This window comes from Trichoplusia ni, chromosome 5 (assembly GCF_003590095.1).
Source record: "Trichoplusia ni isolate ovarian cell line Hi5 chromosome 5, tn1, whole genome shotgun sequence".
NCBI classification, from domain to species: domain Eukaryota; kingdom Metazoa; phylum Arthropoda; class Insecta; order Lepidoptera; family Noctuidae; genus Trichoplusia; species Trichoplusia ni.
In genome coordinates this window covers 12,736,060-12,965,862 of record NC_039482.1, presented here as the reverse complement: position 1 = coordinate 12,965,862, position 229,803 = coordinate 12,736,060, and the positions used below count along the sequence as shown (strand labels likewise).

The following is a 229,803-nucleotide window of genomic DNA, read 5'->3' as shown; positions in this document are numbered from 1 at the left end:
TAAAGATCCTCAAAAGTACTCTTTAACTAAATAAGGTTTAAGATCGTTCAATATTCAAAAATGCATTATATCAATAATGGCCGCTTATATTTTATTATTTCAAATATAATAGAAAGAACTTTCTACATTGACAATGTTGACAGTTCCATTACCGGCACTTTTTATTTTTCTAAACTTGCAATTTTGAATTGTTGAATTATATTTCCATCAAATCGTTTTTCAACGAAAGATTTTATTATTTTTAATAGATTTTTAATAATTTGGCAAAAAAAAACCGACAGACAGATTCCCTAAAAACATTGGACGCGTATTTTTTATTTTATCTCGTCACCAAGTTATGATTTTGTAAATATTATTACTATTGTAAATTCATTCCTTTTAAGTAAAGCAACGATTTGCTCGACATTTTATGCGAGTTATATTGATTCCATATTTCTTTTTCTTTAGCCTAATACATACCAAATTTCATTGAAATCGGTCCAACTTTTTATAACGTAAGGAAGGTAAAAAAAACACACTTACAAAAACTCTCGCATTTATAATTTCAGTATTTCCATTACCTATATTGGATGAAAACAATTCCAGGTATATTTAATAAAGCATCGTACTACCCGCTTTCTGTTAAAACCGCTCGTTCAATTAATATTAATGCTAATTGCTGATGACCTAATGGATTCACAACAGTTCAACGGGGTTCGAACCTGTGACCTTTCGATGGGCAGTCAATACCCCCGCCATTACCGCTTTTACACGATGATACTTCGAGCTTAAAATAACGAATGTTTTTTATTTCATGAAGAATAGAAAAAATAGTTATAATAATATTAGTATCTATGACTATATAGAGATACGATGGTTTACAACTTAATACATTTTACTGTTTTTCTCCTAAACATGAGGTTTCGTCATAAGTAGGTACACCTTTTTGCGTCCTTTATTTTTACTGGATCTTCTTGTAATATTATTTATTAAAGCCCAATACGATTCAGATCAATTAAGTTAAACTGCATAATAATGGTGAGCCGAAGTAAACTAATGAATGACATGATTTTTTTATGGAGTATTATTAATTTTAGACTAGGTATGATATGAACTCGTAGAAAGAGAGATTTTATATTTAACTAGCTTTTGCCCGCGGCTTCGCCCGCGTCGAGGTCGGTTATATCGCGTTTCCAAGAGAACTCTTCAAAAGTCAAGGGATAAAAACTATCCTATGTTCTTTCTCAAGGTCACTCTATCTCTGTACCAAATTTTATTAAAATCGGTTGAGTGGTTTAGACGTGAAAGCGTAAGAGAAAGACAGACAGACAGACAAAGTTACTTTCGCATTTATAATATTAGTAAGGATTATCTTCCGGGTCTTAATTTTTTTCCTACGTTTTTCAATAAGGTTCTCAGTTCGTCTCTATTTTTATTTCCAGTACAGCAGAACATTAATCTTTTTTTTAATTCGAAAAAATAAAACACCTAAAGCCTGCATTGCAACAAACAATAGGTATATGTTCAAGAAATCGCGGACAGAAATTTGAAATATGGGAATCGTAAATAGTAAGGATTTCATATCTAGGAGAAAAGTGGATGAAGCAACAAGCAATTCCAGGAGGAGCAATGATGGGCATGTGTTTCAGACTAACTTATTGCCTATGCATATCAGAATTATCAGAAAAATACATATCAAAACATTTGGAATTTAGACCTGCAACTATGTGCATAATAATTCAATCTTTGAAACCCTAGTTCACATAAATACTCAGACCTTTGTTTAGTCCTAGCTACCGCATTAGGTTAAGTAGCCTGTATTGGTAGATTAGTGTGATACTTAAATAAATAAATATTCTCAATACGCCTACAATTTGTTTCCAAACTAAACGCATATAGCATTACGTTTTCCATTCTGTCTGCCCGATCTGGTGCGGCGGGGTCGTTGAACCCTCACCCCCTGTCTCACTCGACCCGAGTGCGTTTGAGCTGGACAGCTACTGGAGCGAGTAACTGGCATGGTGTTCTATGTTTTTTTTAACTTCTCCCGCAATAAAGAATTGAATCCTTGCGTATATACAAATCATACCTTGTATCATACACAACGACTTCTAATTACTTGATAAATATCTACTAGTACTAGCTGACCACGCAAACGTTGTTTTGCCTAATAAATTATTTCTAGTTGTATGTTTTTTTTATTCCACGTTATAAAAAAATAAAAACAAAAAAAAAACTTGTAAGCAACCCTTATCACTTAGGGGTATGAAAAATAGATGTTAGCCGATTCTCAGACCTACTGAATACGCATATAAAATTTGGTAAAAATCGGTTAAGCGGTTTCGGAGGAGTACGGTAACTAACATCGTGACACGGGAATTTTATATATTAGAAGATAAATATCTAATATATGAATTAATCATAGTCGTTTATCTTTGGAATTGTCGTTTTATGTATTGATTTGTATACTGAAGGTGTAGGTTTGATCCCTACGCAAGTGAAGTGCATAGTTTAGATAGTTTTGTGAAAAACATCGTGACGAAACTTGTTTTTTAAATATCGAAATCTGATATCGCCGAGCCCTAGTGAGTAGCATGGTGGAATGCCTAAACGTATATCCTTCGCTTTTGCCCAGCAGTGGGAAGAATTTAAGTGGGTTTTACTGTCGTATTAGAAGCATTAATATTTTTAATCTTAACTTTCCTCACAATTTGTCAGCAGTTTCATATAATAATTAACAAATTAAATAGCTCGAAATTGCTACATTGACACAAAATTAACAAAGGAAATGACTTTGAAAGTCGGCGTCGGAATCGAAACTGCACCTCACGCATACAAATGTACAAAGAACCGCTGAACCACTATAACATTTTTCTCGAAACGATTAAACCTTTCAGTTTACTTGCACACCAGTAGATAAGCCAGTAGCTGGTTAACTAAGCTCAATGTAAACAGACCTATAGAAGAAAATCCTAGAGTGGGGTAAGCTACGATATTTGTATGTCTGATACTCAATTAACTGTAAAACAGATTTAAATAGAACTTGGGAACCAGTTAAATTTATGACTTTAAAATATTACCTCGAATGTCTTATTTCATACGTCTGGAATATATTTTGTGAGATGAATAATTTCGTTTTTCTGGTTCATGTAATTTAGTATTAAGGCTTTTCACACGATGCGAGAAATGTCATACAATTTGTAATACATTGCTGGGTGACACGGCAATAGCAAGAGAAGTGACTAACTATAGACGTCAATGTACCGCAACTTGAACGTTCTTTCTCGCACCGCCTAAAACTGCTTTTGTTTGCTTTGTTTCACGGTTTTACTTAGGCAATAATTGAATAATTAAAAGTTAACAAGATAAACTATATGTGTGTCACTCTTGCTGTCATTCTGCACGGATAGCCGGTCGATTAAAGTAATCACGCTAAATACTCTGAACACGACATGGCGCAGGTTTGATCCCGGCGTCGTACCAGATTTTGTGTGTTCCACGAATGTTTGTAATGAATCCGGGGAGTCTTTGTACATGTGACTTGAATATTGATTTTAGTTCCCGACGTTTCGACACCTTTGCAGGTACCATAGTCACCAGGCAGACTGAGATTGCGTTCGTCGACAGAAGATGTTCGTTCTACCTTCATATTTTAATTACTTATTTGTGGTCCGACCTACGCAGTATGAGCTCACTGTGTCTTGAAGTCTTGCAGCGCTGCTCTTGGGTTTGGCCTTGAGTAGTTTTATTTCAATGTCTAACATTCGCGTAAACCTAAGAAACCACTATGTGACTTGAATGTTTGAGAAACCCCCCGAGACATAAGGAGTATATTCGTAATTGAGGTTTCTAAGAAAATTAGAAGTTCGCACAGTACGCAGACTATGATCTCTACGACCATTAAAACTATAACGCCTAACTAAGATGGAAAAGGATGAAAATAAACACAAATAAATTACAATCACCCTTACGAACAAACTTGGACAAAAAGAAAATAATTTTAAACTTTACTGCAAAACATTTAAATATCAAATTACTTTGGCATTTTTCTTTTATTATGAAAACTTTTATTAAGTGCTTGCATGAGATATACATCTTAAGTCGTACATGCATATCGTAACAGGAGAATGACCGTCAATTCTTTACCTCAAGGTAAAAAATACAACATGACTCTTATTACAAAGGGCTATGGTTGCTTTTTGAAATACTCTTGATGGGTAGTTGACCGTACCTTTGACAAAATACATATATTTTTTATTTGTACACAATTCTTAGAAATTGAAATGTTTAAGTGTTTCAGAGTTCTTTGAGTTAATTGTTATATTTGAAATTCTACCAAAACGTAATAAAGGAATTTTCTATTCTTAGTAGTATTAATTACGAGGTAGACACTTATTTTTATATCCTTACTAATCCTTACTAATATTATAAATGTGAAAGTAACTCTGTCTGTCTGTTACGCACATCTAAACCCCTGAACTGAAACATTTTAATGAAATTGGTACAGAGATAGAGTTGACCTTGAGAAAGAACATAGGATAGTTTTTATCCCGGACTTTTGAAGAGTTCTCTTGGAAACGCGATCTAACCAACCTCGACCGAAGCCGCGGGCGAAAAGCGAGTCAAACATAAAAATCATAATTGCTAGTACAGTTTTATGTGACATGGGATCACAAATGGAATATCAGCGATGCCTGAGAATAAGATGGTAATTTTAAAACCTGTTTAGGTTTCCATACTCAAAAAGTAAAGACGAGACCTTATTGCTGATCATCCGTGGCACCAAGCAGGGCCCCAATTCTTTTATTTAAAATGGCCGATGTATGAATGAAATTGCGCTTAAAATGACAATTTTCGTTTTATCTTAAGCATTTTTCTACACAATGATTGGAAATTCAGGGTGGGACGCTAAACTCAAGGTCAATACAATTAAGTTCCAATTATTGTATTGGCAAAATGCTTAAAAGAATAGGAATAATTTCAAATTTAATTCAATTGCCATTCATTCATCGGCCATTGTAAAATAGCAGAATTGGGGCCCTGAACTGGTGTTTATAGGCCGTATTATAATAGATAGCGAGTTAAAATTACTCAGAAGATGTCTTTAAGTTGCAACAAATTTAATATAATCAATTCAAAAAAGACGTTTTCTTTCTGTAATGCTTTCCATGAGCTGAGTTCTTAAGTACCTAGTAAACCCATCATAGGTACACCTTGACCTCATTCGCCATGACACATTCATAACTAATGCCATGGAAAGACGGATAGAGACTCGAAATCAAGACGATCACCTATAAGTGTAATTAACAAGTAACTTAAAAACTTTGTGATCTTTCTCGAATTTTAATTGCAGAGCCCCACTTCATACCGCAAAAGGGACCCAAAAAATCACTTCTGCACTGGTGGCGGTCAGCGCTCAAGATCCGTGCCGGTAACTATAAGAACATAGAAAGAGAATTTGTTGGTTTTTTACTAAACTTTTGCTTGAACATTTAACTATACTTAAAGTAAATGAATAGTGCATGAAATTATCCAAAATTCTGTATTGGGTAGCGATTATAGCGTTCAGTTGTTTTTTTTTTGTCTTATTCATAAGTTATGTGGGATTTATAGAAAGACACAAAAGGAAGTACAAAGATCAACCGAAGGAAAAGGCAGAAGAGAAAACATAAGGCGGTAAAAACGATGACACAGGACCAAGAAAGATGGAAAACTACACGTATGTACATCTGATCATGTTAGGTACATACATTCGTAAACCATGTTGGGTTTACCACTGTGTCAGGGAACATTCAGAAACAAAGACCGAAACTAGTCTAAAACAAGGCAAAGCCATTAAAACAAACAACACGAATAAAATCCGAAGTCTAAACATTCCTCATTATGAGCCAAGTTATCAAATTCATTGCCAAGGGACGGACATTAGTTTTGCAATTTCATTCAAGGCTGGACCCTTATTGCTTATTATTTATTGAGGGACCTCTGAAATCTCTCGGTCAATTCACGGTTAAGCTGTGCCCGTTAAGGTCTGACCCTGGATGATTTTTGGCAAATTTGTCATCGGAATATGATGATGCCATATAAGGGTTAGGTTGGGCTGTGAACAAAATTTAGTCTACTTGAGACCTGCAAAAAGAGAATAAACTGCAATAAGAATCTGTTTCAGAATAGATCAATTTAAAATGTCTGTCATAAATTGATCGTACAATTAAACTCCAGAAATCTATACACATAAGCTCTGTTATATTTATGCGACAGATATTATTATTCTTTCATAAGCATTTGGTTTAGAGACTTACTGCTAGCAGAATCTGTTCTTAAAACAGACAGGCATTCGAATATTACCACATTGCAGCAAGAAAGAAAATCAAATAGCCCTATAAGAAGTTGCTATTATTAATCTTACAGACCCCCAGCGCTAAACGACTTCGATACTAGAATGTTTTCAATACCTGAACTCCTGATCACAATTTCCGCTGGAAGAATCAAACTCGCTCCACTCGGGCTGTCGTACAAACTAATTCTAATTCCCTCGCTCAATCGATGTGTTCCAATCAGCTCCGGATTCCAATCCAACTTACGATCAATTGGCACATTTTCCTCACGATTCCTCTACTGGCAAAAGGCACATACATTCCTCAAACAGGTAAAATGCCTTGCAGTACAAAATGCGGAAGGCGAGGGAAGTGGAATTATACTGCTCGAGTAATAAAAAGTGTTGTTAAACCTACTTACAAGCACAATCTTTTATATTTGAATTAAATCGAAGGTAACCAGATTTACCAAAGAGTTGAAATCTTTCAGGCACATGTTTTTGAGGTTAAAGTGTAATATTGTAATGAATTAATGAATACTTTGATCGAGAGGACAGGGTGCTAATGTTTTGAAAAATATATTTTTTTAACTCTTGTTTTTGTTCTACTTCTCTTTCTTTTTAAAAAAGGTACGCTTTATAAATGTAATTCGTTTCAACTCTGTCAATTTTTTTGTTTTTTTTTTTTTCATTTTCAAGTGGATCATCCCCTCACAGTACCTCTTTCTTCTACTCCTCCGTGTACCTGTAATTCAAATTTATTTCGCGATAATTCCAAGGATTCCTATTTAGCACATTAAAACGATTTCATAAGTCATATCGGTGACCAGCCTGGAATTAAAATGCAAAATATTCTGAAACTGGCCCGTAATAATCTAGGCCACCAAGATATTATGCTAGACTTGCGTTCTGAATACTAATTATGAACTGCGTCATCCATTGTTTTGTTTAAAAATGGGATACATCAGAACTATATATAGCAAAGAGTATAATACTTACTTTGAGTAACGTAACTTGTCATGAATAATTACGGTAATTGCCAAAAGAAGTATGTATATTGGTCAGACAGATTTTAAAAATGAAGTTGAAACAATGGTATAAAATATATTGTGACGTCACTTACCAGTACGCTTTTACTATCAAGCGATAACCAATACCATACATTTCATCATAAAATACGTATTTATTAAAATAAGCATTTATATTATTAGATTTAGTCCAAAACCCTATTGTGGACCAAAACGGCGGTCTCTGAAACTAAAACAGCTGTAAAATAAAGTTTAAGGGCAGCTCGGCAAAGGACAAGAGAAAAGCATTAACACACACGAACACAATCTAAATAACAATAGACAATTAGATCTAGTATCTATATATATTGGATTACAACTAGTCTTTTAAGCTCAAATTAATGAAAATAATGGGTTTTACAAAATGGCTAAAGTTGCAGGTGTGGGAGTAAAATGGCGGACTACACGTAGAGTTGCGTCTCTCTTCCTCAATAGCTACAGTGTTTCTTTAAGGTGTTTAATAGGTCCTTAATATTCTATCTAGGGTCCCGTAACTAAAGGGGAAATATGGCACTGCTATGTCTCCGTCTGTTTGTCACCAGGTTGTATTTTATAGACCGTTATGTATTATATTTCTGTTGTCACTGTAACAACAAATAATGAAAATCAAAATCAAGGCAAAGTGATTTACATTTTTTCAGCCTCTTTGTGCAGACCCTCAGTGTAGCGAGCCCAAAAATACAGTTTCAATTTAAAACGTCAGGGTAGGATAGGACATGTCAACTCCAGTATAATTTTATTTTATTTTTATTTTTATTTTTATTTTTATTTTATTAGGGTAACAAACAGATATTATATATATAAACAATTACAATCATAATAAACTACACATAATCCAAAACAGTTTCCACACTTAAACAAAACATTCGCGCCAAGAATAATGTTAAACAGGTATGAAAAAGAGGAGAAAAACAATATTTCAGCATCAAAAAAATGTAAAAAATACAATATTTCAGTATCAAAAATAAAAATTCTTCTTTGTATCAAACTAAAAAAAAAATCACAAATGTTGAGATTAACCAAACAATCGTGAATGATTTTTTTAAATTAGGACACGAAAGGTTAAAAACATCTATGAGGCTATCACTATTACCGTTATTTATAAGATCATTACACAGTCGGCAATTATCGGCATTCATTATATAATCACAAAAGACTCGGAAAGGTAATGTATCCCACTTGCAGAATAAATTATTTCATTTCATTTCCGACTCTCACTTAACCCTTTTTTTATTTTGTCGTGTTTAATCCTTTAATTTTTGTAATGATTCAACCATCCAAGGAAAGCAAGAACAACAAAAATGATTATGAAAACCGCTCAATCACTTTTCAAATTACAATATATGGTATTAATAGATTTTTGTGCTTCTCTTTATATTAAACTAGCTGTTGCCCGCGACTTCGTCCACGCGTTTAGAAGATCTTGAACCGTTTTCGCAGCGCACGCAACGGAAGCCCTCACAGATGAATAATTTTCTTGTTTTTTTCCACATTTTCCATTGTATCTTCGCTCCTATTAGTGGCAGCGTGATATTATATAGCCTATAGCCTTCCTTGATAAATGGTCTATTCAACACAAAATTCAATTCGAACCGGTAGTTCCTGAGATTAGCGCGTTCAAACAAACAAACTCTTCAGCTTTATAATATTAGTATAGATAACAAGGCTACAAGTGACCCAAAAATAACTGTTAATGAAGATTGAGACTGAACAAGGTATACACAGCTATTCATAGCGATGTCAATGTCGCCGCAACATGTAAATGCTCTCAACCGATATTTCTGGCTATCCCGTTGGTTCAGTTAAAGTTTAGGTTATCAGCAATGGAAAATTTATTGTAACAGTGTATTCCTTTTGTTCTTTAATCGTGCGATTACAGTACTAACTTAATTTTGTTGTTATTTATTTGTGTACTTAATTTGTAAACTGGGATTTAGTTTCAAAATTGTTGGCATCAATCGTTAGACGGGCCTGTTGGTCTAGTGGCTAGTGACCCTGACTGCTATACCGGAGGTCGAGGGTTCGATCCCCACTTTTCACACACATCACACATCATTTGTTCTGTGTCTGGGTGTAATTTACCTATATTATGTATGTATTTAGAAATATGTAAGTACGTTTATCAGTTGTCTAGTACTCATAATACAAGTTCTGCTTAGTTTGAGACTAGATGGCGTTGTGTGAAAGTTGTGGAATATTATTATATATTAATTGCCGATGCTTTAGTTCTGAAAAGCTTAACACATTTACAGGTTAAAAATGGTGTGGATAAATGTGTCTTTAGATTAGATTCGAATATTCTTTATTGTACACCATAGAAGTACAGCGATTCTTACAGCAAAGGTACAATGGTTTTACTATTTTACCTTCCCAAAAATATAGAAGTTAATAATCAAAAAGCAAGCAAAGTTAACAATCAAGCAACAAAACGCCGAAAAATATGTCCCAACATAAGATGGTTTTTTAAAGCATTGTGTGATTCTTAACGTGAGTTGTTTTATTCTACACAATACCGGTAATTTTACGCGACAATTTCTAAAATATAAGCACCTTGTATATCTACAGCCCAGCAAACCTGAAGGACCTGAAGGGTACGGTGATATAATTTGCGTGTAATCCCAAGTCCTCGCAAGGTCACCGCTCCCGAGGGTCTCGCTCGCAGCTGTTTATGATCAAATGATCATATTGTGACCTACATACCCTTATGTTCGCCCTACTTTAGAGACACCGCCCCGCGTAACTGGTAAGTAGTGTTGTTAAGACTTTTTAATAAGTTTTAATCATTTGGGCGATATAATGTGTCTGTTTGATGGTGGGTGTTTCGGTGTTTTGATGTTATTATTATTTGTTTAATATCATAGTTACCTACAAGTCTGAATTATTTCTCTTTTTCACACGTTTTTTACACTTACTTTTCTTGTTTGTTTGTCGTTCCAGTTGGAGTTTTGCAACTGAATTTTGAGGCACTTCCCGATGAGTTAGCAGGCTGAAATTTGCAGGGTAGCTTCAAACTCGATGACAATGCAATTTGCAACTATAAAAGCAGATGGACCTATTCTGATAAATTTTTAATGAAGAAAAGTTAAAGGAAAATTTGAGTGACATTTAAGAACGTGTTATTTTAGATCATTTTTAAATCTATTGTTAATAATATTTAAATCTATGTAAATTTGTTGTTATTTTTCTTATTGACAAAGTATTATATTTTTAATTATCTTATTCTATGGTTTTCATACGCATGTTGCAATTCGGGAGGAGAAATGTTTTTCGGAATCAACACTTTTTAAAATGGACAATGGCGGATCGCGTGTGAACAAACAAATTTATAAAATAAACAATACACATTCGTTTAGATGATTAAACATACTAGTAGAATAGTTGCTTACATACATTATGTTTTAATTTTCACTATGCCATTTTATATGAATGTTTGTGTTTGTACTTATGTTATATTTATAAATAAATATTCACACGTTAATTGCACTCACTAAATTCTCTGCACAACACTCCTTTTTCGGGCCGTAAGGGTACTTCTATTAGGTACCAAATAAAGGTTCGTACCCGTATATAAGGAACGGACTCTTTAAAGAATTTAAGTTATGGCACCCTTCCGTCCCAATACCTTTGCACATTCGCCTTGAAATTTACTTTTATATTTATTGGCTTTAGCACTTTCTCTAGAAGGCCAGTCCTGAAATTCGTGAAAAAGGTTTTTAAGCCCATTACAGCAATAGGTTCGTTTAAAGCCCTTTATAAAAGTACAGGTCATGAAAATTGGATTACGCTTAATTATTGTGATGAAATATAAAGATAGGAATTAACTTGTGAGGAAGTAAAAGAAGAAAATATAGTGGTTTCTTAGGTTTACGCGAATGTTAGACATTGAAATGAAACTACTTTTACGGATTTTATCGCGGTTTAATTTTAGATTTTAGTTCCCGTCGTTTCGAAACCTTTGCAGGTATCATGGTCACAGACAGTCTATTAGTCTAAAATTAAAACGCGATAAAATTAGTAAAAGTAGTTTCAGAAGAAAATATATTTTTTTCGTAGACAATTTTCGTTTCTCTGAGCTTCAAAGCTTACACATAGCTTTTAAGTATTGAACTAACATTTTTCCCTTCCAGACCCTTTTATTTACTTTTTATAGAGCTTTAAATGGCGAAAAGAACCATATAACAATTAAATCCAATTAATATTATTTTCTAAAGATTTCAAACAATATCTTAATTTAACTTATCCAAGAAAACAATCAAAATGATTACGTCCAGAGAACCCTTATAAACGAAACTTAATAAATGTGTATTCCCGAGTCCGAAATAGCAATAATTTGCCTGGCAACACAATTTCTCGGCGAAGTCCATTTCTCAAAGTCTAAGGAACTAAAGCCATTACGAAGACTTCTCCAGTTGCTTATTTACGACCTTCCAGGACCAGTGGACTACGTTTTTTAGGATAATATTCTAAGAATTCAAATAATTGGTAATTATGAAGATGATTAGAATTTTAATAAAACTCAAATAGATTAAAATACCTAAAAATCTACGTTTTTAAATATCACTCAATTGAAACTTTATCAAAATCGGTCTAGCTGTTTTGATACTTCTAAATTGCATTGTCATCGGGCATTAAGCTACCCTGAAAATTTCGGTTATCACCGGATACGTATCGACTCTATAGCTGTAACTCCGTTTTGTTTATTATATTATTTTGAATATAATTTTAACGAAAATTAATTCGAATAAGTATAATAATAAAATTATTACCTGAACGAAAAAAAAAGATAACGGCTTCGTTTGATGTCGACACGAAGTCTAACCTTCCAAGCTAATTTATCATTATCACTAAACATATTATTTTGCAATCTTTTGGTATTATGGGGCTCTTCTGAAACCCACTGCTTTGAAATCAAATAAAAAAATATAAAAAAAACTAGTCTAATATCAATGAATCTAGGCAGACTTAAGAATCAGTACTCGACATCGATGTCATATTTATCAGCAAACATAAAAATACGTCAATAAAAACATTATTTAGTACAGCAATATATGAATAGCTATATAGCTCAGTCTAGTTGGCAAGAAATTGAATTTAATTCCCGTCTATAGCGGAACCTCCACGGACTTACGATGCGTCGGACAACCGGCTAAGTAATTGGATCGGGATGCAATCTGCTATTAAAGTGTCGATAACTCTTAATCCAAATAAATTTATGGATGAGTGACGTATTTGCGTGGTTTCGTTAAATTATTAGGCTAGTTTTTATTACCTGTGAAGTGTTTCGGAGAAATTCAAATCATTCATTGGCCTAGCCTTTTCCCAACTATGTTGGGGTCGGCTACCAGTTTACGGTTTCAGCTAAGTACCAGTGTTTTACAAGGAGTGACTGCGTATCTGAACTCCCCTACCCAGTTAACTGGGCAACACGATACCTTTTGGTTAGACTGGTTGTCAGACTTTTCAAGCTTCTGACTAGATGTAGGAATAACAGCCGGGACCGACAATTTAACGAGCCTTCTGCAACACGGAGGAACTCGTTATGACAAAGATGGTCACCCATCCACGGACCAACCGCTTCAAGCATAGCTTAACCTGTGATAGATTCACTTATGCGGTTATAGCTTAGCCTCCTCACGCTCTCCTCCTTTCGGAGAAATTCAAATCTCAATGAAAAAAACGAATCTCGCACTAAGGAAATGAATCATGAAATGTGATCGGGGAGTTTTCACAGATATTCAAGTCACATGCATAAGTACACAGAAAGACAAATGCTTGATGCTTGTCCTGTGCCTGGGGCACAGGACAAGCATCAAGCATTTGTCTATCATACAAACGCTTGTATTACGCCGGATCGAACCCGCAACAAGACGCACGCAGTGAGTTTTTCGTAGTGACCTCAACCATTCGGCTATCCATGTATGGAGCGATAATTTTCTAATAAGTCCATTCGCTAAGTCTTAGTCTTATACAAATTGTTATTTTTTGGGTGTCTATTTCTTTGGCATGTTGTCATTGCAATTTCTTTAACTTTTGCAAGAAAGCTATAACTATAAAAGTGAGGCCTAAAAACTAGTCTATTATGAAGTGTACAAACCGTTTTACCATCCCCATAAACCCGAAACACTTTTAAATTTACCCATCAGTACACAGCGTGTACTTGATACAACATCTACAGGCTGATATTACTAAATTATACAAAAAAAAACAAAGCCAAACCCCAGCGTTTGTTTTACTGCATCGTAAACATTTACGGTTGTTGTCTATCGATTATTCATATTAAGTTTGAAGTGTCATCGCAGCATGGAGAATAGATATGTAGGTGGAAGTGCCTCTACAAAGGCGTAGTACAGAGAGCCAAGCCCCATGTGCGGTGTGGGACAGAGGTCTGCACTGTGTAGTGCTGTCTCTTTTCCACCTTGACAACATTTTCCACACACACTTACAAGCTTTCGAAAATCACTGTTCCCAAGTTTGTTGCTTCGATACTAATGTGGTCTTTCGTCGCCTTAAATGAAAGCTTTTGGTGTCAAAATGTTCTGATAATCACTGCTTAAAATATGCTCATAGTTATAAGTAATAGCCAATTTTTTACACCTTACACTTTCATATACTCTGGAGTTGATTGTCGTCTCCAACACGCGACACCGCGCGTCACCTATTGCCGCTTCCATCTACTTCTTTGATCAGTGATCCTTCTTACACAGAGCTGCCATCTACCGGGATACATGACCGTAACATGGAGAAGTTAAGTGGGATTCGTTTTATACTTTAAGCGATAACCAAAGCTATATACTTGTAACAGAATGAGTCAGTAGCACCACCTCTCAAATAATATTACTGCAGTTGTTGAAAAGGGACAGCGCTCTAAGTCGTACGCTCTATCTCGCTTCCGCACCCGTTATTTGAGTGCTTTAAGTCGTAACGGTAGGCAATGGATACAAGCCTAGGACTTAAATTTTTGTAGGCTAGTGTATTAGGTTGATAGCAGGTTTACATTGCTTTTAAGGTCAATAGCCTTAATTAGTATTATTTTCCTTATTTAATACAAATTGTTAAAATATGACTAATCACAGTTACTTTTAGGGTTTTGCACTGAAAGAGAAAATCAGATTTAATGTTCTTATCATGTACCTGTTTAATAAATAAATAAATAACGGAATCTTTTATCTCAGGCACTGCTTTTCGTCTATATGACACAAAAAGTGTAAGTTTGATTAATTTTCACTAGCTGTTATAAAAATAAAAATACTGCAAATTATTTCGTGATTATGGATACCCTTTCTTAAATGTATTCGTCACCCAACCGATTCTGATTCTTACAACTACTAAATCTCGGATCCCACTCGCACTTGACCGGTTTTATTTTTAAGAGAAAGTACACGCAACTATCGGCTTATAGACCTTTTGACTAGCCCTAACTTATAATGAGGGAAACGCCTCAAATAAGACCCTAATTTAAGTTCAAGAAACTGGATTACCTCAACCTCGAATATTGGTTAAGGTACGAAAATTATGGTGAATACCTAATCTATAAGTGCGTAAATTAGTACAGAAAATATTGAAACTAGCTCAGAAAAATAATAAAACAATAAGTTGTCCTTCTATCTCGCTCGAAAAGAGCTCATGATTAAGTCCTCCAGTTAGGTCCGAAACTATTCGGACAATCCCGATAATAAACCATACCCAGAGATTTCGTTCCCCTGCTTAAAGCTCTGGAATGCGTCTGCTTTCCGTATAGCTTGCAAAACGCTTTCATAGACTACCGCGGAGCAGCGGTATTGTCCGAAAGGGTTACCTGGGGTACTGGAGCCCCTGTATACAAAGGGCAGAGGAAAGAACAGGGGTGGGTGAAGAAGGTATTAGTCAGTGGAAGTCTGACACTCTCCTCCGCTCAACCCAAAGCGGGTGGACTCATTAAAAAAACTGAAGCCTCTTCCAACCCAACGAAGAACGAAAAGCTACTGTCAGCCACAGTACAACCTTTATAACGTTTCTATACTATGCTTCCTTGATACCGAGAATGAAAACAGAACATGGAAAAAATATTGCAAAAATGAAACCATTTCATTGCCACACAAAGTCTTAAAACAATAAAAATGATTGTTACAACTACTGTAATAGAAAAGTAAGACATAAAGCTATACAAGAAGACAATAATAAAGTCCGCAATTTCTACAAAAGTGACCTTGGCCTTCAAACTGAAGGACTAGTAATAATAAAACAACAATCAAAGCTTTTATTTACAAAACGGAATGTTTTACAAACAGTCTACATATTGACTAACAAAATAGCGTGTAAGACAGTTGTCATTTATGCAGGGTATCAAAGACATGACGAATTAGAAACGACTGCACTGATAGACAGTGCCGTATTATCCATAAGGCACTTTAGGCGAGTGCCTAGGGGCCCACCACCAAAGTAGGCATCTAAAAAAAGCTCGATAAATTTTTCACTGAATGAAAATATCTTTAACCAAGGGGGCCCCCACTCCTTTGTTGCCTCGAGGCCTCGGGGCCTTGGGGCCCCTAGATCCGGCCCTGCTGATAGCTGAGTGGTTGAGGTCATCACGACAAACTCACTGGGTTCTAGAGTAGGACAAGCGTTGGTGTGATATACGAATGCTTGTCCTGAGTCTGGGTGTCTTTGTGCATCTGGCTTGAATGTTTGCGAAACCCCCCGCGAAACAATGATTGGATACCTTAGTGGGAGTAGTAATTTTTTCAACTGTAGGCAAAAATAAATAAATAACATTGACGAAAAAAACAAATGAATTTAAAATTAGAATGGTATAATAAAATCGTATCTTGGCATTGAAATCGGCTTACGATAATTGCCGCATCCATTAGTAAAATTAATTTGATTTGTATGTTCTGATGTATAACGTAAGGTTTAACTCGTACATATGTGAGTAGCTTATGTGCATTAAATAAATTGGGAATGACGCAGATTAGATAGGTACTGAATCAGGAATAGAGTAACAGAAATAAGAAATCTACAAATGGCTGTTTCCAGTGAAGGTTTTTTTTAATTTTGGACTCCGTACCAAAATAGTAAAACGAAATAAGGCTCCGCTAACTGTACATCCTTCTCTCATAAGGCTATATTTTATGAACCGTAGCTAAACAGTCGCGCTTTTTTTAAATCTTGACCTACGAAGGTACGAAACCTCCAGTGCCGCGAGTCGGACTTGCAGTTGATCGTTTCTTATTTATCTAGACCCTAACCTATACAGACAACCCAGAGACAGTGGTTCTTAACACCATATCTTACGCTGTAAGGGATGGCAAGTTCAATGTAAAAAATATTTAATAGACATCATTTTGACTGATAACTATTAAGTTATTGAGGAAGGACTTTGTGGTAATCGATACATCTCCGTGCCTGATTAAAATGATAATTCAGAACTTTAGTCGATCTTCGACCTAAAGGAGCTTAACTTTCGTGGTTCTGAGGTAGTTTCGAAACCTCAAGGAAGTGGGGCTAATTGGCCGAACCCAGCCTTTGGAAAGTCAACTTTAGTCAACTAATAGATGCTATGACTATTTGATTTGAATTAGTTTACATGATGAATATTTCGAGAGATTGATCCATTATTAAATAATGCAACGGTTTACTCACGCGTATTTATCGGGATTGCCAACTTGCAACAACGCCACGTCAGCTCATGATAAAGGACGACAAATCACAAAAAAATAGGCATAACTAAACCGTTGCACTATTAAAATAAAGAATATTTGTTGTAAAATACACTTACTCTTAATACCAGCATAAATGTGAGTTCATTTAACTTAAGATCTTAACTCAAATACAAAATAATAAATCCAGTTTCACAACATTCTATATTTATAGATGGAGTCATGAAATATCCAACGGAAGCTAACATCGGTAGTGGCGTAGACGTCACGAATTACATCCGGCAGCCGGAGCCACCCAATTAGATTATCTACGTCGCATCCCTAAATAAAAACATAAACCTTACTGCGAACGTACTACTGTCAAATAGGTTTATTTGCACCGTTCTTGTATGTAAAAACATGGTTATAAACTCAAAAAATTTCGTGTTATGCCTTTGGTGTAAATACAAAAAAAAACATGGCTATCACAATACAGGGCCTCAATTCTGCTGCACATGATTGTTATCCTCCTAAACATTTTGCCACAATAATTAAGATGAATTCAATACAATGAATTTTCTGTTACTACCACGAATATCTAGTTTCTTTATCAGTTTATTATCGGTACAATTACGTATCGTCTCTAATCGAGGATATTCGTTCTTCAGATTCGCATAATTTCACTTTTACAGCACACGTGATATTTTTTAAGTGATTCAAATTCGTAGTACCTACATTTAATTTTGACGTCTGTAACTCACTCAGGTATTTTGAGCTTACATATTGTTAGTACCTACACTTTACACCGTATTTGTAGCAAAGTTAACATTCATCTTGGAATTCGTAGATCACTAGACATTCGCTTAATTCGCAACTACCTAGCTTTGTTGAAAAGACATTCTTATGGCTATCGGCTAGCGACATCTATTTTTGATTCCCAGTACTAACACTTTCAACACTGCCGGTTTTAAAGTTTTCAAGCTGTGTCATAGATGGCGTTACTATCTGTATTTTCATTTGATCCCTTACAAAGGGTTTGGTTTGGTCACACTTGTGCTATAGTATATAGTACAAAATCGACGCGCTATTTTGATATTACTCTGTCTGTTTGTGATCTCTTCGTCTGTTGTCTTTGAATCTGCTCAATTTGTATTGCAACAATTAATGAAAGTACGACTAAAAAATAGGCAAAAATACGGGTGAAGCCAAGTTTTATTAAAAAAAGCAGATTAGAGCACAATTGAATAAATTTCACCACACTTTCATAAAGCAATTAATTTATTTTTGAGTTTCTTATGTTATGGGTTATATTATCAATACATGTCATGCTGACGGCCGGACCTAGGGGCCTCGAAGCAACAAAGGAGTGGGAGCGCCTTGGTTCAAGTTATTTTCATTCAGTGAAAAATTTATAGATTTTTTTTTAGATGCATAGTATTAATAATGTGGGCTTCTACCTTGTTTTCATTTTTTTTTTCATCGGGCGTGCTGGGCCCCTGGTCATAGTGGGCCCCTAGGCACTAGCCTAAAGTGCCTTATGGATAATACGGCACTCATTATGCTACTCAATCTATACTTATAGCCGGTTGATTTATGTTTAGAGAAAACAATGCTCTCAATTTTATGTCTATTAGACATACCAGGCTTTAATAAAGCAATTAAAATAAACGGTTTAAGCGTCATGGCCAAAACTAATTAACTGGTTTATATAAATAGTGCTCAATATGAACATCAAAATATCACACTTATTGCGTCTCAATCAGGATCGACAGCCAAACAGTAAGTCATAGAAATTACGCTCTTATCCAAATTGTATGCGTTTCATTGTCCAATGCATCCACTGTATTAAAAATAACATCAAAATCGGTTAGGGAATTCAGAAAAATAGATTGAAGCAACTAAATTAAATATTAAGATAAACAATGAAAATATTAAAGTATTTTTCAGTAATCAAATTCTATTGAATACTGAGGAACTTAACAATGAAACTATAACAGTGTATTTTCAGTAAGGGTCGTCGCACACGGGCCACGGGCCACCGGCCACAACTACAAAACGCCGCTACGGGCAGCATATTTACTGCAGTTTATAGGGACTCGTCGCATAAGGTTGAAGCTAGTGGTCGCCACACGCTACAAGACACTGCTCGCTCTTCTATATAAACTGCGTGAAAGTTACAGTAAATATGTGTTTTGTTGTGTGGCCGGTGGCTCGTGGCCAGTGTGCGACGAAGTCTAAAGTGCCTAAAGTCTAGCACACAGCCATAACTTTTTAGCATGTAGACGTATAATTATTTTACTAATTAATCAGCTTAACTTTAACACTTCCTGTCTTAATAAGAGTATTGCAGTGTGGAAGAGAAACGCCATATATCGCTGTTTCACTTCAACACCTGCCCACTCAAAAAACATAAATCTTCTTCTCCTAGGTAACAATGTTGGTGCATCTGTTACTCTTCGTGTGCGCATGCGCGCAGCTTGGCATGGCTGGCGAGCCGAAGGTGCCTCCTTACTTGAAATATAAGGAGGAAATCAAAATAGCAGAGGCTGCACTGAAAGAAAACATACTGTACGTAATCCCTACTAATATTATAAATGCGAAAGTAACTCTGTCTGTTACGCTTTCACGTCTAAACCACTGAACTGATTTTAATGAATTTTGGTACAGAGATAGAGTTGACCTTGAGAAAGAACATAAGATAGTTTTATCATTTTTTAGAAACGCGATAAAACCGACCTCGACGCGGACGAAGCCGCAGGCGAAAAGCTAGTTACTTATACTTTGTTAACGTGCTTCTAAAAAGAGTATCACACTGACATGCTCATATGCCCTTGGCAGGGCATATCACACTTATATTAAAATGCAAAAAATATGTGAGTGTGTTTATATGTATATGTTTGTTACGTTTTTATGCGCAAACGGCTAGACCGATTTCGCTGAAATTTGGTATGGAGGTAGCTGACATCTTAAATACAACACAATACATTCGACAGCGTTAAATAAAGTTTATGAGAGTTATAACCGACATCCAAGCCGGGGAAGCCGTGAAGAGCAGCTAGTTATAGATAAAGTTACTATGGGTAACTATTACTACAGATCAAAAATGTTCATCAAGAAAACAAGAGTCTCAAATAGAAAATAGGGCTTTACAAAAGAATTTACATAATTAGGACATTACATGCAGGTTTAGTAAGTCAAAAAGTAATTCGTTTTATAGAAAAGTATATATTTTTTTAAAATCCTGTCCTGTATTTTTCCCATATTTGAGTATACACTCTTCTTGTTTGTTTGTCATTCCGGTTGGATTTTTGTGACTCAATTTTGAGGCACTTCCCGATAAGCTAGCAAGCTGTTTTCAGGGTAACTTCAAACCCGATGACAATGTAATTTACAACTATAAAAACGGCTGTACCCGCTTAATGGAGAGATATTTAAAAAGTAGGATTTTAGATTTTTAAATCTATTATTTTTTCTATTGAACCAGGTCTATGGAAGGCAATATACCGCTCCTGGATGACCCTCGACGACAATACGCTCAAATCGTCTACGTTGTAACATACGAAGCGATCGGGCAGGCTGGCTGTGTGTATGTATTGACTTACTTGCTAAGTAACCTATGTCTTATATCAATAGTTATTTAACATTAAGTTATTTTGTGACAAGCACGACCAGTTATTTTGCGTCCGGGTGTATTTTTTTTCTATAATATGTGTGTATTTTGAAATACCTATATAAGTAGGTATGTTTATAAGTTGTCTAGTACTCATAATACGAGCTCTGCTTAGTTTGAGACTAGATGGCGCTGTGTGAAAGTTGTGACAACACATGCTCAAGACACCCAGACTCCAGAACGCGCGCCGTGTGGTTGACTAGATGATCCTGTCCAGCAGACAGATGAACAGACAAGAGAGAGTAATAGGGTTTCGATTTTACCCTATAAACTACACCTTCTTTAAAACTGATACTAATAATATTTAATCTGTTCGTCTCTTTTGGTGGGAAAAGGCAGAGTTTCGCAAATGATTTATAATATCTGTTGCCATTGTAGCAAAATATAAAAAATCAAAACGATGGGATACAACGATGGGCAGGTAATACCATTCTCTTGGAAAATGTATTTCTTAACTTACTTAAAAGTGTGTTTTGCTTTCAGTTACGAGGAGTACTCTGAAATTTATCAGAAAGATTTAAACAGCTCATTGCCATTAGCACTCAGCAGACCACAATTGGCCATAGACGAAGTTAATAACCTGCTCGAGAGATTTAAACACAAATCTGCCATCGTAAGAACTATTCTGTTACTATAAGCATATTTGTAACATAAAGAAAGAACTTGGACACATCAAGTGAAGTAATTTTAAAAATAAGTATCACGTAACTAGCTGTTGTTCGCGATTCCGCCTAAGGAGACTTAGTTTACAGCGCACAGGTTTTCCCGTTTCCATGGAAACCCGTCGAAAATACCCAAAAACTGCAGTGCACATATTTCCAAACAAAGCCGTAGTCTATTCCAAAAAAAGTTTCATATAGTCTTTGACCTCCCCATTGCCCCCTACAACCCTTTTCTCCAGTTAAAAAGCAGCCTATTTCCTCTCTCATTCTCTAAACTATCTGTGAAACAATTTAGTTCAAGTAGTTTTGACGTGACAGATAGACAGAGATACTTTCGCATTTGTAATCTTAATATGGATTAAAGACATACCTACGTAAAGGTCACATTGGAATGTAACCGCATGCTAACCTACCTGGGCCCCTTTTATTATGTTGGCAAAATACTTAGGAGAATAGGAACAGTTTCAAATTGAATCCTTTCATCCATCGGATCCATCGGAAGTTGGAAACAGCAGAATTGAGGCCCTGTTCCTATCAATCTTCGAACTGGATTTAATTTTATTTATACTTTTCAGATATCTAAATTGATACATGATTGTGTGGGGCCAAAATGCGACGTAGTGGTGGATTATTTTATTAAGCAAGACCTTCAGAAGTACGCAGAAGCAGCAGCGATCTTCATCGCGGCCGGGAAAGCGGCTATCATACAAAATGAAAACGCAAAGAAGATTGAGAAAATTACCAAAAACCTAGACGCTCAAAAGTTTCTGATAAAAGGAGCAGAGATATTAAAGAAGTATGTGCTAACATTAGCTGATCTTTATCGAGCATTGAACGTAGGCTTTATTAATGGATTAAGATGCTGATTTACATTCAAAATGTACTACTTTTCCTTTTGTTTTAATAACATTTCTCGCAATTAGTATTTCACCTTCATGCTCAACATTCGAGACATATTTATAAATTCAGATTCTGAACAAGCTTTCGTGGACCACACAAATGCTTGTCCTGCACGGGGATCGAAAATGCGACACGAAGTACTGTGGGCTAAGCCTGGCAACCAATTACACTCGGCTATTTATACAGTCTATCATTTTGTATCAGCTAGCATTTTGGTCATGTCAGCTTAGGGCCCCGATTACGAATAGTGTCATATTTAATCCAATTGTCATTAATTCCTCGGCCATTGGACATAGCGGAATTGGGGTCCAGATACTCAGCAACTAAATTCAGATAAATTCTTCAATTGGTTTATAAGGGCAAGCGAACAATAAAATTATTAGTTTCAATATTTAATGTCTGAACCGACCTGAAAAATAAAACTTTATTTGGAATTGAAAACAGTTTTTATTTAAGTAGTCCCTCACAGTGCAGTAAATGATATAAAAATATTTCGTTCAGTTTCACCTGCTCCATGACTGGGTATGAAAAAGAATAATCTATTTAGGCAACTGTTTTACCTTTTTCTAAACAACAAAAATTGACAAAGTTAAACTTTAGATTTAGATTTTGATGGTTTGGATGATTAAGATGGTCAAAAAGAGTTCATAACTTTTTGACCATAAGTTGTTTCCTGTGAGCCATCTATTACGTTAAATTATTCTAGTAACGGGTATTTTAATTTAAAGTACCATGAAAACCGACGGTACCCGTTGTGTTATTAATTTGTGAGTAATTGTTACAAGCGCGGCTAATTGTTTTATCACACGGTTCGTATTAGCATTAAATAATAATGTGTTAAAAATCCGCTTAATAACATTCTACTGTTTATCGAAGGGATTGAAAACATTTTAAAGTACCTACAAAAGTCTTGGACCGTTGTATAGTATCATCAAAATATGGGAGGAAATCGGCATCATTAAATAAAGAATGGATTCAAAGTCAGGGGGGTACTTAGTATTTTGATAAAGACAATTTTCATTTTCCAAAACATTCAAAATGAAAAAGTAGAAAAGGTCTATTGAATTGTATTTTCAGACCAGTCCCAGACCCTCAAAAGGACCGACATTTTTGTAAACACTACGCTCAAGTGTATGAAAATGACATTTAGTGTTGAAATTACATGTTTATGAACTGTCGTCTTCATGCATTAGAGAATTTTCTATTAAGGCCTATGACAGTAGTATGTAGTTTATAAATCTTCTATTCTCATTGAGAACTATCTTTTACGTTTTAACAAAATGTTTAAAACCTCAGTCTGTATTAAAACCAGGTAATAATCGACTACAAGTAACGGTATAAGTTAGAGGAATATATAAATAATAGATTTCAATATTGTTTACCAAGTAGTTTGCGCTTTTTGGGTAAGTGCGATTGAATATTAAAATCTCTCCTATTGCCATATATTATTTAAATACTAGCCGGGTCTTCTAAACGCAAGAAGTGCACTGCTATCTTCAAATAACCTTTTCCTTCATTCTATTTACAGGCAAAATGTGGCAAATATTACCTGTTTTACTTTATCTATCGAGCGTCCAAGCATTATACAGAGTCAATAGCAATAACCCCTATCCGTTCTTTAACGAAGACCAAGGAAACCTTCCACCTCTAAACAAGCATCCTATAGGTACAACCTACTTTTCATTTCCTAAATTTACAGCAGGACCCATGCCTAGTGCGAATAAAAAACCCAATCAGCAATACAGCGTCAGTTCGAGATTTGCTGACGATAGCTATTTGTCTCATAAGGCCCCTCCTCAATTAAATCCGTTTCTGCTTAGGAATTTTATTTTCCACCATAGCCAAGGTTCGCCAAGAAATCTTAATAAAAGTTACGACAATAATCCATTCGATACAGACTACAGCTCCTTCAATGGGGGATCTTCCTTGGCATTTACTGACAACGATCCAGTAATTGAACCGAAGGAATCGGAGTCATATGCCGAGGATCTTGAACTGGTTGACAATTTCGGGAATTATTTGAGGAAACGCACGTGAGTACCTGCCTGCCTTTAGATTCTATTTGTGTCAACCCTTGAATGAAGCTATTGAAAGCCTTATTCCGATATCTTGTCGGTTCTCAGCTGCTCATCGTTCCAAGCATATTTAATGAAGATTTGGATTTGTTCGCCTTGAACGTCGACGTCAGAAAAAAAACAACTGCTCACTAAAGTGTTAAACCTTTTTGTATTGTTTGCAGGCTACTCGATTCCCTATCTGCAGGCAACCCTAATGATGCTGCTCACCAATATAATGCCCTTCTAGCTGTTCTGATGGCGTTGGCACGAGCTGTCAGGAATTCATGCGCTGAGTATGTACTTATTCATAGACTATATTGACTACGCTAGCTTAGGGGGTAAAAGAGAAAGATCGGATGTTAAATTGGAGATCGCTAGAGGTAAAATTTGGGCATTGCTTAATATACCCACTTCTTTCTTCTTTCAATCTATCTTTATCTTATAGAATTGTTTATTACTAGCTTTTCGCCAGCGGCTTCGTCCGCGTCGAGGTCGGTTATATCGCGTTTCCAAAGTCCGGGATAAAAACTAACCTATGTTCTTTCTCAATGTCAACTCTATCTCTGTACCAAATTTCATTAAAATCAGTTCAGTGGTTTAGACGTGGAAGCGTAACAGACAGACAGACAGAAAGACAGAGTTACTTTCGCATTTATAATATTAGTAGGGATTGTATTATTAGATAAGAAGTAGAAAGCAAATGTAAACCATACAGATTGCCATAATACAAGAGTTCAGTAACTTGAGAATAATAGTAATAGATACGTATATTATCTTTCGATCCTCGAATAATAGTGTATCAAATTCTACTGACTACTTGTTATTATTCCGATAAAAGTAAAAATACTTGTACTAATAGTTTTTGATTATCTATCCTACGGCTTAATGGATATCTAGTTTTATACCCAGTCATCAATCATCTTCTAGGTTTTATAAATAAATATATACTTACCTTTAAGGACTATTCTCTCTTTCTTCAATAGAACTCTATCTTCTAGGCTTTTTTCTCCTTCTTGAGGTTTACATATTTTTTTCCAGTTTCGAACAGGTCTATGACGGATTGTACTACGATACCGTCGAAACTTACTATAAATATGGTCTGGCTAACGCAGACAAAGTCGCGGGAATGATTGAAGAGTATATTAGGAAAGGTAACTCGCATATTCCCAAAGTAAGTACCAAAAATCTATTTGATTTATTTTGCTTTTCATGTCAATCGTTTTCAACGAATGTAATATGCTTCTTACATGTGACATAGCTTAGTTTCTGGACAGCGGCGGCCTATGAATGGCTGAACGGGGCAATCGCCCGGGGCCTCGCTCTTGCGGGGGCTTCGCGCCCCTAAAATCATATTTTATTTTAGGGGCGAGATTTTTGAACGCCAATTTTAAATAAAGTCTAACGAATTCATAACTAAGACTAGACTGGGCAGTGGCGTCCTACCGTCGCCCCAAACTCTGTTAGGTTAGGTTCCGCCCGGAGCCTCGCAATGGGTAAGGCCGCCGCTGTTTCTGGAATAATATCGTTATTCCGTACTTCAATCTCTGTTTAATAAACTCATAGCTCCAAAATCGACCATGGAGTGGTTCACTATTGATGACATGCATGTGCTACTCATATTAACATTGCTCCGATTTTTCGTCAATCAAGTGACACATTTTTTTGTGCCTTGCTTTAACTTTAAGCTCAATTAACGACCATTTATACATGTATGATTACACTGCAATAAGGCAAAGTTTGTCACCGTTGTCTGTGCCTATGTTTTTTTTTTAAGTTCTTGGCAATCTGTTGTCTTGCGCAATGTTCCTATATTCCGCTTGTCGTCACTAGGCTCTAGCCCATGAACCGTGACAGCTGGACTGTTAACATTTCCACAGATAATGTATTTTAGCTGCTGCCTAAACAATATATATCAGAAATAAAGATCGAATTTAACTCACGAGATGAGTGAACAACTTTGTTTGCAAAAGTAGAAAGATCAGTGTCGCCAGTCTGACTGGCACTTGGCTTTTCTTTGTGTCACAGGATAATAAAAATACCGCCCTACTATATGGGAACAAGTCAGCTAGTCTAGATTAATAATTGACTAACATAACATAAAATAATGAGAAATTACCTTAAATATTTCCTCTTACTTAATTTTCAACTTTGTGATCCTAAGAACAAGAATATTCATATTAGTGTCCCAATGCAGGGCAAAAGAATTCCTTCGTTCTTTACTTGCATAGATTGCCGGGAAAATACTCCAATGAAACTTCAATGGAGTCGTCCCACTTGTGGCGATTTTTCCAAATCTAATAATCCTAATGTCATCCACACATGAAATTTCAGCTAAGAAGACTGAAACAAGAAATATGTGACAAGGAAATATTCTGTTCCGTGAGTTTGGACAATCACATTAAGAGTTCGCCATTAATGTATGTGAAGGAGTTAGAAACATTGGAAGCTTTAGCCCACCTCGCCCGAAACTACTATCCTTATATAGAAGAGTTCAACCAGGCCGCGCAGAAGGGCAACGTCCTGGGCTACTTACAACGAAGCAAAGACCGTCTGAAGGAGTACATCATGCACATCATAAATAGTGTTGAGCACATCAGCGATAGACAGGTGATATGCAACTAATTATGGCAGCAATACATTGGATTGCAGATTGGATATTGTTTTATTTGAAAATTTACTTTATTTTTGGTCTTGATACTCTCAGATATCATGACGAACTACACTGCCAGTGTGTGAATAGGGTATTTTTTTATGAAATCAATAAAAAATTAGACGATAAGCCGCCTAAATGGTGATGCACATGGTAGTGGGGGATGATAGCGTTAATTGACATTAAAATAAAAACTCACTGGTCTTTACCGAAAGTGACGTCACTAGAGACATCACTTACTGTGTTTGCATATCTATATGAAGTACTAATAAGTTAAATACCTAATTGAAGAAATTAACAAGGTTGTTGGACATTCAATTACAACCATCAACACCAAGGAATCAACAGTAGATCTACGACTTGCATGTAAAGGCTAAATAATAATAAGAAAAAAACCAGTTATACAGCACACAATCAAACATTTAATTCTAAAATACATATTAAAAATTAACAACATAAAATGGATCACGTCAGTCTATACATGTTTAATATATTATTCACTCTATTTTTATATAAATAACTCTTTTCTATAAATAGTAGACGACTACGAATGCTTAAGATACTAGTATAAATATACAAGGAATTTCACAAGAATGTTCAGAAAACAGTTTAGTTAGAAAAATCGGATATTTGTTAACTATTAACTTTGATATTATAAATAACTGTTGTTTACATGATGACGCATTAATAATATGTATTTCGTGTGTAGTACGAGAGATAAAAACGATTTAAATGCTTTCAGTTAAAACTTAAGATTTTAAGGAATGTTTGAAAACTACAATATTTACTTGACACGTTTTTGTCTCTTATACTACAAAACATGTATTTTAAATTGTCAATTACAAGTCCTAAAAAAGTTTTTTGGCAAGTAAAATTGACAATTTATTCCTTTAACACATAATACAAAACAAAAAATGTCTAAGACAAAACAAAACACAATTTAATGAACAAAATGTTATTTTTTTGGTTCCGTATCCCTTTTTAATTAATACATACGAGCCGTGTCCTAAAAAGGCAAGGAGTTTATACCTATATACGTTTATTACTTTCAAAATGCTAGTCTATTGCTAAGTATGCTGCATTCTAGAATGACTGTAAGTAAAAAGTTATTTAATGATGATACGAACATATATATATAAATAGTTTTCTAATTGAGATAGATATTTGACATTAATAACATGACGCAAACTCGACATTCCTCTCTGGCATAGAAGAAATGAATAGATAGATACATCAACAGTAGCTTTTACGGAGAACAATAAATTCAATGATGTACTAATTCTTTAAGGACAATTTTTATTTTTTGAAAAATGGATAATGCCGCTTCAGTACCTATTACGTGAAACTTCAAAAATTTGAATACCAAACGTAACTACAGTCAGTCTTATCGCCTTTCTAGGACACAGCAAAAATCGATTACATTGTTTTTAAGTAATAATCTATAGTCACACTCAATTATATACACAATACAATTTAATAACTACATTGCACGCGTCAAAAATATATCTTATTATGTTAATCACTAAAACTAATAGGATTGAAAGTTATATAAATATTAAGTTTAGATGGTACCTCGGAAGAATATATTATAATTTGCAGTGTTTTTATTTAATTAATAAATGTTGAAGAATAGTTGCTTAGACTTGTCAAAATTATATAGGATTCATAAATAATGATTCACGCGACTCGTTTATAGGAATGAGCAAATCTATGCAACTTTCTTCAAAAAAAAACACTATAAATTATAAAAAAATAAAATATTAATAAACTATTCAGAAGGAATAATAAATAAGGTTAAGAAGAAAAAGTTATAAAAAAAAAGTGTTGCCATATCAAGATCGTAAGTTGTTAATGAGATCAAAGAGGCACCTCTAATTAGTGTGATAAACTTAAGATTTACATTTAATAAATGCGATTCCATTTCTATCTATACATTAACGACTAAAACTACAAAATTAGCTGTATAAGTTAGTACTTCCGTACAATTAATTCTCTTTGAATTTCTCGCCTACACTTTTTGTTACTATTCCTCATCATCTCGTACCAACGACCGAAATTCGAATAAAACCGATATAATCGCTTTTAAAGAAACATAGTCGTATTAAAAATAGCTGGAACAGAAAAAAAAAACAATGGTTTTCATTAATCATAGTATACAAACTCAAAACGAAATCAATTTACGATTCTGAACGTTATTTTCATAAGTATAAGTCTCAAAATTTAAATAAAGCTTTCTAAAAATTAGTTGTTTTATTTCATTTTCTTTTGTTAAGTCAAAATTATTTTAGAGATAGAGGCGTGACTAATATTACAAACTGCACAGGATATTTGGAGTTCAAGATATGCTATCTCGCTCTAACCAGGTAATACGTGCTCGAGCGAGCAAGACAGCATTGAGAACTCATTTTATCACAACTGCGCAAACCTTACGTCACGCTAGCGACATCTATCCTTAGTCTCGGATACTAAACTAAAAATGCACTAAACGCCTGAATAGTGTATTTTTAACTTAATTTCATGTTCTGTAAAGTTGATTGTATATTATCAAGCCTCTATGCTCAAATGACACAAAATAAGAGTGCAGAGAAAAGATCTGTCGCTACCTGCCCAGCAGTCTGGTTATATACCTTTATATTGGACACATTATTGAATATTACAATTTTATTATTTTAATTTATTGACTTTATAACGCTTTTTCATGAATAACTATAATTGATATCACCACAAAACTGTTAATTTCAAGCTTTTTGCATTGCATACGAATGATAAACACAGTTTTATGATAATATGAACAGATTTTTCCCGTTTATTTACAGACCATCTTTAATCTGCACTCTGTAACAGTAAATACATAGAAACATATAATCGACTCGACACAGTTCTATCAAAGAACCGCAAAACATCGTAATCTGTACAGAAATCTATGTACAACCAATATCTAAATCAAATATACAATGTAATATGTATAAATTATACACAAATTAGTGTACATTATGTATAAAACTTTTCGTTTAGTTCGGTGGGTCATTTGCATTAACATTTAGTTTATCGAAGAGGCTATAGGACTACCGTTTATAGTCCTATATCACTTAAAAATCTAACTTTAGTTATACAAATGAGCCATCAACTACACAAACAAATGAACGAACAGTCCAGCTTATTTTAACACCCAAAAAAAATACTTCGAAATCTTTTACATAACCTAAAAAGTGAAGTAAAACTAGTATATACAAAACGTATTGTTATCTATATAGGTGCTATATAATATAAGTTTATCTAAGTGCCGTGTATAGGTTGAGGACGCTCTTGTTCTCTTTGTGTGAGGGTGTCTTGGAGAAAACGTTCCAGAAGCGGAGGGTCTCGTCGCCGGCGCCCGTGACTATCGCCTCGCCGTCCGGGGATAGGGCGAGGTACAGGACGCGGTATGAGTGACCGGTTAGTTTTGCAACCTGTAGGTAGAAGGATGGTTATTAGTATTTGGTTTGAATTGACTTCTTGTGTTTTTTGGAGGTAAAATCAGTTTAAGACTTGGCTTTATTATGCTCCGAATTTAACTGAGGGTTGAATCCCAAAATAATCTTATAACATTTATTTGTTCTTTAAACACTTCCTAGATACCTAGTGGCTGAATTAAGTTAAAAAAAATAGATTTTACACATGAACGATTTCTTAATTCTAGCCTACATAGTGCAAATTCATCCTTTAAAGAGACTAACCTGCGTCAAGGAAGGATACTTCCACACGAGGATCTGGTTCTGTGAGTATCCATGCGTGGACACGAGCTCGCTGGAGTGCTTCGACCACGCCAGGTTGCATACTTGAGAGCCTAGAACATAAAAAAAATGTTAATAACAAAACTTTGTCATTTTTAGATAGGTAATTTATAAGAACGCCGTTGGAGGGGAACTTTCATGCAGTTTTAATCAGACTTTCATCTCGCTGTTTGAATGTATGAAAAAGAGAGGAGAATCATTGCAAAAATTCTACCCAATTTAACGAACTTCAAAAGGAAGCAGGTTCTCAATACGTCCGTTTACTTTTAACTCAAAATTTCTGAGTGGATGAAACAATTTTCAAATTTGGTTCAGATTCTTTTTTTATCGGTTTTACCTTTTTGTTATAAAAAATATCATGACATTAGCTTCATTATTGTTTGTTTGATTGCTTTTATAATTGTCTGGACTTTAAAAGAGACTGGGTTCCCTGAGTTTGTTTCGACATTTCTACTCAAGATAGTCAGATATGAAATGTTGACTCCATCTTTCTCAAAAAAGACATTTAAACGTGATGATATATCTTATTTACAGAATAAATGATTTCATTTCTTCTCAGGGTAGTCAGATAGTCAGACAGTCGACTCCATCGTTCTCAAAAAAAGACGTGTAATAATGATGTTATATCATATTTTCTTGGTTACCTGTATCGACACACTGCATGGGCTGCGAGGTGAGCGTGTTCCAGAAGCGTATGCAGCGGTCGGCGGTGCCGCCGCCCGAGGCCAGCAGCCCGTGCTGGTGCGGGGACCACGCGATGGCCTTCACCGCCGCCACGTGCGCGGAGTACGTCTGGACGGGGGATGTCGAGTGCTGCGGACGAGAAATTACATATGATAACATTGTGTTTAAATTTAATCTATACTGACGAAATTTTAAGTAATAACTTCTGTGTTGAGGTTTTCATTAGCTGAATACGTAATACAATGGATGAGAATACGGGAACAGTGTTTACAACTTATTTAAATGGTATATTTATATTATTATTTATTATTTTATTTATTTGTAGTTATTTATAATAGTATATTTTAAGGGTCAAATTCATTAGAAATCTACGCACGTATAAAAAATATTAATAAATATATTAAAAATGTCAATATCAACCTAATTTCATCAAAATGAACTTCAGGATAAAATTGCGTGAAGGTCATTAAATGACAAATAATATAATTGCCTGCAGTTCATTTCACCAGTGTAAAAATAGATTTTTCCTGATAAAATCGGTCCTATAATGACGAATCGTATTTTCATTCCCATTACAATTTATTCTGAATATCGTTTAATAATACAAATCATAAACAACTGAATCTAATATATAAAAAGAACATAAAACTAAAGCAAGAAACGACCTTGCGTGCAACAGTAGCTGTTGAAAACGGAAGCTAACTATTAAGACTCATTTTAGTTAGTAATTTGTTATTTTTTTCTCGTCGAATTGACAGAATCTAATATATGTATAAAATTCCCGTGTCACGGTTTACGAAATTGAACTCTCGCGAAACGGCTCCACCGATTCTTGTGAAATTTTGTGTACATATTCGGTAAGTCTAAGCATCGAACATAATCTATTTTTCATACCGCCCTAAATCTAACACTCAATTCTATGGCAAAACAACGATTGCTGGTACATTGACTATGGCATTTGTATAAAATTATTTACGTTTTGTAATAAATATTTAAGCTTTGTTTTTTATTATTTTAGGTCACAGTAACAACTAATAAGGATAGTAGTTATAATTATTACACAATGTTGGCTTATTGCAATATTGTCTCTCTGTAATTCGTTTCAAGTGCATGCTGTGTTAGCCTATAAGTAATAATTTTTATGCTATGAATTATTATTAAATATGAAATATATATATTTTATTGCGTGAATAATTGTTGGCTAACCTAAATAAAAAAAAAAACAAAAAAACCAAAAACCTATTTAAAACATAACTTTTAATTCGATTTGTATTACACAAACGTTTGATATACCTACATACATGTTTTATCATCCCGGAAACAATTATTACCGCAGCGAGAGTTAATTTTGCGTGTTACCGCAACTTTATCAATGTAAGGGTTCCCATAGGCATTCTCATGAGAAACTATGTTTTACATGTGAATACTAGTCTTCCCATGGAGTCAAACATTCGAACATGGATTTACATATTCGTAATGGGAGCTCTAAAATTGTGTACTTTGACAAGGGAGTTCTAATTTCAGGCGCATATTTATTTTTTAAGTTGTAAGCCACCGATTAAGACCTTCAATAGAAAAAATAACTTTAAATGGGAGAGATCTGTGCCTAGTAGTGTCTACAGCCTGGTATTATAATCATTAAAAGAAGATGTCGTTTATAAAAAGACGTCCGTTCAATGTAAAGTCTAGCTGCTTGTACACCGAGCTAATGACCCCATTAAGTCAAATAATAGATATGAAACTATTTTTATTCCAAATCTAACACCGCACCGTCCACATAATGTGTATCACTAGTACGTTTTGGTGCTAATTCTCACAATTAAGACTGATTAAAAACCCATTTAATTTGATCAACTTTCAACCTTATACCTTATGAAGTATGGACTAAAATATAGTTTAGTTTGATGTGAATCCACATACGTTTGCTAACACCGACGAATTACGTCAATTGCCTCATTATTAACTACTTTGTTCTACCTTGGAAACGGTGGTCACTTTTTGCACAGTCTAATTACGATTTTTGTCTATCTTGATAATACCTAACAAACCGTCTTGTCTGTGAATTATCTGCGGTGTTACGCAGAAATAATTGTGCTGGTATCATCATTTTAAATTCGGATTTCGGTGGTCTCTCATTCTGGAGAGCATTAAGTCTACGCATTTTGTTTCGTTATTGTTTTATTTATCTTTGAATTCATCATGGAAATATGTTATGTATAGAGACATTATGGTATATGGAAATTCAAAAAATGCAACATACACCTTCACCTACATACGCCTATCGCCACTGATCCCACAAATTAAAGAATTTTAAACAATTTTCAATGTAAGTCCTCTATTTGTTTCTTCACATACTCTATTCTTTAAAAAGGATGCACCACAAGGCCACAAGATTTCTAGCGCAATAACCTTTTACATACAAAAAAAAAACATAAAACTGCACACGTTTCCTCTCGTAATAAAGTTATTACCAACAGTTTCCGTACATCTAGATTATGAGTCACTAAAAAGTTTTTTCGGGGCTTACCATAGACCATACGAAGAGTTTGTTGTCGTTGCCACCGGAAGCCAGCGACTGCCCGTCCGGCGACCATTTGAGACCGCACACCTCTTGTCTATGACCTTGGAGGACGCGGGAAGCTTGCACCGCTGCGAATTAAACAAATGGAAAATGGTTTAGTAAATTCAAAACAAAGCGCACATCAGAATTACACAAGAAGGTTTTAAAATCGCCTATTTTTGCCTATGTTAAATAGTACATACAAGTTATAGAAGCTGGCACGAGAATGGGGAGGCCTATGCTCAGTATTGGGAGAACAAAGGCTGTGGACAATGATGTAGATGATGATAGATTATTTATAAAAACCCATAAATTATGCGTGACATGGGTGGTTCTACAAACTCAAAATTATTTAAGTTAAAACAAATACCTAACAAAATATTCAAACTCAAACACATGGGATATATTAACGTGTGTTTACGCAATAGTACTTAAATCCTCGTAACAACAACAACATTTGCAAGCTAGATAGTAAGAGTCAGTAAACTCTGTACCGTAGCTGCAGACTATAAACGCTGCTTTGACGAAAGGGGCGAGTACGGTCAGCAATGGAATTTGAAAAAAAATCCCATAGAGATCTATCTTGCGCAGATACTGAGACACAGACGGCCCTAACACGTCGCATGTTTATATTGAATTACGAAAAGCGGGAATTTCCCTAACCTTTGATGGCTTAACGTTTGGACCAGATTTCACTAACCGTGGTCGTAAACAGACTCTGTTGTACTTATAAGTACCTTGTAAAATAAGTTTGACACCTGTATTAGTTTTAAAATAATAGTGGCCAATTTCTAAATGACTCTAAAAATACTTGTACTTCTGCAATCGGATTATATTAACCGTCTTCTCTTACTGACTGCACGAGATGAGCTAGTATTTTTGATAAAGTAACAAAAGAGGTTTAACACCTATTATAGTCAATACATACTTAAAAGAAACAATTGACCGGTACATATCAGCGGGAAATACTGGCAATAATCGGATTCTGTTTCTGACTGTACGAGAGGAGCAAGTATAACACAACGCTGCATAATTGCATTGTCGTTGAACTCTCAAAGTCGTGCGAGAGAACCTCTGAGATGCAACGGTGCTTGGGGTCGCGTTTCTCAAACTTTTGATACCACACATATTGACAGACAATGCCTAATTTTATGCCAGTGTTGAAATTTTAAAATCAAGAAAAAGATTAAAGTAGATTACAGCGATAAAAGACATGTAACGTATTTTCGTAAGCTTTACAAAATATAATCTGTCTGATTAAAACAACAGACTTCCACAACCTGGGTAAGTAACAGAAATAAATAAATATATATAGATATCTTATGTAAGACCATTTAAATCATAACCAAATAAATATTAAATATAACTAATTTACTAAAGATAAGTAAAGGAAAAGAATTGTATTTAAATCCATTTATATCAACCTTTACAAGGAAAACTGTACATATAAAAACAATTCGAATATAAACTTGACATTTTGTAAAAAAATTGCAAAACTTTTATGCGAAGAAAAGTGATATTTAAAGAAGAAACTACTACCATTTTCTTATTAAACTGCTATCATTTTATTTATTTTTGAAAACAAAAAAAAACTAGTTTTACAGATTAGTCTGCCCGTGACTGCCGAGGTGTCGAAACGTCGGGAACTAAAATCTTAAACTAAACCACGATAAAATCCGTAAAAGTAGTTTTATTTCAATGTCTAACATTCGCGTAAACCTAAGAAACCATTATTTGTTTTTTATTTTTACCATTATTTTTGTTTAAAAAAGCACTGTAGAAATAATATAATTCCTTTCTTTGTTTACATAAAAGTTTGAGAGCCCCTTGCCTAATCGGTAGTAGCAAACCGGGCGGCGGGTACGTCGGCGCCCTAGTATCTCTTCTCCCTAAGTGGCTGTCTCTAGACATACTATACGTAGGTACACTAGGTACTACTGTTAGAACGAACACTTCCTTATTCTACGTACCTACTTTATAAAATCTTGTAACAAGTACTAAGCGTGAATGTCGTTTAATAAATATCTAATAAGGTGATATTTGCTTAAAGTGATGACTGATAGGTGATCTAAATGTAATTTTATGGATAACAGTGTCATAACATGGTATTAATAACGATTACAAAAATAAATTAGTTTATGTAATAATAAGGCAAAATATTGTGTATAATTGCCGTTAAAGTAACTAAATTGCAATACGTGTAAGTGAGTAACGATTGGATTGTGCTAATGTGCGACTACTAATGCAAACTTTAACACATAAAAATATCGTTCTTTTTCGTATTTTATTTTACCAACTCCATAAACACATAATAATTTATTGTGTAAATACTGGCTTTTGGAATCAGAAACAAACTAGTCTTCCTTTGTTTTTCTTTCATTTAACTCCGAAAAGGTACCTAGAAATAATTGTACGATGTTTTTTCGTTTTGCCCAAGACTTCGGGTTATATTTCAGTTGCAATAACACATTTAAGTACTTACGTGGTGTCCTCGTATCCCTCTGCCGGATGTGCCTGTCTCTGGAGCCGGAACTGAGGATGTCTCCATTCCACGCCAGAGCACCGACACGAGCGATGTGACCTTGAAGCTTGGTTACCTGAAGATAAATGTTCGAGGTTATTACCTAAACTTTGGATATTGATTCCCCTACAAGAGAAAAAAATCAGACAATTATTTTCTATAAATAACTGTCTGTATTAGATGGACAATAGCGCGACAGTAGCGGAATATAATAGTAGAAGTAGGTATTCAGAAACAAACTAAAAACATGGGTTTTATGATCGAGACCTGGGTGGGGGTAATTTAAATCTATTAAATTCACTGTCTCATGTCATTCGATATAAAGTAAAATGTCTATCAATTTAAAACCAATTTGGAATTGCAAAAAAATGCAGATTGCGTCATTAGTAATAATTAATTTCGTATAAATCATTGTGAATCGTTCTAGTAATTAATACAACCAGCACGTGTAGATACTAAATTGCCTTTCAGAAAGTCTAGTTTTCGAACGTGATCTTTAAAATTACTGCAATAAATACTAAATTACGTTTTGAAATCAACAATAAAGAGATAATAAGCTTTTTCCATTGATTGATAATTGATTTTTTACACATAGTATAAAACTATAAAATATAGATCGTAGAAATAAACCTAGGCGTGTAAAAGCCTACGTAATCTAGAAATATAACGCGAGCAATGCCAGGAGCGTAGGTAGTTTACCAATAAAACTTATGCATCCGCGTTTCAAGTGCTCAGATAAATTGCGGATGCATAATTTATTGAGAACTGGTTACTATTCCTGATTGGACATTCAGCTATAAAGACTAACTATTAGACTTTTATCAATTAACTCTTCATGTAATAAAAGAAAACAATATTTTTAATGGGTTTTAATCAATCTCCATTGATGGAGTATTTAAGAAACGTAGTTTGAAGTGGAGTAAAATGAAGAATCGTCCTACGAACGTCCCAGGGGACTTCTACGCTTCTGGAGCGATGGCTGGACTGACAGCCTCCCAAAGCCACTCTTCGCTCAATGGGGCAATTTGTATCCTACATGCGGAAAAGGGAGCACCAGTAACCGGTCCGGAAACATCCAGACTTGGTATATTACCTCTGTATACAAAGAACTATACCAAACATTTATAACTTCTCGATGAATCCACCTTCATCACGCATCTTGATTTATTTTACCGACACTCTGGACTGCACTTGCATTCGTTCAGCATATCAGATTAAGAATACTAACCTAGCCAATTCCTGTTTAAGTTAGGTAGAGATAGCGGTATCGCAAATACTGGCTGTTATCAGAGGTAAGTATGGATTTCTTAGTAAACCTAACGTCGAAAGAGTACTTCATAATTTAGTTTTTTTTTGTTAAAAGAAGTGTAAATCGGAAATATGACCTCAATTAAATTAATAAATTTATGTTTTCGTAGGATTATCCTAATAAGGCAATGCAAGTTTTTTAGTCTACCGAGCAGAATTGAAAGTTTACAGTTGTTTGTCTAAAGGGACGTAACACATTAAAGTCATCGGGTGTTCTGACTAACGTTGGTTCGTTTAAAGAGTTTGTTTGGCAAAAGAAATGTCGTAAATAATATAATTATGATTTAATCCAAACCACAAATTTGCTTGTGGAAACAGTCAGTCATGTATTTGTTTTTGAAAACGACTCTGAACCCGACTATTGTTGCGCACTCATCTATGTGCAGACTACAAATATTGACTAAGCGATAACATTGCCGAACCCATATCCAGTGACCGATTACTCGTGTGTGTTCAGTAATTTAAAGCAATTGTATTATTTTGCACGGATTTTCTAAATATTTCTTCGTATTTATAAGATTCGAAATCAAGATTTTAAGAAAGAGCAGTGTCCTTGACGCCTTGTTTTTGAAAGAAAAAACTGCGTCAACTGTGAGTAAAGGCTTGTATGACTCAGAGTTTTCACTACATTTCAACCAATTCACACGAGCTTTGATTTATTACATGGATCCTGAATACCTCAACATTTTATAATCGCTTATAACTACCTCAAAACATACCTACGCATGTTACGCACAGTTAAACTGCAGAACCGATGCGATTAGGCATGGGCACAGTCTATCAAGCCTACCTAAAAAAAGTCCACGCATCGGTACATATCTAAAGAAGATAGAAAGATATTAAAACAAACCTCTTTGTTAACAGCTACATCCCAAACACTGATGTGTCCCTTCTGCGTGCCGACCGCTACCAAGTGCCCTCGTTCACTCCACGCGACTGACGTCACTGCGTTACCTTCCGAAGACAGATCACATAGCCGCGTCACCTGTTAAACAACACTCGATGTAACTAACACGACGAGAAATGGACAGCCAATATTTGTGTGTGAGGTTATTGCCTCGCTGAGTAGGAGACAAACAAAAGACGTGTAGAAAGATAAACTCATTCAAGCAAGTACTTGGACAACACACTGAGTTTTAATACGGAAACGTTTAACACTGTTTCAGTAGGTAAATAGTGAATATTATGTCCTAAGAATCGGTCGAAGTGTTATGAATCAGGCGCAACCCTCAACAATGACTAAGAAGCTTTTAATAATTGGCACAAGTGATACCAAATAAGTGACACAGGACTCTCAAAAATGACTAAGAAATTCATCATGCATATGCAGAAACTGGATAATTCCTGTTACACTTTTGGTCGTATGACCAAAAGTGTAGCAGAAGTGTGCAGTTAACTTAAAATGAAATTAAAATAATGATCCATTTACGCAGAAAGCCGAACCCTCGGTAGCTTTAATTCACATTACTTAAGAGCAAATATTTTGCGCGTGTCAAAGTCGCCGCGATATATGCATCCGTCAGGGGGTCCATTAATTTGCGCCGTGATTTCAAATCTAAGACGTACTTTATCTGAAGCACGATCAGGAACCCTAGTATACTGGATAATAACTCGGCTGTTAGAGTGCGGGTAACGAAGGCATTAACCTGTAGATTCTAGAAACGCCTCGAGCTCCTCGTCTTAGGAATCAAGTATCTCAGGAATTAATGTTGTGCAAATTATCGCAAAATGGTATAGAACTGAGTATTATTGCAAGAAGCTTACTGCCTCGAATGGGTATTATTTAGTGGCATGTATATTTTGTTATCTTGCTTCAATGACAGTTCCTTGCTGAGAACGAAACATATCGACATCCTTGAAGATGGTAAGGATCGTGTCATGTTTCAAAATGGTAACAGACCAACGGTGAGTCCTTACAATCTATTTCATTGTTTTTACAATATTCTCACCTGGCTAGTACAAGCGCTCCACAAATACACGCAGCTCCCGAGTCCAACGCTGAGTACGTTCTGCGCAGACCAGTCGACCAGGTTGAGATAGAAGTCGTCCTGCAATTCGGGCGCATCGAGCACCTTGAACGGGATCCTTGATATCTTCCTGGTAGCCTTTCTGGGCGATCGCAGTAACTTCTCAGATTTTGCTGATATTGGTGATAAACTGTACGGTGAAGGGTCGATGTTCTCCTGCAAGAAGATTTACACATGAAATCGTGACACAGCGTGAGACGAATAGTAAATTGGATAAATTTTCTCATTTAAGGAAAGATATAAGATAACAGGACAGACGACGTGGATACAAGTTATAAGCTTAATTCTTAGAACGACTAACAATAAAATACATTTGCTAGTACTTGCAACTTTTAATATGTGAATAAATGAGCAATTCTTAAAAACCTGTTCATTACAACCAAGTGGCATTATGTTTCAAAATGTAGAAAAAACGCACAGCTATAAAAAATCTCAAATTTTGTAGATGCAACATCAAATGTCTTATAATTATAATAATCGTTTTCTAATAACTAGTTTGCCAATATTAGGCAATAATAACTGACTATAAAGACTGTTTTTATGACGGTATCGATATTATAACAAAACGGTAGTCAATACAAAGACATTACGAAAAGCTGTCATCTCATTACAAGGTACAAAAAAAACTCATTACTGAATCGACGGCAACAATAGATAACGATTTTGTAAAAACCCTAAAAAAATAGCGAATCATTGTCAATTAAATAAAGGTAATTAAACTGCCAACAGAACGTCGCCACAAGAGAATAAAATTTTGATGGTGTTTAAAGTAATAAAGTTGCAGTGGTCATTAACGATACGCCATTTACAAAGAGGAACTTACAGTCAGCATAATAGATGATGATGAAGATACAAAAACTATTGACAAATTGAATCTGCTAATTTCAACACATGCTAGTGGCATACAAAACATTTTGATGAATATTAATCTTAACAAAAAAAAAGTAATAACATACAAAACGCATCACACGAAACAATCGCCATGTGGGGTAAAAGATCTGTAAATTAAGCATGACGAAACTCGCAAAAAGCTTATGACCCAACAACAAAAAATATAGCATACCTAGACTTTATTACGACTTTTTTTCAAGTCCCAGTAAATTTAGACTCAAATGCAAAAATATTCAAATTGGTTTATGCAAAACTGTTATTGAGCCGTCTCAGAGTGGAGTTGAACGAGCCGATTAAAATAAAGTTTACGAAAATGTTAAAAGCTCTAACATCGGAAACAAATTGCAACCTCCTGAAGCAGTACACTTAGAAGGCCTTGAAAAGTTCGCCCACCTAAGCCTTTTGTCAGAAACAGACTAATAAAAAGGCTTAAAAAAAAACGCAATAAACTTAACTTGTAACTGTCTGATAGCGTCTCGATTTGTCAGCGATTTTTTCACAAAGTGCTTTCAATTAATCATAAGAATAAATCCTTTACAACACATTTTGATTGGACTTATTGACGGCCAGAATTAAAATTACCTGACGATATATCTGCCACTGCTACCATTCGTCTTAACGAATACGATATAAGATTAATATCGCTACATTACGCTTACACTTATAGCAAACACAGTAATTCGTCAAGAACGTCTGTGTGCGAACAATTATTTACTGAGATATAAAACTTGCATTTATTTGTTTAATGCCGTCCAAAATGACAACTATGTTGACATTTTTAATGTGAATTTTCGCACCGACAAACGTCGCGTAAAATTCTAAGTATTCTACTGCAAAAAAGTGCAGAATTTCGTTAAATTCATGGCAGTTCAGTGTCCGTGAACCCGCTTTTATTACGGACTCCTAAGTAATCTAGATGAATAACACCTTCATAAAGAGACTCAAATTTCTTGAGACATAACGTGGGTCGCCATTACCATATGCGTATTTTTTGGGGCTGATAATAATCCTTTTATTGTTGCAGCATAGAATTTGGACGTGTGGGAGGAAGATATTGGTAGTTTCTCGGGCGCGAACGGAGACATATTTAAGTTAAAGGAAACAACAACAAAAGGATATGTCGCGTCCACTTCGGACACATTTTACTGTAATGTAATTCAGATGGGAACACAACTGGGCTGTGACGCCTACGTCAACGAAAAACATAAGGTGGTACAAACACACAAGGACAATAAACATGAATGTTTAAAGTCAAGCGCACCCAATAAATCGCTGATAAAGAGAAGATTTACATGTAATACTACGAGATAACGCATACGACACCGTTGCATCGGCCCGATTTTGGTTTTCAATCAATGATATACTGAACAAGAGAAGCACACAAAAATAACAAATCTTATAACGAGCGGTTGTTTTATGAATGAATCAAAATACTAACGGAACAGTTGGAGTAAGATTGAAAGTGCATCGAAGCTTGCACGATGATTAATTCGCAAGTGCCACTTAAGGAGATATTGACTTAATAGAAGCCCCGCCCCCGAATGGTCATCGACATAATGACCTTGGTGTTCCAAATTAGATGCATATAATCGTATTACGTAAGACGAGGATCGCCTGCAGCAAGTTGCAACAGGTTTGGTGATACAAAAAACAGGTATGTCAGCTGTGATTTGTAATGATAACACTAATCGTAGATCTATTCCAGTTGATGCGAATAAGATGCGACATGCATGGGAATAGATAGTGTAATTTTAGAACTGCTCCGTTGACATCACGTTTGGTCTAGTCTAGACTGCAAGTTAGATAGAAATCGTGTACCAACGACCTCGCTACCGACGCAGTTTTTAACGCACTTACCAGATGTATCCATCGTTCTATAAATATGAAATAGAATACTGTCAAAGTGAATGGTAATCAAATTAACTTACGGCTTCGCCACCGACTCGGGAACAATCAATGCTTTCAAAACCTTTAGCATTGATTAGGTTAATGGAAGCTTCACAAAGAGTCGAATAACGGCAATCATTACATACTCGTACGCTTTAAATAGTGCGTGACTAAGTACTCTAACGTTAATGTTACCTTCTATTGCAAAGAGCAAACGTTTTTTAACAACTTCGGTACCACTAATGTTATTTTGATTACGCGAATTACAGATATTTTTTACGCAATCACACACCAAATTGTCGGTAATATAGTAACGTCATATTGTAACAAATAGTCATTTACTTAACTACCTAAGCTACACGTTTTGTAAGTCAACAACACTTGAAGTGGCTACTTAATGATACGTAAAAAATATTTAAAGCACACTTAACATCCTTTACGCACCTGTGGTCAAATAACTAAGAGACGTAAGGTAATTATTACGGCGATAAATATTTCTGTGGCGTGAATCTAGTCTCGTGGTTGCAAGCAACTAAGAGATCCTAAATCGCCCACTTCCTTGAATCACAATTGACTTATTGAAAGCAAACAGACAAAAACCTCATAACAATGGATCGTACAATTGTCCACAATAGACGTCTGTCTGGTCTAGCTCAAGATCATAAAAGACATACCATACTGTAACTAATCGAATTGGACTGCAAAAAGCGCATCGTCTAATCGATATTTAAAAAAAAAAACATAAATGGACACTAATCTAGGCGAACGAAACTAAATTATATTATAGAATCTAATGATACAGGAGCTGGGTATACAGGTAAATGAAAAATTTCAATCTATCAAAACCACAATGATGTAAGATGAATGAGCAATCAGAATAGCAAGTTTGTTAACCTCAAACATCAGACGCATAAAAAGCTAGAAATCCAGCAGTGACTAGATCGCAGATATCGGATTGATTGGTACTATAAATGAAGTACAAATGTGACCTGTGGCATTTCCGTAAACGGGTCACGTCGTACGCGCTGCAATAAAATAGAACGTGCAACTTCAGAGGCAAAACTAATGTTTAGTGTTTCAGTTATCACTCAATAATACGTGAAGCATACAAATTAGAAACAAGGAACTAAATCGATTAATTTAATGCACAAAACCTCTATTCATCGTTAACTTTTAAATTGTTTTCCTAATTTGAAAAATATAAGGACAAATATCTACTTAATCAATCTTAACATTCAGCTTTCCGTTATTACGTAATCTTAGCTTAGCACGTCAAATGCACCAGGAATGCGAATAAAAAACTGCCAACGCTATGATGCGGTTACAACATCGGTTTACCAGTATTTCTTTTCGATTTCCACGGTTACAACAACAGGTCAAAGCCCACCATTTCTCTAACCATAAAACACAGCAGCGTTCTATTTCAGTAACAGATTATAAATAAGAAACCAATCTGGTTGTTGGATCGGATGTAATCACCAGACGGTTATAAACATTCAGGAGATTATGAGAAACAGATCACAGTAGAGGAAAATAAATACGATTTTAAAACGGTAGGCACCATGGAACTCGCCAAAGTCGTCGTTGAATCGATTGATTTAACACTGTCAACATGGGTAACCCTACCGGGCCTCGATCGCAAAAAGCCTCTGTTTACTTAAGTCTTTGTGTAAATATGTAGTTTGGAAAAAAATTAAGGCCAAGTAGAGGCCTCACGCGAAATTCCCTCGCGTAGGTACCAGTAGACTTTGTTGTTTCTGTAAACAAACCACTAAGCGAACACGGATGGGCACTTCTGGTGACCGGTTCAATGGCTGATGGTGGCACGGGAGCCGCTTTGCGCACCATTAGCCAGACAACCCAGACTGGTCCCTTTAAGAATAATGCAAAACGTGTTTGAAAAACATAAAGGCTTTTTTGCAGTTTTATAACTCTCGAATTGAGGCAGTTATTAAATTTTATTTTCTGCTGCAATTTTATCTTATATCTGAAGGATACACTGTTTTTTGTTGTGCTCAACTAACAATAGCAGCAAACGAACGTACCTATGAAACCAAACCTAGGCATAGCCCATAGATACACAATATACAATACCTAAAAACCCAATAGCGGCCGCAGCACATTCTATTGTAATGATACATCAGTCGAGCCGTGTGATGTGTCAGTCACCAGTGTTGTCGCGTTCGAAAACTAAACTAGTCCCGTATCAGATGACTATTTGGACATCTGCAATATGATTAGCTTGTTGCTAATGTCAATCAGTGTTTTCGTATCGTTGATAACAAAAAAGGAGACACATGGTCGAAATTAGATTTAGGTTCGCCAGTATCTACATCTGAGCGTTGATTGTAAAAAAATAAAGCGATATAATTAACAAATTTCATATCGAGATGTCTCGGAAATTAAAAGGCACCCACACAATGATCCTGAAACGTGACTGTGCAGCAATTCGGGAGGACAATCTAAGACATGATCTAGATTGTTACAACACTACGGCAGCCACCCGACGTGTGCCCAAAAACAACTACAAAGAAAACGATTTCATGCAGTTGAATAAAAAATTACCGAGAAAAAAATGCATTTGTACAAACTGATACAGCAAAACTTACGATTCATCCCTTGCCAATGACCTGTCTAGACCAAAGTTTGTATCTAATCAAAGACTTGTGTCCGTTGAAAAAACTTAATAATAAGTATTTGATGAGCAAAATACGCAATCGCGCGGTGATGTTACTTAGAAATGTTTTTATAGTCCTCTATTTTAAACTATTACTTTGCAAATGTATCTGAGCATTTTAAATAATAACTAACGTGCAGCAATCGTTCAGTTCAGGCTAATTGATTTCACATTAGTTTTTATTACTAAATAATAGTGACGAGTGAATTATAAATCGAAACCTGACTATATTACTCGTATATATATCTGGAACTTCCGTGACCGTGATTAATTCTGACTTATCATTTAAAAGAAATATTCTTTCTTGCTACGAGGATAGACGAATCAATTATTTTTAGCGTGAACTCGTAGAATCAAAAACATTTCTACTTTTTGTAAGTGTATAAAAAATTGCACCAGACGCTTATTTGGGCCACAACTACTTTTTGCATTACTGCAAAAATACTTCATGGGAACAAGTGAGATATTTGTGTTGAAAATTTTGATCACGGACGAGTGTTAGGATGTTTTCACGACGGAACCGATTCGTTGTGATACAATCAGATCGACGAACCTCAGTATCGCACGCATCATTGAAATGCGCCGGCGCATAATCTGTAAATTGCAAAATGTCTAGACTTTTTGCTATTTTTTAAAGACTGGGTCCATAGCTTTGAGACTTAGCAGAGTTTACATTGTTTTACCATATTTAATCTCCATGCTTTTTTATTTTAGAACTTTTCTGTCAGCTTTGACTGGCACTAAAATTAAGATGAAGTGTCGTTATTGATTGTCGTATTCCGGTGAGTCAGCAAAAGCTATGGGATGAACAGATTCCCTTTAGAGCTAAGTGTTCGGCCTTTAGCAGATGAAGAGGTTTGAAGATGTTCCTATCTGCATACTAAGTGCTTCTGCATTAGAGAACACGAGTCTTAAAATAACTGAAAACAGGACGGACACGATTACGTCATGCTTGCTTTACAAGTGTACAATGAGTACTGGAAACGGACTAACAAAATTTTAGAAACACCCATTTTTAAAATTCAAGCATAATATTTATTTAGAGTCACTAAACTCTCTACATAATAATTATTTTTAGTATTATAATGGCATAAAATTTTATATCCCCAAATTAAACAGAAACCAGCGTTCTAAAGTCGTGACTACGACAGATAACACGAATCATCGCATCATTAAAAAACGTGGATGCATCATTGTTTATTGATATGGACTATAAAATAAATTAATGACGTACGATCCTAGATCTAGCAGAGGTAAGGTAAAACAAATCGATTTAGGACCGCTACAGAAACAATCGATTGCCATTTAATAGCTAAACATTTTATTGTCTATCGAGGTTTTCACACCTGGGACCTGTCCATGATGAAATTAGGCGCAATAAAATTACAGACCGAAACGCAATAAAGGCACTTGGATCTAGTTTAGCATCGGCAGAATGTGTTGCAAAATACTGGTCGTAGGAACACTAAATCGCGTGTAACTATAACATTCGCAATCTCTGTGAAATTTCCAGCTCCAATCGAGAAATTCGTTCCCAGGAAGTATAACTAAGCATGAACGTAGACCAAACTTGGAATGCGAGAGAACGAAGCAGCGTCGTGTTTTAGTTATGAGTAAAGTCTATTGAAATATTAAACTGTGTCTCCACAAACAAATTATTTCCAGTATTTAAGGTTGTTAGTAAAATAAGTTCATATCCGGGATGGACGCTGTGTTTTTAATAGGAGAAAACTAAAACAATGAGGCTATACAATGCTCCGAATAAATCTGTCCTTACTACAAAAACATTAGGGCACAAACCCATAAGTTCCAAAAAATATATGAGTAGTAAAACAAGTATTTTTATTTGTTAGTCACCGCCTTCATTTAATTCAACATGTGCAAAGCAACGAAAATTTATACGGGGACGCATCAAGAATCGAATCAAAATAACAATGCATTTTTTATGTACGAAATTTGTATTCAGTGCATAATGCAAGGATAATACAGTGGGTGGTGCCGCCAGACAGATTTAGAATTTCATGTGGGGTTTTTAATGTGTTTTTCGGTGATCTATGGCTAGCATAGACGATTATTCCTCCTATTCCTGAATGGACGATGAAGTTGTTTCGATGTCGACCACGTGCAGATACTGTCTGTCGCCGAATTTCACTAATGATATGCACGATTGTGCACGATTGGCGTGGAATTCACACGATGAATATTTATTTCTCGATCGCTTGTAAAATAAATTAGCTACTTATCGTCGCGTGGAAACATTTGACACACGCTACTTTTTGCCACCCAAATACCATAATCCGAAATGTTGTAATTTATCGAGTCCGTCACTTAAATAGCAGATAGTAATTTTTTGGTATTACTTTTTTTAGTTTTCAACCTGTTGACAGCGGGGCTGCGCGTGCGCTGCGGCCGGGTCGTGCATGACCATCATCACTCGGTACAGACTGACAAGCAGCTAATGCATGAGGATGAAAAAACTGTTTACACGATTACGTTTTTTATGCTGGATTTAGATAAGGCAGTAGAAATTGTTGTTTTTTGGAGAGGTAACCTTTGACACTAGAACCTGTAAGATTGAATTGAATTTAAAATCGTTGCTTCGTATTTTCCGCTTTTTATTTCACTATCGTTAGGCTGTCCATCAAGTTGTATAAACTCGGGAATTACCAAAAACGTATTGGTTTACCACTATAGACATTATAGACAACACAATAGATTATAATAAAAAAGAGACTTTCAACAATTCTGGAATAATCGTTAAACTTTACGGATTCAACTCAAGTCAATTACTTAGTTTGTGTTACTTAGCGTCAGAAAAACATTACATACATGCACTCGATTGAAACTTGAGTGTTGAATGCCTTCTACGACATGTCAAACGGAGGTCACAAACAATTAGCTTCTATTATAAAACCATGCGGCGAAATTAATAATTGAATAAGCTGAAACTCTGGCAAGGGTCAAGTTTAGGTTAACGGTCAAGTAATTCTGATTGAAACGAGTTTGAATTCAATTCAATTTAATTTGATTTTTTCAAAAGTTTTGAAGTTATGATTTGTCGGTAAACGTTAGGTATAAGAATTGTATTTTATTTGGACATGTCATGTTCCTTTTTTCTCCATCCAATTTGATTAGATACTACCTAACTGTTACCGTAATCTTCTTTCTTCATTTTTATTATTTACAGGAAAAGCTTTTAATTTTATGATTCATTAAACGGCTGCGCAAAATCAGTCAAACTTTTATGGACATTAAGAATATATTAATTTTATTTTCATGACATTATTTATCTACGCCAAAATCGAGAAAAAAAAGCTTAAAACTAACAAAACGTCTCGTTGTAAATTTTCATAATTTATTATTTTAGGGTCGTTGTCACAGAATGATGTCAGGCAGACAGACAGACCAATGATTAGACAAAAATAAAAATAGTTGCAAACAAAAAAACAATGGCATTGTATAGCTAATGTAATGGCCGGTAAAAACGCTGCAGAAGGATAAATATTTAAAAAAGTCTCTAAATAACATTTGCATTTAGTAGAAAGAGAATAAAAAAATGTGCAAAAAGTTAGGTGTTGCCGATTAGCATATCCCCGTTGTCACTCATACGCTAAATGTCCATTCCAGTGATAATTGCCACACAAAGAGCACAAGATTATTTCGTGACATTTTGCATCGCAGCCATCTCCACGATCAATAATGTATTTAATGCTTTTCGTAATTTATTTAATCTACAAACACTTATAATGATTCTAATGTTCTTTATCGACAATATACATATCATTTGGTGCGTATTTGGTAGAAATATATGCAATATTGGAGACGAAATCAAAAATCACTATTATACAACACTTCTGATGTGATAAAACGGCTTAAAAGCATTCGTTGATAGATGAATAAAACTAATTAATAGACCGGCAGCAAAAAACGACATTTGTGGAGTCAAAGATTACAGTGCAACACAACTTTTTATAAATTCATCAAATCAAACAGATATTCGTTTAAGTTTGAAATGATTACGTGTACGTTGTATGACACGTTTGACGCAAACTACAAGAATGGAGTGATATTCGATACGCTAATCGTATTACAATAAGACCGCTTCGATTCAGCGATTTATGTTGCATTGTCATTACATGTTGTGTAAAATAAATTAAGTCACCATTCAAGTTTATAACGTGGACTTTTCGCTAGTTTTAAAACAGATTGTAGCTACAATATATTGAATAGAATTTCTCAAAAATATACCTAGGAACCGAAGATGTAGCTGCAGGCTTAAGATGATCTACTGGACTTGTTTAATAATATTTAATTTATAAATCTCAAGATACCTGTTCTTGGCAGTATCACAGTAGCTGTTTATAAAATTTGTAGCTTGATCATCCTTCCAAATTAATATTTATCGATACTAATAAAAACTAATTGCATCGGTGCTTTAGAAAAAAATGTATTAAAAACTATACACTGTTTATAATTCAGACATATTGTGTTGTCTGACATTTAGTGGTCTTGAAATCCATTATCAGGCATGTCAATCAATCGTGGATCTTTCAATAGCTGAGATTTTAATGAGTGAGCAAATTGGGCAAATATCGAGTCATCGAAAGGCATTTTTTTCATTAATCTAAAGATTAACAGCAAATGTATTTACAGTAATCGTCCAAAGTGCTGATTAAATGGTTTGATGGTAATAAATAACATAAGACCCGGGATTTGAATAAATAAATAGGATTATTTCTCAATTCTGATAATGTCATTATTTTATTTAGTTTTGGTATAGTTTTAAATCAGGATAAAATTCCTATTGTCCATTATACAAGAAATAGTTCAATGCAATTTTCTTCAAGAAATAAATTATTCTATCTGAGTTTAGATCCAAATAGTGGCACGGTCCGATATAGCAACCGCACGTAATCAAATACCAAAATCTTTAAACTAAATATCAACGCATAAAACCGAAGATACTAATGCGTTTGTATTTTATTGATATTACGCGAAATTCGAGCAAAAATTGTAATAAAAAAATAAACCGAGGTATCGATTCATACTTTTGGGAAACAACACGAATTCCAATTGGCCAAATGTCATTTTACCCTCTAATAAAAATCGATGTTTCTGACTTTAATTAATTTTATATTTTAAATGGGTGCTAACAGCTAAAAGTCTGTCACAACAGTGTTTTGATCACATTAGATCTCAACTTTACGCGACATTACGCGGCGATATATTATGGCCAAATTCAATTTGCCAAAGCCAGAGTTAAACGATCGGGTAAAAATAATTGTGTTTATTTTCAAAGTGTCAAATTTTGGGGCCTTGCAAATGGTCCACGGTAATAAAATGTTCTTGAGCTTTTGATACGATGTTTATACGACGTAAATGAATATTTGAACCATAGGAGACGCCACTAAAAGATGCTCGTTTTTTATACCTGTGTTAATATTTGAATAAAAAGTATATTTATCATATCGCATATTATAAAAGGGTTATTAAAAATATTATACTTTTTATATTAAAATCTACGTCGAGCACGAAGCCATTAAACAATCATAACAAGCATTTAAAAATAATTTTCAGAAAGTTTTCGTGTCCTAAAAAAACTAACAAAAAGAAACGAAACTGTCATTAACATATCCGATACCCAAAGCCGCTAAAAAAAACGGCAATAAATATAAAATCAAATTAAGAACTCGCTTTTATTGTGCAATAAACCAAATGCATTTTGACAATACGCGCCAATCGCCGTCTAAATAACTCATCGAATCAAGATATGTTCAAATACATCACTGTGACGTGACCATAAATATTGTCAGGACATAAAAGGCTCAATTTGGGCACTCAAAATATACCTTACACCTCAAATAATTTCCAACACAATAATCACGCTAATTTTATAAAGAGAAAGATTCAAACATATTTCTTAGTCACTTCAAAAAAAAAGTATTGTGAACGCATCAATGCGAAGCTTTCATACTTCGAGTATTTTAAGATACAGACACAGTACATGCAAAGTTTAGTCATGGATTAAAGTCAGCCTGGGAAATATCTAGATGGGTAGCCAGACCAGACAAAAGACAACTGCACAAAAAACAAAACGAATTACCAATTACGCTTGAATCCACCAAAAACGCGTTTCATTGGCGAATAAAGTTCTGATGCAATTAGACACAGGCTAACATGCAGACATATCGCATACCCATACATTCAACACAGTGAGATAAAAGATGCTAATTAGACATGCATATACCTTTTTTGTGTAACGCATTTGATGTGAGACCTGAGTTTACTGCACGAACATTTTATTGTTATTACGTTTTTATTGAGGTAATGACAGAAATCTAATAAAAGGATAATTTGTTTGTCGTTCTAAATTTTATTTGCCAATACCATTTTTTTTACGGTATAAAAGCTGGATTTCTACCCACGCTGAAGAAGGCAAGGCGTGGGGATTTGTCAAACTTGCACTGACTGAAAACCTCCCGAATATATGTAGGTATGCAGTTAATCAGTCTGCTCAACTCTATCAATACGACTACATTATTCAGCCCCTGTTAATATGATACAAAAGTACAAGCGAGCAAGATTTTTTGTCTCTTATTTGTTATAACAACCAGCCAGCAACATCGAGATCGATATGGACTATTTCCCACAATCCCACGGATGTCACAAACTCTTGCGCAAAAGACCATTGCACTGTATTCCTTGTTTCAAACAAATCGCATCCAGATATTGGAAATGATCGTGACGCTGCACTTCTTGCCGCGGCCGTTGTTACGATACGCATTATAACAACTCACGCTCCAGCGAACAATTGTACCATTCACTAATTTGAAGAACGTCACCGTGTCTATGTTTCAAAGATTACTCAATAGATATTTGAGGGAAAAGTTCCGTTTAGTTCATTTTATGAAAATACTAAAACAAACGAAGGGGAAGATGTCAAATGTAATTGCAAGGATATAGCTAGGTCAATAGCCCAGAACGTTCTGGCGGCTAGCCATATCACATCATCAATGTATACGAGTCAATTGAATACTAAGCTAGATATCGCTATAGAACCTTCTGGAATGTCCGATAACTGTAGCCATGCCAGGCGAAATATTCCAATCAAATAAAGGAATATCTGTACTATAAAGATATACAAAAGCCTTTAATACATAAACCTGTACAGGTATAGTAAATCCCATCGTATCGAAACAAGCTCGTAACATACCAGAGCCAAGCAGTACTTAACGTACGTCAACACACTCTATTTGGCACAAGGCGAGCGTTAGTACCATAAGCAGACAGATTTTATGTCTTTGCTTGTAAACATTATCAGTTCCGTTATCTCCGAAACAAACTCATTTCCTCTTTAAAAAGAAAACAAAAATTTGCCCGAATGCTCTTTAACACATTTTCCTTAATACTTTTCTAAATTATTCCCGGAACCGAGAAGCCTACAGGCGAAAAACTTAATTTCTAAAGTCTGGATGCTAGATGCTTTCTGATATTCAAATATGACTGAAGTAAGCTTGCAAAACTAATTAAACATGAGCTCTTTACGTTTAAACAATCGCCAAGGCAAGTACCTAATAATAAAAGAGGAACTTACCGCAGCATTATGACTCTGGGCATTGAATCTGTACACGGGTAGATACGCCTGTGAGGATTTCGGGGTCTGCGTGGCTCCTAAGCTGGCCTTGTTGCCGTCAGCGCAGGTGGCTGCAGGACCTCGGACCTCTTCGATCTGTGCTCCAAGGAGTTCGTTCTGCAGGAGACAGTTGTACGCGTGTTGATCCCGACCCCCGCTGCTGTTATCGCCGCCTCCGTCGCCTCGGGCTTTCTTTGCTGGCTGATTTTCTGTTCCTCTGTGTATTGCTGGAATAAATAAAAATAAAACTGTTAAAAATATGATTTTATCTTGTTTTACAAGCTTTCAGTAAGTTTGCATAGGATGGAACGGGCAAAACATACTCTTTTGGTTTTAAAATTTAGTTGACAAATTATGTAGCAGTACGAGCAAATATTACATATGTATAATAATATTAAATGACGTTAAACAATAAATTTTAAGATTTATCCTTAATTAATTGGCATGATTTAAAATAATTTTGTGTAACAATATTATGGTTTTCAGTTCAATAAATAATAACGTAGCAATATATTTCTTTAATAACTTAAAGCAGCATTAACCATTTTCAAAATACAATAACAAATACAAGATAACATAATGGTGACGTAAAAAATAAGCTAATTCGACTAAAGCAAATATTAGCTGTGAATTGTTGTTTTGTTTATAGACATTTAAATAGTCAGGAAAATACTATTGTATTCGTTTTGGGTATTTTAGTAGGGGTAAATAGAACAAACAAGCACGGACATTGTATTCATAACATTTGGAAAAATAATTAAAATTGAAAACAGCAATACATTTCCTTGAAACTGATTTATTGGTACAAACATGCAAAAGATTATAAGTACTTGTAATTGTAGAGCTCATAAATAAATGAGGTAAACCTCATTACAGTAATAATAGAATTACGATGAAACAGACACCAACAAAAGTTTCATTTGTAAATTACTTATTAATTATATTTGCTGTACATATTATTATAATAAATAATGTACCAGCTTATACACGCTGTAAGGCAATGACCTTTTCCTTGAAAAAAAAAGACTACCGCTCATCAAATATTTGAAAAATCATGTGTCTCAAAAGAAACCCGATTTTTTTTTCTTATATAACTACTCATAGCACTCATATCAGAATTTTTCCATCATTCCAACCTGCAGGAAGGAATGAATAACGTAACAAACCCAGGTGACTATTTATATTGTGTCAAAACGTTTGTCAGCCGGTATCCTGTCTGCCATATGCGTCTGCGCACGCGCCACGTGACTCACGACCACAAAAAATATGTTCTTTAATTTGACAATACTTCTAAAACAAAACATCAGGACAATTAATAACGAAGTATTTGATTAATCTCACAGAAACTGAACAAGCGTGTTTTTTACTACTTGTTATATTTTAAAATAATATTAATTTCCACACTTATAATGCGAAAAAAATTATTATCAATCTAGCTTCAGAATAAATTAGTTGCCAAGAAAAAAATCAATCAAGGAATTCATTTTACATAAACGATGTCAAATAATTCAAGTAGCCAAGATATTAATCATATATTTCTAAAATAGAGCGATACTGAAATAGCATTTTTTTGTGACGGATTCCTAGCGTCGTTAATGATCATACCACCTTGAATTATACTAAGAAAAAACACATGGCGAAGTTGACTGACAATTTAGCAACAACCTGGGGGATATAGCCAAAAATACCATTTGCACTCAGTTCTAAAGAATTTTATAGCTGATTCATTTAATATTTAAAATACAGTGCACTTAACGACACCGATTCCCGGTGTCCATAATCGCAATTAGATAATTCGCATACAATTTATCAGACAAGTTTTAAAAAAACACATAATAGTCAATGTTTATAGATAAAAATTACATAATATTATCATAAATTAGTATTTATTTGACCAATTTGTCCAAACACAACAAATAGGTATAATAATAAAAACGTTTAAAATATGCATTAGAAAGAAAATAAATATAAAGACCTGCATCAGCTAAGTGGAGAACCTACCATATAAAATTGGAATAATAAATAGATTATCGACACTGTTGATATCAATATTTTTTGCATAATATCGTTTGATGCAATAATAATAGTTAATCGATTAAACTCGTCTACAATTTTAAGTCAAAACTATAGATTCTGTCTCAAATATCGGAGATTTAAAATTGATAAGAAACCAATCAGAATTGTTTTGCTAATGAAGAAGCATCATACAGACAAAACGATTTGAATGATAAGCAGAGATCATTGACGTTTAAAGAACATTTGCCAAGTGTGGTCGTTGCACTTCCCAAATAACAAAAGCAGGTCGGAAGCACGTTCCCAAATTGCATTTGAATCGTAGCGTAATGAATAAAAACATCAATTGTTCCCAGGTAGCTCACGCGCGGGTTCACTCACACCTCTTCCTTCCTGGGGCACCTCCATACAAGGTGGGAGACGTTATACATGCAACTATATTTGGTTAGCTACGTGACAGACCATTGGCGCAGACATAATTAATTCGGAACATCGCCAAATTTGTCAACATCCTGGACGGACGCGAATCCGTGCTGAATTATTAAAGGTATAGAGTCTATATTGCCGAGGTGAGAATAGAACTAATTGTCTAAGCGTAACAGACTTTTGCAAGGCCTCCACCTACGTTAGGTCTGCCCACATCCAATTGCCCTGGACACGGAATACGGACACAAATTGGCCCCAATTTCTGGTCGTAACCGAGGCTCAATAGAATTGTTCTAGTAAATATTATCTTTAAGTAAATTGTTCGGAATGTTTGTGTTTTATACACAAGATAAAAGTGATAAGAATAATTATGCCGGTAAGTAACCCAATGGACGGAATAGTAATAAAGCTGAAGTTAGTCAGGTTAAAGAATTTCCAATAAAAATTAAAACTTTAAATAGTTGCAACGAAGGTAAGTCGCAGATAGCAGTTATCGTTATCGAAATTCACAAAAAGTGTGTCATGCACTCCAGAATATATGTTATCAGGAACCGGTAGCAGGTTGAAAAGAAATCCTGATACAAAAACCAATGCCCAGTTATCTTGGTATGCGAAATAGTGAGTGCCGATGCGACAACACTTGACTCAGCGAAATAGGTCACACGAACAATATGAATAAAACCATGTGCGTATGGGACTCGAAGCACGTGAAATGGAAATACTGTGAACTATTTAAACACCTGCGAGGAATTCAGAAATATTGCAAGGCTTTTACTGCATTAGAATCTTTGGGTTCTTAACATTTAAGTTGAAAATATAATGTTTCGTTTTCAGAGTAAAATTTCCACGTGTCGTCATTTTTCTAAACATCTTTATTTCAATGTCCTCTCGCGGTAAGCTCATTATGCCGACGACCGGCAGTCCAAAAAACCTATTTGGTTAACAAATGATCGAGATTCGTTCCACCTCCGTCTTATTCAGTGCGTAACTAACGACTAATTACGATAGTCGTGTTGTGTAGTGCTTAATAAAAGCCGATAACATGGCCTAGATGCAGCGATAACACCGTGCAGGTATACTAGCGTAGTACGATTGAAGGCCGGCAAAAATCTAGAAAGGCTACAATTATTTTACACCTATGAATGAAGATTTCTTATTTGAGAAAATAAATTAGCACTTTCCTGTGAAAATCAATAATACAGACGAAAAGTAAGTTATTAAAGAGGATTTTTTAAATTTCAATTTCTTTCATACCTTTAATTGAAATTATTTTTACGAAAAATAAAACATTTATTTAAGTCTTAAGTCATACGTAAAAGGACCTAGAAGTAAAGGAAAAAACCACAAAGCACGTTTTCTATAAGTAAAGCATGTTCGAGTGTTGGCGTCATTATAGGAATTATATGTTACGCAATCACAACGAATAATTCCGACTAAAGTGACACACGTACCTACTGTATTATTACAAATATTTAGAAATAGTTTTCAGTTCCCTCGCTGACGGACTGACGAACAAACTCCAACAGCTTCAATAAAACGTTCTAACGGAACGATAAATAAAAGCTGCAATACCCTATATCTCGGGAGGACGTCGTTTGCAAATGCAATTGGCTTCACCTTGAGAGCGCTGGTTCATATCTTGAGAGCATTCTAGACTCGTAGCGCGCATGCAAGTACCCGACTCTAGTACCTAGTAAAGTCAGGTCAATAACGGGATTCAACGCAGCGATCGCATCGCAAGCAGCTCTAATGCATCTGCGCCGCTGCGCTTTCACAACCAGATAGTGACAAGTTCCTTAACCTTAGAAACATTATCAGCGTCTATTAGGGCCACAAACAACGTTCTATTGAAAATTTATCGTACAGTAGCGGTGTTTGTACTTTCATAATGCACCGGTTATCGGTTCTTTCTACTTTATCGGGTGACCCGGCCAACAATTGTTTTACTATATTATGCCATACGCCTTAAAGCATTATTGAAAGAAGGTTGACTCATGGAGTCGTGCATTTTTGTGATAAAGATGCACCGTACAAAGAGATAAGTTTGTTTTAAAATGCATTTCAGAATTGATGTAGTTATTTTTTCATTCAAAGCGATGAACAAACTAGTATGTAATTCACGATTTTCTATGCTCGCGTTTGAATCGAATTTGCATTTTAAACGTGCGTGCAATATTGCTCATCATTAAATGAGTTCATGGAAATAAAATGCGAAAAGTTTCCTTAAATAAATAGGCAGAGTTCGCCACCGGTGCCGACGACCGTTCTCTCTCAACTATGGCCGTGAAGTTAACTCGAACGGTAGCGTCACCTGACGCAACGTGGAAAACGGAAAATTAGTTGTGAACCTAAATGCGGTGCGTTGAACTGCACGCAATTGTCTGTATAACCAATGACTCAGATATTATAGAGGAGCACCCACCCACGAGCACCGCTTCAAATTGTATGTGGGATACATAATGTTATTAATAAATAGGTTCCTGCATTCGTAATGCAATAAGCGCTAGACCTAGAATTATAGCGGCAATCATTCCTAGATACTTATTTAGTCCAAATCGTGCACACGATGCAAATAATGAGTTTAAATACAAATGAATTGATAATTACGGCATTTGATATTCAGTAAAATAAAGATTCGTGAGTGCATTGAACCAAAAACGTGGTTCATTACTTAGCACATAGCTAGGGTCGTGAGCAATTCTGCTTTTTGCATGCAAAACATTTTTTGTTCAATTTTTACCTAATACGAATAGAATAAGTTGACGTTTTTGCCGACCATTTCATTACCAACAGCGATTATAATGATCTTAAAAAGTCAATATTTTAAGATGGTAAAAAACCGCAATGGCAGATATTAAATTTATATAAATCTTCGTATAATCTTAGACGTGCTCAAGCTTAAACATGTCAGAGATCATCCGACTTTAACTATGGATGATGATGTCAGACAGACAAATCTCGAAGACGTCAATTGATCACCAAGACTTGTATGCCATCGACCCAAATTCAAAACCTGACAACTGATTTATGCTCCATCTCAGGTGTCAAGAGCGGTGACAATACAAAAAAACTGTAGCAATTACATACACAGAAACAACAATGCATGCTAATGTCTACAACATTAATCATCCGGATTTAAGTCTTAAATAATGCCAAGTGACAATGTTAGAAAATACATGGACGTCGACTAGATCTATTACTATCGCAGGTAAGTACGTGCTTAGAATCTTGCAATAATAATTCAAGATCGAAGCATAAAAAGTAGAAAAAAATACCTACTGCTGACAATATTTGTACAGATAATCATTTGTTATTAGTTGCTATGTGTCATTGGAAACCATGGTCGATTATCCAGTCATCACACCTCAAATGTTGCCTGCTTATTTGAGCTTCTGTTCATTATATTTTTTTTGTGGCTGGCTGTATGTTTCCCGAGGCAAAGTAAGCACGGCTGGCAGCAGGCACCTCAATGAGGCCATAACTATTGGCGTAAGTGGGCAAACAATGTAATACGCTGTGTTTACTTTCGTAACAGGTCGCAGACGGGTGGAACAGTGCAGGATTTAGAATGTCGTCAGGAACCGAGCCTTCATTAGAGTACCGCTAAACTAAACACAGTGCACATTCAAGCACACACTGCTTGATATACGGCGACCGGCATACATTTTGCCGGTGAATTGTGCGCTCGTTACACAACGTGCTGTAATAGTGTTACAATGTAATAAACGCTTCAGTGCTTTTCCCAACAGCGTCATTTCACCAACCTACTTTCAAATTGTACTTGTCTAAGTGGCTATAGAAATCTCCGAACGAACAGTTACTCGGTACTCGGTACAGCCGGGCAGGCATAAAATCATTCAACTCACTAGAAAGATTTCGAACATCTAAATAAGTATCTATAATAACTTAATCTTAAATGTCTGTTGCTATACGATTAATTTATTGTGTAAAACCACCTAATATGAGCAATTATCATGCATAAATTAAAAATCCATTGACTTTAGAATCAAAACATGCATCAATCAATATTTTATTGAATCATCGTCTAAAAACTTGCATCGAAATCCGTGATAGGGTTAGGCACCGACGGACAAGTCTATAAAATATGGCAAAAAAAACTTGTCTAAATCCTCATGTTGATGACGTGAATGATGAATGTTGAACAATGTGTATTTGTCGTCTTAGCAGATACCTAATACAGCAACACAGCTGATCTCTGACAGCGGGGTGGGCATTAAACATGTCTAGACCCGTCAGTATACAAAAAAGGATATTTTTAAGATTGTCGTCAATACATGAAATCAGACAATGGTTTTTAGTGGAGGTGCAAACTGATGATATCATTTGCCACAAAATCATTAAAAGAGTGGCACGAACAAAATTTTAGGATGGCTACAATCAACTTATCGATTGAAAAGAAATAAAATTTGTATCTGGAAAAATAAAACGAGAACATCAAGATTGTAACAAATGTCCGTGTATTCTTAACGTGATTTCAAGTCAAAATATTGGACACTTTAGTAACTTTGTCGCAATATATATGTCCTTTAACATGCAAAGGGAAAAATGTAAAGGTAGTTGACTCAGTTGATCGGTACAATGAACTTCTCGGAATAACTAATACATTTGGAATACTGGAAGTCCAACTATGGAATACGATCACGAGCTCTGAATCACGGTCAGCTGATTCAAGATATAAACATGACAAAACATGTTGCTTTTCAAAAGCAAAACTACAAATTTAGAACAAAATCATCACAGTTGTAGTAAAATCACGTCAAACCGCGAAAATTATGCAACAAAACAAATATTAAATAGCAGCTTGATGACATCACGACATTCAGCTGACCGAGTTGAAGGCTGGTCATTCTTAAAATATGATGTAGGAGTACAAAACGAAGCGCGTGTCATGCACCTTGCTTACGGACCTGTCTAAAATGTCAGCCTCCTATTAAATCTAGACAGAAGTATCAATAAAAAGCTGCAGTCATAACATTTGAAATAAGAGAATTATTTTAGCGACTCACCTACAAGCCAGTGCAATAAAAATGACATTTCATTAGTCTGGATATCGTCATAAATCATCACTAAACATTAAAGATAAGCTAAAAGCATTAGCGTCATCAAAACACGAAACGATCAATCGAGATTTATACATTTTCGTCTAAATGCAGCGACAAAGATTTACGATAAATATGGAACTGTACGTGCCTTGATGTGGCCGAAGTGCTAATTTGATGGTTACAAAATTTGCAAATATGCATTCGCCCACCCAAAAGTGACAGGATCGTGTAAAGTTTACACAGGTGCAAGTATGATCTCCATCGCTTTATGTACGATTATTTGCCGTTAACGATATTTGGGTCTGGCGCTTAATTAAATCTCGTCGAAATTATTCGAATGCGTAGCTTTTGATTGGACTTTGTTTTAATTTCAAAGCGGCGCCTTTGGCGTGGAGGAATATTTTTTTGGAATGACACTAAGCTTTTATACGTATCGTTGCAAGCTAACAATAAGGTGTTTTGCATATACAATGTAAATTTAAATAATCCTCATAAAATATATTTGTGATTCATCATTATGTACTGTTTAGACGACTTAAGTTCTGTCCGATTAAAATTACAACGTAAAAATATTTTACGGAATATATTTTTTGCTCTTTAATAGGCATATAAAGACTCAGAAATAAGTAAATAATGTTTATATATGATAACACTGCAATTAACATTTGGATAAATGGCGTCGAAATCTGTGATACTAAAAATAATTCCAATTTGGGAGGCTGATATGCAGTTTCAAGCACATAACAATGCGATAAGGACTCTTATCAGAAGTCAAGTAATTTGTCCTGATGTTAGTGGGACATTGCTTAAGGGGATGTGCACACGAGAAACACGTGGGTCAAGACTACATGATTCAGTATTTTATGACTATTTTCGCAATGAGGGAAAGTCTAGAAAGTTCCGGAGAAGCGGTGGATACATGTAAATTACGACGTTCAAATGAGTCTTGAAAGAATAGAAACGAACAGCAAATTGTTTAAAAAAAAAGATGGGAGTGGAGAATTAGGATTGGAGAATTGATGGGAGAAAAGATGGGAGTGGAGAATTAGACATTCCAAATGGAAAACCGCACGTGGGTTAAATAATATAGACTGAACAAAATTTGAACAACATTTTGTATTCCTGTTAATGTGTTTAAAGAATACTTATCTAAAGTTATATTTGCAGATGCTATCACTGGGTGCATTATATTGGTTATGGATAACATTAAAGTCATATTCGGGAAAACACGACAATTATTATAATGTAAACATAGTTAACAGAGGTCAGGCATACCTAAAATGCGTTAAAGATATTTTATTAATTGACGATTATGCTGATTAAAAAGTAATTAAACAATCGCGTTTGCCTAAAGTAGATTTTACCTTGACATATCTAGTACTTATTATTAAAAGTTTTATTTAAAAAGATTTTTATTGAAATTTTTCCTAATAAAACAGAAAGTAGGAAGGCAATGTTTCCCGTTATAAACTTTACATACAAATACTTCTTTAGTAGCCTAGATAAAACATAAATTTTCACCGAGAGATGCTACAGACAAGCGTCATATACTTGTGAAAGCAGAGACGTGAAACATGTTACGGGACTTTGTACCTAATAATAACCACGTTTAAGCAGTATTTGTCATAAAACTTGCACCTAACGCTTAACATAAAATACTGACAGTATCTGTAAGTAGGCTCTAAGAAGCAATGCCCAATGAACTGTACATCGCGAACAATGATTCAAAACGTGTTAAACGCCAATAATTTCTTAAACTATCAAACGAAGTATACGGCTTGCGACGAAAATTAACTACCTATAATTGACTCGAATGACTTTTGACCCCGGGTTCCTGTGATTGGTATAATGGACCCTTAATTACCATACTAATCGGAGGATATCGTTGCTACATCCGTCTCGACTGCTAATTTGTGTTTGTTTGACTAAAAAGCTTAAGAATGTGCAGCTTGCTTACATAAAAACAACCTTTTCAAACAATAACACCCTGTATGTTTGAATGTCACACCTAACATACCAAGTCTGAGTAATATTCACGTTTGCATAAACTCAACTATTATTCATTAGTCAATAAGAGACAACGTAACTATTAGTGTAAATAAAATGAATGACGTATAGCTACAATTCAATGGTTCTTTGCTATACAAGTTTCCCAAGTCAACGTCGATTAAGCGTAAGTGAGTTTGTATTGCGCAAATTGCGAATACAAAATTGAGCTATGGCTTAGGAGAAGTGGTGGTGGAGTTCAGACCTTTGTTTAAAGTCAGGCACGAGGCGATTAGACCAACGATCAGTGGAACTGTACACGGAAATGTGTGCATTGTTATCGGAACTATGTTTGTCAAACGAACAGCGGGAACAGTAGGGAGTGTTGAATTCACCCACGATTCCAGTATAAGATATTGCCAATTCTATTTTCATTGTGAAAGCAAAAATACAAGGCTCGATTGAAATCTTTCTCTATTCGCGTAAGTTTTCTTCGCTGTTTAATTTACAAGGCATTTAGTTAAATCAGAAGCAATTTAACCAGTACGAATGATACAGTATCGTATGATTGTACTTGAAGCATGACGGGCTGGCGCTGATTAAAGACGCTCAAATGACCAAAACGCTACCGTCACGGTTGGGACCTCACGCTATTGGCAACAGTAGGCAAAAATACACGCCGACATAATCCATCTCGGATGAGAAGTCATCGGTAGAGCTAGGTGAGGCTTCGCTTTATTTATAGATAAGGGCATCGTCCCTTTTTATCATAGGTCTTGGTTCACGCTTCAGTCGCGATGGTATGGAAAAAATCTGTGCGAGGGACATGCAATTCCTGTTGGGGGCTTTATTAATTAGAAATGTTATTAATAATTGCAGGGGTGAATCAGAACTCGTGTTGTTCATAGTTTCCATAAAGGCTCGTTAAGATTGAAATCTTCTAGAAAGTTATTTACCTGCTCGGATAAATATCATGTTCGACGAAAGAATCTTTAAGGTACTTAATAATGTTTAATAGTATAAAAACAATTTAAATGGAAAATGAGAAATTCAAAGTCCAAAATTTAAAGCTAAAATAAACAAACATTATTCTTAACGTATCGGAATATTTGAATGAATTAACTTAACGTTAATTTTCACATCTACATTCGCATACGTTTACAGAGGATAAAAAAGTGTAATCAAACAAGGAGTATCAATATTCCGACAACGTTGGACGAAAAAATTGTTAGATAAAAAAGAAAATGGCGTAGGTACGATTGTTTCAAACTAAAAAGTTCCCACTTGTTAATCTCGGCGATGGTTGAGCAAGAATTGCGTAATGGTCTTGCCCGAGTGATTTTAATGCCCTAACTAATGCATGTTAATGAACTATCATACGCCTGAGTGTGAATGCCCTTACCTCTCATTGCTCTGGCACGCGATAGAATTAGGGCTGCTAGCTAAGCTTCTGTTAAACTAAGAATAGATTACCCCTCATATCTTTTTAAGTTTAGTCTGATGAGTCATCGATTTATCCAAGACCCTTCTCGAAAACCAAGTTTCTAATAATATCATCGTTTTCTGTTAGCTTAAATAAAGATGGTATTTAACAGACTGGCAAGCTGCAGTCGAAATAAAATATGAATATCTCAATATTATGACCTAAGTATTTAAGTATACACACTATACACTAAATATTATTTGCGTGGGCATTTGAGGTAAATTAGACACATAAATCTACGTTAATGTCGAGTTTAAAGACCGCTATAGTGCATGAATGAGTCATCAATGACAGCATCCTATTTCCTTACAATATTCAAGAGGTAAAGGAACACCTTTTTGCAAAAATCAAGTATGCAAACGGTACCATAAGTGCAAGCAAAGTAGTTGAGCTATTCAGAGTTTTCAATAAAGAATTGTGAAAGGCACGCATTAAATCTTTGAAAGAGACTTGGTATTGAAACAAAAAGTTTACCGTCTTTAGGTAAGCTCGTTAACCCTTTGAGACAGCCCTAACTAGGACCAGTCCACACACGTAAACTTCACGGTTCGTGTACCAAACCCTAGACCCATTTATTCCATAATCATATCATATAGCACGTTGATATTAAGCTTGGATGAGCAAAAAACGTTTTAATTAGGACTGAAAACGTTGAACGTTATAAAAAAGGTTTGCTCACTCGCAATGGAATTGTTTAACTTTTAAAAATTGTTTGTATTATACTCTCCACCCTTGGATTACTTTTATGCCGAAAGGATATTATTATTAGGCGGTTTGGATGCCTCATGTCTTGTAAAAAAATTGCCAGTTACTGGATTTGCTAGTAATGTTCGTAGAAGAAAAATAAAACGCTGTTTTTTATTACTGCATATTTCCATAGCGTAAATAACACTTTAGCAAATCTTACTTAATGGTTATTTAAACGTCTTTAAAATCCCCAAGTGCACAAGAGGCTAAAAATAAAAATCGTTAACGCAAGTCGAAATAATTATTTAAAGATTTGAATTTCCCTTTAATTACGAACTACCCTACGACCTACAAGTTCCCAAATCTCAAACAATCACGATAAGAATCCCAAACAATAAACACGTGTTTATTGTGTTCCCGTATCCTGCAGCACGTGCTCAGTACTCGCTTGAGCGAGTGCACCTTGTCCTTAAGAAGGACGAAATAAAACAAATTCTACACTCGTATTGATCTGACAACACGTGCCATGAATACAATCCATTTACGCAGGGAATAAAAAAAACATCTATTTGTAACGATATTATATTATAAAATCATTGTTTTAAGCAATTTTAGAAATGATCAGTAACATGAAAATTCCACGTACAAATTAGTGTTTCTAAATATCATTTCTACGCGCTCATAAGCCGCTACTCTTCGACGAAAAGACAACAGCAATGAAAAGATTGAAGCTTGTTCATCGCATCAAGAACACAACGAGGCGGTCCTTTTCTAAATAAAACGCTAATTAAATACTCGGTTACTTAATACCACGTTTGTCTCGTTAAACAATGAATTGTAAACTTTCTCTCCATCATACACCCACAATAGCGTCCAGGTAGCCAACCGCGAAGGTATATGAATTATAAATAAGCCACTATTGTTCATGGTGCCATGATTTAGTCGCATTTTTTAATTTTGCTAGAAAACAAAAAGAGTTTTAATTACGTGAGAAGTAATGAAGGGCCATTAACCTTGTACACTAATTAGTCCGTGGCTGATAATTAAGCGGTATAAGCTACGAAGGTTTTAAATGCTATAAACTTGATATTATTACGCCGTAAGAGGAAATTTTATGCTGCATCTCTAGAACGATTAAACTCAAGAAAATAGACGCGAATTAAAGGTAATTTGTGGTTCGCATCAGGTTTCCTACAGATTACATTTTTGGATAGCATTTCAGACAACGCGGATACGCTTAATAAATTCAAAGCGATCAGTCTAGACAACAACTATCGATATCTCTTTCTTTTAATAGAATATTCATGAAGTGGGAGTTGGATAGACGTAGATTTTATCGGATCTAAAGGTAGGTATTCTAGCAGTACTTTAATTGAATTGCAAAGTTGGTATTACCGATACAGCGTGTTTTTACTGAAACGGACGCAAACGACAAACAAGTGGGTATATCAACGTTAGCAAAGTATTACTAGTCAACCCACCATTTTAGCTTATAAAAGTCCTATTTTTAATAAATTGAGACTTGAGATTGATATTAAATTAGAAAACAGTAGGACCGTTAAGCCTAGTTTCAATTACCGGTACCGGTAAGAAAATAACAAAACCAAATCGTGTGTCTGCACCAGACAACCTATAATTACGTCCAGATATGAAATTCTGACCGAATCATTGTCATTACCGTCTATTAGGCGGTAGCCAGCAAAAAGACAATAAGTTTAGATTATTGACTTTTGATTGGTACATTTAATAGCATTTTTTGTTGCCGACCATTTATTATTAGTTAGTAAGCTTCGCGTAAGCAAAAGTGTAACAAGTTGGTAAATATCTAGACGATTACGCAACAGAAAACGGATCACGTTTTTACTGAGCAATGCATTCTTAAATATCACATTAAATGTTACAACAAATCATCATTGGAGTTGTTACCGTAACAAAAGATTTAATACTTTATGTAAAAAATAAAACAACAGCCAAATTGAGAACCTCTTCTATTTAAAAGTCGGCCAAAAATGAAAAGATAAGGACGCAAGTGAAACAAAGTAACATTCTAAAGGAATTAGGCACAGACAATAAATATTAGAAATCAATTATGGTCAGTAACGATTTAACGAACACCTTTCTGATAGTCGTACATAGCAACGTAACAATTTGTGCCATAAAATAATAGCACTGCAATCAATTATTATCCATTATTACTGGGATTTAGTTTTTCTTTGATAAATGTAGGTGACAATAAGTAAAATAATTCTGTCTACCGTCATAAAAATAAGAATAGTGGTTTTGAATGCTGGATGTACAGGAAAGATAGAAAACCAGAGGTTGACAAGAAATTACCTTTCCAAGATAATTATAAACAGTTGTGGCTGAGATTCGTGACAAAAGAAGTGGTTATTCAATTTACTTTCAGTTTTTTACTTGTTTTGATAATCCACGTAATAAGTACTGTTTTTTCGCTACCTCGCTAGGCACCAGTACCAAGTGTCACTACAATAAGTGCTGGGTTGCCACGTAATTTGATTTTGGTTATTTTTGTGCCAGAAAGAGACTTTATTATGAGATCAAATGCTCAGGTTCCCTTATGTGGACATACGTTATTTTTTATAACAATATACGCAATCGTAAAACATCATAAAAGAAGAAATTATCATAACTAAACGAAACAGAGTTGCCATACAAAATAAATACAACAAAAAGTACAATCGGAATAAATTGCAGGTAATATGATGTCATATAATATATTAAAACAAAATTGTTATACCTAACATACGGTTGATATAGACAGCAAGTTGAGGTAACCATATACGTCTGTCGGTGTAATGTTCCAGCCACCCACACTTGGCTTGGTCACTTGAAAACCATATGGAGTGCCTAACGTGGCCATATTTTTGTTCTAAATTGCATTTTTGGGCTTAGCAATATTATGAACCCTTTCGTGCCACTTTATTGCCGCTGAGGACAGATTTTCTAACCTTGCCGTCAATTTGTTAACAAGAATACAAACCTACACACTTTTACTGATATTTTTCATCGATATATTTGAAGCGATATCAACAAGTCCTTTTCTTAAAGACATAATAATCCAATTTCATTAATCCGCACTTTTGCTAAATTGAACTGCGCCATAAATTACAATTACTATCAAGGGAGTTGCGAGTCGGTCGCGCACCGTTTAACATTTTAAACTCATAACTACTAAACATCACAGCAACTTGTCTTGTCAGTTTTAATTGCTAAAATAGCATGCAAATTACATAAGAAATATTTTTTCATTATCCTTTAAATCTTGCGGTGAAAATTACCTCGGTTGCTCGCAATCTCGGTTTATTGCGACTCATCACGGCATAAGCATTAGTGAAGGTAATTTGAAATAGGTTTTATTACCCGCAAAGGTAAAATTGTTGCACTTTTATCTGACAAATTAAGTTGTACTACGATTTATTTTATAAAGTTTATAATTGGTAAAAGTACCGCGATAGAAAGATTGACGGAATTTTTGTCCCAGGATATATTATATTATTTGGACCCGGTGTAGGATAACATTTTTAATTTTCGTGATGTAAATGCAATTTAATTTACTACATTGAATGAATAGAGCGTATTTCAAATCGATTATCGAAATAAAAAGTACGGCCCTATCGTACCCATAACCATAAGACAAGGCTTTTCATTTAATCCGCCATTAAAAAAAGACGCATGACAAGCCAGCGTAATTGATCCAAATACACTTTGAAGATCATTATTTTGATATACTGAAAACATGATGATTGACCATACATTACGGTAGACAAAAAGACAATAGCTACGTCCAAATACTCGCGGAAATGACCTTCGGAAACCAGTGAGCAGGTTGTTCACATCAGACATCCCTGAAGCGTGACCAAATCGAGCTACGAGCAGATTTTTTGCCTAGACCGAAAGTAATAAATAGGCATTGTTATTACTAGACGTAAGAGCAAGCATGGTGAATTAAAATTATTACGTTATTTAGCTATTGCCACCAGCACTGGGAACGAATCCCGGGGTCTTTGAAAGCTCGTAAACGCGAGAACTTTAATTAATTTCACAATTACTGGCAGCTTTTTAATCGCATTAGACGCTATTATCGTTCTCATCGATTGTTGTGATATATTATATGATCAACAACTACCGCTTAACCAGATGCGTCAAACATTACTGGTGTAATCTATGATAATGTGAAACATTTTCACTTACACACAAATAGCATTAACCAAATTTCCATACTTAGATTAAAGGAAAATGTTAAATGCTTGCACTATAGGAAACAATACCTACATTTACCGTTTTAGAATAACATTTACTGAAAGAAATACTATCAATCAAAGTATTCTATAATAAAAACAATGGGAAACAGTAACAAAAGAAAGTTCTATCAAAAGATAATGGTAGTCCGAGTACCTGTGTGTTTGACTACAGATAATAGTGGTCCGAGAATGATATTCTGTAAGACTACCCTATAATTTTACTTATATATTAAGTCATGAAATTGCTTATATTGAATGGCAGATTTTTATTGATTTTGTAAATAATGTCTGTTATGCATTTGCTTAGATAAGTACATTGTTATCATATTACTGAACAAGACAGATTAATTAGTAATACTTTGTAGGACTAAGTCTTAAACAGATATAAACCATGATGATAGTCATAATTATATTTGGTAATTAATACCCTTATGATATTTAGGGCACTGATCAATATAAAAAATGTAATCATGAATAGAGTTGGCCAACCAAAAGTCCATAATTGGTGCGTCTAAATGGTTAGTCTGAATATAACATACCTTGTCATAGGTATAAGGAGAAAATTATAGAAATTTTATATAGTTAAAGAAATATATTAAATTTAATGTAGTTACATATCAATAATAGGTACTTAAATATTGGTTAATGATGAATCAATAAGTTAAAATATAAATATTAACATAAATACATTTAGCTCTATTACTTAAGATAAGACATAATTGCTTTTTTGTCATTGTGATAATATAATGCCTTAAGATTGCACTGCGGGTTGTCAATTTTTGTTTTTGACTCAATATAACTTTCAAGCAAACTATAAATATGATTTAAACAAAAACTAAAAGACAAATAAGCACTTTCTTTTTACTTGATATAGCAATGTTTTTCGGAGTGATCTCAGAGTGATTCTAACCATACACATTTAGGTACCTAGATAACAAAATTATGGAAACAGAAAGACATTTGCTAACTTATTTTGTACAAAACCTATTTTATTGTTACATATTATATAGTTTTACAATAGTATGTTTATGCCAATATAAATGTGTTTGAGTTAATATTAATTCATAATACTACAGTTGAAATTCCTATTTGCGCTATATCCTTACTATTGTTCAACATTTTCATTGTTTTAAATAGTCAAATAAAATATTTAAAACAGTACTCTTCATGAAAAGTAAAAAGTGAGAACCATCTTGTTATCTTTTTTCCTTGTTGCTTAGTATTTGACTCAATTATTTAATAAATATTAGTTGCGATTTAAGAATGTAAATTCTTTGGAAAATTTGTAATTAATCTTCATTGGAAACGTAGGTAGGTACTAAGAATATACGGCAAATTTTGAGAATATATACCCACATTTAACCAAAGGATTATTCAAATTGATTCTCAAACAGACACCTTATTATTAAAAATTTGGTCAATCCCAATCCCAGCCACCGTCATAAATGTTCTTGAGATACTTAGATATCTCTAAACATCCAATAAATAACTTGATAAAATGTCTTAAAACCAATATTGTTTTCCTGTTTTCTCAATATCTAATCAATGTTGGTGTCCTAAATGTGTATCACCCATTGTGTAATTATATTTCAAACATGGAACATCTTAGTAGATACAATGTTGTAACCTTAACCTTCGACATGTTCTAATTATGAAATTATAAGGTCTCTCATAAATTTTATCGAGCTTATTATAAATTTCAGCATTATTTTTGAAAATCAGGCATGGAATCCAAGTAAAATTACCTTGAAATGCTGTCTGCCAGTTGTTTCCAGCTCTGCACGGCGTAAATCTGTCCCCATTTGTGTGATCTGCTGGGAATCTGAGGCACTGCTTCTTGCTCAAGGGGCTGCACTGCTGCAGCAGCCTTGTCTCGTAATGCTTACTGAACATTTTCACGTTATCAGTCCAAGTCCCACACACTAAATGACTAAAATTCTAATAGTCTAAAACACGTAAACTTGAAGGTAAATGGAAGAATGAAGACTAGAATATTTTTAGAAAAACGGGTATGTCTTCAATTGAGCATTGTCTGTCGTTGATTCGGTCCGAGTACACTGTTTACTTCAGTGACCGGAGTCAAAACAAACAACATTAGACGCAGGAGCGCACTCACTGACGACTGTGAACCATTTGACTACATTCGACATGCTCCATAGCGCAACTGAACACATCGTCCACGGCTATTGAAAGATAACGCACATAACAAAATGATTTCACCAAACTTTGTAGACCGATAATATATTGTTCTGCAGACACTATTTAGCGATTTCCTTCGATTTTATATGCAATAAATTGATACAATTCTGTACAAAAAGGATAAAATAGGTCTTTCGCGGACTATGTCACACAGCATAAACAAAAAAGATGTTGCAACTTATAAAAAAAAGCAAAGCTTTGAATACAACGGTTTTCTTCTAGTATAAACACGGCAACACTGTCGATACCATCAACAATGGCGCTAGTAGCTAAAGCTAACTTAGACAGTTGTCAAGAATTGTGTTTTGATTACGATGGTTATTACAATTATATTTTTCATGGATAGTCGGATAGATTGGTTTTTTTTATTTGGCACGATCGCCCTCTACTTTATTGAAATTTATAATATATCGATTTGAATTTCAAAATATTGATTTGCTCAAACAGTGGTAAAAGACATGATTCAAGCTGAACAACAATCTCGCACAAATTGGTTTTGAAATAAATTAGCAAACGGAGTCACCTAATATACCAGCCAAACTCTTGTAGACTTTTTAAAAATTTGAAATCTATTTTAATTTTTTTATAGAATTTGGTTTTTGTTCATTTTATATTTAATTGATTTTTATTAAGCCAAACTTGCATATAAAAATATATAAAAGTAAAAAAACTCCTTCTGCTGTATGATTTTAACTCCTCAGCTAGGTTTTCTAGATGCATATAAATTTAGAATTATTATTAATAATTCTTTGTCTAAGTCTAGATGAAACTATGTCAGAATGTACTCTGTAGAAAACACTGTTCTCTGATATACTCTGTAGATAAAAAAACAGACAAGTTCTATTTTCATAACTACACGCCTTGGCTACTAGATAGCGCTAGCGTCTGTGAAAGCGTATCTATAGCTATATCTATGTAGGCACCTGACCTGACCTCTATAGATAGAGGTCAGTGGTAGGCTCTCATGAACTCTCATCTACCGATCTATGTATACCTACAGGTTGCTATATAATATTCCACAACTTTTCACACAGCGCCATCTAGTCTTAAACTAAGCAGAGCTTGTATTATGAGTACTAGACAACTGATAAACTTACTGATTTCTCAATACATACATAATATGGATAAATTGCACCCTATAATAGCTATATATATATATATATTGGAGACCATGCATACAGCATTATTGCTGAGTAAAAATGTACTAGGGTGAAGTAAATAAGACAACAAATTAATATATATTATAAATAGTTTTCTTTATTAATATATCTAAATCATCAGATTTTTCCATTCATAATAATTTCATTGATTTCAATGGTCTATAATCATCTTCTTCACAATTCGCATTAATTGATTGAACAGAATTAAGATTACTGATCAATGTTTTATAAGCATTTATATATCGCATGCAAGTTGGATTAATATTTCTTATTCCATTGCTTCTGATACAGCAAAATAAATTACAAATGGGTCTTGATTACAATTTCGTGTTATTAAGTTATTTACTTTAAAAAGTTTAAATTTGTTATTTAAATATTGCCACATTTCAATAAAAGTGTTCATATTCTCACATTTAACAGTTTGAGACCCATCCTGATTTTTTACATTTTTATCAAATTCTATTGAATTTAATACAGGTTTAATTTCTGTCAGAACTGGAAATGAGGTGAGCTATTTTTAAGACATCCCTTGAGAATTTTTGCTGTATCACGGTATGAGTGGCCGTTAAAGGAATCAAATAATTTGTCAAAAATCAGCAATAGATCAGCAGGGTCTTCACACTCTGTTGGTAAAACGTTGCATTCTGAAAAAATAAGGGATTTTTTTAAGCGCTTCAAGAAAAAACCCTATGATGTTACACCTTCGAACGGATTACTGTAACCCGTTCCGAACAGGTTACCCTTTCAATGGGTAAGCCATTCAGACCCAAGACAATGTAATATGCACACTTTGTAATGGACATCAGTTTGAAAATAGTATAACCACGAACGCTCGTGACATCTGTGCTGAGGAAAATTGTCGAGAAGTGATATGCGGTTTGCACTAATCGCCAAGATAGTGGAAATAAAATCTTTGTCAATGATGTTTTAGAAAAAGCTGTTAACAAGAAGCTGAGGCGCTTCGTGGGCTCCCCGGAAGAACTTCACTTGATAGTTTGAGCCCAGAGTGCCCTTAGGTAATAAATAATAATATACACCGTGATTTTTTAGTTGTCTTTCAAAAGCAGTCCAGTTCATGAATCCAATGACTAGAACACGTTCATGATAAAAAAAAACTATTTATGAGATTTGAATAAATTTAAAATGCAATTTTTATTCAATATTATGATGCAATTCGTCGTTTTTTAGACACACAGCTCTGTTGCGAGCGCGGTCCCAGCCCTGTAACAATGGTGAAGGGCGCGGGCGGCGGCGTTTTTATCATTTTTAAGATTATTTTTCAGATTTCTCATGTTTAATTTTTCTTCGTACTTATTATCTTAGTTGATTATCGCGCCTAGGGGTATTTTACGTCGGACACATGAACTGGGCTACTTTTGTAAGACAACTAAAAAATCACCGTGTATTAGCTCACTGGTCCAGTAGAGACGTACCTAAAAACCCTACCTCGTTAAATGTCACTACACAAGTAACCGTGAAAAGGTTATATTCTTCTGTAAAATTTATCCTTAATCCATTAAGGAGTAAATCGATTCCTATTATGATTTATTTCCTTAATCATTTTTTTATATTTTCTTATACTTACATATTTAAATCAGCTGTGATACGTTCGCCATTATTGCCGAATATAATTTCACTCAAGAGACAACATAAATGAAAGACTGATTAGTGATTATGTAACTTAATTATTATTTAAATGCTTATGTTTAAGTTTGTCGACATAGTTCAATATGTTAATGTAAGCGTGTGATCTCATACATGGAGGCAATGACTTAAGCTCTCCTATAAGTAAATTTCTTAAATAATTATTTGTTTTATCCATTTCCTTATCTAAAACGCAGTGGCTGCATTTTTCATCTGTAACACTCTCACACGATTCTTCCACTTTATTCCTCTTTGGATTACTGTCTTCTGCCCATTCAATTCGAATCTCACAAGTTTCTCTATTTTCATTAATTGAAGTTTCAGGTACACATTTGATTTTATTTAAGATGATTGTACTTTGTTTTAAAGATTGTGATTCTTTATCTGCGCTATTATCGTCGTTTTCGACGAAACCTGAAAAGAAGAACACATTTAGTACGTTATTTTTATGTTTTATCTAAAAATATAAAATAAAAAAAATTCAAAAGTGTTTCTTTTGAAAACTCCTCGAAAAAATATTGTACAGCGTCATATAATAAGTCTTATTAAAGTTTTGAATGTTCGGTCTAGACAACCGCTATAGTTTGTATCGAAGTATCGAACCAAATATGCTATAGATACTCGATTTTATCCTTTTTACTCTTAACGATTACTTACCATCATTGCCGCTTTTGCTAGTAATCGAACTTGGCAATTCATCTTGGTATTCTGTTAAAAACGGCGGACTATATTCTTGGGAAGGTGCATCATTATCAGTATCACAGGCCTCACCTGAAACAAAATCAATTACATTAGTAAGTAATAATTACATATCCATTGTACTAAATAAGTTCAAGCCTATGTAATTCAGCTGTGACTTAACATCATCATCTCAGCTGTAGCTGTCCACTGCTGGATATAGGCCCCTCCATATGTTCTCCAGCGCGAGCGGTTCATTGCCACTTAACATAATAAAAATAATTTTTATTATAATTATTTATTAAATATAATTTCATAATCAGCACCAATTACCTGTGATACTCATTGTAATGTGTGGTCAAATTTGCAATAGCTAAATAAAAATTGTAAACAATGAGGCGTCGCTCGGGTTCAAGTATCCCTACCTTTATACAGCTCAAGTTTATTGTGTAATTCAGGATAAAACGAATGAATGCATTTCGTGAAGGTATCCTCTACAATGGCTTAAGTCATTGAAGGGATTAACCCCTTCATGTGGATACCATAAGATGAAGGTGTTAAACATTTCGCTAGGTTTCGAGGATGTAACTCAAACAAAAGGGGCGTACTGAGTAACCAGTCAAAAGGCTTAACTCCAAAACAGGGTTGTCCAGTCCCTAGTTATGGGTACTAGACAGCTGATAAACATAGTTATATATGTCTAAATATACTAAATAATTTACACAAAGACGGAAAAAATGATCATGCTCATCACACAAATATTTGTCCTGGTTTGGAATGGAACCAAAAACCTCTGGCATAGCAGTTAGATATACTAGCCACTAGACCAACAGGCCAGTTTTTGCACTTCATTTGTAATTCAACTGGTACACAAAGAATGAAAATATAGGTGACTGAAAATAGAATTGCACTTGCTGGTCTGTGGTTCATCTTAACAGCAGATTTCAATGATACTTCATCCATTTCATAGACATCAGCCAAAATGTTATTATTTTATTACCTGATGGGATAAGGCTGGTGTACAAGGTTGGCACTGCATTTCTCGTTAATATTTTTCCATTACCTATGTAGTATTTCTCAAAATGTTTATTACATAATCTTATTTGGTTGTAGATGTACGTATCTCCTTTCATTTTAATAGCATCGTGTAAAACTTCTTTCCAGGCATCAAACCTTTCCTTATGACAGTCTGGCTTAGGAAAATGATGTAAAGTACCTGAAATTAGAATTTTACAAAAATATAGTAATATATAAAAATACCAAATTTGAACCCACAATACGATCACTCCTTCAATTAACCATTCCATTAATATCATCAATAGTCATCTTACCTCCTTCTTCACATCCAAAATAGCAATGAATGCGAGAGTTAGTCGGTAATCTCGCCATCGTCATCCATAAAAACGTAGCCAAATTTAATCAAATAATATAGATATTTGCGAAGTCCTTAAAACAATCTCCCTGTCAAGCAAAATAAATAATAATATGTTTTTTTTAAAGTAATATATTCGTCGGTATCCATTCACAAGACGAGTAAATACGTAGGAATCAGTTTCAAGATCCAGAAAAGAAAACTTGGAAAACTCACACAACGAAAAGTTTTCGAAACATATTTATTGTCCGTTTTGCTAGTAAACACTAAACATACGGACGGCTATGACGGGCGCATAGTGTCTATCAGTCTATCTATTGTCAGTGCTGCCATTAGCAAAATAAACATTTAAAATTGTGTAATTATAAAAATAGTAATAAATTAATGGAAGACAGCGCTTGATTTGCAAAAAAAAAATGATTTAGTTTTTATTATGAATTAATATTCATTAAATTACTAAATGAATAACATTTTGAAAAAGGAGTTAATATAGCGACATCTAGTAATATTTAAGGGAATATTATGCCTTAGTTGAAACGCCCGGGTTAATAGATTGCACCACTTTCCATACATTTTGTTTTCATGTCTTAAAAGTACTGTACTGTCAGTACTGTCACCCACATGAGGATTTCTTTACTATTCCTTTCACAGTTTGTCAATAATATTATTTTGACGCGTTGTGAATTTCTTTTATATTCACTTTGAAATAATTCTTGGTCTTGTAATTTTAACATACCTGACTTGACTAATAAAGCATTTATTTTAGAGGCGAGTGCCAATTAAAATTCTCAACACCAAGTACCTAATATGAATAGATCTAGACGAAATGAGGACTATTCCGAAGACTCACCCCCGCATTCAAGGTTATTTATTGTTTGTGAAAAGCGATACAATGAGGAGGATTTCAGGGAAGCTTTCTCAAAATTTGGTACTATCGAGGACATACGAATGCCGCGTGACCATAGAACAGGAGAAATGAGAGGTGTCGCTTACTTAAAGTTTTCTAAAACTACCGAAGCAGCAGCTGCGATAGAAGCTATGCACAGGAAAACAATCATACCACAAACTCGCCCGCTTAAAGTGATGGTAGCTACAAATAGATCTGACATACACACTGAAGACAACAATGACGACAAATTTAAACGGCTTTTCATAACTATCCCTTACATAATGACAGAAAATGATATTCACGAAGCTTTCAGTCCTTATGGTCACGTCGAGTCGGTTGTAGTGCAGAGAGACCGTAAAACAGGTGAACCTAAAGGCTTTGCTTATGTCACATTTAATAAGTTTTCTGAGGCTGCAACTGCTTTTGAACAATGTGATAGAAAGTTCCGCGCCATATTTGCAATGCCGAAAGGTTCTTATAACAGGAGGTCTGAAACGGCCTTCGAAAGTAAAATTAATGATTTGGCTAACCCACCAAGTCATAGTAATTCACTTGTGGCAGCAATGAACTCTACTCCTAGGGGTTACACTCGGGTTGACTTCATGTGTTGTCCTCATCTAACCCATAAGCACGTAGAAACATTGTTTGATATTGTACCTGGCTTGACAGACTGCCGGTACTATGTTGATATGATGCGTAACTTTGGGAAAGGTACTGCATCCTATTCAAATCCAGTGTCCGCTGCATATGCAGTCGACAAGTTAAATGAATTTGAATATCCTCCAGGTATGAAGATTTTTGTTAAGCCTGATAAATCTGAGTTTGACAACTTCATGCAATCCTACACAAATGTGTCTAATGTTACACGTAATCTCAAAAAAGCTATACAATCTGCAAATACGTCTTCCCCTGACTTGGCTCAGTTAGCTGAAGCTATTGCGGAAGCTTCCAAACTAATTAAATTGGCTACGACTGGAGTCTCTGATGACCATGCCCTCCAAAGTAATGACTTGAACTATTGCAGTGTGAAGCTTCCGCCTCCTCAACCATTGGCCGACATTGACTCTGAAGTAGCTAAGAGGTGTTTCCTAGTCTGCAAGCCTCAGCCTCCACCCCTGACTGTTTTACGTGATATATTCTGTAGATTTGGTGACCTTATAAATGTGTACACATTGCCTAATAAGACTGTAGGGTATGCTCGCTATGCTTCAGAGAGAGCTGCTAATGAAGCAATGAGCGTATTGCATGGTGCAGAGGTTTGTGGTGTGCGGATAAAGGTTTTAGAGGCAGAGGACGAAGCTCCTGCCAAGAAAAGGAGATTGGGATGGACTAAAGGTGGACAGGACGACTGACTTGACGGTCCCAACCCTTGGACAAAGTGAAGGACACTAATTTCATGGACTACTATTAATTGGACAATGTAGTGTGGACAAATAAATACTTTTATGTTACCAATGACATTATTCTTGATCTGTGAAGATAAAATGGCAAATGTTTTGCCACTTTATATTTTGCAGCTCTTCATCCTCATGGTAGATAAATTTGATTTTCTTAGGGCTTTGTGACTGACATTAAAAAATAATCATAGGTAGCTTTTAATTGAGACAATGTTAGACTTAAAAATATTTATTTAAAAGGCATCTAAAAACCGTAAACTTAATCCAATTTATTGCACACACAGCCTTGTGACTTACAGAAATAATTGACAACCGTCATTATGTTAAGACCACTTTACCACCAATGCAATGTGAAGCTAAACAACTATTTCAAAGTTATTTATCCTTTGATACAGACATAGACACATGGAAATGTGTGAATGATTGCTAAGTACACTAATTTTAATGTTTTAAGTATTTTATAGAAATATTTCGGAGTAAGATTCATGAATTACTGCTAAACATTTTATTTTGGAAGACTTTCCATTTTTTACCATCTATACATATGTGACAACCATCATTTTTAGCGATTCATTCAAAAAATGTTATTTTTATGATGGAGGACAATATTTATGTGATATGTACAAAAAATCTAAATTAATCTAATATAATCTTATTCTAAGAGGTTTATTGCTGACAAAATTCATTAATTTAATTACTATTATCATTGACAAAATTTCGCGGTGCTCAAAAATATTAAATTTTTAACCTTATTCTATTACATTAAGAGGCATCTAGTTTGACCTATAGGATTCCCTAGTTTTATTGCTAAATCGTATAATTGGCAGGAACGAACTAAGGCATAATGTGTTATATGCGAGAATAACCTTATTCTCCTTATTTGGGGATTTTAATCTTTTTCGATTCTGGAATAGCCAATTTAAGAGCAGCAATGTAGTGGGGAATATTTCTTACTTATTTAATTTATTATTACGTCTGCTTTTCCAATAAAAGGAATTAAATCGAGTTTTTGGTCATCATAAAAATATGCATTTATGCAGTTTATATGCAATATAGACAAAAAAGTACCTATAAAAAATCAGAGGTGAAAAGGCACTATTAATTTTCCACTTCTATTCCTCCCCACTACTGCAGACTGTCTAGAAACTTAAAGCCTACAAAGATCTCAAAACTACTGGCTGTATCTCATTGGCATGTCCTCGAAAAGGATTTTGTTTTTAAATAAATCAGAGGGACTACCACCATCTTTGAAGCTGTGGAAGGGGGATGGCGAAATAGAGGATATAGCGGCATCTCGCTTCCACAACTTCATTCAGACCTACAAGTACTATAAGTTCGGGGTGTTTTGTTACTGATAAGGTGAACAACAATGTTTTGTTAATTCATTAGTGGTGAATTGACTATTTCCATTTTTCAATTTGAACTTATTATACTTGTATTTACAAATATTACCAGTTTATCATTCAGTTATTCACATCATAAGTTGTTTTCAACCCCGAAAAAGGTACTGTATTCAACAACACTATGATATAAGTCACACGTTGTCATGCTATCTCTTTCATTCTGCTTGACAGTGATACAGACATCGTGACGTCATAGTGTGTATAGTTACCGGCACGGATCTTGAGCGCTGACCTTCACCTGCGCAGAAGTGATATTTTGTGTCCCTTTTGCGATATGAAGTGAGGCGCGGGGCGGATAAAGTGATTAAGCGGATAGAGTGATTTTCCCGCAGCGCATCGCGTCATAGCCGACGTGACGGATTCGTTGAAGTTCGTTCTTTGCTGCAGTTGAATGCACCTCAAGACGGCTCCAGATTGGCGTTTTATTTTGTCATGAGTGAACGATTGCAAAGTGATCCCCACTCTTCCGCCGAGCGCTCAAGATCCGTGCCGGTAACTATACTTGACTATTGTCCTATAAGGCGGTGGTAGGCTCTCAGACCGAATACATAAAGTTAATTACCCTATATTATTCACGATTCCATTATTGCTTGTTGTAATAAAGGCATTAATTGTTCCTTATATAACGGGTGTCTGTCTCCGTGAGTCATTTTGATTATCTTTTCGGCACTCTTTAGCTGGGCTAATGCTTGCTGAACTTCCATTTTGTATAGTAAAATCTTCCCGTACTTTAAGTGTAGAAGGCCTAACAGCGGATTCCTGTCGCCATAGTAGAACCTGAAAACAATAATAATAATGCTGAATTGATTGACTAGCATAGCTCAGATTAGCCACAACACTTAAAATAATTATAGTCAAATATATGTAGAAGAAGAAATTTTATATCTTACTAGCTGGTGCCCGCGACTTCGTCCGCGTGGTTAGAAGAAATAATATTAAGCTAAGCGACTATAACTTGAGATTTAAACTATCCTATCTCTCAAGTTGGATCGAACTGCACATGGTGTGCGAATTTTATCATAATCGGTTAAGTGGTTTAGGGGTCCATTGAGGACAAACATTGTGACACGAGATTTATATATATTAAGATTTCTTTTTAGACTTAGCGGGAACCTACTGTTTGTTCCCGCTAAGTCTAAAAGGAAATACTATATTTACTTTATGATACACGTTCATAAGAAAATCCGACTAATTTATGAACTTAAGTAGTAATTTTCCATAGTAATTTCTCGCCCATATAGCCAAGTAAGATTTCTACAACCTTTACAACAAGCATGCTGCAGAATAACTCAAACATATTAAAATAAAATTTATTTTCGATTGGTTACGTGACTGTCCTTTCATCTCACACACCCGAGTGTTTTCTACCGACGTTATTGCTTGTAGCAATTTTAATATCACTTGGCATCAATCTTTATAGTTATTACAACATATATTTACCTAAAACAGCGTATAAGTTTCTCGGCATACACACAGGCTTTCTCCCACAGCTGCACTTGTATGAGCGCGTCGAAAGCGTGGTCTAAGGTCTGCGCGTGCATCACGTTCAACGGATGTAGCACGCCTTCTTGTCTGTCCAGACAGTACTGGCATACGTCCACATCTGAGTTATTATTAAGGAATTTTATAAAAAAAATAGAAAATATATAATTATTTTGGACAACGCGAGAAATATTGAGCGAATTGCAATACATTGATGGCAATGATTCAAATATAGATACCACTTTTGAGACCAGAGCCGAGCGGATCCGTAATGTATAACAAATCGCACGATGTTTGGTTGACAAAGTAAGTCCCCGTGTAAACACATTAGGACAGATTTTTTATGCCCAGAAAACTGATCGACACTACTTTTATATTACAAATGGCAGATGGCTTTACGTGTTCACATACTAATATAGTCCCTTGCTTTCACTACAATGCCAATGACATTAACCTAAGTCCCCTAAAACTACATTGCCAGATGTATTCATTATAGCTAATATGATCGCTTTATCGAGATACTGTAAGAAGTTACTATAGGTTCTTAATATTACTGAAGAATGGCATAAACAAAAGGTCCTATGCCCAGCAAGAGGTCATTAAAGGCTGAGGTCATGATTAGTCCTTGAAATGAAGATTCCTCACTACAATCCAAGAAGAAAACGTTAAAGTAAATTTTCTCTTATAAATATAAGTCAGGTTTAAAAAGGATACAAGCCACGGACGCCCTCTCCATATTCTGTAAATGCACGTGCGTAAACTCCATCGTCTTCACAAACACATCGACATGCTTATCCGTATATTTCGTGCCACACTCTTTACAATGCACCGTGTCCTTATCTTCACCGTTTTCTATAACATCTTTGGTATTCAAACTTATTGTACTTTCTTCGCCGTTTTGGCTGTCTGTTGAGATTCCATTGCCTTCGCTTTTCGTCGTTGGTATTCTGACAACTTGACAGTTTTCCTTCCACGGTATAGTGACAGGTTCTTCGCATTGTTTGTTGAGACATATCGCGCCATGCACGTGTTTTATCTGTTTTTCATCTAGAATATTTTTAATAAGTATTTATTTGAACGAGTTGAAGAGTAAAGCTCTAGCATGCTTTGCGTTGCGTAAGAATCAAGACTGATGATAAAGGGTAAGGTGTTATCATCAGGAGGAAATATAGACAGAATGCACCTATGATTTAGTTGTCGGATTATATTTATGGATTACTTTAAATAATTCTAGCAATGAAGCTATATCTACGAACAGCATGGAGGAATGCTGTATACATGTAAGTCACCAGGGTCCGAGATTTAGAGATATGAGCATATCCCATAAGAAGACTGTCTGTTTTGTGATTGTTTTTCTTTTTTATTTACGTAATAGAGCATATAAATGTAAAGATGTAAAAATATTACATATCCCCACACAGACACTTTACTCTCGGGGAAGGGAGTGGGTAATGACAGACTCTTACTGACTATACCTGAACCACCATGAATCTTCTCTTAAATTTTGCCCAGTACCTGGCAATTCACCACGCACCAATATTCAATGACCCTGATGACTTAATACGATAATAAGATAGAGACATGCTGAAGTATAAATTAGTATGCACATCTAAAGCATTTACCCATGCACCTGTCACACTGGCACAGGAAGTAGTAGTTCTGAAGCAGCTCCGTCTGACGGTCATACGGGGTCTTCATCAAGTCTATGTAAGAGATTCGCATCTGGAATATTGCAAAGAAAGGTAAACATTAAAGAGGAAAAAAGTAATATTTAGACGAATTATATGAACAAAATAAGTAATCGTTTTCAAGAGGGGTCTGAAGCTGATATTTTGTACTTCAAATAAAACTGAAATGAAAAAGATAGGGACGATAAAATGACTCCGAAATGACCTAGATCGTTTCGGGTTCAAGATCTCTAGTTCGGCAAATTTCTAGGTTCAGCTGCACCCTTCAGCATATTGATGATTTTTTCAGCCATTTATGCCACTCTTTTCTCACTAAAATTATCTTCTAGCACAAAAAACTAATCACCTGATTCCAATCCAAGCAAGGCATATCCTGTATGGCTCTGATGTTGATGGTCTTGCCATCGAAGGTCGCCACGGCGTTTGGAGAACAGCTGTGGTCCAAGATGGACGATGCCAGGTAAATGCCTGTGCCTATCGAGTTCATGTCTATGTCTAGTATCATGAAGCTGTTGATCACCATCTGTGGAGGAAAAATTACTTTTATATTATTAAGGGAGCAGGGCGGGTGTTGTCGCAAACGCTCTAGGCATCTAGCTAGTAGTTTTCTACACTAGCAAAGCCCCAGCTAAACCAACTGTGCGACGTGTTGCGAGTTCGATCATACCACCATTTGTCCTAGGCGGGGGGGGGGGGGAGAAATGGTGTTAAGATCTAGAAATGCTTGTTCTGCTTTGTGCACCAGAATTTTTGTGAAACCTCCCCCCTACAAACACCGCGACACAAAACATAATAATTGATCATAGTCCTCCAAGAAGTAGTTTTTTTTTTCAAATTCTGGGGAATTCCACTAGAGATTCTGGGGGCTTCGTCCGAATCAGTAAGATAACTTACCCGCCCATATAGCCCCATCATTTCCACGGTGTTCGGCAAAGATATGTCTTTTAGGAACTCGTACAACACAACGCAGAGCGAAGTGAAGTGATCCATTCGCTTCTTATCCGCTTTGAGGTCTGAGTAATCTGTAAACAGAAGTTAGAAAGTGGTTTCTTAGGTTTACACGAATGTTAGACATTGAAATGAAACTACTTTTACGGATTTTATCGCGGTTTAATTTTCTATTTTAGTTCCCGACGTTTCGAAACCTTTGCAGGTATATATCTGTAATTTTTCTGAATGGAGCTTCTAAAATGCATGTTATCTACATCCTATACAGTCTGCAACAAAAATCCATATAGATGAATATATTTACAAAGAGTAGAATAACGATATTATAGAGGTCGCTGAAAAAAATGGCAGCTTTCAATCTAATTTGGCTAAACTATTCCTGTTGCTAAAGTTATACTTCTGAAAAAATTGTTGAAGAAAACTTGAGCTAGTGAATACCAGCTGTATCCAACAGTTATTTAACAAATTCGTTCCTTAACACAAACCAATGCATACATCTCACTATCTGTTCAAGAAGCAAATATTTTCACTAGCAACAATCAAGTGCTCATAAATCCGGCAAATGAATCACAAATCGTATAATAATCTACGTTCGTTACGTTTCCAATGACGCAGAACCAGGTGAATCGTCTAAATTGAGACTTGGCTCGGCACTGGCTCATAAATCACGTGTTATTACTGCTAAATGATGAATTACCGCTAAATGGTAAGGCGGGTAAAGATTTCGAATCCATTAACCTAATGAGCCACCTGTCTTGATACTTACGTTGTAAAACCTTTTAAGTGCGTTGATAAACTCTCTTGCTTCTTTTCAATATAAGAGAAAATAATGTCCTGATTAAAATTGTCCAGTATTAGGAAATGCTAGGCTAGTGATAAAACATTTCTTCCCTTGAACGCACTTGTGGAACTAAAGGGTCAGGACAAAAAGCTTCAGAAAAAAATGCAATAAAGCCTGATCCTAAAAATCAATGAATATTAAACTGTCTATCACGGCTCAAAGAGATACAGCCTGATGAAAGACGTATGTACAGATATCGGAGCTTTCGTAACTGGATGAACTACCCTTTAGTTACGGAACCATAAAAACTATCAACTACCAGTAAGAAAAAACCATATACCAGACATGAAACGAGGGTATGAGGTGAGCGACGCAGGAAGTTGGCATCCAACACTCATTATCGAGGTTCGATAAATAGAACAAGAATGACACGCGTTGCTCTGCGCATACGCAACGGTCTTGACACATTGACTAATTAGCTTCGCTCCTGAACGCATCGCGGTATTTCTCGCTTCGTCTTTAGATCTTAGGCCTATATGTCAAATGGCATGGAGTACTAAGGAATAGCTACTACCCACGGAGGGAATTTTTAAATATTTTTACTCCACGATTTGGCTGATCAGTCCTACTAATGATACTAATATTATGAATGCGAAAGTTTTTTTGGCTTTTTCACGACGAAGCTTGGTACATCGTTAATTTATATCCAGAATTAACACAGGATAGTTTTTGTCCCGATTTTATATTCCTATGGGAAAATTTTCGAATTTTAGCGGGCGAGCCCGCGGGAAAACCCTACTAGATTATCTTTTATTTAATTTTAATGATAGACGAAAATTTGTCAGGAGACATATTTTACAACGTACGTACTCATGTGTCGAAATTCATATGATATACGAATTAATCGTTTGGGAGTGAACGGAAAATTTAAAGGTCTAAAACTCAAAAATTAGAAGGCTAACTTGGGCTTAGAATGCAGAGTAATATAAAACTAAACACATATACAAAAACTCACGTGACATTAGATCCTTCCACATTCTGAACGAAGTCCCAGAGTAGAAGGATCGGAAGGAGTGTCCGTCGCCCCGGTACAGGCGGTTTATGATCTTCGCCAGCATCCGAGCGCCATCCGGAAGGACCTTCGGGGCTACTCGCTTGAAGTTCGCACATTCCCACTGGAATTAGAAGAAAACTTGCTTAGTTTACGTATTACATTATCTTATACTTTTCTACAAGTCTATCTTATACTATCTACAATATCTTATATTTAATAGCTTTTAAATGGACACCTTTTATGGTTCTTATGACGTATTTCCTTACCTAGGGTATGTCCTTAGAGTGTATGATACCACTGAATGGTTGTCACATGAGCCGAAATCGGGTGGAAAGTAATCTATATCTATACTAATATATAAAGCTGAAGAGTTTGTTTGTTTGTTTGAACGCGCTAATCTCAGGAACTACTGGTCCAAATTGAAAAATTCTTTTCTGTTGAATAGACCATTCATCGAGGAAGGCTTTAAGCTATAAACCATCACGCTGCGATTAATAGGAGCGAAGATACAATGGAAAATGTGAAAAAAACAGGGCAGGTATAAATCATAACTTATATCTTCTACCCACGGGGACGAAGTCGCAGGCAACAGCTAGTAAAAGTTATATTAGCAAATTCGCTCATAGTGGTTATATTAGCCACTATGAGCGAATTTTTAACTAAAGTATTTATTAAATAATTAAGTAAATTACTTTAGTTATTTTTTATTTTACTAAGCGACTTAATTATGATAGTTGATGTCTTTTTCTATTATAAAAAGGCATAAACGCCATTGCTCCGCACAATATAAAACATGTAATCGTTTTATGCTTACAGTAGCGAGCAATAAAACACGTGCAAGATTTAAGATCTTCATTTAGAACACAGAGAACTTGCAGGAATTCAAATTATAAAAAAAAAACTTTAAAATTATTGTAATAAAATGGCAAGAAGCCATGAAACCTGTCACATTATTCATGTAAAATAATTTGTGATATGCATTTGTGAATGGCTTTTCCGACAGGTGCTGATTGGTAACGTGTATAGAACTGGCATGTTGTAAGTTTATCAGTTTTCTGGATATGACAGTATAGGTCCTGCTTAGTAAGGGATCAGAGGGTCTACCGTCACGTCTTAAAGTAATTTGTGGTTGTGGATGCGTGACAGCGCAATACACAGCAAAGAAGATAGAATAGAAGGAGAGATGCCGCATCTCTCTTTCACAAACGCTTTAATACGACTAATCCGAAATCATGGACCGCACCCACCCACAAAAATTCAGCCTTAAGTATAGTGGTGTCTTCGGCACTATTGAGTAGAATGAGAGGAAAAGGAGCCTTTTGTTACAAAGTTTTAAGTTTTAAGGTCCATGAAAACTTGCGAATATAGTAGGTAGAAGTATTTTATCACCTTCATCAAAGGTAAGTATTTTGCAACCAACGGTAGATACTATATCCCGATTCTCCAAGATATTTTTATCACAGCGGGCCAGTTTTATAAGATAGGTATCTAGTACAATTGAGATCCTCCAATTATTTTTAAATAAAATCCGACGGTTACACAACGGCATCTTACGTCAAATGTAATTTGACGTCCGCAAACTAGAATATCTCAACAGAGTTTGCATTTTTCCGACATTTATTGAACGTCTACTTCGCAAAAATAAAATACAAAAGTTTTGGTGTTGTTGCCAAATAGTTCTACATATTCGTTATTTACGTATGCGTAACACGGGCTAGGTTCGTTGCGTAAATATTTATTTAACGTAATATCCCAGGAATAAGATGTTTGACGATATAGTAACAACATTTGGCTGTAACGGTTTCGCGCGTTTTATTGCGTGCGATTTATTATCTCTGCACTCTGGTACTAACTTCCGTAGTGTAAAAATGCTTTTGATGCTTTTAAATAATGTTTGGGTATTATCGTATTATTTTAAGGGATAGATACATCTTTTAGGTTTATATTATTTAAACGTTTATATAAGGCTTAAAAACTTTACAAGTGTAACTTTAGTACGAAAAAAAAAAATTAGCGTACAAAAACGTATAGCCGACTTCAAATAAAAAGACTACTGAGCCAAATTTGGTGAAATTTATGGACCAAATGACAGCAGATTCAAGTTAAATGAAAAAATAATCAATAATCGGATCAAGTCCAGCCCGAAGTTCTTAGGTAACAAACACAAAAAATGCGCCGAATTGAGAACCTCCTACTAAACTTTTTTTACTAAACTGTTCAGTAAAAATATGTGATCACTCCATATTTAGTTCACATTTAGTTACCACCCCAATCGAATTAAAATAGCATCAACATCAAAGTGAAAGTGTTTCAAATCGTTCATACCTTGTGATCACCCCACGCGTCTCTCTGGCACGATCGGCCGCAGTAGTGCACAAACTGGCATCCTGAACATTTCAGCACTTTGCCCCTGAAACGTAACGTGACACGGTCATTGTTTCATCAAACACACTTCGTTATACATCGACTTTATGCCAATAACGTCAAAGTTGATTTTTGTATATCTTTTTTTATAAGTTGTGCAGTTGGCCAGTTGATTGTCCGATGCAGTTTTAAAAATAAATGTGGATAAGACACCACCTGGCGCGTGTATATTCATATAAGAAAATATAGTAACTTGATACAAATGCAAGGTAATTCAGTGTTTTATGTATGTATGTATATAGGTAAATATAGGCCAGCCAAATGGCTTGCGTTTTGTAACTTAGCAGATGTTGAATTGTATCTGTTACTGCATAGGTTATAATTAAAAGAGAATTATTTTTGCTGATAAATGAGTCTTAATTTAAAAAAATGATGTCAATTTTTTTTTTGGAAACCAAAGAAGGTAATTTGCAGAGACCTTACTGCTTGTATAGATAATTTATCAGTAAAAAATCAAATAATAACTATAATAAAATAATCTGCAGAATTCATATCAACATTTTATACTCAGTCCTTTTGATAGGTTTGAGAAAATAAATCTTTTTATTACATTACTTTGGAAGTTTGCAGATATTATGAAACAAACTCAAAAATTTAATCCATAATGTGCAAGTTTATTTTATAATTTTGATTGAAATGAAAGAAAATGTGGTTAAAACAACCCAAAAGAATTATTGTTTTAAGTGTGTCTATTGCTAAGACACTAGTTAAACTAAATTACATTAAAAACTTTTTACTCCATATCTTTGCAGTTATAACCAGCATTTGATATTGAGAAAATAGATTCATAAATCATTTTTAAGTGTTAGGAGAATTATTTTTGTAAAAAATAATATTCATTATATTTTTAAATTGTAGTAGTGTAATGTAAGTAATATAAATACGTATGACAAACCAAAATTGTTTTTTTTTTTAGAACTAAACCAATGGAGTTTGGTTTATATTATTAAATAACATAATTATTGAAAATACACAAGTTTTTTGTAACAAACTGCCTTTAGAGTTAAAAAAAGTAGTAATAATTGTATTAAATTCAAATGAAAGAAAAAAACACAGCATATCAACTGATATAACAAAAAACTGTATATAATAATAGACAATTTTTTTTATATAAAGTATTAAAAATTAATATTTTTTTAAGGAGAGGATTAGTAAATAAATAGTGCAAGTTTGATACTAGTAGGCCGAGGCCATTTACCATTTGTGCACTATTAGAAATTATTCTTTAATCCTCATAAACCCTGCAATGGAAATAAATACACAAGATTAACAACATTTTATCGAACGAAATAGTGTTTAGTTACAGAGTTGAGATACAAGTATCTATAACTGAAAATCATATTAAAGTTGTGTAATATTTTACATACAAATTAATAATTTAAACAATAAAGTTTCACTCACTTTTCTAAACAGTTATCACACCGGCTTCCTTGCTCTTTAGACGATAAAACAAATGCAAAAGGCTGTTCTGTTAAAATTAAATCACCAGCTTTAATTGAAGAATCTGTATTTCTGTACTTGTTCCTCATGTTGAAGGTTTAAGTTACAACTTAATACTAAGCGTACGTATTCGAAAGAGAATGTTAAAGGAATGTCAACGTTCTATACTCGGCGAGTTACGAGGTGTTCTCACGAATGCCGAAAATATGAATTGGCCTCGCTACCTGCCGGTCCAAATTTAACACTACTCAATACCGGTTACATTATTTTTAGTGAAGACGCGACCGCAGCCGGCACATCAAAACGAAAAACAAACAAAAAGCAACACTATTAATAGATTTGTCTTTCGTCACGAAGAATAAATGAGGAAAGCGAAAGTGTTGAAATGAAACTACAGTTCTGAAGCTGAAAAGAATTGAAACGCAGTTTATCTTGACAACAGGAGAGCGCGATGTGTTTTCTAATTCCTTGGAAAGAGACCAAAAATACAATATGCTTAAAATAATGAAACCAGCATTTAGAGCATAAATTCTCTTGACATCAAATGTCAATCATCTGTCATAGTAATAACACTAACTACTGATATTCTCGACTACTTGATTGTAACTATTGTAAGCCGAAAAGTAATGGACTTTCATAGATGAGTAGCGAGACAGGCAAGAGTATATAATGTCTTTGGAGACAGGATATTCATAGATAGAGTTGGATACCTGCAGAGGAAACATTTGACCAATTGTGTGAGTAATGCACTTTGTGAAGAAAAGCGTATATTATTTGAGTAAGAAACAGTTTTATTACAATCAGTCAAGGTTCTTAAAAAAACTAGGTCTCCTCCAGTTGCGCTAGCTTTCTTTATCAGTCCTTGAAATTAAAGAGGAAAAAAGAAGTAAAAAACGTGTCTACGACTGTCAAACTTTGACAACTAATATAAAGAAAAAAATATACCTATCAATTCAGATGTAAATAAAGAAAACGTGTTCATTATTATTTGTAGTGTAATTAAATATTGGCAAAATGTCGCTTATAATGACAAAAGCGGCGCTTGCCTTAAAAAATGCAGAAACAAACTTTAAATTTGTGAAGTTTGAGGCACATAAAGCTAAAAAGAAGCAAGTACAGGATCATGCTGAAAATAATGAAATAAATCAGAGGACTCGGAATTTAAGTAAAGATTTAGATTTAAAGAAGATTCGTCACGAGGTTGTTAAGTTTGGAATGTCTGGTTTTGATCCTACAAAGAAAGAAGAAGCTAGAATTGCGTTAGCTGTTAGTTTAGGTTAGTATCCTGAGTACATGTTTAAAAACAAATGTCAAGTCCGCCATACCATCGAGTACTCAAATACTCATTGAAAGTGATCGATTAAATCGAAGATTCGTCATCATCTCCACAGCTTTGTGTCATCCCACTGATGGGCATAGGCCTCCCCTTTCTCGTGCCAATGTCTACGGTCCTGTGCCAGTCTCATCCAGACTCGACCCGAAGATTAGCTATACGAAATTGGATTACTTGTATCTTTACATTTAACAGTACAAAATGTAAGATACATTAGCTATTTCACCTAAAAAATTAAGTAAAATTGTATTTTAACATTTTCAGGAGCCAAACCACCTAAAAAAGAGTATGTAAATTACAAAGAACTTATGCAGAAGAGAAAACAGGAGAAATTGAAGGAGATGGAGGAGAAAGAGCAGATGAAATCTAAAAGTATTTTAAAAACAGCAGGCAAGAAGAAGAAGACTGTAAACAATGATGTTGGACACTTACTCAGCAGTTATGGAAAGGTAACTATAGATAATATTATTTTTTTATGTACTTCACTGAAGATCTCACCTTATATTCCTTTCCTACTACTTTTGCTAATACAGTAAACAAGTTTTACATATTTAATTTTTAAGTTCCACACTTTGCATAGTACATGTAACTAATTGGGAATTTAGTATTAAGTAGTAATATAAATAAAATTATTAAATGATGTAACGGTTTACTCACCTGTATTTATCGGGGTAGCCCGACTAGTTTCGGACCCAACCGGAGTCCTTAATCATGAGCAGACGCGGCGGGATCGCGTCGAATCTGGCGATCCCGCCAGTTACATCATTTAATAATGAATCAGTCTAAGCTTTTATAAATAAATATTGCTTTGCAGATGTCTCATGAAGACCAAAAGAGATATATAAATATGTTGATGATTTGTGGCGTTGTGTGTGCTCTTTTAACTGCCTACTTCACATTATCAATATTTGTTGAATGTCTTTTGTGACTGGACATTAATTGTATGAGATTCCTTTTTTTCATTTAATTCCTTTTATTCATTTTTAATTATTTTTTTTAGTCATTGGTCCTCCTTAGTTGAATGTAATTGTAAAAAAAACTGCTTGTATTTAAACACAATTAAAATTTATTTTCATTAAAAGCCATTATACATAAATTTACAAAATATTTCTTATCTCTTATTCTAGGTGCAGAAGAAAGATTTGAAAAAGAAAGATGATAAAGGATCAAAGAAGAAAAAGAGGAGTAAACCTAAAATATGAATAAATAAATTAATAAAAAAACTATGTTTAAGTATTTGTAGTAAAAAATAAAATATTTCGTCGAAATACACTTGTTTCTAATTTATATAGGGGTAAGGATAGATAAACAAAAAAAAGGGAAGAGAGCAAAAAGAGGATACAAATTAATAAAACAATTTAGGCATTAAAAATATAATTTACATTTGTCACTTAAATCTTAAATAATAATATATTACTATCTGTACAGACTAATTTATCTTACATTCCATAGAGAAAAAATAATTCTAAATCTAAATTCTCTATTTTACACCAGCATCACCTGCTGCGCTTATTACGAATATACGCTTTAGCGGTATCCTTGAACTGTCTGAATATATTCAGGCGCTTGTTACTGCCCAGGCCCGAGTCCAGGGTGTCGGTGGAACCTGTTTTACTACTCCTGCTCTCGTAGTCCTCCAAATACTCCTCCATACATCTGTCAGAGTCTGATGATGACGTCGCTACGGAGTCCGCACTTCCGTAACAGCTGGAGCGCTCCAGATCCGTGAGCTCTGTGAGTGAAGGTATTCTAGCGCAGGATATGTCGGCGAACGAGTCGTTGACTTTGATGTTGTCTCTCCTCCTCCTCCGGGCTTCGACTCGGGAGTACGGCGTCGGTCTCCGGCGGGCCCTCAGGAACTCCTCCGACGAGAACGTCGTGCTCGGCAGGTCTACGACAGCCGGCAGACACGGGGACAGGTCCTCGGGAGTCTCCAGGTCGACAGGCGTCCCCCACTTGCGGTCCAAGGCACGGAAAGCGACAGACAAATGTAGATGTAGCTCCATTCTGATCTGATGTTTCTCAATTGAAAGTTGGCAGGTTTATGATGGGATTAATGATTTGCAGGCTTATTTAAATTATTATGCACCCCCACCCGATATTTTAATCAAATTAGTAATTATAATGAGGTGCTAATTATAAATTAGGCGCGAAGTAATTATTAAGTGGGTGTCAGATGATTAATTAATCGAGTACGTTAATTTACTCGAAGGCACAGGTGGGAAATAATCGATTAGGGCATTGTTAAGTAGGTAAGTACTAGGTACCTAAGTATTCCGAGTTGCCTACAAGGCAACTCGGAATACTTAGGTACTACGTTTTCCCTCGCCTCTTTTTTTTATAGGTGGTACATTTCGCAAATTAAATATTCAATTGTCCCTGTATTCTAACAAAACGTATGACCGGACGGACAGCCGAGTGATGTAGATCACCAACCATGTCATAGGGGATAGGTCAAACCGACAATGGGCGACGATGTGGCGCTGGTTGGATACCCAGCATGGGATTTATTGATTTGCCAAGCATGTGTGATTCACGAATGTTTGTTCTGAGTCTAGGTGCACGATGCACACTTAAATGTTTGTAAAACCCAAGGATTCAATTAAATTGAGAGCAGTTAGCCTGAGTGTAGGCTTTAATTTCTATACCGGACTATGTTTCTGCCACTTCTATAACCTACAGTGGGTTTAAAATTCTAATGGTTATCTATTATTATCTACATATTATTATTTTTTCTCAAAATGTAAAGTTAATGTAACGCTGTGATTATCGCTTTCACTCAGTCTTTCTCTATGGGAAGAGGCCATCACCCAACAGCGGGATAATTAAAGGCTGATGTAATAATTAATTAAATCAATTAAAAGTGTATCAAACTATTAACTCTAGGTTTCAATTCTTGATTACTTAATTATGAGCCCGTTACGTAATGAGAAGTTAATTGATTGCAGTCCTATTATTAATTATTAATCAATTAATAATAGAAGTTGATTAATTGCAGCCTACCTAAGTGATTATCAAAGAGGACAAGTAAATGATAGTAGACGTAGGTAGCTAGTGCAACGGGTTTATTAATTGAGGATTAGTTACTAGTCTGACTTATTCGATATATGACTCATATATAGGAGCTATAAAAATTAAATAACTATAAAATAGGGTGAATAAGACTGGCGCATGGCGGGATGAAATGAGACGCATTTTGTTTAAGTGATAATTCGTTGGCTCGCTAGATGGCAGCGTGTACAAAAATAATTCATGTCGTGAAGAATTTACTTAAAAACTCAGTTATTAGTTAGGTTCCCCTTTTAAACACCTTACCAAAGATTGTTTTCCAGATTTGGTGTTTAAAAAGGGGTTCATATTATATCTGTTATAGTCCATTGAAAATCTACATTAATCAATGGCACACATTTTAATTGACTGCTACCTGTATTTATGAACAAGTTAGTATGTGGTAATTTACTGGTTAATTGCAATTTATATCACACAGTCGTTGCACCACGGTAGTAATAAAGCAATTCAATAAAGTAGATACTTATTTAGTAGCATAAGGCACACTTAATCACTTAATTTAATATCAAATGTTACGAGATCTATTGCCTTAAACTCATAGTTTAAAATACACATTTAATTACCACGTCATTATTTATTAAGCCATTACCAGCAGTTTACTACTTGACACTTAATTAACGCATGCTAACTGTAAGGAATTAGCACCCTATTAATAATTGGGTGCTAGATATAACTTAGTAATTAAAATAAAAGATCGGGTGGGGTTCATGCCATTTAAATACGACTGCAAATCATTAATCCCATCATAAACCTGCCAACTTTCAATTGAGAAACACCAAATCAGAATGGAACTACATCTACATTTGTCTGTCGCTTTCCGTGCCTTGGACCGCAAGTGGGGGACGCCTGTCGACCTGGAGACTCCCGAGGACCTGTCCCCGTGTCTGCCGGCTGTCGTAGACCTGCCGAGCACGACGTTCTCGTCGGAGGAGTTCCTGAGGGCCCGCCGGAGACCGACGCCGTACTCCCGAGTCGAAGTCCGGAGGAGGAGGAGAGACAACATCAAAGTCAACGACTCGTTCGCCGACATATCCTGCGCTAGAATACCTTCACTCACAGAGCTCACGGATCTGGACCGCTCCAGCTGTTACGGAAGTGCGGACTCCGTAGCGACGTCATCATCAGACTCTGACAGATGTATGGAGGAGTATTTGGAGGACTACGAGAGCAGGAGTAGTAAAGCAGGCTCCACCGACACCCTGGACTCGGGCCTGGGCAGTAACAAGCGCCTGAATATATTCAGACAGTTCAAGGATACCGCAAAAGCGTATATTCGTAATAAGCGCAGCAGGTGATGCTGGTGGAATATGGATTTAAAACTATTTATTTCTTATTTAATATGTATAAGATAAATTAGTCTGTACAGATAGTAATATATTATTATTTTAGATTTAAGAGACAAATGTGATTTATATGACAAATACAGTGTTTTAATTTATATCTTCCTTTTATTTTTCACTTCAACTAAATATTTTAAAATCTCAACCTACAGTTAACATGCTTCTATTATATGTATGGGATATTTTACATTTGAAAGTCAATCAAATAAAACAGCAAAAATAAATGTTAAATATTTTATAATTGTAAAATAACTAATTCAAATATTTACAATAACATAAATACATTAGTACATAGTATTACGCCGGCAAGTTCATTTTTACAATAAATAGATTTAAGCATTTCATTAACATAACACATAATACCTAGCTAACAATAAGTTTACACATAGGGCTCGAAGTATTTAATAGCAGTCGTCATAGGCTTCTCGTTGATTTTGTTCGTTGCAATAGTATTCTTAACGCGCATCTTAATGTCCTTAGGCTTTAGCACACTCTTGTGGTTGGCACTAGGGGGCCTCAGGCCGATGTAGTTCTTGCTTGGCGTGAAGATAGACTTAGAACTAAGACCAGATGTCTCTAAGAAGAAGTCGAAGGAGCCCTTCGTCCTGGGCGCGTTTATCTCAGGGTTGTTGTTCAGCACCATCCTCGGCTCGCATTTCACCGTGTTGTAGGAGCCGCTGTTGCTGCCAGACGAGTTACTCGACTCGATGTCTGAGTTCCTCACAGATTCAGTCTCTAAATTCTCTATATTTGAAAGGAGATCAGGCTTATTAGACAACTTAGCGTTCTTCGACAAGCCCTTGTTCAAGGCGCTCTCGTTGTTCCCGAGAAAATTTTCAGTTTTTTCACTGTCATCCTTGTGACTCGTATTATGCTGCTTGTCTCTATCAGGTACATTAGTAAGGTGTTCGGTCACGACGTCCGACATGGAACCGTCACTGCTGCCAGAGCTGATGCGGTATTCCTCTGCAACTATGCTGCCGAGTTCATCGTCTATCTTAAACTCTTCAAAATTCTGAGACAAATCAAATTTGTCGATGTCGTCAAAATATTCAGCTTTATGCATTTCCGCATTTATTTGTTGGGCCTTTTCGGGACCGTGATTAAACTGGTTGTCTAGTTCAGTCAGATTGATCTGCTTGTTGCCTCCCTTGCCGCCCTTGTTGATCTCTGAGAGAATGGAAGATACAGAGTTGCCCATTTGGATTGAAGCACGTGGGTCTAATTTTGGCTGCAGAGGATGCATAGCAAAGTTAGGCAAGTAACTGTCAGTCGTTTGCGCGAAGGAGCGGTTTTGTTCTTCACTTGTTTGTTTGTCATCTTCATCAGGGATGATGATCTCAGTGACGTGAGGAAGTTTGGGAATGTCTTTGTCGCTGATCTTGTTCTGGATCCGCGGCAGGGATACCACTTTAGCGACACTGTTTCTTGGGCTCACAGCGTGTACCGGGTACTGTTCGTTGTGAATCTCAACGGTTGGCTGTGTAAGTAGCAACTCCCTCTTTCCATTGCTGACTACTGGAACATTTATCTCAGAAATGGAGCAGTAGTCCGGCTCAATATTGTTAACTGTTGCTACTTGTCCCACTTTTCTCGTCTTAACATCTGCAACCCGTTGGTTAGCCGCAACGGCTTCAGAGTCTATCTGTTCTGTCATTTGTTTGACAGCATTTTCAGCTTTCCATTTAGCCGAAAGGTTCTTTGGCTTGGGCGGCAGGGCGGGGGGAGTTCTTGGCACTTTTCTCTTATTAAATATCTTCATCGATCCGAGATCATTATCAATCTTCTTTTCTGCGGCGTTGTTGATGTTGCGGTTTTCTAAATTAGCCGCCATATTTTTAACGATTGAGCCTCTAATTTTAGGGACGGCTGGCTTGTCAATAGCTTGTACGGTGCGGGGCAGAGGCGCAGGTTTGGTGGCTTCATTACCTTTTGTAATGATTGGTTCATACTCATTGCTGTATAAACTCTGTATCTCGTATTGGAAACCTTGAGCGGTGTTCGGAACCTCATAGCTGTGTTCGGAGGCAGTCTCTAAGCTGAATTTAACGATTTTATTAGCTCTCTTATCGGATCTGGGTAGTGTGTTATTACTTCTTACTTTTTCATCGTAAGAGATGCTGTTTAGTGTTGAAAACTGTACACGTTTAGCTGATGATTTAGGGCTCGGTGCTTCACTCGATTTCGAGTTGTCATTACTGCTATCGTCTAATGAATTTTGCAGTAAGATTTGATTTACGCACTCAAGCACTGGATTATTTTTATATATTTCATTTGTTGGATTTTCATCTGCGTCACTAGTGCTAGCGTACCAGTTTTCATTGATTTCAGTTATTTCAGCTTGTTTGTTAAGATTCATTTCTATGTTATTATTTTTATCATCGAATCTTGAACTAAACCTTTCATTGTTGTTCATTATATTATTGCACAATATTTCGTTCTTAGCAGACACTACGGCTGCTTCACGTATACCGCTATTGTAACCAACTCCAAGCAGATCCTCTGTAGATTTTGATTTATTGTTTAACGGTCTTTGATCCAAACAATCTCCTTCTTGTTCCGGATCGCTAACATTGCAATACCAAGGCTTCTCAGCGGTTTCTTCATTCAAAACGTTGCTCAAGAAAAGTTGTCTGTTCGCTTTAATTTCATCAGATGCTTGTCTCTTCATTCCATGTAACCGTTCCATTTTTGTGGAATAGGTTTTTTCGGAATCACTTGTGGTGTTGCCTACTTCCTTTTTGGCAGCCTCACCAATGAGTTGGTCTATTTTAAGAGACGCTCTTCTTATATCATTGGCTATTTGACTTGCAGTTAAGTCATTATCATCGTGGTTCACTTGATAACTCATACCGATGCATTCTTCGGCACTACTACTGTTGTTTGCCTGATTATTGTAGCCTTTTGGCGTGTTTTCAACATACTTGTTGTTATTCTTTCTTCCCGAGTATTTCCTCGACCTTCTGAAGACATCTCGTCGAACGAAAGCTTGTTTGTTTTTAATGAATGTGCCTTTGTTGCCGACGCTGGCGGTGTTGCCTTCTTCACTGGAGCTAGTATTGCCGTAAACTATGTCACTCTTCGGTAACTGGTACTGGAAGCTCTTACTTAACCTAGTATTTTTTTGGAATACCGGTGGAGAATTTCTTTCACGATAGCTACAGCTCCTAACGAATGTATTTTGGAATCTGGAATCTGTGCTCTCTAGGCTTTGGAACTCGGGATCTGTTTCTATGTTGGTCTGTTCGCTTGTGAACCCGAGCAGCTGCTGGCAATTACTGCAGTAAGATTTGCGAGCTTTAAGTTTTGCAATTTCTTCTTGTTGTGATTTGATGATTTTCTCTTTCTGGTGGAGTGCGACATGTATTTGTTTCTGTTCCCTGGTTAGGCGGGATTCTAGAAGGACTAGCGATCGCAGTACTAGTGCGAGTTGGTCCTGTCTGAGCCGGCGTTCCTGCGCGTGTTTCTTGTCTCGCGCTACGAGCGCGTGCCCAGCCTCGACTAGCTGGTGCCTCTGCTTCAGGACGGACTCGGACTGCTGCTGCAGCGCGTTCCTCACCGCCTCCAACTCCCGCCTCAACTCCATCGCTTCAGAGCTGCTATCCATCTGGAAAGATAGAAAACATCTTGTTAATAACATTTGTAACTATGAATATTGCAATAATAGTAATAACAACGACATTTAACATAATAAAAGGTTCGTACAGTCTATTTAGAAGATCAAACGATACCGGTGAAATGTCAAGTACGATTGATACACGACTCCTTATTCAGTTGGAAGAAATTAATGTCATCTAATGACGGCGCGTCTTTGATCGCAGTAAACATTATAATGATCTTTATCTCGAGAGTAACGCTGCAACGCACGGCCCAAGTCCACAGCGCAATACAAATTAACGAGGTCAGTGGTCAAGAAATATGCCTGTTGTATATAAAAATTATCGAAAGCGGAATATTTTATAATTTATATGTTAATTGCAACTTAGATGTAATCAGAGGCCAGGTAATTCTGGACCTTGTTTCAAAGGTATAAAGTTCAAAATTACATAACTTATACTGTAACGGTTTACTGACTTTGATAAGAAATTAAATCAGAGCAATTCAGAGCTTATCTTTGGCTCAGACACTGATAAGGCGTGGAATAATATTTTGAATGCTGTAATCTCTTACTTCCTTATTGTAACATAAAATATAACATGAGCTATATTTTAAGGGCATAAGTCAGGGACAAAATGTACAAATATTTTTAAATTATTACAGAATAGCAATTCTTTTACACTTTTTCTTGTACGGTTTCAAAGTTTATCTCCTATGAGAAATATGGCCCGTTAATATTAATCAATCTTTATAAAAGAGGTTATGGAAAGCAGTTTGACGGCTTTTCATATTATAAAGCCAATAACGTCGAAGGTAAGAATGCAACTAATATTTCAATCTCGTTAGCAACGAGGTGAAGTCACAAACGACCTGACAATGTGAGTGCTTAACCTCTTTTGATGTTATAAATAATCTCGAAGAAAGTTTAGTGGTTTGCGATATTAATCATATATCTAGCGAGATAATTTAATATTAGAAAGAGGATTTTGATGAGCATGGGATTAATAATCGTGTAGTGTATTATAATAGTTTTGTTATTGGTCAGCTTTGATGTTTTGAGTTCTAAGTACATGTAAAAATGTGATATATTTTAAGATTTTGTACACAAGTATTAAAACGATATATTCTACACATTATTTGAAACAAAACATAAAAAATCAACCGTATGAATTTTGAAGTATTGGAATTTATGGAAAAATAGGCTTTGTAATTGTTATTATTAACGAAAAATAAGTCATTTACACTCACCCGCATAATCGTAGATATATATGCCACTTAATTACTTATCAAAATATTTAAAACAGTTATTTAATTAATGAAACAGGTGATAGTCACTATACTCGGCTTGACTGACTACTTTTCCTATATAGAAATTGTAGTGTTTTTGTCGACATATTGAAATCTAGTCAATCAAAGGTCGTTTTAGTATAACAGACTTTGATCTTCAAGTTTGTTGATGTAGCGATTACTTATTTTGTTGACGCTATTGAATTGTATGTAAACAAATCATTAATTTGTGTTCACATCAGCGGATAGTACTTTACTCGTAAATTGTGCGTAGAAATCGAGGTACTAGAAGGTTATATCTAACCATAGTCACAGATTACTACATAGTTACTACATAACCATAGTCTACACAAAAGGAAAAAAAGTTTTCTTAAACCATAAATAAAAAAGAAAACGGCGACTAAATGTGCTCATATAAAGCAAAAACGCTTTTTCTAAAATATACAGTGAAAAAAAATTAACCTTTCAATTACTAAGTTAACAAATACTGAACAAGGAAGGAATATAAACTAAGCGTTAAAGAGTTGATAAGATGTAACGATGTAACACCGAATATATTTAAATTAATTATTGTTTTTAGAACGCTTAAACCTTGAAACCGTGAACTCATTTGCGAATACTTTTTTGATTTGATATTTAAGTAAAAAATACCCATCTACTGAGATAATTTTTAAGGATAGTCAATTATGATGTTTTTTCTATTGAAAATAGAGAGAAATCGAAAACAATAGACTACTTGGACAGTTTTATAAATAGATTAGATGTCATTATTTTAAGTCCATGCTGTCTCACTGCTGATAAAATAAAATCGGGAAAATCTACCCTGTGTGCTAATCCTGCTTAGAAACTCTCCTGGTTAAAAAGTTCGTCTAAATCCGTTAGTGGTTATTGCGTGAAAGAGGAACAAACATCCATACATTAAAACTTTCGCGTTTATAATATGAGTAGGATAGTCCCTTTTAGTTTACATATACATTAAATCTATTCATATACCTATAAAAGGATTTATTAATGCGTTTGTCATTCATGAGCATAAAACGACTCCCAAGTATCTAATTACTATCACTGAATAGGCATTACTTCATTGACGAGTTGATGGGAACGTAAAAAAATGCAAGCTTTTAAATTGCCACGTCCGATGTAGGTCCAAGGTTCCAAAACAAAAATATCACATAACAATGTTTAGCAATAGGTAGGTTACAACCGACAACCAAAAAGGAAGGATTCTCAGATCTTCGAAAACCAAATTCGTTCATCTATATATCTATCTATCTAGGATAGACTAATATATAAAGCTGAAGTTGGAGTTGGAGTTTCTTTGTTTGTTTGAACGCGCTAATCTCAGGAACTACTGGTTCGAATTGAAAAAATATTTTTGTGTTGAATAGACCATTTATCAAGGAAGGCTATATAGGCTATATAACATCACGCAGCGACTAATAGGACTGAAGATACAATGGAAAATGTGGAAAAAAACGGGGAAAATTCTAACCACGTGGACGAAGTCGCGGGCAACAGCTAGTATATGATATATTTAACATTAAATTTTATATACCAGTGACACGTTCACAGAAATATATTAGCTTCTGCAGTTAGTGCAATCACGGTAACCGTAGGAAATGGCTCGTTAACTCTAGTACAGCTATGCCGACCCAAGGGTTTAACAGGAAATACTGAGGATATCAAAGTTAGCGGTGTTATGCTTAATTACTGCATAAATCTTAAATTTAGATTTATTCTAGATTCTAGTCGTGTATCATAGTAGAATTGGTTCGCGGAATTCATGTGTAGTACTTCAGAATACTAAATTTCCTTGCACTAAGGAAATAATTTATATTCTTCAATTTGGATTGGATACTGGCAAGTTGTCTTACATCAAAATATTTTTATTTTAAGTTGATAGGTAAAGGTCACCACGCCAAACCCACTGAGCGCGATATGCAGTTCAATCCCCGCGTAAGACAAGCATTTGCGTGATCACGCTTTGATCACACACTTAGATTTTCAGTAGATACTACCACAGATACTACTCCTACAAAACATACGGTTTTATCTATTATTAGTATAACTGCACAATGATTACAAAAAGCCCTTTATACTTGTCTTTTGTGCATTACCATTACTACACCGTAACAAAGCAAAACGTAATTTTACTTCAGACAAAACATAAGCGTCCTTAGTAAAACGTCATCGGTAACACAACAAATAAAAAAACAAAAGGATTTATTACACTTGTAAAGCATGTTGAAATACAACATTGATAATATTTGAACAGATAGTACGGTCAGCAACAGAAGTCGGTTACCACAATCATATTTTCAAAACAACTGCGCACAATTAATTTCAATGAGCTGAGCTTGACACAAAATATACAAACACTAATTCATGCGTGTCACTGAAATAAACCCGCACTTTGTAAATTAGATTGTTATCCAACTTTTGTTGCCGACTTTACTATCGAACGTTACACATAGTTATTGACGCCCAAATTTAAACCTTATCGCTTTGTCATAAGGTGTTATCAAGTATAAGGTTGTTGGTTACTTTGTAAACAAGATCAATAATAGTTTACACACGTGCCACTATACAACAGTTAGGTATTGCTTTGATAACTACCAAGTGTTTACAAACTATCGATAACGCACTAATATCACGAGATAAGGGGTGTAAGCAGGTTAGTAAGCGAACTGAGGTAAAAAAACTGATTTGATTGATGAGACACACTACAGTGTGTACTAAGTTCTTTGCTTTTTGTGGTAAGTACTTTACTTTTAATAGGTTGGTATAAGAGTCGTTAAAAAAAGCCTTTGTTCTTAAGGTGACTTCTTAAGATATAATGCAATTTAAAATAATAACTACAGTAAATACCTAACTGTTTCCCGTAGCACTTACTTAGAAAATATGACTGTATTACTACGACACCAGGTAAATCAAGATGTAATGTGAGAAGTGATGCAAAGTTTTATCACCCTTGAAATTGTGCCACAAATCACAATAATATACTTATTTGTAATAATTCATTCTTACGGGTAACAGTTATTTGCTAAAAAATTCAAACATATCCATGTTTTCCCACGAACCAGCAGCCAAACTGACTAGAAATCTAAATTTATATCAACAAAAACAAGAAAATCTCTCGCTCAAGGCCATTTCACATTAATTTCACGCCAATATTAATTGGCTATATCTAATTATAATATAAATGAATGGCTAGCCTAATGAAGTATGTTACATTCGCCTTGAATCTCCATCGGAAGTCACGGTCGTTGACTCGCGATAACTTACTCGATCGACACTTTGAAACAAAACGTGATTGTACTGTGTAGCAAACCAGGATATGCTTAATGATATATTAGTTTTAATCACGTAACTTAGATATGGCTATTAAAATGATGGAGCTCCCTACACTTATACTTAAACTATTTGCATTAAGTAACTTGTTGAAGGAGGCACGAGGAGACTAGAGCAAAGTGGCAGAAAAAATATAAAACCTCTTTGAATACTGTTAACGAAAATTAGGTGTCTGAATGAATAAATATTGATGAAATATAAATATTTTTAATGACAAAATTGGACTAAATCTTGCTCTATATGCGAAAGGCCTTTCTTCGTTAGGCGATGGGACAGTTACGTGCAGTTTTATTATAGAGCAAAGCAGAGCACACTTTCTTCGCACCTCTACTAGCCAAATAATCCCCTAGCATCCCAGAAAATATTATCGGTTATTGCCAAAAATAATTTCTTGCTTTTCGCTGTATTATTTTATTTTGATCTCTCGAACTGATCTGGATGTATATTTAACAGTTATCGCCATTGGATCTATACGACAGTTAACTCCAAACAATCGGATATGCGCAGTATCGAATAGTTTTAATTTACGCGTCAAGTCATGGGAAAGAATGTGTCCCAGTAAGAGGTGGTCGAACTTAACAGTATTATGCCATATCAGTCCTTAGAAGGTCACTGGTTTCATGTGACTCACTTATAGATAACTAGACAGGATACGAGTAGACAGAATGAAGAATTTATGATTGCTACGTATTAATAGTATCGGAATTCAGACGATTTTGTTTTAGATTTTAGCTACGTGCTAGAAAACAAACGTGTGACATATGGAACGAATAAGTAAATAAAATTATATTTAAGCAGTTGCCTATAATAAAGCAATTTACAAAAGTCCACAAGAAAGTGAAAATCCTTGAATAAATTACAGCGAATTATAAGTATTTCCTTTAACGTAATTCTCAAGTCACGCACAGAATTAAAAGCCTAACGGCATCTTAATCAAGAAACATAACACAATAGTAACATTCTAAAAAGTAACTCAAACATGCGCCCGCGCATCGAATACGTGAAACTTCGGGAAATCGAAAGTTGCCGAAGAATGACGATCCATTGTCTGGTATTTTATATCCAAAGAATTTATTAGAACGCGGTAGAAACGGGTTATAGTATTATCTACCCATTTACTTACTTACCTACATTTATAAAGGTTTTCTATGTAGGCAAACTGGTGTTAAGTTTTATCGGTGAGGTCTTGAATATGATTAGCGACGGTTGAAAAAGCTTTGCTATGTAGAGTCGCGGATATAATTATGGTAAGACGTAATTAGGAAAATTGTTGAATGTAGGTAATGATCTAGTTAGATATACGAGACGAACCAGGAAGAATACCACCACTTCAAAATATAAGATTCTTGTGTTTATGAAAGCAAGATGGCTGACTAAATTAAAATAGAACGGAAAACGCAAAGGAAAAGTAATCCTCAACAAAAACTGTTTAAATCCAGCTACAAGACCACAACATTCCACCTTTGTCTATGTATGTTTAAGACCTAAATCTAGGTTACAAACTGGGCGAGCTAGTCTAGTTTTTCATAAACCTCATATAAAATACAGTTCCGCGTCTGGCGCTAGTTTTAAACAGTGTCATATCGAGTAACGGGTCTATAGGGATATGTTTTTAATGAGATTAATATACAACCTCATTTTTAGTACTTAAGACCATCATAAGCATAAACCTATGGCATTAAAATGTGTGCATATATCAACCTTATTAGAATTAGTTAAGGTATAATTTTGAATAACAATATATGATAACGCGTGCGTTACGGCTGATTTTGACGTAAAGTCGTTAATATAAGTGTTATAGCATTAATTAAGTGTGTAAAAATGCAAGTCCCACGGTACAGTTGGATCAGTGACCGCGATTTGAAGAAAAAGGGTTATCACCTAAAAATACGTTGTACATTTTGCGTTCTGAATGGTCACGTCTCTTGTCGCCGTTAAGGTTGTGCTGGTGACTTTTGTGATCATTTACAGGTGAAATAGGCTTGGCAATTTTAGCTACCTTAGCCAGTCGATAAGTGGTAATTTTAAAAACGATAGCGTTGATTTAATCTCTCGTGAATGGGAAAGATTTTGTTTATTCATGTGAGTTGTCATTTTAAGTAAGGTTTTTTCAGCGTTAGTGCTTAAACATGCCTTCTTTTCCAATATAAAAGATAACCTGTATAATTGTCTTATTACTTTTGTTTACTATTCATCATCATCATCATTATCCAAGCCCTTCTCCACCCACAGCTAGCCATACGCCTTCTCTTTCGTGCCATCTTCTACGGTCCTGTGCTATCCTCAGCTATACTCGATCCGCGACTGTAACTGTTTTTTACGATTATTAACCAATATGATCAGATTTTTAAGACTACGACTCAACAAAACCAAGTACCCGGCAGTGACAACCCAAAAATACAAAACGAACGAAAGTTTTGAAGGTCCGATACATTTTCTGACATTACCAATCCAATTTATATGAGTCATAATGATTATGATACGTACTTAATTGCGAAATTCGATACCGAGTTTTACTTAATGTAAAACACTCAGTGTTAAAACAGGCATAAAATTGTCTGGTTTAATAAAATCAGTTTATTATTTGTGTCGTTAACTTATTTCTCGGGTAGTTTAGCAGTGAAATCGGATAATGTATCCGCGTTCGTCATTATATCTTGTCCTTTAGGGTGAAGTCAGACGAGCGTAAGCTTTGAGTTATGAATCGCATAATTTCTGTCATGTGACAATCGTAGTACAGATTACTAGATCCTTTCCGAAAGCATTTTTTAGTAATGTATCAATCATGCAAATGGTACATTACAAGTAAATGGTGAGGGCTCCAAAAACTTAAAAAGCAATGTGTTCAGTGAATGCTCGATTATCTAATCGCGTGGAATGCACGTATTACAACCATAATATGAAAAAGTTTGCGAACCAGTAGTTTTGTCTAATTAATCTAAATGTTTATAAAAAAGCTCCTGTTTTTATTTATACGGTGACGAAAAACTTCTTATAAACCGACAAAAGTTTTTAATAAAACCGAAAGTAATCAGCAGATATACGCGACTCACAACTTTACTATGACGCATGTCTGACTTCCCCCTTATTATCGATGTGTCAATCGTTTACTTTAACTAGGTTTCAAGGATATCTTGTGGTTACTTGTCCGTATCCCTTTACAACGCAATTGTACTTATATTTCGTACCAGCTGACCAGTCCACACTCCGTTCAGAAATATTTTCTAGGTTAATACATAAAGTAGAGTTTTATGGATAGGTCTAAAATTAATTCAGTACATCCCATGGCCTCTAAGATTATGTCAGTAACAATAGTGTAGACATTGCCAATGATAATTATTTTGGCTTGCATTTTACAATCATCAGTAATTAGATCTATTTCGCTTTTCTTATTAATAACCCCATCTGCATTTTCTTTGGGTTTAAATTTAAAATTTCCGAGAATCACAACACTGTAACGGAAGGTTTCCAAGTTTTGCATTATTTAAGATTTTCCTTGATGTTAACAATGAGTATTTTCCAAGAAAGTAAGATATCCTTATCTTGAAATGCTAATTGTATGCAGACCAGTAAATAACCAGGTCAGTGTACTGTTTCCTTTGCAAGAGAAGTAACTTTTAGTCATTTACCTAAACATTAAGACATCGTCACTTCGAACCCCAAACTTTCAATTAAGAATTCACGTTTATTCAATCAGTTTCTCCAAAATATACAATTTAGAGACCAGTTTGTCATATTTTCTGTAAAAATAACATTTTTTTTTCGGTAATAAAACTTATAAAAAATAGAAACGGCACGCGCTTATAGAGGTTGGACCTGTAAACAAATTTTCTGGAACTTTCCATTCGTAAAACATCATATTTAAGTGTACAGGATAATAAACAAGTGAAAACAGATATAATTAAGTATTAGAATATTTTACAGCTTACTACATAAATTTATCTTGAAGCTGTAGATATGCAAAGCAGTGATGTGATGAGAATATGCTTAAACCTTAATCATTTATTGTTATTCCAGAGTGTATATGCCCAGGTCGTAAATAAACATTAGCAAATGGTACAGGCGTATGCGAGAGAGGTAATCAGCTCACTAGAGAAATTTTCAAGGGTACGTAACGGGAGATGCTTTCGGGCTGATTTGCTTACTATGACACTAGGTTGTAGAAACACCACACGAAAAGCAGAAGTAAAGAGTGACGCCTTCATCGCTCATGATCAGTAATAAGACCTATCAGGACCGCTCAAACCTGAACACCAACTTCACAAGAATGACAAGGTTCAGGCAGACGAGAACAATATTCCACCACAAACCCAGATGAAACCACAACAGATCAATTCCAATAAATTTTATTTGAAAACCACAAAGCTATGAATGTCAATAAACGCAAAATAAAATAAATATTTATGTTCATAAAACGTCATATGCTAGTTTTCTCTTTAATACACGTCATAATAGACTATTATTTGCATAAGTGTTGTGAATTTTTGGCTAAATTATAGACATGTGTTCTTTTGTTTTTAGACCAGGTCATTTGGGTTAAACTTTAAATATCATGTTTGTATAATAACAAGTAAAACTGTTTTTACGGTTATATCACAAACAAGTTGTAATTACTATCATTATCAATAAAACATTTTTATTATTTTTTTATTTTTTTATATTACTGTTTGCAGTTAAAAAAGAACTAGTTTCTGTAAATGCTTCTTTTATGCTTGTTTTTAATTGTTTGAGTTTATTTGACCGAGTCTTCGTTTCATGTATTTAGCACAGTTATTTCTGTTTTCTTTATGTTATACTGGTTAATGATATCGGTGTTACAAGATTAAGAGAAAATATTCGAATGATTGTTGATATTGTTTCGATAGTACCGTATGAATCATTAATTAATTAAGTTAATCAATAAATTAACCTTATTCATAAGTTCATGCTATCTGTCACGCGACTCCATTCACTCGATGGGGACTTGTAGAAAAAATAGGGAGGACCTCGGGTGCTACAGTCGAATATAGTGCCACCAAAGATGTGTACCACCTCCAGCCCTCTTATCTCTCGTTTCTGACTTGACAATCGTGAGCCGGAAACAAAATATACTTAAGTCTATTTTACAAACGCCACGTAACATATCAACCGTCAAATCATTTTAGCTAGACACATACGCTCTAATATCATTCACCTCATACTTACAAAGAAACAATAAAATGATTCCGAACTAGTAAAGCACAAATTAAAAGGGCCAGGCAGTGGAGTCCTACATCCAAGGTGAACTAGTTTGAAACAATACACCCGACTGACGTCATCAAACGGTCCATAACTCCTGATATGTAAGTGTGACGTCATATGTAAGTAACGAAAAGATTGTATGACGGCATGTAAAGTTAGGTGGAAACTAAGAGTTAGAGAACTTTATTTGTGATATAAAAAGACGGAGGCATGTCCCGCAGTGGGATATATTGACGATATAATGAACGGTATTTTGACAAAGTCATTGAAAACGAAATGGATTAAAGAAATAAGTTGACGTAGTATGAACAATAATCAAAATGATATAAAAATGCATATCATCATGAAGGGACAATATTGAAACATTCTTACTTCATCTCTATGAGTGCGATAAGAATATGAAACAAGAACATTACTTTTAACAACGCTTAGTCAAAAAAGACGAAAATAAACGAAAGATAATACCAGCAACAAAACATTTGAACATAATAATTTGGTTCCGACCGGACATATCTCTAAACGAGCTTAATTGGCATTTGGCGGTAAGCGAGATGCGCAAGCGCCGTCAATTGCTATGTTATGATGCTATTGTGTAAAATGATGCAGGCCCGACATAAGTAGGTTGCGTAGAAAGTGGGAACAGATAATTTGGATTTTAGATAACAGTAAATTATGTTACAACTTTCCAATCGAAGAAAATGTATGGATTTGATTTGGTTTGATGTGTTCGCTTGTATTGTAATACTTTTACTGAACGATGGCCTTATAAAGCAAACAGTTGTTTAAAGATTTCAACGTTAAAATTTTCTTCAATATTTAAAACTGCGTCTAGCAAGCCAGTAGCTAGTGTTGGTGTTCATTCACTACCTTTTGTTCTAACAGCAAAAAAGCATCACTTCACAAATTCTACTGCAAACAATACAAAAACTGTAACTTCAATAATGACAGTCAATTTCTTCATCATTATTAACATCAATAACCAACTCATAAAATGAAATTGGTGTCAACTAAGTATTACCTTCGGACGTCGAGTTAAAACGCATTAATAATAACATTAACGACAGTTCAAAGTGTTTAAGCCCCGCTTCAATGTCGTGAACTCGTGACATCGGATCAATCGCATTGTTTTCACTGACCGACTTAATTATTAGTTAACTTTCACCGTTTCTTTTATGTGGGCACGGAGTTACTCTCCGATTCCCTTGCCCAATACTTTGGTAATGGTTACAGCTTGGAAGTTCTAGCTAGCTATAACATATTGACTCTTATAAGTCAGTTGAATCAATTGTAACCTTACTTAACACTGGGTAAGGTTCGTCTCTGATACCCGATGTTCATTCTTTTAGCAATTACTGAAATACAATTAAAAAATGTAAGGTATCTTTGTACTGCATACAGAAGAGCTCTAGATTTCGTTAAGTTATCTTATAAACAGATTTCGGTTATAGGTAACATTGTTTTTGAAGGATCTTTGTTTTTTATTTATTTCGGATGGGAAATCATCGAATGCCTCCTCCCGCTTTGGGTTGAGCGCAATGGACTGTCACTGACTAAAACCCAATGTTTCTTAATTTGCCCTTTTGCTATCCGTGTTAACCCTTTCGGACAATACTGTATTTTTTTCAAGAATGACTTGCTGCAAAGCATGGAACTCTCTTTCCAATTCTTTGTTGACAGATTACAGATCATCTCCTTAACCCCTAATTCTATTGCCATATTCAAAAATAGTATTACAATAAACCTTTTTGCTTCCTTAACAATAATAAGCTCATTACATAACAATAGCCAACAATTGACAAAAACTAATTGCTATACGTAATTCGTGTTAATCTTCCAAACGTGTCAAAGTACACGCGATTGAGTCATTACGATTAAATAATACACGAAGTCTTTGTTTGAATGTTTCCCAAATTTTCTATTGAGGTACAGTAGGTACCTCAATAGAACTTTCCCTTTAAGTGTACCTGTGAGTTTCGTTCATATTTCAAGATAATTTAAAACTTGAGGTTTAATACTTACCAAACTTATGAATATTATGGTGGTATTTGTTAGTTAGTAATAAGGAAGATTAACTTTCGAAATTGAAACCCGAAATACTATTTGTCCAACAGTTTTTGCTGTCCTAAACTAAAAACCTGTCCTAAAAAAAAACATAAAACTGTCCTTTATTAAAAGGTTAGAAAAAAATGCTTTTTAAAAAGACATATTGGCAGGCCGTTGAAAGTGATTATAAACGATAATTTCTATAAAAGAGCATTCGCCATATATTATCACCAGCAGGAAACACCTTGGTTTGAAAGTAATTTATCACGGCTTTTTTTAAACACACCTTCATAATAAATTATCATTTATTGGCAATAGGAAGTTTCTTCAAGCGTCAGAGGACACTTTCATCACATATGGACGAACATTCAGCAGCGTTCTTATCAATCATATCTCAAAGTAATAAGGTCTATTTTAGTTAATAAAATTTATTACTTCCACGACCATGCAAGAAACTGTTAGTGTCTTCGTAGCTCAAGGTAAGATTCGTTTTTGATATTAAAAATTGATGTAAATATATGATTTTCTTATCGCCGGTATCTCAACGGAATAAGGTCGATTTTTTGTTATTTCAAAATGCAAGAACATACACGATGTCTTGAGTCATCATCGGTCACGGTCACTGCCAATACGTCATACGTCACGTGGTTATAAGAACGGCTGTTTTAAAACGGTTGTGGGTTTGATTTGATTTCAATTATTGCTTCAATATTTATGTTTCTTTGTGTTAGTGCATAAAATTGCTAAGTAACGAAATGCTCTAATTATACATTAGTGTTTTATTACTTGATTACTTATTACACTTATTACGTAATAACGCTGATTTAGTATCTGTAATGAATCTGACGCCTCTGCCTAACCTTTGAGGAAATGTAAGCGTTATGAAGAAACAAAGGTTAGCAAATCAGGCAAGGTAAAGTTTTCGTTGATAAGGTAAAATCAATAGCCTTATTCGGATAGGAAGCGATTAATCGGGTACACACAAGGTCTAGGATGATACATTGTTTACAAATGTACGTGCAGTAATTTATTCTTTTCAGGCGTCGACTGTTAATGCATTATGTATAAACAACAGACACGGGTTGTACATTCTTAAAGATATTAAAATAAAGAAAGCTCCAATCAACCTTGAACATAGCTTTCGCAACTCCCACGGGGAGACCGGTTCAAATAAGGAACTTAAAAAGCGGCGCGTGCGCACTGTCCGAACGAAGCGGAGGCCTGGCACGCCGACATTCCACTATTATAACAATCAAAAGTAAATCATAGTATACGGAAAGTGATTTGATATTTCCACGTACCACGTATAAGCCCGGCTAGCTCAGTCGGTAGAGCATGAGACTCTTAATCTCAGGGTCGTGGGTTCGAGCCCCACGTTGGGCGCATCTTTTTGCGTTTTATTTTTATTTGTTTTCTTTGTCCACGTGATTTTATATCGTTTCCGCAAAAACGTGTACTTGGAATAGGAGACGCCACATAAACGCATGCAACCGTACACAAGAACATTATTATCGATTGTTCGCACAAGGTTTTTAGATAAGATAAAAAAGTGTGTTTTATTTGCTAATGTTCAAGGGAAGTTTGTAGAAGCCATAAAACATATTATTACGTATTTATTTAACAACATTGACCTTAAAATTATAGTTCAACAACAACTTTCTCAAGTGCAAATCACGATCACATGTTGTCTTAAAAAGTATAGCAATTTTTAATAATGACTCACGAATCGAGAAATGATGGAAAGTGCTCGATAATCGACTAATGATATCGACCCGGTTCCGCCTTGTCGACGTAAGATTGCTATCAGATGACAGTTGTATTAAGCTGATTATATTAATGTTGACATTGAGAATTATCGGCGATTTATTTAATACTTTCTATGGTAGTTAATGTCCGCACTTTTACAATATTAAAGAAAGTGTTAATGGATAAATTAAATATAAAGAAATCAAGATATTTACTGCTTTTAGATTTCCTATTATTTTTTTTAATTCTATCATAGTTTATTTTTATTACTCATATGTAAAATATTGTAAGTAAAAGTGTCGGCGATTGCCATCATGTATCGACAATTTGTTTTAATGAAATAAGTCAAAATCATCTTAACTAAAATACCACATTTTAACACCTATAGCGTTAAACTTGTAAAAAAACCTTTTCCTCGTAAAAGTTTCATAAAATCGACTCTTTTGTCGAGCCCTAAGAGATCTGAGACATTAATATTTCATTATTTGACTGCCATGTTAGTCTTTTAGTTGGTGGTAAGAAGACTTGACTGCTAAATGACAACCCAGCAGATAATGTTTAGTTTTCAACAGATCTATACTAGTAGGTAGAGAACGCTTCGATTGCTCCGGAATAAGCCTTTTTACGTCCGTTTTTTGCATCTCACAAATGGTATGATGCAAAGTATGATCCAGTAGATAACAGGTTACATAAAAGTTTATAATCCCATTTATTTGATGATACACAAATACATAATTGAATGGCATATTGTGTAACAAAAGGCAGTACTGTAACTGGATTATCCACTTGGCATTTCTGACTTGAATTATCGCAGCGGGGAGCTAACTATAATATGAATATACCTTTAGAATTTACACTAGCTGTTGCCCGCGACTTCGTCTGCGTGGTTAGAAGATATAAGTTATGACTTTTTCTTCGCTCCTATTGGTCGCAGCGTGATGATATACATATAGCCTAAAACCTCCCTCGATTAATGGTAACTTCAACACAAAAATATTTTTTCAATTTGAACCAGTAGTTTCTGAGATTAGCGCTTTCAAACAAACAATCAAACAAACAATTAGTATATACATAATACATACATAGTATATACATAGTAATTAGTATATATATAGTACAATTAGTATATAGATGCCAACGATATCTTCGCTACGTTTCATCGATTTTTAATTTCTCGCGCGGAGATTTTAATATTACGATAACTCATTACCTATTAACATTTTTGGCGTAGTGTAAAAGGCAATTTTGTTCTATATTACATGCATAATATATCTAACTTATTTATTTGGATAAGGATTAATACTGTATTGTTAAAAAGAGGTTCGTAAGTAACCAATAATTTTACTGTATTAAGAAAACACATAAAAATGGTTATTGTGGGTTATCCTTGGAAGATAGACATATACCACCGCGGACTTTTTTGTAGATCTATTAAAGAGGTACAAACCCGCCATACATTGTTTTGTTGTAACTCAAAAGGTTTTGGCAGGGTTCTCGATGAAACCTCTCGAATGGCTTAATTTTATCCGACATGTTTAACTAATATCGCTGTAATATCGTCAGTTTACACAAAACCTAAACTTATTATACACTAAAACCTTCCTCAAGAATTGCTCTATCTATCGTTGAAGACCGCATAAAAATCCGTTCAGTACTTTTCTAGTTTATCGCGAACAGACAGACAGACAGACGCGGCGGGGGACTTTGTTTTATAATATGTAAGGATAAGGATAAGGATAAGGATAAGGATAGCTGTTGCCCGCGACTTCGTCTGCGTGGTTAGAAGATATAAGTAATGACTTTTTCTTCGCTCCTATTGGTCGCAGCGTGATGATATACATATAGCCTAAAACCTCCCTCGATTAATGGTATATTCAACACAAAAATATTTTTTCAATTTGAACCAGTAGTTTCTGAGATTAGCGCGTTCAAACAAACAATCAAACAAACAATTAGTATATACATAGTACATACATAGTATATACATAGTAATTAGTATATATATAGTACAATTAGTATATAGATGCCAACGATATCTTCGCTACGTTTCATTGATTTTTAATTTCTCGCGCGGAGATTTTAATATTACGATAACTCATTACCTATTAACATTTTTGGCGTAGTATAAAAGGCAATTTTGTTCTATATTACATGCATAATATATCTAACTTATTTATTTGGATAAGGATTAATACTGTATTGTTAAAAAGAGGTTCGTAAGTAACCAATAATTTTACTGTATTAAGAAAACACATAAAAATGGTTATTGTGGGTTATCCTTGGAAGATAGACATATACCACCGCGGACTTTTTTGTAGATCTATTAAAGAGGTACAAACCCGCCATACATTGTTTTGTTGTAACTCAAAAGGTTTTGGCAGGGTTCTCGATGAAACCTCTCGAATGGCTTAATTTTATCCGACATGTTTAACTAATATCGCTGTAATATCGTCAGTTTACACAAAACCTAAACTTATTATACACTAAAACCTTCCTCAAGAATTGCTCTATCTATCGTTGAAAACCGCATAAAAATCCGTTCAGTACTTTTCTAGTTTATCGCGAACAGACAGACAGACGGACGCGGCGGGGGACTTTGTTTTATAATATGTATATAAGGATAAGGATAAGGATAAGGATAGCTGTTGCCCGCGACTTCGTCTGCGTGGTTAGAAGATATAAGTTATGACTTTTTCTTCGCTCCTATTGGTCGCAGCGTGATGATATACATATAGCCTAAAACCTCCCTCGATTAATGGTATCTTCAACACAAAAATATTTTTTCAATTTGAACCAGTAGTTTCTGAGATTAGCGCTTTCAAACAAACAATTAGTATATACATAGTACATACATAGTATATACATAGTAATTAGTATATATATAGTACAATTAGTATATAGATGCCAACGATATCTTCGCTACGTTTCATCGATTTTTAATTTCTCGCGCGGAGATTTTAATATTACGATAACTCATTACCTATTAACATTTTTGGCGTAGTGTAAAAGGCAATTTTGTTCTATATTACATGCATAATATATCTAACTTATTTATTTGGATAAGGATTAATACTGTATTGTTAAAAAGAGGTTCGTAAGTAACCAATAATTTTACTGTATTAAGAAAACACATAAAAATGGTTATTGTGGGTTATCCTTGGAAGATAGACATATACCACCGCGGACTTTTTTGTAGATCTATTAAAGAGGTACAAACCCGCCATACATTGTTTTGTTGTAACTCAAAAGGTTTTGGCAGGGTTCTCGATGAAACCTCTCGAATGGCTTAATTTTATCCGACATGTTTAACTAATATCGCTGTAATATCGTCAGTTTACACAAAACCTAAACTTATTATACACTAAAACCTTCCTCAAGAATTGCTCTATCTATCGTTGAAAACCGCATAAAAATCCGTTCAGTACTTTTCTAGTTTATCGCGAACAGACAGACAGACAGACGCGGCGGGGGACTTTGTTTTATAATATGTAAGGATAAGGATAAGGATAGCTGTTGCCCGCGACTTCGTCTGCGTGGTTAGAAGATATAAGTTATGACTTTTTCTTCGCTCCTATTGGTCGCAGCGTGATGATATACATATAGCCTAAAACCTCCCTCGATTAATGGTATCTTCAACACAAAAATATTTTTTCAATTTGAACCAGTAGTTTCTGAGATTAGCGCTTTCAAACAAACAATCAAACAAACAATTAGTATATACATAATACATACATAGTATATACATAGTAATTAGTATATATATAGTACAATTAGTATATAGATGCCAACGATATCTTCGCTACGTTTCATCGATTTTTAATTTCTCGCGCGGAGATTTTAATATTACGATAACTCATTACCTATTAACATTTTTGGCGTAGTGTAAAAGGCAATTTTGTTCTATATTACATGCATAATATATCTAACTTATTTATTTGGATAAGGATTAATACTGTATTGTTAAAAAGAGGTTCGTAAGTAACCAATAATTTTACGGTATTAAGAAAACACATAAAAATGGTTATTGTGGGTTATCCTTGGAAGATAGACATATACCACCGCGGACTTTTTTGTAGATCTATTAAAGAGGTACAAACCCGCCATACATTGTTTTGTTGTAACTCAAAAGGTTTTGGCAGGGTTCTCGATGAAACCTCTCGAATGGCTTAATTTTATCCGACATGTTTAACTAATATCGCTGTAATATCGTCAGTTTACACAAAACCTAAACTTATTATACACTAAAACCTTCCTCAAGAATTGCTCTATCTATCGTTGAAAACCGCATAAAAATCCGTTCAGTACTTTTCTAGTTTATCGCGAACAGACAGACAGACAGACGCGGCGGGGGACTTTGTTTTATAATATGTAAGGATAACAGCTTTCTTACTTAGTTTCTAAGTCAGTGTTTGTTGTAGAAGCGGGATGAGGTTATGGACAGTGTATTGCCCGTCTCGCTTGCACGTCAGCAACAGTCCTTTGTATCAAAGCTCGTGGTAAAACAGAGTTCGTGATTCGGGGTTTTAAAGAACAATATTATTTTCGTCATCAACCTTTTATTGTTATGTAAGGTTTAAACAAAACAAATTATGAATAAAAGATACTAAGATAAGATCTTGTAAGTATAATCTGTTTTGTACAGGATTCGCGGCAATCGTTTGAGCGGATTGGATTACGGTTGTTTTTATGTTAAATAACAGTTTGCTTAATTTACGCAATTATATTGTTTTCGTTGTGAAATGTGAGTTTTCGCTGTATGCATATATTTTTGTTTAGATAATTGGTATTATATCAATGTGTGTCGCAGTTGTTTGTAAACATAGTCACGTTGACGACAAAGTTTATGCGTAGGTGATTTATTAAGCTGTATTGATGAGAAATGCATTTTTATCCCCGATGCAACAAAGGGGAGTGTCTGTGGTATAGTAGCTTTCAAACAGATTGATCGGTTTAGGTGAAAATGTCGCGTTAAATCAAAATCGTTTCAGTTATTTAAAAAGCGAGTAACTCCAATATTCTTCGTATTTAACTTTAGTTTCTGAACGTAGGCCTTTCCCTTCTTCTAACAGTTATTCGAAACCTCAATCAAAACAAAACCTTGCATCTGAAAAACAAATTAACGCGACCTTATTTGCTAACGCAATAAATGGTTATTTCATGTTCTTGCGTTGTATCGCCCTCTAGAGTCTGCTAGTAGGAGCTAGTTGTTCGTTCGGCGCCGTTGGGCCATAGGAATGTTAATTAAATCCACCGTGCTTGTTTACATGCAAAAAATAAAAGGTCGAGAAGGCACGCGCGCAACGGACGTCAAAGGGTGGTTTTTCTTTTAATGAGAAACATTTGAAACTAGTTTTACAGATTCTGTTGAATAACTTAGGTTTTTTTCTGTTTAAGCGTTGGTAACGTTCGGAGTTAAGTAGCGTGACCGATGGTATTTAAGGGTATTAATAATCAACTAAGCCTTTAAGTTATTTGCTATTGCAAGTTAAAGGGTAATTTATACTTGGTTTTTAATTTGAAAAATTAATGTTGAATTGAAAGCGAGATAGGTATAGTATTTGTAGTAGTTTTTGAGGGTATAATATTATTGTTTTTTTTTTCACGCTCAAACGCCTGAACAGTGGTAGCCAACACACTGGATTATGTAATTTAATTTACTATTATTTACAGCTTTGAAATTGAAGCAATGGAACTTTAGACAATCCTATGAAACTTTCTAAATATTTTTCAAATTGACTAATCTTGTTCAACAGTTTTTCCCCTAATCGTGCCTACCAGCTATCATTCCCCATTTAATTACCCTACATTTAAGTCAAGGCCCAAAAAATCTCGCAATAAATTACTCTAAGCACGTATAATGTAGAGAATCGATAGTTGCCAGGTAACCCCTATCAAAACAAGGACAATACTTACAAGTACAACTGAATATAATTATAGTGACGCATAAGGCTCATTTAGACGAGGTGAGAAATATCGCACGAGTTGCAATATATTGCGAAGCCAAACAACTATGAGGGCCTAGAATCCTTGACAATCTAGAAAACTTTAAATATTCTTTAAGACTTCATTATTATTTTTTTATATCAAACCACTCCCGCGCTAAAGTATTCAGTTCTTACGCACATGCACAAAGACACTTAGAATCAGAACAAGCATTCGTGGATCACAAACGCTTGTTACACGTGGGGATCGAACCAGCGACACGTCGCGCACAGTGGGTTTGGCTTGGTGATTTTAACCACACGTTTATCCGTGCAAATAAGCCTTAATTATGATATGGGTGGCAATCATTACTTACGCAACTGAACTTGATTCTCTTTATAACAAGCGAATTATCTACATTCTAGAATCTAGACGATGTTCCTTCAATCGTAGCAAATTAATGCCTAGGATTAAATCATATTTTTCCTTTAAATTTAGTCACGCAAGCCTAGCTAGAGAATTTATTACGTAATGTTTGCCTTTTGAAGAGTAAAATAATGCGTTTAGTGGTTATTCAGTGTGTTGACATTAAAATGATGAAAGACGAGATGTCCTTTTGAATGTTAATGATTTGTTTTAACTATGTTTCATTATACACGAAAATTTAAATTGCTTCTAATGACGTACTTACTTAACGCAAAATTGTGGAAATTATTTGAATTGATTGGAAAACCCTCGATGTAAACGTTAAATCTTCAGAAGTTAATGTCTTCAACAAGCAAGACAAAATAATTGCAAAAAACAATAACTTAGCCACGATATTATCTTGAACATTAATAAGAATTCTGAAACAACGAAACACTTAAGTATATCTTTAGAAACAGGAACATTGTTGATACACATCGTTCTTGCACCATAGGTAAGTGAAGGCGACCAGAGAGCCTGCAACTTCTCAAAGAAACATTATCGCAGGTGGGGAAAAGAGATGCCGCTCTACGCCTTGTATAACGCTATCTCTCTCCTACAACTGTACAAGTCTTACTTAAAGAAGTGGCGTCAGGTCCGCTGAGCGATATTTACGGTGTTGAACACGCCAGTTTTGCGCAACAGACAGACAGACACACAGATATATGTTGCAGGAAATTACAACGACAACACGCGAACGAAATGATAATCAAGTGTATTGGTTACAAAATGGAAGCTTGCGAGTGTGGTAATGGGCAATGAATATTGAATTTTGTGATGGAATGTTATAACTGATTGCTGCTTACTAACTACTTGCTACTGGATTTGGCGCAGTGGTTTTGCAGCAGGACTGTCCGGGTTAGCGTGGGTAAAGAAAGGAACATGGGTGGGTTTTAGGAGGCTGACACTCCCTTTCGCTCAACCCAAAGCGGAAGGAATTATTCGATGATTTCCTATCCCAAAAAAATGGGATGGAATGAAGATAATGAAAACTGAACTTTCCGAAAAATGTAAGAAATATAGCTTTTCTTAACTCTCAATAATCGGCAAAATAAGATTCGTGTAATGGAGAAGTTTCAGAAAAGTGTTTCAATGAATTATCGATTAACAACATTTTAAATCTTCGATATTTTTATCCTGTTGCTTTATAGCAACGTGTATAATATTAAAAACAAAGATATCAGTAGTAGAGTTCAACTAAACACGAAAGATGTACTAACAAACGAAGACAACCACAAAACGCCTCATTTTAAAAGTTAAAGCAATGATAAATGACGACAATTTTTACCATTCGTTTAACCGTTTAAGTAAAAGTTTGTAGAGAGCTGTAATTAACGGATGGCTACCACATGCTGGATTGTCTTGCGTAAGATATGGACACGATAATTGATGTTCATAATTGTAAGTTTTGTCTCCGGGTTCAGAGAAATGTGGTTGGATACAGACTTAACACTATACAATGTATTTTAAGAGGTAGGTTTTACGCTGTGTCACTTTTAGGATGGAAATAAACGGCTCTTAATCAGGCTATTGATATTTTAGAGAAAGAAAATGGGGTCCAGGTATGAAAAGAAAAGAAAAGTATGTTATGTTGTTTCTTTTCCGGGATTGATTAACTTCTTGAAATATATTTAATATTTGCATGTGGAGAAGCCGTGTGTATTGGAACTAAAATGGATTTTAGATAATCTACTTTTTATGTTGATAAGTTATTAGATTTTTCTCTACATTTACTCTTACCATCTAAGATGCTTAAGGAAAATTTATTGCATAATTCAGAAGTCGCAAATTACTAAGAAAAGGCACAAGGTTTCACAGTGTAATGACTTGAAAATAATTGTCTTTCAAATTACATAGACTGGTGTTATCTGAGCGTCAGACGGCTTGTCATTACAACATTCAGTATAATTAGTAAACATCGTACAATACTAACGTCAGAAATTCCATCAAACGTTAAGTTCACGACAAGTACACAATAAATCAATGTTATCTCAGTTATGAGGAAGTCTGAGTTATATTGGCCTCTGTGATAAGAAATACAAAGGAAACGTTGAAATTATAATAATACTAGATGTTTCTTGCACTGCGCTCTTGCGTTCTCAGTTACAAAAAAAATTAGAGAAAGGCTTTTCTATCAGGAGGATTAATACCACAGATCACACAAGGTTCTGGTATCGAGGCGGCGACGATGACGGTAGGTAGTTAGGTCTTTCTTTAAGATGTGCTATCCAATTACATCTAAATCTTTACTTTTACTTAAGACCACGAGCATCTATGCATATAAAAATTATGCCAGAGCCTAATAATAAATTTAGTCAAAATACGAGCAAAAAAAACAGACAACAAAACACGTTAAGTATTAAGTGATCTCAATAACGTAACATCTCTGTACCGTTACTTTAATACCAAACGTTTAACAGTATCGTATGTCATTAACACAAAAGATACGTCAAATGTAATTAACTGTGAAACCTATAAGCCGTGAACAACACATGACATGGACGCAACGGACAGTAATACTTAAATATGATGATCCGGTTAAACCACGTTCACTACGAGAATATAAGAATTAATGTGTGAATGAATGGGTTTAAAAAGTTAAACGACAAGGTATCACTGTCAAAAAGTTAATTTGTCTTGGTCGACGCGCGACGTGTGTCGGGGCCTTCTACTTTAGCCGGAGTCGCGCAGCGCATACGTGAGCAATCCCATGGCTCTGGCTCAGGCAGTTGCAGGGGCCGAAGGTGTTTTTAGTCGGTGATAGTCCATCATATCGACATGCCGTACCCTCGGAGTGGGTTGAAGACCTAGCGTTTCATTCAGAACAAAAGGTAGTATATTATACTTCTTCTAAAAGTATTATAGAAGGCGTTGTAGAAGAGGGAGGAAACTATACACCGGGTCGCTTCGACAACTGCAATTGTCTCACTTTAAGGAGGTCGTGCTAAACCCCTGTTTCAAAAGCACGAGTTAGAAAGGTTTCTAGTTTCTGTAAACGTCTGAAGGTTTTTGAATAATAATGTTCAGGTGTTAAATCAAGCATTTATCATTGTTCCTTGCATGTAAAGTTATGTAAGAATGACAACGTATTTTAATTGTTTATGTTTTTGTTTAGTCTATTGTATGCAACTATTATAAGTATTTAAATAAATACATAGCAATTCGATGTTATTTCTTGGGGGAATGTACATTTTATAAGTGATTTTAGTTGTTCATCTGTCTGTCCATTCAAATAATGTTTTTTAGCCATGGTCCTAAGTTAGTTAACTATAAATATCTATAGCGAACAAGGTTAATGAAGAAATATTTGATATTTGATCAATTTTGGAACAACAACACAAACGTATGAATATTTTGTAAACTACACGAATGTTGTCATATTACGATCAATATTCATGTTTCTAAAACGATATTCCTTAATTAATTGTTTATTCATATAATACTGTTGTCAACTTGATTTCACTGTCAACATTAGCATGTATTTAATTACTTGTTATAACATTAAATTGATTAATAACTAATTTTAATGTTCCTAACAGAGGCAGGTGTTAGCGTGACCAGTAAAACTAGATTTACATAAATTTTATTTTATGATTAAAAAGTGATTATTGAAATTATTTGATGTTCGTGAAGCTTTTTTAAATTAATCCGTCATCGAACTGTCTTTATTAACTTGTTTAGTGTAAATCTTTCCACGATCGATAAAAGTGTATGAAATCATATCTGTTAATAACAACTACGAAAAATCTAAATAAAAAACAACTGAATACGATTGATGGCTTAAAGTTTCAAAATCTTAAGACAATATTGAATTTGTTGTATAGTTTTCCTCAACAATGAGTCACAATAAACAGACGATTATAAAACAAATATAATCCCACATGCTTTTGAAGCACGCTTAAAAGTTTCGAATATGTAAAGGAAAGTATCGTGTTAAAACTGAAACCTTATGCATGCATGAGGAACTAGTTAATTTAAATTATTTATGATCTTTAAACATAATGATCTAATAATCATTAATGTCGTGTAATAAATTAATCTTACGAAACAGAATGTCAAGTCTTAGAGAAATTAGACTAAATTAATTGACACTTTATTTTCTTTAGCTTCAGTCCTTTTGATAGTGTTTTTTTTTATGTTCGAAATATATACTTTTTAAAAAAACTTTTTTCAGTTATTTCCTGAAACTCGACAACTTTTCTTGTAAAGAATTCAACCAAATAACATTCCTTGATTATCGTATCCATGTGATAATAGGGATGACGACTGGGTATAAAAGGAAAAATCTAATTAGTCTCTCAGTTAGATACCTAATTGAAAAGTATGAGACACGTATTTTTTCCTTTTTCAGAAAAACTATAATTGACAAAGATTAACTGCTTTGAAGTTTAGGAGAGGGGGCTTGTGACGACGTAACGATATGATAAAATTTATACACAATCGTGACGTCACGCGCATTCATTGTAAATTGGTAAATTTTTGTTTGCGGGACCAATAAAAAAATACCTACATATCCATTATTATACAGAAAATTACAAGAAGGACACTGCAAAAAAAAATTGTCGTCATCCCTATTATTTCCAAAAACCTGGTATGGTCGGAAGTATGTACAAACCTTTTAGACATTTTTTTAAACTTTCAAGCTAGCCTTATCCGTTTCAATCTCAAAACCAGTAAAATATAACATGTGGTTTTGAGTGAAGGCGACCATATTAGGGAACCTGAATTATTTTGAGTGGGTAAGCCAAAAAAACATGACGTTTTTTATGAAAAGATAAGTAGAATTGAAAGTTTAAAGTGCGGTAGCCTGTTTTAATCTCAATTATGAAGATTCATCAGTAGCGCTAGTAGATAAGGTATAAAATTGAGAATATTTTCGAAAATAAGTTGTTGGATTTTGAGTTGCAAAGCTTGTATGTACCAGGAATAAAGACAGCTTAATTCACATAAACGAAGTGTAGTGTAATAATAATAGGTGTGTTTAGTCAATATGTACTATAGAAAGGTTTGAAGCAGTAATTTAGTACGCTAAGCTTCGGAACATAAACGGATTGGCGGAAACCATGTGACCTACATTAACAAAGACTTGGACATATTGGACAGAACTATAAGTCTAAGTGCTAATATTTTACTGCAACTTGACAACCAAATGAATGTGTCATCTTGGTTAGGTTAGTTTATTTAAACTTTAAAGATATTCCTATATCATTCTAATACCCGTAGGATTTAATTTTATAACCAGCTCAGTAATTTTTTCGTCTGCTGTTGATTAGTTGTTTACTAAAGAGGTTAATGACTACAGTATGTTCAAATATGATGGTTTATTTATTGCCACATGAATACGACCTTGATATTCGATAGTTTTCTCCGACCACATGAGCTTGGTTCACAGTATACATGATGTTTACATGGACCCAGTAGTCCCATTTGATTACTGGTTTTGTTATGAAGGTCGTGAACTTCGAATAGTAGATGGAATTATTTGCTTTTTATTGTCTCATGCCATCTTTCTTATGATTTTGAACTTATTTAAAGGATTTCCATTTGAAATTAACTTAGTTTATAAATCAAATTCTTTTAAAAATATCAAGTTCAAGACTAAGAAGCTTAAATTGAATTAATTTATTAAATTTATGTGCTTCAATAAATTAATTCTATTTAAGCTTCTTAATCTTGAACTTGATATAAACTAAGTTAAACATACAAATGCCTAAAGATCTTTTCATTTATAATCTACAGACAAATTCATGAATAAGTTTGTTGCCATCGCAACTATGTAAATAAAGAAACGATTTCATAGAAACTAACAATAATCAAAATCATTAGCTTGATTAACCCCTAGGTCTCGTTTTGTTTATGCATGTCTCCTGTTTCTTTTGCTCTTCGTGAGAGATATTAAACAACACCTTAAACATTACAATTTGTCTCTAAGCTTCATGTAGTCCAATCGAAATGTTATGATTTCGCAAGATTTATTCATGGCAGCACAGTACACGTGCATTTGTTGATTATTAAATAGGCCAGTTGGGCCCAAGGCAACTGTTCACCGGTTCCTATACTAAACTTTAAGATCTGTAATAAGTATAGTTTTATGGGACGTTAAAATCTGAATAACGGGATCCTTTGCGCTAGGTAGACTGGCGATGGCAGAAATGGACCGGCTTGGAGAATTTTTAGTGCAGTATTAAGTATTCGAATTGAGGACATCTAATGAATATTTTCTAATAAACTATGCCTACTTATTAAATGTAATGCGTATATGCTTTTCTCTCTTCAACACCTCAATACGATATTTCCTCATTTATTAGTTCTTGGTGTCAAATTAACTTGTTTCAAAGCCTATGCAAATTAATTCCCCAAACGACATTTTTCCGTTATCTATCCATTTTGACGAACACAACACGTGGTCTTTTAGGGGCCGAATGGACCCTCCTAAAAAAATCAAAGACAACACAACTAGTATGAGGGGAATACCGTCACTTTAAATTTCACTGTAACACATAAAGTTTGTTATTGAGAATGTATGGGTTTTGCCTTCAGTGTCTTTAGAATTGAAATTTATTTGTGTAATTTTTTTATGTGTTGATGACGGGTGTATTAGATTTCTTTAGGATAAGGAATAGATACTCTTTTTATGCGTAACAATATTGTGAATATGCATCTTGAATACCATTTTTTCGAATGAAACAAAAGAGTCTCGCAAATTAGTGTCATAATGAATCTCTACATTTGTTTACTCGAATTATAATGGGATAGCTTCTAAAAAACAGTTAACGATTATTTCATTGAGAATTAAAAACTCATAAAATACAGATAAATGTTGATATTTAAAATGGCTATAATTAATAGTGACCTATTTTCAAATTATTTAGTACTTTGAAAGGTAAATTAAAAGTAAGCAATTTCAATACAACACGATAATGAAGGGACTTATTTCTTTGCACATTTAACGGACGTTGGCTTTGCGAATACTTTCCATTGATTAAATTATAACTGCTTCACTTGTTAGAAATTATTTCTACGAAAAAATGTAACCGGTATGTATGTTAAGTATTAAATGGTATGGTTATACAATATGTATGTGGAGCGTACGTAACTTGCATGGCTTCGAAGACTGGATCCGTTTAAAATTATCGATTAGTTTCTTTCTATACTGTTTTGTCTTTTAAAGTTGTGTTAAGTAACCTTCTTTTGAAGTTCAGTTTTCACTTTGAGTAGTTATGATGAGTAAGACAAGATTTATAATTGACATATTGTTTTAGTAGCATTTAGGAGCCATACGAGTGGTTTAAATAGAGAGCCATCTAGTGTAATTTTGACTGTCATTAATTACTGTTAGTTAACTCGCTTCGTTTGCATTACGAATTTATGTGGATGAATAAAATTAATCATAGCAAAGTTAAAGGGAATTATTTAATATCAAAACGCGTCATTAAAATTTTCGATAATTCACATTTTACAGAATTCATCTTGACGTTTTATGAATCATCAAACCTGAAACAGTTTAACTCAGTACCGAATTACATGCGTTTAGTTTTGTCCTATTAAACACTAACCGCAAATTGGAATGAGCAATTTGTAATTCTAATTTATATGGCTAGAGACTTTTAAACATATTTATGGTTGGGTCGTTATTGAACCACAGCTTGCCACTACTACCCACTGGCTTGCTTGCCGCGTCTAGTTTCTAGCCCGGTATATAAGATGGACACACATAGTAGAATCTATTTATTAGGTCACATGACGATCTCGCATGCAAATCAGCGTGAAATTGCATTGGAATAAGAACGCGTCGAGAAACTGGTATTACTGAGAAATGTGTGTACGCTGTACTGATATGTGGACAGACAGATAAGGTTTAGTTCAGATTTCTATTTTACAGCATTAATATGCTTATGTTCTTAGTTTTGTCGTTCAAGAAAATGCTGCGAGACTACGTTGGATAAGTCTCTGTTTCTAAGGATCATTTGATCATTTCGTTAGACTTTTAACGAATTGTAAGAGAGATATTCTAAATTCCTTTTTTTCTGCTCTGTTCCTTATATTTAATAGAAGTACCATGACCTGCTGGACATCAGATACTTTTTCGTCCCACACTTAAGACCTCATTCAGCTGCACTATCTGAAGCGATCTATTTCTTCACTAGACCATTGTGATGCGCGCCATCTTGTGAAACGTAGAAGAAAATGTCGAAAGACTCCACAATCATGAGCGTGAAGATACGAGATTATAAGTGTTTGTGTTTGACGGCTTGTTGAACTCATTTGCTGGCGACATATTGGAACTGAATATCTTTGGAGAAAGCCTTTAGAAGATGGGTATAACAGACTTGTAGATTTTATAAAAATCTAAACTTGGCGGTTTTAGCTGCCCGAAAAATAACTATACGTTTTTCTAAACTTGGACATCAATTACCTACTGTTTAAAGGTGATACAAAAGAATGAAGACATTCATACACTCAACTTATGGTTTTTAAGAAAGTTGTACAGAGGACTTGCAACAAAAACTTGCTTAACACCTAATATGCTGGTACTAAAACCGTTTACGTGAACATCTGCAGTGTACCGGAAAGGCCCACATTTGCAAATGAATGTCTTACAATAGGGGTACTGGTAACTAAACACCGTAATGCACGGGTTCACCTCCCGATGTTGCTTTGCGAGTTACTAAAAGACACGTGTGAAATCACTGTGACAGCTCAGATGAAAATGACGCTAAAGATAATATTAGGAAGACAGAATTTCAAACTGGGAATAGATTTGCGGAGAAGGAAACAGAACTTGTTAATCTCAAGGGATAATTGTAGTTGGCACTCGTGGATTGTAGTAATAATACGATTTACAAGAAACAGCCGTGAAATCTAATGGCTTTTGTTTGGTAGAAACCAAAAGTTTACCAAAGGTTTGTCATACTATGCATCTATGCTCTACCGAAGCATTAAATATTATCGGTGACCTTAAGGTGCTTATTACTGACTTCCATCAAGAACATTTGAGATTCGTGATATTGCAAACTACAATTACGGAGATGTTGACATCGGCTATTGCGTGAGCACTCGGCATAAGTATACGTTTAACATTCCTGTCAAAACACGTTCACATGTTACATCGCTTTGCTTCAATGCCTTCAAATTCAACAAACATCTGTTTATGCAGTTATTGATCTTGATTGTCGAGTTTCTTGACGAACTACATGCTTAACAATGGTTAGTAAAATACTGCCTTTAAAATGCCACTACAAATTATAGGTTTTGCTGGTCTTAGAATTTAGTTAGGCACTTGTCTATAATGTTCTATTCATTAAAATTGATTAGGCAACTGTAATTTCGGATGGCATTTTAGACAACCAAGCAGTTCGTACTATATCGAATATTGTGTGCGTAACCTTTAGCCGTGATTGGCGTCCTGTCTTATTAAATTCGTGTAATATTCAATTATTAGATTTATCTCTACATAAATTAACGTTTGTTAACCCTAAACTGACAATCAACAAGATAACCCGTAATTTATGGTTGTATTTCAATGTGCAGTGACATGGTCTTATCTGGCCTGTCGTTGTCGATTTTAATGTTATCAAAAAGTAATAGTAGTACCAAAAGTACCTATTTATACTTCAAAGTACGATGAATTCGTAGTCTAACAAAACATGATAAAGTTGAAATTAGATACGCTAAATGTCAGTTTTTTACTCAAATTTTGTTATAATGGTTAAATCTTTCGATAGCTGAATGTTTTTTGTAGTAAAAGTTATGTTCACGTTATGAAACGATTAATCTTTTTACTCTGAAACTGACAACGGAATCTCTTTTTTCAAAGATTTCTAATAGCGTAGCCGCGTAGCTATGTTCATGAAGACATTGCTTTTAAAAGCATTTTTTTTTTCAAGTTCTGTTGAGATTGTTAATGTCAGCATTAAATTTAATCACAGTAACAATAATTATATTGTTACTCGAATGAGCTAATTAAGTTAAAAGATCGTGTTATAATACAGTAATAAGTCTAGTTTTAAATCGTAAACGGGTTTACAAATCAGTTTCGTTACGGAGATCGTGAGATTACTATTAAAGTGCAGAATTTATTTTAGTATTACATTTATGTTTAGTCACGATACGGGTATCATTAAGTTAATAACTATCACTATTTTGTTGTGAATAAAACAAGAAGATACTTTTGAGTATGGAGAAATTAAACTTGTAGGATTGACTTGTTAATGAGAATGAAAGTTTATCAATAAACATAATTAAATATTTTAGAATAGTTATTCAGGAATCATTGGTATGCTTGTAAGCTTCTTAGGTACAATAGGCATGATAAATAGACTTAATGAATGTAGAGCAAAACGCAGCTAGGACTTGCATACGAATAGAATGTTTACATATTTACTTAAGCAGGGAATTTCCTTTCTAGAGAAAGCATGAATAAATGTAAATGTTGATGACACACAACACATAATAGTGCTAAGATAAACGCATAACATACGCGAACAACAGAACAAGACAAACAATATAATGAGGTCACGTGAGGTTAATACAGATGAAAGTATTGATAGTGGAGTTAAACAAGCCGTGAAAATAGCAAACATGGGTACAATAGGTACAACGTATACTACGCTAGATCAACACAGACGTGATCTACAAATTGGACACAGAAGAAACTACACATCCAAACAAAGAGATAAACCGTATCTTAATTCAGAGAAAAGAAACTACTTCTTTTAAGCATAATACGTTTCCCACACTTTTGAGACAATGACAGAAAATTCTTTTACCAGATGAAATTCTTAGTATTTCCAATACGCTATGGTAACGATCTCACAAGTTGATGTAACTATCGACTGTAAGAAAAAGAATCGTGCGATTGTGCACGCCTCACTCAAGGACGATCACGCGACGCGGCGGCACTGTTATTACAGCACTGAAAAGCTTATTAAAATAATGGCCCGATAGCTATGGAATTAGAGATTACAATGAGGAATGCGAACATTCCTGTTCTCGTTGCCAGGTGCGAGCGGATTCCAAAGCGAATAGGAGTCGATCGTTTAAGGAAATTATGTGCTCCTGTGAGAGAAAAATGCTTGTTATCTTTACAGTGTTACCCCTCAGGAATCTTAAAAGGCATTTACTATAAATGGAATAATAATATAAAATAGCGATCAGCAAGAAAACAAACCATTTTTGTATTGTACTATCGGGTATAAGCACAATGGCAGATAAGACTATCAATATCAATAAATCGATATGCATTGTTTATCGATGTGTGGGACGGAGACCGCAGTCAATAGTCAACAATAGTGTGCACAATGAGGTAGACCAAAACGTTGTGGTAAACGAATTCGTATCAGATAACTATGAAATAAAAGGAGCGTAAATATACAGTCCGATAAACAAGCAGAACGGAGCTAAGGTCGCAGATGAAAGCCGTTGGAAATATTCGTAAATTGAGGTTTTCGTTACAAGTAAAGACAACTCGAATCAAGTCTTTTGCTTTCCCTAATTGAGTGGATAGAAAAAGTGACGATAGTACGATCGTTGACAAAGTATCGAGTCATGATGTTGTTGTAATAATTGAAGCATCGACCTAAAAGGTATTTCGAAGTCCACGTGCGTCGTAGTTACAAGAAGCTACAAGTTACGTGGGTTCAATGAACACAATAGTACAGTGACAGGTTGATGTATACTCGTCTACGCAATACAGAAACGCGATCATTGATACGGCACGACTAAAAAATGGATTATTGGATTTATTCTTGCATAATCTTTGATATTGCGTATGTTATTACGGAAAGGAAAAATGAACTTCGTATTTCTTTAAATAATCAGTTAATCTATGTTAAATTTAATATTTAATTTTGTTGTTAAATGAAGGAATGCATGACCTTATGATTATCAAGGTGCGGTGAGAAGTGATGTCATTTTCCACCAATAATATTGCAATTATATGCGCTGATACGTTTGCAGTACTAATCTATATCGAAGGCCAAGATAATACGAAATGAAAACGCCCAGACATTTCCATGTAGATCGATATTAAAGTATAAATATTGAACCAGTTGTCCGACATCTGTTATAATTCTGTCTTGGAATAAATAAGCATGCAAGAGAAAGTAAATAGAACCCAGAGCTTCAAATACTTGAAATGTTAAAACAATAACACCAGTGAATTATCTCATGACAGAAATCAATTTGTGATCCCTGAATGACAGACAGCATCGTGACAGTTGTATAATTCTCAAGACGATTTCTCCAACAAAAATCGAATCTGTTACTCAATCACACGAATACGCAACTAGCAATAAACAATATACAAGCAAACAAACCATCAATAAACATCAAATAGATGACAACGATAACGTCCATTACAAGCGATCACTTTTCTAAACTCACTCATTAAATGTTACTTTCATATTTCGTGTAGTAAAAGTTCATTAGCCGTTGAGAGAACAATAGACGATGAATAAATACCCGATAATAATTCTGATACTATGATTGAACGCCCACAGGTTCGCGGCGAAAGTGATAGCCGAGTGTCGTATGAGGTAATTGAAATCTCGACCACTGTGTTACCACTTGAATGGAAAAAGTATTAAGAAGATTACTTTGACGATATAATAGCCGTAACAGATATGGTAGATAATTTATTGTTGATGTTATTTAATATAATAGAAGACAATGATACATGGTCGAATATTTAAGATCCTAAATTATTGTAAGTGCCAATGCATTTGCTGTGTAATTAATGGTTGAATGTAAGATTACCGATAACGTTGAAGATTGCGAAGTAAATCGGTGTGGAGGAGGCGTGGAAATAGTGCAATAACGTTTCGTATGTGGTATTTAAGACAATGACGACCTTGGTGGGATGCCATGAATACACTTCAAACGTCCGGACTGCAATAACAAAGTAAGTAACAATAACAACGTATTAGGCAATTCGGTACCATTTTAAGATGTACCAGCCATTAATCAAAGGTTTATTGTAAATCTCCTTAATGTCAAAATTCAAGAACATGGTTCGATGTGCCTCGGTCAAGACGGTGAATCATTCTGTAATAAGTAAAGCTTCGGATAATTCAAGGTTGGAGATACGTAACGATTTATTGTGAATACGTAACTCCATAATCCGAACCTAACTATTAAAATAATTGTAAGAAACGTTACGCTTCAAATATTTAGTAATATTATAAAATTCTTCAACAATTGTTGTATCGTCTGAGATGCAAAAGAGGTATAATAGCCGTTCAAGATGACGTTTGGTAGATTGGCGCGTGGCAAAAACAACAAGGTCGGTCATTTTAAAAATATTAATGAAGATTTATTGCTTCTGCCATAAAAAGCAGATACCAAGTAGGGTTGACCGAAGAGAAAAAATAAATATTCAAGGTGTTGCAAAATAACATTGGACCAGGTGGCTCGAGCCGCTGTGCCAGAGATGATAATGCTACTTTCTCTCGTGTGGACCAAACGTACCGAACTCTCCAACCCGGACATGCGGCTTTTTACATTGTTTTTGTTAATGCGATATTATTATTATTATCGTTGTCCGAAATTGAAAGTTTAATGTACTATACTTGGATGTGAAAAATCGAAAGCAAATTGGCCTGTGCTTGGGTCTCCCATAATATTAAGGTTACATTACCTTTATGGGCGATAGCTTTCATTTTTGGTTTTATTGCCGAATAAACACATGTCAGGCGCCTACGATTGTCACAATTTATACCATAAAACACCTACGATAATCGATTTCGACATTTTTAAATATTCAAAATTATCGAGTACATTTGTGAAATAACTTACTCTTTCGCAGGGTGGCGGCATCGTGGGTGCATCGACTTCTGTGTAGATGCATAGAGTTGATTTCCTGGACAGCGAATCGCTGGCAAGACTGCTCGAGCTGGAGCCAGTTGAGAACTTCATGGTTCGGCTTCATCCAGGAGTTGCTGACGAATCAGGTGACGTCTACCTGCACATCAATGTGATGTTGCCGGCACATCACACAGGTGCGCGTCACCTAGTTCTTGCCGTCCTTGTTTCTCAATCCAGACTCAACTTTCGTATCGGGTCGTAGGTGAACCGCTTGCGCAAGTGACAGCGCTTTACTGTTGCTGTGCGTTCAAAGTCAACGTCGGACTACCAAGGTCTTTTCCGTTGTCAATATGCGGACGGAATTTCGATGACTGTAAGCCTGCAACAAAAAACGTATGAGTCAATAGTGCTACATGCCAATCCTATATTCTATTGACCTTACGTCTCAAATTGGTAAAAACATCACATTACTTTTTTGTTTATTGTATCGAATTCGAAATATCTATGAATAATTTTGCATAGATCATTATCATAGGCATTAGAGAGTTTTTATAATGCCAGCTAGGATGATAATATCGATCACGTTATACCGATTTGCAATCGATACGCAAATTGCAGTTTTATTGCTCTAATATTTAGAAACTATCATGTTACGTAACTTTGAACCCACAGTTTTTATCCCATCAGTTCTCATTGAGTTTTTTGCGTTGCTCCACTTTTAAATGATGTGTTGTAACTGTATGTACAAGGACTCGAGTAATTTAGATAAGCGGCATCAATCGATGGTTGGATCGAATCAATTATGTGAGATTGATCGATATCGGTGGCATTGTGTGCAATTATTGCATCGATCGTAAAGGTGAAGTATGTTGATGATTTCATTGTGATGTATTTTAATAGTCTTGATTTTTATCGAGATAGAGTAATGTTACAGCCGTTCTATTTACTCGGATATGATGACCTTGTCTACTCACGTTACTCATGTTATAGAAAGTGTGAGGTTATTTGCTTAGTAATTATCGTCTGTTGTTTACCACGATGATACATATTTCTTCTTCATTCAATAATATTCCTACAGTTTTTCATGGAGTCAAATACAGGTGAGTCTCATGAGTAAAATTGTGAAATACATTATTAAGTTTATTCGTCTTAGCACTTTAAACTTACTATATTGATACGGATTCAACTGATAAACTAGATTTTTCTCGATACTCTTATCAATGAAATAGCATCAAATGTATTTCACAATGACCAATACGAATAGGAACTGAAGCCCTTTAAATATAAGTTAATATGAATCATAAGATGATTGTGATATTGATCGGAAAAAAGTCTTCGATAAATTTAATAAATTTTAAATAATATTTATTTTACAGACGGCAGGACTGAAAACGAACAAATCATAACAACTAGGTTAATACCTAAACTAAAGTTTTGTTAGGTGAGTTATTTTTTTAAACCCATTGTAACATTTTGTGCTAAAAAAAAATATTTTGGTATTATTCCTAAGTTATTTACAACACATCGTACAGGGTTTTTCATAGATATGTATATGAGACTTAATCACGATTATAACGTTACTTGAGATAATCCGCACCTTATATGGAAAGTTAATACGAAAGCCATTGTACATTATTTTCTGTTGTGTCATTGTGTAAAATCACTCAGTTGAACTATTAAGCCGTTATACTGAGAAATGCAGTAAGCACAAAGGTCTCATGGTGACAGTGAATCATATTCTTGTGAAATGACAATTCCGTAAACAGAAGTAAAAATAGAATCTTTATAATAATGATTTCGGCAAACTTTCAAGTTGCCGATATAATTGGAGGATTTTTTTTTGTGAACCATGGACCAAATACCTGCAGACCAAGATCTGAAAAAATCGTGGAGAAGATACACTGTTGGGAGTCGAGAAAAAATCTGGAAAATGCAAAACAGTTAATGCATAGAGAATTATGTATATCTACATTAATGGGGTATGTACACAATGCATAGAATTGAATGCGCACAAGAATGCATCAGCGCACGAGTCCCATATAAAACAGTCTTTACCGTAAATACGCCAGTTTCGAATTTCGAACGGTTTACGGAATTTTAAATAGTGCTTACTTGCATGGCATGATTCACATTTTACAATGCAATGCCAAATGTCATAGGATTTTCAACCTTGTGAGTTATAGTTTAAAGATTATTTGCGTTTCGTGATGGGATTGTAAACTTGTGGTCACAAATAACAACAGTTACGTAATAGGCTTTAAGTCGAGTTGATGAATTAAAGCTACCGGGCGATGACCATGGTTACCTAATGGATAGTCGGTAAAAAACGTGAATGGTAAAGTGAGTTCCGTGAGTGTCGGGTTCCGTAGTATTGTAAAGCTAGTTGATAAATCGGATTAAGGATTTAGTGAAGATTAATTGGTTAATTAAGAGTTTATTTCTTTCGAACTGAATAAAGACCACGCGGCTTAAGTTACAGGAAAATTGTGATATTCAGAAAAAGACAACAGTTTTGAAACGGTTTCGCTTCGAGAATAGAACAGCGGGGATCGAACTGGCGACAAGCGCGCAGTTGGCGCGAGTGATTGAGTTCCAAGCAGTCAAAGTAGATGCAGTATGTAAATGTTTGAATTGAAAGGAACTCTAAAAACCTTATTGTTGTGATGAGAATTCATTAGACACTCCGCCTTTACTATCACTAGACGAAACTCGTTGTAAATCTCAATCGTATTGTACCTTTCTAATTTGAATTCTTTGATTGCTTTCCTTCGACAGACAGCATATCTTTGCATAATCTTATCTTTATAACTAGATGCTTATTTGCATGTTAATATTGCTGCATTTACGTTTTGTGTTTTTGAAAAGATGGTTTTGAGGTCGTAAGTAAGTGGGCAAATGTTTGATATTGATTATTCAGAGTAATTTTACCTACTTAACTTGACTTGACATATGATATAATCAAGTTAATATTTGACGACACAGTACCGGTGCTTATCCTATCCGAGCACTAAATATTTTCAATGCACATTACATCAAATTTATAGAAACACAACTTTGAATTTATTAAGGATTGCTTCTATTATGAAAGCAAAGCGTATAAACGTTCTACGCTATTTCAGAAACGGTTACAATCTGAACAAGCGTCTAACAAGTATCAGGAATGTTCTTTACATTTATTGCACTATTACATAAAGTGGCTATACAAACACTAACCCATTTGCCACAAGTCCCACGGCGGACAATCAACGTCAATATAGTTAGAGTTCGTTTTAATTGATGTCGCAATCTCATACAACGTGGTATTGTTAACGTTTCTTTATGCCTTTATACCTGAAGGACGTTTCCATAGAAACTTTGTTGCCTATTTTAGTATTTTCCTACGAGGTTTTACTGTTCAATGTTGATGGGAAGTCCGTTTTGTTTACTGCTATCTGATAATGTTATCTTTTAGGTATTGTAAACACTTCAAAATTAAGTGCTCAATTTATGATGATGTTGTTTAAAACAGTAAGCTCCTCTTATCTTTGGGCAATTGCTAAAGATAGTCAGTCATACTTATAGGTGGATGAGTCTAATTACGAAAATACATTTAAAAGAAATGAAATACAGATTAACATTAAATAATACCTACATAACCGAAAATTAAAGTCAAGCTAGAATCATTTTTTAAGATTTTTTAAAAGGTATATGATACGGAAACACCGATGTTTTATGGGAATTAAGTCAAACATCTATCATATACAAAAAATAAGTACTCACTAAATAAAATAAATGGCGCAGTAAAAGTACCAGGACAACATAACACGCAACACAATTAACACTTCCGAATCTTCAGGTCCACATTTCCTTTTTACAGCACGAAGTGCGCTCACGAGCCCGGTCACGAACCGAACTGACTCCAAAACGCCTTACACTTTATATAAATATGATAATACACCCCTTATTCAGGAAACCGAATTGTGTACGAACACGCAAACGCATGTAGTCCGTAATGATTCAATTATTAGTTATTAGCAAGGCGAAGCGACAGGAAATGGATGGAATCGATCGCTTCACTGTTTTATTTTGATGGTTATTGTACTGCGAAACTAGATATCCTGTTTATCGTTAATTTTATCGGTATCACTGATATGCCACTGGCGAATCAAGATTTTCTTCACAACTGCGTAAAATTTAACCAAATGATAACAAATAATTTAGCCGTCACTTTTTTCCATAAGAATAATGAGACGGTTAAGTCCAAATGGTCTTTTTGATGAAGTTTAATTGAATGCGAGGATCTCTGGGCGACATCTCTCACACAGTTTTATTGAGTCAACGGGATTAATTGATACAATGTAGCAATTAAATTGTATCCATATCGAACCGTTACTTTCTTGAGATGGTGCGATATGTCTAGATCAAATGACTTTCAAAAAAGCAACAAATAAGACATACTTTACAAAAAAATATCTTCGTATAATTTTTGTGTCAATGGAATATTAAAATGAATGTTAATGTTAAACGAATGAAGCAAGAAATGGCGAAAATAATAAATGTTGAAAGTTCTACTCAACCAGTATTTAAATCACGGCAACAAATTAAACAGAACCATAAAGCAATAAACAAAACAAAACGCAACAAATTAACCAAATTGAAAACAAAAAAGGTGCGGAAATTGAGGACGATGCAAACAATACCTACTGTCTAATTAATACAGTAGCAACATGGCTGACAAAAGAAAGTCCAGCGTCCCAAATACCGACGCATCTACCGTAAACACTAACTGGATATGCAGATGAGCGTAGGTTTGAAGCTGCAGGTCCAGGGGCCAGCATAGCGAGACCAATCGGCTGGAACAGCACGCAACGATAACAAATTAATGCTAGCCAAACACGCAACGAACGATACAAAAAATTGTAGCTTAACGGTGTCTCTTACAATAACTTGTAAGTAATAAATGTTTGAAATCCTAAATTCTTCAAGTCATTTGGTTATTTTAGTAAAACTTGAATTTTCGTTTTATCGAATACGCTGAATCAATCACTAATAATCATTTGAAAAGTTTTACTTACGAGGCGAGGAATGTAAGGATCCTCATAATATAACATCACCATTGGATATCTTTAAAATGATATTATATTACGAGCTTCTTAAAAAGTATAATGGAACCGAACTGTTTGTTTTTGCTGGTAATAACAGATAATGTGCTTGAAATTCACATTACATCCAATAAAGACGAGTCATTTTACAAACGCTATCCCCGACCGTCCATTACTTAAATCCACCATCCCGAATCGAGAAGTCACGGAAAAATAAATTGTAATTACATCAGGCGTTATGGTCCTCAGTGATGAGAAACATTAGCGAGGCGGTACTAAAAATAAAACCACGTCGACGCTGATAAGCGTACCACTTATTATAGCAGCCATAAACCCAGCGTTACATAAAGAGAAAAATGAAATCATGCTCGGATGCATACTTAAAAATGCAACGAAGCAAGCAAGTATAACTGACAATTAACAATAATCACAATTTGATGTAACCCTTTAAAACGTTTACGAAACACGCAACGGATAATAAGATCGAGAGAAATTTCTCGATCCATTATTTCTCTCTCGATGAGCTACAGTGATTGACTCCACAATCTTACTTAGTTTACGAGCGGCGACGCGTGACGTAACGCCGTTCGGTCTACGTGATATTTTCGTCAAGCCTAAAGCTTCAAGTTCAACGACCACGGAGGTCAGGTGCGAGATAAAAAATATCCACAGCAGTTTCCGCAATATCTAATTTTCGATCGTAAACATTAATTGCGCTTATTAAACTGCTCGTGTACGGCTTCGTCTGCGGACTGTCCGTAGTGCTTATGAATTTTTCGATTATGATTGGAATGTTTTTTTCTGGGTGATCGAAATTAAAAGGAATCAGGTCGAAGATCTTATGTAACGTTACATGTACGGCTTGTATATGTATGTGTACGCATTATTTGATTTTAATTATGTTTTCGATCTGATGTCCGTCTTGTCAGCACGGCGCCACATTATGCTGCTCTCATAACTGCATTGCATCTAGTTCCGCAACAAGATCCGTCTTGACGTCAAACGCGGCATAACTTGACGAGCAAAAAACGTCGCCCACGTATTTTGATCCGCATGAATGCTTCAAGTAATGCTAAAGGGACTGCATTCCTCAGGTGTTATGTTTAAAATTTTACTCCTACATTCATTTTCGCAAGGTCCACTGGTAACCACACCCGCACCGCTATCACAAAATACGCCTTTTATCTTGCCCGTATAGCCTAAACCTTATTAATGTTACCCGTTTCTTTTTATGGGCATGGGGTACATTACGCATAATAATGTTCCTTTCCCTGCATCGTGTGCGGTCGACCAGTCAAGTGGATAAAGATCTAGCAAAAAAACGTGACATAACAGATAGATACCACATTTCACCTGTGATTTATGTCTTCTAAAGTAAAAAGTTGGCCTGTCGTCTGACATATTTGAGTTGTCAAATGGAATGCCATTTCCAATCTGCTTTACTTGTGATTGAAAAGCAAATGCCTAGGTCACGAACGACACGTCGTAACTGTATGTGTGTGGTTACCCTTGAAGATTTTTAAGTCCAGGACGTTGTCAAAAACCGCTGTCCATTCGATTTTGTTCATACACCTTGAACACAAATAGGCCAGTCACGACTTTTGCCTTATTAAGATTTATCGAGTGCTTTGTTACTTGATTTGTTGTTTTATTACAGCACAAGAACCATATACATTTAATCCGGATTCGGTATGAATTAAATACCTATTCAATGTGGCGCCATTGGTTTTTGACAAGTGGTCAGTTGCGAAACATATCTAAGAAAAGGATATGCAAATTCTATAAGGCATACTAAAAAAATGGCAAATGTAAACAAAGTTACTGTCTACAACTACATTCAGACACAAAAATAAGTCAAATAACTACGACGAACAATGTAAAAAGTAGGAAAAAATTGTCCTCTACGAAAAGGCGCCAAGAACTCGTCAATCATGATAACGATGTCACACATGTTGACAATTTTACACCAAATTGAAAGCCAAAACACCTATTAAGCACCCATAATTTTAATAGCAGCTTAACTAATAAATTAAAGTGTCTGACACAAAAAAAGGTTTGAAGCGAAACCTGTTTGATGGTCCATGGTCTTCCCGGTTACCTGTGCCCTGACTCGGGCATTCCACACATATTTCCGATGTCCCTTTTGTAAAGTATGACTCTGGTATATTGCGTTTTTGTCGCGCAAAATGTATGTAAAAAGTTAGTAAAATACAAGTTGTTGGTTCATTTGAAAAGGGTACAAAAATAAATATGGCTACCTGTAGTGTGATAGATTCATTACATTTTGGACATTATTATCATGTCACTGTTGGGAGCTCATCTTGTTATTCCAATACAAAGCACAAAAATACTGCGAAGAACTTATTCAATGCATCAGGTAAAGTAAACAAATAAAGGTTGGTTCGAGAAGACTGTTAATACCAAAAGCGTTTGGTTATTTAAAGAGTATTCCAACAATCCCGAATAAGGTTACTGTACATATTTTCTAGTTGCACACTGGCAAAAGTTCTCAATCAATTATAAGTAAGGCATTTCTAAATAAAACGAGACCACTAATCGATAGTTGACCGACTCTAAATGATATCGCTACGCATGCTATCTTAATACGAAAGATTAATGACACCCGTACAGCCACAATTACGTATGAATTTAATTACATATTTCACAAAAACTTGCCTCAAGTATGTTGTGTAAGTGGGGAAAAAAATATAACAAACAAGTTAACAAATATGACGATCTCCAGTTGATTGGGACACATTTTTTCCATAGTTCTCGACGTTATTTGTTATTCTAATTAGTGGGATGACAGTTATTTTGGACATCCTAAAGATGTTTTTAAAATTAAGCTAAATGACCATAATTTAAATGAGTACAGATTTTTTCGGTATTGACGTATAAATAGTTTTGACGATGTGTCATCGCTTACCAACCTCAGTCAGAACTTTACGAGTACGTTGGTTTCAATTCGTTTTAATCTAGTTTCAAACAGTCGTATTTTAGTCTTCAATAATGCTGAACAAGTATTTATAGCTATTACTAGCGATAAAGTCCTAGCGTTTTCCGATAACTTACTCCTGTTATAACACGTACATATTTTTGATCGTAAAAACAGTCGTAACAGTTGGTACAACTATAAAACGGTACACTTCGTAACTCACATTCAAATCAGTGTATTTAGTACCACTTACTTTCCCGTCAAAGTTAACTTAATCAGTTTTGTAAAGTTCTTTACTAATTGCTGCTTGTCCATCAACAGTAACGTTACGTGTCACTGTTTCACTTAAAAGATCATTGTCTGGTTACAAAGGAATGTGTTCAGTCCTTTCCTATTTATCATTAAAATGCACCCATTATTCTTGGCCATAAGCTAACCGGATATCCATACATGTGAAAACGGGTCATGCGTTGTTGCTTTTATGGTGGGCTGGCTATGCTGGCATTCCGACTCTCGAGCGCCATTACGGATTCTATGAGCATTGAACACCGCCTAGTTTCCAAACTACGATTGGTTAGCAGTACTTCCAAGTTCGAAAAAGGCTTCCTGACATTTCTCTTTAAAGTTTTAGAATTTAGCATTCGTGTAATTTAAGACGGTAATAAGCAATTAAATTGCGCCCTGGGTCGTTCTGAATTGATAAGCTCCATAAAAGCATTATTCCAATCTAAACGCGAATTGAGTCATCAGCATTAAAATTTCTATCGTTTTCAGTATATTCCATGTTCGCTTTTATGGAATAACGTAAAACGTCACGAGTTAACAAACAAAGACATTAAGGTAAGTAAATCTTTAAACTTGAAAAACCTACATTTAACTTGAGTGCAGTCGGCTACGCACTCGCCAAAGCAGTTTGCACAGGTGTGAATGACGTCACGAACCAGAAAAATGGTCTAGTCTTTATTATTTCAACTTGTTATAAATAGTATGAATAAACAAGCGATTACTACAATGCTCGTTAATGGGGTGACGCAAATTTAATTGGGCAATTAGACAAATATTTTCATACGACGTGGTTTATTAGTATTATGGTCACGATTCAGTTTTTTCTTGTTTACGAAACTTGTTTTCTGATAAATTTTAAAATTCAGACAAAGCATTTGAAAAGCTTCGCGGGGCGTAGGCAAATTAGATTTGTGTTCTAGTTTCTCCGGTAGTCCAAGGCCTACTTATGTTCGTTTTGTAAGCTGAAGCCAACCAAGATGGCGGTGGTGACATTTGACATTATTCTATTGGCAACACCAAATGAGTCGGTTCTTTGTCCGATAGGTAAAGGTCATTTTAAAGGCGTTATTAAAAGCGCTGATCACTTTTAATAACGCCTTATACTAACTAATTCTAAGCTAGATTATTAGTTTTCTTGTATCTTAACGAACTTCGTCTTAATAATTATATTTTCGTAATAGCCGTAGAACAAACACTTGTTATCGTGAAACCCACTTAATATTTTGTTTATTAGATAGTAAATTGGTGTAACAAACCACAGGACGATTACGATCCATTAGGAACGAACTGCTGTGTGACGAAATCATGCTTTTATTATTATATTAAATTTTACATTGATTTTATCTTAGGTAACGGTTATTAAGTTCTGCTAGAGAGCTTCGATAAACGTTTTCAATTAAATTGTTTTCTAAATTTTATTCTTTCGAGGTTATTTAAAACGAAAATGATTTAGGCGTGGCTAGAGACTGCAGATCTCAACCTTGCATCTAATATAGAAGACTGTCTTATTGTCTTATCTCGATACTAATCAACTATAATTAAAAAGAAATCTGTGCAACGTGCAAATGATGGGTATAATACAAAATTTTGAATGTCAAGTGCTTGTTTTATGTCTATAATGGTGTACAATTCAGTCTCATGGTCCAAGCAGGTGGCCAATTTTCGATAATCCCTCCACTAATTATACATTTGTATACGAAGACTTCAAGTCTCGTGGGAACTTTCGCATCTTCACTTTCGCAGAATCGCCTAAAGCTAGTCCCAAATTATCTGTGGGGGCGTTTTACTGCTTTTTAAAGACTTAACAATAGGTGTGACCGTGTGACGCAAATTACAGGATAAACAAGTCAGAAAATACTAGGAAATTGACTGGTTTTCGATCCTTGGTATCACTTTTAATTTTGGATGAAATATTCAAGTTTGAAATTAGTTATACGAGGTAATTAAGTTATTGCTAGCTGGTTTTTTTAGAAAAAAAAAATTGGGACTGTGTATGTGGACTCCTCGGTATGGTAATCGGTTTTCATAAATACAAAACGGTTCTATATATTCTATACTTACTTTAACAAATAAATATATTGCTATCTAACGGGATCTCCCTTTGATGTCTCTATAATAAATGATTAGACAATCAGATACCGGTCAATCGTAAGATAGCACAAATAGGCGATATAATTAAAATGTTAATCGACCAACCAATTGATGATGATGTTCGGAATGGCAAGTCAATCAGTAATTATATGGTCACTAGTCAGTACTGACCTCATTAGTTTGAATTTATTTGATGACTCATTTAACTGTATTTAGGCACTGAGGATAGGTGGCAAATTAAACAGGTTTCTATTTCATTTTTCGTTACAATACAACTCTCGTACGGTCAGTGCATCTTTTCCTGTTGAAAGTATCGTTCCTAATAAGTTTTAATCAATTATGTTATTAATAAACTTTGAACGAGGCTGTTCTAAATTGGAATATCGAATACGGGCGAATAATAATTTGTAAATCATCTGTTTTATTCGCTTATGTCTTATTCAACCGCGTTAACTTATAATGTATTTCTTTAAATCAAAGCGTGTTACAATATCATTTAACACAAAAAATATATTTTTCAGAGAATTTTTGATAAATACGGGTGAGAAAACTGTTATAGCACAAGTCACAACTATGATTGACGGCTCCAATAAATAACTAGTTTTCTAAAGACTAACTTGGTGAATTCTGATAACGATAAGACCCCGAGAACTATCTTCTTGTTGTAATTACCATAACGTTGTGTTCCTTACAATGTAACATAGATGTAAAATATTTTCATTGTGTTCCGAGCGGTTATAATTATTTTTACGCCTTTCTTTGTCATATTATCAACGTGTTATAATTTTATTAACACTGCAATTGTGCACTCAAGAGATAACGCAAAGATGTCTTGATAAGCGCGATAAGCATGTTTAGATAACAATTTGCTTGGAATTCCTGTTGAATTGCTTTGAGTGATGACGTTCATATCAAAAGTACAAAATAAGTGTGAAATCAGTAGTTATTATAATTATCTATGACTAAGTTCCGAAGCATTGTACTCGTCAGATAAATACTTTTTTTTTAACCTTTTGATAACTATCGCAAATGTTAAAGAATTAATGTAGTTATATATTTGAAAATTGAACAAAATAATGGCGCATTATCTGAAAATCAATTTTTATTTCGACCTCTTTTAAAACGTTTAAATAATGACTTTAGGACTAGGTGCTCGCTTCCGTAAAAGTCCTAATAATTTGTTAATTTGATATTATTATGATGCAAGCATGCATTTATCACGTGATGCATTGATTTCTTCCGTCTAAAAAAACCTGACTTCTAAATGTGTATGTAATTTGTGTTAATTACATCATAATTAAACTTAAAAAGATAGAATTCATCAAGGTTCTTCCGAAAATAAATAATAATTGCAAACTAATCGCGGATTAAGATGCTCATCAATCATTTTCAGATAACTTTAGATCGAATTAGCGGCATATTGTTGGTTAGATCAAATAGATTGGTTCAGATAAGGCGTGCATACTATCAATGTTTTGTAAGACTACTCGTGATCGATCGGGCCATGAGACCGAGATACAAGCCAGTTAAATACATATTAAAGACATTCTTTTAAAAAACCTTCGCAGGGTTGTATTCGGAATTATATTTGAAATCATGCATAAAAAATAAAAAACATATTGTTAGTGGTCATCAGACCACTGAATTGGTTTGCTATGCTTTTCGGGAAACATTGAGCATAATTTACTCTTGTATTCTATAAGTGTACATATATTTATCAGGGTAGCTACGTCACGCCCCTATACAGCCGAGGACTGACACAATGCCATAGTTCCTAAGCGTAATCACGAATAGAATAAGAATGATGCCATTTTTTCTATAAATGAAGATACTCTGAATACATTCAAATTCTATTATTTCAGTGATTCTAAATACATAACTTTCCTACAAGCCCTGGTATCCACGTGTTAATAAGTACACGTTCTTATGCAATACTCTACATAAGAATAATAACATCAATGTAACCGATACTCTAACTGGATATAAAAAGAAACAATAAACTGTGGAATTTCTTCAGATATTAAAACTTTTTATAACTTTTAGTTCACACTTGTATTACTGAATTAGTTTACTGATTTATATCACGATAAGAGAACTATAAACGTTCTTTTTACATGTTACTGGCAGTCTATAAATGACTTTGAAGCAATTATTAAAATTAACACTAAAAACTAGATACTACTTTTCGGTTGCTTTAGCTCAATAAATATCCATCATAACCGAGGGCCTTTCTAAGTTACTCCACAACGGTGTGTAACAATCGAGTATTCTTTTAATAGCTTTAGAATTTGTCAACCCTATTTCAGATTTACCTATAGAATAAAATATTCTTCGCACAAATTCCATTGTAGCCGAACAAACGACCTTGCTTTTGTTGTTATTGATACATTGCACAATACATGTTATGGCTGGCTCATGCGTTTCGTGAGCATAGAAACATGTCATGGAATGCGTAGGACCGTACTGTTATCTCAAGTTTGTGCTTAATCGAAAACTGGCCTTGTTTCATAAGCGTAATATAAAATTCCTTAGATACCATCGCGTTTTTATCTTTCTCAGAAATGTTTTACATAAATGATATTGGAAATTCATTTACGGAAATTAAAGCAGGTTAAAGTTGATAAAATTTATATTGCTCATTAAAATCACCTTTATCCATCTAAAATGCTTAGAAAAACACAACCTAGTTTAAATGGAAACAAAAAGAAAAAACACATTTGGTACAATGGCTACTACACAATCGGGGCAATTTAAACTACTTTATGAAAACTATAAACGCACGCACAAAAAAACAAAACAAGTTGTGTTACCACAGTGCGTACTATACTTGCAACACTTTCGTCCCTAATTGCAACACTGTAATTACACAGTGACCACCTCATTTAATTAGTGATGAACATTGAGTTTATGTACAATAAATCTTTGTACGAACGAATTTTATTTCTTAGCACGTTAATGAATGGAAATATAAGAATGAATCAGCTGTTTATCTTCTCGCATAATTATAAGCAGAAATAATTCATTTAATACCATGAAGGAAAATGTTCAAGATTAAATACGTGCCCATGAAAAATAATGTCGTGGTAACTTTGCGATTCGATGAATGCATTCGTCTGCACGCGGTGCGGGTTTGGTCCCGACGAACTTTCTTTTTTATTCTAAGACTTAATGTTCCTGCATGGGAGGAGCCTTGTGCCAGTGGGACTTTTATAGCCTGGAATTATTATCTGAAAAATAGTGTTATATTTGTAGCACGTATTTTCAGTTTATAATGTATCTCCTTAAGTAAGAGGATCCAACATACAAACGCTAATTTTTATTTCGTTATCGTAAAGATAGTGAAAATTACTTGTTAAAAGGATGCGAGATTTTTTTATGAGGGTGTTAGTCACATCTTGCTGCCCAGACATAATGGCGTCGGTAAAAAACCAGATGCATTAAAGGATATTTTAAAATACGCACGAATATTCCTGTTATCAGTCGCAGATAAGAAAGCGAGAAATATAACATGTAATCAGTGGCCATTTGTAAAATTCCAAGAAAAGGGAATTCTTAGATAAGCATCCCATTGTGAAGATGCAAAGAACTTTCGAAGACAATGGTCTGTTTCCTGTATTTGGCACGAGTCTATTTCGAGTATTCCATTGATACAGCTGTTTGAACGAGTTTCGACACTTCCATCGTAGTTGCACCATATCGGGCAGATGTGCAAACGATTGTGGTGATTTCGACAGTATTTTACACTGTCCTTAGCTCGCTAAGTGCTGCGAGAAATAATGGAGAAAGGTTGTTGACTCAATTAACACTTGCTAATATTACCACCCAATCAACCAAGTTTAATTTATTCTTTATGCTATTGAATTTTTTAATATAATACAGCAATTCACAACTGAAAGACATGAAGCATGACCGAAGAAAATCTGCATAATAATAGATCTGAGTCATGGTTGGAAACAACCACACAGCTAAGTAATCCATCCAATGTTCAGTACATAATTACAGAATACCAAAGTAACTAACCGTTATTGTTTTTTCGAATTCCTCAGCAATGTATTTAGTTATTTCCCAGAGTGATGTCAGATGCTCGTCACCATACGGATAATTGTTCGTTAACGAGACGTGTCGAATTTAAATAACGATTTTTGTTGGAATCTTTGTAATTGATTGTTCAAATTGTTGTTCGAATATTTGCGGTTATAACGATTCGTGTTAACACACACTTTTTACAAACGAAAGTACGAACAAAATGGTTACGTAGCCAATTGTTTCTCACTCGCTGGACTAGTTTTTATGAAGTTCCCATCATTACTGGCTCTAATGATCGCAGGATGTCTAAAGAATCAAGACGGCACGTGTTTTATTTGCATCATAATGGTGATGCTTTCCTGCGAACAAGAATGTCGGATTCTTGAGCTTTAGGGGTCAATGTGTTTAAAATTTGTCATGTTAAAGAGACACCAGACGTAGCGTCGTTTGGTCTAGAATGTTGTTCTCGAAACCTACTTATTAGTGGTATACTGTCTCTTTCATCTTATACAAATATTGGTGACTAGCTGTGTGAACAAGATGTCAAATATCTCACGAGAGCGACTTAACAACTCTACGTCAAGAAGCCATCAGTAATTTACTCTGCGTTTCTGATTTTGATCTCTTTGCGGCGTTTTCTCAGTGAAAGTGTAACTTTGGCGAATCATTAAATAAATCGCAAATCATAAATTCACATGTTTAAAATTAAGTTCTCCGTGCACCTGCGGACAGTCTACAGTGAAATGTCTGGCTGGGCGCGTCACGCACGGGAGAAAGTGTACTACAAAAGCGTACCTGCGACTGGTCCCCAATTGGGTTGCGACCTCGAATATCACTCGACACGAGGCTTCTTCAAGAGTTCCGCATCTAACATACAAGTATTGATCAGTCTTCGATCAGTTGCTTGTCTTGCCTTCAAAAGATTGCAAAAGCCTTTGACCTAGGACTAATTTCATGCTATGTGATTGTTCTTTGGCAATGGTTCCATCATTCGGTTTCATTTGAAGGACACGGGTCCCCTAATAAAATTCAAACTTAGCCAGTTTTTTCGTCATCGCAAACCGTCGTCGTTCCGCGTCTTCCACCAAACCGGTCCGCTCCGAAACTTGCCGGGGAACCAGAAAACTATTCTAAACGAATATGTGCTCTACGCTTTAGGTAAACGTGACCAAATAAATTTCGATATCGAATAAGAAATTGAGTTTCGTTATTAAATCAATTCGAATTAAACGAACACGTATACTTTCTGTTTTTATCTCGAAGCAATATTTTTAAAGATAAAAGCACGGCCGATTTTTATGTTGTTCGTTTGAAACGCGAAAGCTGTTTGGACAACCATTCAGCAGCTATTTACAGCGTATAGAAGCCTTATACAAAAACAAAGAAGCGTCTAGTTTCTAGAATGAGATTTGTAGGAATGCAACTCTAGTGCTTCACAAATAACTTGTGCCTTATTTCGTGGGGTTAGGGTTTAAAATATATTCGTTGTGTTGTCACCCATGTTTGAACGACGTCGCCACGATGTCGTCGGGAGGTTTTGTTACTCTCTGCTACAAAACTGGATTCCTTTGAAACGTATTACTTGGGACTGAATGGGTGCCTGTTTCATTGTTTCGTAACGTGTTATCATTTATTAGGGAAGTAACGACTATATTTTATGGGGAACAGTAAACTTATCCACTATATGACAGCCTCGTCTGCACCTAATAAGAAGTTTAGTTATTCGTGAAGTCGTAAATTAATCCGTGTTAAAACTTTCCAATTATAATTGCAATACCAGTCGATGACATCTAAAATAACAGCTTACAAAAACTTGTTTTGGGACTACTAAGTTTGTTTGAAGAGATTCAATATATATAGATTTAGTATTTTGCACTTGGTTTCTTCCATAAATTGATTTCATCAGATATCCAAGTATTTAGCCCAATGTCGCGTTATTTACAAGCGAGTGTCATAGGGGCATGCCAGTTGCCACTGATCTCGATCTCAAAATCAGCTGTTCCAAATGCATATTGTTAACGAGAATAGCTGCTTTGCAAACTGTCTGAGGTTTAAAAGCAGACCTTATATAAAAACAGAACTATAATCAAACACATATAGGAACATTATTGCTTGGCGAGTATTGCGACTTAAAAAATATAAATGAAAAGTAGGAATGTATATTGACGGTAAAGATACATTATGCTTATTATGAAAAATAACGGCTTTCGATTTATTGATCAGTCTCGTATGATATATCAAACTTTTTGTATATAAACATTAAATATAAGAAAGAAAGCGGTTAGGAGCATGCAATGGAAATTGATATTTTTATTAGAAGTTTATCGAATGAAAGTTTTGCGTAGGAAGATTCGTTTAAGTAAGCATTCACTATAAAAATAAAACTTTCATGTTCATCCACGGAATATGTAGCTACAGTTAGCAGAGACAAACAAATTAATAAAATTTATCTTACAAAACACTCAAACATAATCAAATACTGAATTAGTTGTAATTGGGACAAGGATACAAAACTGTCGTTACTAAATCTACTGATTTTGTTCAACATTTCTTGTTGCTGACTATACCATAGAGATAGGGTAACTCTTTGTTAGGAATTTATTGCTTATATTTTACTATTTCGAATAAATACGAAGTAATCTAGATTTCATAAACGTTAAACAGCCAGTGAAGATATTACACGATGTTACGTATTTATACTTTACTTTTAAATTAATTTAAAAGAAAGTTTTCTGATGTTATTACCTTATAACAGTAATTTAATTAAACTTTTGACATACATAACACAACCCACTTTGTTCAAGGGTCGTAATCGGTCGTAATATTTGAAAGCAACAAAATTAATGCGAAAGATATTGCAGAGTATTTTTGCAACGCCTCCATTCATTTTGTAATTTTTGTTAAATGTTGTCATAATATTCTCGCATTCCAAATTTGATAACGTCGGCTGTCATTGCAACACTGATAGGCGTTTGAGATGATATCAAAGAAGATCAAGATTCAGAGCCACGAATGATTTTATCTCACGAAAATCTACGCAATCCGAACGAGATTTCTGCAACTACAGAGAAACGAACGATCTAAAATTCAAAGTTGTTCGGTTATGTACGAATTCCCGCCGTTAAGAATTAGAATTGGCAGTTTTGATTTCAAACTTTTTAAAATTTCGTTTTAAAATACGAAGGTTTTATCTCAATGATATGAAAACATTCATATTTTTAATTCGGTGCTTTTAAGTAGGAAGTGATTTTCCAATCCGCTTATCGAATCAAATATAATGTAATTATTCGTTTTTGCTTTTGGACATTTATTGACGACAAAAATAAAAACTGTTTAGCTGTCGTTATGAAGAAAGTCATTGAACATTATTTTACCAAGTTTTAAATATTAGGTACTGATTGTAATCAAGTTAATTTGAATAAAAATTGAGGTCCTCGTGACCGGTATAAACAAGTAATTTGAAGTTTATGGACGCAACATTTATCATTTTTAAGTTTTTATCGATTAAATCGTTAATAAGTATTGAGATTTTAAAGTTACCAGGTGCACCAGTTATAAAAAAAAGTAGGTCATAGAGTTCAAAAGTGCAACATGTGTAAATAAATAAATAATGAGCAGTTATTAAAATCTGTTCATCATTTAAATACGTAATGTTTTTTCCCCATAAAATATACAGTTGGAAAAACGTGTGGAACAAAAAAATATGCAGAATTTTCTGAAAAAGTTTGATAACTTTGATTGCATTTGCATCTTACCTTGAATGTTTCGGCATTTCCTAATCAGCATCTATAGCAGACTTTGACAACACAGTCTATTGGCACAAAGCACTATATTCATACAATGTTTATAATATAAAATCTAAATAAAACCATAGTTCACGCTGGACAAATTAAAAAAAATACTTGATATGAATCAAAATGTACACCGAACTAAAAAAATAAAAGTTCAACAGTCTCAATGGAATGCATGCATTTCAAGTTGCTGGATCAGTTGAAAATAATGAAATAATATTGTATATAGATAATCACATCACAGTTTTTGACAACTATTGAGATATTAAACTCACTTCATAGCACAAAGTTTTGAAAGTTATGAATTCATCGTTATCTGACTGTCACTGCGCGGAGCGCCACCGTACACACACCCGACCGCAACGGCGGTTACATTCAATATGGCGGACGATCCAATGAACGAAAGAATGACTGCAGCGTACGACTACGAGCGAATGAATTGTGAAAGAGCGCGACGAACGACGAACGAACTTGAAGTTGACCAAAACCTGCGCGGGCGATGATAATATTTTTGTTTTGTTTCGGAGTTATATCACCATTTGTTATTACTCTTATATTTTATAACGATTTTAAGGTAATCTAACAAAATAAGTATGGCAAATGTAAAACAAATCAGAATTTGCATAACAAATAAAATCTCTTTGGCCTGACAGTATAAAACTGGCCAAATTAGATGTTTTTATGTGGTAATGCATCCTTCAAATAATACCTAGAGGCTGTCATGTCAAAATTTCACGTCAAACCAAATCAAAATCAACAAATGTGTGGTATTAATTAAATTCAAGTTTTTAACAATTTTCGCTTTTTGTAATACAAATTATGAGTTGATCCTTTTCCGGAAAATCAAGAAATAGTTCAAAATGGCTTTAGACTTAGTCAGTATAGCTCAGCCCCATTATATACCAGGGTTAGTATAATTATACTGTCTTGGGTAACACCACTGTAGTGACGATTGTAATAATGTCAATTAAAGCTTCCCCTCCTTCTTCAAAGTGTATTTTCGACATACGATATACGCAACGCTTGCAAGAACAACATAAAAACGTGGAAGTGTTATCAACTTAAAATGAACAAAAATAGCTTGACCATTGAACTAGGGAAAACCCCATTACGGCTATTTAAACAGCAGGAGTCTGGCAATGAAAGAGAATGACTACCCTAGGGTCTTCTTGGAACTTTCGTTGGCCAAAAGTTTTTAAAATAAATACAATAACCAGCTTTAATGACACACTTACTTGTTTGTACCCAATTCATTTAATCTTAGTATTTTTTTTCTCAATACGGCTGAATACAGTTCACCTAAGTACTCCAAATTCAATATCGCAACAAGCGATTATAATCCTAAAAGGGTTCTGTCAGTAAATAGCTGATGACGAAATAATCTCAGTATTGCAGTGCTATTACAGTTTGGGTTTTTAGCCGGCAAAGTTGTGTCAGTTGGTATTTTGGCGCCAATTATATAACGACACAGGTTTACTTTTGATGCTACATAATTCACCGTATCAGAAGAGCTTACACGTAGGGCTGTCAATTTCGCCATGGGTATTAATTTTTGCTGATGATTTTCCTAGAAAATGAAAGGAAAATAATTTACGAAGCTACATACAGGTTGTTGTTATCGGCAACTGTATCATCAATCGTTGGATTTTCCGAACATGAGGGACTTAACTTTGAATGTGCAGTTAATAGTTATCTACCTACTACTTTTTTCCTCAAACTACAACGTAAATATCAAAATGTACCTAAGTGGAAGGTACTTGATAGGTCTTCGATGATATTCCTCTATTTTTTTTAGGATAACCTTTTATATCTTTTCGCTCTCGAATCTTCTGATCCCAAAACTTCTGTATTTCAACCCTAGTCCCAAAGACACATTATTGATGAATGTGGTATTCATTTTTAAGGATTGTTGTGCAACTTAAGTAACTTGTGTTGATGTTGCCCGTTGACAATATCCCGATTTAGGGCGCATTGCGTCGGCCGTGTCGCGTGTCAAAATATGATAAATTATGTCGTTTATTATGTATTACTGACGTACGCATGTTCTGGTGAAGTAAAGTTACTTTTGTTGAGTGAGTCATTGTTTTTATTATTCCCCTGTTTCCCCCCAATTTTGAGCCTACTGATGCGTGCTGTTAAAGGTACTTTTGCGGGTTTGAAGGTTTCTGCTCAAGGCCTGCTAATACTGGTCATTATTAGAAAAATAGGTGTCGTTTCTCTTTAGTTCTTTAATTCTAATGAAGCTAATCTCTCTAAAATTCAAATCTGCCACATGCCATCGATACGGTGTAAGAAAAGTAATCATAAAGTTTTAGTTTCAGGATATTAATCTAAAAAAGCATTTTGTTTTAGATACACAGGCCACTGCCCCGAATACAAGTACCGAATAGGCGACACCTATGGATCCACCACTCACAAGATCCTGTTGGATCCAAGCGTCCAGCATTCAGAGAGGCTGGTCCTATCAGACAGAACAGCTGATGATTTCCAGGTTAGTTGCGTAAGACTTTGAAACACGTCTAACATAATGACTCTACTATCACATCCAGTTCAATTGTTGGAAAGAGACGCCGCTCTACGCTGTGTAGTGCGCTGTCACGTTTCCACATTTCCAAGAATCTTAATATATACAAATTACGGGCTCGTACGTTGTCCGCGATGGCCTCCTAAACAACTTTCCCATTTTCAATCAATTTTGCACATCCCGTACCACTTCATCCAACTTAAAAGATAGGCTATGTGGACAAACTCGTTGGCAACAGCTAGTATTACTATAAGACATGGCTGTACCTGGAGTATAGGTACAGCCATACAGCTTAGCTTAGTTTAAAATGGTGCAGTCATCACTGTTTACGTACAAACTTGATTAAAGTATTAAGAAATTGACAGTGGATTAACGAAGCCACTGTAGTGCCTTGCAAAACACCGTCTTAATTTAATCCTACTACGACCTATTTTAAACTTTCACAAAATCCCAGGTATTGGTGACCTCAATTGTTTACTACATTTTTGGTAGCTTTTAATCAATTCCCCGGGCTAGAATCCTTCAAATTAATACTCGATACCAGTAATCGATAAACCCTATAAGTCCTTATCATTAAGTGCTGCTGACTATGTGGGCGTTTGTATCTTATCTACCTAATGCGTATGTGGCATGTGCTACTGATGTACCTACAATCTACATATTTGATATGCATAAGTAGGTAATAGAATTTTCCGAAACTCGTTGAAAAATACGCAGACGCTTTGCAAGTAACAGAAAAGCTTTGAGACAGTTCAACTCTGTCTGCACCTATAACCGTCTCCTCTAAAAGCAGTCCTGTAGCAGTGGTATGACACAGTTGCCGGGTATTGCATCATCTCCTTTGCCTCCAACTGTCATCATATGACAATATCTGGTGGTAGGATCCACGGAAAGTGTTTTTTGAAATTTTTGCCATAGGACTCAGTTTTCAAAAACTTGTCTTGTTGTTCACAGATCTACCGGCCACCTCAAACAGACATTGACGTCGTGAATGCAAGATTTCGGAATGGAGATCCAGTTTATAAGCATCCTATGATACCAGGATACGAAGGTAAGATGCTCAGTTTCTATTATTCTACCAGAAAACTTAGTAAGATAATAACGCAAAAAAATTTTCAAACACAACCTAAATGGCTACAAAGAATTTAAAGGAATGTCTTAAGATCAAGACCAAAAATCAAAATCTAACTGTCCTCAAAAAACCTAAGAAATTATAAAAGTATTACCAATATATCATTGTGGCCTTAAAATTTTAATATTCAGGGGTGGTTATCGTTAAACAATAGTAAAAACCAATACACTGAGATAGAGAGAGACTGAGTACATTTCCTTATGCTGTCTGAATTGCGCAGCTGTACACAAGTTGATAGGTATATAGTAGTTACGTACAATGTACATAGGTACTTCACCTCAACGAGCACTGGTTTATCTTACGATCGATACTGTTATGCCATTTGATTGCGAGATATTCAGATTAAATTCGTCTTATGACCACAATATTACCCACGCAATAAATGCATTCCACACAAAAGGTAGAGCAAAACCTTTCGAAAAAAAGGAAATGCCAAAAATTCCAAGAACAAGTTACTCGTGGTACTTAATAAAAATGAAGTGAATTTTCTTAATGCAGTGAAATCTAAATGATATTAAAAACTTGATCTTGATGAATCAGATCTGTGAATGAGTCAGAGCCAACCGGTCCGAGGCATACCGCAGCTTCCTGAGACCTTAGCGCCCGAGATGTTTACATTTACCTTTAATATTAGGACACGTGGGTACTTAGGTCAAATAAATGATGATTGAATTGTGGAATAGATGTAATGCGGTGTTTGTGGCGGCCAGAAAAACTCTAATTTGAAATGCGGTCACTGACTTAAGTTAAAAGGATTTTTTCCAGTCCCGTTACTCTTTGTTTATTGGAAGTAGGGATCTTCAATTTTCAAATCAATTCCGATATAGAAACTTAAGTATGAGCGGAGGTCGCCTGAATTGCGAAAAAAACTCGTTATATTTTTTTTTACATTACCTACTAACTCGTGCCAGAGTGTTTTACTTATAAATTTAGCATGGTTAATTCCTTACTGATAGTTTAAGAATGGTTAATTTAAAGGCTTAGTTTCAGACCCAAAATTCAATTTAAATTGCGGATCACTTCAGGAAAGTTATAGTTCTGATTATTCATCGGTTTGAAATGTTGTCGTGAAAACGCACAAGTCATTAACATTAAATGACTATGCTTAGCACCTATTTATCTGTTGATAGAGACATGAAGGTCTGCACGAAATAGTCATCAATAAAGAACTTATGTACCTATACCTACATAATATCCATTTCGTCATCGCGGCATCGCATTCAACGAGTCATTAGGGTTAAAAGGATATTCGGATAATTTGCCCATTTGTATCACTATACACTATCACACAATTATGTATTATAGAGGCAAGAGTTCATGTGTTTGTTTGTCCTCTTGGCGCTCAAACGTCTTGACTGATTATGATGCGATTTTTTATGGATGTAAACTTACCTTAACACATACTTATTTTATCCGACTGCGTTAAAAAAGGGCAATATTACAGCATATTTGACTATCATCCTCACTGGCGAAGCCGCTTAAAAAGCTAGCCTGACTAATTTGTCCTAAAACATTCTCCGAAGGTGGTCACTTCATTTATGACGAAGGGGGTGTTTGACTAATGTACGTTTATTGGTCTTAGTCTCGAACATTCTAAGCTTACTTGACCGTTGGATGTAGGTGTGAATAATAATAGCCCTAAGTCACAGTCCTGCGCTTGCACACAATTTATGTGGGCAGTAGGCAGCACGTACGTCCAGAATTTGCATATTATATTAATCATTTCTTGAATTTCTTAACCACTTATCTTGCAGCTGGTTTCATTGAGAATTATTACTGTCCTGGTCCTAAATTACTCCGCTATATTGAGTAAGAAATTTGTATAAAGCTAAATTGACTTAATTGCATTAGGAAAAGTAAACCTCTCTTTATACTTTGTCTAATGCGCCGCTACTTAATACAGCAAACAAACTATTTATCACTAGCAAAGCTCACCTAATATAAACTTACTCACGTATTTAAATCCTCAACTCTGAAATAAGGAGTTCCTTGAGCATTACCACGATAAATGGAACGTAGATGTTTAATCTCCTTATTTATCAAGATGAATGTACTAAACAGATGTCCGTTGACCTCGTATCCCTAGCGGTCCATTGCTCTTGCTTTAGGAGCCCCGACTAGGCCGACCACCACTATTCAAAGTAAGACGGTAATTGTGAAAGAGAGAAACCACTCTACGCTGTATAGCACTATCTCGTTTCCACAAATGCAATAGTTTTAATTTTATATAGAAGTGGTGGTCCATTTAAACATCTTTGTACAATGTTTAGGTGGGTAGTGACATAATTACGTACCAAAGTAAACAGGACTGCTATTCCCACAAAATGTTATTATATTTTTGGGAATATACAAAGGAACAATTTCGAAGATGTCAACGATTTTGGAGATGTTTAAATTGGTGCTTACATAATTGAAAAATATGCGTATCTCGCGTGACGTAACTTATCAGTACAACAGTTTCCCGACAAGTGACATTATTATAATTAATAGCGAAGAAATCGAATTTTCAGTCAATCTTCACCTTATCTCTCTCTACTTATCACTTTAGTTAGCTTTACCTATAAATGTATTGCGGGTGCTCGTGTTTTTAAGTCAGAGCCTACAAAATATGTGCATATTGTAACAACAAAACGGTACTCGTTCTATATCAATGGCTGCTCCAGTTATGTCACGATATCAGATGCCGTCCACTTGTTTGTGACCGGCGTCCGCGAAACTAACGGACGGTGTTTTATTTAGACTGTTATGTATCTGACGATAATATAGCGGAAATTTCTTGTAAATAAATAGAAAATAAAATGTTTGAAAAACCGCTTCACAACAACGGCAACGCAAGATACAAAAACAAAATCGTACCTCGTTATCAGCTGATTTAATAAAAGATCGGGGTAACTTCGGCTAACTTAATAAATATGTAAATAAATCCAGGATTCCTACCAAGATTGAACAATCATTTCGGTCAGCGATACACGGTCGCTGCAACGGAGGCTTTATCAGAATTCCAAAGGGTGCAACTCAACCAGAGAGCAGCAAGAAATCAGTTAGAAAGAGTTGTTGACTTACAAGCCGGAAAAGGACAGCCTTGGGACTTAGTTGACAGATTCGTAAGTCTTACGAAATTATATTTGGTTGGACTAAAAGTGCCTCCTTGAGAGACAGCCCATCACAATATGATTGAAAAACGATCAATAGAATGTGAAAGAATGGAGATGGATGAAGAAAGAAGAATGGAAGATGGCTTGCTTGAACGAAGAAAAATTTGAAGTCTAAGCAGATCCAGCTAATACATTATCGTAGAGAAATGTGACCCAGCAAAATCAATGCCTACATCAAAAGCTTTTACTATTCACAGTCCGCGACAGCAGAGTTCAAGCTCCCATTGGTCACAGTACGACCAGAATGTGCCGGAATATTAAGGGACGTCCCAATGGATGAACCTAAATTATCACCAGCGTCACATTCTATCAGTCCGTACTTCATGGATAACGATCATCCTGACAAATACGTCAAGAAAGGTGAGAATACCAGTGCGAGTATAAATAAAATCCGTGACAACAAAACTTTTTACTACGGAGCTTATGTTATAGTTTTTAATATGTCAAATGGACATTACGTAATCACTTTGATGTCGTTTATTTAGATAGATTTTTAATAGGTAGGTTATAGATTTAGTTTTAACCCATGTCCTACGGAAAATTACATGCTTCATTTGTACGAAATCAAATTTGGGGCTTTAATCCATCGCAATCAATCCGTAAGTGTGTCATATTTGGATTTCGAGCTTTTCGAGATATTTATTACAAATATTTTAAATTTTGTTTACAGGTTTTTCGGGTCATGTTCCTTATGGTTTCCAAAGATTTGGAGAATCTTCAAAGAAACTCACAAACTCTGCGCTTTGCGACTTCTCGTCTAACTATAGGCGAAGGCAGAGTACTGAGTGGGCACCAGTGAATGTAGTCAAGTAAGTTTTTACTTTTAAGTTTAATTTAAACCCATGTATATACTATTAATGAAAATATAGTAATAGGAAGTTACGTTTTAAATATTTGAATAAAATAATATTTAAACATATATGCGTTTGTATTGAAAGTTGGTTGTTGATTTCTGAACGTAAATTATAGCAACAAAATAAATAAACTGTTGTCAATGTCATATTGTCTGTCAAAGAGCATAAAAAGTTTACACGCGCAATTTATTTATTTGTTAAAGTATTTTTAATAACCTACATAATGGCTAAAAAGAAACTCCTGCCAAACCTCTCTAAAGAGGAGAAAATGGTGATAGTGATTTCCGAGATTATACAGGAATTATTAGTGGCTCACCGTCAGGGTAAAGATGTTAACCTCAATAAGATGAAAACACGGATATCGTCAAAGTACGGGTTAGGAACATCTCCCAGGCTTGTAGATATCATCGCAGCCGTGCCTGCTGATGCTAAAAAGATTCTACTACCAAAGTTAAAAGCGAAGCCAATCCGTACTGCGTCCGGTATCGCTGTCGTCGCTGTGATGTGCAAGCCGCACAGATGTCCACACATAAACTTCACCGGGAACATTTGCGTGTACTGTCCTGGCGGCCCGGACTCTGACTTCGAGTACTCTACTCAGAGTTATACAGGCTACGAGCCGACCTCCATGCGAGCGATCAGGGCGCGGTACAACCCGTACTTGCAGACGCGTCACAGAGTTGAACAGCTGAAGCAGCTTGGTCATAGTGTTGATAAAGTCGAGTTTATTGTTATGGGCGGCACTTTTATGAGTCTCCCGGAAGATTATAGAGACTATTTCATAAGGTAAGTCTCTTAAAATTGCTCTTAAAGTTCAACATTGTCTATCAAGTTATTCTATCTGAAATTGTCATACTTACATACATACAATTGTGTAGATTAATTTTTACTTTTAATATGATAATTTCAGGAATCTCCATGATGCCCTCTCAGGTCATACTTCAAGTAGTGTTGCTGAAGCTGTAAAGTTCTCAGAGAAGGCCAAGACCAAATGTATTGGTATCACAATTGAGACGAGGCCCGATTACTGCCTGCAGAGGCACATGAGTGACATGCTTAACTATGGATGCACTCGGTGAGAAATCAATTATACTATTACCAACTGCTGTAGTGGTTAGTGGCCCTGACTACTGTACTGCAGGGTTTGATTCCCACTCTCTATGTTTGTGTGATGAACATGATATTTTTTTCTGTGTTTGGATGTATTTTATCTATATTATTTATGTATTTACAAATATTTGAGTATGGTAATCTGTTGTACTTGTAATACAAGCTTTGCTTAGTTTGAGACTAGATGACGTAGTAAAATATTATTATTACACTAAAACATTGACACAATAAAGACCTAAAAGAAATGTGTTGACAGCTATAGCATACATAAAACTTGACAGTTTATTTTGCTGTTTTTTGCTATTCTAGTCTAGTCTTTAGTCACATTTGTTCATCTAGTAAGATTCACCAAATTTGATATCAATACATTGTGTTGTTAATCTTAGACTATTTGCTCTTTTATCAGACTTGAAATAGGTGTACAGTCAGTGTATGAGGATATTGCCCGGGACACTAACAGAGGACACACAGTTAAAGCTGTTTGTGAGAACTTCAATTTGGCTAAGGATGCTGGATATAAGGTATTAACAATAAAAAGGACATCTAACTTTGAAATAGCCTCTTTGCTGCTAGCCAGCTTTTGGATCGAAAATATAAAGTCTAAAATACTACTGTTTTTCAGATTGTCGCCCACATGATGCCTGATCTACCAAATGTAGATTTTGAACGGGACGTGGAACAGTTCATTGAATTCTTTGAGAACCCCGCATTCAGAGCCGATGGTCTTAAGATATATCCTACATTGGTGATCAGAGGTACCGGTCTGTACGAGTTGTGGAAAACGGGAAGGTACAGAAGTTATCCTCCGTCAACCTTGGTGGACTTGATTGCTAAGGTCTTGGCATTAATACCTCCTTGGACTAGAGTTTACAGGTATGTTGTTTTGTGTATTATTATGATCAACTACTACTTGGTTACTTGGTGGTAGCCTCCCATTTCTGCGCTTCTCTTCAAATTGGTTGATTGTGTATAGCGCAGAGTTTATCAAATGCTAGACGACCGAATTTAGATATTTCTCATTACATAAAACAGACATGAATTCTATATATAAATAACCTCATTGTAATAAACATATATAACTTTACACGTATTTCATAATGTTTTTCAGAGTGCAAAGAGACATTCCAATGCCACTAGTCTCATCAGGAGTAGAGCATGGCAACTTGAGGGAGCTGGCTCTCGCTAGGATGGCAGACTTGGGTACAGACTGCAGGGATGTGAGGACAAGAGAGGTTGGAATCCAGGAGATACATAACAGGGTTAGGCCTTATGAGGTAAGTGACTTGTGAACACTATAGAAATAAATGTCTTTTTATGTAATGAACTATTGTTGAGTGATTTTTTGGATCTTGAATATTGACAATGTATTTTTTAATGGTCTTTTATGACTTTCGGACCTATTGAAGTTGCATATTTAAAAAACTTAATTTTTTCAAATTACTGTATGCTCCCGACCGATTTCGGCCTCAGCGACTTGAATCTGCCTTTGAGAGCATCACTGGTGTGCCCTCTGGTGACTGACATAGCCAATTTTTCCAGTGAAAGTGCGTACACATTCTCTGCAAGTCACCACTTCAATTTGACTAAATTACGATATTGTTTAGGTAGAACTAATTCGCCGTGACTACACAGCCAACGGTGGTTGGGAAACCTTCCTAGCGTACGAGGATCCAGACCAGGACATATTGGTTGGTCTGTTGAGACTCAGGAAGTGCGCCTCGGATACCTACAGGCCGGAGCTGAAGCCAGGACCCAATGATAACTTCAAACAGTGCAGCATTGTGAGGGAGCTGCATGTTTATGGATCTGTTGTGCCTGTAAGTTTGTTTTTCTTCTTAAGCGTATCTAGTTTCACAGCACGAAACAGGCTTCCCCAAGTTGCGGCAAAATACCTTCCGCATTCAACCAGAGTCAATTACTTTGTTTAGGACATCGGTCCATGAAGCTGGAGCGCATCCGAAACATCCGTTTGCCGATTCATGATCTCTACTTAACCATCGTCATCAGCTCCATTTCTCAAGTCATAACATTATTAACATTTCAGGTAAACGCCCGAGACCCAACAAAGTTCCAGCATCAAGGTTTCGGTATGTTGCTAATGGAGGAGGCCGAGAGAATCGCTAAAGAGGAACATGGGTCAGACAAAATGGCCGTCATATCAGGAGTCGGCACTCGCAACTACTACGCGAAGATCGGTTATCATCTAGAAGGGCCGTACATGGTCAAAATGCTTGTATAATCATTAATAAAGCCTTATTGTGCTTGGTGTTTTAATTCTTCGTTGGTTGTATACTGCAATAAATATTCTATAGATGTTCAATAGAGACAATTTTCCGATAAATGTTTCTATTTTATTTTTCTATATGTAATCGTGAGTCCTGAGAGTTTACTACCACTAATCATTTTCTTGTCCCGTGAGTCATATGTGAATATATCTATTGTGTCTATTGGCGGGACAGTGAAGTGGTTTAAAGTAATATTAAGGTGTGTATGATACACGACACAGAACGCTATCTTTCTTCAACATCTTCAATAATATTACTTTAGACGGTCTCTCATTTTGTTTCTACCTTAAATCTAATGCTGTTTGATATTTTAAGGTAGGTAGTAACATTAAAGACATTTCAGTACCTACTTCTTAAAGCTAAATTGCCTCTATGTATTTAGTAATTGACATAATAAAATTTATAGGAATTTTTGGGATGTACCTTTTAATCTTTATCGGGACGTATAACGTCATAAGCTTAAAGACTATTCAATGTATGCAATAAAATGACAGAAAGTAACATGTGTTTATAATTTTTATTCTTAGGTAAAACACGAAAATTACCTCACTTGCAATGTTCTCCACGGATGTGTTCATTTTGCACCAAGTAACAGTCGCCAAGAATCTCTTCCATCAATTTATCCCATTAACGCCCACCCATCCTTTTCCTTGCCTTGCAGGCCGGACCCGCCGCTATCTATCAATCCGACGGAGATCTATCACAAACACGTTGGAATGTTACCTAATTACGCTGGTCACGTGCCTGGCTGCATGTTCAGGTAATATTGTAATTACATTATGATTATTAGACTAGCTCACAGCTTTTCAGGTTACTATGTAGCATGCCACTAGAATAACGTAACGTTTAAAAGAAATGACTGCTGTCTATTGATAATAGGTTTTTCAAAATCGGTTTGGTAGTTTCTGAGGTTAACCCAGTCTCATAAATTTTACCCCTTTTGTAATATTAGTACAGAGGGCCTACGACACCGTGTAGTTCTTTGTCACGCTTCCAAAACCGTAATTGAGTATTTGACTAAAAATGTAACTAGTCTGTCAGATAGATAAACAGAAATCGGATACTTTTCTAGCAGAAAATACACGCCAGGTTACTTGTCGGCACATCTTATTACTTAGTGTTTTTTTTTAATCTTTGCAATTTTGTATTGCTTTACAATGGACCAAAAAATCGTATCTTATCTAGGAATCTACCTTGACGGTCTAGTTAGATATTTTAGTCAAGTACCATACTTAACTCTTAAGTGGTAAGCCCTCTGATCATAAAAAGGCTATAAGTAATCTAGTTTGTCTCACAAATTGATACAGAGTTCAGTAGTATTTTTTATTTGTAGGTGTAATCTGTATCAGGTTAATCACGTCAAAAAACACGTACCATTGGTGAAGGTACGATCATATTGACATTAGTCCTTTGTTTTACATTTTTTATTAGATAGAGCACAGGGTAATAAGGTATTTGCCTAAAAGGTCGCTTCAGGTCGCCCGGTAAATTGAAAGATAAAAATTATGTTTATCTTTCTTATTGATCTCGTATGACGTCACTTATCAGTATTTACACTTTTCCGACAAGTGACGTTATTAGCCCCTACTTCCGTATATTTAACCACCTTTGGAGCGTTTTTAAAAACGACTGGGAGTTATAAGTAGTACTTGTATGTCTGTCTGCGGCATCGTAGCTCTCGAACAGATGAACCAATTTTGATGGTTTTTAGATTGAATGGTGATTCAGTGGAGATAGCCCTTAGCTATTTTTGGCAGCAAAATAATAGTATTTCTGCAAACGAACGAAAACAAAACTTTTTCTGCTACGAAATAGGAATATTCTCGAAACTTAGTTTACTTCTAGTTGGTAAGCAGTTGCAAGACTGTCTTGCAACTATTTTACTTACTACTATGTAGTAAGTATACGATACCTACTTAGTTTGTAGACTTTCAGATAACGTTATTGAATTGATTAAAACCTTTCAGATTTGGGAAGACGTACGGGAATGACACAAGAGACGCGAAACGGTGGCTGCGCGGAGATTTCACTTCATAAATATATCAAAGTAGTAAATATCAAGTACTTTGCAACAGTACAAGCAATAGTGAGCTGTATTCTGAAGGAGATACAGTAGAAATTTAAAGTGAAACTACGTTGTGGATACGAAATTATACCGTTTTATTTTGGTATTAATATTTACTCGAATAAAACACAACAAATATTAACAACTTTGTTTTATTTATTTGTATTGGAAAGTGTGTCATTTAGTTTGCCTAAATGCTAAAATAATGTTTAGTTCTATTCCCTTGCTGGTATCAAGTGACTACTAATCAGTGTTTAATAAAACTGACGCCCTACATCAATTTTATGTCCCATTTTTCGGGGCCACGGTGCCCCGGTAGAACAGCAGGACATCTTTACGTCGCTTCGTAGAAATCAAGAGTTTCTTAGTAGGAGCCCAACAATTTTGTCGCCCGATAAAACTGTTTACTTGTCAGTGTGCGCATCCCCATATAATTATGTAGTGAAGCAGACAACGATGACTAATAGCCTGCGCAGACGAGGGAATTTCCTCCGCGGCGGAGAAAAAAGTATGCTCTGCGAATAAAGTTTGCCGCGGTTTTACCGCGAACACAACGCAAACGTCTGAAGCCAACGCCTCTAAAAGGTCTCAATGTGCGTTGCTTCGCCTAGTCACAAGCGTTATTTCTTTCGGGGTCTCCCCCGTATTTTTGTCCGGTCCGCTCCCGGCATGCCCTCAGTTACTCGGGCGATTTTTTGTACTCGGTACTTTTAATCCGTTGTTTACGTTACTCGATACAGTTGTAAGCGATCATTTTAGTGGATAAAAAAGTACGCGGACAAAAATCCCTCGTCTGCGCATACCCTAAACTGGAGGCTGTTTTCAGTAAGTGGAGGCTTTATATTCCGTAGTTCGGAATCAGATAATTTGAGGGGGTTAACCTGCTGCCCTCCAAACTCCATCTAAAACCATGAACCCAACATGGAACGTCTTCTGTAAGTCCGACTTGTACTTGGTCAGAATAACTACGTATAGTTTGGGTCATGGTAAAAAAAAATGGGAAAAGAAAACACCACAACTATATTTTTGCAAGTTTATTAAGAGATAAGTACATACTTCAAAAAGTGGCATTTTTAACGTGCCATGCAGTCGTTGGGTCGTGAGCACGTTTGGATTCGACGTCTACACAAAAAAAACATCGAAAGATTCAACTCAAATATTCATCAATTATACCTACTAGATTGCAGCAATAAAAATAACAACTATTTCATGTTTTTTGAATACAATAGTTAAGTAACATGCTATCGAAACCATATTTAAAGACCGGTCCTACGACAGTTCGACCTTCGAGAATATATATATAGACCTTCAATAAAAGATTAAAGCTACACTGTTTCTGCCTCCGACACAAGTAAGAACGACCAGCAACTACAGAGTTTGGACTGTGTTTAATTGAGAGGACATTAGTTTAATTAAGGTGTCAAATATAGTGTCTACTTAAAATTCGTGTATGTGCAAGGCTCATTTTTTAACTCTTCTTCGGAGTAACTCTTGAAATGCTTCATCCATTGCCGGATATTTGTTAAAAGTCCTTTTGCCAGATACTCCTACGTATGTTGAAACGCCTGATCAGAATAGTTTAGCATGTTGTACTTTAAAACTAGTGTAATTGGCAGGCGCAATGTATGTTTTTTAACTAGGGGTTAAGCATCTGGCAAGAATTAAGAACCATTTAAATTGACCGGCAATTGATATGATTTTATTTGTAAATACCCTATTTTGTTCATTTGTAAAATTGAGCCCCATTGACTTACACTTTAAAAGGTTTAAGACACTGCATAATACACCTTTTCTGCCGGTTACCTACCCAACCCCAAGTAATCAAAAACCAAACTCTACAGTCTGTGGCCGACCTTACTCGAGACCTGCTCAGAGAAACTTTACACTTTAACTTTTCAACTTTTTACTACAAAACCAGTCCTTCATTTGTTTAGCAGCCGTTGCCAGGTTTTCGTCTTGCTGCAAGGAAAATCTATCATGAAATAACATTGTCACTAAAACAGATTTATATCTAAAATCTGTTATCAAATTTGCTTACGTGTTTATAGAGAAATACAAGAAGACTGGGGCAGGTTAAATTAAAAGGTAGGAATGGTGTCGGTAGGTATTTGGCCTGTTAACAAGGAGCTAGTGGCCCTACTTCCATAAAAGTCGTCCTGCCTTTGATTTAGGAATCAAACACAGGACATAAGTATGTTTTTGTGGTAGGCCAAGACCTGTTTTTGTGATGAACACGATCATTTGTGTTTTGTCCGTGGGGATATATTTGTATTCAAAACTTCTCACTGCATCTTGTCAAATTGGATGAGTCATTTTAAGTTTTAGTCACGAAGAAGTAAAAACTATAGAGGCTCCTAGATCACGTTACATTCTCAGTATATAATGTGGAAATGAGACAAAAAGTCATAAAGAAAAGGTTGTATAAAGTCCTTGTCCATGTTTACAGGTTAACATACCTTGATGAAGCAGAACCTTGCAAAGTTCTCTCCTAGTTTCTTGCTCTTTTTCGAGAAGAAAGCACTCGGCGGTAATGTAAGAACGCTAGTCTCTTTAGCAAACTTCTTCGTGAACCTATAGTCAGCGTACTCATCCTTTTCCTTAGACAAGTCGATTTTGTCCGCTGAAATAAATTTCCGAATTAAAGAAGAACTGGTGTAAAGTGATTTAGTGACGTGCGGTTTCTGTTCAAAAATAAATTTATTTCCTTTACAAGGGTATTAAAAACGATATGTTACAGTCGCTGAGTTTCAATTTCAAATAATTAAATTCGTTCCATATCTTTCCTATTCGAAAACTGACGTGACTTTTCAGTACAATACGGATGGACGGATAAAGCATCAGCAGAAGCAATTCCAAATCTACTAAACTATTAACATTAGTCGCTAATCTCTAACAGGAATAAAATCGAAAACTGTTCTACTCACCCAGTTTACTCCAGTCTGCCATCATAAAGTATCCCGAGTCGGGGATATGAGGGATGAACCCGCTCTCCTTCAGGGCATTGGCGAGGTAGTCTCGCTTTGGTACAAGTTCTTTGGATAGGGATCTGAGGTAGCATTCTGGGGTGTTAAAACGAGCCAACTCGTATTCTATGGTCGAGGCGATAGCTTCCTGGAGAAATCAACGGAATTTTGGAAAGGGTAACAGGGGTTGTAAGTCTTGTACGCACGATGTGTGTGTGTGTGGGCTGAATAATTTTTGGTAGGGTTTGGGATGGGGTAACCCTTGATTTCGCGGTGGTCTGCGAAAGCGTTCCCATTTGACCCCTGACTAAAAGGACAAACCCCTGTTCCTCCCCCCAAGGTGAAAAAGTCCACGAGGACTTCTACCGCAGAAAATATACAAGGCTTTTTTTGTCGTGTGGCATCACGCTCTCGCGCTGTTATGGCGTTGTGACTGAAAAGGACGAACAATTTTAAACAGCAAGACAAACTCCCGATTTACCGAAGCTTCGAAGTAAGTAATCATGGTCACTGACCGAGCAATCAATACTTTCATTATACTTACTTATTCATTTGTTTAATAGTTTATGTACAAACCAGCAGAAATATAGAAAATGGTGCTGCTTATTTAATAAGGAGATCGTGGCTAACCTATAACCGAATAAGTGATTCGATCACAGGTTAAGCTATGCTTGACGCGGTTGGTCTATAGATGGGTGACCATCTTTGTCATAACGAGTTCCTCCGTGTTTCGGAAGGCACGTAAAATTGTGGGTCCCGGCTGTTATTCCTACATCTTTGACAGTCGTTACAGGTAGTCAGAAGCTTGAAAAAGTCTGACAGCCAGTCTAACCAAGGGGTATCGTGTTGCCCAGGTAACTGGGTTGAGGAGGTCAGATAGGCAGTCGCTCCTTGTAAAACACTGGTACTTAGCTGAAACCGGTTGGACTGGTAGCCGACCCCAACATAGTTGGGAAAAGGCTAGGCCAATGATGAATGGTGCTGCTTATTTAATAAAAATATCTTTACCAGCAGACCCGCGATAGGATAGTGGTTGCCGTTGATGTCTCAGTTAATAATTCATTTAATAACGGTTACCGGAGTCCTTATGCTCGTGCACTTAGTGATGGAACCTTTAATTGCAGTTGTAAGTACTAATAAAATTACAAGCACCTGTTGCTCATGTCCTCAAAAAAATGCAACTGAGTGAGAGTTGAAAGCAACAGTTGTAGTTTTTTGACCTTAGGATGAAAAACCATGGTATTTCTTCAAAAACTGACCTGGATCGGGGTAAGGCAGGTGTAGACACAGTTTTGATGTACGACTGTGCAGTTATATATAAGATTTGCGGGGCCATATAACCAGCCCGTCTTCCAGCCAGTCACTGAGAACATCTTCCCCGCTGATCCGATCGTAAGCGTGCGCTCCCACATGCCGGGGAAGGTCGCTGGGGATTTACAAATTCGAAAAAATTGTAAAATATGAATAGAAATAAAATTATTGACTTTTATGTTACTAAGCTTTTCGTTGTTACAACATACAGTTTCAACAAAATAAAATTGATTAAATATCGTTTGCTATTAGTTTTTTACAATCTAAGTAGCTTGAGACCAGAACCCTAGAAAAAAGTTCTGTCTAATATTTGGCGAAGGTTCACTTTTCGTTCCTCACAATGTGCGTTGGGTGACTTTGGGAGGCTATCTGTAAAGCCATCCAATCTTCAGAAGCGCACAAGTCTCCTGGGACAGGCAGCAGATTTCAGTAAAAGACCTTGGTCTAAGGGTCGGACCCTTGATAGTAAAAAGGTTAAAACAAATATAAAGTAATTAGACAACTTACCCATTTTAACATGCTGTTTCGGTTCAAACACCAGCCACTCATAAACTTCATCTGCCAAACAGATGACGTTGAACTTCTGGCAGAGACATGCTATAACCTGCATCTCTTCCATTGTGAAGACCTTGCCGGTGGGGTTGTGGGGGGTGTTCAGGATAATCATCTTTGTGCAGCAGTTGAAGAGCGACTCCAAATGCTGCATGTCAAGCTTCCAGTTTGCTGACGTTAAGTTATTTCCACAGTTAGGATCTGGTACCTATGTAAAAAAATTGCAGTTAAATAAAGAAGAAATAGGCGCAAAAAACCCAGAGATTTGGATGGATACTTTTAATAGAACTGGTTTTTACATTTTGACAGTTATGGCGAAAAGTGTTATGATGCATTTTCTCAGCTTTCAAGTATTTAGTCGTAGCCCCTCCTCGAGCCAATGCGATTAAAGTCACAATTATGAAGCAAATTTATGTCCATTGTAAATATCTAGGATTTTACTTACAGTTCTACAGATGCATTTAAATTATCAAACTGAGAAGCGCCCGGAAGGTTTGAGTTTCTCGAAAGGACTTACTGGTTTCAGAGGTATATACTTGGCAGTGCCGCCGGCGCGAGTTATCATGAACTCGTAGCAGTCGAAGTAAGGTTCAATGACTATCACCTCGTCTCCTCTATCCACGTGACCTGACAACGTCGGAATGAGTTCAGAATGAGTAGGTAGGCAAGATACATTTTGCCGTCAGCTTATGCTCAGAAATCGCTTCAATATATAAGTAAGTATGCTGATAAGTAAAAATCAATGGCATTGCCCGGAAAGGAGTCATATTTCCCCAAGAACTTGCAGTAATATTTGAAATATTTCAGTTTTCAACTGCTTACCTAAAATAGCTGTGTAGAGGGCCTCATATGCACCGATTGTGACTAAAATCTGAGTCTGCGGATTAAGGTTCTGGCAAACTAAAGGCGAATACAGTTTTGCTAAGCTGTTAACCAATCTGGGGTGACCCTGAAAGCATCAAACACATTAACCGATGAAAACAAGACTTGCCGTTGTGCCAGCGAGACACCGACAGACAACCTATTCATTAATTTGCCTTTTCACACACGCAAAGACGAGCCAGCGTACCCTGGTTATTAGCCAAACTCCTTAAGAGAAATTTAAAACACTGAGCAAAGAAAACTTAGATTACTTAAATTTAAATTTATCTTGAATGAGAAAAAGATAGAACAAGACAGAACAAGAAAAATGGTTAATGACAAATTTAGGAAGAAACCATTACTGAACATGTAGGTACCTAAGTATAGGCGTTATCACATTAAATACAAAATAATACGGAATAGATATCAGCGACGCATATATGGGGTAAGGTATGCATTAATATATTTACACGCTGCTTGGGAACACAGATCGTAATGGAGTGCCTAAATAACCCGCACCATTATGAAGATCTTCCCTCTAGGCAAGTGAAAATTCTTCAATTGATAGATTCATGGAAATGAAATTTCGTTTTCATGAGTCGAAACTTTTACCTATTATCTTTATACATTCGAGTTTTTTTATTCACGTTAACTATAATATACTTAGTAGATAATATATTTCACTTGAATAGAGGGGCAGTACGTCTCCAACAACATGCGCATCTGATAATACGCACGCTGATAATACAGCGTGGCAATGTGTTAACCACCTTAATAAGCTTTTACCGTCTACTCTCGATAATTTTGACTGCAAGAATAGCCTAGTGGTTGAGGTCACCAAGCCAGACCCACTGTGCGCGACATGTCGCGGGTTCGTTTTATCCGCATAGGAAAAGCGTTTGATCCACGAATGCTTTTCCGGAGTGTGGGTGTCTTTCTTATTTATACATTTTATACTTACAAATCCCCTAGTATATTGGTTCAAAAGTGGATTTTTACTGGTAGCGGCCGCTGCCAGTGCGTTTGTGATGTGGTCAGGTGGATAGAAGTTGGGGAAACCTTGTCCAAGGTTTGCTTTTGGCTTGTGGTCGAGAGCCAATTGAATATACTCCACCCTGTGTACAAAAAAAAATGCAAATAGAAATCATTCATTTGATAATGCGCAGGAAACACTGCGAAGCGAACAATATTCCGCAATGAGACAGGGACAGACCGTCAGATTTGGGTTCTCGGTCGGGGCTCAAGTCACAAGTCCGAGTTTTAAATTGTTCCATTTTAGGTACGTTTTGCAATTAAAAACAGGAATCAGTTTTGGACACACACTATAACAAATTATTTATTAAAATCGGTTGATCTGTAGATGTGGATGCATGGAGGTGAAATATGTCACTTTTTCAATTCTGAAATTCCTAAAATTGAGGTTGGAGCAGTAAAAAATATCCACTATCCTATATTTTTGTCAAAATATGTTATTAATAACATAAAAAGGCAGAGGTTATCGACTCATCCGTCATCTAGGTAATTTCATACCATAAAATATTTCATCATATTTATTGTTCTACAGATACCATGTAAAATAAACCAGCAATGTTGTAATATAATACAACATATTGTAATATATTACAACATATACGTGTAACCTTTGACCTTGGGTGACTGGTCTATGGTCATTGAATGATAAGTAAGTACATAATATTGGCATCGTGAATCTTGCCCAATTTTTAAGTAGATGATAGTAGAAACGGCTTTTTAAAAAGATTAAACTTTTGCCCTGACATTAACTGCATTATCGGATCGCAATTTATCGAAAAAAAACTTTCAGGTCATATCAAAATCAAATCAAACTTTATTTGTTATCATCATTATTTATGTACATAAAAATACAGCAAATGGGAGATTACAGATCTTTTTTATCGCGGCCAAAACTCTACCAATATAAAATAAATATCAGTCCAGAAACTATTAATTAGATCATTGCCCTGAGTACAGGTACCAGGCGACGGCAGCAGTTCGGTAGCAGTCTTCCTCACTGAAAAGGTTGGTAAACAGCGTGCTAGACATTACCGCTTCAGGCGGAGTACTGGGGACGAACTTATCTGCATTTCAGAACGCAATCCGTCCAACGTCGCGTTATTCAACCCGTAGTTATAAGGGCTTGAAGGAGGTCTTTCTAGACTATAGTATTCCACAGCTGTCAAGTCCTCCACCACCTCGTTCCACGATTTCCTATCCCGCACCTCCTCAAACCATACTTCACGACCATTTTAAATACAAGATTGGGGATGAATCGAGTAAGACTAGAAACCGACCCAGTTTTGCCTCAGATGATCCGCGCTTGATCCAACAGACGCTAGACCGATACTTCGACGTCCGTTCCAAGAGTCGGAAACAGAGTCAGCACTCTAGTACGCTACGCTGTGACATTATTTCTTCTCTCCAAAGAGCTATAAGTAAGCCGCGCATGACATTCTCATTTATCTGAGGAGTCCAGATCAGCGCATTTGACCAACGGAAGTGGGAGGTCTGCTCGGCAGTTGGCGTCTTCTCTGCCTACATATGGGTATGTACTGCTCGACTGCAGCTGTCGAAGTGGACCACCGTCCGGCCGGTGCTTGGCAGACCGGTGACGTCGGGGAATGATGGAAGCGCTGATCGTGTTCTCTTCTGAATATTTGTTGACGTATGTCTTTATGGCAATTTTTTTAACAAAACAATTTTTTAATAAATGCAATAACTGTCAAACTATCTTGTTTGTAGGTATTGTTGGTTAAAAATATAAAATATTTAAATTTTATGTGGATAGAACAGAAAAAAATCGGCGTTGACAGGTTGACGTTAGGTGTCGTTTTTTTTGTCATTTATTTTAGTTTATAAAAGTTAATGTTCAAGGTTAGAAAGGTCTATTATTCCCTAATTCACTTACCAGACGCTCTTTTCACCGGTGCCATAGCGAGTAGGTAACTTGAATTTATCGGCCATCGCGCTCGCTGTGTTAAACTGATTCTTAGGCACATTGTTGAATCTTTTGAGTTTCACAGCATTACTACGGCCTACACAACGACTAACTGCTTTAAGCAACGTTTGCCCCCCTTTAAACATAGTTGTAAAAATGATAAACAATAAAAATGTTACAAAATCGAGGAACTGTAAAGAGCATAAAAATTATATGACATTAAAATCAAATTGTCAATCAAACTGATAGAAAATTAAGATTGTAACTCATTGTATTTTGAGTTTCAGTTCCTTATTTTGAGTAATCAACGTAGTTTTTATGTGTTAAAAAAGGTACATTGTCAACAGGCGTACTCGTATTTGAGAAGATCTAGATGTATTACGATTGTATTGACGAGATTGAGATCGCTTACGATTCAAATGATTCTCTATATAAATTCTCATGATGTTCAATATTTTTAGTTAGCGGGAGCATAGGCTAGGACCGTCTAACCAACAATTAGTGGTGAGCAGAGAGCATGACAACCTTCGGGGGCCCAGCGGGGCCTCTCTATTCCTGTGGAATTTACACTGGATGATTACTACACGACAGTAAAATAGAATCCAGGGTGATACTAAGGAAAAATGAAGGGAGGACGAATCAGTTGTTGTTTATTTCACTTTGTAATATAGCTTTAATCGAGAGCGGAGCCCTAGTACTTAATAGGCTGCTGTTCTTGCCCTTCGGATAGGTAGGAACCTAAAAATCAAGTTGCCAGCCATTTGCAGTGATCATCTGGAAGGCGGGAATATCCGAAGCATCTTACCAGGTCTTAGTCACTATTTTAAAATATACAGCAGGCAGAGAATTGTACAAACTTCTGTAACGATTCAATTCAATAAATGTTACCGTCATATCGAGAGGTCAATGTTTAGCGAAGTCACAGAAAATTTCAAAATAGGTCCAATAGCATTAAATTATTGAGTATTGACGATACCAAAATTCTCATATAATCTTCTCAGGAAGCACTGGCTGTTTCTTTAATGTTTTTTGTTCTGTCATTATGACATTTGAGATGCTAAAGTGTTTTCAACGAGAGGTTTGAATATATTGTGTAATTAGTTGTGTGGCTTGAGTACTTATACTTGAATACTTAGCACGCAAATATACGCAATTTTCTGTAAGTATTTGCCACTTATATTTTTAGGGATCCGTTCCCAAAGGATTATAACGGAACCTTATTACTAGTGATGGTATGTTTTCCTCTATATGTATGTCTCTGTCGCATACATGTACCTAGATTATCTAGACAGTTGCATATTATTATGATTTACTTCTGTTGCTGCTATATTAAAATTACATACCTACTAAAAATCAAGTAAACATCGGTTATAACGGTCATCAATTTGTTTGTGGGTGACGAATAAATTCAAGCATGGGTTATAAAAAAGGGATTTTTTTCTTCCCCATTTTGTACGAAACCTTCAGCTTTCTTGACTGGTTTTATCTAATCTATAGTTTATGATAACAATGTAAATAATTTGCATTGGCACTTGTTTGTGAATTGTAAAAATGGAGGCACTTTATTTCACCTAGATTTACACGGAGTTCATTAAAGAATTCCTAATCATTATCATCAGCCTTAGAAAACGCACTGCTTCACTTCGTTTACGCCATTCTACTGTTTCTTGCCCTACGCATCCATCTATTCCTACTATCATCTATATCGTCTGCTAATCTCAACCTCGGTCTTCCTGGGTTTATACCTTCTAAACCACTATTCAGTTATAAATTTACTTCGTCAGCCATTATTACGTCTGGTTAAGTTTCAGGCCCAACTCATGCAACCTTTTGCGTTTCAAATGTTCATTTTTTAGTTTACATTAGGTGGTGCATAGTATAATAAAGAGAAAATTTTTGGACTCTGTTTGGGAGAGCATAGCATAATTATGAGACAGAGAAGGAGAAACACCGATTGTTTAATCCATTTAAGTACCGTTACTCTTGTCACGATATCGCCTACTTTAATTTGTATGTTTCTTAAGAACGAATCCCTAGCAGTCACTAGGCATAAACACATAGGTGTTTACATCAAACGTATAAAAATAATTAGTTTATTCAACGTTAACCTGCTTATTTCCTGACGATAGTTCTAAACGTCATCTGTATTTGACACGTAGATAAATTGTGTTGACAGTTGACATATGGTTTATTTTGACATAAGCCTGGTTGTCTCATTAAACGACTGAATTAAAAACATACAAGTAAAGGAACCGTTGTATTCGGTCTTTATCTCCTCAATTTAATCGTATTATCTAATATAATATTCCTGATTTACATTGATTGTTGATTAGTTTTTACTAGAAATTAAAATACAGTGAGTAACAATCTTAATTTCTTATCAGTTTGACTTGACAATTTGTTTTTAATGTCATGTCATTATAGGTTAACTTTAGTTTCTCGATTATCTACGTTTATCATTTATTTATTATAACCGTAACTATGTTTAGAGGGGGGCAAACGTTGTTCACAGCAGTTAGTGGCAGTGTGATAGGGCGCAGTGGAGCTGTGGATCTCAAGAAATTCAACAGTGTGGTTAAGAACATTAGTACAGCTAGCGTGATGGCCGATAAATTCAAGTTACCTGCCCGCTACGGCGCCGGCGAAAAGAGCGTCTGGTAAGTGAATATAAGAACACATTACGTCATAAAGATAATTCATACTTTACTGTTCATGTTACATAAGTTTGTTGATTAATTAGTTCATTTGTGTGTTTATGAATTATTATCGCGTAGTTAACAGTCATTAATATGAAGGTATTATTCTGTTTAAGGCCTTGTTGGCAGGTCTTTTGTAATGTTTTTAAACGGGTATTGTTGTTTGTTGATAACAAATACTATTCTACATTTAAATTGAATAAATAAGTAGTTTATTATTTTAATCTACAGTACATACGATAACAATTTAAATGAATGGTGTGTACTTGCTTGAAACCTTAAATGAGTTTCCGCATTTAAAATGAACAGAGCAATCTAGTAATTTACAAGCCAACTAAAATAATAACACTACACTCAATAATTGAACATTTTACTAGCATTAAGCTTATTAACATTTCTTGTTCTTATTAAAAAAATATTTAAAGTGTCTATGTATTAAAATCGTGATTCAAATAAATATCTGATTCTGATTCTGATTCTAAAATGTATGAAGCTTAAAACAGAAAAAAAGGTTTGAGGCTGTCTTTTAAATGAAGTATTTATGCAAACTTTTTACATTACAGTTAATAATTACTTCTGAATTGTATTTTATAGATGGTTTTTTTAACAAATCAACTTTCTATTCAATTTAACTTTTGCCCAAATAATAGTAAACCAAATAAAGATACTTTTGAACATAGCCTTGGTCAATTTTATTTAGTTTCATATCATTGGTGATAGCAATAGTCATCCCAGGTCAAGGGTTACATAAATACTCATTGATATCAGATAATAACTTCTGGTGTCTTAAACAACTTATGAAATACCCATTGTACATGGTGAGAATATAAAACATGTTGAAAAAGATTTGTGGCATAAGGATTCCTTAAAAAGTCTAAAAAAATCTGTCTAAATAATAAGTTGACAAAACATTGCTCATTACTTTTTGTTATTATTAATTGTTTGTATTGATGAGCAGCAATAGAAATTCATTGTCTGTCTAGCTAGACAAATGACGAACGATGATAGCTATCATGCAAAGATAGAGGACTCGTAATTGTAATATGAACCCTATAAGATAAAAATGTTGATAGCTTCAGCCTTTTTAAATGAAATATATGGCCATGGCATGATGCAATGGGCAATAAAGGCTAAAATAATGGGAAGTAAAGAATTAAATCCATCTAGTACAGTAAGATAATTGATTTCTGTAGCACAAACATGTCAGAACATCCTATAAAAGTGAGAGATTCATAGCTAGCTAGCATGCTAGAGATAGCACAAATACAAACAGTCCAATTATGTACATTTGTATAGTCATAAATACTAAGATTTTTTATCAAAACAGTGAAGTCTTATATCATAAACACAATTGATAATAGAAATACAAATACAGCAAAAGTGTGCTGCTTATTTCATAAGAAAACTCCACTCGCAGACCTGCACAGGAGAAGGGGTTGATAGTAGTCAAACGTAATTTTTCAAGATTAAACAGCTTATTTGTAGTCAACTGAAAATTCATTTATTTATTTCCACTTCTTATATATTAACAATGCACAAAAGTGGACTTAATGCCTGAAGCATTCTCTTCCAGTCAACCAACATATCTGTAACAATGGCTTAACTAACATACCTACTAATAAAACAGGAAAACAATAGAAATGGTTATATGTGAACTACGGTTCAGTGAAATGCATAAGTAAGGTAGTTGGATATTATTAGGCCATTAAATCGGATACAGTTAATAATGTGTTAAGAATGTGGTACTTTGACGATAGATAAAACATTGCATTCTATTCAATTAATGTTGTCTAAGGTTGAAACTATGCAACGGCGAACCTAATTGGGTATTAGACTAAAAAGAAATAAATCCCGTCCAGTTTATTTCCGTAAAATATCGGATACGTATTTTTCCTTTTATCTTGTCATCATTGGCCCAGTCTTTTCCCAACTATGTTCGGATCGGCTACCAGTCCAACCGGTTTCAGCTAAGTACCAGTGTTTTACAAGGAGCGACTGCCTATCTGACCTCCTCAACTCAGTTATCTGGGCAACATGATACCCCTTGGTTAGACTGGCTGTCAGACTTTTTCAAGCTTCTGACTACCTGTAACGACTGTCAAAGATGTAGGAATAACAGCCGGGACCCACAATTTAACGTGCCTTCCGAAACACGGAGGAACTCGTTATGACAAAGATGGTCACCCATCTACGGACCAACCGCGTCAAGCATAGCTTAACCCGTGATCGATTCACTTATGCGGTTATAGCTTAGCCACGAGCTCCTCTTTTCCTGTTTATCTTGTATACAACAAAATATAATGTTACGCTAATTTAAAATTTCGTGTGACGTCACGTGTCATTGCTCTTTTTTACCGACAAGTGACGTTATTACCCCCACATTTTACATGTTTCACCATATTTGTATTATAAAAACCATATTTTCATTATTTTTATGGGGTGAACTAATGTTGTAAATATTTTTTATTTCCATTTATTTTGTTCCTAGGGTGGAGTACATTCAATTAGCTGCTGAATACAAGCCGAAAGTGAACCTTGGGCAGGGCTTCCCCGACTACCATTCACCTGATCATGTGACAAAGAACCTGGCTCAGATCACCACAAGTGACAACCCACTTTTAAATCAATATACTAGAGGATTTGTAAGTATAAATAGTACTTATTCATTTCAAGAAATTTCAGTATCTGCAAAACAGAATAAGTATTTGCAAGTGTTCTACATCCTGTATTTGTCTGGAAGTCAGATTTCCAATTGTCCTTTATAACAAACCATAAAATGTAATTCACCCCAATTAAATCCTACTTCACTAATATTAGCATACACAAATGTTAGAAATATATTTTCGTAACATCACTAATACCATTGATCATATGGAATTATTGTTTCCTTTTAATGCAACCCTTGCTTTTTAAAATTCAACCTTAACCACTCGAAATACAATTTCAATTTGCCGCTATCTATTTAAATTTGCTTTTTCCTTTCAGGGTCACCCTACACTGGTTGCGAACTTATCAAAACTATACTCTCCGTTAGTAAACAGACAGATTGACCCTCAGAATGAGATTTTGGTCACAGCTGGTGCTTACGAGGCCCTTTACTCAGCTATTTTAGGTAAGCAGTTGAACTGAACTCTTTGAAATCCAGAATTTCTGCACTTATAGAACTGGCACATTATGTAGTTCACCAAAAAATCATTCAGTTCTGTAAACATACACTTATTCGTTACTGTAAAGCTTAGTGTTAAATGGTATAGATCTGATATTTAAGTTATTGAAATATCGGCCTAGCCTTTTCCCAGCAAAGTGCCAGTGTTTTACAAGGAACGACTGCCTATCTGATCTCTTCAACCCAGTAACCTGGACAAAACAATATCCCTTTCATTAGTTAGACTTGACTTATTTATTTAGTAAAATAAATTATATCATTTAAACTAACTTATCTATAGAGCAAGATGTGTCGATGACATAGTAAAGGTTTCGTGTCGAATCTGGATGAGGCTGGCACAGGACCCTAGAAATCGGCACGATAAAGGAGTGGCTTATGCCCAGCAGTGGGAGGGTACTGGCTGTGGATGATAATGATAGAACAACAACTGTCCAACGTCACCATTTTCTCGTAATAGAATTTTTTCTCCATCGTCCTGTCATAGGAGAATTAAGTTTAATCCCATGAAACTGTATATGTCAGTATTTATCGCGATTATCCACATCCGTCATAAAACACTTTATTATCTCATTCGTAATCAAATGTCAAATTGGCGTGACGTCTGAATGCGTTAGTAATAGTAGTACGTAGTAGTAGTATTGTTGTTAGGGTTGCCACGTTACAGGTTATGAGCTTTAACGATGTGGCAATCCTGTCTGTCCAGCTATAAGTTTCACCTACGTAGTTTTAAGACATTATGACGTTTTGGGATTTTTTTTTTAACCCTAATAGTAATAATGAACGTATTCTAAGTAAGTAAGTAAGTAGTGTGGTATGTACGAATGTGACGATACAAGAGCAAAAAATCCTAACGGGTATGTATTTCACAAGTTAATTCGTCGGCATATCAAAAACGATTTTGTCACGTTTTTTTGACGGCTCTGTCTATATTGTACATGGTATTTACCTGCCGGGGCAGCGTCTATCGTGGCCCCGGTATACGAAGAGCCAAGAAAGTAATCTGGGTATGTTTAAGTCAGTAGGAGTCTAACATTCTCCTCCGCTCAACTCAAAGCGGAAGGAGTCATTCGATGATTTCCCAGCCTACAAAATAAAATCATAACAAAATGCTCTATAATATATGTATGGTTGTTGACAGGTCACGTGGATGAAGGTGACGAGGTGGTCGTCATCGAGCCGTTCTTCGACTGCTACGAGTTCATGATCAAATGCGCCGGCGGTGTTGCCCGGTTTATACCACTCAAACCAGTAAGTACTCTAATCCACCTTAATAGAGTTTAATTCAACAAGTCGTTTAGTCCCTTACGCTTGTAAATACCAAGAGTGTGTCTGCGGTAAGCCTGGATGTGCCACCAATTAAATCAGTTTCACTATAATAAAAGTCATCCTACTTTTTATCAGAATAACTGACATCTACTAATACTAAACTCCCCATCAATCTCATTGGATTTGATTTTAATTGCATGGTAACCTTATTACTAAGACTCCCTGTTCAGTCTGTCCGTCCGTCACTATCTCGTGAATAGATAGCTAGTTTATTAAAATTTTCACCATTCGACCATGACCTTATTTTTTGCAAATTTGTTACTATACGGAATTCTCAGTCGCTAGTCCGATCGCCCATTACCAGATTCCTAACACTTTGATTCTTCTATCCCATAGAAAGTAACAGACAGCGAAACTCAAACGTCAGCACAATGGGTACTCGACAAAGCCGAGTTGGAGTCCCTCTTCAGCGATCGCACAAAGATGATAATCCTGAACACCCCCCACAACCCCACCGGCAAGGTTTTCACAATGGAAGAGCTTCAGATGGTGGCAGACCTCTGCAAGAAGTACAACGTACTCTGCGTAGCTGATGAGGTTTATGAGTGGATGGTCTTTGAACCCAAGAAGCATATTAGGATCGGTAAGTTGTCGAGCTATTTTTTGTCTTATGACAAAGGAGTAAGGTTCAGTTTTGTTTATTGTCGTTGCTGCTATTTTGATCGAGTTTTACAGATGGCTATAAACCAGTAAAATCGTACTTAAGAATGAAACTACTTAGTGAATTCCTTAAATGTATATTTCTTTATAAATGACAAACAGTATGGAACACATAGGTGTTACTACGACTTCGATAACTTATCTGATAAACTAAGTTGTTTTCTAAAAAAAAATCTACGGGCGCTTTTTGCCTGGTCCGATTCCCACCTGAGGTTTAAAATATTCAACTGTAATTCTTTTCTGTAACTGTTTGTGTAAATGTCTGTTGTTATTTATTTTACTACTTTGTATATAAATTACCTAACAAATTAATAACTCTCCACAGCGACCCTCCCCGGTATGTGGGATCGCACGATAACCATCGGCTCAGCCGGCAAGACGTTCTCAGTCACCGGCTGGAAGACGGGCTGGGCGTACGGACCAGCTGCCCTCATGAGGAACTTGCAGGTCGTCCATCAGAACTGTGTCTACACCTGCTGTACTCCCGTGCAGGTAAGGAAGGGTCTTGCTTCTTGGGTTTTGAAATTTAATTTATATGAGAAGTGGGAGAGAGAAAAATATGTGTGGTATGGTCTACAAAGTAGCGTGCTTGGCTCACAAATGCAAACATATGAGTCTGAGAAATACAGTAGCCTGTAGGCTTCACTGGCCTGTTTATCTAGTAGTTAGTAGTGCTGACTGCTATACCGGAGGAAGTGAATTCAATGAAACCCTGGCAATATGTCTGTATATAAATAAGTATGTTAATGTCACTGAACTCTTCTTAAACGGCTGTTGTTCCTTTGTGTACGTTTGGCTGGCGTCCTAGATGGTTTAGATTCATAAATCAGCCCGCGCAGAAGGACCTTTGCTGACCTTTAGGTCAGCTGCTTAAAACAAAATGATTAAGAAAGATTTTTTCGTTGATTCATTTCGAAATAGTTTTTTTTATTGATTCCATAATTTACTTGTTGTGTATATTTTCAATACCCCAATTCCTCTTCCAGGAAGCCATCGCCCGTTCATTAGAGTTCGAGTTGTCTCGTCGCGACTCACCGGACTGCTACCTCAGATCTCTTGCCCGGGAACTGTTACCAAAGCGAGACTTTGTCGTCAAGTCCCTGAAAGAGAACGGCTTCAACCCTTACGTCCCTGAAGCTGGATACTTCATCATCGCTGACTGGACTAAGCTGGGTGAGTAGATTGAATTTTCTATTTATTTGCACCTATATTTTCGCTTTGAGGTGCTAATGTTTGCAGTTATTTTGCAAACGGAGCCAGCCCTATTAGTAAAGCTCCAAAAAGCAAAAAAACGTGCAGAAAAAAATTGGAAGCATGATATTTTTTTTAGCGACTTCAAATAAAGGACGTTTTCAGTTTGTTTGTATGTATGTGTGTATGTTTGTCCGAGATTACCTCGCGTTTGGCTGAAGCTATTACTAGCTAACTACCTCCATTTTTAATCATAGGTTTTGTACACCTCGGGGATGTTATTCCGGAGCATTACAATGATTATGTAATATGGACAACACTTTTTAGACAAAGGAACATCATTATTATGAACAATTTACGCGGACGCCGGTTATATTGGACAGCACCCCATATCGCCCGCTCCTCGCCGCTTCCTAAGCACTTTAACGTAGAGAAGAAACTTCGCAATAAATTCTCATCATAGAACGCTGTCTTTCCTTTTCAAATATAGAATAGAAATATCGTAGAACTTCTATTAATTATTGTTGTTTTTTCAGGCGACAAAATCGACTTGTCTAAGGAATCAGACCGGTACAATGACTACAGATTCACAAAGAAGTTTGCGAAGGAGGCTGGAGTGCTGGCCATACCGCCGAGCGCCTTCTACTCAGAACAGAACAAGAATCTAGGAGAGAATTATGCTAGGTTCTGCTTTATCAAGGTATGTTACCCTGAATATATCGTTTATTTATTTAAACTTTCATGCACAATTGTAGTACATAAGGTGAACTTAATGCCCTGCAAGGCATATTATGTTTTTTTCCCATGTTTCTAAACACTCACTTTCTTGTTTGTTTGTCGTTCCGGTTGGATTTTTGCAACTCAATTTTGAGGCACTTCCCGATAAGCTAGGAGGTTGACATTTTCAGGGTAGCTTCAAACCACTAGACTATAACAGATTGTTTGCTTGTACGCCTCTGTTTAACTAATTCGATAGCATAGTTTCGATACGAATTTGTTTTAAATGTTATACCATGATGTTTTTCCTTGCTCCTTGCAGAAAGATGAAAACCTGGCTTTGGCAGATAAGCTGATGAGGGACTGGAACTCAAGTAAAAAGCAGTAAACATCTGTGCCATCTTTGGTCGCATTTCTTATTGATATCACGTGTATTTATATATTATGCTGAGTTACAAAGACGTTAATTCTCCATTAAGGTACTTAATTCAACAATAACAAATTTTTATTTGACTTTTAACAAACATTTAACACAGTTATTCCAGAAATAAACTACTGGTGGCTAATTTTAGAACTTTAATCTAAAATGAGATGGATATACAAGACGGACGAATATACGGATATACGGCCCAAGGTAGCTACAAAACTATTGTAATTGTGAATATGATACTAATTTGGGCTTTTGGTATAATTATGTTTAAGTAAGCATTTCCTTAAACGATAGAATAATATGGCAACTGCCTTCTAACATATAAAAGTAAAATTAATTTGTCTCAATGTCTATTATGATTCTTTATAATAATTGTTGGATTTTGTTTTGTTTTGCAGCAGTATATTGTTAATTTTGAAAATATATTTCATTATTTTTGTTAAAGTTTTTTAGTGATGTAAGTTAATAATATAATTGTCTAATGGAGGATTCGCGTGGTCTCTGTATTATGTACGAATAAATCACTTTTGTATATGTTTTTTGTTGATATAAGAAAATAAATATTTTTTATAACTCCTTTTTTTGTTTTTGTGGAATGTAATATGCCAATGGAAGTCACACCTTTGAGCTAATTTTTGTAGCCAACATTTGAAGTCTTGACAATCCTACCAACGGAACAAAGGGGCCTCGCAAAGGGAACATTCGTAGCCAATGAGACATCGTTTCAAAGGCGACATTGGTAGCCACGGGAATTTAGTTTCCAAGGTGACATTCTCAGCCGATGGACCATGCAACTCAAAAGTGACAATTATAGCCATTGGAACACGTCTTGCAAACCCGTTATTCGTAGCCAGGGGATATCGTCTCTAAGGTGACTATCGTAGCCGTAGGAAGATTCGTCTCAATGGTGACATTCGTGGACAAGGGGACTTCGTAAGGAAATACGTTTTTCAAAACAAAATCAAAATAGGTTGAATATCTAATACAATTGAAAAATATAGGAATTGAAACAAAACTACTATTATATTTTTGAAACCTCCGCGGATCTCTAAAAATTGTCCTTCTTTCTTAGTTCATGGTTTTTGCCAAGTTTTTGGATTTTTTTTTTAGAAGTCTTACTCAATTGATAAAACGCTGTCTGTCCGTCTATCACTAGACTGTTTGTTTAACGATGATAATTTAGACTTAAAGTGTTGAAAGATTTTGGAAGGATTTCTGTTGTAGCTATACAATTAACACAGTGTCCAGGATAACTAAATGTTTATCTTGAGCTGTCATACAATAGATATGATTAGTTGTAGATAATACAGAACCAGGCGCTTGTTTTCCCGCACGATAATCCAGAGAATGAACAAAACAGAACTTCATTTTTAGTTTACACAATAGCCAGCCTTGATCAGGCTAAACATGAAAACAATCAGTTCCCACTGACGTCACACGAATAATATTTCAAGTGCGTACCCATCACGCAAGCATATATTATTCACTGAATTGACCCAAACACGCAAGGGCTAGGATATTTAATGTGCTTATAAATAGAAAACTACATCACTCTAGAGTCTCATGGCTCATTTCCTCCATAAAACTTATTAAATCAAGGTTGGACCCCTGGGAGTTTGGAAATACCTGTTCCAAATTTTCTTTCCACTTATGGCCCAAATGTTTGACCCAATATAGCCATTAAAGGACCCTCGGGGTTCGAACTCCTTTGTGATTGCTATACCGAATTAACGAATAGCTACCGAAGGAGGTTTCGTACGTGATCGGCCTTTTTCGAGCATTTTCCGGCAAACAATTACTATAATTGAAGTTTTACTTATAGTATTAAATCAATTAGCTAAAGTATTTTGAATCGACATTAATATGTTTAGTAGATCTATCTTTCGCGCCTTTATGCTTTTTGTTTGATTTAAAATTTAGATTTTTAACTTGCCTTGGGTAATATCATCGGCCTAGCCCTTTCCCAACTATGTTGGGGTCGGCTACCAGTCCAACCGGTTTAGCTAAGTACCAGTGTTTTACAAGGAGCGACTGCCTACCTGACCTCCTCAACCCAGGTACCTGGGCAACACGACACCCCTTGTTTAGACTGGCTGTCAGACTTTTCAAGCTTCTGACCACCTGTAACGACTGTCAAAGATATAGGAATAACAGCCGGGACCCACAATTTAACGTGCCTTCCGAAACACGGAGGAACTCGCTATGACAAAGATGGTCACCCATCTACGGACCAACCGCGTCAAGCATAGCTTAACCTGTGATCGAATCACTTATGCGGTTATAGCTTAGCCACGAGCTCCTGCCTTGGGTAATACTCTATCATTATTATTTTTTTCAAGTGTTTTACTTACTAGTCCTTATCTACTAGTAATTCGCTTCTTAGCTCAGCTGTCACGTAGGTTTTTTTGACCTTGTAAAGGAGCTAACATCACAGAGAATCAAAAGACAACGTACGACAAAACCATTACAGTAAAAATACAAAAGCCATTTCTAGAAATTAATTTGATGAAAAGTTCTACTTGATATGATAAAAAGCAAACATTAAACATTGAAAAAAAGAAAGGGTTTTTATGTAATTCGCATATTTTTTCCATGTCTGAATGTGTTCAATTTGTTTTGTCTATTACATTTTATTTCCCAAATTGTCATTAAATAGTGCACAAAGCTCCTAAACAAATAATTTGAACAACATATTTTCTAAGAGACTTAATATGTTTACAGGCTTTACAACAAAATAAATACATATTATTTACAAAATAACGAAGTTAAGGTCGATAGCCTTGTGAGCTTTTAAATGCTATTTCGAAGAATCTGGCAAGTTATTTTGAAAATAAATTAGAATATAAGTATATGTATTCTCAGTAGAAATTATCTGTTTATTTCGGATCTCGGTATACATTGAAATACAATGTAATTAACAAGATTAATTAGTTTATGTTTACAATGTCGACGCTCACTCCTCGACAAAGAAAGTCTTAATTTAACAATAAATTGTCATTAGATTATTTTCTTAATATTTTATGTTTGATATATAATTAATAAATTGTTTCGTTCTACAAATTTTCCATTACTATTTAGTTAGTAGTTCGCTCTCTATACGTTGGTATATTATTATTCTCATAAACTTTTTGAACTACGTTGGTACGGTCATGAATTTTATTGGCGATCATTTTTATTTGAAAATTCGTTTTTTCTTTGGACTATTTGAACGGAACTCCAGTCATTTGTATACCTTTATCTACTGCCTACCGCATGGTCCGCATGCAGTATAAAATATAAATAATAAAGATATAAATAAACATAGTACCAATAAGCATTCAAGTTAAATCAATTGTATAAACTATTAATAGGTATTTGCTGAAAGACTATCACTTTGTATTTTATGCTTCAATAAATCTCAACTCAAGCCAGAAGAGGCACAACTTAATATTTCACAACAAATTAAATATTGCGCGAATGCATTTTTTTTTGCGCTATCAAAACTCTTGAAACATCTGTGGAATTTCCCCAAACAATTATTCCGTAACGAATGATTGAACAAACATATGCATGGTAAACAAGAATAGCCGTCTGGGTTGAGGTAATATCTTTGACCCTTCTTAAAGCAAATACGAACTTATTTATCTTATTACATACATTATCTATATGGTTTTTCCATGCAAGGTGTTCATCGAGAATAACTCCAAGAAATCTCGCACTATAAACTTGCTCAATCGATTGACCATTGTATGCGACATTTAAATGTATGGGTTTGCTTCTCCATGTTCCAAATTTTAAAACATTTGTTTTGGATATATTTATTTTTAGTTTGTTAATACTTAGCCACTTAGTAATGTCATCTAATGTTTCGTTTACAATGGTGTCAAGGTTTTGCGAGTTTTTACAATCTATAATTACCGTGGTGTCATCCGCAAATAGAACACACTGATGTTTGATTATATTTGGCAAATCATTTACATAGATTAAAAATAATAATGGTCCCAGAATACTCCCTTGTGGTACGCCACAGTGATTTATGAGTGGCATAGAATCAAAATTTTCTAGTGTGTTATTTATATCATTAAGTTTTGTTACTCTGGTTATCTGTTTTCTATTACTTAAATATGATTCGAACCATTTTTGAGCAGAACCTCTGATGCCATATTTCTCCATTTTACCAATTAATATTGAATGGTCTACAAGATCAAAAGCCTTGCTCAGGTCTAAAAATAAGGCACAAGAAGATGTATTACAATTAATATTATTCATTACTGCTTTAATCAAAGTGTATATAGCTAATGTTGTAGATTTGTTTTGTTGGAATCAATATTGTTCTTTTGCAAGAATATTAAACTTATTTAAATATTTTAGCACCCTTTTATACATAATTCTCTCAAATATTTTCGATAAAATTGGAGTTAAGGCTATGGGTCTATAATTATTAACATCGGATTTAGAACCTTTTTTGTGCAATGGTTTTACTAATGACACTTTCAGCCTGTTTGGGAAACAACCATGGTAAAGAGATAGGTTGATAATATGCGCCAGAGGCGGTGCTATATGCTGAGATATACATTTTATGATATCTGTTGAAATGTTATCATAACCACAGGAGTTTGTGTTTTTTAAATTCATTATGATCTGACAGACTTCAACATCATCAGTGGGTTCTATAAAAATACTTTTATCATGTGACACTATACTATTAATATTTACTTTACTATAATCATTATTATTTAAATCATTGTTTTTAGCAACGTCTACGAAGAATTTGTTAAATTTATTTGCAATATCCGAACCAGAAGAAATTGTTGTGTTGTTATCTTTAATGATATTGATACTCTCTCTATTTTTAGCATTACCCATATTCCGCTTTACAACGTTCCAAGTAGCTTTAACTTTATTATGAGAATGGGCTATGTGTCTTTGATTACACATAGCTTGAAGATTATACATACATTTTCTTAATATTTTGGAATAATTTTTATACCTATTTTTATTCTCACTATTCTTGTTTAGATAGTAGACATACCGTAATGACCTTTTATTTTTACTACTAGTTCTAATCCCTCTGGTTATCCATTTAGGTTTGTTAATATCATATTTTTTCTTTACTCTTATACTCGGGAAACATAGTTTATAAAATAATATCAATGTATCATGAAATCTCTCAAATGCCTCATTACCATCTGAAATCTCATAAATTTCATTAAAACTTAAGCAACTAATATAATTTATAAACTTAAGTACGTTTTCCCTACTGAGATCGTCATGATTTACAAAATAATAGTTTTTTACATTACTAGCTTGCTCTTTTACAGTAACAGTTTGAGCTGTGTTGTGATCCGAAAGGTACAGATTATAAATTTCACCAACACCATTATCAACATTACCAATGATATTATCTATACATTTCTTTTGCCTGGTTGGCTCATTTATGTAGTGTACTATGCCGTAATTAAGCATCAATTCTTTAAAATTAGTGCTATTCTTATCTGATAGTAATAAATCTATATTAAAATCTCCACAAATTATTATGTTTTGTTTTTTATATTGAAGTCTTATAAGAATTTTTTCAAGATTATTAAAGAATTTGTTTACATCGGAGTCCGGAGTTCTATATATACAAAGTACTATAAGTTTGAGTTTTTTTATTATTATTCCACATATTTCAAAGTGTTTTTCTACTGCAAACTCCCTTGTTATATCAAGTTTAGAACTTTCATATGAATTTTTACATAGTATACAAGTACCTCCGCGGCGTTGGTTATCACGAGAAAATATATCCGCCAGGTAAAACCCGCTTAAATTGAGATACTGTTCCTCGTGATTTTTTATAAAATGTTCACTTAAACACACTACTGCAACATTTTTCTTTAAGTCGTAAAGTTCTAGTAGGGCTACTTCCAGGTCCTGTATCTTATTTAAGACACCCGCAATATTTTGGTGAAATATAGTGTAGGAAGACTTATTTACGAAAAAAATTATTTAATTCAGGTTGTGATATTTTTGTTATAATAGGAGAATTTACTGAATTTACTTTTGGTACATTCGTCGACATTTTTTTTATAATAGGAAAATAGAAAGGTATTGTACCTTTTTTTATTTCTACATTACGATCCAATTTTTGTGGTACATGAGGCTTTCTAGAGTTTCTTGCTAATATAATTTGCGAGCCAGTAAACCTTTTAGGTGTGCGACCGTTATAAGATAAGAATTTATTCTTATGATATCCTAAAAATCTTACATTATAATCTATTTGATCCAATCCAGAATTTATACTTTTACACAAACTTAGTCTAACATTATCAGAAACAAAACCATGGTCAATGAAGTAAGTATGATTGTTTTGAGTACATATGAATTTTAACATGTTGTTTAATTTATATTCATTTAGATGCATGCTTCTTCGAATTTCAATAACAATGATTGGACACATAATATAAGTTTTTACAAATGCATATAAGTTTTTCATTATACTTTGGGGATTTTGGTCGTGTTCACCAACTGATATAATAATTCTGTCATTGGGTGTGATATTAAATAGTTTCGCGCTCAAAAGTATTTCTTCAGTTGTGGCGTGAGGTTTTATAAAAGAAATGAATTTGTACCTTTCATATGGGTTATTTAACCTCGATTTCTCCATATGCTCAGATAATTTAGAACACTGTTGTCCCCCAAAGATGAAAGCTCTTTTACATTGTTGCTCTTTCTTTTTGTGGTTTTTACAAACATCTGAAGTCACTTCCTGTCTGCTGTCTTCTTTATCATTTTTACTATTATCCTCAATTAAAGTAGAAGTAGATTCTGTCTTTTGATTATTTGTCTTCGAGCACTCTTCTTTGCTCGACTTTTTTGAACCAGACGATCTATAAATCGAGTTGTTCGGCGAGCTATTTTCAAAAGTATCCGTGAGCCGGCGTTTGCTTCTGAGGTTACGCTTGGAAGGTGTGGCTTTTCTCAGAGAAGACAAAGGGCTTTTACATATATTTTTAAGTAAATTAATTTCTTGGCTAAGTTTAAGAAGTTGTTGTTTTAAGCCATTATTCTCCAATATAATGTTGTCAAGTTCATTTTGAGTACTCGATAAATTTGTTTTAAGGCAATCTATTTCTAGTTTTAAATTTTCAACTACGTTTGACGATATATGAGTCGATAGGTCTAGACTTTTAACTAACAATTCTTCAGACATAGTTGTATCTAATGAGCAACTTGAATTCAAATCGCCACAGGAGTTAGTTTTAGTCATTCGATGTCTTCTAAATGTTATATTGTTTCTTTCGCTCATTTTGTTTGAGAAGGTCACAGTCACGATATTTGAAGAATTAAACAAGTATTGCAGGTAGATCTTGCTTAATGTAACAATGTGATTTTCGATTATAGTTTATACATCATCTAACTACTTAAGTTTTGTTTTAAAGTTACTTTTTGTTCAGTTTTTTGAGAAACAATTCCAAATAACATTCAAAAAGAATTTCTCGCCGCTAGGATCGAACTCGAGATATATGGTTCCCTCCCCACTTTCACAACTGTTAGTGCCATTGAAACAAGTATCATGTGTGGTGAATTTTAGCACCTCAATGTTAATATGCAATATTTAAATTGGTCACTGGCGGTTGAAGTGATTCATGCAACAGGAATTTTTGCAGTCTTTTGTTTACTTTGTCACGTAGTTTGAATGAACACTTTTCGAACTATTGTTGTTATTTCACATAATATATGGCTATTAAGTGTTTTGTTTAAGTTTATAGATTATGCTTTCTGATTATTATCACTGTTTCCACTCTATTTTCACTTTTTAAGGTCTTTTTTTAACCACTGTTTATATCTTCATTTGTATTCGCGATTTAAACTAGATAATACTCTTAAAATATAGTCAACACCAAACATTTGGTTTTTGTGATAAAAGAAATTCAAAAACATCAACAAAACTATTTTTAAATATTTTTTAACACGGAGCGACACTGGGATCGAACTTACGGCTTAGCGCGCGCACTCACATTATCTAATCTATCTAAATTAATGGTTTGCTTTTGCTATGTATACTAAAAAAAAAACCATTTAAATACTACTTTCATAATAATACGGCTTTGTACACAAAGACGGACAATATTAGCTAAGTTAAAAGTGGCGGTAAAGTAAGTACTAAGTCAACTAAGTTTTAATTAGCCACTATGAGTATCAACGTTAAGAAGAAATTACAAACAGTACATACACGAGAAATATTTGTATTTTTTTCGCGTGCTTTTTTAAGAATCGTTAGTCGCTAGCCCAACTCGAACTTGACTTTTTTTATAAAATGAAATAATTTATTCTGTAATTAGTCTATATAATATAACTTTCACTTCTATCATTAATCTCTTCAGTCTGCTTGTTTCGAAATTTATAATCAAAACATTTTTTTAAGTAAACGACTTCCACAGTTCCACACTATCTACTTTATTGAATCCTTGTGTCGCGGGGGTATCACAAACAATCAAGTCACATGCACAAAGACACCCAGACTCAGGAAAAGCATTCGTGGGTCACACAAATGCTTGTCCTATGGGGGATATGACCCTCGAAACAGCGCTCAGTGGGTTTGGCATGGTGAGTGGTGACTTTAACCCCTCGGCTATCCGTGCAGTCAATTATTGCAGTTGCGAAAGAGAGATGCCGTTCTACGCCCTGCAGTGCGCTGTCACGCTCTCACATATCCTCAAATATTACTTTAAGAATAGTAAGCGCCTCGAATAAATACATATTTCTGAGTTAGGTCCTTTCTTTAATGCAATGATGAAAGTCAGTGACCCAAGACGAGAGACAACCCACGCATTTGAATTTTAATGTCGAACAGAAATAGTTTAGCTATCGAGAAATCGATACATGCATGAATACTTCTAGAATTCCGATAGGTTATATTTTAGAAGTTATCAAAAACTAAAGTTAAAACATTTTTATCGGCGTTGGAAAAAATACCGGCACTCATCATGCGTGACGTGTCACTTTTAAAAATCTTACTAATTTAATAAAAAGTGTGAATACGAGTAGCCGAGGCGCCATCATTAATTTTTTAAAAGGAGGCAAATTATTTATTAAATCTTCTGTTAATACGTGATTGGTTCTACAAAAGTTCTGCAAGACGTACAGACTGTAATTCGATAAACAAAGTCATCTGTACTAATATATAAAGCTGAAGAGTTTGTTTGTTTGTTTGTTTGAACGCGCTAATCTCAGGAACTACAGGTTCAAATTTAAAAAATCTTTTTGTGTTCTGTAGACTATTCATTGAGGAAGGCTTTAGGCTATATATCATCACGCCGCGCCTAATAGGAGCGAAGATACAATGGAAAATGTGGAAAAAGCATGGCTGATATAAATCGTAACTTATATCTTCTAACCACGCGGACGAAGTCGCGGGCAACAGCTAGTAAATAATAAAAGCAAACTCTTTTTCCTGAAGGTACCGTCCCTATAACGTTATTAGCAGTCGGCAATGCATTTAACATAGGTCTTAAAGGTCTTTAAGGGGCCCTAATAGGCCATAGTGCTGGCTGGCTACCAGTAATAGGACACCATCTAAACAACTCAACACGTCATTTCCATAATTCTTGCTCTAAGCTAATTTTATTCAGTCTTCTCGTACTTAGCTCATTGTGGTACAAATATAATTATCTTGTTCATCTTATTACAAATTTCTTCATAGCAACACGTTCTCATCCACCACAAAATTTAATTACTTACTCACTTCTATTATTTCAATTAAAACTGAATATTATTTATGTTTTAGACATGACAGCTCGCGGTATAGCGATAATTAGATGTATCTTAGAATGAAATAGTTAAGCTTCAGTAAAAAGGCCGAAGCATTTTAGTTGTACATTCCATGAATATTAATTACTAGCTGTTGCCCGCGACTTCGTCCCTGTGGTTAGAAGATATAATTTATGATTCATACCTGCCCTGCTTTTGCCACATTTTCCATTGTATCTTCGCTACTTTTAGTTATAGCGTGATGTTATATAGCCTAAAACCTTCCTCAATGAATGGTCTACTGAACACAAAAAGACTTTTTCAATTTAAACCAGTAATTCCTGAGATTAGCGCGTTCAAACAAACAAACAAACTCTTCAATTAGTATAGAAGTATAGATGTAGATAAAGTGGTGTAAAAGCCTTATTTTAGAGGACCCAAAACGTCACTCAGACGAAGGAAACAACTTTTAGTGATCACGACAGCCATATTCGCCAGCCTGTAACATAACAGTCGCAGCGTGATGGTTTATAGCCTAAAGCCTTCCTCGATGAATGGTCTATTCAACACAAAAATAATTTTTCAATTTGGACCAGTAGTTCCTGAGATTAGCGCGTTCAAACAAACAAACTCTTCAGCTTCAAATATTAGTATAGATATAGATGTTCATCTCGTATACCAGTCTTCGGATCTAAAATATTTAGTAGTTAGTTACCGTTTCGCTTCGTGCATGAAAATCTAATTTAGTGATCATGCGATGTAAGTTTACACCCACCGGGAACACTGGTTAATTAATGTATTTGCATTCTAGTTGTTGGTTTGAGGTAATTTACTGCAGTTCTAAATTATAGATGTTCGGTTTCTTGTTTAAGAATGATAAATTATAATGCCTTGGTTCAGTCGTTTTCGCTGTTTTTTTTTGAAACGTCTTTCGCAATAAAGAATTTGATCCTTGAGTCGCTCGGGGTTAAACTTTATCTAATTTCACTTTATTTAACCAATTACTGTAGAATGCAATTGTAAATCATTTTTCGCAAAATATGGTCTTAAAGAAGTTTCACTTCTTACGTGTGTACACTAGTACACACATACTTTTTTTTTAATATTTGAAACCATGGGCTCCAAAATGAAACCGGAAGATAAGTAAGCAGTTTCTTAGGTACACTGCAAGTAAAATACTGATAAAATATCAATCCTTCTCTACACGATGGCTTTTGTTATTGTATATATTGTATTACAGAGGAATTTTAGAAATAGCTTATTGTGATATATTATTTAATACACTTTGACACGTATAAAGAAGGCCTGCTGTTTGTGACACTTTACGTAGGCCTGCGTTCGCGTCAATGACAAACACTATATGGGCGTAAATCCCACCTACTCAGGCGTGATTGAAATAAACCATAATATTCACATATTTTAAAATTCTAACCTCAATTTTCTATATATGTCAGTAGGTACGTGTATTTAAAATGTGTTAATGCGTGTATCCTTATTGTCCCAGGACTAGAGGGTCTACCGCCGGATCTTAAAGTAATCTTGGTATGGTTTTGTAAGCGTAACAGCGTTATACATGGTGTAGAGCTGTCTCTCTCTTCCGAAACTGCAAAAATATTACTTAAGTCGTGGCGGTAGTACCTCAGATGTGGTTTCATTAATTTAACTTGAAAGGTTTAACTCCAGCCAAAGACTGAGTATATTGAATGTATTAAAGCGAATCTATTTCAATAAAACATTGTAATTTCTTAAAAATATATACTTACACCACAAGCCAAAAAAAAGTAATTCACTTAAAGGATCACTATTAATATAGAAATCCAATATATTACGTGCGTTCAATCGTCAAGGGAGCAGCTATCCCTAAAAGGGAGGTATTTTAGTTCATTCTGTTTCCGATCCAGTCGGATGACGTCACCACATTATGGGAACTTGTCACGGGACATTTTCATCAATTTTACCATCGGAACTTAAGGCTTAAGGCTTAAATTTTAGAAAAGGTCGCTAAGCTAAACAAAACTACTTTAATATTTATCGTTACCTGAGGGTAAAATCAGAACCCTATTATTGAGGCTATGGACTAGCTCCGCCGTCTGGTCTATCCACCTGTCTCTACGTCAGAACAGGGGTAACTACTAGACAGCTAAAATATAGACAGAGATTAAGAAGACAAATAACAGATATTCTTCAAACATACGATTGGAATAGCACCTCTAAGATTTAGGAAAATAAGTTGTTAATCTGGAATCAAATAAAAATATTTACTTTGTTTTATGCTAAAGTGTGTGAAATTGTGAAGACGCAACATGGATTTCACCGCAATTGCAACTTTTTAAATATACCAGTATAAACACAACACAATTACCTATTTTATTTTAAAGATTTTTTTTCAAAGATTCGTTTTAGAATTCGATTCTAACTCAAACCAATAAACAAAATAAAAAGCAATTTAAATGAAAAAACATTTCTGAACATGTGGATACCTAAATCCTTTTTATCTTTCACAAAAAATAATGTTTTTAATTAAACTGTAATCAATTCTGAGTCGATTGGCTTTAAAACAAATATTTTGTACCTTAATGAATACAACACGTGTACCCTTTTTGATTAAAATCAATACAAATGTACCGATTTCGGATTACAATGTGAAGGACATAAAATAAAAAGAATAAGCATTGAACAGAAATATTTTTTGCCTTCAATCAAAAATGAACCTTGTTGCATTGTAATAAAGACTCTGTTAATGATAAGAAGTTATATATGCCGATTAATAATTTACACTTCCTTTAGTTTCCAAATCTCTATATCTAAGTCACCATAAAAGCATTTTGTGAGAATGACGTAACCGCTACGGTTTCGTAGGCGGTCGTAGCACACCACATGCTACGTCTTCGCTTGTGCTACGTGATAAGACTAATTAGGCAGTGGTGTACGTGCAATTAAGTCCGGAACTCAAGTGTAATTTGACGGAAGGAAGATGTATTAAGATAGAATTTTGAGGTTATTAAAATGATAATGAGATGGAAGATCTAATGAACAATTACAAGTTCTTGCAAACACTACTTAATATTCGTGAAAAGAAAACAAAGCTTTTCTTGCTATTTTTCCTACTGTTAGCAAGAGTGGCCAATTTGTATAAATGCCACATTTATATAAATCAATCTCCACTCTCAGACAGTCACTTCGTACGATGTGAAACAGAGTCAAAAAAATATTCAGGACCCTTCCGCTCAACTCTTTGTCTGCGGAAACGTTCTTAACTGACTTATCATCTCAAATAAATCCCACAAATACTATAAATGTGCGTGTGTGTGTTTGTTACCAATGTACACCCAAACGGCTGTACCGATACCAATGAAATTCGGTATCGGCAAAGCCACGATCATAAACTTAACTTTTTTTTACTAACTCAACCTTATTATACATTATTTTAAACTCTACACGTTTTGTAGAGTTTTATACAATATGAAATTCTCTCTGACATTTCATATAAATTATGTAAAGTTCAAAGGTGAAGTGCCTTTGAAGCGATAAACCTTCAGGTGCAGTCTTCTGTAACTTTAGTTTCTCAGTTATTATAATTATTCCTAGACTAAGATACGTAGTTTATAAGTACTGTATTATAGACTGGCTTCTCCACGTGTAGTTGGGGCACGTGAATAGCTATAAAGGCTGTTGATGTAATTACCATAATAGTTAAAATAAGAACACACTATGCATGACGTGATTTTTAGGGTTCTGTGTCCAAATGGTAAATATGGAACATTATTACTAGGGCACCGCTGTTTGTCTGTCAACGGGCTGTATTTTATGAACTGTGATACCTTGAGAGTGGAAATTTTCACAGATAATATTTTTCTATTGCCGCTAAAATAAAAACTATTGTTACGACCGCAAATTTGTTGGATGACATGTTAATTCTTGAATTCCAAACCGATTTATTTCTTTTGCCTATTTCTTCCAACCAGTCTAACTAAGGGGTATCGTGTTGCCCAGGTAAATTTGAGGAGGTCAGATAGGCAGTCGCTCCTTGTAAAACACTGACACTTAGCTGAATCCGGTTAGACTGCTAGCCGAACCCAACATAGTTGGGAAAAGGCTCGGCAAATGATGGACGGTTTTGCTTTTTAAGTGTCAATCTAAGCCTCAATGTTACCTATAGTGTAATTCACTACTACACACTACTACACACTACTACACACTACTACACTATTACAGTTACTCACCCCTTTCATATCCAACAGCTGAGCGATATATTCCAATATGGCGCCTCTTATCCAGTCTTATACGATTGCCTTGACTTTATGGCGTATGAAACGATAGTTGCCAACGTAAGAAAGATATTAAAAGTGGATGGGAAACGTGACTGGGTTCGTTTAGTACGACTTGAGAACGAAATAACATTGTCCAGGTAAGGGGGGGATTAGAATATAATGTCAGTACTTGGTTTTTAATGACGTACCAACTGGTTTGATTCATAATTTTGGGAGATTATTTCGAAATTGTAAAAGCACGTTATTAAATCAAAATTATTTAGAAATAACTTTAAATTATCGAGTGCAGTGTAACTTTTACATTTTTGTTTGTTCTTTTGACGTCATCATCTCATCAAATGTATCCAGTAAGGTGCAAGGAACAAAATTACCCAGCCTCCGTCAAACCCAGGGTGTTAAAGAAAACAAACATAGTTACCGCACCTGTTCATAAAATATGATAAAAAATCAAGTCCCCAGGAAAATCGCTACCCCCAAAATTGTCATGAGCTGATCACACTTGTAGGAGTATTTTTGAGTTTCCTTGAAAAATCATATAATTCCATGCACAGAATTGTTAATATATTCGAACGTAGTACGCTGAAACACGCTGTTTATATAGGTATATCCAATTAACCATACATTCCCGGCCTCCAATGGCCATATTATATTATTTCCCATAAATAGCTATCTGGAATTGCAACGGGAATGATTGGCCAGTGTTCTCGTGTAAGCCTACGCAGTTTGCGGTAACATATTGATCGAGCCACTTCCTTCAAACAGGCGTGGGCAGTTACATACGCAAATCATACGCTCAACTAGCTTTACTAACGAATCAATTTGATGTTGTGGTTTAATATTCTTTTTCTTTTTAACAGAACACAACTTAAGTACTCTTTTTTTTTGGTTATTTGTAAAGACGACTCCCGCACTAAAATTTAACAAACATTCAAGTCTCATGCTCAAAGACACTCAGACTTAGGACTACTTAGGAGGAACATTAATGAATCATAACCTACGCTTGTTCTACCCGCAACAAGTCGTGCTCAGACGGTTTTGCGTGGTGACCTCGACCACTAGGTTGTGCAGTCGAGCACTCACAGAATCACAATGACTTAACAGTAACTACTGATTTGAACAATTTGTATTTTGTATACTTTATTGTTTGACCACGCCTCGGCAAACGTAGTGTAGGACGTCCTCAGGCACGGTGGAGTGATGACTTGCGCAAGACGGCTGGCAGGAGCTGGATGCGAGAAGCCGAAAATCGATCTCAGTGGCGTGCACTTGGAGAGGCCGCTGTCCAGCAGTGGACTGCGATAGGCTGATGATGAATGATGAATGAATTAATACTTTATTGTTTTATCTTTACCACTAAGTATTGTAAAGGGGTAAGGTTAGTGACGTCTTAGTATCCACTTATCCATCCTTTATTATTCCTCGACCTCACCACGCATCAGCCCATGATTAAGGGCTTTGGTTTAGTCCAAAATTAATCATACGATTCCGATAAATACAAGTGCAAGTCATACCAAATTGTTATATAATGAGGACGACAACCTGATATCCGTCACAATTATGTTGATATAACATTTAATTTAGATTTTTATTTACCTACACAGACCGCCATAAAGAGTCATCGGCCTAGCCTTTTCCCAACTATGTTGGGGTCGGCTACCAATCCAACCGGTTTCAGCTAAGTACCAGTGTTTTACAAGGGGCGACTGCCTATCTGACCTCCTCAACCCAGTTACCTGGGCAACACGATACCCCTTGGTTAGACTGGCTGTCAGACTTTTTTCAGCTTCTGACTATCTGTAACGACTGTCAAAGATGTAGGAATAACAGCCGGGACCCACAAGTGATTCGATCTCGCAAACCGCCATAAAGAGTGCTCAATGAAAATTGAAGCAGTCCACTATTAAACTTACCAACTATTAAAGCAAGACACGGCCAAGACCTGAGTCTTTTCCAAACCTGTAATAATAATAGTAAGTACTCTAGGTGGTCCTTTTAGGCATTCTGAGGTTTTACTAGAATTATCCTATTGTGTAGTTCTCATGTTTCCTCGGCCTTTGGTCAATATAAACTCCACCTAATATAATTCTTTCGGGAAAATTGAATTTACTCCCGAATTCGGAATTTCGTCATTTCCGGTTAAACATTTCCTGATGTTTGCTGAATAAGCTCCGTGATGAGAATTAAATTATGGTCTGTAAATGTATCATGGTTAGCTTTGAGTGTGGATTGTCTATTTTCAATGTTGTATGCTTTGCATTAATTAGAATTAATGTTCAGTCGTGGGTGCTTTGCGGTTATATATATTCATCCGTAGGCAAGATGTCCATGTTTCATCCTGACGTAGGCAAGGATGAAGGTAATTTTTTCAAAGCAATATGTAGTTTTTTAATCATTCTAAGACATATTTATGTGGGGATGAAAGGGCAAGGTGTCAAGCTGGTAAACTGAGTGAGAGCGGGATAGTGTGAGAGAGAAGGGTAAATGGGAGGAATGGCGGAAGACGATAAGAAAGAAGACGCATGAAGGGTTAAAGAAACTGTTGTATAATTAATTTACGGAAATAAAAGAAGCTAAAAGACTATTAAGACGTTTGATTTCCCACATTTATGTCTCTTCATCTATCTTTATCATTTGATAAGCGTGCAGGAATATATCGTGAGGAAATCTAGATTCCAAATACTTGGATGAATTTGAATTCGGTAATTTTGCTTGTGCCAAATAGTTGGGCGTCTTTGCTGGTTTTATACTGCAAGGTTAGGGATACACGATCAAAAACTATTAGCAGACGGATTTCCTGTAATTTGGAATTAAATGAAGAAATTTCTAAAGGTAATGTTTGTATTAGGTCTGAATGAATTGCGTTTTCCAGTCTCGAGCAATCGACAAATAGATGGAATGTAGATTGCATTTTGCTTCGCACACTGTTTAAAATCGATTTGCACTGGTTTTTCTTGGTGAGATAGTTTTCGTAGGAAAACAGTAATTGTTTAACGATTCAGCTTTTGATTTCTGTGGTTTTAGTAAAGGTACGGTCACAGGGAATTGTAAAGCGGGGTATGTAGCGATTTCAAAGTTTCATTACGAGTAAAATGATTCAAAATGATTATTGCTTATGGGTATTTATTTTGTTTCTTATTGTTTTGTTAAATTTAGTTATTGATAGACACAAAAATTTCTGCTCAACCCAGTTACCTGGGCAGCACAATATACCTTAGTAAGACTGGTTAGCAGTTCTTTCTAGCTTCTTACTATCTGTAACGGCTGTCAAAGTTGGATAAACAACAGCCGTGACCCACGATTCTCAACTCGTCGCGTCATTTTTTTTGACTTAAAATAATCGTTCGAGTCGCAACCGTTTGAGTTCGAAACTAGTCGGGCAATCCCGCGTGAGTGAACCTTTGCATCATTTGGATACTGCATTTACGTTCACCCAAAATTACTTTAACAAATTTATTTAATAAAATATGTGGAACTTCAATTATAGTAATTGTTTGCCGGAAAATGCTCGAAGAAGGCCGATCACGTACGAAACCTCCTTCGGTAGCTATTCGTTAATTCGGTATAGCAATCACGAAGGAGTTCGATCCCCGAGGGCCCTTTAATGGCTATATTGGGTCAAACATTTGGGCCATAAGTGGAAAGAAAATTTGGAACAGGTATTTCCAAACTCCCAGGGGTCCAACCTTGATTTAATAAGTTTTATGGAGGAAATGAGCCATGAGACTCTAGAGTGATGGAGTTTTCTATTTATAAGCACATTAAATATCCTAACCCTTGCGTGTTTGGGTCAATTTGGTGAATAATATATGCTTGCGTGATGGGTACGCACTTGAAATATTATTCGTGTGACGTCAGTGGGATCTGATTGTTTTTTGTGGACGCTGATTAAGGCTTAGTGATTTGTAAAAAAGGTAAAGTTCCGTATGTCAAATATTAGATAATTAGTAACATAAGGAAGTGAAAGAAGGATACCTGATGGAGTCTTGTTTGTGTGATCCACGATTGCTTGTCCTGAGTCTTGGTGTCGTTGTGCATGTGACTTGAATGTTTGTGAACCACGCGCGATGCAAAAAAGTATGTGTATTGCGGAAGAGGTTTTTTAAAGTAAAAATATATTTTAACAGTACATTTACGGCACAGATAAGTATGATAAACAAATACTGTGTTATCACTAATGGGTGTCCATTATATTATGATAACACATGTGTGTTTTATGAAACGTAATTTTATTTACTTAGCTAAGCTCGCCACTCTAGGTAGATAACTACATTTTCTAGTGTTTTGTTTTGTAGATTTTATATAATTTCTTCATATTATGTAAACTGTATATTGCATTTTCTTGGATTTTTAGAAAGCCTACAATTAATTACTGTTGTGGAAGAGAGATACATCTCTACGTCGTATTCTGCGTTTAGTTTTGACAAACTATGGTAGTAGACGCCCACGTATTTTTAGAAGTTATTATAAACATTTTGTAAAGGTTTCAATTAATCCGCACCTAGTTTCTAAGATAAACTAAGAAAGGTTTGTTTTGTCATGTACGTGCTTGACAACTGATAAACACACATATTTCTAAATACATAAATAATATAGATAAACTGCACCTAGAACAAATGATCGTGCTCATCTTATCAACATTTGTCTGGGGTGGGAAACGAACCCACGACCTCCGATATAGCAGTCAAGGCCCCAAACCACTAAAGTTTAATTGACATAAAAATAAAAGAAACACATAAGTAAATAAAATTTTTATTGACTATTATTAAGAACAATATGAACTTACAGGTATAAATATTGACTAAGTACAAAAAATTACTTTTGTCGGGTTGGACCATCGTTACGTTGATAATATCATCAATCAATACATTCAGGCCCTCCTTAGGGAATAGACCCTAAATCGAGGGTTGGCATAAACATTCATGCTTCTAACAAATTTTCTGGATATTTTTATTCAAAATATCCAGTAAAAAAGTGGAATTTAAACCATTTGGTCATTGTAGGAATAACAAAATCTCATAAAATTGCTTTTTAAATTCTTCGGCGACGATACGAAGGCACGTCAAATATTCGGACCTAATAAGTTCGCCCGCAGACCAAAAATATGTTGCTTATTAAAAGTCGTGTATTTTTAGTCTCTCATAATGCCTTAACCTTTTACGTTGTATAATTTAATTAAGTTACAGTGAAACAATGAGTCTTCTACAGATCTTTTTGGTAATTTTGAGCGCTGACTGACTTTTCAGCGAACATTTTTGTTTCTTCTTTTTAGGGTTATTTGACTGTTTTAAGAATCGATGCTCCAACCCAACAGACGTCTCCAGATTCCCTGCTCGAGTATTTAAGTTCCACGGCAGTGTTCACTTAAAGTTAATACCTAAATTAATTACATGACTAATGTAAAAACAATGAAGCATAAGTTACTTCTAATGGAAAGTGGTTGTAATGGTGGGAAGGAGTAGACGAAAGAAGAGGGGATGGAGGTGTTGGTGTTCTAGAAGATTCTAGAAGATGACTTAATTTCTAGATGCTTGTCTTTGGCGGTCCTGGAACTCGCCGTGCGAAGGTCGCTGGCTCTTGTGCGTGTTCTGAAACAGATACATTCTTGATGAGTCAAATCGTCTTAAGGTGTACTTGTATTATGAGTTCTCGACAGCCGTTAATTACTTAGATTTCGAAAAACATTTTTTGAAGATTTCATTAAGGCTTCTCTATCTATCCGTCCATCTGTCACCAGGTTGTATCTCATGAACATGAAATGGTAGATAGTTGCAAGTTTTAAATATCTTTTGCCTGCAATAACTAATAATAAAAATAAATATCCCGGGTTAGTAACGCTAATTGCGGTCGTAAATAAGATGAGTGTGTCGCGGATTTTGACCTCACACTGTACCGGATGACAACACGTACTATAGTTTATAACACACTATACACAGGCACAGGCACACAGTCTTTTTGGTCATTTTCAGTCACAAATAACTATTACAATAGGACACTAGGACACAATAGGCACTAGGACAATAGATAATTATTTTGACTCAAAAGTCAAAATAAATGTCCTGGCAACAGACAATGTTTCTACAAAAACTAAGATTCATCTTCACAACAGGAATAAGAACATTGATTCCCCAATACCAAGGTCTATTTAGTTTCAATTTACAAGAGCGAATGCCGATAGTGTAATGTAGGGTAATCAAAGACATCTTTAAGACTAATGCTCTCCTAACTCAAGTGAACCAAATCGGTAAGTTCCTTTTGAGAATCACGTTCGATTTACGGGATTAACTGAGCGAGACTTCTGGAGATTCTCGCAGAAGTTTTATTCAGATAAGTATAATAAAGTTCCTACTTAGATTTGAGTAATTTTTTTTAGTCATTTGCGATTCGGATTTGCGCTTGAAGTCATGTTTTTTTTGCTTGGGAGCCCGTGTTTATTGATGACATACATGTATATACATGACATAGATATTCTTATTTTCTCCTTTGGGTACCGAAACCTATTAAGAGTTTTATGCCAAAGAGTAAAGTTAACAACGTTCGTTGTTAACTTTACTCTCACTTATGAACACTAAAAACTAAAAACTCTCATTTATTTATGAACACTAAAAACAAAACAGAAAAAATCCAGTTCCTTGAAACAATATAATCTGTTTGCTATTGTATTCTATCCTCTTTCCAAAGACCCATCGAATTCTCAAATAAGTTCAACTATTTAATCTCTAGTTAAGCAAATGTATCCCTAGCTACAAACACCACAGACTTGATCTTCTACACTAACTGTATAATTTTGTTTGCCCTGTAGGCATTGATTCCTAAGGCATAAATATTTAAGTGTAAATCGATAGTCTGAATTTACCACTCAATTTAATTAAGATCACTGTTCTAGATCAGAGCAATTCGAGTGTTTTACTGAATTGGTTCAAATGTTTATTACATCAGCCTCTTAAATTGGTTTGTTTAGTCAATTGGAAATACTAGGATCGACCTTTCAGCTGTCGATTATTTATTGATATAAATAGACGTTTTATTTTTAGATGCATTGACTTGTAGTTTTAAGTATTGATCTATTTAGTTTTTAGATCAATTGCCTTACTTACGTTTGATATTATAGTTTTCCGATCTGTTTTTGAATCTGTACGTGCTAAATTTTTGGGTGTTCGTTCTTTTATAAAATGACTGCTGATGCTCACGACTTTAACCGCTTATGCGTTAATCCAAATTGTCATCTACCTAGATACCAAATTTTATCAACATCGGTATTTAAATTGAGTTGAAGACGTAACAAACATACACAAAATACAAATATTCGCATTTTGAATGTTAGTGTGAGTGTGATTCCATTATTGCAATTTGTATCCCAATCGGTTTTGTTCTTGTAAAAAATCCACGGAACACACTCCTATATGATCACTGCTTTAAAATAGCTCTGAAGCATCCAATTCATAGATATTCAATTTTGAGATTTGACGTGAAGCCCAATGGAAACTGAATAAGTTAATTAGTTTAGGTAGATTTTAGAAACTACGGCATAGCTGTAACAGTTTTCAAACAGCCTGTGGTTCGCCTATCACTTGTTAAATCTAATATGGAAACGTGGGCATTTTGACAGGTGACAGTTAAAATGAATACGATCAAAACTAGTTATTTAATTTTGCATGTACTGTCGCTTTTAGAACAGCAAAATCATTACCCTCCTTAAAAGAATTTGGATATATAAGCAGCTTAAGTGTTAATCTAATGTGATGTTGAATGTTTTTTTTCCATCAGTAAAAATGAAATGGAAGGCTCTGAAAGAAAATAACACAATTTTCTTTAAGAGCCTTTCATTTCAATTTTCTAAACTATTCAATACCTAATAATCAACGAACATATTCTTTGCCTGTATTGAAAATAATTAAAAAGACACCTTGTTTTAACATAGCTTTATGCACGCGTGCACTCTAAGGAGACCATTATAGGCTATCATTACATTCAGTCTGTACCACAGATAACCTAATTGTGACTTCGGAATCTGTACTTTCCAATAGCAAGCAAAACCTCCACTCTGTTTCTTTCTAAGTTACAAAGCATTTTCTGAAATTTTTTGCAAAAAATGTAATAAAAACGCCAAAAAGTCTTACGGGTCTCGAATCCTGGTTCTCCTCTTCTAGCGGTGGCGGTGTGGTGGTGGGGACATCACAGTCCTCAGTGGGTGGGACCACGCATCTTAGAGACCTCCTGTCGAAGACCAGCATAGCAGGACACCTCTGCAGACGAGGGTACCCGCCCTGGCACTGCCAGTACCTGTTGCAGGACTTGCCGAGGGGCACGTTGCCGTTGGGGTCTTCGTTGCAAAGCGCTGTAAAGAATGAGAAGAGAGGTTAGATTTGTCTAAGAAAAAGAATTAATATTGCTCTTCTTGATAAAATTGCTATTAGTGTTAGTGGATGAACGATAGAGAGTGATGAATGTTTGGATTTGATATGAAAGTCTGTTTCAGGATAACTGCTTCAATGAAAAATAAGTACGCAGATGACTAATTTTGGATTTTGAAAATGAGTACACTTGAATTGAAGTCGTAAATTGAAAACATTTAAAAAGAAATCGTCATTAAATGTGTCTAATGAAATATTTTGGATCAAAGTCTTTGGAAATAGATCAGCCAGTTAGCTTTGTAAATAAAAAAACTTAAAAAGGAAATCGTTATTAAGGATACTATAAATAAACTTGACTTTTAAACTTTAAATAATTCTTAGACGGTAAGTTTCGAAATCAGAAGTGCTGTGAATAATTACTCGTTTAAGCATAAATATCAGTGATTCCTCACTCAATGGAACTTGTTCGTTCATGTTCAGATGGCTAGAACTTGACAAGAGTAATGAACAAGCGGAACAAGACGCGACAAGATTGTTTGCTTGTTAATTTTAACAAAGTTTTATTGTATTCTTGGCATCGGAAGTGTTTTGCTTGAAACGTTCCTTTTTTATTTAGTTTCTTTGAGTTCATGTCAATTATTATAATGGTTTTTACTGCTTTTGATATTTTAATGACGGATTTGTTCACATAAATGTAATTTTGAGATGACTTCCCTATTGTAGGTATTAATTTCCGTAAAAAAGGCTCTATATTTAAGCTCTACATAAAAAAATATTTCATATTCAATGCTCTAGAAATGTGATATAGACTTAAAAATTCAAGTGAAATTAAACAAAAATTCTTCAGACACTCTATCAATGATTAAAAGACTAAACGCCACTCAAAACAATTGAAAACAAAGTAATTTTAATATCCAAATCGGCTTTACCCACGAAATTCCCAGTAGAGAGGCCCCTGGCCCTATACAAGGAAAATATACTTCATACTTTATACATTAAAAGCTTTTATTATATCCTTGATTCTCGGAATCGAGAACAATAGTCGATAGTTGTAGAATGAACGTTGAATCGATATCGTATTGAATAAGTTATCACCACTAAGGCCGGGTTTACACCAATGGTATATGTTGAATCCCATTGTGAACGAGCGTCGCGCAGTGCATTGTATTTCCATACGTATTCTTTTGTTTTATTTGCACGTAATTCGACAACATATTGAACGCTCAAACTGGGCAGTTGGTTGTCTGGTTAAAATAGTAGGTAGATTTATTATAGAGGCATTACAAAAAAAAAAGATTTTTTATCAGACTAATGATGGAATACATTTTCTTTCGTAATTCATATTACACATAGATGCAGAACAAACACCTATGCTCATCAACCTTAGATGAAAATCGAACTCACAACCTTCGGTTTAGCAGTCAGGGTAACTAAACACTACGCCAATAGCCGCGCAAGCCAATGGACATTCAAACAATCATTAGCGTTGACAGTAAATTTTGAATGTATTGATATAACAGGTAAAAATCATTAATGAAATCAAATTAAACGCTTTTGTCGTTGTTGACGATTGTAGTAATGGCGCTTAGCCAGAAGGGCAATCGATCACGCTAAGCGTAGGCACAACACTACGCGTATTCAAGGTAGAGTTTAGAATTGAAAAAGGGGCTCACAATAAGCTCAATTAAACGGGTTTACCCCAGAAACTAGTTTAGTTCTATTTTTGATTTGGTTTTCGATCGGTCCGGCAATATAGCATTAAACTAAATCTAAATTGACTAGCAATTCATTTTTATCATTACCTACCTCTCGATCGAGCGTAGTTCCAACTCATACCACTACATGAATCAGTTCATGCCACTATACATACAATTAGCGTTAATATTGGGTTCGAGAGTAGCAACCGAACAGTCTGGAGTGACCCTTACTGCTCATAGTCGGCAGACTATACGCTTGGTTTGAACAATTTCTAAGACACGAAGTTTAGTCGGCTCATGATCGACAGACGTGACGTGGTTATTTTATATGTATGCTTCTCTTATCTCTAAACGGAGTTTATTCTGTGTATTGTTTGTTCAAGGAGGATAGTTTAAATATAAGGATAAGGTTTTGTGGTATAAAACTTTTTGTTTATCGGCATCAGCCTTTACATTTTATTCTTTTGAGTACGAACTAAGGCCTAGATAATTAGAATGGAAAATGAATAAAGCACCTGTATGACATTAAGTTTCGAGAAGTGACGTGATTTTGACTTTTAGTTTGAGTACATTGGAACACTCGGACAGAAAAACAAAACATTCTATTCGATTTCATAGATATTTTGACATTTACTTTTTCGCAGTTTTATGCGTTAAGCTGATACGAAAACTTTTCCGATACCTTTAGATCGATATCTCGTTTTTTCCAAAGCTCCTTTTCTAAATCAATTTCCTGCTTAACTTTTTGAATCAGATTTTATCTATTTACGATCAAAGAGAAGTCGTGACTTATCTACTGTTGAATTGAGGATTGCTGAAAATCGGTTTGGAAAAACCCGGAAAATTGAACTGTCAAACGTCAAAAGGTTTCAAAATAGCAGTACGTTTTAAATACATGTTTCCAATTAAAAAAGAGCATCCCGATCTTGTTGATTTTTTCAGCTGTCATGTCCAGATAGTCTATTTTTAATTCGTGGGCTAAAAAGTCACAGCTACTGTTTTTAACTTACGATTTTTACTATAATAGTATAACGATTACGATAATCAGATAACTCAAATATATCAAATTCAAAATAAACATTTTTTTCTAATATTTTCTATATAACTACAAATACTCACTTATCGACAAGCTTTTGTTTCAGAACTCAAAGCTTTGTTAGCAGTTTTCAGATTTAACTTCTACAGATGAAAATTAAGATAAATTGACTTTTTTTATTAAAAAAATCCTTTACCTACAGTGTCTTGTTAAATCATTTAGTTCAATAAATATTTACTTTAAGGAAATGCCAAATCTGTACTTATTTACATGCTATAAAAAATCCATGCCATAAAACCACTACAGCAGAATTAAAACTGATTTTAAAACTACAATACGGAACCTCTTTCATCCACACCTTTTTCAATTACCTATAAAGAATTTACTGTGGGAATATCTTCAGAGAATATCGCACTACATTAGTCGTGAACTATCGTGGGACAGAGGCGACCTATGATTCAATCTGTACCTGCGGGCTAAACACCTCTTAAAGAATGATTAAAGTTATTAAAGCGAGATGCTGTTCTACGGCGTGTAGCCCTGTCTCCCTTCTACATTTCCTATTATGAAGTTATACACAAATCATGTTTACATAATCAGCGAAAGTATTAATTAATTATTAGTACTTAATTAACGGAAATCTCAGCATCACTTTATGACAAATTCTACTTGTGTAATCGCAAAAATAATCACAAATTATTTTTTTGTGTATCTTTTATGTCAACTTCATAATTATTTCATCGTCTATAGAATAATTTTGAATCAATAATGAAAGTTTCCACAGCTGAGCCTAAGGTATATAACCTAAGACCTTATTTTGACGTTTCTACCTTAGATCACCCATTTCAATATGTTATATCGATAAATTATGATATTATCATTTTGATTGGATTGGTTATGAGTTCCTGAGTAATACAAGCTATGTAAATCAGGCGAGATAACTAATACGAACAGGAATTCAGATGTCTCTTAGTATTCAGCTATAGCATAAGTATATTTCTCAAGTTTTTTATTTGTTGATAAGTGGTATCAAATAGAAATACTTCGGAAAGGAACTCATCTAAAAAGCAATGGATGTATTTGGTTTCGTAGGAAACAAAAATAGACAGATAATAATTATGATAATCCATGTTTAATATTTTGATATTATTTAACAACAAGAACATGCAACCATCTTTAAAAACAAAAACTACTTAGGCAAACTTGATTTTTTATGTAATATCCTATGACAGCTATTTATTTCACATAAAAAGGAAGAGGAATCAACAAAATCGATTCATCCAGTCCGAAGATATGTGGTTACAAATAAAAAACAACAAAAAAATACGCATTGAGAACCTCCTTTCCGAAGTCCATTGAAAAGAACTAGAGAGGTCTTTCATCTGAATTTATGATACATAGAAAAAAAATAACTGTAGGGAACCCTTTGTACATAAATCATAAGTCCATTCAAACAATTGAATAATTGCCCATCATTATTCTACAACGGACAATTATTCATGAACTTGCACTTTCATTTTTGAAGAGTCGATGCCCCGATAAAAACAATTGCCGAACAATTATCGAATTATTACATGAGGAACGCACCAATTAAGCAATTATACGCCTTATTAATCAGACAATTAGTGTGAAAGTCGCGTGGATTGATTGGTGAAACGGGTACCGTTCGTTCTCTTGAAGCATTGTTGGCAAGTACAGTTGGGAACAACAGTGTTAGCGAAGCGACAATAGGAAACGAATTTATTTGATTGTTGTCATGTTGTCTTTTCTCATTGATTTTTTACTAAAAATGTCTGTTTTATATTTTACAGTTAATTAATTAACGAATACTATCATTTTAACTATTGTTAAAGAAGTCTTCATGATTTATACTTAAAAGATGCAACTGTTTGCTCACGCGTATTTATCGGGATTGCCCTACGCAACCAACTAGTTTTGGACCTAACCAGAAGAACCAGAGTCCTTATTTATGTTATTCTTAATCATTAATAAATACGCGTGAGTAAACCGTAATCATCTTTTATCTCTGTTTTCATTTTAATTACAATGCTAATACTACATTCATGCATCATTACTTGTAATATAGTCATTAATCTGCGTGTACACATATCGCAAGCTATTAAAACAGCAATAGCTATTAAAACTTATGAGAATTGAATACTTACGTGCTAATCAAACACGCATTAAGATTTTGCAACAAATTGCATTTTAATACATTTTACCATTAGGGTCAATGCACACTGAAAGAGCAGCGGCTGGGCGCGTATTATTATTCTTTTTATATAGGGTATGAGTCTCAATATTAAAAACTATTTTGAATCTTATTTACGTGTGTAAAAAGTCCACAGTCGTTTCGAAGCAAACGAGAGGTAGCGATTGGCCGCGAAACGGAGCGATTCTACTTACATTCATTTCTTGCTCTTATGGTAGCGGCGCTTTCAGTGAGAATTGACCCTTACCTCTAACTGTTAGCTGTAATTTAACTCTACATTAAAATTTATAGAAGTGATAAAATATTATTACAGTAATAATTATTTTGTTCATTTAGGTTGGCGTTATAAACCAACTTTATCTCAAGAAGTCACGATTATAAAGCATTTGTGTATTTGTATGTACTTAATTTGGAATGTCTGTTTTTGATAGGTAATTAAAAATTAAGATTATTTTTGTTGTGATTTAGAAGAAATCGAAGTTTGAAGAAGGCGCAAAACTCAAGTCCTTATTGACTCACCAACAGGCCACTTGGCCTAAAATAAACGAATCTTGAAAAAACGTCGTTGTCTATCTGCCTTTTTAAGTGGCCTGAATAAAATGTAGCTGAAGTTTGAATAAGACGTGTAGCTAGTAAACGTCTACTCACGCGTGTGTATCGGTTCGCCCGACTAGTTTCGGAACCAACCGGAGTCCTAGATCGTGAGCTGAAGTCATCTCCGTGTATATTGAAACCCATAGAATAGAAGAAGAAGAATATGATCTATATGTGGCGAAAAAGTGCCTGAAAAACGGCCAACGGAAATAAAAACTTTTGATTTATGCATACTCAGAACCTTTTACACTTTGTCATCATTTTGACGTGACAGAAAGTAAAGTTATAATCATCACAACAATAGTTACAGATAAACTTTAGCTTAACTAGAGCTTCGTTAGCTTGGTTGGTGAAGTAACTGCAGCGTATAGTTAGGAGACGCAGGTTTGATTCTGTCTGGGGTTTGAACTTTTTACAATTTGTATTTAATTGCCAAAAAAGATTAATTTAGTTTTAAAAGCAGGACAGTGTACTCTATCAAATGGAGAGACATCCTTATTGAACAGTCTTAACTTTAAGTGATCTTAATTTTGTTTATTCAAGAAATTAATAAGCATTTTTCTTTGCGTGTTTTGTGTGTAATTAAAACATATCTTTTGACTTGACGACCTAAATTAACAACGACTTTTGCTTTTGCTACAAACAATGTATGAAATTAATTGACATTACGTGCTAATTGTACGTGTGTGACTATTTTAAATCATTATAGTGGCATCTCGTTTATAATGTTGTAGCAAAACACATGTAAGTATGTATGTAGCCATCCAAACAATATGTCAGTACATACAAAAGATTATTCGTTGTCACGATACAGACGTTTTATTATATTGTGTTGATAGTTCAACTTTCTAATACTAGATATTATTATGACTGACTTCCGCAAGAATCTTTTCTTTTATAAGCAGAAGCGGTCATGACTTAGCATTTGTTTAGAAATGAATACTATTTGCCTCTTTTTTATGTCTATTATTCTATCCTACTAATATTATATCTAAACGTGAAAGTGTGTATGTTTGTTACTTTTTCACGCGAACCACTAAACGGATGTAGACGAAACTTGGTACACAGATAGTTTATGATCTGGATTAGCACATAGGATAGTGTATATCAAGATTTTATGTTCCCGTAGGATCATTTTCAATTATTACGACTAGTTGTCATATTGGAAACAAAGAAAGGGTATTTCCAACTAAAATCTAATAATTAAAAGCGATTCTAAGACAATTACGTTGCCATCACCACTTGTATAAATACACTTAATTAAGCGGATATATAAGGTGTTATAAAGCTAGTCAAATTGACACCCCGCTACCCTGACTTTGAGTAATCAAGGCGGAATACGTGAAACGTCTCGGGGACGGAATTAATTAAATTCCCACATTTGTTCAAGGACTCACATTGACTGCGAAGTTATTTGGTTTGTATAAATGTATATGCCGAAGTCAAGAGTCTTTGTGATTATATTGTCATGTTGTTTTTTGATGTTTTTGGAATAATTCTGGTATTTTGGATGCTATGGTTAAATCTCAATGAAATACTTGGCTTTTCTACACTTATTCTTGATGTTCCTGACACGAAATGCAAGAAAGAATCAAATTAGCCCACATATTTTTAACCTCCGCGGTAACGAATTATATTCCTTGTGCCCCGTGGGATTTGACAAGCATACAAATCTCGTACACGAAGACTCCCAGACTCGGAACAAGCTATAATTTGAATACCTGTCTAAATAAAAAAGAAACTCAACTTTATCTTTTCAGCCAATCCCATTACTAAAAAGCTCATTTTTTTTTAAATAACCAAGAAGTACTCACGATGTTTCTGACAGCCGTCCACATTTTCTGGCCAGTCGCAGGAGTGGGCGTTCTCGTTGTAGAGCAGGCCTCCGATGCAGAGCTGTTCCGTGGCGGTCCCGTTCCAGCAGGTCCAGTACCTGGTGCAGGAGGTCTCGTGCCCGAAGATGCCGTACAGCCAGTCGCAGTGCTCCGTGCCGATTGGCGGGTCTGAGGTAGGGAGGAGGTTAAAAAACTATTATTATAATGGGTAAGGGATGATTCGCTAGTGGAAGAGTAAGAGTTTTCTGGGATTTTCAGGATCAGTACTAAAGGTATAGTAAGTAATACTTAGTAAGCATGACATTTTTTTTCGTTAGAGGATTTGATAAAGTATGCGCTTTCGGTTTTTAACGCTAGATGCTTGGGTAACTGTATGCGGAAGGCTGAGAATTGGAATGCCTTGGGTGTGGCGGAAGTTTGTCAGTGGTTCAACAGTTAGTCCATTTAGTAGCTGGATCCTAGTTGCGTGGACATATAGTTGTTTTTTGCCTTTTATAATGAGAGGAAGTAGTTCATATTTTACAACAAGAAAAGATACCTTCACAACAGTAAAACAGTATTCCAAAACACTCACTAGTTTGCACTTTAGGATATTCGCAGTAATTCGACCTCCATGGATAGTCGCATCCCTCCGTCACTCCTCGGTGTTTCCCCGCGAAGACCAGGCCATTGGGGCAGTCGTACTGAATGGACTGGCCATTGTCGCACTCCCAGTACTTGTCGCAGTATTTGTCATCAGCCACAACCCTGGACTTGGTCTTGCAGGGGTCCTCAACTTGCGCGCATGATGCGAAGGTTGCGTATACCACCAGTACTGTAAGGAAAAGAAAAGAGGTTAATTACCGTATGTGGGACTTTTAAGGTTTTTTTTGTGATAATGACTTTGGGGTCTTCAAGCCAACATGAAGTTCAGTTTAACCTTTTAAGTCAAAAATGGGAAGAGAAATGACTCTATTTGCCGTATAGACCGTTATTTCGCAGGCCTACTGTTGAGGGTAGATTATAAGCATTTGTCAGAAATAATGCTCTTATAACATAGCCAAAAGTAGCAATACCGAAAAATATATAATTTAAGTCTATTCTTATATGTAAAAATATGTGTTTTATTCTGATACTCTCAGTCATATTACAGTATATTTCTGCCCCAAAAATAAATACAATGCGTACAATGCCTACGTGAATCTTGTTACTTTTTCTTTCTGTACTTATTTCTTTTTAAACTTATCAAATGTCAACGACCCAAAAACCTTTTGAAAAACGATCTCATTTTAACAGTTTCTGTACAATTTTACTTCGAAAGGAAGTCTTTAGGCCCCGGTAATAATTCAAATTCTGACAGTAACTTAGATGCTATAATTGCTTCCGTATCTCCGGGTCACAAGGTCGAAAATTGTATAGCAATTTATATAATACCGCTTCTTATGTTCAATCTTGGTATAGAATAAATGTGTTCCTTTTTCTTTTGTGCGTATTTTTTGCCGTATTATGTAAATGGAATATTGTTTACCGAGGAAACGTTAGGCATTTTCTGTGTTTATATTTTTGGGCAAAAATTACAAGTAAAAAGGTTTTGTATATTTAGTAACTTGATATTCGTTAGATCTAGACCCGTGGGTCTCGGTTGTGATCACGTCGGGTAAGCAGAAAAGCCATATTGCAATTTGTAAACTATTACCGTACCATAATTTATCAAAATCGGTTAAGTCCTTTCGACAAAAACAAACAAACTTCAATTTTGTATTTGACTAAAAATCTAAATAATACATCGTCCGTCTGATAGTTCCCAAAAAACATCAGAAGAAAGTGAAGGTGGTACAGTAACTTGAACTATCCTGTGACGTCACTTACCAGTATACTTTGACCGACAAGTGACGTTACTGGCCCCTCTCTCAAAAGTTCGCCTAACTTCTGTTTCACCACCTTTAAAGCCTTTCAGGTTTTTTTAAAGATTTAATAAACTAAAAAGAACGTATTATTTTTAGAAATCTACCAAATACCTAAGACTTTTTTCTTCAAATACTCAATTAGGAAATGCTATTCAGTACCTTTCATTTACCTCCACTCTTTGATTACTCAAAAGCTAAATTTCCCTCATATTGGAAGCATATTTATGAAGCAGCACGTTCTCATCAGAGGTACCATTCAAACACGTGGTGACGCATAACTTGGTTTGGAATAAACATTAAAACTTGGTATTTCGGTCTGCATTGCGTATGTGCGTAAGTAATAATGGGCAAAAGGTCAACTTTACGCAAGATTGGAAATTGTTGTGGTAATTGGTGTCGTTCTTAAATAAAGACGATATTTTTTTCGTGGTTTTTTGAATGAAGATGGTTATTCTTTAGAAATATTTTTACTGGATTATGATTTCAATTGCTTTTACAGTTTTTCGTAGTTACTGAAGATGGACCGGAATCGGTTAAAACTAAAGGCAGAAACCTGTTTTTTTAAAAGAAATCCAAGACAATCTACTGCATTTTGTCTTAATACTAAAACAAACTATATTATACATATTTAAGTATTCATTATCTTCTAATATATAAAATTCCCGTGTCACTATGTTAGTTACCGTACTCCTCCGAAACGGTTCGACCGATTTTTATGAAATACCCCTAAGTGTTAAGGGTTGCTCACACTAAAAAAAAAAAAATTTTTTTGACGAAATTTTTTGTTTTTATTTTTTTATAATGCTGCAGTAAAAAATACATACAACTAGAAATAATTCATTAGTCAAAACAACGTTTGCTGGGTCAGCTAGTTATTTAAATATATTCCTTGCTTATTTGTACATGTTTAACCTCAAGTTTTGACTAACGTATATAGGTATAACTTTAATTTATGGAGTTATAGACCTTTTTCTGTTACGTATATAGCCTGCGTTTGTTTTAACCGTACGTTTAACTTTCCTAGAAATGTTCTAAGTATTAATATAATGCTTGTCTTCCGCAATTTGTTTTGTTGTTTATTGTCGGAAGTTTTGACGTGTGATGTGTTCAAACGTTACATAATAACAGTTCACTCGAGAATGTTAGGAAGTAACAGTAACATTTATATTCTTAGATTGATATACAAGATGAAAAATGTATAATTAAAATTATAAATTTTTGTAATAACTATCGTGAGACTGATTCATTATTAAATGATTTAAAGGTTTACTCACTCGTATTTTTCGGGGTAGCCCGACTAGTGTCAGTAGACAGTTCGACTCGCGATCCCGCCGCGTCTGCTCATGATTAAGGACTCCGGTTGGGTCCGAAACTAGTCGGGCTACCCCGATAAATACGCGTGAGTAAACCGTTACATCATTTAATAAAATTATGAATACAAAACAGGTTTCAAATTGTGAGTTCAAGATGTTGTTTATTTATTTTGTGCTATTTTATTCTGATATTCTGATATGTTTTGGCTAACAAGGGTTACCTAGTACTTATTAAAAAAGATATTTTTTCATAATTTGAACCTTTTGGCCCAATGATAAGGAAAAGGTAGAGACTAGGTCTGGATAAGGAAGACCTGGGCTCTAATTACGCTATTTACAATTGCCTGTGAATTAATGGAAATTCGGTTCAATTTGACACCATTTCATTATTGTATTGAAAGTGAGTGTTCACCCCCGTACTGAATTTCCAATTGTTCAGTTGGCAAAATGCTTAGGAGAAAACGAATAGTGTAATTTTAATTCTATTTCCATTCATTTATCGGCCAGAGTTGGAATTTGGAAGATACCTTTGTCCTACAGCGGACCACGAAACACTTCGTTTGTTTAGTGATTGGTTGTAAAAAAAAACGACTTAAGCTATTTTTCTTCAAAAAAAACCTCGTAAAATTAAACCTGAATGCAAACAATTTCAATGTCACCGCTGTATCTTGAGCGTCGCTTGCGCAACGACTTTCTCTGCGCCTGCGCACCGCATACATCTGACGTAACTTGTGTAACGTCGTGTAACCCGTGAAACAATACTACCGGTCACGCCACACTCAACAAACATTGCTTTAGCATAGGTCAATGTGACTGCAAATGTTGGTTGCAATGTTGGGCCAATATTTGATGGACATTTTTGTTAAAGGCGTTTTCTTTTTAACTTTTTTTTTACTATCTGGCTTTTAAATATTTGTTTTGTAAATTTGTGTTTTATTTAGATACAGGACAAAAAAAAAATTCGTTAGTTACCGGGTAATATTACCAAATGTTAATTAACAATAGACTTAAAAACGTTTATAATAAAACTTTAGTTCCCGATAAAAAATCATAAATAGTCCTTAAAATATGTGGTGTTTTTCATTTTTACTTGCGGTACCTTATTGGTTGGCACCAATATTGGCACTGCGTTACCAATGTTTACACTTACTTTTTTCAAGTATCTAATGGATGAAAACAAGACAGAAAGGAGGACGGGACTCAACAAGTATGTATGTGAGTTACCATGTTCGTGTGTGTTGCAACTCATATTCACCTGTACTGCCTGGTTTGTTCGAGTGCAATGTATAAATTAATAACTGGGGAACTTCTACCAAGGTTTTTAGTAAGCCTGTTCTCTGTAGTGTGCAAGCAGGATGCTGCTCTACGCCGGGTTATGCGCTATCTCGCTCTTATAATATTCTTCCTTTAAGAGGTTATGTCGGGTTCTGGGTGTTGGTGTGTCGGGACCATAAATATTCATTTTGTATTCGTACTAAATAACCAATGTTTTGAATACTTTATTCAAAGTTTGGCGGAGCGGTTCGTGCTGAGCGTATCAAGTAGTGCGGTTTGGAAAATTAAACTCGGGAATACAAACACGATGTTTAGACTTTCAGAGGAAAATATTAATAATATTGTGGTTTTAAATGTATTTGTTTTAAGAAGAACTCAGTTTAGAAACATACTATTTACCGCTTATGTTATGTGTTAAATATGTTCTCATAATATGAAAAGGCATTGGATCCAAAAAAAGTCTTTAAAAAGATACTATATACAATAGCAATATCATGTCACCACGCCAACCCTACTGCAAGGGAGGTGTTGCGAATTCGATCCCTGCGTAAGAAAATATTGTGCGATCCATGAATCCTTGTTTTCATTCAAGTCACATGCACAAGGCACCACGTCATTTGCATGTCTGTGAAAATATCCACAATACAAGGATTAAATTCTTAGTGAGGATTCAGTTTTTAGACCAAAGCCGTTTTGTTTTAACCATTAAATGAGCCTAAATCCTTTTACAAATGCATTTTGATAATGTTTTTTTTTTGGAATTTCTGTTGTTTAAGTCCTCAATCATTGATTACTAATACAACTCTTTTTATAAATGACAGTTAAAAGCATTTTGAAGGATAACACACTATGTGATCTCAATTCGATACGTTCTCATTTAAATTAGCTCATATTTCATTAAGCTAGATTGACGGAAACTTATATCAAATTGATTCTTTGACCTTTGACCCTGATGCGTGACATTTAGTTCAGACGTGATTTAATTACGATATCCAATCGCAGTTAATTTATTCAGTACGTGGTTAGTCATGAATAGAAAATAAAATATGATGGATTATTTTATTTAGCTAACTATAAAGCTTATAGAGAAAGTATGTTGTCGTCGTGGGAGCGAGATGAAGATATACGCTGTGTATAGCTCTATCTCTTTTCTACACTGACGACTATTCTATATTCAGATCTCGTGGTATAAAGTCAGGTATTATTTGTATTCTATCGGCGATTTTGAGGGTTGGTGTGCCGGAAATTAGATAAATTCAGTTTCGGTTTCCAAAAGCGGATAGAATTATAATTCTCTCTAATTTATAGATAACTGTATTATGTTAACTTGTGCGGATTGCAGGGATTGTTGTCGGTAAATAAAGACTTGCGGATATAAGAGAAGACTGATTCAAAATTAGCAGCATATTTACGAAATTTTATGTTAAATCCTTTTTTTAAATATTGTAGTACTTTCTTTAATAGAGTAAAATTTTTATTTCGACCTTTTTTTCATATGGTTAACACAACGTAATTTTTATTTCTTATTAGCCAAAAAAATAAGAATGTTAAATAAAATATTGGATGGGGCGTTGGGATCTCGAGTGGTAATTAATGCTTAAACCTAACCTATACGGGAAGAGGCCTGTGCCCAGCAGTGGGACGTATATAGGGTCGAATTATTAATGAGACTACACGAATAAAAAAAAAATTAAATATCCACAAAAAAATAACACATGAAGACATGTCTGAAATAATCGTTTTGAAGTAAACACTTACATATACAAACTCCTTTCTGATTTTATAATAATTATGAATAATGTGATTCACTTTCTAAATACATTATGAGATAATTATTACGTGGGTTGTAATTAGTAATTATAATGTCTGGAAATTGATGTCTTTAATTTTAGTAATTAAAATTAAGTGGGGTCGTTGACCTGAAATTAACATTTACAAATTACTGAAAGACTTTTTGAAGGAAATTAATTAGTTCCTTGCTTGTTACTTGTAACTAAGACTTAATCATAGTTTTATTATTGAAAAAAGACATAGTTTTAGTATAATAGGTTTTAACTTATTAATTTATAATTGACTCCTTCTGGCAGTATTGACCAAGTTATAAAAACATGGCCTATGACAAATCGCAAATAACGTGACTGATCTATTCCTAAAAGATTTTCTGTAATCGGTCCAGCAGATCCTCAGATTAACCCTTACAATGGTACTAACAAAACTTCTTCAAAAACATTGGTAAGTTCATCATTATATCCACCCTTATTTGCCCACAGCTGGGCATAAACATGTTGCGTAACATGTAAAATATTTTTTCTACCTTTTTCTTTACTGGTTTTATATAGACAATCGATTGAAATATATCCGTGGTCAATTTAAACATGGCTTCAGCATGCCTGTCAAAGTTAAATTTAATGTTGTTTTAAAATCATGTAAAAAAGGATCGATCGAATTTGTATTGTCTAACATTCACACGTAGTTAACTTTTAATGAAAAACAAAATAAAGTCTTTCCATTCGTTCGGGATCTATGATGCCATAGACAGAGAAACAAACACGCCAACTTATAACACATCTCTTTTTGAATCAGAGGTTAAAAATACTAAGTACTCCTTCTGATTAAACTTATATCCAAGGCCATTGGAGTATTAGCTCTCTACAATAAAATTATTCAGAAAACAGACAGGATTATTACGTTACCAAGCAATCGTACCGGTCATTGGATCTCATCGTAATATAATTTCTGTTCATAAAATTCTATAGGTTTAGAAAGCATGTAAATTGCGGGCGGTTCAATAAATATTAATGGGAGGGCGTTGGGAAGGCGTATTACTAAATTATTATTATTGATAAATTAATTGGATAATTGGATGTTATAATGTGGTCTATTTGATGTAGATGAGATTAGTGTGCAGACTTTTTAAATGTTGTTTGTTGACAGAAATACATGTGTGTAATTAGTTAAAGTTATGTTAATTAGTTTTTATTTAATTAGGATGCCGTTACCACGATTTCTGACTAACAGTAGAAAATAAGTTATTTAATTGGTGACATTTTATATATTTATAGTTTTATTAACAGAATTGGTGACTGGAATAAGTCAAATTTGAGGAGTTTGTTTTTAGTTTAGACATACGACACGTATTTGTATAAAAACGACAAAATATGAATAAACTGTAACAAAAAAAGAAGACTCAGCTTTTGTACTCATTTTTTTAACCCTTTCAGGTCTACCACGACTTCAAAGGACGCCTCGATTAACGGAAAAAACTTATACTTTTTAACTTACGCATCGTGTTGCGCAGGAGTTTAGTTAGGTATGTGGCCTGACAGGATGCGTTCACTGACATTTTTATGTTAATACCGGCGTGCGTAAGACATGTGTAATCTTACTGGTTTGGTGTGTGACTAAAATCTGTATTTGTAAATGTGAAGATTCTCTGCACAAATACTTAACATTTTTGACATTTTTCTCAGCCTCGTCTTAATCTGGATCTTGAGATTCTGCAGAACTGCAGACTTATCAACAGATTCTCCACGAAAGATTACTTCAGTAACTAAATATTCTCATCACCTCAACGATGTTAGCAAAACGGCGCAGCCATTTTACCTAATATGTATAATTTGTGTAGTTGGAATCGGCAGAGTCAGGCCGTGTAGATTCAGTAGCTTGGCTCTACAGGAGATGTAATATTTGTTACACAGGACTAACCTTATATGGTCGTCAAAGGTGGGATTGAAGACTTTTGAACCAATAAATAGCAAACTATTCTGATCATTTGCTTCCTCACATCTTGAAAATTGTAGATGATATTAAATTATAAACCACAGGGCACTAAGTCATCTTTTCACACCTATAACTTACCTTGCAACTTAACAAAAATGTGATGCAAAATGCGCATTCACATAGCAACAATTTTTAGTCGGCATTCACAAGTACAAAGAGCAATGACATTGAATTAAATTGTTATTTCCAAAGCTCCTTGGGTATGCTAAACCCTTTTCTGATGTAAAATGTTTTCGGTCTTTTCGGCCAATTTATTTGACACGGGTAGTTTTGGGTTTAGATGTATGTGTACAGTGGTAAGTAAATCGAGATTTTGTTTGGCTTCTTACGTAAATGTATTTTTTTAGTGTATTATAAAATTGGGTGTTATAAATAATGCATACAATTTAGCTTTCTTAAAAATATGCTAAGCTATGTTATGCTAAGCTAATAAGCTTTGTATGGAAAACAAAACATATGTAAAATGCATATTTTATCCAAGTAGTCTCCAAGGAGGCATAGCTTTATATTTTACATTAATACGTAGGGTGTTGCACTGAGCCCCTTCAGAAACTAGTGATAGAATGAAAATATAAAACCCTTTGCTCTTCAGTTGCGTAGTTTGGGCACAAATACTTATAGAAGATACAGAATTCGACGCGCGACACCGCCTCGCTGCGTTATCTCATGACTTCGGACTCTGATACTAGTCGGACAATCGCAATAAATACCTGTGAGTAGTTTTTTTATCTATCCCACTGTATCCCACTTCTGGGAAAAGGCCTCCCCCAAATCCTTCCTTCATGTGAGTAGCTACCGTTATTAAATCAATAATTACAGAACATACAAACATGATTCTGCAATCGCAATTTCGCCCTCAATTCTCATAAGGCGCCGATCTGACACACGGTCATTAAGAACTCTATAAAGGTAAAAGGGATGGATGAAACATACGTCCGTGAGAACCAGTAATAAATCACACATAATGCAATTATAATTAAGGTCATGATGTAAGTCTTCGAACATGTGGTAACAATGTAGGGAGATGGGAGTGATGAAACTTGTACAATGAAAGAGAGCCATCAGTAAGGTAGGTGTATGATCTATCAAGTGGTTTTTTAATTCGACTTCGAAAAGGAGGTTGTCAAAGCGTATTTTGTTTTATTTTATGTTTGTTACCGAAAGGACTTCGGACTGGTTTAACCGTTTTTGTTGATTCTTATTTAACGTGAAATAGCGTTCATTGGGTCCCCATAAAATTTTCATCAAGTTTGACTAATTAGTTTTCTGTTTGAAGTCTCTTGTAAGTTTTTGTTGTTTAAACAATATTATGAATTGCCTTTTTTATGTAACACGGTTTTGTGACACTTTTAAGATGAAAATCACCGCCTTTAAATTATTTGGAATTAGATACTCGTGGTTTAAAACATAATGCAACTCCTGCTTTAAAACTAAAAAATCAAACATTTATCTGACGAATCATTAATGCCGATATAGATAAGTACCTAGAAATTAAGATATAATCATGTATTCATGTAAATAAAATCCAATTTACAATTGTATATAACAATTCATAAAACGCAGTATAAATAATGAACACGAATTCTATTGCCTATTTCCGTAAGCAATCTATTGTCTGAGGATTGTGGAACACTATCTGCTGGTCTAGTATTGTGTGTCCGATGTCAAGGTGAGTAGAGCTAAGGTCAAGCTGCGTATCACCTTCCAAGGTATTGTACCTGCCGCCATCTTTAAAAGTAATCCTAAAACAATAGAGTATTTAACTAAAAAATCTAAGTACACCGTCAGACAGGTTTCCCAAAAATATTGAATACGAATTTTTCATTTTACCATATCATCAAAAAGTTAGGGAGATTAAAAGCACTTAAGTTGAAAATGCATGGTATTGGGGACTAGTAACATCACTTGCTAGTAAATAGCGTACTGGTAAGTGACGTCACACGAGATTTTAAATCACTGTATCCTCTTAATTTTTTGTTGACGAGAAAAAAAGAAAAGAAAAAAAGACGTATCGAATATACTTTTTAAATCTGTCAGATGGACTAAACTGTTTCTTTTCTTAAATACTCTACTGTGGGAGGGAGATACCGATATACGCCGTATACAGCTGTCTTGCTCACACATTTGCAATAGTTTTATTTTTATACTGGTGGTAGGGGTCTTGTGAAGTCAAGGGCGTCGCATCGTATTCTGCATTTTACATTCTAACTATAAAAGTTTATTGTTAACCTGATTGGTTATCGATTTTTCGACCTTATGGTTATGGACTACGTTTTTATGGTGTTTTTATGTTCGTTTTGAAAGTCAATTGTATGCAATTGAAATATTTAAAGCTAGTAAACTGTGGAATAATCAGAGGTAGCTTGACTTTTTTTCGGTATCAATTTTAATCAGTAGGTATCTAACACGATTCAGTTTTCGCGCGACCAAATGAAAACGGTTGAAAATAATGGATATCTTTTGATTAACGTTTTATGCAAAATCTGCTTACGTATTTTAAGGGTTCAACTTAATATATACGATACATTATAGTTCTTATTCACACAAGGAAGTTAAAAATAATGGTTTCCTTTAGGTTCTCATCCTGTTTTCTTTTTTTATTTCGATTTGTAGTTTGCAATTCATCTCTATAAATGAAGAAGTGTGATTACACAAAGTAAAACTAGTCTAATCGAATATCGTGCTAATAAATCAGGATGTTGAGTAACAGTTCTTTCTCAAAGCCCACGCTTTCAGCTTTCTTTTGACTGATAGCATCTTATTGTGGTCGTGGGAATATCGAGATCATCTGATCGTGTGGTGCGGGCCAAGAGAAACGCTGATGGCGTGTGGTTGCGAAATCGTGCTCTTTAAATATATTATGATCGTATCTTTAATAAGTAGTTTACTAATAGAGGGTTTTGCGTCGGAAAGGAATTCGCCAAAAAAGCCTAGCAGAATGATAAGAAGTAAGTTTTTTGAATTATATGTTTAAAAAATAACAAACTTTAAATTAATGAACTGGTAGCGCAAATAGTCTTTCATTTAATGTATGAACATCACAGGTTAAGCTACGCTTGATACGGTCGGTCCGTGGAAGGGGGATATCTCAGTCATAACAATTTAACCGGGAGGCAGGTAAATCGTGGATCTTGGCTGCCAATAACACTTCTTTGACAGTTACAGGTATTTAGAAGCTAGAAAGTCCGACGACAAGGCTTACTAAGGTGTTGCCCAGGTAACGGGGGTAAAGGGGTTGAGGATATGATAGGAGATCAGATAGGCAGTCGCTCCTTGTAAAACACTTATCTGCATCTAGTAAGACTAGAAGCCGATCTGAAAAGGCTCGGCTTATGACTTAAGAAAATATAGTGATTCTATGAAGCAAAGACTTTCCAAGCAGATTTCTTAGCCTATATACTGAATAAAATGCCTGAATCTTACATCTTAACCTTTATAATCATTACTTAACACGCCTATTAATAACAAAGTGTAATAAGGAAGAGATAACAAAAACAAATGGAACATTGACAGCACATTGATTCATCTTTCCCCATTCACTGGGGAAACGTGAAAAACCCATTGTCTCACGGGCGCGAGTTCATCTTTTGTCTATTTCTACCTTTTGTCTATTTTCTTTCTATCTGCATTTTGTTTTTAAGCGTAACTTGCGCGGAACACTTGCTCATAGTTGGAATGAAACTTTTAATTGAAAGATATCTCGCGGAAATTCTTTTGTTTCTTGAAGTGAAATGTGTTTTTAACCGTGTGGGGAGATTGTTACATTTTTCTTTGGCTTTTTGATTTACGTGCTGCAGTGGATAAGTTTAAAAGTGAGGTTTTTTTTAAAAGAGGATGTCTTATACGTGAGTTTCATGATCGTTTAGTAACTTATGTAGTGTTTTTTTTATCATAAGCTTAACTTATGCATTTATTAATAAATAAGTTACGCTTATTGATGTATTTTTAACGACTGCGTATCTCAAGGTCTGTCCACCCATCGTGCACCAAGTCCTGTAGATCATGAACTATGATATCTAAATATTTAGCCTTTTTGTACACCCTCAGTGGTGGATGGTAATCAGGATTTTCTGTTTTACTAGACACTTACCTAAAACATTCGTATCCAATCTTACAGCGACTATCCAAGATTACATAACAAAACTCATTGGTACTCAAAGAAACTACACACCTACTTAAGTTCTCAATCAGTCACAGAGGTAACGAGACATGATTAATCAGTCATGTCACATCAACGAGTATGCAAACAGTGTAACCTACATGCATTCACAACTCATACAATTCGCGTACGATATATAAATAGATAATTAATTAGGCATTCACTGGTCTCAAGGTCGTGGGAATGTGAGGGTTTTGAGGCTGGTAGCACAGTGATGGATATGAGCGTGGTGAAGATATAGTGGGGAGGGCAGTAGTATTTATTGCTGGTGTTTTGGAGTTTTTGTAACTCCTTGAGAATAGGATAGATAGTAAAAAAATTAGTTCAATCTTGAGAATGTACCGAGCTTTTTCTTATTTATTTATTTTTATTCTTTGTTGTAAGATGATAATAAGGTAGAAAAATACAAAGAAAGTATGTACAAAAGGCGACCTAGACAATAATATTAAAAGAAAAACTATTTATATCAGTAGATCTTGAGATATGCATCTTCAATCAACAATTCTCTCTTTTATTTTTTCGGGAAACGTGCTCAAAGTTTTGTGATAATAAATCAATGTATCAGAAACTCGAGTTTTACGATTTGATATTTCATTCGTTTTTGCCAAGATCTAAAACTTAAACAACAAAAAGTTTGCAATCAACTACTTTTAAGGATCTTACAACAAAAAATTTGGCGTCAACTATTTTGTAGGTTCTAAAAACGGTTTTCACTTACATTTAAATCTTAAACGAACGTTAAGTATCAACAGTCGGGCTAAATAACGCTTCGCATAGCTGGCTATGCTACCCGCCTCTCCACTTGACACCCACGGCACATTGTTTGTCCAAACAATAGTAAGCTTCTGTCAGATCCGAGAAGATTACAAGATTGCCTTTTCATGTATTTAGCAATGACTCGACTAGGGTTGTCCTGTATAATGCAATTTCGGGCAAGAATGCAATTATTTAATTTATGAACCGATTTTGTTTATACTTGTCGTTTTGTATAACGTGAGATTGTTGTCATTTGGTTCTATAAAAATTTCGTCATGTTTGGTAGGTACAGCAGTTTTTACGTAAACTCGGTTCTGAGTTTTTGTTCTAAAAAATATTCATGATAGTATTGAATAGTTTCTGTTAAGGACACTACTATATTTTGGTGGAATTATTGCAATAAAATGGGACAAGTGTCTTAAGTGTCAGCTCAGCTGATAAGAAATATAACATATAATATGTCTAAAAGCGTTTAATTGAAATTCCTGCCTTTAATTGTTATAAACCTTTACATCTCGTTGCCAGTCTTACAAATATCTTATTTCGGATATCCGATACTTTCGGATAAACATTTACGAAGCTGTAACATCTCTAGTCTCAACATACGCCGACGCACTGAAGGGGTTAATGTCATTATGACAATTAATTAAAGTTTTAGTTAAATTGTCCATTCTTAGAATGCGTTTTGTGTTAAGATCTCTTTGTTGCTAATAGCTTGGCTTTGTTAATTACATTCAGGGACGTAGTGAAGAAATTTTGGTTTTAAGTGTAGTTTTGTTTGGCTTGGAGTGGGTGGATATTGCTGTGTTTAATCATGAGTATCATTATTCTTTATAATAAGGGTTATCTCTCATCATTCTCCTTTTAAAAGAATATACCTACTTTTATCTTTTTTTCCCGTATAATTCTTGAAAGATTAAATAAAAAGCCGGTCAAGTCGACCCTGGCACACTGGGGGTTCAGTACAAATAAGACACGAAAACTAATTTGCATAAAATAATTATCACCTTGAAATGAAACTACTTTTACGGATTTTATCGCGGTTTAATTTTAGATTTTTAGTTCCCGACGTTTCGAAACCCTTTGCAGGTATCATGGTCACGGGCAGACTGAGATGGTGTTCGTCTTGACAGAAGATGTTGCTCGTTCTACCTTCATAATAAAATCCGTAAAAGTAGTTTCATTTCAATGTCTAACATTCGCGTAAACCTAAGAAATAATTATCACCTATCATTTTTTAATCGTAAGAACCGATGTCGTTGCGTGGTGCTCAAAAACTCGAGTCGAAGAGTCGTGTGCCCAGAAGAGGGACGTATATATAAGTTGGTATAACTATATTTATAACTATAACCTACGTAAATCAACCATTACAGTCGTGAACTTAATCTGGACCTTGTAACTAATTGATTTAATCCTAGGCCAGCTTACACAAATAAAACATTTGCTTGTGTAGCAAATCGTGAATGAACAACGTATTAAAGTACAATGTTGCAGCTGTGCAAGCGAGATGCCGCTCTACATCGTCTATCACTATCTCTCTCGCACAACGGTTATAGCACTAGGGTTTTATAATTCAGTTTGAATGTCAAATATAGTTTAAGTGCAGTTATTATTAGTTAAGTTTTATAACATTATTGATTACCCTTCAGCTAATAGTTTTAGTTACTTTTTTTTTGGTTTTGTGGCTATTTGTAAAGGTTTTTATTTAAATAAAACTATAGAAGGTTTTTAGTTTTTGTTAACATTGATTGTTGTTGCATGTTTTGTAATAGTTAGTTAGTTAAAGGTCAGGAATATTGAGTAAGCTTAAACATCTAGATCACGCATGAGATAGAAAATAGGGGAAAAAAAACGAATGCAGACGTTGTACTAAAATTCAAATCACAAAACGAATTTTAGTTTTTGAGGTTCCATTGGATACTCAAAGATTCCTAACAATTTATTTTGTTAATTCTTTAGCGTATTTATATTGAATAATCAGTTTCGTGAGCCCAACTCGTACAAACCGTTTTTTTTATAGTTTTTACTGATGTAATTAAACCAAATAAATATAAGTGGTCTCCTCATTTAATTTGTACAGATCTATAGAAACCAACATCATGCAGGTGTCTGCTGCCAAGGGGTTTCCCAACATGTATAAAGTTTACATATTAATTATCGAATATATTAATTAATAGCCTACACAAATAGGCTTGTTTAACCACAAACTCTGTTTTACGACCGGGTTTTACTGATCACGAAACGCTGAATAATATTAACATAATATTGTACTAAATGATAAATTATTTGCTTTTAACCAAAACATTGAATATTTAGAGTGGATATGTTAAATAATCTGTATTTTCGGATGATAGGAGAGCGGACAGATAATTAACCCAAGTACTGTATATATTCCGAAGGGTTTTAATTACTATTTATTAATTGTAACTATAGTGTAAAGCGAGGCGAGGATGAAAACTCGACAAGCCAAAACAAAGTTATTTTCGACTCTACAATTTTTCCGCAAACTTCCTTTTTTGTATTGAGTCCCACACAATGGAATCTATCTCTCGTTGGTTTTGTAAAATCATTCAATTTACATGTACATAAACACCCAGACTCAGAGCAAGTATTTGTGAAACTTGTTCTACGCAGGGATCTTAACTGCGACACATCCCGCACCTTGTCATAAAGGTATTGACATTGATACCACAACCATAAGGTTCAAAATCAATTGAGGAATTCAAAAGTTATAGCGAGATCATGAAACTAACATGAAAACTTAATTAATCAATTTTATAAAGAATGCAAACGAAATAATACAGGAGAAGTTAATAATTGACATAGACTCACCGATCAAACCCGTCCAATGTTGTCTCGATAACATTCTGCGAGTCGTTTCTCCAATGAGCACTGCAACAAACACACGACAGTTCACTACAGTAATTCAAGTCTTCACAAGTTATTTAACTTAAAACATAGAAGCGATAAACTTTCAAGTGCGAGTCAGACTACTAATAAATCGATAGAGTAGATAGTAAAGAATTAATACATTAAAAAATCTAAACGCCATGTTTTTAAAAGTCACTCCATTCAAATTTTATCAAAATTGGTTCGGCTATTTTATAGTTGTAAATTGCATTGTTATTGGGTTCGAAGTTACCCTTAAAATTTCAGCCTGCTAGCTTATCGGGAAATGCCTCAAAATTGAGTTGCAAAAATCCAACCGGATCGAAAAACAAACAAACAAGAAAAGTGAGTGTATAAAACCGCGGGAAAATAAAACGATAGGGTGACATAAAAATTGGGGGTGAGCACAGACTAAAATTGAAAAGTTTGTGTGTTGCTGACATTTTTGCGGCTGTCGCAAAAACTACTGAACCGATTTTGAAAATTCGTTTACGAATAGAAACATTACTTGTGATCATCATTGACTCATCATCATACTAACCCAACATAGTAGGCAAATTATCAATAATCATAAACAATTAAGTATAATGAAATCTAACATATATCTTGACCAACAAATCAAAGGTAAAAGGTCTATTATTGCTTAATTTTTGCAAAACCGCATCCAAATCCATAATTACCAGGTGTTAGCATTAGCCGCATGGTATCAGGTTACCGTGGCTTATGAGGTAACTCTGTGTAACATCGGTTAAGTAACCCATGTTACACACTTGATAAGTTCTCATGGGTTCACAACATTTTGTTGACCTGGTTTTTTAAAAGGTAGATTTATACGTTGTGGTTGTTTTTTTGTTGAACTTAAAGGGTCATAATTGAACTCTATTATGTGCCCTCTATATGGCTGTATCTCATGAACAATGATAGCTAGACCGTTGAAATTTACAAAGATGATGAACGTTTTTTTGACTACGCTTATTACGGTCAGAAATTTGGTGAAAAATCATAATTTATTTAATAAGAATTTAATTACAAATATATTTTAAGATGTCTGTAGAATAGGACTTGCTTTGTTAAAACTAACTATAATTTGCGTAGTATTTATTTCGAGGTTTTAGTTCAAAGGGAACTATTTAAGCTGGCTATGTTTAGCGTAAGAGTTTAAGGTATATATTTCTAGGTCAAATATTAAGATCATTTCTCTAATATATAACCAAATATTTCAAATGTTAATGAAATTCCCAAAACAAATATTTATTATTTCACATTAAACTTCTGCAATTGGTTTTTCAATTGAAATTGGAATCCCAATCAGACATTCTAATTGCGTTACATTTCCTATTTGCAGACATG

The 229,803-nt window shown here is 35.1% G+C and overlaps 13 protein-coding genes and 1 non-coding gene across 17 annotated transcripts; 8 read left to right on the top strand and 6 right to left on the bottom strand.

The window, feature by feature from the left end:
• The first annotated feature begins 17,699 nt into the window (after positions 1-17,699).
• LOC113494560 lies at positions 17,700-22,632 on the top strand. The gene is made up of 5 exons (XM_026872952.1): positions 17,700-17,738; positions 19,402-19,541; positions 20,458-20,559; positions 21,127-21,256; positions 21,881-22,632. Exons 2-5 carry the CDS (start codon positions 19,408-19,410, stop codon positions 22,169-22,171), a joined length of 657 nt encoding a protein of 218 aa, XP_026728753.1. The 5' UTR covers positions 17,700-17,738; positions 19,402-19,407; the 3' UTR covers positions 22,172-22,632.
• A 548-nt stretch (positions 22,633-23,180) lies between these two features.
• LOC113494559 lies at positions 23,181-27,799 on the top strand. Of its 2 annotated transcripts, XM_026872951.1 has the most exons (5): positions 23,181-23,871; positions 24,103-24,238; positions 24,445-24,555; positions 25,301-25,433; positions 26,594-27,799. In XM_026872951.1, exons 1-5 carry the CDS (start codon positions 23,739-23,741, stop codon positions 26,882-26,884), a joined length of 804 nt encoding a protein of 267 aa, XP_026728752.1. In that variant the 5' UTR covers positions 23,181-23,738; the 3' UTR covers positions 26,885-27,799. The 2 variants fall into 2 exon arrangements, with proteins under 2 accessions (XP_026728752.1, XP_026728751.1); XM_026872950.1 differs by having other exon boundaries at positions 23,181-24,238.
• A 735-nt stretch (positions 27,800-28,534) lies between these two features.
• LOC113494558 (fizzy-related protein homolog) lies at positions 28,535-71,158 on the bottom strand. Its single transcript, XM_026872949.1, has 9 exons — positions 70,539-71,158; positions 52,835-53,100; positions 39,708-39,941; positions 38,609-38,743; positions 36,412-36,526; positions 33,897-34,018; positions 31,330-31,498; positions 30,629-30,738; positions 28,535-30,361 (listed from the first exon to the last, which is right to left on the bottom strand). The coding sequence occupies exons 1-9, from the start codon at positions 70,684-70,686 to the stop codon at positions 30,185-30,187; spliced, it is 1,476 nt and encodes a 491-aa protein (XP_026728750.1). The 5' UTR covers positions 70,687-71,158; the 3' UTR covers positions 28,535-30,184.
• Positions 71,159-72,528: 1,370 nt separating this feature from the next.
• On the bottom strand, positions 72,529-76,158 carry LOC113494556. Its single transcript, XM_026872948.1, has 6 exons — positions 76,063-76,158; positions 75,806-75,935; positions 75,475-75,690; positions 74,454-74,567; positions 73,857-74,210; positions 72,529-72,796 (listed from the first exon to the last, which is right to left on the bottom strand). The coding sequence occupies exons 2-6, from the start codon at positions 75,867-75,869 to the stop codon at positions 72,642-72,644; spliced, it is 903 nt and encodes a 300-aa protein (XP_026728749.1). The 5' UTR covers positions 75,870-75,935; positions 76,063-76,158; the 3' UTR covers positions 72,529-72,641.
• A 191-nt stretch (positions 76,159-76,349) lies between these two features.
• Positions 76,350-78,190, top strand: LOC113494554 (RNA-binding protein 45-like). The gene has a single exon (XM_026872946.1). It carries the CDS (start codon positions 76,654-76,656, stop codon positions 78,085-78,087), a length of 1,434 nt encoding a protein of 477 aa, XP_026728747.1. The 5' UTR covers positions 76,350-76,653; the 3' UTR covers positions 78,088-78,190.
• A 155-nt stretch (positions 78,191-78,345) lies between these two features.
• LOC113494553 (histone-lysine N-methyltransferase ASHR1) lies at positions 78,346-89,810 on the bottom strand. The gene is made up of 9 exons (XM_026872944.1): positions 89,314-89,810; positions 87,814-87,898; positions 85,450-85,609; positions 83,600-83,727; positions 83,052-83,228; positions 82,640-82,739; positions 81,732-82,064; positions 80,976-81,138; positions 78,346-80,312 (listed from the first exon to the last, which is right to left on the bottom strand). Exons 1-9 carry the CDS (start codon positions 89,439-89,441, stop codon positions 80,108-80,110), a joined length of 1,479 nt encoding a protein of 492 aa, XP_026728745.1. The 5' UTR covers positions 89,442-89,810; the 3' UTR covers positions 78,346-80,107.
• Positions 89,811-90,283: 473 nt separating this feature from the next.
• Positions 90,284-91,902, top strand: LOC113494555 (uncharacterized protein C1orf131). The gene is made up of 3 exons (XM_026872947.1): positions 90,284-90,628; positions 90,950-91,134; positions 91,813-91,902. Exons 1-3 carry the CDS (start codon positions 90,367-90,369, stop codon positions 91,885-91,887), a joined length of 522 nt encoding a protein of 173 aa, XP_026728748.1. The 5' UTR covers positions 90,284-90,366; the 3' UTR covers positions 91,888-91,902.
• Positions 91,903-95,314: 3,412 nt separating this feature from the next.
• LOC113494552 (protein PF14_0175-like) lies at positions 95,315-151,128 on the bottom strand. The gene is made up of 3 exons (XM_026872943.1): positions 150,702-151,128; positions 132,520-132,907; positions 95,315-98,701 (listed from the first exon to the last, which is right to left on the bottom strand). Exons 2-3 carry the CDS (start codon positions 132,637-132,639, stop codon positions 95,474-95,476), a joined length of 3,348 nt encoding a protein of 1,115 aa, XP_026728744.1. The 5' UTR covers positions 132,640-132,907; positions 150,702-151,128; the 3' UTR covers positions 95,315-95,473.
• Positions 111,903-111,975, top strand: Trnak-cuu. Its single transcript has one exon. It is a non-coding gene; the product is annotated as a tRNA-Lys (tRNA).
• A 315-nt stretch (positions 151,129-151,443) lies between the features above and the next one.
• Positions 151,444-164,007, top strand: LOC113494551 (UPF0605 protein GA14893-like). Its single transcript, XM_026872942.1, has 8 exons — positions 151,444-151,644; positions 153,090-153,228; positions 154,216-154,312; positions 157,322-157,497; positions 157,746-157,908; positions 158,219-158,357; positions 162,459-162,557; positions 163,765-164,007. Exons 1-8 carry the CDS (start codon positions 151,598-151,600, stop codon positions 163,832-163,834), a joined length of 930 nt encoding a protein of 309 aa, XP_026728743.1. The 5' UTR covers positions 151,444-151,597; the 3' UTR covers positions 163,835-164,007.
• On the top strand, positions 158,541-162,298 carry LOC113494549 (probable elongator complex protein 3). Its single transcript, XM_026872941.1, has 7 exons — positions 158,541-159,188; positions 159,313-159,477; positions 159,919-160,033; positions 160,135-160,385; positions 160,621-160,786; positions 161,117-161,329; positions 161,557-162,298. The coding sequence occupies exons 1-7, from the start codon at positions 158,626-158,628 to the stop codon at positions 161,749-161,751; spliced, it is 1,668 nt and encodes a 555-aa protein (XP_026728742.1). The 5' UTR covers positions 158,541-158,625; the 3' UTR covers positions 161,752-162,298.
• An 874-nt stretch (positions 164,008-164,881) lies between the features above and the next one.
• LOC113494547 (kynurenine--oxoglutarate transaminase 3-like) lies at positions 164,882-173,661 on the bottom strand. The gene is made up of 9 exons (XM_026872937.1): positions 172,473-173,661; positions 170,511-170,664; positions 169,511-169,637; positions 169,206-169,315; positions 168,644-168,896; positions 168,085-168,251; positions 166,787-166,973; positions 166,319-166,482; positions 164,882-165,821 (listed from the first exon to the last, which is right to left on the bottom strand). Exons 1-9 carry the CDS (start codon positions 172,646-172,648, stop codon positions 165,750-165,752), a joined length of 1,410 nt encoding a protein of 469 aa, XP_026728738.1. The 5' UTR covers positions 172,649-173,661; the 3' UTR covers positions 164,882-165,749.
• A 1,058-nt stretch (positions 173,662-174,719) lies between these two features.
• Positions 174,720-183,006, top strand: LOC113494548 (kynurenine--oxoglutarate transaminase 3). Of its 3 annotated transcripts, none has more exons than XM_026872940.1 (10): positions 174,720-174,858; positions 175,015-175,159; positions 177,687-177,840; positions 178,184-178,310; positions 179,503-179,612; positions 180,027-180,273; positions 180,676-180,842; positions 181,337-181,523; positions 182,078-182,241; positions 182,581-183,006. In XM_026872940.1, exons 2-10 carry the CDS (start codon positions 175,104-175,106, stop codon positions 182,644-182,646), a joined length of 1,278 nt encoding a protein of 425 aa, XP_026728741.1. In that variant the 5' UTR covers positions 174,720-174,858; positions 175,015-175,103; the 3' UTR covers positions 182,647-183,006. The 3 variants fall into 3 exon arrangements, with proteins under 3 accessions (XP_026728741.1, XP_026728740.1, XP_026728739.1); XM_026872939.1 differs by having other exon boundaries at positions 174,992-175,159; XM_026872938.1 differs by lacking the exon at positions 174,720-174,858 and having other exon boundaries at positions 174,895-175,159.
• An 18,397-nt stretch (positions 183,007-201,403) lies between these two features.
• LOC113494546 (protein obstructor-E-like) lies at positions 201,404-228,502 on the bottom strand. Its single transcript, XM_026872936.1, has 5 exons — positions 228,397-228,502; positions 212,970-213,209; positions 212,375-212,563; positions 204,788-205,005; positions 201,404-202,255 (listed from the first exon to the last, which is right to left on the bottom strand). The coding sequence occupies exons 1-5, from the start codon at positions 228,428-228,430 to the stop codon at positions 202,184-202,186; spliced, it is 753 nt and encodes a 250-aa protein (XP_026728737.1). The 5' UTR covers positions 228,431-228,502; the 3' UTR covers positions 201,404-202,183.
• Between the last annotated feature and the right edge of the window lie 1,301 nt (positions 228,503-229,803).

Bases quoted from the DNA above. Each gene is read 5' to 3' on its own strand.
- LOC113494560 (XM_026872952.1), top strand. From the start codon at position 19,408: ATGTTGGTGCATCTGTTACTCTTCGTGTGCGCATGCGCGCAGCTTGGC. The intron at 19,542-20,457 runs GTACGTAATCCC...CTATTGAACCAG, and splicing joins GCACTGAAAGAAAACATACT to GTCTATGGAAGGCAATATAC. The intron at 20,560-21,126 runs GTATGTATTGAC...TTTTGCTTTCAG, and splicing joins ATCGGGCAGGCTGGCTGTGT to TTACGAGGAGTACTCTGAAA.
- LOC113494559 (XM_026872950.1), top strand. From the start codon at position 23,739: ATGTGGCAAATATTACCTGTTTTACTTTATCTATCGAGCGTCCAAGCA. The intron at 24,239-24,444 runs GTGAGTACCTGC...TATTGTTTGCAG, and splicing joins AATTATTTGAGGAAACGCAC to GCTACTCGATTCCCTATCTG. The intron at 25,434-26,593 runs GTAAGTACCAAA...ATGAAATTTCAG, and splicing joins GTAACTCGCATATTCCCAAA to CTAAGAAGACTGAAACAAGA.
- LOC113494558 (XM_026872949.1), bottom strand. From the start codon at position 70,686: ATGTTCAGTAAGCATTACGAGACAAGGCTGCTGCAGCAGTGCAGCCCC. The intron at 34,019-36,411 runs GTAAGTACTTAA...TTTAATTCGCAG, and splicing joins GAGGGATACGAGGACACCAC to CGGTGCAAGCTTCCCGCGTC. The intron at 30,739-31,329 runs GTAACCAAGAAA...TTTATGTTCTAG, and splicing joins CATGCAGTGTGTCGATACAG to GCTCTCAAGTATGCAACCTG.
- LOC113494556 (XM_026872948.1), bottom strand. From the start codon at position 75,869: ATGACGATGGCGAGATTACCGACTAACTCTCGCATTCATTGCTATTTT. The intron at 75,691-75,805 runs GTAAGATGACTA...TTCTAATTTCAG, and splicing joins TTTTGGATGTGAAGAAGGAG to GTACTTTACATCATTTTCCT. The intron at 72,797-73,856 runs ATAAGCATTTAA...TTATTTTTTCAG, and splicing joins CTATGTCGACAAACTTAAAC to AATGCAACGTTTTACCAACA.
- LOC113494554 (XM_026872946.1), top strand. From the start codon at position 76,654: ATGAATAGATCTAGACGAAATGAGGACTATTCCGAAGACTCACCCCCG.
- LOC113494553 (XM_026872944.1), bottom strand. From the start codon at position 89,441: ATGAGGAACAAGTACAGAAATACAGATTCTTCAATTAAAGCTGGTGAT. The intron at 85,610-87,813 runs GTATGAACGATT...TTCTAATTCCAG, and splicing joins ACGCGTGGGGTGATCACAAG to TGGGAATGTGCGAACTTCAA. The intron at 82,065-82,639 runs GTAAATGCTTTA...AAAATATTCTAG, and splicing joins CCAGTGTGACAGGTGCATGG to ATGAAAAACAGATAAAACAC.
- LOC113494555 (XM_026872947.1), top strand. From the start codon at position 90,367: ATGTCGCTTATAATGACAAAAGCGGCGCTTGCCTTAAAAAATGCAGAA. The intron at 90,629-90,949 runs GTTAGTATCCTG...TAACATTTTCAG, and splicing joins TGCGTTAGCTGTTAGTTTAG to GAGCCAAACCACCTAAAAAA. The intron at 91,135-91,812 runs GTAACTATAGAT...CTCTTATTCTAG, and splicing joins TACTCAGCAGTTATGGAAAG to GTGCAGAAGAAAGATTTGAA.
- LOC113494552 (XM_026872943.1), bottom strand. From the start codon at position 132,639: ATGAAGTTCTCAACTGGCTCCAGCTCGAGCAGTCTTGCCAGCGATTCG. The intron at 98,702-132,519 runs GTAAGTTATTTC...CTATCTTTCCAG, and splicing joins TGCCGCCACCCTGCGAAAGA to ATGGATAGCAGCTCTGAAGC.
- LOC113494551 (XM_026872942.1), top strand. From the start codon at position 151,598: ATGGCTTTAGACTTAGTCAGTATAGCTCAGCCCCATTATATACCAGG. The intron at 154,313-157,321 runs GTAAGATGCTCA...AAATAAATCCAG, and splicing joins TATGATACCAGGATACGAAG to GATTCCTACCAAGATTGAAC. The intron at 162,558-163,764 runs GTAATATTGTAA...AAAACCTTTCAG, and splicing joins GTGCCTGGCTGCATGTTCAG to ATTTGGGAAGACGTACGGGA.
- LOC113494549 (XM_026872941.1), top strand. From the start codon at position 158,626: ATGGCTAAAAAGAAACTCCTGCCAAACCTCTCTAAAGAGGAGAAAATG. The intron at 160,034-160,134 runs GTATTAACAATA...ACTGTTTTTCAG, and splicing joins CTAAGGATGCTGGATATAAG to ATTGTCGCCCACATGATGCC. The intron at 160,386-160,620 runs GTATGTTGTTTT...AATGTTTTTCAG, and splicing joins CCTTGGACTAGAGTTTACAG to AGTGCAAAGAGACATTCCAA.
- LOC113494547 (XM_026872937.1), bottom strand. From the start codon at position 172,648: ATGTTTAAAGGGGGGCAAACGTTGCTTAAAGCAGTTAGTCGTTGTGTA. The intron at 170,665-172,472 runs GTAAGTGAATTA...TTTTGTACACAG, and splicing joins ACCGGTGAAAAGAGCGTCTG to GGTGGAGTATATTCAATTGG. The intron at 168,897-169,205 runs GTAAGTCCTTTC...TTTTTTACATAG, and splicing joins AGTATATACCTCTGAAACCA to GTACCAGATCCTAACTGTGG.
- LOC113494548 (XM_026872938.1), top strand. From the start codon at position 174,984: ATGTTTAGAGGGGGGCAAACGTTGTTCACAGCAGTTAGTGGCAGTGTG. The intron at 180,274-180,675 runs GTAAGTTGTCGA...AACTCTCCACAG, and splicing joins CAAGAAGCATATTAGGATCG to CGACCCTCCCCGGTATGTGG. The intron at 182,242-182,580 runs GTATGTTACCCT...TGCTCCTTGCAG, and splicing joins CTAGGTTCTGCTTTATCAAG to AAAGATGAAAACCTGGCTTT.
- LOC113494546 (XM_026872936.1), bottom strand. From the start codon at position 228,430: ATGTTATCGAGACAACATTGGACGGGTTTGATCG. The intron at 212,564-212,969 runs GTGAGTGTTTTG...TCCCTACCTCAG, and splicing joins ATATCCTAAAGTGCAAACTA to ACCCGCCAATCGGCACGGAG. The intron at 205,006-212,374 runs GTGAGTACTTCT...CATTCTTTACAG, and splicing joins GGACGGCTGTCAGAAACATC to CGCTTTGCAACGAAGACCCC.